This window comes from Piliocolobus tephrosceles, chromosome 4, assembly GCF_002776525.5.
Source record: "Piliocolobus tephrosceles isolate RC106 chromosome 4, ASM277652v3, whole genome shotgun sequence".
Taxonomy (NCBI): domain Eukaryota; kingdom Metazoa; phylum Chordata; class Mammalia; order Primates; family Cercopithecidae; genus Piliocolobus; species Piliocolobus tephrosceles.
In genome coordinates this window covers 30,456,622-30,744,979 of record NC_045437.1, presented here as the reverse complement: position 1 = coordinate 30,744,979, position 288,358 = coordinate 30,456,622, and the positions used below count along the sequence as shown (strand labels likewise).

At 39.2% G+C, this 288,358-nt stretch overlaps 1 protein-coding gene across 2 annotated transcripts; it reads right to left on the bottom strand.

Annotated features, from left to right (window-relative positions):
* Positions 1–69,761: 69,761 nt before the first annotated feature.
* On the bottom strand, positions 69,762–206,643 carry CDH6 (cadherin 6). 2 transcript variants are annotated; one of them, XM_023216590.2, is made up of 12 exons: positions 206,418–206,643; positions 133,859–134,214; positions 100,701–100,995; positions 97,570–97,689; positions 95,343–95,510; positions 92,660–92,847; positions 89,534–89,787; positions 81,476–81,612; positions 78,477–78,598; positions 77,308–77,425; positions 76,888–77,139; positions 69,762–71,939 (listed from the first exon to the last, which is right to left on the bottom strand). In XM_023216590.2, exons 2-12 carry the CDS (start codon positions 134,084–134,086, stop codon positions 71,449–71,451), a joined length of 2,373 nt encoding a protein of 790 aa, XP_023072358.1. In that variant the 5' UTR covers positions 134,087–134,214; positions 206,418–206,643; the 3' UTR covers positions 69,762–71,448. The 2 variants fall into 2 exon arrangements, with proteins under 2 accessions (XP_023072358.1, XP_023072359.1); XM_023216591.2 differs by lacking the exon at positions 206,418–206,643 and having other exon boundaries at positions 133,859–134,402.
* Between the last annotated feature and the right edge of the window lie 81,715 nt (positions 206,644–288,358).

The following is a 288,358-nucleotide window of genomic DNA, read 5'->3' as shown; positions in this document are numbered from 1 at the left end:
AAGTTCTATATAAATGCTAAACCATCACAGCTGTAAATCATGTGCTTAATGCAACGTGTCCTTTTGACTGCCACATTGTCACCACCTGTTTCTTTGTTGGATTACCAATAAATACCATCGGCTCCCAGAGCTCAGGGCCTTCACAGCCTCCACAATAGCAATGGCCCCCCTGGTGTCCCACCTTTCTCTCTTAAACTGTCTTTTTCTTAATCCTTTGACTCCGCCCAACTTCATTGCCCCCACGACCTGGTGTTGGGTCTGATCACCCCAGCATCGAACCCCTGGCCTCAAGCGATCCACCCTCCTCAGCCTCCCACGGTACTAGGATTACAGGCATGAACCACTGCACCTGGCCAGAAGAGCTCACTTTTGAGCTATGTTGGTTTCGGTACATCTACCACCCTATTTGGTGCGCTCTTTCTGAGCATTTTATTTAAGTTATATGAGCAGCAGACAGCAGGACTGGAAGGAAAAGAACGCTGATGACCTTGAGAATGTTGCAAGCAAAAGCAAAAAAGCAAGGGAAATAGTTGAATTTTTTAAAAATAAGCACTTTTACTACTCTTGAATTGCATAAAAATAATGTCAAAGCCGACATGCTTTTCAGGAATTTCTGTTGGACCTTGACTTTTACTCTCTGTAGCACTTTGACCCTTTTCAAGTTCTCTGTCCGTATTAATGGCTCTTGAAACCTGGAGAAGTCAAGTCCAGAAAACACTAAAGTACCTCTTGTAGTGGAACCTGCCACACACATCAGTGCAGCTTAGCTCCCAGGGTTCTTCAGAGCAACAGTGAGGCCGACACTAAATTCTGCAACTAGCTAGCCACATAGGCCAACTCAGCAGGTCCCTGTGACCACAGATTCCAGCCCCGCCTCCTACCCAACCCAATGTTCTCACATGTTCCAGTTTGACTAGAAGAGTCAGCAAGAGTGTATGTTCAAATATTCACTCAGCTGAGTATTAAGTGCTATTGGTCACAGAGGCTGAATATGAAGGTTTCTTCTCACAAGTCACTTAGGGTCTGGCTGGGGAGACAAATGGTGTGTGTGCGCAGACAAAGGGCTTCTAAACGGGGAAGGAAAGAAGGGAAAGTAGCCCAGGCAGGGAAGGCTTCACAGAAGAGTTAATACTTGAGTTCACTGAAGCTTGATGAGAGGGAGTTTGCAAGGTGGGAGGACATGCCTTTCCAAGGAAGCAACAGGATTGAGAGGCAAGAAAATGGGTTAGGAGCCTTAGTCCATTCATGCTGCTGTAACTAAATACTAACACCATAAACTCGGTGACTTATAAAAGGGAAATGTATTTCTCACAGTTCTGGAGGCTGAGCAGTCCAAGATCAAGGTCCCTGCAGATGTGCTGTCTGGTGAAGGCCCACTTGTTGCAGTGTCCTCGCCTCGTAGAAGAGGCAAGGTTGCCCTCTGGGACTTTTATAAGAGCATTAATCTCTGTGAGGGCTCTGTCTTCTTGACCTAATCACATACCAAAAGGCCTCACCTAATGCCACATTGGTGATTAGGTTTCCAACACGAATTTGGAGTGTGGAGGGATACCAACACTCAGATTGTAGCAAACCTATTATGATGTTCCATGAAAGATGTGATGAAAGTCTGAAACAAAGCATTGGGAGACACATAGGAGAGAAAAATCTACAGGTCATGGGGTACGGCAGGGTATCTCAATTTTAATACTGTTGATATTTGGGGCCCAATAATTCTTTGTTGGAGCAGGGGGACCCTCTTGTGCATTGTAAGGTGTTTAACTGAATCCCTGGCCTCTGCGCACAAGGTGCTAGTAACACCCCTTCCCCTAGTTGTGACAACCGAAAATGTCTTTCTACATTGCCAAATATCCCCTGGGGGCAAAATCACCCCTGGTCAAGAACCACTAGCGTAGCAGAAAGGAAGCGAGAGAGAGTACCAGGCCAGTTTTTGTGCAATCAAGATGCAAACTATTTTTAGAAAAGCAGGATTAGGCCAGGCGCTGCGATTACGTGCCTGTAATCGAAGCACTTTGGGAGGCCCAGGCAGGTGGATTACCAGAGGTCAGGAGTTCAAGACCAGCCTGGCTAACATGACGAAACTCTGTCTCTACTAAAAATATAAAATTAGCCGGGCGTGGTGGTGCATGCCTGTAATCCCAGCTACTCAGGAGGCTGAGGCAGGAGAATCGCTTGAACGCGGGAGGCGGACGTTGCAGTGAGCTGAGATCGCACCATTGCATTCCAGCCTGAGCAACAAGAGTGAAACTCCGTCTCAAACAGAGCAGTATTAGAAAGTAAGGTGTTTAGTTGTCTCTGTTGAACCTGAGGGGCCTGTAGAATGGCTCTGTGGAGATGTTTAACAAGCAGTTTCATATAAGGTTTTATAGCCCAACAAAGATGCTTGGGCTGAAGTATAGATTAGAAACAGATACAGAAAAATCAGTGGCATATGTACTTCTACAAGGGAGGGCATTGTTTTTGCAGGCTGAAGACAGAAAACCATTTCAATGACATATTGCTTTGAAACTAGGTTTAATACATTAGATAAATTTATACTGGCGAAGGAACTCAACTTTCCTTTGAATTATTTCATCACTAGATGAGATTTTCTTAAACCAGTAGGCTTTTAAAGAATTATTTCCATCTTCTTCCATAAGTTTGTGAAGTTTTTGTGAAATTTCTCTACAACTACCTTGTACAAAAGGAAGACCCCTTGTGAATTCCTCAGGTAATTGTTCTGAACTGGGAGTAAAGACATATTTACAGAAGCCTTGCAGAAATATTCCTTATAGCTACCAGCCCCAAAATTCATCACCAGACTTATTACTTATTTATTATCTCATGAAAGATGAAATAAAGATAAGCATATTAGGTATTATTATATTTCTTATAAATATCAGAACATTTAAGAGAACAACCTAGGCCGAGGCAGTGGCTCATGCCTGTAATGCCAGCACTTCGGGAGGCCGAGGTGGGCGGATCACCTGAGGTTGGGAGTTCGAGACCAGTCTGACCAACATGGAAAAACCCTGTCTCTACTAAAAATACAAAATTAGCCAGGTGTGGTGGTGCATCCCTGTAATCCCAGCTACTTGGGAGGCTGAGGCAGAAGAATCATTTGAACTGGGGAGGTGAAGGTTGTGGTGAGCCGAGATGGCACCATTGCACTCCAGCCTGGGCAACAAGAGCGAAACTCTGTCTCAAAAACAAAACAAGACAAAACAAAACAAAAAACAACCAAACAAAAAAAGGACAACCTACACAAGAGATGGTTACTTGACCCCCAAAGATTTCTCTTCCCCTTGTAGAATTATTGTCAGAACATGACGGCCCAACTGGAGACTACACTTCAGTATCTTTGCATTTCATTGAGGCTGAGTGGCTAGCTAGCTCCCACCCAAGGAATGTAAAGAACTAAGGCTGCAGTGTTAGGAAGAAGGTTTGCTATTTCTTCCTTCTCTTGTCCTGAATTGCTGGCTAGAAGATCTCGATACCCAGGGAGGGTGACCTTTACAGCCACCACCAGTGAGCACACGAATGGCTGCATGGAGCAGTCTCCCACTCATACCCTACCCTACCCCTTCCCCTCTGTTGACAGGGGGATCCTACTTAGACTGTGTAAGTGAGAAACAAGTATCTATATGTTAAGCCACTTCAGTCTGGGGATTTCTCTGTTATAGCAGCTAGTGTCAACCTAAACGATACCACCCTTTGAGGCAGGTACTTAACAACACTAATAAAATATTTGCTAGTCCAACCAGATGAATATGTTTTCTCACCTGTTACTGAATGCTATTCCGAGCCAATGCTGATGTGTTCCTGGTATGGTTTGGATCAGTGTCCTCACCAAATCTCATGTTGAATCACAGTCCTGTGTTGGAGGTGGGGCCTGGTGGGAGGTAGTTTGATTATTGGGGTGGATTTCTTATGAATGGTCTAGCACCATCTCCTTGGTAGTGTTCTCGTGATAGTGAGTTCTTGCAAGATGTAGTTGTTTAAAGGTGTGCAGTAGCTCCCCTCTCATACTGTCTCACTCCTGCCCCCACCATGTGAGACGTCTCACTTCCCCTTTGCCTTCCACTGTGACCGTAAGTTTCCTGAGGCCTCCCCAGAAACCAATCAGATGCCAGCATCATGCTTTCTGTACAGCCTGTGGAACTGTAAGCCAATTCAACCTTTTTTTTTTGTAATAAATTACCCAGTCTCAGATATTTCTTTACAGCAGTGCAAGAACAGCCTAATAAAGAAAGTTGGTACCAGATGTGGGGTATTGCTGTAAAAATACCTGAAAATGTGGAAGCAATGGTGGAACTAGGTAACAGGCAGAGGTTGGAAGAGTTTGGAGGGCTCAGAAAAAGATAGGAAGATGAGGGAAGGTTTGGAACTTCCTAGAGACTAGTTGAATGGTTCTGACCAAAATGCTGATAGTGATATGGGACAGTGAAGGCCAGGCTGAGGAGGTCTCAGATGAAAATGAGGAACTTATTGGGAACCAGAGAAAAAGTCACTTTTGTTATGCCCTAGGAAATAATTTTGCTGCATTGTGCCCCTACCCTAGAGACCTGTGGAACTTTGAAGTTGAGAGTGATGATTTAGGGTATTTGGTGGAAGAAGTTTCTTTTTTTTTCTTTTTTGAGATGGAGTCTCGCACTTGTCAGCTAGGCTGGAGTACAGTGGCGCGATCTCGGCTCACTGCAACCTCCGCCTCCTGGGTTCAAGCTTCTCCTGCCTCAGCCTCCTGAGTAGGTGGGATTACAGGCACCCGCCACCATGCCTGGCTAGTTTTTGTATTTTTAGTAGAGATGGGGTTTTGCCAAGTTGGCCAGGCTGGTCTTGAACTCCTGACCTCAGGTGATCTGCCTGCCTTGGCCTCCCAAAGTGCTGGGATTACATGGGTGAGCCACTGCACCCAGCCAGGAAGAAATTTCTAAGCAGCAAAGCATTCAAGAGGTGGCCTGGCTACTTCTGATGGCTTATGCTTATATACATGAGTAAAGAAATGACCTGAAGTTGGAACTTATACTTAAAAGGGAAGCAGAATGTAAAATTTTGGAAAATTTGACAGCCTGATTATGTGGTAGAAAAGAAAAGCCCTTTTTCAGGGGAACAATTCAGGTAGGCTGCAGAAACTTGCATAAGTGGAAAAAAAAGCCAAGTGCTAATAGGCAAGACAATGGGGAAAAGACCTCAAAGCCATTTCAGAGAACTTCCTGGTAGCCTCTCCCATCACAGCCCAGAGGTCTAAGAGGGAAAAATGGTTTCTTGTGCCAGGCCCAGGGCCCTACTGCCCTGCACAGCTTTGGGACACTGCTTTCCACAGCCCAATTGCTCCAGCTCCGCTGGTGGCTAAAAGGGGCCCAGGTATGCCTTGGGCTGCTGCTTCAGAGGGTGCAAGCTGTAAGTCTTGGCAGTTTCCATGTGGTGTTAAGCCTGCAGATGCACAGAGTGTAAGTGTTGAGTGTTGAGAACCTCCACCCAGATTTTAGAGGATGGATAGAAAAGGCTGGATGTCCAGGCAGAAGCGTGTTACGGGGCAGAGCCATGATGGAGAACCTCTACTAGGGCAGTGTGGAGGGGAAATGTAGAGTTGGAGCCCCCTCCCACAGTCCTCACTGGAGCACTGCCTAGTGGAGCCATGAGAAGAGGGTCACCATCCTCCAGACCCCAGAATGGTAGAGCCACCAGCAGCCTGCATCCTGCGCATAGAAAAGCTAAAGACATTCAACTACAACCTATGAGAGCAGCACAGGGACTGAACACTGAGAAGCCATAGGGGTGGAGCTGCCCAAGGCCTTGGGACCCCACCCCTTGCACCAGTGCACCCTGGATGTGAGAGATAGAATCAAAGGAGATTTTGGAGCTTTAAGATTTAATGACTGCCCTACTGCCTTGCAATGGGGCCCACAGACCCTTTCTTTTGTCCAATTTCTGCCTTTTGGAATGGGAGTATTTACCCAACGCCTATACCCTCATTGTATTGTGGAGTAACTAACTTGTTTTACAGGGTCATAGGTGGAAAAGACTAGCCTTGTCTCAGGTGAGACTTTGGATTTTGGACTTTTTAGTTAATGATGAAATAAGACTTTGGGGGACTGTTTAGAAGGGATGATTGTATTTTGCAGTTTGAGTAGGACATGGGATTTGAAGGTCTGGGGTGGAACTGTGTGGCTGGATCTGTGTCCCCAGTGTTGGAGATGGAGCCCATTGGGAAGTGGTTGAATTATGGGGTTGTGATATGGTTTGGACCTGTGTCTCCCACTAAATCTCATGTTGAATTGTAATCCTCAGTGTTGGAGGTGGGGCCTGACAGGAGGTGACTGAATCATGAGGGTGGAGTTCTCATGAATGGTTTAGCACCACACTCTTGGTACTGTTCTTGTGATAGTGAGTTCTTCCTACATTTAGTTGAAAGTGTGTAGCACCTCCCCACCCTCTCTTCCTCCTGCTCCAGCCATGTGAAACGCTGGCTTCTGCTTTGCCTTCTACCATGAGTAAAAGCTCCCTGAGGCCTTTCCAGAAGTGGATGCTGCCATGCTTCCTGCACAGCCTGCAGACCGTGAGCTGATTGAACCTCTTTTCTTGAAAAATTACCCAGTCTCTGGTATTTGTTTATAGCAGTGCAAGAATGGACTAATGCAGGGTGGATTTCTCATGAATGCTGTAACACCATCCTCTTGGTACTGTTCTCATGATAGTGGGTTCTCACAAGATATCATTTATGCAGCACCTCCTCCATCCTCCTGTTTTCTCCATGGGAGACACCTTGCTCCCCGTTTGCCTTCTATCATGATTGTAAGTTTTCCTGAGGCCTCCCCAGAAGCTAAGCAGATGCCAGCATCATGCTTCCTGTACAGCCTGAGGAACTGTGAGCCAATTAAACCTCTTTTCATTATAAATTACCCAGTTTCAGGTATTTCTCTATAGCAGTGCAAGAATGGGCTAATATAGTTCCTTAATGTTGACTTGTTCACCTGTGGTTCAGAAATGTCCCTACTCTTAGATTAAAAGAAAATTTAAAATATAACAAGTGTGATATAAAACAAATTCGTATGAATTAGGGATTTTGAGGATGGGTTGCATTCTGAGATTTATTTTATCAGTATTTGTAACATCTACTATATCCTGATCGTGGAAGGTTAAAAGCAGAGACCTTGTCCTCAAGGAGCTCTCTAGTTAGAAAAGAAAACACATAGACCCATGAATATAAGGTGCCATATAGAGGGTCAGAGAAGAGAGAGTGACTCATTTCTTCTGGAAGGGTAGAGAGATCAGTTTAATCTTCAGGGGTGACTTTAGTCTGCCATGCTGTTGACTCTACCTTACCATATTCCCCAGGACACAAAGCTTGTTTTCAGGCCAAACATTTTATATATTTCTTTTTAATTACATTGCCATTGTGACACCTAACAAAATTATAAAAACTCCTTAATAACTTAAAATGATCAGTCTAGGCCAGGCACAGTGGCCCATGCCCATAATCTTAGCACTTTGAGAGGCCAAGAGGGGGTGGATCATCTGAGGTTGGGAGTTCCAGACCAGCCTGACCAACATGGAGAAACCTATTTCTACTAAAAATACAAAAAAATTAGCTAGGCGTGGTGGTGCATGCCTGTACTCCCAGCTACTCGGGAGGCTGAGACAGGAGAATTGCTTGAACCCAGAAGGCACAGATTGTGGTGAGCCGAGATTGCCACTGCACCCCAGCCTGGGCAACAGGAGCGAAACTCTGTCTTAAAAAAAAAAAAAAAAAAAAAAAAATCCATATTCACATGTACAGCTAGTTTGTTCCAGTAATGAGTCACCAGCTCCCATGATCTACAGGAGCAACTTCCTCTCCAGTGTTCTTTGCTATGGACAAATGATCTTTATTCAATCTTATATAGTCGAGCCTTGTGAACACATCTCCAGGTTCATTTCCCAGTAGATAGTTGTTGCTGTGCTGTTCCCATCTAGAAATTTGGGAGCTGCCCCGAGGAGGTAAATAAGGGCAGAACTTCAGTTTTTCTTTGAGACCACCCTAACTAGATTCTTGATCTCTGTCTCGCACTTTGCAAAACAGAGACATCTACACATCGCATTTGGTTTTTGTCTCTTAGGTCATTTGAATCTAGAACAGTTCTCTACTCCCTTTTTTTTCATGACTAGTTGAAGAAACTGGGTCAGTTGTCCCACAGTCTTTCCCACACTCTGCATATGATGCATTGCTTTCTTGTGGTGTCATTTACTTTTTCTTCCCTTTATCATCTGTATTTGATATAAAGTCTTGATTTTAAGGCTTAGCTTCAAAATTTGTGGCAAATGTGTATTTCATGATTCTCTCCCCCTCCACGCCCCCCAAAATAATTATTTCAATAGTGCCAGCTCTCAAATTCTTTGGGGTAATAGATGATTGTGATAGTTAATTTTATACATCAGTTTGGCCCGGCTAGAGATGTTGCTTTAAGCACCTAAGTTTTAGGAAATGTGTTACACAGTAATAGAAAACTAATGTATTCCAGTCAGGCGTGGTGGCTTACACTTAGCAGGTAGATTGCTTGAGCCCAGGAGTTCGAGACCAGCCTGGGCAACATAGTGAAACCCTGTCTCTACAACAAAATACAAAAAGGTGCATATGGTGGCATGCACCTGCAGTCCCAGCTACTGGGGAGATTGAGATGGGAGGATTGCTTGAGGCTGAGAGGTCGAGGCTGCAGTGAACCATGATAGCACCACTGCACTCCAGTCGGGACAACAGAGCAAGACCTTGTCTCAAAACCCCCCCCAAAACACCTAATACACACCAGTTCTCTTTCTAAACAGCTAATCTCTTCATGTTATTATTGTGTTTAAAATATTTTGTCAGCTGGACATGGTGGCTCATGCCTGTAATCCCAGTACTTTGGGAGGTGGAGACTGGTGGATCGCTTGAGCGCAGGAGTTTGAGACTAGCCTGGGCAACAAAGTGAGACCCCTTCTCTACTAATTTTTTTTTTTTTTTTTAATTAGCCATGTGTAGTGGCACATAACTGTAGTCCAAGCTACTTGGGAGGCTGAAGCAAGAGGATGACTTGAGCTCTGGAGGTTGAGGCTGCAGTGAGCCATAATCATACTGCCACACTCCAGCTTGGGCAACAGGGCAAGACCCTGTCTCCAAAAAAACAAAAACAAGCAAGCAAAAAACAAAACAACAACCCAGAGCTTCCCACAGCCTGGAGAATAAAGCCCAAATTCCTTGTGATGGCATTAACTGCCTCATGAGCAGGTATTCAGTCCAGCCTTATAGAACTAGTTGCAGACTTTTTGTTTTTGTTTTTGAGACAGGGTCTTACTCTGTCACGCAGGCTGTAGTGCATTGGCATGATCACGGCTCACTGTAGCCTTGACCTTTTGGGCTCAGGTGATCCTCCCACGTCAGCCTCCTGAGTAGCTGAAACCACAGGTGTGTGTTACCACACCCAGCTCATTATTCTATTTCTTGTAGAGACAGGATCTTGTCGTGTTGTCCAGGGTGGTCTCGAACTCCTGGGCTCAAGTGATCCTCCCACCTCGGCCTCCCAAAGTGCTGGGATTACAGGCATGAGCCACCGCACCTGGCCAGTTGCAGATATTTAAATACATTCTGCATCTCTCCCCTACAGGACTTGGCAATGCCTGAAATAGGCGACCTCCTTGCTGATTATTTTTTTACTTGTCTTTTGGGCCTCAGCTCAGGCACTATCTCCTGCAAACATTCCTCTGGACCTTAAAGCCAGGTTCAGTGTATATTCATGGGCTCTTGCCTGAATCACGTTTTTCATACCGAGTTGTCGCTGTCTCTTGGCTTACCCATCTTCCCCAACTAGGCCACAAACCCCTGGTGGACAAGATCATCACTGACCTTGGAACCATGGGCTCCTAGCACAGTGCCTGGCTCTTCATGAGCCCTGCATTACTGTTCGCTGTGTAAAAATAGCCAGGCATTCCTTGCCATTCTTCCACAAGCCTCAATTGCCCTAAAGCAGAACTCCTGCTTCCTGGATGCAACCCTCCTGCAAGGACTCGGCTAAGGCAGAGAATGACCCCCTGGAGACAGGAGGAGGTTCACCCTTTCTGGATTTCTGCACTTGGATTTGGCTGCGAGCTAAATGCTAAAACAGACCCCACCAGCACGGTGGAATCTGGCAGGAAGCAGGGGAGCTTGTCTTCTCCTGTATTCTGGCTTTTCCACTTCTTCGAGGCAGGGAGCTCATATAAAATGGACAAAGCAGCTGAATAACAGCTCCCGTAGCATTACTTTAGATGGTAAGATAGAGCTCCAGAAACCCAAGGAAACGCTTAGTCATCAGTGACAGCACCATCGGGTGGCTTGGGACAGGCTTTAGTCACCGACTCCCATCATCTCCAGGAACAACTCCCTCTCTAATATTCTTTGCTATGGACAAGTGATCTCTATTCAATCTCATATAATCAAACTATGTAAACACATCTCCAGTTTTCATTTCCAGCTAGATTGTTGTCACTGGTCTGTTCCCACGTAGATATTTGGGAGCTGCTCTGAGTAAGCAAGTGAGGGCAGAATTCCCAGTTTTTCCTCGAGACTACCCCAGCTAGATTCTCAGTCTCTCTCTTGCACTGTCAGTGGCCCCAGAGACACCCCCTTGAAGAGATCCCTGCCTCGTCTCTGCCAGGAACTCAGCAGTGAATGAGCACTGCTGTCCCATCACCCAGTAGCTGCTTCTGGAAGTTTTCTTTCATTTCTGCTGAAATATTTGTTAGGTTAAAGAAGTTGTAAATGAAGTTTAAACAACAACAACAACAACAAAAAAAACCAGACCTGCACTAGCTAATCATTTGTATGCTGAATATTAGCCCATCATGATTTGAAACTCCCGGATAAAACAACTTATAATGAAAATGCAGGGAGACTCTCAACTGTAGCGATTCTAATGCTCACCTCTATTATTATAATAATAGGGGTCTCAAATGGAGCTGCGGAGAACAGTGGCTGCCCCTGACTAGAATTCAACCAGAAAGATCAAGAGAGAGCCCTAATTGCCTTTCTTCTCAGATCAAACAATTGACTTAATTCTCTGGGCCTACACACGGAAATATGTTTGAGGAGATTCAAATAGGTTACTATAGAGGATTAAGGTTTTCTCTGCAGATTATACTTTTAGGCCCTGTAGTTCATTGCTTGAAGTGTTAAGTAGTTTTGTCAAAATAAGCAGGGCTGGAAGGATTTTTAGAAACTTACAAATCACATACTCTCGCTGAGTAACACAAGGGACCTCTTTTTTTTTCCCCTCTCCCTTTAAAAAAAAAATTAGTGGTTGAGGCATGAAGGTGGGGAGAAATTAACCACGTTCAAGATTAGTTGGAAATTTCAAGAGGCATCTCAGATAAGAGAAATACAAGCGTGGTGGTTCATTGTGTTTCCTCTCTTGAAAATTGTTTCACGAATGATGCGGTTGAAGAAGTCACATAAAGAGAAGGGATTTTCTTGTGAATGCTTAACTGCCTGAAGAGAAAGTCCGAAGGGGATGTGAAATCCGACCCTTGAGGCTTCTCTGCAGTGCCGTGCTAATCAGTATTATTTTACTCACTAAGACTTCATTTCTGCTTAAAGGAGTTGGTGGCAGAATAAGCTTTCATTCTCTCACAATAGATTATTCCCAGGAAAGGGCACTTGTCGGGAAGTCATCAGTGACATTCTGTCCTTTGTGCCACAGGTGGCCGTCGCTCAGCTAACTTCATCCTGCTCAGTTGTTCTCCCCGTTCCTTTGGGAGTGCGTCCTTCCTCATCAAAAAGTTGCTCGGTGAATTTACCCACTGCACGGAACAGTGGCGATCTGTACACCTCCCTCCACTTTTTCAGCCCTCCTGGGTCCATCGCTCTTAGTAAAGCTACATGAAGAAGCTTAATTGACGTTGCAATATTGCACAACACACACAGCACATGTCGACTGCAGACTCCATAAAGGCCTGACAGTGACGGGACAGCCTCGGTGTGCACACACCTCCTGGAGTCACGGCACTTTTGTTTTTATCCTGGCCTGGCACAATCACGGTGACTTCTAGGGTCACCTTTCTAGTTTTTTTTCAGTACTCAACTCTGTGCCCTGGTCTTGGCAGGTGCCAGGGAAATTCTTCGTTTTGCTTTGGTCTCTCCTCTCCTCTAGCATGGGGCCTCCATTTTTCTCAGCCATGCTCTTTGTCTTCAGCAGCCCTTGCCAATGCTGCCCAACAGCTACCAGAGGTGCCCCAAACACCACCTCACCCCTCAGTGTCCACTGGGTCTGGGAAACCTCATGCATCATTTATAGCTCACTCCCCAGGGAGACAAATTGCTGGTAAACCTCAAGGCAGAGTTAAGCAATGAAGGTAGGGAACGTAGGATTGCTTTTGGGAGGACAATGCTAAATGGCACAGGAAGGAAAAGACAAACCAAAAGCCTCGGGGGAAGGCGTGAGAATAAGAGAATGAGAATGGTGCCTGCTGGTTTTCAGAGGCTGGAAACCAGATAATGAGAGTGCCATCCAGGCAGAGGAAGGATGGGGTAGGGGCGTGGCAGAGAAAAGCCTAGGCAGCGATGGCAGGGGCACGAAATGCTACATGTTTAGCAGGGCAGACTCCCTCTGCCTCCTCGGAGAGAGCGTCAGTAAAACACCTATTGCTCAATCATGGAAGCAAGCAATAGAATAAACAGGCATTGAGTCCAACATCCAGACTGACCAACTGAACTGAGAGCACACACATGGTCTAGCCATAGCTGAGTCACATCGCCAAGGGCCTGGGGAGCTGGTTTCTTCCCCTGCTAGCTTTTTCCGTCTCTCTCCTCCTCTCTGTCCCATTTCCCTTTTTGGTCATTTCCATCCTGATTGGGTCCCAAATGGACCACTCTGCTCTTTCAGTCCCCAAGTCTCAGCCTTCTCTGAATAGATCTCATCTCTCTGTTAGAGTCTCAGCACATTAAGTCCCTAGAGTGGCATGCTGATGCTCAAACAGACGAGGATTTTGAATGCTTTGGATTCAGAGTACCGAATGAATGCTTTAAGACAGTGGCCACAAACGGTTTGTATAAAGGACTGAATAGTACTATTTTTTGTTTGTTTGTTTGTTTAGATGGAGTCTTGCTCTGTTGCCCAGGCTGGAGTGCAGTGGCGAGATCTCGGCTCACTGCAAGGTCCGCCTCCCGAGTTCACACCATTCTTCTGCCTCAGCCTCCTGAGTAGCTGGGACTACGGGTGCCCACCACCACGCCCGGCTAATTGTTTTGTATTTTTAGTAGAGACAGGGTTTCACTGTGTTAGCCAGGATGGTCTCGATCTCCTGACCTCGTGATCCGCCCGTCTCGGCCTCCCAAAGTGTTGGGATTATAGGCGTGAGCCACCGCACCCAGCCTGAATAGTACTTATTTTAGTTTTTGTGGGCCAACAGGCAAAATCGAGACTATTATGTAGGTACTTATATAATAATAAGAAGACAAATCTTCACCAATTTTTACTGATAACATTCAGAATTTTATACACACTGGCATTTGAATTCCATTTCATTTTTACATGCCATAAAATATCCTTCTGATTTTTTTTTCAACTATTTAAAAATGTAAAAGCAATTCTTAGCTTGCAGAATATATAAAAACAGATGGCGGGCTGGCTTTGGCCCAGGGGCTATAGTTTGCTGACACCTGCTCTAAGAAGATTGAAAACTACCACCATAAAGGAAACTGCACTAAAACACTGTGTTCTGCCCATCGTCTCTGCAGACTTGATCATGTTCTGGATTAAAATGCTGGTCATCAAAACCTCAGTTCCACAATCAATGCCTGTGATTCATGATGGGTAGTCAACACGATAGAGTTACAGAATTTTCTGCTTTTCTTCCAGGTAATTAGGCTGCAGGCCCAGATGCCTTTGTAACTACTGTTGGCATGTTCCTTAAGCACATGCTCTTTATCGGAAGTCTGCACCAGGGACCATGTGGCGATCTTACCTTTCTATGGCAATGTGTAGTTCCAAAGCACTTTAACATACAATATCTCACTTTAGCCTCATAACAACCTGAGAGGTAGAAAGAGTCATTGTTATCCTTATTTCATGATTGAAGAAAAAACAAAGAAACTGAGAAAACTAAACAAAACCAAGGCTTCAAGAAGCTGTGGAGTAGCCTAAGATGAGACATCCGGGAATGGGTAGAGACAGGACCACGGGTGCTGCTAGGAACTGTGGATAGAGCGCGAAAGAAGACAGATCTGGAGCTTCGGTCGAGAGGGTAGACAGCCAACCAAGAAAACAAAATAATGCTATTAACATTAAAAGAAGTGGCACACATATCAAGATGAAAAAGAAACACGTCCTTCTTTGAATATTTCCAGAAATATTTAGCCTTGTTTATCGTAACCTAAAAGCATATCTTAAGGTAAAAGACTGTAAAAGCTGAATAAATCCAAAAGATAAAAAGAATAGACTTCAAGGTAATAATTAGACTTCCAAAACCAGTCCCAGGATACTTCTAAGGGCCAGTCCTCGTATGCGTGTTTTGTTATCATATATGTCAAGGTCTTAAAACAGGTGACAAATGAAAGCTTGAACAAAGCTTGAGATTGTGACCCTTTCGCACAGATCCGAAGGAGATCACAGAGGCCTAAGGCTTTAATGAGCCGCGGCAGGTTAGTGCAAAGGTGATCCGGCTGCCCACTGGGGAGAGGTCAGGGAAGCGGGGACAGCCTGCTGCTGCTGTCTGCTTCTATCACAGCCACACGGTGACATCATACAGGCCCAGCGTTCTTTGAACACTACCCCCAGGAAGTGTCACTCAGTGACAGAACTGATGCCCTTGGAGGGTAGTGGGTAAGAGCAAGGCCTCTGGAGTTGAGCTAACTTGGGTTCAAGTCCCCATTCCTCCCCTTCTGGGTGTGTGACCTTGGGGAGCCTGCTTTTGCATGGCCGATGGTTTATAAAGGAGGATAACACAGTAGCTATGCCACAGGCTTGTGGGGAGCACTAAATACAATAATGCACGTAAAATGTCCACCGCATAGCAGGTGGGTGATACATGTGTGCTATTGTTATCAGTATTATTTATTAGGCCCAGTAGCAAACCTGAATGGGTTATGACTGCAGAGAGTCAGTTCAGTAGCAGAAGAAAAGGCTTTGGGTTGGGATTCAAAAGACCTGGGTTGCACGTCAAATTCTGACCCTTGGGAGAGGTTAAGTGATCTGAGGAAAGCAACTCACAGAGGCCCAGTTGCCTCATCTCAGCCCTGGAGCTCATAACATCTATCCCACAGGGTCATTAGGAGGATTAAGACAGACCGGGTGTGAGCTTGCTTTATAGATTAGATTATTATATAGTGCCACAAAAATGTTCACAGCAACACATCTAAATGTACATATTTATATATACCACATCTCATCCTGGAAAAGATTCCAGACATTCGTCAAGCCGCAGGCAAAGCTCAAAACTCACATAAAAAAGCCACACAAAATAATGAACCATAAAAAAATGATTTAAAAATGAGCATCCAGGAATAGGTGAAAGTAGGAACAAAAGATCCGGGAGAAATAAACATTTAAAATTACAGGTCAGAAGACTTTGTCTACTTTACTGTTCAAATTGGATATCAGATTTATCTGTAAGTTTCCTGAGAGTCAAAAGGAAAATATGGAGATGTGGTTTTTCATTCTTATTGAAAATCAATGTATACATACCTATCTTCCCCGCCTCCCCTCCCTACCTTCCCTCCACTCCATCTTTATCTTCTGCCCTGTCCTTTGTTCCAAAGAAGCAGTAATTTGCAATCCCTACTATAACCTTGCCAAGGTAAGTACTATTTGTAGATGAAGAAACCAAGGCTCAGAGAGTTACCTAGCTAGCTTGAGATCACAAAGCAGTATGAGGCAAGGTCAGGATTCAGAGCCAAGTCTGAAAGCACCAAAGCCCTCACTTCTCTCCCATCACACCGAATAAAATTGCTCAGCCAGGACCTTCCTAAACTGTAGGATCACCAGAAAACTGTAGCTGTTCACCGGAGAGTTAGCCAGAGGACTGTCTTAGTGCCCCCAAATTCTGCCCAAAATGTGAATCAGCAAAACATTACTTTTCAAGGCAGAAGAAGCAGAATAAACCCTTCCCATTATCTCACTGTTGCCCAAGAAGAACAATCCTTAATGGAGGGCACGGACTGGGGACACCAAGGGAAGAAAGGGATGGTTTGCTGTTTCTGGGCTTGTGAATGAACTTAGCAGAAGGCATGTGCAGAGGTGCCACCTGGCCAACAATTGCCAAAGGCTGCAGGTGAAGTAAACTGGACCAAAAAGCAAACAGAATCTCAGGGAAAGTGCTCTGAAACCAGAAAGAAAATTCCAACTCAGACATGGTGGAACAAGAATGGTGTGGAAGGAATACACCCTTCAGTGAGAGTGAAACAAAGCAAGAGGAAGGAGAAAATACAGCCCCAACCAGCCTTTCATTCAGGTCTGGTAACTGATACCACAACTCTGTTGTCCAGAATTATGAGTCATCATAACTGAGGTTCCAGTTTACTATATCGTATAAAGTATACAGTCCCCACTGGTCTTTTTAATAGATCCATAAAGTCCTGAGTTAAGGAGCTCCTCCAGGCACCATCATATTGATATCTGGACTGGAAGAATCTACCCATTATTGCAAACCGGAGTAAGTAACACCTATGATTTTAACAAGGCTTTTATCTCTCTGGGTGGCTATAGATTATGTTAGCATGAATTCCAAAGTTCACTTCACAGTAGGGTCATAAAGGAGGCACTGAGTGACCGAGAAGGCAGTGTCTTCAAGCAATATTCCTGTAATAAACATAGCATTTAGTGTCATAAGGCTTTTCTTCTAGTGTCTGTTGATCAATGCCAGGGCCTTAACACCTACAATACAGCTCAGAGAAGGGAATTCTGCAGAGGGCTCAGTTCTGTTCTGTGCCGAACTGTGTTGATGTCAAGTTGGATCAAGGGATAGACTTTATATGGCATTGGCATTGGGTCTTTTTTTTTTTTTTTTTTTTTTTTTTTAATAGAGGCAGGATTTCACTGTTTCCTAGGCTGATCTTAAACTGCTAGGCTCCCAAAGTGCTGGGATTACAGGCATGAGCCACCACACTCAACCTATCTTATATATTTGAAATAATTGTCCATTGACATCATTTTTCCTAACCTATGGTTTTGATAAGAATTGGCCAGTGGATAGTTTGGCTATATTTTCAGACACTGTTTTATATTTTAGAGAGACAGTGCGTCAGTTGAGGATGGAACTATATCCTTTGGAAATAAAAAAGAAAACATGGAAATTTGATACTTTTTAATGAAATGTGAGTAGGCAAACTATGGCATCTACTTGGATTGATAACGATTTGACCACTTCATGGAGACAAAAGGCAGAAAGCTAGAATTGTTCTTGGGAAATAGTTTTGGGGCTTTTCTAGTGATTGAAAAAATGATTAATGAAGCCCTGAAAATTTTACTCTATAGAGCATGAGAAGAAACTTTGTGCCTGTAAACCGTTAGAGCAGTTGTTACTAGTCCTCCTCAACGACCATATAAAACCTGGATAATGTTCCCAAAGATAACATAGTTTTGATCAAAGCAGTTTGATTCTGCCAGGATGCATTAATTGAAAGATGTCCTTATTTCAGTTTCTAAATAAATGTACCTGTTTTATGTAATTGGATATGTACCAGTTACATTTTGTACAACATCTGCCAAAAATGATTTTAGTTGGGTCCTATAATTAGTTAACCACAAGGCCTCTGAATCTGAAAGGTTTACTTGTTATCGAATGTAATTTGGAGGGATTTGGGCCATAAATCATTGGCTGTGAGGATTTTTCTACTCTAGTCATGGTACTTTAGAGTGGAAGCCACAGCGTTGGGAAGAGAACTCTGAATGGAATCTTTGCCTCTAGTTTGAATGCAAGGCATGTGCGGACAGGACTAGCAAAAGAAAGTCAAGATATGAGAGATGATTGACACAAAAGAAATAGGAAGGAACATCTCCTAGGTCCAACATTACCCAGATGAATTGGAATGATACCTTACCAGATGTGTCTGGGTTTCACAGATGGGTCATTTACACTCTGCTGACTGAAATGTAGTTTTGGGAGTAAAGTTGTAATGGCTGTGTATTATATCTCTGTCCTTTTTGTTCACACATTTTTTGCTCAGCTAAAATACCACTAGCGTAACTAGAAAGGTGAGGTCTTTTCAAGGAAAGGCCTCAAGTAGATGGTGGCTTTTAGGAGTCTGAGTCGGTTGTCAGTAAACAAAAGGTCACCTCTGTTCCTTTGGGATGCTGTGGGATTACCTAAAGAGGGGAGACTCACTTATCGGCTTTACATCTCCAACTCTCCAAAATACCGCCCTGCCAAAGAAGTGAGTTTTAAAGCGCCTCACTTAAGAAACTCTGCCTCAAATAAAGTCAGGTATGTAATTCCTTAGTTTTTCTCTCAGACTCACTAACTCTTCTTGTCCAGGCTTTTCAACAAGTGTGCAAGTCGGAGTTCTCCTGCTGTTCAGATGGGAAGCAGTGTATGTACTAAGACAGAAAAAGAAAAGGAATATCTCAGAATAGCTAGAGACATAGCTGGAGCTGGTGACATGTTAAGTTAGGTCCAGAGTTCTAACAATAAAAAAATTCTAGACCTAGAACCATATTTTATAAAAAAAATCAAATACTGTGTATTCACGATAACAATTCTGCATCAAGGCCTGCCTAAGTGCTGTTTTCTAGGGCATGCATGATACACATTAAAATTGATCATAAATCTATTTGTAAGCTCAAGATTAAATAATGTTTTAAGCTGGGTGCGGTGGCTCCCACCTGTAATCCCAGCACTTTGGGAGACTGAGGTACGTGGATCACCTGAGGTCAGGAGTTCGAGACCAGCCTGGCCAACATGGTGAAATGCCACCTCTACTAAAAAAATACAAAACAATTAGTCGGGCATGGTGGCCGGTGCCTGTAATCCCAGCTACTAGGGAGGCTGAGGCAGGAGAATCGCTTGAACCCAGGAGGGGGAGGTTGCAGTGAGCCTGGATCATGCCATTGCACCCCAGCCTGGGCAACAAGAAAGAAACTCCATCTCTAAATAAATAAATAAATAAATAAATAAATAAATAAATAAATGTTTTAGCAGGAAGCAGATTTTACCATCTGAAGAAAAACAGATATGCACCAAACACAGACCAAAAATAAGAGGATAATGAAAAGAAAAAAGAAGGAAAAAGGTTTCTTTGACAGTAAGTCCCTTCCATAGGGTATAACAGAAAGAAGCACCTGGCCTCTCACAATGTTTGGATCACAGAAGCACAACACAGTTTGCACACAGGACTATGAAGAAGCCACTGGTAGTAGAGTTTCCATCAAGAAGGAACCGCCCAGGCAACAATCAAGGAAACTCAGGAGAGATGTGTTCATGCAAAAAGGTGCTTATAAAGTGAAACTTGGGCACAAAAGTTGGCAGTACTGGGTGGAAACCAGCTGTGTAAATATTCCAGCCCAGGCGTGTGCATTTGGGAATATCAGAGGGGAACCAAGTGATGTAAAGAAAACAGTGCAAGGCCAGGCGTGGTAGCTCACACCTGTAATCCCAACACTTTGGGAGGCTGAGGCGGGTGGATCACCTGAGGTCAGGAGTTCAAGACCAGCCTGATCAACATGGCAAAACCCTATCTCTATTAAAAATACAGAAATTAGCCATGCGTGGCAGCACATGCATATAGTTCCAGCTACTCAGGAGGCTGAGGCATGAGAATCACTTGAACTGGGGTGATGGAGGTTGCAGTGAGCTCAGATTGTGCTACTGAACTCCAATCTTGGTGACAGAGTGAGACTCTGTCTCCAAAAAAAAAAAAAAAGAAAAAGAAAAAAAGAAAGCAGTGCAGGCTAACTAAGTCCTCCATCTCCTCATCTTCACCTGTCATCAAGGCCTGCAGGACAGGGGGGTGCATTTTTGAAGCTTAGTAACTTAAATTGAGATTACACCAAAACAGCGGCTGCTGAAAGGAAACCTCTGTTTTCACTCAATGGCTCGGGAATAGGAATGAGGGGGTGTCAACATCTTCAGTGTTTTCTATTTTCAGATCTATGGAAATAATGCTTCATTTCTGAAAGATTCCCATTAAAACAGATTTAAGGCAATAAACAGAAAAAAAATTTCTTTGACCTTGACAAGATAATGTAGAATGATTATGTGCCTGACAAACCAAGCTCAAGACCTGGCTTTGTCTCCTACTAGTTGTTTGACTCTGGGCAAGTTTTTAATACTGTGTCTTTTTTTAGTGAAAAAATGGACAGACCATTTCAAAACCATCAATGCCATCGACAGAGGTGTGGTTAAGAATATCTGTGCCACATCTGAGGGGTATCACTGGGGATCCCATTGTCTGCCAGCTTCCCTAGTCCTAAAGCCTCCTGTTTGGTGGGAGTCAAGTTCCCCTGAAAGCTCACTGATTTGTGGAGAGAAGAGTATAGAGGATCAGTCCCCAAATAAGATCTCAGCCAGGGCCCTGCCTGGCCGGCTAGAACTTGTAGAAATGACCAGAGCAGCTCTTCTCCCATGGGAGGAGAACCCCTTCAAAAGGCAGTGAGCTTCTTCGCTGGCTGTTGTCTCGGAGTCTCTTTCAGACTGTTTGTTTCTCCAAGCAAAACGCCTGGAAGTGCAATAATGACATCTGGGGAACTGGCCCGCGACTGCATAATAAATAAGTGCCATTTCCCTTGATTTCCTATTGGTTCAGCCACGACTGAACCAATAGTTTCAGAGCTGTTCAGAGAGTAAACTTGGTTGAGAGAGCGTCCTGGGGTAAGGCTGATGATGACAAGCTCCCACTGGTTTCTTGTTCTCCATGATGGGGTCTGCAGAGCCTTACTTTCCCCTCTGCCTCCATCTTCCATGAGTTCACCTGTCTTCCTCTTTCCCGTACTCTTGCTTGTAGCTGTCAGACTCAACAGAAGCAGGAGGAGGCAGGACGCAGCTGGGCCTTTGAGAGCTAGTCGTGCACAGTTGTCAGCTCTTGCCAGTGGGTGGACATGTGAGAATCAGGGCTGCCCTGGGCCTCTTCTAGTCCTAGGCTGGGTGCCTGTTCCTGGAGAGCACCTGTAATGCACTTCACGTCCTGGAACCTTCGCCTGATGATTGATCATCCCTGGCCTGAACCCCACAGACTTGGCCTGGGAGAATCCCTGCTGTCCCAGCACTTAGCCAGAGACCTCTGGTGCTAGCCAAGGTGCTGATCACATGGCTGCCAGAATCCAGGATCCACAAATCCATCCCTGCAGAGGCAACAGAGTTGGAAATCTTGTCCTGATGAGAAGACTAAGTAACTTCTTGCTACTTGGAAGGGGCAATTATTGTTATGCTTCTGGGTTCTCCAGTGGTGATTTCCTCTCAGCTAGGGTTGGGGAGGGAGGGTGGGAAATTGTTACTTCAAGGGCAGCACATTCAGCAAGAACACAATTTTTTGAGAGTGGGAAGAGGCACAGGTGGGGTGGAAGATGGGGAGCCTGAGGTTACAGTTCCCAGGCTGGAGGCCAGAGTGCTCCACAGAGCTGGTTGGGGGCAGGAAATAGATTGTTTCCAAGGTAATAAGAAAGAATATTCTTATTACCTTGGACAGGAGGTCCAAGGGGTACAGGAGGCAGGGGGTGGGGCCAGTACTTTTAAGCCTAGACTTTAGCAGAAGGGCACATAGTGGGAAGAATGACAGGGTTGGAGTGGGGCTCAGCCATGAGGAATCTTCGAGGAGGAACAGTATCATGATAGCAGAGGGCCCCAGGAAGGGAATACTGGGAAAGACATTCTCTGTCTCTGCCAGTGCAAGATGGCTCTCTGAATGGCTACTTTATAAGGCAATATCCATGCTTTTAAACATTTTATGATTTAGCTCATGGTACATTATATTCACTCAATAGAGGGTTAAATAAAAGCTCTGGCAGCACAGGGTAAAATGGCCAATACACGGCATTCAGTGTGTATGGACCTTCTACGAAGGGAGGATTTGCAAATGGGATGGAATAATTGGAGGGATCAGATGAAGGAACTATAGTCTAACCTGATTCTTGAAGTATAGGGCAGGCTTTGGAGAGCTAGAAGGGGAGGGAAGTGGGGTCCAGGTAAGAAGAATGTACTACAGCAGAGTCGAGTGAGGTATGTTTTCAGGATAAACCTAGCAGGCTGGATGGGATGCAAACTCCATGAAGCAGACAAGTGGAAGATAGCAAGGAGGCCACAGTGATGCACTCCAAGAACTGGAGGAAAGAAGCCTGCCAGTGCATAATTTGTCAGAACATAGATACACAAGGCCACCCTAAAATCCACGCTGTTCCCTGGCCCAGGGGATTGCACTGTAACAAGATATGATCTATAAAATTAACACATATAAAAAAAAAATAGAAGGGTTAGTCAGTCTAAGGAGCCTAGCAAATGAAATTTGGCTGTCCCCATCCAACTCTGTCAGGGAAGAGGGAGTGTTTTAAAATTTTATTTTTTATTTTAAGTTCTGGGATACATGTGCTGAACGTGCAGGTCTGTTACATAGGTATACATGTGCCACGGTGGTTTGCTGCACTCATCAACCCATCATCTGGGTTTTAAGCCTCGCATGCATTAGGTATTTGTCCTAATGCTCTCGAAGAGGCAGTCTTAGCCAAATGATTACTAATTTTTGGTTTCATTGGCAAGAAGACCATGGTATCAGGAGAGGCAGCATCAGAGAGCCTGAGTAGATGCTCAATTAGATGAACAAAGGAGCGAATAAATGTTATTAAATACTCCATTAATCCAATTCTTCTTTTTATACTCGTCATGCATTCTTTTGATTGTAACTTAGCCTTCCTTCTAGATTTGCTTATGGAGAGGAAAGTGCTTATCAGAGACATTTCAAGTATTCTAGTCTCCTTAACAGGAATTGCTTAGCATGACATGGTAAACTGTCTTTCTGGTTTTCTACATCATACCAAGGAGTTTGGCTAATGGGAAAGATCCATTTTTGGTTTCTGAGACTGAGTATCAGACACTGGATGGTGGTCAATTTGCCAGCACAAAAATCATGTGAGGCTTCTTGAGGACAGCCCTGACATGGGTTGGGAGGCTGCTATGTGGAACAGGATTATGGAAAGTCTTATACACCCGTGTGATGAGCCTTGAGTTTATTCTCCATGCATTTGGGTGGAAGTCAGGTCAATGAATACTTACTGAGCACTTGCTCTGGGAAAGGCACTGCTGTGTGTGGGAGGAAACGATGACTAAATCGTCTGTGGAATCTACAGGGTACTGGGGAAGGCAGCCTCTCATGGAACCATTTGTGATGAACATTGAAAGGTAGAAAATGACTTCAGGGAGGAGGTGGCAGTCAAATTGGGTCTAAAAGAGAAGAATTTTTAATTGGTAAAACCGTGGGAAAGTCCATTTTAGGGCATGGGAGCAACCTGATGGATAAGAATCTCCTTGTGGCTGTAGAGTGGTGATGGTGGGGAAGGAGAAGGTTGGGTGAAGCAGAGACAACCTTGTTTGAGGGCCATCTTATAAGTAATGACAAGCAGTTGGTGGTTTGTGAGCAGGAGTGTGATGAAAACAGATTTTGTTTCTCTTTAGAAAAAAAGTTCTGGAAGGACCATGATGAATGGATTGGAAAGGAGGGATACTGGAGGTGACAGATAAATTCTAAGCCTGTGCTAAGTACCAAGTGAAAGCCCGAACTAGAAGTGTAGGGAAGAGGTGGTGCAGGTGGAAAGAAAAGGGCAGATTCCAGCACAAGTTTCTTTCTCTCTCTCGAGACAGAGTTTCAATCTTTTTGCCCAGGCCGGAGTGCAATAGCATGATGTTGGCTCACTGCAACCACTGCCTCCCAGGTTCAAGTGATTCTCGTGCCTCAGCCTCCGGGGTAGCTGGGATTACAGGCACACACCAACATGGCTGGCTAATTTTGTATTTAGTAGAGACGGGGTTTTACCTTGTTGGCCAGGCTGGTCTCGAACTCCTGACCTCAGGTGATCTGCCTGCCAAAGTGCTGGGATTATAGGCGCGAGCCACCGTGCCCGCTCCCAGCACAAGGCTCTTAACACGTTGGCTCAGTGATCCCAACAAGGCCCATGGGTGGACTGAGGGGCTGCACAGATCTCAAAGGTTATGTATCAAATTTTGTGGGAGTCACATACGAATGTAACTGGGGAGAGGATTCTGCTAGCTAGCATCCCCCAGCGAAGATGCCAAGATGGGATTAAACATTCAAGACATTTCACAGGAGAAACGCCTGTGGGAGAAAACAGAGAGGATGCTGGGAGAGGCTGAGAGAGCTCAGAGATAGAAGGAAGGAAGGAGGGTTAAGGGGGAATCCTCCAGGCAAATTACCCATTGGAGGAGCCTCTATCTTCCAGGAATGGCTGTGCTTAATATTCCTGCCGTGTTTAGTAATTGGGAACGGGCTGTCAGAAGCAGAGGCTAGGTGCCAATGCAACCGCTCAATGTCTAAGCCCAGCAGCTGGGAGAGCAGAGAGGCTCCTGTTCATGATCACCACAAGGACAACAAGGACATGTGGCTTTGATTGGATCCTCAAAGAGTTCCATGGCCAAAAGCGGTTAAAACCTTTCTAGAAACTGTTGCGGCAAAACTAACAACGTGTAAATAATTTATCTGCATACCTAGGAGAATGGCGATGATGCTACCTGCTCTATGACATGTAGCACGAGGCACTGTGCCAGCGAGTGTTTTGTTTCTGCCATGTTGTGTTTGAGATGCCAGAAGCTCCGATGACACAGTTCGAGCTGCGGCTCTGTAACAGAGCATGTTTATAGAGAAATTGAGGTGACAATGGAAACAATAGGAATGAATAAGTTTTCCTCAAAAGAGTTGAGACTGAGCAGCGCAGAGGGTCAGATGATGTTGTTTTAGATGGGGGCACTGGGGCGTAACAGTCCAAGTATATTGTTGAGAGAAACCAGGATAAGAGTGAGAGGCGTGGTCCAAAAGAGCAGCAGATAATCACTAGAGCACTCACATCTTAAAAGCAATGAGGAGAAAGGCTAAAAAAAGAGTGGGGTTGTTAAAAATGCCAAATGCTTGCAGAATGTCAAGTAGGGAGAGGTCTCAGAAAAGTAGTCATGTTTTAAGAAGAAAATAACCAGGAAACAGACTTTTCTGGGTCTGCCCACAGACCTCATCTTACCATGATATTACATTTGTATTATAGTATTTTCTTGCATTTTTGGAAGAACTGTTCACTACATTCTATCCCTTCTCAATTCCAAATTAGGAAAACGTAGGTAGGGTCCTGTTGGAGGTTGGAAGAATCATTTCTATTGCAAAGAAATGAATGGTGCTCTTTATAAATGTCTGTGGCATTTCCCCCCTTTTTCTGTATCCTGGATTGTCACTCAAACCCCACGAAACAAAATCTAAACAATCCCTAATGCATGTGCTTTATGTTGAATATTTTTGATGTAATGCATATCTGGCTTTTGATAGCAGACCATAACATTTAAAAAAACAGATGATTGGTATCATCGTTTACTGAATTCACTTTTGAAAAAAACAAATTTGTGGGGGTAAGATCCTTTTCCCTTGTAATGTGGGGATTGAAAACTTGTACTGTTGTCTGATGGTTCAGAAATGCTTTTCTGTGCCAGTTATTGATCCATGTTGTTTGATGACCAAGACTTTAATTCCTATAAACCGTAAGTGTATGGAGGATCGATTTAAGAACTATCTATTTGGACAGCATGTCTTGTCCTTTTCAAAATGACAGTTTTGGTTTTATCCACTGGGTTACTCAATGTCCCTTCTATAAAGATCTATATGACTAATTTACTTGATTTTTATTCTGGGAATCATTTATTTCTTATGTGAAATTTATTATTTTTTTTGAGACAGTGTGTCATGTAGGCTGGAGTGCAGTGGCATGATCACGGTTCACTGCAACCTTGACTTTCCAGGCTCAAGTGATCCTCAAACCTCAGACCCCATGAGTAGCTGGAACTACAGGTGCATGCCACCATGCCTGGCTATTTTTTCTTTTTTGTATTTTTGGTAGAGACGGGGTTTTGCCATGTTACCCAGGCTGGTCTTCAACTCTTGAGCTCAAGCGATCTGCCTGCCTTGGTCTACCAAAGTGCTGGGATTACAGATGTGAGCCACCGTGCGAGGCCTCCAATATAGTTTTAACTTATTAGAATATGCAAATTTTGCAATATATCATATTTCCCTTTCCCCTTTATTACCAGGATATTACTCCATACCTAGGTATAGTAATGGGTTAATCTTGGTCCTGGTAAGATGACTCCCAGAGAAGTGCTTAGTTAATATATATTTGTTGAATGACTGAATGAATGAATTAGTTCCTTTGGACCAACTCAGTTCTATTTATGATGTAAATGTAATATGGTGCTTTAGTTTGTCAATTATCTTGGGTTACCTTGGAAGTAGACTGAGTATTAATCCTGAATTCAATCTATAAAAGAAAGAAGCAAGCTGCACCCATGAAAAATAAAACGAAGAATAAGACAATGAATTTCTCTGATCTTTCATGGCTTAGTGTAATATAATGTAATCCACAAGAGTACAACCAATGGTGTTTTCATGTTTAAGGTGGTTCAAGAAGAAAAACCACCACTTTATTTTTAGATAATAGTTTTTTTTTTTTTTTTTTTTTTGAGACGGAGTCTCGCTCAGTTGCCCAGGCTGGAGTGCACTGGCGCGATCTCGGCTCACTGCAAGCTCCGCCTCCCGGGTTCACGCCATTCTCCTGCCTCAGCCTCCCAAGTAGCTGGGACTACAGGTGCCCGCCACCGCACCCGGCTAATTTTTTGTATTTTTAGTAGAGACAGGGTTTCACCATGGTCTCGATCTCCTGACCCCGTGATCTGCCCACCTCGGCCTCCCAAAGTGCTGGGATTACAGGCGTGAGCCACTGCGATCAGCCTAGATAATAGTTTTGAGTTGGTTGAAGGAAAAAGATCATAGGAGAAGCATAGTCTTTGAAATCAGAAAGTTTATACAAAACTTACTAATGTTGTGACCTTAGAGAGCTAAATTTGTCCACAAAATTGAAGTAATAATACCAAATATCTCCTAGAGTGGTGTATGAATTAAATGTGATAAAGTGTGTGAAGCCCAGGACATATGATCAGATGTTGCTAATTGTTCAGAAAACTTCCATTCCCTTTCTTCCTTTCCTGTGAGCATCAACACACTCAGAAATTTAATTATGGGAGATGAAAGGCATTCAGAAAACACTCAATTTTCCTCACTCTTATAAATCAATAACACATTTATGAATTATATTTTAGTGTGCTTACCAGAGAAAACAAGATCAACAAACTCAAAAACTAGGTACCGAGTCTCACTGTTCTCTTGCATTAGCATGAATGTAAAAGGTCTGTGGGCATTCTTAGCCCTTTAAAATCTGGCGTTCCTGAGTCCTGTGAGGAAGCCCGCAAACCACTCTCTCTGCTTCAGGGTATGGACATCCTAGTGAAGAACTGATATTTTCTATAGGATTATTACTCATCATGACTGAAGCTCAATAGATAAATTACAAGCACAGCTACTCCTCAGCCCTGGAAATGACTCACTTCTCAAGTAATGCTCTCACTTCACTTGAAGATGGGTTTCAAGATGCCCTGCAGAAATGCTCATTGTCAAAGGGGTCTCTGGCTCGTTCCCAGAAGAATCTGTGGGTTGTCTAATAGAAGTACGGAAGCATTTGGCTGAGTGCTTTCTGGAGCTTGTCCTGCCAATTCCAGTAATTTGCACCAGGTCACTTGTTATCCATTTTAGCTGACTGAACAGTTTAAATCACAGGTGTGAAAAGGCAACCAAAGCAATAGTTGGTGAAGCCCTTGCAGGAATGTGCTATTGCCCTCTTGACCATGTGTAAGCAGGGTCATGAACTACGACTGGCTCTTTTTTCCCTTTGCAGAAAACACACACACACACTCACTATTTGTTCAAGAATAAGTATTAGTCTCTGAGAAAATGGAGTTACAATGAACATCTGCAAAAACACAAGAAATCTAAACCTGAGCAGCAAATACTCCAACTCACTGAAAGCAAACCCTCTGCCAACTCAAATGGGTCTCCAACCTTGTTTTGAATAGTTTGGGTGTTCTTTTTTAGATTGATTAGAGCTTAAACATTCAGTTCCATTCTCTGTCTCTGTTACACTGCAAATGTGGTGTTCAGGTACTTATTTTCCAGTTTAGCATTTCATAATAGTCTGTTATTTTCCGCCTAGGTTGCTTTGTGACAGTCTCACGCAGAATTTCCTCCCATGTGGTCTTTTCTCTTTTGGATACATCTCATTATCCATTTAAGAGTAATGAGATAAATATGTGCCATCAAGTGACTGTAGGGGAATAAGTGCCCAGCACCACCTTGCAAATAAGTAGTTGCTCTCTCACCTGGAGAGCTTTAAAATATGTCCACACTGGAAACATTTTAAGGGACAGGTTAAAAAAATTTTTACTTAGTATTGCATCTATGCAGTTCTTACAGGAGTTTTGTTAAAACTCTACTTACCATGAGTACATGTGGGTGTTTATGGAATCAAGAAAGTGGACATGAACTGGTTTTCCCATCGGGCATTTTTCATGCAGGGAACAAAGTAGAGCAGTGATCAGAAATGCTTGATTTCTGTAGAAAAGGCAGCCACTAAGGTCAGAGCCTTGCGGAAATGTGGTGGATGGTAGGGATGGTATGACCAGAACAGCTGGCAGCTGCTGCCAGAAGTGGGAACAGTTAATTCTGGACTTTGACTGCAAGCAAAGAGGGACTGTAAGTCCACCCCTGAGGGCCAGGCTCCCCAGGGCAGGAGGAATGACTCTGAGGCTCACTGTGCAGTGTTTAGTATGAGGAAGGAGGCTAGTTGCCCCCTGGGCCTTCACTATCCTCTCCTGTTGCTAGGTACTTCATTAGAGCAGGAGGTTAAACAGTTCACCCACAATTCCAGACACCACCCTTTGTTTCTGTGCTGAAGTATCCTATGGAGTTTTGCCACATAGTTTGTGGCATTCTCCAACGCACCAGGATTTGTCTCAAACCCTTAGACTCTGTCCTACTTAAATCTGTGAAATGGAGGTTGGAAGCTGGGACAATGCACAGATGATAGTTTTGGAATCTTAAAAATAATTATTCAGAAAATCTCTTCTATCTCCTCTCTCCATCTAAGTATCCTGGGAATTCAAATTTAGAGATTAGTTTCTCCTAAAATCAGGCCTGCTGTTCATGTTGCCGTAGTAACATTGCTAATGAAAGAAAGAGTTTCCAGGAGACCCATTTGTCAAACTCTATTCCAATCACAAGGACTGGATTTATAAATCCCGTAGACTACTTCAACTTCATTTTTCCTCTACAGAGTCATGTATTATTTTACAGTTAGGCATTAAAACTATGTAACTGAATTAAAAAGTAATGAAGTACTTACCATGACTGATAGGTTTGCTATTTGAGATAAATTTAAAAGATCACAGTCATCATTGTACACAGCCCGTGTTTTCTTTCTTGAGTTCATAGAAGTTTTAGTGGTAAAACTTTTTCCAAGTCCTGTCCGTGGCCATGATATAAAGACAGATGCCATCAAACTCCCTGCAAACCAGAAAAAAATGATACACTCAAACTTTTGGAGCTTTGGAAAACCGGATTCCAATCTCAGATATTGACTTAAAGATATTTGACTTTGATATTGATATCATTATTAGCGTGTGATGCATTCTTTCAGAAATGCTCTGCAGGAGTGTAACACAACATACTCTAAAATATGTGCTTTGGTTAGAAGATGGCAGGTTGAGCACGTGTTTGCCTTTTGAGTCACCAAAGCCCACTGGGGACAAAAAAGGATAGAAGTTGCTAACCCATAGGGAGAAGGCCAAGATAAGGGCAAGGAGAGTTGGGTAGCCAATAGATAAGAAAGTTTCATTAGTTTAATAAATTTCTGGGAGAGAGAAAGATAATAGAACTGTGTGAAAGGACAGAAGCCCAGAACATGCTATGGGAAGTAGCAGAGCAAGTAAGAGCCAAAAACCTTGAAGAGACTTTCGGTTCTACATCAAACCATAGGACAGGACAGGAGTAAGGGGCACTAATTAAAGAACTTATGGAACAACTACATAGGTGGGTGCAATTCTCATAGGAATTTTGTTAAAACTTTACTTACTATGAATACATGATACATGTGGGTGTTTATGGAATCAAGAAAGTGAACATGAACTGGTTTTCCCATTGGGCGTGTTTCATGCAGGGTACAAAGTACAGCTCTCTCTCACAGCTCTGTATGCAGAATGGCAAAATGCCTAAGACTTATCTGTAAACAAACCAACCAGGCAACCAAGCAAGCAAGCAAGCAACCCACCAACCAACCAACCCACCAACCCACCCACCAACCAACCAACTCACCAACCAACCAACCCACCAACAACCAACCAACCCACCAACAACCAACCCACCAACCCACCAACCCACCACTCCACTCACCAACCAACCAACCCACCAACAATCAACCCATCAAACCACCAACCAACCAACCCACTCACCAACCAACCCACCAACCAACCAATCCACCAACCCACCCACCAACCAACCCACCAACAACCAACTCATCAACCCACCAACCAACTCAGCAACCCACCAACCCACCATCCAAACAATCAGCAAAAACAGAGCAGGTATTTTGTAAAACAAAAATGAACTCTAAGGAAAAGTTAAGGTCCTAGCTGTGTGCTAGTGCCTATGGTAGACCTACAGCCTAACAGAGGCTGCCCCTTCATTTATTCTAAAGCAGGCTCAAGCAAAACAGTCACTGATATGCTTCATTCATTTGAATAGACTTCCCGGTCAGAATTCCCTCTGAGAGAGCCTTTTGGAATATAGAACTACTTACACAATGGCAGAAGAAAGCTACACCTATCCCCCAAGTTTTTGTTGTTAAATAAGAATGAACATCATTAGTCATGGGAAAAAATAGGAAGACTTCAGTCATAGGCAAAAATCAGCCACATGGAAAAGAAAGTCCAAGGTAACCTGTATCAGTCAAGATGCCTTGGGGCTGCTCTGTCTATGGAGTAGCCATTCTTTTATTCCTTTACTTTCCTAATAAACTTGCTTTCACTTTACTTTATGGACTCACTCTGAATTCTTTCTTGCGTGAGATCCAAGAGCCCTCTCTTGGGGTCTGGATTGGGACCGCTTTTCTGTAATTTGTGGACTTCAAGCTTGATGCAGCAACTGAATGAGGCTGTGGTTGTCTCCCTGGTGGTGGGGTAAGGTATGTTCTATGAGTATACATAAATATTGAGGAGCCAAAGGGAGGACTTTGGCAGACACTATAAATTGGATTACTCAACACCTGCTTATAACCCCCTTTGCTGTTATTTGCTTTTGTGGTAGAGGGAGTAACTAACTGTAAATACTCACTCAGTCACCTACACAGCTAGTGGTAGCAATACAACACAATTCTGGCCAGTAAGACACAAACAAATTTACGGAGGAAACTGCTCTAGGAAAGTATTTGCTTGGTTGATAAAGGTAACTGATGCAGCTGCCCCTGGCCCCCCCTTCCCTTTTCTACTTCCTGCTGCCTGGATCACAGATGTAGTTCCTAGAACTGCAGTCATCTTGCAACCATGGGACAACAAGCCAGTGTGCAAAGAGGGTACAGTGAGAGAGAGTCTAGTTTTCTCATGACATCATTATCCACTGTATCAGTTCTGGATTGCCTGAACTTATTGATATTTGAGTGAATTAAACCATATCTATTTAGGGCATTATAAATTAAATATTCTGTTACTTGAGACTGAACAGCAACTGGCTAATAACAAAAGAAGGAAGTGGAGTGAGAAGGAAAGAAGGAATGAAGGACAGTGATGCTAACAGCCTTGTTTTACATAGGGTAGGATTGAGAAACTGCCTTCTGTCATTGGAATCCTGCCTGTTTTAATATTTAATCATTGCTCATCTACCTCCACTTTTTTTTTTGTTTTTTAATCCTGAGATCTTCTATTTAACAAAATATTTTAGGCTGAGGCATTCTAGGCATTCTAGAGGAGGGCCGACAAGGCTACGTGCATTGATCAAGTTCTTGGCTTTTGAAATTCTAAGTGTGCTTTTGAAATTTATTTTCTTGAAATCCAAAGGCTTTTGCTTGCAAGAGAAAGAAATATGTCATTGAATTCCAAAAGCTTTGTTTTAAGTAGCCAAAGAAAAATCTTTGAAGGAATTAGGGCATAAAGGTTGGTTTGCCTGAAGTGAGGAAGAAGGATAGAGGTTTACAGAGTCAGGGGGAAAGCAAGTGCTTGAGGCTTGCTTGTATCCTGGCCACCCGCGGCTCCCAACCCCAATCTTGGAGTGGGAGTGTCAGAGGCGTTTGAACCAGAGTGACTCCATCTTGAATAGGGCCTAAGTAAAATAAGGCTGAGACCTACTGGGCTGCCTTCCCAGGAGGTTAGGCATTCCTAGTCACAGGATGAGATTGGAGGTCAGCACAAGATACAGGTCACAAAGACCCTGCTGATAAAACAGGATGTGGTAAAGAAGCAGGCCAAAACCCACCAAAACCAGATGGCAATGAAAGTGACCTCTGGTTGTCCTCACTGCTAATTATATGCTAATTATAATGTATTAGCATGCTAAAAGACACTCCCATCAGTAACATGACAGTTTACAAATGCCATGGCAATGTCAGAAAGTTACCTTATATGGTCTAAAAAGGGGAGGAATCCTCAGTTCTGGTAATTGCTTGCCCCTTTCCCAGAAAACTCATGAATAATCTACCCCTCGTTTTGCATATAATCAAGAAATAACTCTAAGTATACTCAGTCAAGCAGCCGTATATACCACTGCTCTGCCTATGGAGTAGCCATTCTTTATTCCTTTGCTTTCGCTTTACTCTATGGACTTGCCCTGAATTCTTTCTTGAGAGAGGTCCAAGAACCCTCTCTTGGCATCTGGATTGGGACCACTTTCCGGTAATGGGAGAGGGTGGTTTTGAAAAGAGTAAGAAAAGAAAGGAGCAGTACACCCCTTTCTGAGAGGCAGCAAACTAAACACAAGCCTCACAGAAGTGCCCCCACCTCCTAACAGAGTGTACCATAGCTGCACAATGGGAATTGTAGTGGGGAGGGCCAAGGCTCAGGGGAGGGCGTAAGACAGCCCTGCTGAGATTCCTGTGTCCCCATAGACACGGAAGACAGTTGGAGAACTGTTCATGTCCCTTCAAGGGTCACAGAAGGGTTAAGATGGTGAGTGGATCTGAAGGGAATCTTTTATGAGAACATGGATGATACAAACCATGTGAACTAATAACCAGAGTTCATGGTGGTGCCTGGAACAGCTCAGCGGATGTCAACAGAGATGTTAATGACCAAACATCAGGAGATGCCAAGTAGGACAGAGGTCAACCATAACTATCTAGGGCATACCTACCTAGGATACCTCCCCCCAGTGCTTTGGCACCACATAAATCCCCCAGAAAAGAACTGCCCTCCCAGGAAAGTGGGAGGTAAGGGAGGAATTCACCTGGACTGTATCGAGTTTAAATGTAAAATGACTGAGCTTGCTTGGAATCGACAATGATTAAGGTTTATGTCAGCTGGGAAAATGTGGTCTTTTAGTTACAAAAATAAAGTTAATCTTTTTTTAAAAAATGTCCAAGAACATGGCTGGAGAAAATTGAACCTGTTACAAAAGAAATTGAGGCATAAGTATATTATTTAAAGTAATTAAAGATAAACAAGCAAAGAAGTAAAAATGATAACACATCAAATATCAGAAGGAGGAAAAGGTGGGAGAAGAGAGGATGGTTGTATAAGTTAATTAAATCCTCATCTTTCATTTCTGGGAGACAATAGGCTAAATATAAATTTGATACATTCAGAAATCTCATATGCATGTTATTCAGTATTTTGAAAGTAACAAGTATAAGAATTAAAGAACTGAAACAGTTAAGATGTTGTTTCTTGGGAGAGGAACTGGGGGGAAGGTAGGAGACTGTTTCTTTCCATCATAGATTGTTTTTTCCTATTTGATTTTTTTCTTACAATATACCCATGTTACTTTTATATTAATTAAACTAGAAAAAAATAATCATGAGCCTCTGTGTGATTTGTTTGTGCTATATGCTGCAGTGGTCTATGCTAATAGAATATGCATACTAAAGATAAAAATACCTCTGATAAGTGTTCTAAGAAAATGAAATACTGTGCACCATAAAGAGGTTTTGCAGAGCTCTGTGAGAATTCCCAGACTCTATGGGCAAATATGGCAACCACCAGAACAAAAGGAAATAGACATGATGGACAAGAGATAGGAGAAGGACAAATAACATGCAAAGCTTAGACAGACAGGCTTTTCAGAAATAGTTATTGGGATTGTGTCAAAGGTTGTGCCATGGCAATTGGAGCTTTGGGATGATACATTTGGAATTTGGATTGTCTTCTGTGAAATGTAGTGGGAGTGGTTCTCAAGGCTTATACACACACACCGCACTAGGTTTAGCTTGAGCTCTAGCCCATCACTCACTATCTTTTTCTCACTCAGCCCTTGGCTTTTGGAAGTACAGTTAGAGGACTCGAAAATCATGGTCTGTGACAAACCCATGTCCACTCAGAGGCAGGGGACTGACGGAGTATAGGAAGTTATGAGTGAAACCTGAAGTCGTGTGACCCATGCTTAAACAAATGATGGCCGTGGAATGACGAACTGTGAATTATGGAGGTCTAGGAGACAGCCCAGCAAACCCTTGCAGTGTTGTCAAGCAAATGCCCCTTTGTGCACTGAGATCACTTCTTTGTTTGGGTGTTCTTTGTACCTACAACTCTGGCCAACATCCTTCATTATCTTCTTGGGCTAATGGAACCAAAGAGTAGAGACACATTCTGGGACAGGTGAATGAGTGATATGCATGACATCCCCCAATCAGTGCTTCAGGCAGTACATGCAGTACCTCTTTCAACATGCTACTGAGCTCATTCTTAGAGGCTGGAGAGGTGAGTAAGGGTTATGTATATATCCCACATTGGTTTAGGACTGGTAGGAACAATTAGTGTGATTAAACATTTCAGTCTGACATCCCTTGAAAGTATTTATGGAACTCAAAAAAGTCACAGAATGAGCTGAGATTTATTTTCTAAAAATATCTTCAACCCATGGCACTACAGTTAAAAGCATGCTGTCCCACAATGATATCATGGTTCTACCAAAGAAAAAATTCTCTTCATGTGACTAGGAAGAAGAGGTGAATAGAAGTTTCTCACCTTTACAGTGCAATTTTGCTTTCCCAATGACAGTATCCTGGAAGCATTGGGGGTAGACTGCTTTGTTAGAATGCAGTACCTGAAAACCACCTTTGCTTTCTGGCCATTCATCTGGCCACCCAGGAGCAAGCTTCTTCAGAGCCAACATTATGGAATGAGTATCAATCAAAATCAAATTCCATGCACATATTTATACCTCTAACAGGTGCTGTGGTTGAAATTCAGCCCTAGGGTTTCTGAAGTCTGGGAAGAAGTTGGAAAACCTGCCATTTAAAAACTGCCAGCAGTTGTCTACTTCAGTGGAGGTCTCAGAGTTCCTTTCTAAAGAAGATAGTTCAGCTGGGTGGGGTGGTTCACGCCTGTAATCCCAACACTTTAGGAGGTGGAGGTGGGTGGATCACCTGAGGTCAGGAGTTTGAGACCAGCCTGGCCAACATGGTGAAACCCCCTCTCTACTAAAAATACAAAAATTAGCCGGCTGTGGTGGCACATGCCTGTAATCCCAGCTACTCAGGCAGCTGACGCAGGAGAATCACTTGAACCTGGGAGGCGGAGGTTGCAGTGTGCCAGGATCATGCCATTACCCTCTAGCCTGGGTGACAGAGAAAGACTCTGTCAAGAAAGAAAGGAAGGAAGGAAGGAAGGGAGGGAGGGAGGGAGGAAAGAAGGAAGGAAGGAGAAAAGAAAGAAAAGAAGGAAGGAAGAAAGAGAAAGAAGATGGTTCTTTTGTTCTGGGTGAACTGCTTCAAAGCAAATATCCTTAACACCCTTCTGTCAGCTTAAATTCTTTCCTGGCATTAAGTGAAAAGCTATTACATGAAAAATATTTCTGTTAATTGTAATTAATTCTGTCCTCACCTGAAATTCTCACAATTTTCTCAGAGAGATAAATACATCATTTGGATAATGAAAACAAGATTAAATAGTTAATAAACAACAATTGTAAAGCACATAGAATTTGCACATAAAATGTAATGTAATGGAGGTTTAGTATATATATATTTTTTCCCTGCACCACTTTCTTCACCAGTTTTTCAACCATTTTGGGACTTGTATTTATGCTGCACTCAAACTGCATTTGAAATTAAGTTTAAGCACAAATATCTTCAGGGCAAAATAGAGCTAAACATGACAGCACTTTGGAAGGTGTGGAAATAGTGTAAGGGTGCAACAGACTACAGATAGTGGAAAAGGCCACCTTTTCATTTCTTTTTCTCTGTTTATATATACAGAAAGCTAAACATTTAAACATGCACAATTCAGATTTTTTCCAGTCGATATTCTATAACTAGAGACCATTGGACTGAGTAAATTGGTGAATGTGGCTTTGCCTGAACATATAATTTCAGAATATGATTTCCTATATCTCATTTATTTAGTATGTTTTGGGATACAAGAGTCATTATACCGAAACAAGGCATGTGATAGGCAGAATAATGGCCTCCGCCCAACGATGTCCACGTCAAATTTCTTGTAACTCATGAATATGTTACCTTACGTGGCAAAGGAGACTTTGCAGATGTGATTATGTTAAGGATCTTGAGATGGAAGTATTATTGTGGATTATCCAGGTGGGCCATTGTCATTGCTAGTGTCCTTATGAGTAGGGGAGGGGCAGGGGGTCAGAGAAAGCAAAGTAATGATAGAAGCAGTGCAAGCAAGGAACCACTAGATGAGGATACAGACAGGGTGTCTCTAGAAGCTGGAAGAGGCAAGGAAATGGATTTCACCCGGAGATTCCAGAAGGAATGTGGTCTTTGCCATCCTATTTTAGACTTTTCATCTTGGAAATTGGAAGATAATACGTCTGTGTTGTTTTTAAGGCACTCAATTTGTGGATATGTGTGACAGCAGAGATAGGAAACTAATGCAAAGAATCATTGTTTGCAAAGTAGTGTAATTTTCAAGAGCCATAATGGTAAACTTGTTACTTTGAAAGTCTATATGAGATGTAAATCTGTGCCCACCCTTCATTCTATTGCAAGGGTCCCCAGCTCTCCAGCTGCAGACTGGTACTGGTCCATGGCCTGTTAGGAACTGGGCCGTACAGCAGGAGGTGAACAGCAGGTGAGTGAGCATTACTGCCTGAGCATTACTGCGTGCTGTTGGATCAGCTGGGGGAATTAGATTCTCACAGGAGCATGAACCCTAGTGCGAACCATGCATGTGAATAATCTAGGTTGTGCACTCCTTAAGAGAAGTTAACTAATGCCTGATGATCTGAGGTGGAAAAGTTTCATCTCGAAACCATCTTCCACCTTCGGTCCGTGGAAAAATTGTCTTCCATGAAACAGGTCCCTGGTGTCAAAATGTTTGGGGAACTGTTCTCCAGGACTAGGCTGAAGTCAACTCTAACCTGGATGTAGATGTTTGAGACTGAAGAGTTAAAAGCCTATTTTAGGAGCACACATTTCTGAATCCAGCTTAGATAAAAAAGTGTCTCCAGACACATTTTGCCTTTGTTGTTTGTGGGGAATAGTGTGGAGTGGGAGAACAGGTTGGAAGAAGTGGTAGGACAAAAATACGTATTTTTTTCTGTATGGGTTGGGACAGCCTTGTACTCAAAGTGTTCATTATCTGTGGCATGATGAGTGAAATTTTTGTTATTTTGATACTGCTACGTATTGAATTGTGTCCCCTCCAAAATTCATATGTTGAAGCTCTAACCTCCAATGTGATGGTGTTTGGAGATGGGACTTTTGAAAGGTAATCAGGTTAAAATTAGGTCAGGAGGGTGGGGCCCTTATGATACAGTTAATGTCCTTGTAAGAAGAGATGGCAGAGAGCTTGCTCAGTCTCTCTGCCACATGAGGAACCTAGCAAGAAGATGGGCCATCTGCAAATTAGGAAGAGGGCACTCTCCTAAACTCAGCCATGCTGGACCTTCATCACAGACTTCCAGCCTCCAAAATAGTGAGAAAATAAATTTATTTGTGGCATTTTCTTATGGCAGCCTGAGCTAACAAAGACAAATCTGAGAGGAAATGAAGAGAAGGGTGTAAGGCTTGATTTCCATATCACTTGGATGGGAGGGGAAATAGAGAGACCCAGGCTAGTCCAGATTGAGAAGAAAACCCAAGCTACTGGAGAATTGTTATTTCCTGAAGAGATCTGGTGGCCTGTTGTGGAGGGGGCTGATGTTTGATTACTGCAAGTATGATGGGCAGTTTTAAGATGCCCCTCAAGACTCCTTGTCCTGATGTATACATACTTCCTTCCAATTATTTAATCAAACACGAATCTAGGTGCTGCTATGGATGTTTTGCAGATCTAGGAAGTTTTGCAGATGTGGTTGAGCTCCCAAATCAGTTGATATTAGGTAGGGTGAGTATGTGGGTGGGCCTGACCTAATTACATGAGCCCTTCAAATTTGGGTCTAGAGGTCAGAGACAGAGGAAGTCAATAATTCAAAGCACAAGAGGGACTTGAGGCAGATGCACTGGCTCACACCCATAATCCTGGCCCTTTGGGAGGCTGAGGTGGGGGAATGGCTTGAGCCAGAAGTTCAAGACCAGCCCCAGCAACATAGCAAGGCCTGTATAAAAAACTAAAAATATTAGCTGGGCATGGTGGCTCATGCCTATGGTCCCAGCTACTCAGGAGGCTGAGTGAGGAGGACTGCTTGAACCTGGGAGGGTGAAGCTACAGTGAGCTGTGGTCCTGTCACTGCATTTCAGCTTGTACAACAGAGTGAGATCCTGTCTTAAAAAAAAAAAAGAGAAAAAGGAAAAAACCCAACTTGACACACCACTGCTGGCTTGAAGATGGAGGAGGCCACATGCCAAGGAATGTGGGTGGCTTTGAGCTGCTAAAAGCAGTTCTGGCTGACAGCCAGCAAGGAAACAGGGACCTCTATTCTACAACTTCAAGGAACTGAATCCTGTAAACAGGATGAATAGTTTGGAGGCAGAATGAATGGCTTAGAGCCTCCAGGGAAGGACTCAGTCCAGTCAGCACTTTGATGTCAGCCTTGTGAGACCCTACGCAGAGAATACAGCTATGCAGTGCCAAACTCCAGACCTAGAACTATGAGCTAATAAACAAGTGTTGTTTTAAGCAGCTAAATTTATAGTAATGTGCTACTCAGCAATAGAAAACCCAAATAGCAGTCTGCACTATTCTGGTTTCTCCACCTCTGTGCAGACTCCAGCATTCTAGGAATGAGACTCAGTTAAATAGTTAGTCTTTTACTTGGAGCCACACATTTATCAGCAAGTCCATTGCTGTCCAGCCTCTGAGATAAAACATACCTAGAATAAATTTTGGAAGCCTTGGAAATGGCCCTTGGGGCCTTTGAAATTTATAATAGATTGCTTTCTATGCAGTTAAGCATATAAACTCAGAACCCTTATTTTTTGTTATTAAAAATGTATGTGCTTCCATTTCTATCCACGGGCTAGGCCATTTTAGTTAAATATAGAAATGGCCTAGATAATCAAATTTTAGGAGGTTTTTATTATTGTAGATGATGTATGAGAATTATCTTTTATTTTACAAAATCTCTACTATAAGGAAAAGAACCTGCTGACTACTTTCCTAAACAACCAGAAATTTTAAAGATTGGGTTGCAAGCTATTTTCCACAATCCATCTGTTTGATAAAATGTGTTTTTAGTAAGTATCAGTGTATCCAATTCAATTCACCAAACAGTGAATATTCTATTTTCTTTTCAAAAATGTTGCCTAAGTTCATGGAAACATTTTTTTTGCCACTGCACAAATAAATCCCATTAAAAGAGATCTATTAAAAAGCTGCTATGTAAGACACTGTGAGATCCATTATGGTAGATTTAAACTATCCCAACAAAAAGATACCCTATGTCTAGTACGAAGACAGAAGATTTGTTGCTGGAGTCAGAACACCAAACTCAGATGGGCTTACGCAAAATTAGAAATTTATCAACTTAATTGAAAAGTACAAAATTAGGCCTGGCTCAAAGTGCTGTTTTACCCAGAGGTTCAAAATATCACAATTTCTCCATGACTGTTTTAGCTCATGTCCCCTTCTCTACATGCCGATTTATCTCTGGGCTGGCACCCCTCATGCCACCAAAATGACTCGTGCAATTCTAGACCTCACACCCTCACTACAACATCTGAGAAAGTGAGGATGTGTCTTTTTGGAGTTCTTTTGGAAGATAATGGAGGCTCTTATTCTCAAAGTCCCAGCCAATATCTCTTAGGCCTTGTGGTTCTTAATCAAGTCTTACCTTCTTCCCTAAACAAATTATCAAGACTCTGAAACAGAAGAGAGGAGGAGATAGGAAGCAGTATGTTTTGCTCAAAAACAATGGGAAAGCAAATTCCACCCAAACTACATGCCTGAGAATAGGAAAGGAACAATTGTCCAGAGAAAATTTTGGAGCTGTTGGACAGAAGAGGCGAATCAATATATGTCTGCAGTAGCGGAGTAAAATAAATGGGGTAAGAAAAGCACAAAGTACTCTGATGCTATGGTGTCAAAAGGGAGAAAAGCTCAACCTTTTGTCAGGGTTGGGAGGATAAGAGATTTCACAAAATAGTTGTGGTTTGCCTATTACTTCTACTTATTTTCGAAGCTCTATCTCAGGGTAAAAAAAAAAAGATATCCTCAGACGTAGGAACATATCAGCAAAAGCAAAAGGGCAGACAAGTGTAGAGCTGTGTGATGGTGATGCCAGTCAATGATACAAAAATGATGGGAAACAGAGCTGAAGAGGGAAGTTGGAACCTTACTGTGAAGGGCTTTCCTTGAATTCCAGCAGAATAAATCAGATTTAATGTAGAAGCCAGTGGGGACTCCTTGACTGTTTCTGAATAGGAGAAAGACAACCAAATATGCCCTTCAGAAATATTAATCTGCTAGCAATGAATTGGATGAACTGAGAAGAGGGAGACAAAATTCAGAGAGATGGGTTAGAAAGCTATTGTAATACTCCAATGAGAAGCAACAATGACAGGTGACAGTTAAGTGGAAGCTGCTGATGGAATGATGTAGAATTTCCTGGCTTGCTAACAAATTCGTTGGAAAGAATTAATGGAGGAGGATAGTGACAGAGCTCTGATGTTGGGTGATTATCAAGAAAGTAGTATTATTGATGAAAACGGGGAACTCAAGACGAGGAGACTTTGGAGAGCAACAGACCCCATAAACAGCGAGTGATAAAGACTGCAAGCCCCTGACATAGATGATCCTTAATTGCTTGACAATCAAAGGGGCCTCTGCTATAATTCATACCTTTCATAAGCAAACGTTAACTGTGACATTTCCTACCATGTCCATTTATAATCTCTTAACATCACAGACCTATAACCCAGGGGCAGAATCACAAGCCTTCAAAACTGTTAGGGTTGAATGAGTTTGAAAGACATCATTTTTCCTTAAGCAGGTTCAGAATGGAAACTCCAGAGTCAGGTAGATGGAGATCAACATATTATCTTCAGTGCTGACAAAACTTGAAGAGGCCAAGGCTTAGTCTGAGAGTCAAATGGACTTCCATAGGTTGCTCCTGAGAAAACAACTCACTGCTTTAAGCTGGTGTTTGGGAGGCACACTTTCTCCCAGAGGGACAAAGCCTCTACATGAAAATTTACCTTTAGTCCTAAGAGTATGATACCTTCCTCTACGGGCAGGTAGATGCCAGAAAAGAGAGGGATATATTGGTTCAATTCTTTCATTTCTTGCTCTGGTGGGACGGAAGGAATAGAGGGGAGAAGGGAGGCTGGGGTTTCACCTCCAGGATGTCCCTCCAGGTGGTGTGGGAGATAAATCTTCCTCACTGCCAGTGGAGATTCCCCCAAGACCTTGTGCAGAACTTGTCTTCCTGTTGTTCATCATCAAAGCCCGGTTTCTCCGATGTCTGTGGACCTCGGACTCTGGCTCCCCCTGGCTCTGCCTAGGCCTAGTGGTAGAGGAAGCCAGATCATGCAGACCTCTCAGGAACTAGAAGGATTTTAATTTATGGGATGTTGTGGTCCGACTGGGCTTTTAGGCATTTCACTTTGGTGATGATGTGAAGAACGCACATGGCAGAGAAGCCAGTAGGGAAGATGGGGCTGGAATTCAGCAGGGAGGTTAATCAGGGGATTGACTGAAGCACTGGCCATGGGCTGGAGTGGGGCAGACAGGTTTCCAAGCTATTTAAGAGGAAGAATCCATCAAACAGGAAGAAAGAAAACTAGATGACCCCAAGTGACAGCCTGGCCCAGGGTTGGAAGATGACGTCCTTCCTCCTGGGAAAGAACTATAGAAAGATGAGCACGTTGAAGGGGGAAAGTGAGATTTCCTTTTGTGGCATTTTAGCTGAATATGGCCTTTCCAAGTGAAGATGACGAGAGTTGACTTCACCTCTCTAGGAAGCACATGGGAGAATAAAGCTTGAGATCTGCTGGGGGTGGGACCATGGAGACATTCATTTCCTTTTTCTCACACTTCCAGAAAGGGGAGGGATTTCTGCTGCCCCACCCAGAGGAAAAAGGACAGGAGGAACACTCCCACCTCCTCCCCATCCCCTTACTCCTCCCAGAGAGTCCTCTTTCTTTCATGTCTGTCTGCTCACCCATGGAGTACTTCCTCAACTCCTCTGTATGACATGTTTCCAGGGCAGGCTGCCTGTTTGGAGGGGATACAGTCCATGCAAGCCCTATGACTGCTGATCTAAAGCCATGTTCTCAAATGGATTTTATCAATAATATGGCTGACTCTGGCCCCATCGCTCTGTGTCCAGCCTTATTTACCAGTGGTCCTGAACTCTGGAGTACTGTGTATTTGTTTACTGGGCATGTCATAACAAAGTATGACACAGACTGGCTGGCTTAAATAACAGAAATTTATTTTCTCACAGTTCTGGAGGCCAGAAATCTGAGATCGAAGTGATGGTAGAGTTGGTTTCTACTGAGACTTTTCTTTGTACAGGGCTGCCTTCTCCCGGTGTCTTCATGGGGTCTTCCCACTGTGTAGTTCTTTGTCTTAATTTTTCTTTTTTTTTTTTTAAGACAGATTTTGCTCTTGTTGCCCAGGCTGGAGTGCAATGGTGCAATCTTGGCTCACTGCAACCTCCACCTCCTGGGTTCAAGTGATTCTCCTACCTCAGCCTCCTGAGTAGCTGGGACTACAGGCATGTGCCACCATGCCCAGCTACTTTTTTTTTTTTTTTGTATTTTTTAGTAGAGACGAGGTTTCTCCACGTTGGTCAGGCTGGTCTCGAACTCCCGACCTCAGGTGATCCATCTGCCTCGGCCTCCCAAAGTGCTGGGATTACAGGCGTAAGCCACCACACCCAGCCTCTGTCTTAACTTCTTATAAGGGTCTACCCGACTGACCTGATTTTAACTTAATTACCTCTTTAAAGACCACCGTCTCCAAATACAGTCACATTCTGAGGCACTGGAGGTTACAACTTCAATTTTCGATGGGGGTGGGGTTCACAGTTCAGTTCACAACCAGGAGAAGGGTATTTACTGACCCTCTAAAATTCCATCAACAGTCTGTTTTCCTTCTTAAATACATTCTCATACACAATTTTGAGGCAGATTTTTTTTCTCTCCCTTACTCCATTTATTTCAATGTCAAGAACTTGGAAAATTTTAATCAGGGCACTGTTTAGCTTCATTAAAGAAAAACCAGGGCAGTGATGCTTAAAGGCTGGATCTCAGCAGGGGGAGGGTTGCGAGGCTGTGTATCACCTGGAACTGGAGAGTGCTGAAGATGAGGCCTGGTGAGAATCCCACCATAATCAAGACATCCGTAAATCTCTCAGAAGTGGTATGGATCAATGAATGACAGCATCATTCCTGCACCCCTACAGACTTTGTAATTTGCCAAAGTATTTGAGGTTAACTTTGCATGTAAATATGGGTTCACAACAAATTCTGAGGCCATAATCCAGGCGCATGTTTTTTTTTTTTCTTTCTTTCTTTCTTTTTTTTGCAGAGACGATCTTGCTTTGTCCCCCAGGCTGAAGTGCAGTGGTGTGACCTTGGCTCACTACAGCCTGAACCTTCTGTGCCAAAGCAATCCTCCCACCTCAGCCACTTCAGCAGCTGGGACCATGGGTACATGCCACCGTGCCCAGCTAATTTTCAATTTTTTGTAGATGAGGTCTCACTATGTTGCCCAGGCTGGTCTCAAACTCCTGGGCTCAAGGGATCCTCCCACCTTGGCCTCCCAAAATGCTGGGATTACAGACGTGAGCCACCAAGCCCAGTCCCCATGTATTTTTTCTCTTTTTTCTTTTTGAGACAGTGTCTTTCACTGTGGCCCAGGCTGGAGTACAGTGGCACTACCTGGGCTCACTACAACTTCTGCCTCCGAGGTTCAAGTGATTCTCTTGCCTCAGCCTCCTGAGTAGCTGGGACTACAGACGTGTGTCACCACACCTGGCTAATTTTTGTATTTCTAGTAGAGACGGAGTTTCACCATGTTGGTCAGGCTGGTCTCAAACTCCTGACCTCAAGTAATCTACCTGTCTCAGCCTCCCAAAGCGCTGGGATTACAGGCGTGAGCCACTGCACCCGGCCACCAGGTTTCTTTAATAGTTTTGTTCTGGTATTTCTCCCACCAAGTTTTAACTTAAATGGTTTTTCTAAGGGAAAGTATGCACCCAGAGTGATGACTGATTTTATGGAATTCTGTTAATATCAAATGTGTCTGAAGATTACCATTCAGAGCATTGTTTCAGGGACATAAAACCTTTAGGCAGCTCCACACAATGAGAGGAAGAAATGACAGATCTGTGTTGATGAAACACTTTTCTTGATCAGTGTGATTATACTAGAATGCTCTACTTGGATACATTGATTTGTCTTTGAGAGTGCTTTGTGCCACATAAATCTCATAGAAATATCTTTAACGTGCTGCCCCAGAAGGCCACTGCTTCCCTCCTCGGCAAACAGAAGCAACATCAGGGAGTCATTTGTCAAAGTTTCAAAGGGAATGGTTCATTTATGAACTGACTTTGGATGGTCTTCCGTTCCAACATTCATGGGATTTTAAAACAAAGATGCATTTTATGATTAACCTCCACATATAGAAGCAAAGAGTTATATTTGTCTCTTTTGACTTACTTCAGCAACCTGATTTTAAAAAATCTCCTTCAAGGAGAATCATATTTATTATACCTCAAAAATTCAGTTTATATGCATCATTGTTCAGAGCAATTTCTTTTCTCCCTACACTGAATGGCCAAGTGATCATTTGTTTTGGAGATTCACTCATGCTTCAAAAGATCTGGCCATCCATGGAAAAGAACATTTTTGAGAGCATTTCCCCCTGCTTCTTTCTTAGGACAGGGAAAATAGGTCTTAAAAGAATTATAAGTGAATTTTTAAAAATTGCTTAAGACTTTCTCACTTATTCTGGGACATATAACTTCAGTTTTCTAATATTCAAGAGCTGTAGTGAAAAGAGCATTAGTGTATGTTAAGATTCTCTCTCTTTTGAGTTAGGTGAACTTGAGCCAATTTTTGAATTGAAAATTTACTTTCTTTCCTCCTATAAAATGAGTACTGTGGTGCCCATATTACTGGAGAGGTAGTATTAGAGGATCGGGGAGTGGCTTCACTAATTATTTAAGAGCATGGATTTTGAGCCCGTCTGGCTTGGCAAATCTGTCGCTTGCTGGTTGGATGATGCTGTGAATGTAACTTAAATCTCTAGGTCTTGGTTTTCTTATCTGTGAAGTAGGCATAATAATTGGTCTTACCTCATGGGGTTCTTTTGACAAGAGAATGAAATAATTTATAAACATAGTACCCACCCACTATAAATGTGAGATCATTACCATCATCATTATCACCATGACCATGAAAATCACAAATAACCATTAACTGGTTTAATTATTTTGCTTTTCTTAATCAACTAAGAAAGACATGGACTTAAAGAAAAAGTGAAATCCATAAAATTCAAACTGATCTGGGCAAGATAGGTTGAAACCAGGTTTACATTATTTGAATAATGACATATCTTTCATATAGATAGATTTCTTTCGAATATATATATTTACATATATACACACTATATATAATATAAAAACATATATATAAAAAGGTAATAAGGTATATCTATACTCAAAGTTTCATGAAAATTTTAAATAATTTGAAATTTACCAAGATTTTATATTAAAACTATACTTCCATTTCTCATGCAAAACCATTTTCTAAATAAAAAAAATATTTAGTCACAAGTGCAAAATTGGAATAAGATTTAATAATCTCCCTTAGGAACTGATTTTGAGGTTTAAACTGTGCTTTTATGAACATCACATTAAGAACTCTTAAATCCTTCTTATAATGTCTTCACATTTAAGCTTCAGTGGAGAAAAAGGAGTTTGCCATTCTCTCTCTTATTGAAACATATTTCTGGATTTAAAAATATTAAGAGCTGCTGCTTGAAGATGACAGCATAAAGATAATTGCACTAAGCTCTACTCTTTAATATCAACTGAATGCAACACACATTTTAACAAAAGAGTCCATCTTTAACAAAACTAGTAGACACAACCCCAAGCTATGAAGAATTGCTTCTAAATATAGGGGCATTTGGCCCCAATTCCAGAATATGCCAAATGTAGATTCACATCGGATAGTCCATTCACATTGCAGAGTTCTCCAACAGTAGGTGGCACAGCTCCAAAGGACTTTTCCAGTTATCCCTTACTGGGAATAACTAATTCTCATCTTACCCTGAGGAACTGCAGACCAGATGGGACTGGAAGGAGAAAAGTCCATGAACTTTGCAGGAAATGTGCTGATGGCAAGTGATGGAATAATACCACTGATAATAGTATCAACATAATAATTGCTGCTATTTAGTGAGTGCTTACTGTGTGCTAGGCACTGATTTAAATAGTTTACATGTATCAACTTAGTTAATCTTCAAAGATAATTTATATGAGGATGATACTATTATTATCCCAATTTTACAAGTCAGTTACAGAGCCTGGATTCAAATGCCAAGCCTGTCCTCTTAACCTCCATGCCCTGGGACATTTCTGCTCTGGATACGGAGTCACCTTTGATCAGTAAATCCAATGTCAGCTGAGGAGAATGAAAATAAATGCCAAGTCACTGTACAGAGAACTAGAACCTTATGGGGCTTCACTGTGAGCCACAAAAACCTTCTGCTCATTCTCAGAAGGAATGTGGGTCACTGGTAGGAGAAACATCCTTGCAGCAAAGGCACAGCGGAGTTGATGAGAAGGTCATCCAAGACAGTATTAATCCTGTAGACTTGGCTGTCTCTTCCCTTTTCTTTCCTCATACAACTCTTGAGCAAAAAACCGAACAAGATGGAGCTTCCCTTGTTTAAAAATCAGTCATAAAGTGATAAGCATGGTGGCTCATGCCTGTGATCCCAGGGCAGATCACTTGAGGTCAGGAGTTTGAGACAAGCCTGGCCAACATGTGAAACCCTGTCTCTATCAAAAAGTAAAAAAATTAGCTGGGGGTGGTGGCATGCACCTGTAGTACCAGCTACTCAGGAGGCTGAGGCATGAGAATCATTTTAACCTGGGAGGTGGAGGTTGCAGTGAACCGAGATCATGCCACTGCACTCCAGACTGGGCAACAGAGTGAGACCCTGTCTCAAAAAACAAACAAACAAAAAGTCATAATGAGAAAGAATCTAGCAGACTCATGTACAGATGTACAGATATTTGACAGCTAGAAACCAAAGAGAAAGACCACAAAACCAAGTAGGGTGAGTGGAGGAAAAAACAAAATAAAGGCAAATAGACAATACACGTCAAAAGGTGAATTTAATCATGAAGTGAATATAATTGTAAATACTTTTGCACGAAGAAGAGAACAGAATTAATAAACCCCCTCGAAAAGATTTTAATGCTATAAAAAACTGCTATAAAAGAAGACTTGATTCTGTGGATTGAAGGTGCATACCGTGGCCTCCTGTCTTGGGACAACTGATAATGGTAAAGTTGTTGAGTGTCAAGAATACAGAACCTGATATAAACCTAGCAGTTGGAATAGTACCTATTACATAGTAGACACTCAACTAGTATTTGTTGAATAAATGAGTACAACCAAAGCAGACAATAAGGTAATTCACCTATATTAAGGGAAAACCGAGTTGGTAGTAAATTTCATAGCAACAATACTAGAAAATAGTTACAAAGTCTTTGGGGAAGGAAAATGTGCTCTGAGGCTTCTATACTCAGTTAAATGTCATTCAAGTATATAGAAAACAGATTAATTTGACACACAAAAGCACTCAGGAAATATGGTACATATTAGCTTTCTTTTTTGGCAAAAAAATTATCTACTTAACTCTGAAAGTCAGCTAACCAAGAGATAAGAGATTAATGAAAATGATGAGCTCAGGAATAGGAAATGAGAATACTGATGTGAGTACTGAAACTATTTAGATATAACACCAAGTCTAAACAATTGGGAATTAGGGCATTAGAAAAGAATGAATGTTAAAAATTGTAACCGAATAGAAATAATAATCTTAGTACAGTAGTCAAGAGGTTAGAAATAATGATCTTAGTAAAATAGTCGAGAGGTCGGAAGGAAGTAGAGATGGGAGGAAGTGTACATTTCTTCATTTCCTCTTATTTAATATTTCATTATGGAGCTTGAGAAATTCTAATACTGACAATTCAAATGATGAAGGTTTAAGTGCATTATTTTAATGCATAAAGATAACACCAGAATAATTGAAAACAACAATATAACTGGCCAATCAGTATAAGGAGGGGTGTATAAATTTGGGAGGAGAGGTGTACATGAGAATTTCCTCATCTCCTTTTGAGGAAGTTTGTATGGATGCTGTTTCAGGTTGTTTAAATGCATTATTCAAAAGTACAACGTTTAAAAACTAAAAATTTATTACAAACAGAAAGCCACACAAAAAATAGAGAAGTCAGATCACATAGGAAAATACAAGACAATGTAGGTATTCAAAACATAAAGCAAAAGTGAAGTTTAGCACAAAGACCAAAGATATGATCAGATTAATAAATGCAAGTGGAGGAAATAATCTGTTCAGATTTTGAGAGAAGGAAAAAAAAAAAAAAAAAAAAAAACGACTCAGCAAGATTGAAAAATCAAAGGTAGGTGAACTCTGTACCCCTGCAAAAAAAAGCCCAACAAACCAAGGCAAATGGAAACAAAAAGGAAGCAGGGGCTGCAATGTTAATATTATCCAAGATCCAAGACTGAAATGAGGGCAGAAACTAACAAATGAGAAAAAGGCGCTTGTAATGAAAAAGCTTACAAAGTTTACAATCCACAATGGTCTGTCACTGACGGTTAAATGCTAAAAACTACTAGATCAAAAATCCTAACATAAAGCTGTATGAAATGGAAGACAAATACACAAAAACCCAAGTATGGTAGAGCCTATCTGGCCCTCTTCTAGAATTAGATGAAACATACATTCATTCAGTAAATCGCTCATTCACTGAACCAATACATATTTACTGAGCATCTATTCCCTGCCAGGTGCTGTGTTAAGTGACGGCAATAAAACGGGAACACAACGGGAAACACTTTGTGCCCCCATGGAACTTCCAGTCTACTGTGGTCAGACGTTAAATCAGCACAGAGGAAATGTATAATTGCAATGTGATGATAGATGAAGGAAAGTTATGTGGTATAGTGTGTGAATAAAATGAAGGGAACTGGGTGAACACAGCTGAGATCTGAAGGATGAGTAAGAAGTAAATCGAGTTGGGATGGAAAAGAGCATCTCAAGAATGGGAACAGCATGTACAGAGAACTTTTGGGGTGATGTGTGTTGGAGGAAGGGAGAGGCCAGTGCAGGGAGCGAAGGCAGAGTGTGCGGCACATGCCCCACCAGGCAGAGTTTTGTAGCCCGTGTTGGGGAACTGCTACTCCATCCTAAGGGCAACGGGAAAACGCTGAAGAGTTTTAGGCAGGAGTGAAGCACTCAGATTTATGATTTGGAAAGATCTCTTTGGCTGCAGTATAGATTAATGGACTGGTGGAATGAAAGTGGATATAGGAAGACCAATTGGGAAGTTACTCCAAGCTAGAATGGTGCTATCTGGATCAGGGTATAGTGGAGAGCATGGATTAGGAAGATATTTAAGAGATCAATATATCTGGACTTTGGTGACACCTTGGCTATGAAAATGAGAACAAAGGATATACTACAGATGACACCTAGGTTTTCAATGTTGACAAACAGAAAGGTTGGAGGATGGTTTTCCTGATATATAAAACCTTGAAGGAGACCAGGACTGTTCTGGGGGAGATGGCAAGTTTGGACATGCTGTGTTTGAGAGGGTTAGGCACAGCGAAGTACAGATGCTGAGCAAGCAGCCAGAATACGGCCTGGAGCTCTGAGAAGTGAACTGGCTATAAGCTGAGGAGGCAGAGTGTTGGATGAGTCCCCATCAATGTTGTGATTGTCCCCAAGACTAATGAAAGGAGTACAGGTAGCGATGATATGAGTTCAGGGCTAAGCATAGTGCCTCAAACACAGTATGGTCTCAATAAATGCTAGCTATTATCTCTTTGAGGACAGCTTTTCTTCCATTTGTTTTAGTCTCTTTCAGAAATTCCATTTATCTACACGTTGAATCTCTGCTGACTGTTTTCCAGGGGCCAAATATCTATGTCCAAGATTTTGATGTGGCTCAACCTTCTACTCTGGGCACAAGTGGTGTCTGTTCTTTCCAGTTTCTTCTGCCGTCACGTCATCCAGCCCAGCAGTCACCAACTCTCCACTAGGTAGGTCGGCCTGCACTCCTAGGGTCATGGCATAGTTACTTCCAAGTAATCGTGCTTCCCTGGGACACGCTTCGTGCTTGCTCCACCATCATCCTTTTCTTTGATATGTGGCCTTCAAACTTGGAGGATGTTGCTGGGATTTCCCCAAGACCTCTTATACTTGTTATCATCTTGTTCCACCTCAACTGTAACTCTTTGAAGTTATGACATGTGGGGAAATATTTCCTTGTTCAAATGATGGCAGAACTTTTTCACTATTTTCAAAATCATTGTCTCACCATCACAAGGGGCTGGGCAGGAGGTGAGATACTTTGTTCAAGCTGCCATCTTACTTCAAACTTACCTCTTTCCCTTTGATCCTGACTTATTGGACTCAGATTCCTGGCTCTTGTTCATCCCTCTTGCAGCCTCTGTTTTTGGATCTTCTCTTCAGAGACACATTGACTTCTCCATCTGACTCTCTGATTCTAATTTTTTAATTGAACTCTCTACTCTGATCTTAATATACTTCTTCATACCACCAGGCCTTGGAGGAGAATCACTTCTTTTAGCTTTGTGTTTAGAAGGTGTGATTGGCCGAGTTTCATTGTGTTACACTCATGATGTCATGGTTCGTACCAAAAGAGAGACAACCTGGGTGCGCCTCATCTTATCACGCAAGCCCTTTAAAAGCAGAGTTTTCTCTGATAGGTGGTAGAATAGAAAGTCAGAGAGATTTGCATCATGAGAATTCAGCACACTACTGCTAGCTTTAAAGATGGAGGGGGCCACATGCCCAGGAATGCAGGTAGACTCTGAAAGCTGACACTCCTCCCTGGCTGACAGCCAGCATGTAAATGGGAACTTCAGTCCTACAGCTGCAAGGAACTGGATTTTGCCAATGATCTGAATGAACTTTGAAGCAGATTCTTTCCCCGAACCTCCACAGACAAGCCCTGCTCAGCTGATCCCATCACTATGGGACCCTGAGCAGAGAACCTAGGCATGACGTGCCAGACTTCTGACCTACAGAAATGTGAGCTAATACATGGGTATTGTTTTAAGTCACTAAGTCCATGGTGGTTTTTACATAGCAATGGAAAACTAATGCATAAACATCACCCACTAGCTTAACATACTCCACAGAAAAATCTGATGATGAATTTTGGATGGAAAATCAGGGAACATTGCAACACCTTTGCAAACAAGTGGTAAAACCGACATAGAACATATTTTTTCTTCACACCTGCTCATTGTTCTCACAGTCACCAGAGCCAGTGGTCATCCTACCCTTCTCTCCTCCCTCTTCCTCACCCTCAGTTAGTCAATGAGTTCTGGCATATATCCTTCCAAAATGCCTCCCCTATTTTTTATTCTCACTGAGTGGTCTTATTTAGAAACCCTCATTACATTTTGATTAAATTACTATAATAGCCTTCTAACTCAGAGCTTTACTTTAATTCTCTAAATTGCTCGTTTTAAACTTTGTAGATCCCTAATTTGATTATGTCACTCTTCTGCTCTACCTCCTTCAAGGATGTCCTACAGCCTGCAGAAGAAAATTCAAACACCCTGGCATCGTGCTTCCAGCTCAACGTTTCCACACTTATCATTGATTTAGTTATACTAAATGACTTGCCTTTACTACAATGAAACATTTTTTTCACTACTCTGTGCTTGGAAGACTACTCTGCCAACTCCATCTGAAACGTTGCTATTCAACCTGAAGACTCAATTTGAATGTCATCTCTTCTCAAAAGGGTTTTATGGGTGAGACACTGACACTTGTCCCTCACAATCCCCTTCATTTTTAGAAAGTTGAGTACCCTAGGGCTTCTTTCCCCTTCATTACTCAGAGACCCTGGCAACCACTTTCCCAACAGGCAGAGAGACCCTTGATTTAGACCAGGGTCATGCAGATTTGCATCAGACAGGGTCCAGCCCAGGACCCAAAGTATACTCAGTCTTTGTCCTTGTCTTACGGGATGACCAGCTTTAAAGCAGAGATAGGGCAATTTGCATAGGAAACACACAGTTGTCTGGGAAAGGTGGGCCAATTACCCCTCTATCTCCTTTCTTTGAAATTTTGAGTTTGTGGAGATGCTGAGGTTTAAAGGTTTGACCCAACAGCAGTCTCATGGCAGGAAAGACAGCAATGCAGTTCACATAATGCTAGTTTGAGTCCAGAAAGAGGGAACACTGGGGAGTGGGTGGGCCTCCTTGTGGAACCGTCACTTCTTTGGTAGCTAGTGAGGTAGGGACTTTGTCCCACCTGTGGTGCTTTGGACTTGATCTGCTGTTACCAACTTCTACTCAGCTAGAGCAGCTTCTGCATGTTGGAGATGGGAGGACAGGGTGCGCTTCCCTCAGTTACCAGCAAATTGGTGTTGGAGCATGGTGCTCTGGGATCTGCCTGTTCCCTGTTTGCACCCCAAACTACTACTCATCATCATTTTCTTAGTCCACTTTTGTTTACGTGTAATTAACGGAAACAAACTTGACCTACCTAAAGCATTTGTTTAACCAGGTATGGCTAAGAGAACTGAATCATACTGGGGTGGGATTGTCATTTACTGAGGAACCAAGACTTAACATATACCTCACCAGGTGACTATGATAACACTGAATTGTATTCACTGGTTTACCTGTTTGTTTCTCCATCCAGTTTATGAACATTTTAAAGTCTTATTAATTTTTTTCTATTTCTGGTGAGTACCTTGCTCATAACAAGCAAACAAACATTAAACAAAATTTTAAAATGTAGGGTTTTATGTCCTCCATTTATTTGTATATTTAATTTTATTTGGGTTTCATTTTCAAAGGATGATGAACTCTGATCATTAAGTATGCTGCTTAATTACCAGTTATTTTGATATTGGAGAAAAGTATTTGATGCAGATTTGTTAGTAATATCATTTTGTGTTCTAATCAAATGAACACTAGGAAAGTTATAATAAAAACCCTGCTCTAAGGCTGGACATGGTAGCTCACGCCTGTAATCCCAGCACTTTGGGAGGCCAAGGTGGGAGGATCGCTTGAGGCCAGGAGTTTGAGATCAGCCTGTGCAACATAGTGAGACCCTGTCTCCACAAAAAAAATAAGAAATTAGCCAGGTGTGGTGGCATGCGCCTGTAGTCCCAGCTACTTGGGAGGCAAGGGCCAGAGAATCACCTGAGCCTGGGAAGTTGAGACTGCAGTGAGCTGTGATTGTGCCACTGCACACTATCCTGGGTGGCAGAGCAAGACCCTGTCTCAAAAACAAACAAAAAAACCCCACTGCTCTAGCAATACACTTACAGTATATTGTTTTCCTCTGAATTTGAAAATTATCTAAAAATATAAAGGTTTCTCCCATAGAACATATAGAAACAAGAAGTTAATAATCAAAAGATATGTCAAAAGATTATACTTTTAGCTTCATCAAATACTATTTTTGTATCAATACTTAAAAATTTTTATAATAATTTTCCTCTAATAATATGAAATAATTAGTAATTTATTTATTTATTTATTTATTTTTGAGATGGAGTGCAGTGGCCGGATCTCAGCTCACTGCAAGCTCCGCCTCCTGGGTTTACGCCATTCTCCTGCCTCAGCCTCCCGAGTAGCTGGGACTACAGGCGCCCGCCACCTCGCCCGGCTTTTTTTGTATTTTTTAGTAGAGACGGGGTTTCACCGTATTAGCCAGGATGGTCTCGATCTCCTGACCTCGTGATCCGCCCGTCTTGGCTTTCCAAAGTGCTCGGATTACAGGCTTGAGCCACCGCACCTGGCCTGAAATAATTAGTAATTTATATGATAAAGGAAGAGCACTAGCAATTTGGACTATTATTCTAATTTTAAAAATTTTACTACAAACGGGAAGCAATACTTTTTGTTTAGCTGTTTATCTTTCCTCACTCCATGCAAAATTATGTAAAGTTAAACACCTTGAAATACTTAGAAGCATGATTCAATGTATCCAATTCCATAAATGGAAAGGTAGCCTACTAATTTCTCCTTGGGGGTTTATTAACTCAAGCCACCTAACAGGCTAGTTAGAAAAGCATCCATTATGGGTAAAATAGGTAGAGGAATCAAGTAATTTCTTCTTCTCACTGGTGAGAGTATATACAGTCATTTTTAATGAGCAATGCTGAACCATTACCAGCATGAAAATATTTAACAACTCTTCTAGGATAAGCAAGAATGCTGCTTTCTTTTTATCTCTGACAGAGCTTTGCAAAGAGGGATGCATGGAGCAGGTGCACAACAAATGCTTTCAAAAACAATTGAATGAATGGATCCAGAAATAAAGAGAAGTTAGTGCCAAAATACACTGAAAGCAAACCCCACATTAAATGTCTGGGGTGTTTGGGAGGTTGAGAGTAAATTGTAAACAAAACAGTTTGTACGTGTAAAAAGTGTTACATTCCATTAGCTGTCATTTGGAAAATCATTATTTTCATCTAAACCAGAGATTAAATAATTTTTTTTTCTGGGTGGGAACTTTTTGCTGCTGATTCTCAACTGTCACTCTTTGTCACACTCTCACCCCAACAATAGATCATCCTGAGGTCTAGCTGTGTTGCCTGGGCTGGTCTTAGACTCCTGGCCTCAAGTGATTCTCCCTCCTTTGCCTCCCAAAGTGCTGGGATTACAGGCATGAGTCACCGCCATGCTTAGAACAATGTTTTCTTTTTTTCTTTTTTTTTGAGACAGTCTTGCTCTGTTGCCCAGGCTGGAGTGCAGTGGCACAATCTCGGTTCACTTCAACCTCCACCTCCCAGGTTCAAGCGATTCTTATGCCTCAGCCTCCCGAGTAGCTAGGATTACAGGCACCTGCCAATACACCTGGCTAATTTTTGTATTTTAGTAGAGACAAGGTATCACCATGTTGCCCAGGCTGTTCTCAAATTCCTGACCTCAGGTGACCCGGCCACCTCTGCCTCCTAACGTGCTGGGATTACCATGCCCAGCCCACAAAGCTTTCTTTTTATAAAGAGCTACAAATTCAGAAAGCAATTAATTCCAAATCCTTTAAAAAATTAACCTAACTTTTGACAGATTTAAACAATATTTTCAAAGCTTCTGGATGAGACTTTCTCCCTCAGCACTGATTGTGCAATGTCTTTTCGTGGTCCACGCTAATCCCTTGACATTACGTTTGCTCAGCACAACTGTCCTCTCCATCGTCATGTATTCGGAAGACATGAACACTGTCTTTCAGTGTGTATGTAACACTTGTTCCCCAAGTACTCAACCTTTTTTCTCCTGATTAAGAAGCCCAGTTGTAATATTCAACACACAGAAAAATTTAATGTCTTTTCCTGAGTCACTATCCAATAATGTGTCTGGGGATTTCAAGGTCAATGCATGCTATCGCTTGACACTGAGAATCTGTAATATGTGGGATCATTGCAAACATGAAAAAGATGCGCAATGCACTTGCTACCTGAAAGTGAATGTGAAAGCGTGCAAAATTAAAGGTATAAAAGCTTAAGGAAATATTACAATTGTCACACTTGATTACTTTTAGACACAGCTTGACATTCTTAAAGAATAGATATTAAAGAGTAACTATTCTTCAAAGAGAAAAATTCACTTATTCAGGCATTCAATAAATATTCATTGGAAGCCTACTGCGTATGTAACATAGCAGATACACTGATGGATAGCAAAGATGTATACCGTATCATATTGACCATATATGTATCATTTCCTAGAAGGCTTTACCAACAAAGCAGAAATAAAGGAGACTGATTATTGTAAATGGTGATGAAAGCTGTTCCTTACATACAGTAATAATATGACACCAGGCATCCCTTTAACAACTTTGTTCCCCAAAAGACATATTATATATTACTGATAACCAGGGAGAATTTTAAGGACACTCTTGTATGGAGAATGTAGACCTAGGCAAATTTGATTGTGAATAGAGGACCCCAAGAACTGATGCTTTACAAAATTTCCAAGTGAAACAAGATAAGTCTGACTTGCTTAAAGAGGTCCTCTGTTTCCTAAGATAATAATACAGATTTAAATCAAAAGGTGTTGATGCAAAGCAACACTAGGATCTCATGATTAGAAGAGTGGATTTTGCACATATTGCAACCTACTCATTCTCTAAGAACCCCTGATAAGTAAGCAGAAATAATCAGATAGGTTGTCTAAGAGAAGCATTTATAGGCTTTTTCTGTGAAGAAACATGATCTTCCAAACTGTGAACTAGATTGTCAAGAGACTGAATTTTTAACATTGTCGAATATGTCTCTGAATTGTTCTATAAAAATACATTATTACTATTTCCCTACATTTTTTATGTAGCTTAGAAGTTTAATGGAAAGGTGAATGGCTTTATATCTCATTACATCTTTCACATTTTTGGAGAAAAGGAGATGATTCAAGTCTTAATCACATTAGGATAGAGATAAGGGTTACTACAAATTCATGGTCTTGAACACCAACTTGGTCCTTAATACTATCTGGAAAGCCTTCTCTTTCTCAGTCATCTCTTTTCTTCTCCATAGGGGTAACTACGCCTGCTTCTCCACAGAAACACCAAAACTTCCTGACTCCAAATCTATCATCTTAGAGGATGTGTAGCTTATATCCTCTCCAGCACACTTCCTTTCACTGCTTCTTAACTGCCAGAGAGTTGGAAAAGCTCACTGACTTCTCACCCTTACCCATAGCAACTTGGCTGAGGCCCTTTTATCTCCCACTGAAATTGCTATAGCCAAGGTCTTCAGTTACCTCCTTTCTTTACGTCCATTGGAAACTTTTCAGTCCTTAGCTTGGTTGACCTCTGGGCTAACTCTCCATCTTTGTTATAACTCTTTTCTAAAGTTAGAAACACCAAGTCTCCCTGCATTTCTTCTAATTCTTGAGTAAGTATTTCTCAGTCTGCATAGCAAGTTCTTTTGGTTTTGTTTATTCCTTAAATATGGGTGTTCTGGTAGGTTTTGTCTTTTCCCTCTTCCCTTCATGCCCTAAGGACTTTCCCTGCACAATCTCATCCATTCCTTTGCCTGAAATTATCATCCCTATGTCGCTGATTCTCAAAGCTACATCTACATTCCAAATTGGCTACCATAAACTTCAAATCTATGTATTAAACTGCTGCTTGACTTTCTTGAATGTTGCATAAATATCTCAAACTTAGCATATTCAGATTGAACACATTATCTTTCCCTCAAGTATTTTCTTTTTCCTAGACCCTCTGTATAACAGCATCACAAGCTACATAAATGCTCACTCCAGAAACATGCAGGGATGGTCCACAATGTAGTCAAACCACAAACTCATTTAAAATCTCTTGTGAATCCATGAATGTAAAACTCAAATTGCTGTTACCACTGTGCTAGTGCCGGCCATTCTCATCTCTTGTTTCAATTACTGCCCTCGCCTCTTATGTCTCTAAAAGTTGAAACGATGAAAGAAGGATAAATGAATGGCAACTTACCTATAAGAATGGAGAAACTGAGGCCTAATTGCTAGCACAGGGATGGGAATCCAATAAGCAGCAAGTTGATTCCTAATGCAAAACTCAGATAAGGTCAGGAATCAGAGATGCCAAGTACCTCTGATTGCCAGGATGTGGAGTGCGGCTGAAACAGACTGACTACAAATCTGTATAACGAGCAGTTAGATTTCAGATCCTCTTCCCTACCCTGCACAGCTGGATGACTTTATTCACCATTCTTTCCCCATCCCAGCAGAAGGTAGATTTACTATCCAGAAAAGCAGAATCAAAAGAGGACCCACATGCAGGAACATCAGGCAGCTGTGAGTAGGGGAAATAGCTGTACTCCAAAGGTAGATTAAGTGAAAAATCTGTATTTTGAACATTGGGATCCCCTGTAAAGCTGAGTACTGGTAGCCAGAATTACACCCTTAGAAAGGAGATTGAAGGAATCTTCTCAGGGGAAACCGACGGAGCCAAAACAAAAGATTTACAAAGGCTGGCAATTGGGTGTCCCAATGAAACCATCAGTTTCCTTCAATCACTCTGTGGTGAGGCCTGCCAGCTGACATATAGTGCTTCTAATTAGCTTTTTGATACCTCACTATTAACTATGAAAAGACAGCTAAAGATCACCAGAGAGCTGAGGAAGATTTCTCATCTAGAATACAAAGACCAAAGCAAACAGAGAAAAGACATTCACGAAACAAACAAATAAAAAACAAACAGACCCCCCCACCAAAAAAACAACAACAACAACAACAACAACAAAACAAACAAACAAAAAAAACAGATAAGCAGTAGGGAGAAGAAAACATTAAAAATTTTATATGACTTCAAAGAGATGGAGAGTGATATTGCAAACAGAAACAAATAAAAACCAAGCTGAGATTCCCTTACATGGTTGAAAGGAATTTAAGGATCATGTCAGGAAGTTTATGTCTGAATTATGACAGGTTTATAGAAAAGTCAGCAATTAAAAAAAGAGGCAGTTAATTTCAGGAAAAAATAAAGTTGAACAAGAAAGTGAAATTATAGTGCAGTATAAGGCTCAACTGTGGACAATATTTACATAGGAGTCATAATAGAAACCTCGAATGTTGAACTAACAGTTGTGCTATAACTATACTGGAACGATGAAGGAAGAGTGAATGTGACAGTGTGAGTGTGCGCGCGCGTATTTGAGAGAGAGGCGGGCAGGGGAGGGGAAGGGGAGGTTGTTGGGAATATCGTAGTCTAAATCCTTACTCTCCATAGTGAGAAGTCAGTAGAAAACAGTCAAAACTATAAACTCCAGAACTAGTAGTGTTAAGTTGAACCATCTAAAATTGTTGATATTAACCCCTTTTCTCCTACGAAAATGGTAGTTTCTAATGACTGCTGTTATTTAGAAACGTGAATGTCAATACTAGAAGAGCTATCTGGAAGAGTTGAAGGGGGTATCTGTGGGTAACAAATTGGAAGTGGAGTGGAAAGTTTTTGCCATAAGCTTTGAAGAACTATTTGGCATTTTAAACAACATATTAATTTAATAAAGTTAATAAAAAATGAATAAGTGTCTTACTTCCAAATCACTAAGTGAAAAGACCCAACGTTACTAGGAGAAATGATTAATAGTGGTAATTGATCTAATTGTGACCACTTTTTCTCCTTTAGATTTTTACCTTTTAAAAAATGACTATTAGGAGAGCTTACTCTGGAAGACAAAAATAGTCTGTTCTAATAGCCTGTTTAGGACTTTAATTGAAAATTTGGTTGCATCGTTCTCCAATTAAGCTAATTGAAGTGGAATTCTGATTGGGCCCTATGAGAGAGGAGTTCCCCAGCTGAGGCTCATAGAATAACAGCTGACTCTAAAGAGAGAAAAATAGAAGCAAATGCTTAGGAAGACTGGTGAATCAACTCTAGAGGGATTTCAATCTACTTATTGACTGATATATGCAGGGAAAGTAGCCAGAAAAGTTCTGAAAAAAAAATGCACGGTTGTGGGAAGCTTCATCTGAGGTTTTAAATAAATGCGTCTGAACTACTCCTGGTGTTTTAATTAGAAACCTGCAACCTTTTCCAGAAAGGGCACCTCTTTTAATCCCTTTATTATTTACAAGACAAGCCATGCCTTGCATCCAACAGGTACAGGAAAGTTGTAAAGTATATGGAAATATTAAAATATTAAATATTTAAATGAATAAATACAATTTAAATACAATATAAAATATTAAAATATTAAAAATATTAGAACTTCCCTCCTCATCCCTTAGGAATGCCTAAGGCCTGTGGAGTGCATAAAATAGCCCCGATTATTTCTGGAGTTGGACTGGGAAATTTGCACTTTAGAGAAGCATTCTGGTGATTTTGCTATAGGTTCTTGTGCTCTTTGGAGGCCCAGCTCAGGTCTAATGCCCAAACCAATCTGCCCCTCAGTTTTTTCTCACTTGATAGCTATCATCTGTATAATTTTATTTTGCCAAATTCTTTTAAGGTAAATGTATGCCTTTGGACCCTGTTCTCACGCTGCCAATAAAGACATACCCACAGACTGGGTAATTAATAAAGGAAAGAGGTTTAATTGACTCACAGTTCAGCACGGCTGGGGAGGCCTCAGGAAACTTATAATTATGGTGGAAGGGGAAGCAAACAAGTCCTTCTTCACACGGTGGCATCACGAAGTGCAGCGTGAAGGTGGGAGAGTGGGGGGCGGGGGGGAAGCTCCTTATAAAACCATCAGATCTCGTGAGAACTCACTATCACGAGAACAGCATAGAGGTAACTGCCCCCATGATTCAATTACCTTCCACCTGGTCCCTCCCACCACATGTGGGGAATATGGGAACCACAATTCAAGATGAGATTGGGGCGTGGACACAGTCAAACCATATCAGACAAAAGGGAGCTGAACAATCTGTATTTAACACATTTATTGTTTTCAGTACAAATTACTTACTAAATATGTATTTAATTGTGATTTAACTTTTGTAACTATATACGTAAATGTATTCGTAAATAAAAAAATACTTTGCCATTTTCTTCTTGATTTATGATAAAGACAGAATATATGTTTCTTTTTTTTTTTCTTTTCTTTTCTTTTTTTTTTTTGAGACAGACTCTCGCTCTGTCGCCCAGGCTGGAGTGCAGTGGCACGATCTCGGTTCACTGCAAGCTCTGCCTCCCGGGTTCACACCATTCTCCTGCCTCAGCCTCCCAAGTAGCTGGGACTACAGGCGCCACCATACCCGGCTAATTTTTTTGTATTTTTAGTAGAGACGGGGTTTCACTGTGTTAGCCAGGATGATCTCAATCTCCTGACCTCGTGATCCACCTGCTTCCGCCACCCAAAGTGCTGGGATTACAGGCGTGAGCCACCATGCCCCGCCAAGATAGAATATATTTTTCACATAAAGTAAAGTACTTATCACATAAGAGATGTTCAAAAATTTTAGAAAATTGAGCTCAATCATTAATATACTATTTAATATATTTTAATACTATAACTGAATACATTTAATAATGCTTGCGGTAGTAAAACATAAGAAGACATTGTCATAAATTAGCATTAAATTGGAAATAGAGGCATTCTGAGATGACTCTCAGCTCTTTCCGAATCTCTGCCAAAACCTTAAGTCAGAAAAGAATCATGTGTCTTTCTTACGCTTTTGATCCTGACCTGAGAATAAGAAAAAAATGGCAATAACATAAACAAATTTCTGATCAATAAACTTCTGTCTTCTCATTTTGTAATGGGTGAGAGGACAGACAGGGAGGGTTAAGATAGAGAATTACCATATTTTTTCCGGAATCTATCTCCTCCTTCTAGCTCTCTTAGCAGATTAGCTCTAAGCTTTGACTATGTCACTTCTTATTCTTCCAAGTTTCAACCCTTGACATCACCTTAGTCCCTTAGAACTTACGTGTAATATCAGTGACAACTGTGGAAAGAAACCCTATATGCTAAAGTTGAGTTTCTGCTCCTCGGAGGCACCAAGGTTTAACACAGAAATTAAGTTCAGTTACAGAAAAATTAGGCAAGTATGTGTCTTCTAGTTTGGAAACAAAGATTTGTAACTGCTTTTCTGCCACCCAGACACCCACCTACCTGAGCAGCTGGGTTTTTTGGGGATTACTGTGGGGAAGAAATGGATTCTATGGCTGCTCAGGGACAGAGCAAGGCTCCCTTCCTCCCCTACAACTACTCCTTCAGTCAGAGTCTAAATCACTTAAGGAGAGACAGGGAGTCCTAATTCCTCTCCTTTTCTCTCTCCTTTCAGAGCTTTCCCACCCTACAGAGGGGCACTACAATCTGATATTTGCAGTTTCAACAGTGTCCAGCTTGTTCTTATAAAAGCAATTAGAGCTTTTGTAGTCTTGGGTGGAATTTTATGTGTCTTGGGGATATTCTTCCTTAGGAATACTGCTCTGTTTTTATAATAGGAATCAGCTAGGTAATTGGGGTTAATAGTAGAAGTTTGCTCTTTAGCTCTTCTTTTTTCTTCACAGAGGCTTTGGATTGATCTTATGGAGAGAAATATCTTTGAGGCTGCAGCCATCAGCAGTGTCCGACATCATCTGAATCTGTATAAAGGAAGAAAAGCATCCTTTTTTCTCCCAATAAATATTCCCACAAATGGGTAGGATTGGACTATGCATTCAAAGGGAAAAATGTGGGGCTTGATGGCAGATCGCAGAGTCTGAGTTAAAAGAAGTGAATTTAATTCTAATTCCTGTGACGGGGACCTAAAGGCAAATGACCCCACTTTCTTTGTGAATGTTAGAACCTATTGTACAGAGCTTTCATGAGAGTTATATTAAGTAATATAGATATAGTTATTCTAAAGTGCTGTATAAAAGTAAGGCATTATTATCAGGCAGCTAAGCAAAGTGAAAAGCTTTAATAAAACCTATCCTTTACTGACTATAAGGAGGCTTTAAAAAAAAAAAACCAGTGTGCAAACATGACATTATTTGCCGTTAAAAGTTAAGGTTTGGGGACCAAAGGGCTCAGGAAGCAATAAGATGATCTAATATGTCAAGGAAGACATTTTAAGAAACGAATAAGTATATTGTAGAGAGAGGTAGGAAACAATCTACTTCTTTTAAAGAGCTGTATCTATTCATAGCATATTTGGAAAAGCACTGAATTCAGGAAAATGAAACCTAGAAAGGTACTCTAAAAAATCAGGATGTAATTCAGTACAAAATGTTTAGTCAGGTGAATTAAGATTAATGACAGTATATGAAACCATGGCAGTCCTTGATGGAAGAGAGTGCACAAAATGGTGTGTGTCCTGTTTAACCCTGAATCCCTATCACTCTGATCTGTGCCTGGCTCAGAGTAGGTTCTCAAATGATTTTTGGTAGAATGAATATAAAAGTTCAGGAGTATCGCTGAAGGGAGATGTCTCAACCAAGCTGAAATTAATGTCTGAATTGTGCAAAGAGATACCTACTTCGTGGTTCAGATTTATTATCAAGATGTATGCCAAGGCTTTTTAGCTTCTCCAGTTATTCCAAACTTTTGGCAATCACAAGACCAGAATGCTCTTTGCAAATGTTGGTGGTGAGTGGTCAACAAAACTTAGAATGAAAGAAACCAAATTTTTTACTGGAAAACGTCATCTCTTAGGGTTGGGATGGCACATAGGTCACATTACGCTGCCATTGGTGGCTGCTTGGGGTCTTCCGTTTAGGGATTCTAGGGCTATATCTAGGCGATCCATGAAAAAATGTCAATTGATTGGCAATGTCTGCCAGGGGCGTTGGAGTCAGGGATGGTGGACAAACACCTCTTAAAATGGTTTCTAACTTGAAGGTTGATTTTGTGAACAACTTCCTGCCTTCTCCCTTAATAACCCCCTCATGATTATTATGGAATGTAGTTTATTATGGTTTACTGAAATTGGGGGGAATTTGGGAAAGATATTGTAAGATTGACAGGGTGGGTCTGAGGCTATATGTGGCACAAGCTCTTAGTGCTCAGTGGATACACATGTGCTTGTCTACATTTCCCTGCCTCTTCCTAGTTAGTTTGGGGCCATGTGACTGAATTCTCCTTGTAAGGGTCACCTTGCAGGCAGTGTGCTCCAGATGGCATTGCTACCGGGGGAGAAAGATCTACAAACACCCTGAATTTCACAAGCGTGAGGAACACACTTTATAGAGATGTTGGATTTTGTCTGCTGCCGCCGCCAGGTTAATTACCGTAATATATAATTATATTCAGGTAATGGGAAAAAGCTTACTCTATCTAAATGTTTACAGGTCTGAGACCTCACATTGCACTCCCTGTCTTGCCTTACCATTAGGTAAGGGAAGTTCTCTAGAATCCTGCAGACATCATTTGTTCTGTCGTCACCTCAGGGTTACCATAACCTTGGGGGTGTTGCGGAGTTGGGGCCAGGGTGGGGTCGCGTGGGGAGGGACTTGGCTGTAGAGCACTGTGCATACTACTGGACAATGTACATGTTCTTCAAAAAGTGTATTTCTAATTGCATCATTCCCTTCTGTGGGTTTCTGTTTCTGACTAGGTTAACTTTAAATGGCAAAACAAAAGCAAAAGCAAAAGCAAAAGCAAAAGCAAAAGCAAAAGCAAAACAACAAATGTCATTTTCTTTGGCATTCGTGATCCTTGTGTTCTGATGTCATGTGATTTTTCCAAGACTAGTCCCTTTCAAGGACATCAGCGGAGACCAGTGACATGGCTTAAAATCTCTTTTCTCTTTCCCCTGCTATTCTTTTTGATTTCTTATCTCACTTTATCTCAATCCTACTGATTCCTAAGCCTCCCCCACACCTCTCTACCTGGGCAGAAACAGTTTCTCCCTCCTAAGGACACTTTCCTCAGTATCTCTCATGAGATGTCTGCACAGCACCTTCTAGTGTGTATTGTGGTGATGAGCTTATCATATTTCTTTCTCCCAGACCATGAGCTTCTGGAGAGGAAGCAAAGTACACCAATCTGACTTACTGTCAAATATTTGGCGGCACACAGTGGAGCGCCTAATACATATGAAACAAATGAATAAATGAAAATCTTCTTTGCAAAGCTATGAATTCTCACAGTTAAAAAAAATTAAGAAATGGCGCCTGTAGAAATAGAAGGCAGCTTAAAAAAGAGCATGCATGTAAAATATTACAGCTGTAAATATGCTAAAAACATTTTATTTACTCATAGTATCAGAATGCTGGAAGGGTTTTATTTTTATGTTCCTCAGATCTGACTGTTTTATCTTTTTTTTTTTTTTTAAATCAGAGACCCAGAGACAATTGTTTTTATGGAAGTGAAATAATGGATGAAGGTTTGGGAGGGGCAAAAATAGAGAACTGTCCTTTTTTTTTTTTTTTTTAATCTAAAGCAATTACTATGAAGATAAACAGCTTTCTTCTCAATAAAGTAATTCCATAAATAATAGTAGAATTCTCGATGTCCCCGCAGTAAGAAGTCTGCAAGGCAGTGCCAATGATATATATTGCTGGCTGGGAAAAACTATTGTTTACAAGCTAATTATTGTACAATAAGTCAGCTTTTGTTAGCTCTCTGAGAGGTTAAAACAGCAGGTTCAGAAAGATAAAGTATGTCAGCATGTATATTTAAAAAATCTGTGATTACAAACAATGGTTTGAGAGAATTGAAAAAAAAACAAGTTAGCAAAAACCAGTTTATTAAGTAATATCATATAAATAACTTGTTACAAAAATTGATTTGCAAAAGGCATATTTACTCTTTGTGAGAAATCAGTTTTTAAATTGCATTCTTTTGAAATTTATAAGTCTAAGAAAACAAAAGAAAAGAAGCCATTTCAAGGAGTGCGTATTTGCCATTTGACTGCAACAAAAGGCCCGGCCACACTAAGCTAAAAGTTAATACTCCATTCTTCTAACACAGAAACCTTTCTCAGGTAAACTGCGAGGTTATGAGAATCCCCCTAACTAGAAATGTTGATGGGAACTGAGCGTTGCTTGCTTTCATTAGGTGTTCTCGTTGCCAAAGACATGAACGATACTAAGAAAACGACAAGAGCTGAGCATTCCCGCCAGTAAATCTTCAAGGGTGGCATCCGTTTCAATTTATACTTGGAAGTATTTTTAATTAAAAACAATCAATACCAAAAAGCTTTTATTTTCTGGGTTTAAAAATCACAAATCACAGTGGGAGAATGCCAAATTGCTTTAGCCTGGTACTACTGAAGACGCACATAGCATTTATTATAAGGCCTACTCTTATGCAGTTCACTCTCAAAGCAATGAAAATAATCTCAAACCAAACAGTACAGTGGGTTTGAAACATTCCTACGTTTCTTCCAAGGAGATCAGTTTTACATTTGCTACACAGCATTCCCCCCGAATGCCTAGTAATTCTATACATTTGATTCTTTAATAAACACTAAACTAATAGATCATAGAAAACTAAAAGCTTAGAGAAGGTGCTTCCAGACATATTTACATGAATAGCGTAGCCTCACAAGAAAGACCAAGATCTCATTAGCGTGGAATGCTTTTTGCACAAAGCTGGGTCCATGCCTCATTTGTCAAATTAACCCCATTTGAGGAGAAATTTGAGTTTGTGGTTCATGGGTTTTTGAAAATAAATGGAATTAAGCAACTTGTAAAAGCTCTTTTGAAATTAATCTAATAACCCAGTGGCTCCTCGGCTAAGTGCCTCAGTCCTGTCTGAAATACAGTGGGTAAAAGCCTTTGTTTCCATTTGACCTCTTTTCAACACTTTCATCTGTCGGGTCTGTTGGGCTAAAGTTTCCCCCAAATAAAAATGAAAATGCCCCATAAATAAGGTATTACAAAAAGGGGAGTAGATTAAAGATTGTCTCAGCAATGCTTAAATTAAATTGACGATGCAGAGACCATAAACTTCTGGCTTTAAAAATGAGCTATTTCTTTATTAACTTTTAACAAGTGTATGAGTCAATGTATTTTCTTTCTAAGAGGGTATTGCTCTCCACATTAAATATGGTCGGGGTCTGATATTTTTAGTAGAGAATTATCCCTTTAGAAAATTATTCCATAAAGATGCCATAGGGAGATTAAAAATGTTGTGACCATAAGAGCTACTGAACATTTAAGGAGACCATGGTATAATTCTATATGCTCTGGAAAAGGAAGCTGCTTGTTTGAGCTTAGGAAATAGCTCATTTTCCTGAAGATTCACATGCCAAGTGTTAATTTTTCTACGCTTATAATCTGATAAGGAAAGTTGTGGTGTTAATTTAAACACAGTAGACTGCTTGGATTTTGAGTCCCCTTGTAAAATGTCACAATTCAAACAAGATTTCATCTTGATAAAACATAAAAATTAAGATTACACTAAAATGTTCCTTGTTAGAGGATACATTTCAAAATAGTGGGGGAATCATGACTTTTTAGAGCCTTCTTCCAGAGTAATTACACTGCTTCAAAACTAGTTGTTAGGATAAAATAATTTATTTGGTGGTCTGTTCCTGGTGAAAATGAATTTAGCTGATAAGGATGAGTACCTGAAGTAAATATTTATCAGAAATATTGCACCCAGGAATCAACTTTGATCTTTCTTTTCAACTGCATTACTTTTTATGGTGCTTTAGTATACAGAATTGTCCAAGTCATAGTTTACACACCATTATCCCCAATGGGATATCTGTTTCCAGGCAAAGCATTTGATGTGAAATATTGTTCAGCCAATCAGGACATTGAAAATCTAAGTACGTAAAAGTGAAAGTAACGGAAACATTCTAAAGTTAATTTGGATTCATAAAATTTGGATGCCTCTAAGATACAGAATCAATTTTTAAGTACTTTCTGCACAACTTTTTGGGAGCTGAAAATAAAAACTAAACCACACGTTAAACTGAGTTAAAATTAAATGGGCAGGTTTTGTTCCATCTGAAAAGGGAGTAATTTCATTGCTGAACATCCCTTTATGGACCCAAACTGTAAAGGCAGGAAAGTGCTGAAAGAAACATCTATTTACTGTGCCCAGATTCCCTCTCTTGTGGTTCTATGGAATAATATTTGCTTCTTTCCCGTTTGGTTTATTTATTTATTTGGGCACAACTGTTTTTTAGACCTTTCAGAAGAAAGTGGCCAGAAAGTGAAGGGGCTTTAAACAATGGCTTAATGTTTTTTTAAAATTCAGCTTATTCTAGGGAACATCTTAGTAGTTTAAAGGAACTCTTGCTTTTGAATAGAGGGTAAAAACATATCATCAGAAAGCTCTCAATGTCCTTGAAACAACCCACAAAAGCAATCTGGTTATGTTTAATGAATTTTCGTTTCTCAGTGATTGAAACAAATATTAAAATTTTACTTCTTCCCACTCTCCTTCCATCTTTCCCATCACCAACATCTAAAATTAGGAAACAGACAATGAAAAAACTGAGCTGAAAATTATTTTTTTCTCCAGTAATCTTTCATGTTACCTGAGACCTAGCAATTAAAAAAAAAACAAAAAACCTGCGCATGCACTGATGTTTGACCTGATACTCAGGTGAGGTGGGAAGGAAGTGATACGAAGCTGGAGAATGATGGAACTATGGCTCTTATTGGTTCCACAATGTCAAAGAATCTGAATTATAGGAAAATGTCACTCCAACTTGATACTTACAATATCCTGGTACTAAATATTTAGCCCCAGTCTCAAATTATCCAATTTCCTATAAATTTACTTCATCATCAGCTTTTGTGATAAGAGATTAAAGTTATTTCCATAAGTAGTCACATTAACCTGTTCTTGGTATGCTGTGTCATCTTCAGGGAGGGATAAAAGACCTTGCCAATTACATCTCAGATATTCCACTATAGAACTACTTCCTTTCACTTATTAGGAGAACGCAGACCTTACCCTTAAACACTGGAAATTGCTAGTGTCAATCCTCAACTTCAGATGATATCTTTCTTTTTACAGGACTATCTTCCTTGATTCAATTTGTTACATGACATGAAACATAAGGATAGAGACTTCTTTAATTTTACAGTAAATCATGTAATTAAGGTGCTGTTCTATTGCTATGAATAACTAGCTTCTAACTTTACTAAGTTTTTTTCAACACTTACCTGTGACTATGATACATATCAATTCATTAGAGTGAGGACTTCATATAGCCTTTTGTTTGCATTAGCGCGCGTGTGTGCGCACGTGCGTGTGTGTATGAAGAACTAGAAAAAAGAAAACCCTGAAAGCAGGAAATAGCTCAAGCATGAAATATTTGTTACTATATAGGGCAGTCCATCATAAAATTGGAAACAATTCAGAAGACACAAGGAATAATATGGTTGTACAAAATTTTCACTCTAATCAGATAACCCAAAATACTACATTTCTCTTCTTTTAAAGTTTCCATCTTTACTTCTTGGGTAATATGCCTATTTAAAACTTAACTAAACAATGGTGTGTTTCCAAACAGAAAATATGTACTGATATGACAACATCCCCAAATGGAAATGACACTAAAATTATTCATAGAAAATTAATATTAATTGAAAATAAATCCCTAAGACTAATAAGTGAAGTCAGCATATTCTTAAGTGTATGTATATACAGAGCCTGTCTTTTAGGTTTTCGAAACAAGGATGTTTTCATTATAGTGCATTGGAATTTCTGATGACTGCACACGGTAAGATTCTAATGATAAATGCCATTAGAACAGCCATGTGAAATAAACGATTTGAATCTGCCAGAAGGATTAGTTCAGTTCAGTTGGGTCCTCTGGATAATAACTGACTATAAGGCTAATTGCATAATTAGAGAAATAATAGATTGGATGGATTTTACATTACTTTTCTGTCATAGTTTGAGAGCATTACTTTATCATTAGTTCAAAGTCAAGGATGGCAGGGTGGTCATGAAAGCAAAGTTGAAAACAATGAAAAAAATTACTGCTTTTGAAAATCAACTATCATTTTAATTACAATCTTAAACACTTTTGTTTAAGGGAATCCAATTTTCCCTTTGCAAGGGTCTTCCAAACATGGAATATGTAGGTTTTCATCATAATCTCGATGTTGTTTATCCAAATGTATCACGTTATATAAATATGTAGAGGTTTCCAGATGTCAAGGGCAGGGTATTAGGTTCAAGTGTGGCTGGTTCTAACCTCTCCACTGAACTCCTAGAGTGAGATTTAAGTTTTATTTAATCTAACTTTACTAATTCAACTTAGTCGTGTAAGAAGGATATGAAGAATCTGAATTATTGTACTTCACACTGCTACTTTCATGTACAGTATAGTGGAATGATACTGACAACTATAGACAAGAAGTTAAAATTTGTCTCAGGAAAATTCTTTCAAGAATTTTTAGACAATTTTGGCATTAGCCTACTGATAGCTGAAAGAATTTCAAGTGACCCGTGATACATGTGGTGGCCAAAACTTTTAATGTATGCTAAAATATATTTCCTTTGTTAACATTATTAGCTATTTCCCTCCCCCTTTATATGGTACAAAGGCAAACTTTCGCATGTCTAGTCTAGGATATAACAAACTATGAGTTAGTGGAAGGAATGAAGTCGTACTAGGTTTGTGGTTGTTTTTGGATGTTCCCGTTTAATTTGCTTCTATTCTTTAAGAGTAATGAGAATTTTAACATATGGGTGGATTTAAGGTTTTGAATAGTAGTTGATGCCAGAGAAAGTTCTTGAAGAGCAAATAGGATGGGCGAGTGTTATTTTAAATTCTTTGTGACACAAATAAACACCCCTCTGTAGTTTATCTCCTTGTGAGCCCATATGCCCTCATTTCTTTTACTATGATGATATTTTTATGTGTAAAGCACAGTCCTTTATCCATTAGCCTGTGAAATGTACAGTTAGGGCAGTTGGCTGACCTGACATGGAGTGTAGTAAAACACCGGGCCAGCGGAAGTGGGCACATTGCCCCGAGAACAAGACTGTTCCCTGTCCTCCCCTCCGGCACCTGCCTGTTGGGCTGACTTGGTTAACTGGATGCACTAAAAAATAAAAATTGGCCCCTTGGAAGCTCATAAAAGTGTACTAGAAAAAAGTCTCTAACATTGGATCCACAGGGACTGCAGCCATTGGCTTTTGGAACGGGTAGAACAGAGAACCCTTCACGGAGTAGTGGATAAATATAAAGAAATAGCCACTTCACATATTTCAGTGTCGTATTGGAAAATGAAAAAGGCAACAGATTAGGAGTCTTTGTCACTGTCCACTCCTCCATACATATCTGCAAGCTTTTTGAATCGAGGTCCCCAGTCACTAAGGTAATCATAGTCTTGATCTCCATCCGTGGTCACTGACTCCAGCGAGCTCAGGGAATCCGCCACGGAGCCAGTGCCTTCATAGGCGTAAGTGGCCAACGAGTCGTATGGCGGGGCAGTGGGGTCCGTGTCATTTTCCTTTAACCTTTGGTTAATGAAATCTCTGACATCGGTGTTGTCGCGAGCTGTTGGAGTCCGTCGGGGTAGAAAAAGGGCTTCAGGCACAATGTCCCTTCGTAATTTGCTGTCCTCTATGGCTTCAGGATTCCTCAGGGTGCCGATATCAAAAGCCTGGGTGTCCTCCTCTCCACCACCTTCGTCGTTGTAACTGACAATGTTATCTCTGATGTCCTCTTTGGAAATGATCAAAGGCTCCTTTTTTCGCTGCCGCCTCAGAGCTGCAAACAGCACCACTGTCACTGGAAGCAGAAAACAAAACAGAAAAGGAAGGAGAAGTTAATTTGCTGCCCAATTAATGTCAGGAAGAAACACCGTGCTCAAATGTGAAGTTTTAAAAGTTCTCTAGAAAACGCAGACTCAACTTTTATTTCTTTAAGGACGCACTTGCCTCCATCCATGATCAAACCGGGACCCATAAAATGGAGTAAATATTTGAAAGAAGGTTATAATTTAGGTAGAGGATAAAACACCATCACATTTTGGCAGTAATTCCTTTTTACTTTGAAATGGCAAACTGGTTTCAAGGTAAGGAAAAAAATGATATAAAAAAGAAGCTCGGCCTCAGTGAAAGTACTGCAATCAGGGTGCAAATTATGCTGAACACCTAAAATGCTCTGAAACTGGTTACAAGGACAAGACTGGCACCTTTGGGAATGTGTTGAAGGGTTTACATAACTCCACATCTGAAATAACTTTTGCGCTATGCCTTTTTTTCTTTTCCCTGAGAAAAGTGTAAAATTAGTTTAAAACCCAAAGTAGACATTGAATATTTGCATACCTTTCCTACATATAAAGCAATATTATTCCAGAAAACACCTGGAGAGACCCAGATATAATTCAGAAACCCATTTTGGATTTCGAGATTGGCCAATTTGAAGGGGGCAGGTAAGAATCCACATGCCATATTATTTCTGTTTGAGCTAAATGAAATAAACACATGTAAGTGAGATTTTTTATTTTTTATTTTTCAAAGGTTCACTCATGTTCTATAAGTTTGTTACTCAGGACGTTCATTCTTTTGATTTTTCCCTCCTAACTCAAATTAGAGGCAAAGCAAGAATTGTGTTTAAATAGCTCCTGATCTTTCTTCATAGCTGGCTGGGTGGAACACAGCTGGCTACTTGTAGAGAGACACATCTATCTACAAATGGACAGATGGGTGAAAAAATAAAAACACAGTAAAAGCTTAGAGAGAAAACAGCCATCTAGGCCAAAAAGTGCATTGTTAAACTGGCTTTGTGCAGAGGAGTGTATTACAGGAAGTCACAGTGGTGTCTCTTTACTATTTCATCCGCAACAAGGCCCAATTTTTATGAGCCACGAAACCTGAGTTACTGCAATAAGAATTACAGAATAATGCATTTTTAGTGAGTATACATAACTACCTGTATAAGAATAGATGTAGGCACACCCATGTATCTACATATTAAAATTTCGTTAGTAATAATAATTGGTTACCAATTGAGAGCTTTCTATGTGCTAAGCACTGTACTAAGTGCTTAACATACTGAATCTCATTTAATTATCATAATAGCCCTACAAGTAGATACCATCATTAAAACCCCATTTTACATAAGAGGAAATTGAAGTTTAAAGATGTTACATGTACATGCAATTCAAATCCAGGTTGGTCCGACTAAAAAGCCTGCACTCATAATTGCCATGTTTTGAAGCAGGTCTGGAGTATAGACTATTTCCAAAGGAAATGTAACTTTGCCCCTTTCAAGTGTGTGGTTTTGTAGTTGTACACACCCTCTTTTGCTGCCAGAAAGTATCTTGATGCCTTGTTTGATGCACCCATTCAGGGTATTTATTCATTCATGCATTTGATAATATTTATGTAGTGCCTACTCTGTACCAAGTACAGTTCTAGGCACTGAGTGGGTGGGTAGGGTGGGGGACAGTTGGATGGAGACAAAATAAACAATATGTATAATAAATAAGGAAATTGTTAGAAGGTGATAAGTGCAATATGAACATGAAAAAGCAGAGCAGAACAAGGTGGAGAAAAATACTTCTGTATATATTTGAGGAGCCCATATGAACATTCAGCACAGTTTTTTTTTTTTTTTTTTTAAAAAACGGAGTCTTTTTTGTCCCCCAGGCTGTAGTGCAGTGACACGATCTCAGATCACTACAACCTTGCTTCCCAGGTTCAAGCAATTCTCCTGCCTCAGCCTCCTGAGTAGCCGGGATTACAGGCGCCCACAACCACACCTGGCTAATTTTTGTATTTTTAGTAGAGACGGGGTTTCACCATGTTAGATTAGGCTGGTCTCGAACTCCTGATCTCAAGTGATCCACCTGCCTCGGCCTCACAAAGTGTTGGGATTACAGGCATGAACCACGGCGCCCAGCCAGTAGAGTTTTGTACATGTTATTGGAGGGAGGTTGCATAATTTGAGCAAAGACATGAAGAGAACTGCAGGGCTTTGGGCAGAGGGATGAACATGATCTACCTTTCAGACTGGCTGCCAGTCTGAACAATGACATGGATTTGCAAAACAGAGGGTTGTAAGTAAGGACATCCACTGGGATTAGAGAACAGAATCAAGCCAACTATCTCTCCAAGAATTAAGCTCTAATGTACATGGGCTCATTCAGTCATGTCAGGCAAGAGGCAGGCATTTATCACCTCCTAATTCTTCCCTGGCTTAAGGTATCTATAGCTTTTATTTTAGTCTTATGCACATCTGAAAGCGCAACTGTCTGGAAGGGAGAGGGCACATTAAAAAAATCAAAGGCATTTATTCATGGTCTAATTCTTCTACAGCTAAAACTGTCTATATCTTTTCTTATTAGCCCAATGCACATCTGAACAGAATTTCTTGAGAGTATTGCTGTCTAGGAGAGCTCTCAGAGCTAACTTTTATAAAGTGAAAATGTGATTGCTAAGCACAAGGGACAAACACATTCTTAGAAAGTGATGCCCTGATGAGGTGCCCTCAGCAGGAACTGAGTCTCCCCTTTTCCCCTACCCTTTTGAAGCCAGAGGATAGCAGTAAGATTTTTGGGGGGATAGAGGGACAATTGGGCAAATTTGTGTTCAAATCTCATCGTAAAACTAGAGGGTCAAGAGATCTGGGTTAAATTAAATGATTTGACCATTCTAAGCCTATTTTCTTATTTGTAAAATAAAATCAATAGCACAGTGCCCAGTCTTACTGTCATGAAGGTGAAAGTTTTGCAAACTCTCAGGCACCATAAGACATGAGATGTAGCAGTTGTCTAGCTGTTTTTACTGTTGTTTTATTTTTGTAAAGTATCCATTACCATATGACCCACTTTCTGGACTCCAGATTTCTTCCTATATCAACGTGGCTTTCCTTCATTTTCCTCCACTTTCTTCAATTGCCACATTTTAAGTTTGGGCTGTCTTTCGGCCTGGAAATCACCCTGTATTTCATAAGTTTGAAAAGAAAGTACAGTGCAGTCTTCAGGCACCAAGCCTGGGGAAGAAAATTTAGGTTGGGAACTTTAGTTTTACCACGTGTTAGACACATGACTTGGCTACATTACTTCACATCTTGGAGCTGCAGTTTTCATATGTAAGGTACAGATAAGTATACACCAAATGGTGCTGAGGATTAGGTGAGAAAAACCTTTGTAAAGCATCTTGCACTGCATCTGACCTATGGTGTATACCTAACAAAGGCTAAATCCCATTTTTTCTCCTTTTTCATTAGGTACAGAACTCCAAAGAGATTAAACAAGATGTGGGAGGCACTGAGGCCAATTAGAAGTCATGAGGAGACAGTGAATTCATTGGAGGAAGGAAATGAAAGGGGGAGATTCAGTAAGTTGACTAGAAGGAAGAAAAGGGGAAGAGATAATGGGTAGATGATGATAGAAAGGAAGAATCACCTCTGTCAGATGAGAGGTATCTCTCCTTCCATAGACGACAAAAAGAGTCCATGGAATACGCCTTGGGTACAGCCCTACCAATCCAAGGCTTCTAAAAAAATCACCCTTTTGATCAAAAAGAACATTCATATCTTTCTCTTCCAAAACAATGTTACAGACTCACACCATTAGAAACACTGATTTGTCTTTGCACACTGTCAGTTTTTATTTATGCTCATATCTTAAAATACTTTCCCCAAGTCTTAGTTGACAAAGAGAATCACAGTTCTGTAGTTGAGTTTCAAGGCTTCTGTTATAGTTAGCAGGGTTGATGTGGAGTGTGAAGGAGCGCTCGAGCAGGGATCCCTAGGCATTCTGTTCTTGGTGAAATGCAGGTTCTCTTTTACTCTTCTCAAAGTCACTCTGTCTTCATTTTTTAAAAAAGAGTATTTCCCCCTGTATAATTCAGGTTGACTTTTAACTTCTTACCTTTTCTTTTCACTATACAGGCAAGCTTTACAAATCTTGCTTTTAATTTTGGAAGGGCTGCTTCCAGCCCTTCCAAAATATTTGTTTTCTTAGTTCACAAACAGTCAAGGGCCTGTTGAGAAATCTGAGCTTGACTTGTAGGCTTAATTAGTTGGTTAGGGGTAAAAATTTCATTTGAATCATTGCTGGACCCTGATTTCCATTTTTATTACATTCATTTCTTTTGGGCCCCCATACTTATTTCCTCAGTCACAGAAGTTATTTATTGTTGAGTGTGAGAAATAGACCTTGTGCATGTGGCAATCAGAGAGCAATGCTAAGAAGGTAATCATTTAAATGGTAAATCAACATTAGTTTGCTGGGTTAAAGGAATTTCATAGCTTTTATTTTTCTAGGATGAGAGAAAAGTCAGCACACTCCTCTTCCCACTTTCCCATAGATCTTTAAACTTTACCTTTATAGAAAGGGCGGTCATCATACACTCCATGCCAGACACTTAACAACAATGTTTTCCAAGTAAAAAAAATTACACAACAAATGAAATGAAAAGGGCACATTTATGTTGCCCGGAAATCCCCTGAGATTCATTCCCAGTCTGATAGACAAGAGATTCTTTTGGTGGAATGATTCCTGGGCAAGCAAAGACACGGGCAAGTTTCACATCTGTTCATTTCCCAAAGCCATTTGCAAGCAAAAATGAGTTAACATTGTACAGCACAGATTCTCAGTATGTAACTTGACTCACCTAGATCAGGCTGTATGCCTTAATGGGGGAGGCAGATAAATCTAGAGTGTCACAGTAACAGTGTGAGCCCCTCACCATGGGGAGATAGGAGGCAGGGAGAACCAGTTTACCTAGTAGGATCACGATGCACAGAAGGATGGCAACCAAAGCCCCCGTGCTCAGTCCCGTGGGGTGGATGAGCGCCTCCGCATGGCAGGACTGCATGTTCCCGTGGTGGTCACATGCACAGACCCGGACAGTCACTGTCCCAGTGCTGCTTTGAACTGGGTAGTCGTTGTCTGAAATGACCACAGGCAAGAGATAGGTGCTCATCTCGTGTCTATTATAGCCATTTTTCCGAGTTAAGATTCCCGCCGTGTTGTCTGGAACCGGAAAGCAAAGTGGTGAATGTATGTGGATACTGCGTCATGTATTGAATCAATTGTGATGGAAAAAGATAGATATAGATACAGATACATACACATACATATACATACAGATACAGGTATGGATATAGATGGAGGTAGAGAAGGTCACTTGAACTCATTTACCTTTGTTGTCTTGAATGGTAAAGTTTGAGCCACTGGCTGCTTCAGGGGCCAAAGAAAATGAAAATTGGTGCCCACTATAAGGGTCGTCCTTGTCAACAGCACGCAGGGTCTGAATCAACTAAGAGAAAAACCAGAACACTGCCACAAAATTTTGGTAACTCAAAAGTGTTTCTTACCGTTTTGCAATAAATTGCTTGACAAAATGATTTAACATTTTAATTATAAAAATGATAGCCTTGAAGTAATGTACAGTGAATCTGCTCTATTATGGGTTAGAAAGCCAAAGGGCAGGGAATGATTCTTTGTTGTGGGGACACCGTAGGATGTCCTGTGCATCGTAGGATGTTAAGCAGCCACCCTGGCCTCTACCCACCCAATATCAGTAGCACCTTCTAGTGTGACAATCAAACTCTCTCAAGATACTGCAAATATCCCCAAGGAGGAAATCACCCTGATTGAGAAACATTTGGCCTTGAGTGATGCAAAGCTATAAAATATCCCAATAGTCTGTGACAACATCGCAACTTCACAAAGTAGAAGTTCTCTTTGGACAGTCTATCTAGAAATGCACTCTAAGCATTATATAAGCTATCAACTTGCAAAAAATGGAAAAGAAAATAAGTATATAGAACACAGTAACTTCAGCTTTCCACCTGCACGTGTACTTTAACAGTGTACTTCTATTTTCACAAACTGAAACATAATTTTTATATCACTAGCAGCAAAGACCTATATCACATGGGGACAAATGTGTAAAATAGGAAAACATTCATGAATTTGTATTACTTATACAGATGGTCAATGTAAATAAGTGAAATCATGAATTATAGGTAATTATAAAGTATGTTCTAGTTATTACTTCAAGTACATATGGTAATTAAACTATCTGTTCACCAATAGAGATTTTTCCAATAAAGCTGTGACTAATCTATTTTAATAAAAACTTAAGATCAATTCGGAATCAGCCTCAGTCTTTGATGAACTTCCAGTTCTTCAAAACTGTTAGTTCTCATATGTAAGTCCTGGTTCTTATTTATAGTATTAATTTCTGTGGCATTCACTTCATAGATAATTCACAACTCTCCTTCAGCTCTGTGAATCATCTCACTGATTAGAAGATCTAAATTAATCTGATGTTCAACTTGAATGTACTTTTTAATGAAACTCACCTGATCTGCCTTTGCTTTTTCACAGACAAAAGTTTCATAGAACTCAGCAAATTCTGGGGCGTTGTCATTGACATCTAGAACTTTAATATACAGAGGTACTCGACTACTTTGCTTTGGATTATCTGTCACATACCAAAAAGAAAGAAAAAGCCATTTACATGTTGATTGCCAATTCCCTTTAGACAACATCCACTCAACTTCTTCAGTCTCATTCAGGCACGGATTCCCCAAGCTACTGTACCACTGGGCATTAAATATCAGTGTGATCACAAAAAGTAGAATTTGATTGTTTGGTACATCTGGAGTTGGATGCACCTGTTAGAGATACATGGGTGACAAAGCTACTTGTGTTGATATAGTTCAACTGTGTAATAAACTTTAAGATAACACAAAACCAAGAGAGGCATTTTAAAGGTAGATTTTCAAGGAAGCAGGCCGATAGGGAGCATATGGACAAAAGGAAGAAGAGGGAAAATGAATGAACCACCAGAAGACCAAAGGATAGTTATTGGTCTTAGTGTTTTAGTTTGAGTGCTGAACGAGAGCAAGATGTCATGCTAAACACTTTGCTATATTATGTTATTTAATGTTCACAAACTTCTGAGATAGACAGAGTTACTGCCCCCACTTTATAGATGAGGAAACTGAGACATGGAGAAGTTAAGCAATTTATCTGTGTTTATAGAGACAGTAAAGAGTGAAGTTCAGGTTCAAACTTGGATCTGTCTGACTCCAAGCCCAGGCTGAAAGCCCAGGCTTTTCAACTGGAATTAATGATAGAGTGGAATCAATGTTTGCAGACCTGAGATAAATGAAGTATTTCGGTTGCCTTCTGTGGTAATCTTTTAGCACAGTATGGAAGACAGATTCCTGGTGTAAAAATCAGGATTTAGAATCTATCACTTCAGCTCTCTTCATTTACTTGACTTGTATGTCTACTGTTTTTTCACTTTGTAAGTATTTAGGGAGCATCTAATACCTAATCTATAGCAGCCTCTATTTGGGATGTTGGGGCACTAGGAAACAGAACAAAGATCCTATTTCCTGGAGCTTTATTGTAATGGGGATGGACAAACCATAAACACATAAATGTATAATGTGTCAGATGGTAAATGCTATAGAGAAATTAAGTAGGTAAAAAGGATTGAGAGAAACAGAGCTGTTACTTAGAATGATGACCAAGGACTGCTTCTCTGATGAGACATCATTTGCCCAGAGACATGAATGAAGAGAAGATTTAAGCCATGTGAATATTTCCGACTCTTCAGGTCGAGAAATCAGTGTATGCAAAGGCCCTGAGGTGAGTGGGAGCTGGTTTTATACAAGCTTTTGGTTTCTGTTATATCAAAGGTTGTTAAGAAGATTAGACAGTAAGATTCTTTAAAATGTCTGAAAATTTACTCACACTATTCTTCGAAAGTTAGAGTAGCTGAATACTAACTTTTAAGAGATAGTCACCAATACTTTCAAATGTGTCATAGAAACATTAAATCTTAAAAACAATTTTTTTTAGGCACAAAGCTTAAAATACTTATGGAATGACTGCTTTGGTAAAAAATTAAATTTCATGGTCATCGGAAAAACGGCCATTTTCAGTGGGAAAGAATTTTATAATTTTAAAACTTCAAAGATGCTCTGTCTTTGCTATCTACATCAGTCCCTTAATATAAGTGCACATGAACTTCAAGATAAATCTTGACATAAATTCTGTAGAGCAAATTCCTACCTAATTTCTAATGTGCTGTCCTTATCACTATCTAAAAGCAATGCTTCATTTTGCCCATATTGGTTACTATTCTACCAAATATCCTGTAGTCACTTCAAATCTCATGAGTTATATTGACAGAGAATACAAATGTAATAAACTATTCGATACGGAATATTTCACACTAGATACCCAAAGTGAGCTAAAAATGTTTAGAACTTTTAAAATTAAACACAAAAACTAAAAAGTGAGCTATACTTTAGAAGCCTAGTTTTGTTGTTGTTGTTGTTGTTTGGAGTTTGAGTCTCACTCTGTTGCCCAGGCTGGAGTGCAGTGGAGTGATCTTGGCTCACTGCAAGCTCCGCCTCCCAGGTTCACACCGTTTTCCTGCCTCAGCCTCCCAAGTAGCTAGGACTATGGGCACCTGCCACCTTTTGTAGTTTTAGCAGAGACGGGGTTTCACCGTGTTAGCCAGGATGGTCTTGATCTCCTGACCTCATGATCCGCCTGCCTCGGCCTCCCAAAGTGCTGGGATTACAGGCGTGAGCCACCACGCCCGGCCTAGAAGCCTAGTTTTAAACATTGAAATTCTATTTTAAAGATGGTTTTTCACTTATATTCTTCAGCTCGTACATTGTATTGACCATCTACATTAGTTTTCATTGTGTATAATCATTTTATTTAAAGCATTCTTTTGGCACTATTGTTCTTTGCCTTCAATTTCATGGGGGCTACCATAAAATTCATTCTAATCATTTTATTGATTACTTGGTGATTTGTATTAGTCACTTTGGTATACCATGGAACAGTGATAATTTATATCTCTTAATTCTGTAAAGACTTCGAAATAGAAATTCTATAGTAAGCTAGAGAATTGATATCTAAAAAATTTCTAAACAATGCCCACATTTTACAATATACTTGACCACTCTCATCTTTTGCCCCCACACGCAATGTCTAATTGAGAGTCTGTTTTTTTTCAGCTGTTTATGTAATGTTCTAATTTATAAGCTTTTTGGAATTAAATCCACCGAGTACCAATTCAATCTCATTTGTGAGATACATTCCCATTTTATTGTTTCCAAACCATAGAACTTTCATGGTTGCCTCTCCATTTATGTATAATCCAGTGAATATATAGAAGCAGCATTACTGCTAATCACTCCAGAGCTCTTTCCCTAAATATATATCAAGTGGGATTGTCAATACATGGTGACAAGCTATGCTGTGCCAGCCCTTGCTGGGACACTCAGTCTATTAATGGGGGACAGCAGTGGTATTAGGTAGGACTTACTGATTTCTGTTGCTATCACTGTAATGTTGTGCCATAGCAGTGTTTCTCGGTCAAGAAGTTTCGATGTAAAAATTGAACCATTTCCAGAATCAATGTTGAATATTCTGTCCATATCTGTGTGCCGATCTACAGAGTACCTGAAAATGCAGAGTGGAATTAAGAAAGGCTTTTCTTTCTATTTCCTATTCTCACATCATAGAACATCATAACACATCTGGTACACAACATGTCCCAGAGTATCTGTGGCATGAATTTTTTTCCATCTCTAGTGCATATTTGAATATCTACAACTTGACATTAAGTAAAATATTTTGAGAAATTAGTTCTTCACAATGGAGGTCTTAATAGTAAACTCACTAGACAAGTTGCATGACTTTGAGGATCACCATTACATTTTCTTTTCTAATATGTATAAATTTGGATCAAGTTTATATAGTAATTGTTTCATTTTTAACTCAAGTTTTTACAACCTGAGAACTTTAATATGTGTGTGTGTGTTTGTATGCATATGTAGGGTGTTGGTTATTTTTCTACTTTCCATTTAATTTAAAAAATCATCTGTTGAAATAAGCAAAAGACGGCTAGTGTGGCCAAGGTTAGTGAGGCTGAAGAGGGAGATAGGAGATGAGACTGGGGAGAGAGCCAGAGTCTAGACTGCAGAAGGCTGTGGCAAGGAGGTGGAATTTATTCTAAATGCAACGCGAATCTACCCAAGGGTTTTTTGTTTGTTTGTTTTGAAATGTGGTCTCACTCTCTCACTCTGTCACCAAGGCTGGAGTGCAGTGGCATGATCTTGGCTCACTGCAACCTCGACCTCCCAGGCTTGAACCATACTCCCACCTTAGCCTCCCGAGTAGCTAGGACCACAGGTGTGTGCTACCATGCCCTAATTTTTTGTATTTTTTGTAGAGACAGGATTTGGCCATTTTGCATGGGCTGGTCTTGAACTCCTGAGCTCAAGTGATCCACCTAACTCGGTCTCCCAAAGTGCTGGGATAACAGTCATGAACCACCATGCCTGGCTACAAAGGGTTTTAAGCAGGGGAGTGCCACAATCTAAATTATGGTTAATAAAGATCACTGGTTGAATTGAGGAGAATGCTTGGACAGTGCTGCCACAAACAGAGAAAAAAGGAGCGAAAAACAGGATTCAGGGAAGATGGGTAAGTTCCATTTTTGCTATGCTAAGGCTGAAGTCCCTGAGAAAAGTACAGGAAGAAATATCTAGTCTGAAGCTCAAGATCAAGATCTGGACTGATCCCAGATTTCCTATTCAGCTGTCCAAGAAAACAATGTCCAGTGGAGGAAGAAAAACACTAAAGACAGAATCATTTACATCACTTAAATCAGTGGGAGACCAGAGACACACAGTGGTGCCTGGAACAGATGAGGAACTTGATAAATATTTAAGAAGGAGAGTTTGAATACATTCAAGGAAAACCAAGAGAAGCATTTGGAAACCAAACATTCCAACCCTAATACTGGTGGAAGACTAGTGGATTTTGAGAAATGTTGTCTTATTTATAAATGTATTACTAGTTTTTAGAACAGCTATGTGATACAGTTTGGCTCTGTGTCCCCATCCAAATCTAATCTCGAATTGCAATCCCCATGTGTCAAAGGAGGGGCCTGATGGGAGGTGATTGTATCATGGGGCAGACTTCTCCCTTGCTGATTTTGTGATAGTGAGTGAATTCTCATGAGAGCTGATGGTTTAAAAGTGTAGTGCTTCCCCTTACCTTTCACTATGATTACAAGTTTGCTGTGGCCTCCTAGCCATGCTTCCTGTACAGCCTGTAGAACTGTGAATCAATTAAACCTCTTTTCTTCGTAAATTACTCAGGCTGAGGTAGTTCTTTATAGCAGTGTGAGAATGAACTAATACAGAACATTGCTACCAGGAAAGTGGGGGACTGCTATAAAGATAGCTGAAAATATGGAAGCAACTTTGGAACTGGGTAACATGCAGAGGCTGAAACAGATTGGAGGGCTCAGAAGAAGAAAGAAAGATGTGGGGAAGTTTGGAACTTCCTAGAGAATTGTTGAAAGGTTTTGACCAAAATGCTGACAATGATATGGGCAATGAAGTCCAGGCTGAGGAGGTCTCAGATGGACATGAGGAACTTATTGGGAACTGGATTAAAGGTCACTCTTGCTTTGCTTTAGCAAGGAGATTGGAGGTGTTTTGCATCTGCCCTAGAGATCTGTGGAACTTTGAACTTGAGAGGGATGATTTAGGATATTTGGCAGAAGTTTCTAAGCAGCAAAGCTTTCAAGAATTGATCTGGCTGTTTCTTAAAGTGTATACTCATATGTGTGAACAAAGAGATGATGTGAAACTGGAACTTATATTTAAAATGGTGACCATGTGGTAGAAAAGAAAGATCCATTTTCTGGGGAGGAATTCAAGCCTGCTGCGGAAATTTCCATAACTAAAGAGGAGCCAAATGTTAACAGCCAGGACAAGGGGGAAATGTCTCCAGGGCATTTCGGGAACCTTGATTGTAGCCCCTTCCCTCACAGGCCCAGAGGCATAGGAGGAAAAAAAATGGTTTCATGGGCAAGGCCTAGGGCCTAACTGCTCTGTGCAGCCTTGGGACATGGCATCCTGTGTTCCAGCCACCCCAGCCCCAGCTGTGGCTAAAAAGGGCCAAGGTACAGCTCAGGCTGTGGCTTCAGAGGGTGCAAGCCCCAAGCCTTGGTGGCATCTACATGGTGTTGGGCCTGAAGGTATGCAGAAAGCAAGAAGTTGAGGTTTGGGAATCTCCACCTAGATTTCAGAGGATATATGGAAATGCCTGGATGTCCAGGCAGAAGTCTGCTGCAGTGGTGGAGACCTCATGGAGAATCTCTACTGGAGCAGTGTGGAGGGAAAATGAGGGGTTGGAGCCCCCAAACAGAATCCCCACTGGGGCACTGCTTAGTGGAGCTGTGAGAAGGGGGCCACTCCCTTCCAGACCCCAGAATGGTGGATCCACCAAAAGCTTGCACCATGAGCCTGGGAAAGTTGCAGGCACTCAATGCCAGCCTATGAAAGCAGCCTCAGGGGCTGTATCTTACAGAGCCACAGGAATGGAGCTGCCCAAGGCCATAGGAGCACACCCCTTTATCAGTGTGCCCTAGAGGTGAGACATGGAGTCAAAGGAGATTATTTTGGAGCCTTAGGATTTAACGACCGCCCTGCTGGATTTCAGTCTTGCATGGGGCCTGTAGCCCCTTGGTTTTGGCCGATGTCTCCCTTTTTGAGTGGGAACATTTACCTAATACCTGTAACCCCATTGTATGGAAGTAACTAACTTGTTTTTTATTTTACAGGCTCATAGCTGAAAGGATCTGTCTTGTCTCAGATGAGACTTTGGACTTGGACTTTTGAGTTAATGCTGGGATGAGTTAAGACTTTGGGGGACTGTTGGGAATGCATGATTGGTTTTGACATGTGAAAAGGACATGAGATTTGGGAGGGTCCAGGGGAAGAATGATATGATTTGACTCTGTGTCCCCACCCAAATCTGATCTCAAATTGTAATCCCCATGTGTCGGAGGAGGGACTTGGTGGGAGGTGACTGAATCATGGGGCAGACTTCCCTCTTGCTGTTCTTGTGATAGTGAGTAGTTCTCATGAGATCTTATGGTTCAAAAGTGTGTGGCACTTTCCCCTTCCTTTCCCTCTTCTTCTTCTGCTATGATTGTAAATTTCCTGAGGCCTCTTGGCCATGCTTCCTGTACAGCCTGTGGAAATAGGAGTCAATTAAACCTTTTCATAAATTACCAAGTCTTGGGTAGTTCTTTATAGCAGTGCAAAAATGGACTAATACACTATGTTTATGAGCAGGGTGGAGGTGGGGTATTACAGAGAAAACTGAAGAAAATTGATATGTTAAGGCCATTAGAAAAAAATTGCCCATTTCAGCTGGATTTTTAAAACTTTATGAGGTTTAAAAACATTGCCTCAGTAGAAATTCAATTTAAGTAAATGACCTACCGAGGCAGACATACGTGGAATCATTATGAGTGCTCTAAGAAAAATAAATCCTTGTTACTAATTTGCCGTAGTATACTGCATCCAAGATTCTACTTGAATATGTTATTTTGGTTTAAAACACAAGTAGTGAATTATAATGAACAATATATTTTATCTTCATAAAATTTATTTTTATTATCTAGTGAGTATCTAAATGAAATAGATATTCAATTATTGTAGGCCATTTAAACCTGATTTTAAAGATAATTAATGAAGTTCACAATGGGTGTAATATTAAGTTGAATTGGAATTTCAGTTTGAATGTATATAAACTTATGTTTTTATTATCAAAAGGGTTGAAACAAATGAAACAGCTATTGTTTTGCCATTTATGTCATGAATCAATATTTATTAAGAATTTAGGCAACAGTATTGTACTTACTTGATCACGTATTATTTTAAATTTGAGAATGACAGATATTTATAGCACATAGTTAATTACAAAAAGGAAACCTCAATATTCATAGACTTTGTAAGAAATTTTATAATTATCTATATACATATTTTTTTCTCATGGAAAATGCTAAGCTTAAGATGTGCTGTTTCTGTAAGCTCTTACAATTACATACAGCAATAATCTTGTTTTGTTCTTTTCCCCTTGCTATAGTTTTAAATTTTACAAGTAATTGTATTTTCCTATCAAGCCTTGACATAAAGGGTAAGAGGTGAGAATTTTTAGTTGAAGGCAGCTTTCAATTTGAAAGAGAAAGTAACTATTTAGGAAATAACCAAAATTGTATTTTTTCTTTGTGTTGGGACATTTAAAAATTAATAGAAAATCTAAAATGCCCACATCATTTAGGAAAGATGCTTGTACACAAGCCTTGCTTGTTTGTTGTTTTTTCCTTCCAAGGTAATTTAAATTTATATCAAGGATATTTATTGTCCAATCACATTAATTGTAATTATTACTGATAAGAAACAAGATAATCAATCCCATCATGATTATAGCAGTTCCTTCTGTTAGGTAGCTCTTTTTTTTTTTTTTTTCTAGGACTTCATTGTATTCTGTGATTAAATAATTTGTCTTCTAATGTATCCTCAAGTCAGGAAGATTTGTGGTTTTTCCTGGAAAGGATGTATGTTTGCATAAATTTTTCATAATTTGTATGTATAGTGACATATTATAAGATTATTTCACAGAAACCAAAGGGAATTTGAGATGAAGTTATTAGAAGAAAATAATTTTATGTGATTAAAGAATTAAAGATTTGTACCTGCATAATGATAAATCAGTGCTCTGAGGAAGAATTCTCTAGTGTTAATTTTGCACCAACCATATTGTCTAGCAGTTAGTTGTTCAACATTTATGTCTTGAATAATCAAAAATTATGTATGAATGTATTTTTCTAATATAAGAATGAATTTTATCCTATAAAAGGACACTGGAATACCATTTATATACCAATATATCTATAAGTATTTCTAGTCTTAAATGTATATGTATCAAATCCATATGTACCAAGGAAAGGCTGGCAGCAAAAAGCTTAAAAATTAGCTGACAGCCAACATAATCTGACATGCTAACTACTTTCTTTCATAAAACAGAAAATAATGCAGTGGGTAAAAATGGTATTTGGTATAAAAACTAATATAGATATGGAAATATTGCCTGAATTCGCAGAACATTCTCGCTTTTAATTAAAAAAATGTTGATCTATCAAGGAGATAACCAAAGCTCATATTTGTAAACTTCTAGCATTAACACTTTCAAATTGAATTTGATACTTACTTGCTAAGATTTTTTTTCCTTATGCAGTTACAATAAACTCCAAGAGAGTAGTTGTGAAAATACTTACACATGCATTAGTGAAAACTATATTAGTGAAAGCTATATTAGTGAAAACCACATTCATTTTCCTTATTAACAATATTAAATGTATGTGGAGAAACACTTGATCCATGGAGCTCACATGGTTGACCATAGCCCAATTCAAAGTGTCTTATAGATAGTCCAGTAGGATGATAAAACAAGAGTTTATTTGCCCAGTGATTTAAAATTGTTCCCTGAAAGTAAGCCAGGAATTTTTGTGTTTGAGATGTAGGGCTTGTCATAAGGTTTTATTTGAACAAAGGGCTCAACTGGGAAAAGTTGGAAAATGACTGCTGCCTTAGAGCCCCAAATTCTTTTATCTGCAATAATAATCTTCATGTAGCAGCTAGTGTTATCCTTTTAAAATGGAGTTTTAGATTAGTTAACTCTTATACTCAAAGGTTTCCAGTGGCTTCTCATCTCAATCAGAACAAAATCCAGTCTGTACCATGAACTACAAAGCCCTACAGGACCTGCCACACTCCTCATCAGCTATCAAACCTCTCTGGCGCCTCGTATCTGACCTCGCCTCCCTCGCTCACTCTCTTTCAGTTGCGGAGGCCTCCTCGCTGCTCTTTCAACTGTCAAGGAAGCTCTGGTATCAGACTTACCCTTGCTTTTCTCTCTTCTTGGAATGTCCTCCCCCAGCATCAACATGGTTCGCCCTTTAATTTCTTCTTGGAATGTTCTCCCCTCAGCATTAACATGGCTTGCCCTTTAATTTCATTCAAATCTTTACTAAATGGTCCCCCACCAAGAATGCCAAACCTGACCCCATTATCTAAAATAGTACTCCAGGTGCTCTTTATTTCCTTATTCTGCCTTATTTTCCTGCTTAAAATTTACTTTCGCCTGATGTATTACATATTTATTGTTTGTCTATTTCTGCTTGCCCCAATTAGAATGTAAGCTTCATGGGATCAGTGCTGTATTCCCTAGTGCCTAGAGTGTACCTGGCACTTGGCTGGCACCTTGACCAGAATCTATTTGTGAACTCACTGGCGAGAGTTTCTCTAGTTTTTCAGTCTGCTTACTTTGTTTATGGGGAATAATTGACACAATGCTATTCTGGTCTAGCACTTTTCTTGAACTCCTGACCTCAAGTGATCTGCCCACCTTGGCCTCCCAAAATGCTGGGATTACAGGCGTGAGCCGCCGCGCCCAGCTAGTACTTTTCTCATTTAGTCAACTAAGCTACTGGCTGAAGGCTGGAGGTTGGTTGACTCCAGCATTTTTCTGTTAAGATCTGAGAATACTGAAGCATCGGTGGTCCCAAAGAGCAATAAGGCCTTATTGTAACATGATTTACAACTAAGGTGTAAGGAAAGCATGGGAAAACAGAACTAGTTTACATAGCATACATTTGGACTCTGTTGTATTAATTTCCCTAGGATTTCACAGACGTATATCATGAAACAATTCTTGTTTTTATCTACATAAACAAAAGGAAAAATGCATCTGAATGGAGGATAATTCTGTCTTTTAGGTGTTACATGATAGGTTTTTCTACACTTGAAAAACAGGCTCTCAATCCCAGTGCTTGCTTTGTTAAAAATCATACTTTTTCTTTGCCACTCTTTGACAAATCTTAAACTTAAAAAAATCTCAAACCTTGAAAAATAATCCCAGGTTATTTAGCCACATCACCTTATACTACTTCTATTTAAGCAGTAAACTCCTTATAGCTTGCTTTCCTTCCCAAATTTGTGTTTTTTTAAGGTTTATACAGTCAGCCCCGTGTATCCACAGGTTCTGCAACTGTGGATTCAACCAAGTGGAAATCAAAAATGTTTGGAAAAAACAAGAAGCAAACAACAAAAAATAGTACAAATAAAAACATCAAGATAACTATTTACATAGTATTTGCATTGAACTAGTACTATAAGTAATCTAGAAATGACTTAAAGCATAGGGAAGGATGAGCTTTGGTTGTTTGCAAATCTGTGTCATTTTATATAAGCAACTTCCGGATTTGTGAATTTTAATATGAGGGTGGTCCTGGAACCAATCCCCCAGGGATAACAAGGGACTACTGTACTTCTGCCAAAATAATATTTATGCAGTGAGCAAAGACAGTTAAAGGTGTGTTTAGAATAGTTTTTTCAGGAAAACATAATTGTCTAATTGGAACAAAAGGGATTCATCTTTTCTAAAGTGCAGGCAGATATTTGAATATAAATTGACTGAAGCTTATGAAACAGACACATCACGGAGGCGTGCTTACTTGACAGGATTCCTGGCAGCATCTGGATCTTGGGCTGTGACGGAGCCTATTGTGGTGTTTATCTGAGCATCTTCTCTTATTTGTAGGATGTAGGCCAGTTTGCTGAAGACAGGAGGCTCATCTACATCCTCCACCACAATTCTAACCGTGGCTGAATCTTTGAAAGGCCCCAAGTAGAGAAATCGTGGCTCAACATGAGGATTGGAGGCTTCCACTTTAAGGGTATACACTTTCTTCTTTTCAAAGTCCAAGAGCTTGGGGTGGGGGGTGGAGGAAGAAGTGATATATTTAAAGCAGCCAAGACACAGAAAGCCAAGACATGAAACATTTTTGGTGTAAATCACTGATAAATGAATGGAATCATATTGCTTAGGGAAACACATTAGTGTGATATTGGGCAAAGGGAGAAAAGATAAGATGTATTTTTTTTTCTTACATCTAGGCTGTTAGGCAGGAAACGATTATAAAGTTTGTGAAGGAGTTCAGATGCCACACAGCCCTGAAAAGTGTATGGGCTGAGACCGTGCCTGCTGTTGACTTAAAAGTGGGTCCTGAGGTACAAGGCATTATACCAGGCAGGAAGGACACTTGGAAGCAGGAGTCTGGTAGAGTCCACTCTGTCCCCACTTAAAAAATACTCATGTTTCACTAGAGTGGGCCATCAGGGGCAAGCTGGCAAATACACAGTGTGTTATTCCATGTCAGATGTTCTCACATCTGGCTTTTTTTTTTTTTTTGAGACGGAGTCTTGCTCTGTCGCCAGGCTGGAGTGCAGTGGCGCAATCTCAGCTCACCGCAACCAGGCCTCCAGATTCAAGCGATTTTCCTCAGCCTCCCAAGTAGCTTGGACTACAGGCACATGCCACCAGGCCCAGTTAATTTTTGTATTTTTAGTAGAAACGGGGTTTCATCATGTTGGCCAGGATGGTCTTGATCTCTTGACCTCATGATCCACCTGCTTTGGCCTCCCAAAGTGCTGGGATTACAAGTGTGAGCCACTGTGCCAGCCGTATCTGGCTTTAATTACACCAATGAGTATTTAAAACTGGCCAATGTCTTGGCCCCACCCTGGACCATTAAACCAACATATTGGGGCATGCAGATTAAAATCTACATGATTAAACACTTCCCCCAGTGATTCTATGGTGCAGCCAGAATTGAGAGCCACAGGTTTGCATTGTGAATCCCTCATCATCATTCAAAAAAACATAGATTAAAGTTTTTTTTTTTTTTTTGCATGCGGTAATGAAATATTCCAAATGGTATCCTGAAAAGGGCATTGGGCTAATTATTTGCCAAAGAAAGTAAAGATCATTGTTGTCAATATGGTAACCTGAAAAGGGCATTGGGCTAATTATTTGCCAAAGAAAGTAATGATCATTGTTGTCAAGGGTCTTTAGGAAAAGTAGCTCTGCTTTTGGAGACATGGTGAACCCAAATGCTTATTGCTGACTTTTAGTTTTTGATGATAATATGACAAGGCTCACTAGAAACACAATTAATCAAGACGTTAGTGAATGTGATTTAGTTGTCTAGGCAAAATTTCAGTTCAAATCTGATAAGGCACCAAGAAAATTAAAAAGGTTAATGCACACTAATGGGCTTCCTAATTATATTACAGTTTAAAACATTAGTCTGAGTGTCACTTAAACATGTTTTATTGTGTTTTCAGATATTAAGACACGTAATCCTAAGCTTGGGAGGAAAAAAGTCTCTGTTATTTACATCCACCGATGCTTATATTTACCAGAAAAGATAATAGTATGCTAAAGGAGAGAGAAAATATTACACCATACATGATAAAAGTGAAATCATAAAAAGTTAACCAAAATTAATATTTTTAGTCTTGAAGCATACAATTCATTGGTTTTTAATTTTTGCCATATTTTTGTATACTACTCTGTGGTGCTAGACAATTTGGGGGATAAAATAATGAATGAGTACTTTGGAAAAAAATAGAAATCAGAACATAAAAGATTTATTGTTGTGTTCCAAAAAGTAGCTAAAGAGGTCACAGGAAATTTATGGTATTTAATTTAAATTTGTTATGGTATTTAATTTAAACTTGTGATCTTTATATATCCTCTTTCTGTGATGCAAGTCATCTTGATCACTGCTTGCTGTACTCTTTTCCTTCACAGCATGCATCACAATTTGTAGTAATGTATTTGTTTGTTTGTTTACTTGGCTCTTCGTCTGTTTCCCCCTAGACTGGAAGTACCATGAGGGCAGAGAACGTTTGTTGTATGTACCAGTGCACCTCCAGCACCTAGAGCAGTGTCTGGCACTGTTTATTTACTGTTCATTTAAAGTATTTACTTAATGTATTTTTATGAATATCATTTGTTTATATTACTTATTTACTTAGGAGGTTCCTAATAAAAATTCATTGGATGTATAGAATTACATGAATGCATATTATTTTAGGTTCCTGAAAGCCAACCCAAGAGATCTCATTGTCATTAGAATTGACTTTCTTTCTTCCTTCCTTTCTTTCTTTCCTTCCTTCCTTCCCTCCCTCCCTCCCTTTCCTTCCTTCCTTCCTTCCTTCCTTCCCTCCCTCCCTTCCTTCCTTCTTTCTTTCTCTTTCTTTCCCTTTCTTTTTCTTTCCTCTTTCTTTCTTTCTTTCTTTCTTTCTTTCTTTCTTTCTTTCTTTCTTTCTTTCTTTCTTTCTCTCTCTCTGTCTCTCTTTCTTTCTTTCTTTCTTTTTTTTTTGAGACAGAGTCTCACTCTGTCACCTAGGCTGGAGTACAGTGGCGTGATCTCACTGCAACCTCTGCTGCCCAGGCTCAAACAATCCTCCTGCCTCAGTCTCCAGAGTAGCTGGGATTCCAGGCACCTGCCACCACGCCTGGCTAATTTTTGTATTTTTAACAGAGATGGGTTTTGCCATGTTGGTCTCAAATTCTAGGACTCAAGAGATCCTCCTGCCTCGGCCTCTGAAAGTGCTGCGATTACAGGCGGGAGCCACCATGCCTGGCCAGAATTGGCATTTTTTTCTGAAAATAATAAGTCAAATAAAAATCTAAAGGAATGTTTATGTGAGACATAATTGCCCCTGGTAACTTAGAAACTGGAGAAAGGTAAATGGGTTCACTTTGTATGGTGTTTAAGAAGTGGCATTACCTTTTTGACAGTTATAATCCCTTCCTGGGTTTCCTGGTCAGTGATGACATCAAACATATCCAGCCCCTCACCATCTGTGATGCTGTACTCAATTTCAGCATTTTCTCCCACGTCAGCATCGCTGGCTTTGATTCTGCCAATTGGTGTACCCGGTGGAGAAGATTCAGGAGTTTTAAACTGGTATGAACCTATTAATCACCAGACAGATATAAGTCAAACATACACTAACCATAGTCTATTATCATAAAAACAAAACCTATTCTCTAACAGTTCTTTAAGACACTACCATCAGGTAGATTTGTGCTTTCCTCAAAATAACTAACGGTGGCCTGTTCTTCTTATGTCTACTTTCATGGTTGTTAAGAATGTTTCTTCTATTTCATGACCTGTCTCCTTGCAAATGGAGAACACTCTTCTTGTCCTGTAAATAGGCTCCAAAGTTTATGGTGTGATTGTGAGAACAGCTGAACTGCTACAGGAGGCACAGAAGGCTTCCAAGCCCTTTGTTAACTTAATCTAACAGAGTAGAGAAGAATTTAATCTGAACTGTGACTTTAAGTTAATTACTAGGTATTCTTTAAAAGAGTTCTTTCCACCATTGCTAATAATAACTGGAGGTGGAAAGAAATTATAGCAAGTTGGAAGCTGTATCCAAGTAGATATTCTTTTACTCCTACATGGAGCTGGACCTAGTTGCAGAATTTGAGATATAGGTAAATACATTAAGTGATAAAACTCCTACTTTTTTTCTTTTGACTCCTAAATTTTATTATTTTATGCATAGGTTTCTTCCATACTTACATTTGTATTACTAATTCGAAACCTATGTTTCCTAAACAGAAACTTTTTTTTTTTTTAAATATGCTCCTGTTGCAAACTTAGTTTAGAGAGACTACATATGAGTTACAGTTTAGATTGGCCAGACCACGATGTACTTAGCACCAAAAATATAAAATAGTAAAACCAAAGCTTATTCTACCCTTTTCCATTACATTTTGTCAACCATTTATACAAATGATTTGAAAAGAATTTAAACAGTCTATGGCACTACTAAAATGTAGGCATTCAATAATAGTAATCCCCTAAGTAATGAGTTCATACTTGGTAAAATGATAAAGCAGGTTAACTCAAGTATGCAACTCAAAAAGAGCATTTTTTTTTTTTTTTTTTTTTCCCAGACAGGGTTTCCTCCTGTTGCTCAGGCTGGAGTACAGTGGCATGATCACGCTTACTGCACCCTCAAACTTCTGGGCTCAAGCAATCCTCCCACCTCAGCTTCCTGAGTAGCTGGGACTGCAGGTGCACACCATCATGCCTGGCTAATTTCTTTTTACTTGTTGTAGACACAGGTTCTCACTATGTTGCCTCAGCTGGTTTTGAACTCTTGGCCTCATGTAGTCTTCCTCCCTCAGGCTCCCAAAGCTCTGGGATTACAGGAATGAGTTGGTGCACCCCAGGTTAAGTATTTCTCTAGTGTTTTCAACTTCCATTTTTAGGGCCTCCTGTCCCTTTCTATCTTCTCCCCTCCCTTGCCTTGGCATATTGCTCAATAGCAAGTCACAGGCTATCTAAGCAGAGCAGAATGAGTTACAAATTCCTGTGGTCCCAGGGTGGGGGATGGTGGGGGGCGGGTGCAGGAATCCTTTTCTTATTCTTCCCCAGGGAATCTCCATATTAAAAAGGAGGTTTTGGGCAAACTGTTGGTGATCCTAATAGTTTTCATTTCAGGCCTGTGTAAAGGAAATGGTAGGCCTCACAGAACCTTTCTTCAACTTGTTATATATTCTTTAATTAGCTCTGATCTTTGTGCATTTAGCTAACTCTGATTAAAAACTTGAAAAAATAAAGAAAATAAAACTACTTCCTGTTGATTCATGTATGTCTCTATTCTAAAGGAAGCCCGTATTAGCTGATTAGTTTTTTTAAAATGCCATGATAGAATGAGTGGGTTTTCTATTTAATAATTGAGATAGCTTTTGTAGGAGATCATGGTCCCAAAGGGATTTTGTTCCTGGAAGAAAAGTTATGTTAAAACCAGTTCCCTCTTGGGTAGCTTTTTGTGAGAATTTTTAGCATACTTCTGATACCAAGTTGGTATTCATGGATGTTGTTTTTCCTTCTTCTTCCTTCTTATCTAATCACGAGACTTAATGATTTTGGAGACGACTTTCGGTATCTCAACTAACCATAATGTAGAAAACGATTTATGATTACAAATGGATTAAGTACCTAGTTACTTCCACAGTTGTATTTTTAGAAACAGTAAAATGATAAATCCTCCCCTTACAAAGCTTTGTGAGGATTTAAAAGAGATTACATGCCTGATTAAATTCACAAAACATAAAGTCAAATTTTTCCTAACAAATTGCAGCATGCTTGTATACATATGTTCTGCATGAGCAGATTTATGTCTGTGGTAGTTTTCTTAATAAGGAGAAATGAAACAATGATGTTGGCTTTACAACAACAGCAGAAATCACTCAGCTAATTACCAATACAGGAACATAAATGTTCACATTTCCTGAGCGTATGCCATGTTGTCAAATCATTTTTTAATAAAAGTACCAGTTCTTCTTAAGTCCACTAACTTTGACAACAATGATGACAATGAAAAATAAAAACTCTTAACGTTCAAGTTTTATAAAAGCACATTGAAGAAACTCATTCAATCAAATGTTCCTACTCTGGGGGAATCGGGGAGGGTTGTCGTTGACATCAGTCAATGTGATGTTCACAGTGGTGGTCCCAGATAATCCTCCCATCTGGCCGCCCATATCCTTGGCTTGAATCACCACTTGGTACTGCTCCCTGTTTTCTCGATCCATGTTGAGCAAAGCTGTCTTAATGATACCTGTGGATGTGAAATTTAAGAGTGCAAAGGGATGCATTAAGAATACTTTATGGAATCATTTATTTATGCAAACAAACATAAACTGTCACCCACAATATGCAGAATGCTATGCTGATGTCATGATGATATAAAAATAAGTATATACAGCCTTTATACTGAAGGATATTACAACCACACAGGGGAGATAGATACGTTAAAAGAAGCCTGTGATACAAGGAGAATAAAAATAAGTACAAGTCAGATTCTGCAATAGTATAGACTATTAAGGGTTATATGACACTCAATATTATAATTACATTATGGATGTACAAATATTAAGTGTTATAAGATGACACAGCAAAATCTAAACTGACTTGTGGTACAAAGGTGTACTACAATAGCTGCTTGATAAAAGACATTTAGGTGAATTATGAGGAAATTGTTAGGAAAGTCACATACTTGAACGACTCTTGAGTTTCCCATTATGAATTAACTAATTACCCCTCAGATACACCTACCATAATGAATGCTCTGAGGATTTTCTAAATTGTAAAACTATGGTCTTTAGAAAATAGAACATCAATTCTCTCATAATGATCATCTTGTATGATTCTAGAGAATTTTGAAATTAAGGTTCAAGGTCTTTCAGCCTTTTAGAATTCCTAAAGCTGACCGTGAACTTTAGTTCAACTGGCCCCAATGGCAACCAAAATTTTTAAGTTAGGTTAAATTTATCTCTGTTGTTAGGTCGTTATAAAATAGTTAAAGAACTTCTAAAAGTTTGCCCAGTTTCTATGTAACGTTTATGCTTAAATTAACTTTCTTTCAAATTTCACTGGAGAAGCCTTTATAACCTTCTGCAGAAACACATTCTAGTGCTTAACAACTAATGAAGCGAAAATATCTTTTTAAAATTTTTTAACAAGAATACTTCAGACAACAGATCAATTTTATTCATATAGTCCTGGCTTCAGTGAAAGTACAGCTGCTTTCTGTTCTCCAAATAATAGTACTTCTCTATTTAAATACGGGAGATCACCTTAGCCTTTTGTCCTTTAAGTTGAATAATTCTAATTTTTCATCCTCATTGTTTTTTCAACTCAACATATTCTTTCTCCTTGGGATTCTTTTCAAGTTCATTGCACCACTTAAAACAGAGATTTCCAACTGGATGTGGCAACCTAGGGAGGTTTTGATTTCTACCAAGAATAATGGATGTTTAAAAAATGTATAAAAGGAAATTGACTCATTATGATAAAAATATACATAGAATTTACTATACAATACAAATGATATTTGCTAAAAACAAATCATTATAAGATAGGTTGCTACTTTGTGGAGAAAATACAGAAAACAGAAAACTGAGATGTTGAAAAGAGGATTCCAGATGGCATTTCACTTTGATTAGGACTCCATCAGTTAGGATGGGCTAGACAATGATGTGATAACAAACAATGCAAAATCTGAGTGGCTTCACACAACTAAAGATTATTTTTCGCTCAGGCTCTGAGTAGGTAAGCAGGTAGCTTGGTTCACCATACCACTCAGACATTCAGGCTACAGACTACATCTCAACATTGGTTTCCATGATAACTGTGGCAAGGGACAGGAATGTGGCAGATTGTGTACCAGCTTTGAAAATTTTACTAAGAAGTGACTTGTATCATTATCACATTTATTCAACCAAATAAATCACATGGCTACATCTAGTTTCAGAGCAGAATAGAGAGACACAATCTTACTAAATAATTAGGAAAAGAAGATTCTGAATATCTGCAAACAGGCCAATAGCTATCAAAAAGGGGTTGACCTTTTAGCTTTGCCCCAAACTGGAAGAAAACTAAGGCAATACATAATTTTTCTCAATCTACTCCATAGAAAGGGTGGGTGAAAGATTCACTGCCAGATTTTTTGATTACAATGATTCAGATGTCATGTTTACAAATATATCATTAGTGTTTGGTGGATGTATGCAAGAAAATCCAGTCACACTGATTATTTTTATGAAAAAATATGCTAGCTCAGCTGAGCATGTCAATTAAAATTACAGATTATAAAAAGGAAGATCAAAAAGTCTAACCTGTTTCTGATTCAACTGAAAAATAGGGCTGTCCCTGTAGAATACTGTAGACAACTTTAGCACTGTTCCCATATGTTGGATCATCCGCATCTGTTGCAGTGACTTGGACAACAAATGTGCCTGTAATGACAGAAACATAAACTGAAAACACATCGAGAGTTCATGTCAATCTTTGACACACACCAAAACCAGCACGATCTTAATTTTGTACAGGAATATCATGCTGAGGAAGTCGAAAACTTTGGTAGGATGCTGGGTGAAAAAGGATTGGCTTCTTTACTGTAAAGAAATACAGTCAACATTTAGAAATATTGTTAAGGATTAGGTTACAGAGAAGCATGGGAATGATCATGACTTGGGGTGGAACTGATTACAACCCATCTCCAATGGCGGGATTTGACTAGACTCTTGCTTTAGTGATTCTTTTGAGTTCTCCTGGACAAAGTCAATCAGCATCTTGCTTCCTTTGTCCACAGGAATTAGTTTAGGAATTGTTCAGTCAGGGGCCACTCATGATTTTGCTGGAAATTCTGTCACAGATACTCTTTTTCTTGGACTGTAATGTGCTGATATACATTTGCAGCAGCTATTTTGTGATCTTAGAAATGCCAGCCTGAGGACAAAGCTGGATAGAATAGAAAATTACAGAAAAACGGCTAGAACTCAGATCAAATCCTGTCCAAAGCCCACTTTACTTTTTGACTTAAGTAATGTGATCAATAAATACTTATTTGTTGTTGTTTAAACTAGTTTGAGTTGGATTTCCAGTTACTTACCAATAAAAGCATTCTAAATGATAAATCCAATAATTCTAAACAGTTAAAACCTTAAAGACTGTAGTTATGGATTACATAAAGAATCAATGAATTGGAACAGCAGAGCACAAACATCTGGAATCTCTAATTCCAAAAGGTTATTATAATTAAATACACAAAGAACACTATTACATTTCAGATCAGCACTCTTATTTTAGTGACCACAGTTGCCTAATAATCTTCAAAGTATTCCTAACCCCCTGAAATTCCACATAAATTTTTATGTGTATGCCTACATGTCTATTTCACTGAGGAGAAATTCCATAGATTTTATATGATTCTCAAAGGACTCTGTGACTTCCCGAAAGGATGAGAGTCTCTCTAATTAAGATCACTTAATGGCTGTTTTTTTGTTATTTGTATCAGATAACCAGTAAGCATACTGCTGGAGTTCCTCTTTCCATGACAGAGGTAGGGAAGTTACATCCGGGGAATATTAGGAATTCTACATTGCTTTTGTAATATCTAGCCAATTTCCCTTATTGAAGAAATAGATTGTAGTATGTTAGGATTGGATGCCCTGAATGTATAGTGCTGATGCACAAAACAGAGTACCCACCCTTGTAATTTGGCAAGGGAGGTGGGGAGACTGAGAACATCTTATGATTTTAAGGTAAAAGTCAAGTCAACAAACACTCAAGTTCTTATTTAACATTAACACAAAATTTGATTGCTTTTAGAATATGATGTCTGGACATTTTAAATGTCTATTCATTGCCAGATATTGTACTAGGGGCTCTGCACCTGCTTTCTCATCTAATCCTCATGATAGCCCTTAGGAGTTGACATTTATTATTTATTTTTTCAAGATACAGAACTGGAGGATCAGAGAAATCAAATAATTTGCCCAAGGCTACACTGCTGGTTCTTAGTGGAGATAGTTTCAAATTCAGTTCTGTTTGATACTAAAGTCCATTTTTGTTCCCATGCTGTTGTGCCACTGCCTTTATGGAATTTCTTGAAGATGCCTTTCTATAATCACAATAATGAGATATCAATTAAGGATGATGAATATCAACATAACTGTGTGTGCAAACTGAAAAAAGCCTTTTTATTTTTCTCAAGACATATTACTGTCAACTACCCCTAAATGTTCGTAATACAAATTTAATTCTATAATGGCTTCAAAAGTGAATGGCACCCCCTAGAACTGTGCAGTGCAATACCTGCATATCTGGTTACAGTTGCCCTGAGTAATGCTGATGAAGAGACTATTCTTCATGAATTCTTCTGCCTTTTACCACATAGAGGAGAAACTGTTTTCCTGACAAATTTAAAGAATGCCATTCTATTGCTGCTATAACCAGTGAAGAAGAAGAAGAAGAAAAAAAATCCAATCATCTCCGTCTTTGCTTTTTGAGGCTTGCAATTTTTGTAACAAAACAAAGTGGCTTTAAATAATGAGAGAAGCAATTTCTTCATGAGAAAAATGTAGATGTTTTACAATGATTTCCATGGATTGGTTATTTTCTATGTCTTGGATCTGTGAACTACAATGTCTCTGATATCTAACTGACAGAATCATAATAAAGTTATTATGTAATTTCAGCCCTTTTGAATTTGACAGTGTGAAAATAAAAATAATGCTTTATATAAGTAGTTTAAAATTTGTCACTGTCTCCCATGAAGTATTTCAATGTGGCTAAGAGTGATGTCAGTAGAATTCTTTTTCTTAATTTAAATCCTATTTACTTCTCTCCATTTAAACAAATTAAATCCACTATTTGAAACAAGTAGTAGAATTGTGTATAAAATATTAATTCACTCTATGTATGTTATGGAAATCTTTTCATTTCCACCATGTAGTAAAGGATCCACTCCCTAGACATAATGTGCCTATTGTTTATGGATTAAAAAAATGTTCTTTGAATTTCCTTCCCAAATATAGAGTTACTAGTGGCTTAAATCAATTATCACTACTTTTTAGACTGGATTGTAAATTTAAGTTTTTATATTCTATTTGGGAGATTGTTACGTGGACCATAACACCCACGTGGGCTAAGCGAAGTGGAGAAGGTTGCTATCTTTCAGCCCAAGAAAGAGAATGGGCATTCAGGGCGGGAGAGAAAGGAGATGGTCTCTCTTTCGACCTCCCACTCCCACCCTGCCACTTTTCAGACCCTCTTTAGAGGAAATGTGGTTGTAAAAGTAATAACAAAATGAGACTAGAGTAATGTTAGGAAACATATGCATACATGGATTGAAGAAGTTAGCATCTAAATTCATGCAGTTCAGTACTTTGAGCTCATGGGATTCCTTATTCAGTGGATGCACCAGGGGAGAGCCAGTTTTTGGTTGAAGTCATGTCTCACTCACCGACATCAGACATTTCGGGGACAGTGGCTGTGTAAACCTCCTTGGTGAATATTGGTTCATTGTCGTTGATGTCATGGATCTTGATGATGAATTCCGACTCGGGCTCCACGGGTCTCCCTGTCCTTCTGTTTATAGCTTGAGCTCGAAGGATGTAAACAGGTTTTTCTTCCCTGTCCAGCCTCTTGGTGGCCTGTATGTCGCCTGTGTTTTCATTAATAATGAAGAGATCTCCTGCTCCATCTCCTGAAAGGATATATTTAAGTGATCCATCTCCTCTATCCTGGTCTGAATGTAACTAGTGTAGAAAAAAAAAAATTAAAGAAAGTAAAAGTCAAGCATGTGGTTCTAAACTGTTTTTGTCTTTTTGGTGCATGCTATGTTAACTTTTATTCAATCCTTTCTAAGGTGTACAGATTTTTTTGTTTTGTTTTGTTTTGTTTTTACTATTTATATAACCTCTCAATGGTAAATACCATGCATTAATGCACATGTTTCCTTATAATCATAGAATTTTTCAGACCTGGAACAGAGTTTGGGAGAGAATTTAGTAATCTTTATTTTGAAGAAAGGAAAACAAAAGGCAAGAGCAATAGCAAGGTGGCAAAGGACATATTAGGATGGCTGGAATGAAACTCTTTTCACGATTTTCCTATTTTTCACTATAGCTTTCACATTCCACTAATACACTCTTGTCCTCACTTGCATGTACACAAACATATTAGAGAAGCAATATCCTGTTGAGAAAAGGACTTTGATTTTTGAATCAGAGAGACTTGGGTATATTCTATTTCTACCTTACATTTATTATCTTCGTGAATTTAGGGAAGCTTGGCAACTTCCTTGAGTCTTTAGTAATGGAGATTATAATCATTTTTTTCTGGGAAGATGTGATGTTTATTTATTTATTTATGAAATTCAACTCAAAGCATTTGAGAAATATCCTAAGTGCTGCCACGGGCAATACCTTGAAAATCACCTGACTAGATTATTTACAGGTCACTTGGAACAGTAACATTTCACATTTAAACTTTAGTATAAGATAGGAAAGGACCTTCTAATAATTTGAGCCAACCTAAAATTGAAATAGTCTTATGAGTAGTGAGTTCCCTGCTCCTAAAAGTAATCAAGCAGAGATTCTGATGCCTAACTGTCGGTGAAATGGGTTTGGGTAAAAGGCGGAATTAAATGAATACTAAGGATACCATGGAAATAGAAGATGAGAATCCTAACTTGGATAAGTAGGATTCTTATTCATTTTTCCTTTCCCAGAGATTATATCCACAGTGCTGATCTCTTATTGTTTCCTAAATTCCCTTTTTCCCACCCAGCAAAAGGTTAGATGATACCTTTAGATGGTACCTAGACCTAACTATAGGTCTATAGGGCATATATATATACACACATATACATATACATACACATACACACACACACACACATATATATATAAATTCAGTCTGTAGGTTTTCAGATAATTTAACCCTATTTGCAAATTTTCAAAAAGTGCTTTTTACTGAGGAGGACTATTTATAAACTCCCAGAGTTTTAAGCATACACGGTATATAGAGAAGTTAGTCTTTGTGGGAAGGCTGCTATTCTCTACCTTGTTTCAACTCTGCCTAAACAGAGTATGGGCTATGCTACAACAACAGCAACAACAGCTACGCCAAGTCTTTCTCCTGTTGATTAATACTGCACAAAATGCTCGGAGAAGCATTACACATTTGAAAATAGACTCTTAGGGCAAAAAGAGACTTTAAAAATCATCTAACCTAGTCTAAAAGTATATTCCGTGGAATGTCATTTCCAGGAAGTGCTGAGGGAAAGAAATACTTTATATACGGCCTCTTTTTTAGAGTCACTGTTAACATGTCAGAGGCTCTAAGTGTCTGCAGTTTGAAACTATATTTGATTCTGTGTAATCTAGTTTACCCTTTCTTGTTGAAAGAATCCTTTTTGGGTATAACTTATATGGATATTCCCCATACCAGTTTTCCAAAAAAGACACTTTGGGAAACATGAACTAATTTAAAAATCCATCACTGTAGAGTCAAGAAAACCGAGAATCCGGTGCGTGCTGTGTTTCCAAAATCACACAGCTCATGGGAAAAGAATCTGAAGATTAACTCTTGAGCACAGGAAGAGGCTTTATAGATTATTTGGTGCAACTTCCTCATTTTTAGAGGTAGGGAAACTCTGTTTAATGTAACACAGCTAAAGCTAGTTAATCGTGGTGTTTGGGGAGGAGAATATTATTCATATAATTAGTAGCCTTGAAAGCAATTTGGCAGAAATAATGGAAGATAAATTCGAATGGGGAGGAAATTGCTTAGAAGTGAGATAAATGCAATCAGAAATGTAAAACAAGAGCATCCCATGATTTGAGCGATGGGATATGCTAAGGAAACGCTGAAACCATCATGACACACAAAGAGCCACTGGGGAAAGTTTAACTCTCCATCGTCAAATTCAAATGACTGAAGAGGCTCTTCAAAAGCTATTTCATTAACCCATGAGTAAGGAAACCAATGTCACCACTTGGCGGATCCTTGCTCTAGAGCAGCTGTGGTCAGCAGCCTGGCACAGTGCGGGGGGCACGGTCCTAGGCATTGAGCCACGTTCATTCTTTTTCACTCAGCAAGTGTAAGACCACAGCAGAGTCAATTAACCTCCCTCAGCCAGGATTCTTATCTGCAAAATGAGGATAATAAGAGCTACACGGCGAGGCTGTTGTGAAGATCTAATTGAAGACCACATGCAAATAGTACATTAACCACCATGTAAACATGCAATAAAAGCATAATATGGGTTTTATAAATTACAAAGTGCCTCCCAAATTTAAGCCAGTGCTACCATTATTAACTCTTAGTTTATAATCAGCTTGTTTTTTCTCCTATTTTGACTTTGAGAACTTCGTTTCGAAGACTTTGAAAACCCAATTTTACAGACACATGGTATCTCTAAGGTAAAATCTGTGATCAAAAGCCAGTATTCTTTAGCTGGACGGTGGGGGACAATTGCTATCTTTACATGTGATTTATCATATTCTACATTCCACTAGATTATACACTCTCCTCCACCAATTCTTTCATCGGTTTCAGTATGTAATTGTTGCACACTTAGTAGGTGAATTCCACATCTGGTCACAAGATTTATTCAGGTAAAAGTAACCAGAAACTTATTTTTAGCTGTCAGGTGAGACCATTTCGATGACTTATAGAACAAACACCTGAAACAATGTTAAAGGGCGGAGGAGACGTTAAAGAAGAGTGTGAGCAAGGATTGCTTTGCAGATCACAATTCTGATTTATCAATATTTGAAAACTAGTGGGAAAATGCATCTCTTTTCTTCGCATTGTCTGGTAATAAAGCAATTTAACACCCTCCCGCCTCCCCCCTCCAAAGTGCATTTTCTGGGTCTGACAGAGTACACGGAGCAGAAACCTCCCAAAGCCTCTGTTTTTTCTCCCCACTCTCCTCTTCTGCCATCAAACTCCCCTGGGGCCAGTTCTTTTCTTGGGAAAAAAAGGAAACATAAGACATCAGTGCCTGTGAAAGTGGTGGTGAAAACCAGACATGAGGGGTTTATTGAGCACTTAGATTTTAATTGGATTTTTTCTTTTGTGATGTCATTCATCATGGTCACTGTAAAAGACAGAAGTTAAACAACAACAAATAAAAGGTTGTAGGCTGCCCGAGGCATGTTTTCACTAATTTCAGTTTAATGTGGCTGTTCCATTAAGTTTAATCATCTGGTTCACTTTTAATGATTCACCATCAAGTAAAAATTATCCACTTGCCTCAGAAAGTCACATCTCACCTGTGGCTGGTATGACTTTTTACTACTGTACCTGCAGCATTTTTGCCAGAGGGAGCTCTTGGTCTTTGCCTGCTTCCTCTGTTGATTTTTTAAATTAATTAATTAATTAATTAATTTAGAGATGGAGTCTCACTCTGTTGCCCAGGCTGGAGTGCAGTGGCACCATCTCGGCTCACTGCAGCCACTGCCTTCCAGGTTCAAGCGACTCTCCTGGCTCAGCCTGCCGTATAGCTGGGATTACAGGCATCCCCCCCCACCACACCTGGCTAATTTTTTGTGTATTTTTAGTAGAGACAGAGTTTTACCATGTTGGCCAGGGTGGTCTGGAACTCCTGACCTCAAGTGATCTGTCTGCCTTGGGCCTCCCAAAGTGCCAGGATTACAGGTGTGAGCCACTGTGTCCATTTTTTTTTTTTTTTTAAATGCAGCGTGTTGGCAAATAAACACAGGGATTTTTGGTTGTAGACGTAGCTCCAGGGTGGGTGGGACCAAAATCACGGCAGCATCTTTGCCAGCTGGGTATTGTGCTTTCCTGGGGACACAGCATGTTTTTACATGCTAAATGTGCCTACTTCCAACTTGACTTTAAATCAAATTCAAAGGCATAACAAAGATGTTTAGTGGTCTGTGAAGCCAGCTACTGTTGCCCTATTGCTCCCATTTCCTGTGTGTCCCCAAGTCACCACCTGAGTCAGTGACCAAGTGGAATCTCCGAAGCATATGCATTGTTGAGACACAAAAGAGTTCAAACAATGCTGGCGAGGGTGTGGAGAAAAAGGAACGCTCACACTGTTGGTGGGAAGATAAATTAGTTCAATCTCTATGGAAAACAGTATGGAGATTTTTCAGAGAACTAAAAATAGAATTACCATTTGCCCCAGCAATTCAGTAAACCATTCTGTAATCTATCCAAAGGAAAAGAAATCATTCTATCAGAATGACACGTGCATTCATATGTTTATCATAACACCATTCACAATAGCAAAGGCATGGAACCAACCTATGTGTCCACCAACAGTTGATTGGATAAAGAAAATGTGGTACATATACACCCCAGAATACTACAAAGCTGTAAAAAAGAAATCATGTCCTTTGCAGGACATGTAAGAAAGAAATCATGTCCTTTGCAGTAACACAGATGGAGCTGGAGACCATTATCCTAAGTGAACTAACACAGACACAGAAAATCAAATACCACATGTTCTTACTTGTAAGTGGGAGCTAAACAAAAAGTACGCATGGACATAACGATGGGGAAAATAGACTCTGGGGACTCCAAAGTTGGGAAGAAGGGGAGTGATGGCTGAAAAATCACCTACTGGGTACAATGTCCAATACTGGGGTGATGGGTACACTAGAAACCCAACCCCCACCATTACACATGTAATACATAACAAGTACCCTCTGAATCTAAAATAAAAATTAAATAAAATAATCCCCTCTCCCCCAGCAAAAACAATCCAAACAAAAGTTTACCTAGATGACACACATAGGAAAGTACCTACAGCAGCCTTACATGGGCTTAGGAAAGGTATGAAGTGATGTTTGGCAAAAATGGAAAATTGAAGTTTGGCAATATACTTGTAGGGTGTAGTGCAAATGTAATGTTGCTCTTTAAGAAATGTTATGGTTGCTAACCTGAGATGTTACAAGACAATTAGAGAACAGTGGTGTTGAAAAGATGCTGTCTGATTGGGATTGAGGGAGGGAAACAGGAATTACAACACAGAGAGAGAACATCTTTGTGTTAAATATGTAGAATGTTACTTTAAATTAGCACAATAAATCAAGTTATGACAAATTGAGGCTTAACTGCATCAATATCTATGTGTATGTATAGATGTCTGCATGTATCCATACCTCTTTATATATAATGCATGTATACATAATGCTAATAAATAGACTTAGTGTTGTGAAGGCTGGGAAAAGCTTGTTGGGTGGAGTTTGTATCAGGTGGAAATTGAACCTTGCTTGAAGTACATGGCAGGGATTAGGGTTGTTTCTGTTTTAGAGATTATAGAATTAGGTAAATCAAAAGTATATTTTAATAAAATTCCATGTGACATGTTTTATGCTGTATTTGAATGTTAATAATTTGGCATGAGTTAACTAACTTATATGTGATGATTATTTTACCAATTAAAAAGCTGATGATGGCAGCATATGATTGTGGCAGGTTCCCAGCTGTGGGTCGGCTGGGTGTGTGGCTGTTCAGCCCTGTGATTCCGTTTTCACGTTGTAATATGTGTGAATGTAAAGGGTACAACTTCAGTGCCCCTGGTTTAGCAGGAATTGGCTGGCTCTAGGCCTCTTTTTTTCTTTTTTCCACAGGTTGTGATGTAAGTGAGGCAGTGACCTGGTTTCCACCAGGCTGGGGAGGATGGTGCCCAAGGGGATGGCAAGCCACAAAGTGGAAGGAACCCAGGTTCTAGAATAACCTCATATCCAACCACCCTGTCATGTGAAAGAGAAAAGAAAGGCATTGCACTTCAGCCATTATATTTTTGAAGTTTTGTTGTTGTTTTTGTAGTTCTGCCTTGACCCTAACTCAGTGGTTCTCAAAGTGCGGTCCCTGGACCAGCCGCATTGGCATTACCTGGGAACTAGTTAGAAATGCAAACTTCCGGCCCCACCTACCTCCAGAATCAGAAACTCAGGGGATGTGCACCAGTGCTGTGTTTTAAGAAGCCCTGTAGGTAGTTCTGATGAGTGCTCAGGTTTGAGAGCCACTGCCTTAACTAGTACAATCGTAACAGTTATAAGCATGGACATAGGCAGGGAAAGAGGTGAGTGTAAATTTATGCTACGTCCGCATCACATAACCTTGGGGAACTTAGTTAACCTCTCCAGGTCTTCATTTCCTCATCCACATGATGGGAATAATAATAATACTTAATTTACAAGTGGGTTTCTCTGACAATACATAAAATAACAAATGTAAGATGCTTAGTAGAGGGCCTACCTCGGAGAAAACCTTCAATAAATTACTCTTGAATTCATAAACACCAAGTATCCAAAGGTGGATTTTGGGAAAGTGGTGGGATTTGGGTCTGAATTCTGACTTTCCTATTAATCAGTGAAATAAATTAAGTGATCTTAGTCTCCATTCAGTCCTCATATAGAACTGGAAATGATTAACTTTGCCTTCTCTATCTGCCCCTTAAATGCTGGTATCCTGTAGGCCTGTGTCTTTGGTCCTTGTTTCCCTCCTTTCACATGTCTCCCCACATGAGATCCTCTATCTATTTTCATGGATTCAATTGCTATCTCTGTACCATGAGTGCCCAAATCTATCTATTACGCCAGGGAAGAGCATTTTCTTGAGATCTGGAGTCAAGAATATAGTCACCTCTTAGGCAAGTCTCTTAGACAACTTACACTCAGCACATCCATATTGATCTCATCACCTTCTCTCCAAATCATTTTCCTCCTCTCATCTTTGTGAAAGCCACCAGGGAGTCATCCTAGGCCATGCCCTCTGCCACTATCCCCACATTCATTAAGCCACCAACTCTAGTCAATTCTACCTCTTATGTATATCTTGATGCACCTAACTTTTCCCATTTTCACTGCTGTCACCCTGGTCCATGCTATTGCCTTTTCTCATTGGCCTATTGCAAGGAGGCCCTCCAAACACACACCCAGGCTTGCTTTCTTTACATTTTCCTTTCTGTAACTAGATCAACTTAAGAACAACACCAACTCTGAAGATGCCACTCTCCTCTAATTAAATCCTGCAGTGTCTTCTTTACTCTTTGGATAAAGCCCTCATCCCCACCCCTTCACATGGCCTCCAAAGCCCAGCACAGCCTCTGCTCTCCTCCTCTCTTTGGCTTCATCAGCCATCATTCTCCCCTTAATTCTCCTGGTTCCAGTCATACCCTACATCTTTCAGCTTTTTGAAGATAACATCACTAACTAGCTCTTTCGTAGCTAGGCCTTCCCACATGTAGTTCCCTTGACATCAAGCCCTTTTAACATCCTCACCTGGTTAAGCCAGCTCCTGTGCCCAGTCTGCTTAATCTTTATCACCTCAGGGAAGCCTTCCTTAAGCTGCTGGTCTAAGTTAGATTCTCCTCCTATACGCAATCAATTCATTCCCCACTTAGCCATCAGCACATTCTATTGTCGTTGATGATGTGTTTTACAGCTGTTTTCCTAGCTAGATTGCAAGTTCATAAAGGAAGGCACCAAACCCATCTAGGTCACTTCTGTATCCTCAGAGCCTGATATACAGGCACTTTATAGACACTAATAGTCAATCAAAGCAGGGAATGAATGAATGAATGAATAAATGAATCTTCTAAAAATTAAATTGGATAAGATATCAATGATCAGTGAAGGTTTCTGGCACATAGCAGATACTCAATAAATCTTAGTGTCCTCTATCCTCTTTCTTGACTTTAGGATAATTCCGTAGATCAAAAATATACATTCCTGAAATTGCCAGATAATTTATCAATTACTACTAAACATTAGATACATGGTCTAATCTGAACAATCTGAGGAAGTAATTGGCTCAGACTTGAAAAAATTTATTTAATAACAAATTCAACCCCAATACAATAGTAAAACCAACTTGTATTGGATTTGTTGACAAAAATGGACAAATTGTAAGTACACTGAATTCAATGACTATCATAAATACATTGGGTGCTGGGTCAGAAGTCATCTGTTAATGGTGAAAAAGCTGCAAGATTTTACTGAACTATATTTCAAGTATCCTCCTGTTGCAGCAACTAAAGAGAAATGCTCCATTTCACAGAAACATTATTTCATAATGAAATAATTTAACTCTGTCAACTACGGCCATTAAAAACACTTACCAGTCTGATGAGTTGCATAAAGCAATGAATAAAAGCATCTAAACTCTGCCTTCTATAAACTTGCCATTTACATTGGAATAAAATATATAGAAAAAAAGCAGAAATTAGACACTTTGCTGTTGTTAGGTATTAGGATTCACAAGGTAAGTAAAAAGCTGGAGAATAGCATAGAAGGAACTTGTAAGTTGGAGAAGGCCGAATTGGGGAATGTGTAAGCTCTTTGATGGTTTAGGAAGACTTCTTGGAGAAGTTTGGACTACTGATAGGAGAAAAATGATTTAGCAACCAATATGAGGACATGGCATGGTTTCAAGGCTCAGTGTGGGAGAAAATCAGAAGAGGCCTTGAGTATGTGCCTGGGGTAATAAAAGCCATAAAGTCAGCAAAAATAGAAACACTCCTTCCCTTAAGTTTCAGGGTCACATATTTTCTCACACTGCACTCAAATGTGCAAGGAAAGATGCAGCTTCCTTATAATTATTTTTGTTTATAGCTTTTCCCTCAAGCTCTAGTCCCATTGAGGATTAGAAGCTCAATACAGTTGAATATCGACTCAGTAATTTAGTGAAATCCCAACAAAGTCTTCCTGATTCAGTAATACAGTCTCTTTTGGATAAATCTGTCTTTCTGGTTTCTTTCTCCTCCTGCTTTGCTCCTGATCCAGTCCGAGATGACGTCTGCCTGTATGAAGGAGAGGTAGCCACATGGCCTTTGTCAATGACAAATGTGGGGGCTTTTGGAGCCAAGGATGGTCCTCAGAATGCCCTCTGACCCTCTGGTCTCTAGAGAATATCTTTTATCTATTACTTTCCTCAGTGGCATCTGTGGTTCTGGCAGATCATGACCTTTGCTCTCCAGTGATCAAGGTGACTAGCTACATCTTGCATCCCCCACTGGCATCACATACTGCCCTCGAGGTCTGGCTATGTCTTCTTTATCACCCTTAGCACATGTAGTCCTAGTTACAGGATTGCTTTGTCCTTCTATTGGACCATCTATTGGATCAATCCACCCCCTTCTTGCTCTGAAGAAGCCCAGGAAGGCTCATGGGAATGAAACAGGGCTTCTCTCTCATCACATGATTGCCCCAGGGGGAAGTGGGAAAAACCCACTCTACTTTCACCTTTACCCAAACCTTGCCACTGTTCTACCCTGGGGATTCAGATTCATGTGTCTCAGGGCAGTAGAAATAAGTCTTTCTATGTGTTTTTTGACAGTGAGGAATGTGAAGTTCCTTGGTTTCAGGAATATCCTACCACACAAACTGCTGTAGATGGAAGGGCCAATTCTTAGTACAGACCCTGTGGAGATAGCTGGGGTGGAAAAATGACCTACATGCCAGAGCATGCTGCAAGTAATTCTTGGTGACTACATTTATAAATGGAATTAGTGAATTTTATTTTGGTTGGCCGGCTTATTTCTTCATCTACAAAATGGGCTTGAAAAGGATCTAGAAAATAGGGCCATGCATGGTGGCTCACGCCTCTAATCTCAGCACTTTGGGAGGCAGAGGCTGGTAGATCACTTGAGCTCAGGAGTTTGAGACCAGCCTGGGCAACATGGCAAAGCCCTGTCTCTACCCAAAACACAAAAAATAGCTGGGTGTGGTGGTGCCTGCCTGTAGGCCTAGCTACTTGGGAGGCTGAGGCAGGGGAATCGCTTGAACCCAGGAGGCGGAGGTTGCAGTGAACTGAGATCGTGCCACTGCACTCCAGCCTGGGAGACAGAGTGAGACTCCATCTTAAAAAAAAAAAAAAAAGGGATCTAGAAAATATATTTTTCTAACAAAACCTGGAATCAGGCTGCCTTCACATCTCATGTTCTTTTTCTATTACACCATGTTGGCTCTTATGACCCCCAAAATTAGTATTTTCCTTTACAGTAGAAATGATTTAATTGATTTTTATAATGGTGTAAAGATTTTATCTTTAAAGTCTTCTCTTATGTGATTCATCATCTGGCAATTGGTCTGGCTGGGATTTGGGAAAATGATAATAGCAGATATTTGTTAAGCCCATACCATGGACCAGGTCATGACCTGAACTCATCACAAAGATTACATAAATTGTTACTCATCAGGATTCCATTGTTTTTCTTTTTTTTATACTTTAAGTTCTAGGGTACATGTGCACAACATGCGGGTTTGTTACATATGTATACATGTGCCATGTTGGTGTGCTGCACCCATCAAGTCGTCGTTTACATTAGGTATATCTCCTAATGCTATCCCTCCCCACTCCCCCCACCCCACGACATGCCCTGGTGTGTTATGTTCCCCACCCTGTGTTCAAGTGTTCTCATTGTTCAATTCCCACCTGTGAGTGAGAACATGCAGTGTTTGGTTTCCTGTCCTTGTGACAGTTTGCTCAGAATGATGGTTTCTAGCTTCACCCATGTTGCTACAAAGGACATGAACTCATCCTTTTTTATGGCTGCATAGTATTCCACGGTGTATATGTGCCACATTTTCTTAACTCAGTCTATCATTGATGGACATTTGGGTTGGTTCCAAGTCTTTGCTATTGTGAATAGTGCTACAATAAACATACATGTGCATGGGTCTTTATAGCACATTTATAGCATTATTTATAATCCTTTGGGTATATACCCAGTAATGAGATGGCTGGGTAAAATGGTATTTCTATTTCTAGATCCTTGAGGAATCGCCACACTGTCTTCCACAATGGTTAAACTGGTTTACACTCCCACCAACAGTGTAAAAGCACTCCTATTTCTCCACATCTTCTCCAGCACCTGTTGTTTCCTGACTTTTTAATGATCGCCATTCTAACTGATGTGAGATGGTATCTCATTGTGGTTTTGATTTGCATTTCTCTGATGGCCAGTGATGATGAACATTTTTTCATGTGTCTGTTGGCTGCATAAATGTCCTCTTTTGAGAAGTGTCTGTTCATATCCTTTGCCCACTTTTTGATGGGGTTGTTTGATTTTTTCTTGTAAATTTGTTTATGTTTTTAGATTCTGGATATTAGCCGTTTGTCAGATGGGTAGATTGTAAAAATTTTCTCCCATTCTGTAGGTTGCCTGTTTACTCTGATGGTAGTTTCTTTTGCTGTGCAGAAGCTCTTTAGCTTAATTCGATCCCATTTGTCAATTTTGGCTTTTGCTGCCATTGTTTTTGGTGTTTTAGTCATGAAGTCCTTGCCCATGCCTATGGCCTGAATGGTATTGCCTAGGTTTTCTTCTAGGGTTTTTATGGTTTTAGGTCTAACATTTAAGTCTTTAATCCATCTTCAATTAATTTTTGTATAAGGGGAAAGGAAGGGATCCAGTTTCAGCTTTCTACATATTGCTAGCCAGTTTTCCCAGCACCATTTATTAAATAGGGAATCCTTTCCTCATTTCTCATTTTTGTTGGGTTTATCAAAGATCAGATGGTTGTAGATGTGTGGTATTATTTCTGAGGGTTCTGCTCTGTTCTATAGGTCTATATCTCTGTTTTGGTACCAGTACCATGCTGTTTTGGTTACTGTAGCCTTGTAGTATAGTTTGAAGTCAGATAGCATGATGCCTTCAGCTTTGTTCTTTTGGCTTAGGATTGTCTTGGCAATGTGGGCTCTTTTTTGGTTCCATATGAACTTTAAAGCAGTTTTTTCCAATTCTGTGAAGAAAGTCATTGGTAACTTGATGGGAATGGAACTGAATCTATAAATTACCTTGGGCAGTATGGCCATTTTCACGATATTGATTCTTCCTCTCCATGAGCATGGAATGTTCTTCCATTTGTTTGTGTCCTCTTTTATATCACTGAGCAGTGGTTTGTAGTTCTCCTTGAAGAGGTTCTTCACATCCCTTGTAAGTTGAATTCCTAGGTATTTTATTCTCTTTGAAGTTATTGTGAATGGGAGTTCATTCATGATTTGGCTCTCTATTTGTCTGTTATTGGTGTAGAGGAATGCTTGTGATTTTTGCACATTGATTTTGTATCCTGAGACTTTGCTGAAGTTGCTTATCAGCTTAAGGAGATTTTGGGCTGAGACGATGGGGTTTTCTAAATATACAATCATGTCATCTGCAAACAGTGACAATTCGACTTCCTCTTTTCCTAATTGAATATCCTTTATTTCTTTCTCTTGCCTGATTGCCCTGGCCAGAACTTTCAACACTATGTTGAACAGGAGTGGTGAGAGAGGGCATCCCTGTCTTGTGCCGGTTTTCAAAGGGAATGCTTCCAGTTTTTGCCCATTCAGTATGATATTGGCTGTGGATTTGTCATAAATAACTCTTATTATTTTGAGATACATCCCATCAAAACCTAGTTTATTGAGAGTTTTTAGCATGAAGGGCTGTTGAATTTTGTCAAAGGCTTTTCTGCAGCTATTGAGATAATCATGTGGTTTTTGTCTTTGGTTCTGTTTATATGATGGATTATGTTTATTGATTTGCATATGTTGAACCAGCCTTGCATCCCAGGGATGAAGCCCACTTGATCATGGTGGATAAGCTTTTTGATGTGCTGCTGGATTTGGTTTGCAAGTATTTTATTGAGGATTTTTGCATCAATGTTCATCAGGGATATTGGTCTAAAATTCTCTTTTTTTGTTGTGTCTCTGCCAGGCTTTGGTATCAGGATGATGTTGGCCTCATAAAATGAGTTAGGGAGGATTCCCTCTTTTTCAACTGATTGGAATAGTTTCAGAAGGAATGGTACCAGCTCCTCTTTGTACCTCTGATAGAATTCGGCTATGAATCTGTCTGGTCTTGGACTTTTTTTGGTTGGTAGGCTATTAATTATTGCCTCAATTTCAGAGTCTGTTATTGGTCTATTTAGGGATTCAACTTCTTCCTGGTTTAGTCTTGGGAGGGTGTATATATCCAGGAATTTGTCCATTTCTTCTAGATTTTCTAGTTTATTTGCATAGAGGTGTTTATAGTTTTCTCTGATGGTAGTTTGTACTTCTGTGGGATCGGTGGTGATATCCCCTTTTTCACTTGTGTCTATTTGATTCTTCTCTCTTTTCTTCTTTATTAGTCTTGCTAGCAGTCTATCAATTTTGTTGATCTTTTCAAAAAACCAGCTCCTGGATTCTTTGATTTTTTGAAGGGTTTTTGTGTCTCTATCTCCTTCAGTTCTGCTCTGATCTTAGTTATTTCTTGCCTTCTGCTAGCTCTTGCTTCTCTAGTTCTTTTATTTGTGATGTTAGGGTGTCAATTTTAGATCTTTCCTGCTTTCTCTTGTGGGCATTTAGTGCTATAAATTTCCCTCTACACACTGCTTTAAATGTGTCCCAGAGATTCTGATATGTTGTGTCTTTTTCTCATTGGTTTCAAAGAACATCTTTATTTCTGCCTTCATTTCATTATGTACCCAGTAGTCATTCAGGAGCAGGTTGTTCAGTTTCCATATAGTTGAACAGTTTTGAGTGAGTTTCTTAATCCTGAGTTCTAGTTTGATTTCACTGTGGTCTGAGAGATAGTTTGTTATAATTTTTGTTCTTTTACATTTGCTGAGGAGTGCTTTACTTCCAACTATGTGGTCAATTTTGGAATAAGTGTGATGTGGTGCTGAGAAGAATGTATATTCTGTTGATTTGGGGTGGAGAGTTCTGTAGATGTCTATTAGGTCCGCTCAGTGTAGAGTTGAGTAGTTCCATTCCTGGATATGCTTGTTACTTTCTGTCTCGATGATCTGTCTAATGTTGACAGTCAGGTGTTAAAGTCTCCCATTATTATTGTGTGGGAGTTTAAGTCTCTTTGTAAGTCTCTAAGGACTTGCTTTATGAATCTGGGTGCTCCTGTATTGGGTGCATGTATATTTAGCATAGTTAGCTCTTCTTGTTGAATTGATCCCTTTACCATTATGTAATGGCCTTCTTTGTCTCTTTTGATCTTTGTTGGTTGAAATTCTGTTTTATCAGAGACTAGAATTGCAACCCCTGGTTTTATTTTTTTTTGTTTTGTTTTCCATTTGCTTGGTAGATCTTCCTCCATCCCTTTATTTTGAGCCTATGTGTGTCTCTGCATGTGAGATGGATCTCCTGAATACAGCACACTGATGGGTCTTGACTCTATCCAATTTGCCAGTCTGTGTCTTTTAATTGGAGCATTTGGCCCATTTACATTTAAGTTTAATATTGTTATGTGTGAATTTGATCCTGTCATTTTGATATTAGCTGGTTATTTTGCTCGTTAGTTGATGTGGTTTCTTCCTAGCATTGATGATCTTTACAATTTGGCATGTTTTTGTAGTGGCTCTGGTACTGGTTGTTCCTTTCCATGTTTCATGCTTCCTTCAGGAGCTCTTGTAAGGCAGGCCTGGTGGTGACAAAATTTCTCAGCATTTGCTTGTCTGTAAAGGATTTTATTTCTCCTTCACTTATGAAGCTTAGTTTGGCTGGATATGAAATTCTGGGTTGAAAATTCTTTTCTTTAAGAAGGTTGAATATTGGCCCCCACTCTCTTCTGGCTTGTAGAGTTTCTGCTGAGAGATCTGTTGTTAGTCTGATAGGCTTCCCTTTGTGGGTAACCCGACCTTTCTCTCTGGCTGCTCTTAACATTTTTTCCTTCATTTCAACTTTGGTGAATCTGACAATTATGTGTCTTGGGGTTGCTCTTCTCGAGGAGTATCTTTGTGGCATTCTCTGTATTTCCTGAATTTGAATGCTAGCCCACCTTGCTAGATTGGGGAAGTTCTCCTGGATAGTATCCTCAAGAGTGTTTTCCAACTTGGTTCCATTCTCCCTGTCACTTTCAGGTACACCAATCAGACGTAGATTTGGTCTTTTCACATAGTCCCATATTTCTTGGAGGCTTTGTTCATTTCTTTTTACTCTTTTTTTCTCTAAACTTCTCTTCTTGCTTCATTTCATTCATTTGATCTTCAATCACTGATACCCTTTCTTCCACTTGGTCTAATTGGCTACTGAAGCTTGGGCATGTGTCACATAGTTCTCATGCGATGGTTTTTAGCTCCATCAGGTTATTTAAGGTCTTCTCTACACTGTTTATTCTAGTTAGTCATTCATCTAGTCTTTTTTCAAGGTTTTTAGCTTCTTTGCGACGGGTTGGAACATCTTCCTGCAGCGCAGAGAAGTTTGTTATTACCCATCATCTGAAGCCTTCTTCTCTCAACTCGTCAAAGTCATTCTCCATACAGCTTTGTTCCATTGCTGGCGAGGAGTTACATTCCTTTAGAGAAGAGGTGCCCTGATTTTTAGAATTTTCAGCTTTTCTGCTCTGGTTTCTCCCCATCTTTGTGGTTTTATCCACCTTTGGTCTTTGATGGTGGTGACGTACAGATGGGGTTTTGGTGTGGATGTTCTTTCTGTTTGCTAGTTTTCCTTCTAACAGTCAGGACCCTGAGCTGTGGGTCTGTTGGAGTTTGCTGGAGGTCCACTCCAGACGCTGTTTGCCTGGGTATCACCAGCAGAGGCTGCAGAACAGCAAATATTGCAGAATGGAAAATGTTACTACCTGATTCTTCCTCTGGAAGCTTCATCTTAGAGGGGCACCTGGCCAAATGAGGTGTCAGTCGGCCCCTACTGGGAGGTGCCTCCCAGTTAGGCTACTTGGGAGTCAGGGACCCACTTGAGGAAGCAGTCTGCCCGTTCTCATAACTCAAACTCCGTGCTGGGAGAACCACTACTCTCTTCAAAGCTATCAGACAGGGACGTTTAAGTCTGCAGAAGTTTCTGCTGCCTTTTGTTCAGCTATGCCCTGTTCTCAGAGGTGGAGTCTACAGAGGCAGGCAGGTCTCCTTGAGCTGTGGTGGGCTGCAACCAGTTTGAGCTTCCCAGCTGCTTTGTTTACTACTCAATCAAGCCTCAGCCTCTCTGCAGCCTTGCAGTTGGATCTCAGATTGCTGTGCTAGCAGTGAGCAAGGCTCCATGGGTGTGGGACCCTCCGAGCCAGGCACAGGATATAATCTCCTGGTGTGCCATTTGCTAAGACTGTTGGAAAAGTGCAGTATTAGAGTGGGAGTGTCCTGATTTTCCAGGTACCTCTATCACGGCTTCCCTTGGCTAGCAAAGGGAATTCCCCGACCCCTTGCATTTCCTGGGTGATGCAATGCCCCACCCAGCTTCGGCTCACACTCCGTGGGCTGCACCCACTATCCGACAAGCCCCAATGAGATGAACCTGGTACCTCAGTTGGAAATGCAGAAATCACCCGTCTTTTGCGTCACTCATGCTGTGAGCTGTAGACTGGAGCTGTTCCTATTTGGCCATCTTGGAACCTCCTCCCATGATTCTATTCTTATCCCCTCTTAAGTGATGATGCTACTGGGGCAATACAGGAGGTAAATCACTTCTCAGCATGACAGCATGAATAAGAGCAAGATTTGAGTCCAGGTGGCCTACTCTATTAACCACAATACATTTTTTCCTGAGTTTTTACATTTAGTTCTATAAACATTCATTAAAGGCTTACTCTGTACCAAACAATATTTTGAGTTACAAAGAATTATCTAGTTCAGTGTTTTTCAGTCTCTGCTCTATTGGCATTTTGGGCTAGGTAACTGTTTGGGGAACTGTCCCATACATTATAGGATATTCAGCAGAGTCCTTGGTCCCTACCTACTAGATGCCAGTAGCGTCATTCCAAGTTGTGACAGCCAAAAATGTCTCCAGATATTTCCAAATGTCCCCTGGGGTCAGAAAATTGAGAACATTGATCAAGCTTTTAAATCTGTGTGTCTGTCTATCTATGTATCTATCTTCTATCTGTCTTTCCATCCATCCATCTATCCATCCATCCATCCATCCATCTTTCTTATCAATATGTACCTTGTGACTTTTAAAATACACTTAAATAATATCATAAGGGATCTGTATTTGCAGAGATTCTGCATAACCCTACTCAATTCAATTTTTTAATCTTTTGTTGCATTTAATAAGCCCTGAAACAGACTTGTGTCATGTGGAGGAGAATTTTTGACAAAGTGCTAAAAGCAAAAGAAGTTTAAGCCTAAACACAACAGAAATTTACTAATTCCCTTGACAATTATTTTTTTACACTCAATACTTTGAATTTCATGTCAAAAGTAACAGAGTAACTTAAATGAACACAACTTTAGAGTGATAATAGTGGTAGTAGGCAGACTAATGCACCCGCTCCCCTAAAGATGTCCATGTCCTAATTCCCGGGACCTGTGACTGTGTTTCCTCGCATGGCAAAAAGGACTTTACACATGTGATCAAGATAAGGATTTTGAGATGGGGAGATTATGTTGGATTACCCAGGTGAGCCCAAGGTAATGGCAAGGGTCCTTACAAGGGAAAGAGACGGGGAGAGTTGAAGTGAGAGATGGAAATGTGATGATAGGAGCTGAGGACAGGGAAAGAAAAAGAGAGAGAGAGAAAAAAAGGAAGAGAGAGAGAGAGAATTTGAAGCCCTTATGCTTCTGGCCTTGAAGATGGAGGAAGGCGCCATGAGCCGAGAAGCCGAGGAATTCAGGTGGTATCTGGAAGCTGGAAAAGATGGGAAATGGATCCTTCCCTGAAGCCTCCATAAAGACATCTTGCAGACAACTTGATTTAAGCCCAGTGAAACCCATTTCTGACCTCCAGAATTATAAGATGATAAATTTGTATTGTGTTAAGACACAAATCTGTGGTGACTTGTTACAGCAGGAACAAGAAACTAAGACAATAGCTCCATATTTCTGAAATTCAAGGTGAACTGAAACTGCATGTGGTCCTTCAAGAATCCCAGTGGAGGAAGGAAGAAAACTAACCCTTCCTGAATGCTTTACTGTGTATCAGGTACTGCAAAAATGCTTAGTGTGTTGCCATCCATTAATTCTCACAGTGACTCCAAGGGGTAACTTTTATTTTCTCCATTTTTTCAGATTAGGAAACTGAGGCCAGAGAGATTTAGTAATTTATCCAAAGTTAAGCACAGAGCCAGAAAGGATACCAAGGCCTGCCTGACTCCAAAGTCTACTCTCATTCACATCAAAGCAACCCTACCCACACTGATTATAAACATTTCTGTATTCCTTGTATTTATTATATCAGACCCCAGGCTAAGTTATTCGTAAATTCTACTGGCACAAATGATACAAACTATAATACATGTTATTGTTCATTTGGGATTTGTCAATTAAACAAATGCCTTTTGGTTTATTAACTGCATAAAGTTGTTTCCCCAAAAAGGCATTGTTTACTGCTTTATGCTTGGCTTTTGAAGTTCAAGGTCCCTCTCGCCTTGGCAGACTGTGACATTAGTCTCAGCTCCTGCTTAGTCTAACATTTTCATTTTCAAAAAGCCAGTGGTAAATCAAGCTGAGAGCCAGATCCCAGTCAAAAATTGATTTGGTAAGGCATTGTAACTCACCAGTTAGAATACTACCTTTTTGCCTTATGTGTAATCTCTTCAGCAATCCCAAAAAAGAACACACACACACACACACACACACACACACACACACACCACACACTCCCCCAGCCCCCTTTCTCTTTCTCCCTCTCTCTCTCTTTCTGTTTGACACATATGCCTTGGAGGAGAATATCAATAGATAAAATGCAGGCGTTTGAGATATGATAATTCAAAGGGCAGAAATTCAAAAAAATGTGTTCCTTAACAGCAAATGGACTTTTTCCAAAAACGTGTTCTTCTTGAAAGGTAAAAAATATGTTGGATATTATATTCTTTTATGTTGACTTTTACTTAGGATCTAAAAAGTTAAAGCTATATATCTCTATAAGACAAATAACTATTTTTTACTTAAATTCATAACTCTCAAGCATCCTGTATGTGCACAATAAATGATGAGTAAATTGAATTCTATAACCTCTCATACGGTCAGGGAATTAATGGCAAATGATTCTAGGAAAGAAGATAATGAGTTCATTTATTAGTTTTTTTTTTTTTTTGCTTGGGAACCAGCTTAGATTTCAAAAGCTCTCCTCCTCCCTCCTCATATTGAAAGCTCCCTTTCTCGTTTCTCTGTTGTCCTTCTTCTTCTCCTCCTCTCCTCTTCCTCCTCCATTTCAAAAGCTCTCCTTCTCCCCCTCCTCCTCCTTCAGTTAAAGAAACCAACTGAAACACTAGTGAACAGAAATTCACACTATCTGATGACCCCAGCTGGGGAAAGTGTCCTCACTGCGATGTCAGTGGCATGAACTTTTGTGCTCCTCTCCCTCTCATTTATGTCATCGTTTCATTTGTCCACCATATCTGAAATACTCTCTGCTACTTTAATATTTTAATAATGTGATATAGGGAAAGAGTATCTGACTTAAACCCCTAAAGAAAGCTGAACTCTAGCCTCAGCTTTGGTATTGTGCTGGCAATGGCCCTGCGGTCCCTGAACTCCTCTGAGCCTATGTTTGCTCACACGCAAAAGGAATGAATCATGTTCAACTAGACGGTGGTTATGTGGATCCTCTGAGGAAGTTCAACTAGACAGTGGTTATGTGGATCACCTGAGGAATGCTTGTACACAAGACAGCATTTTATAAGCTGTAAAGCTAGACACAATACGAGACAATATTATCATTGCTCTCTAGCTTCACTACAAGTTTTCTGCCATGAAACTCTGCTACAAGGTAATCTGTGATGACTCGTAGCCTGCCAGGGAATACTTTCTCTTGTGTTGAATTCTCTTTTCTCTCTCTCCCATCCTAGACCTTCCCCCTCTTTAGATGTTACTTGCTGGTTTGTGTGGCAGTCAAGATTTCGACAGCCACATTATCATTTTAAAACTCAGGGAAGCGATGTCTACTGTTGAAAAGGAGGTAAAATGAAATGAAGCACTGCCACTCAACTTTGCCCAAGTCACTTAATTTTCTTGATTTGACTTGAAGACTCTATTTTCCTTTAAGAGGCAAGTGGATTGGTAATCAGCAAGATCATAGCTTTAATATAAGCTAAATAGCTGCCCTTTGTTTTTTCTTTTAACATGATATGTGTGGTTGAGAGGATAGACAGAACAGTCAAGGCACAAACAGGATAAGAAAGTACAGTTGGCCTTTGAACAACATGAATTTGAACTGCATGGGTCCACTTATACTTAGATTTTCTTCTGCCTCTGCCACCCCTGAGGCAGCAAGACCAACCCCTCCTTCCTCCTCAGTCTCCCCAACATGAAGGGTATGAGGATGAAGACCTTTAAGATGATCCACTTAATCAATAGTACCTCCACTTAATCAATAGTAAACATATTTTCCCTTCCTTATGATTTTCTTATTATTTATTTTTATTATTATGTATATATTTTTGAGGCAGGGTCTCTGTCACCCAGGCCAGAGTGCAGTGGCATGATCTTTTTCACTGCAGTCTTGACCTCCCGGTCTCAAGAGATCCTCTGACCTCAGGTAGCTGAGACTACAGTGCATGCCACCATGCCTGGCTAATTTTTTGTAATTTTTTCTTTGTTGGTAGAGATGGGGTTTTGCCATGTTGCCCAGGCTGGTCTGGAACTTCTGGGCTCAAGTGATCCACCTACCTCGGCCTCTCAAAGTTCTGGGATTACAAACATGAGCCATTGTGCCCAGCCATGATTTTCTGAACAATATTTTCTTTTCTCTAGCTTACTTTAAAAGTACAGTATATATAGGCCGGGTGCGGTGGCTCAAGCCTGTAATCCCAGCACTTTGGGAGGCCGAGATGGGCGGATCACGAGGTCAGAAGATCGAGACCATCCTGGCTAACACGGTGAAACCCCGTCTCTACTAAAAATACAAAAAAACTAGCCGGGCGAGGTGGCGGGCGCCTGTAGTCCCAGCTACTCGGGAGGCTGAGGCAGGAGAATGGCATAAACCCGGGAGGCGGAGCTTGCAGTGAGCTGAGATCCGGCCACTGCACTCCAGCCTGGGCGACAGAGCAAGACTTTGTCTCAAAAAAAAAAAAAAAAAAAAAAAAAAGTACAGTATATAACAATATAACATACAAAATATGTGTTAAGGCTTCCAGTCAATGGTGGGCCATTTGTAGCTAAGTTTTTGGGGAGTCAAAAGCTATACAAGAATTTTCAACTGTGCAGGTTGGTGCCCTCAACCCTTGGGTTGTTCAGTGGTCAAGTATAATGCTTTTGTTATTTCCTAAAGGGGAACTTTGCTTCCTCGGGGGGGCGGGTATTGATCCTTACTGACCCCTAATACCTCTGACCCCTCAAAAAGCCTCATGCTCCAGAATAATAAGGAAATGGGCCAGATTTTTATGTTTCACAATTTATGAAAACAAAACAAAACAATCCAGCATGCTAAAGCTTTGTATAACTGTATTTTAAAGCAGGATTTTCTCTACATTTCCTCTTTTGTGCTTCTCTTCTGATTTGTACTCACAAGTAGTAGAAAGCATTAAGATGAGATTTTCCAGAAATGATTGTTTTCTGTGAGAACTCAAAATACGTTGGTTAAAAGAATGTCATTATATAGAATTTTTCTGTCCCTACATTATCACATTTCTCTCTGTAGCTGGTACTTTTGTGAATCATTGCAATCAACAATCTCAGGTTTTAAATGATTTCTCTTTTACTGAACACTTGAATTGTCTGTACAATGTAGCTTCCTAGCAAGTTTAAGAAAAAGAAATTTGCTTTCCATTGGCCAAATCTGTTTGCCTTTTTCTCATTTTGTTTCAAACTTTCTTCTACCGAGACCCTAAATAATGTCTGATTTTAATTTGTAAACGTCTCAAAGGAACCAGCTTTCATGATACAATATTATTTGTTATGTCTTTTCTTATTTTTCTTGTTAGTTTGTGCATGGACCACTGTGTTGTCTTTAGTTTCTTTGTTTTGCACTAAGGAAGCTTGAGTTTTCTTCTTTTGTATTATAAAATATTTGTGCCATTTTGATATGAAATTTCCAGAGGTAGTTTTCATAGAAAGACTTTCATAATATACTTGGTTTATATGTTTACTATCTAAAACATCCTTGAGCTTTAAAGACATTAGATTTTCCATTGTCAAGCTAATACCACAAAACACTACCAATGATATTCATACCAAATCATTGCATCAATCAATTGGGAGGCATAGAAATCAAATGTCAACGTGGTGACTGTAGTTAATATTGTACTGTATACTTAAAATTGGCTAAGGGAATAGATCTTAAATGTTCTCATCACACACACAAATACACACGCACACAAATGGTAACTATGTGAGGTGATGGATATGCTAATTAGCATGATAGTAATCATTTCACAATGTATATCAAAATATCATATTGTACTCCCTAAATATATATAATTTTTATCAATTATACCTCAATAAAGCTGGAAAAACTGGAAGGTAGCTTTTAGATAACAAGGTGGTTTTTTAATATTCTGTGCTCACTGTAGCTTAATTCAAGTAGTATTTGGCTGTTTTTATGTGCAAAAATATGTGCTAGGCACTATTGGGTATATAAGGATGAGTAAGACACGTAGGCTAGGGTTTTGCAGAGTTTGCAAAGATGTAAGTATTCCAAAGTTTGCATTAAATGTGTGAAGTACTAATTGAAAGAGTAGGCCTGGGATCCAATATGAAACACTGCTCAATATATTTAAGGTCAAAGTTCAATCTTAAACAAAGAATTAATTATTCTACTCTTAAAAAGGTGAAACATTCAGGGTAATTAAGTAATTAAATCAATGGCAATTTTCTCACAATAAAACTTTGGTTCAATTATATAAGGAGATTATGATATTAATCCTAACTTAACTGCGATAACAATTCCTATTTAAAACCTTATTATAACCCAAGTGAAAAGATCATTTTAAAAATTGTTGGGCATCTTAAACTTTCTTATTACAAAGAAACAAGAGTTAACCAGGTTCTATAATAACATTCATGGTAATTGAAATAATATAAACCCCAAATTGTACCATAAAATGATGATGTTTTCAAATGAAAGGATAAATATCCTTAAATAGAGGGGAATCTACCAGTTGCCAGGGATCCTCAAACAATGTGAGGTGTCGTGTGCATATTATTTTTCTTATAGTTAGAATAATAAAGGCAACTTCATATTTTTATATAAACTCATGCTCCGAATTGCTGTTGATGCATCAGACTCAGCTGCCTTCACTGCTTTGGCACCATCTTCTGGCCCATAATACTTGGCTTCACAACATTGGCCATGAGTGGGATCACCTGTTCACCTTCAGCTCTTCTTTCTCTCCATTTCACCTGTTCTTTGAAGGCACCCTTCACAGCAGGGCACCTTCCCTCCTTACGTGGGTCTTGCTTTAGTTCCTTACTAGTAAGTGTGAGATGTCGGGCCCTGTTCTAAGCCTTTTCTGTGTATTAACTTATTTAATTATCACCTCAATAATTTTATGACTCCTTTCATTTAACAGTTAAGGAATCAAGGGGGCACAGGGAGATTAAATTACTTGCCTAATATTACACATAGTCAGAAGTGCAGCTGAGGCTGAAACATAGACAGTCTGCCCATGCTATTGACTTATACTCTCTAGTGAGTAATTGTTGAATGAATGAAAAGCATTTTCTCTCCAAATCTATTCCAAAAAGGCCATAACTGAGATAACTTCAACTACCTTCCTAACTGCAATCTCTATTCCCTCTAGTGGGCATTAAATCCCACATTCAGAGTGATATTTCAAGCTTTTTGTTATGCCCTCATCACTGCCCTTAAGTCCTTTGAAACACACCAACTCACCTATTTATTAATATTTTTCTCGCATGTATATATTTAATCTTTTAAAATGCCTCTCTTTTTTGTGCATATATATTCTCTGTGAAAAAAAAAAAAAAAAAAAAACGGGAAGAAACTATAAATGCTTTCCCTGGGAAATATTTTGGCATGCTTCTTCTCTTCTTATTCCAGGTCACGTAATTTCAAATTTGACTCCTTACATGGGCCTTTGAGGATACCCATTACTTTTACTTATGTATTGATAATTGTGATAAAAAAGCTCCAAGTTTCTTGTGGGGAATTCTGTACTTCTTTTTGATCTATCTTCAATTCTAGATGGAAGAAAGGTTTGCAAAGAACACTGATATATTTAGCATGTTCATGATGGTTATATTTTGTTGTCATCTTGGTAACTGGCAAAATAAAAGTTTGCAGGAAGATAGGAATTTGCTCCCAGCAGCCTACACCAACACACACAGAGTTGCCCCTCCAGGTTGCAATGGCACATTGACATCTAAACATTATCTCCTAATTTGATGAAGGCTATCAAAGGGAGGACCCCCTCCCAAACGTCTGTTTGTTTTTGGTAAATGTGGGTGGAACATAAGGAAGACATTTTTAAATTTGGCTAGAGAGTTTGAGGCCTCTAAAAGTTAAATGTATAATTCTGGTTACAATGTATTCTTGGCTTTTCATATCAATGGAAATGAAAAATACCAGTGGTTTAGGAATCTGTTGATGCTTGGTTACAATATGTCAGGAATTTATTATCTGATTTTTGAAATAAAGTTTAGTCACAATTAAAATGAGGGATTTTTGTTCTACCAAAAAGAGACATGGACTCACATGTTCAATGCAGCATTATTCACAACAGTAAAGACATGGAATCAACCTAGGTGCCCATCAATGGTAGACTGGATAAAGAAAATGTGGTATGTATACATCGTGGAATACTATATGCAGCCATAAAAAAGAATGAAATCATGTCCTTTGCAACAACATGGATGTAGCTGGAGGCCTTTATCCTCAGTGAATCAACACAAGAACAGAAAACCAAATATGGCATGTTCTCACTTATAAGTGGGAGCTAAACATTGGGTACTCATGAACATAAAGATGGCAACAATAGGCACTGGGGACTACTAGAGTGAGGAGGGAGGTGGGAGGGAGAGGGGCAGGAGTTGAAAAACTTACTGTAGAGTACTATGCTCAGTACCTAGGTGATGGGATCAGCTGTACCCCAAACCTCAGCTTCATGGAATATAACCAACTAACAAACCTGCACATGTACTCTCTGAATCTAAAATGAAGTTGAAAACAATGAGAGATCTTGATTTGAAAAGAAATGTAAAGTAGGATGTTGGCATTCAGCTTATTTATATTCCCATCTGCTACTACAGACTCATGACAAAAAAATGAAGAACTCTGGTGCAATCAGTATTTACATGGTTTACTAATACTATGAACAAGTTATGCTGATCAATAAAGAAATACTTAAAAATGCCTATAGAATAGATTCAAAGGGCTGTGTCCATAATAAGAATGGGAGCCTCTCTAACCTTGCAACAACTTCTACCTCTGTTTAACATGTTGGGGTGTGGAAATAACAGCTAAAGTGGGAACAAAAAGGATGCAAACCCTTCACTCTACTTGACTCCTTGTTTGTTTATTTATTTTTTTTTTGAGACTGAGTCTCATTCTCTTGCCCAGGCTGGGAGTGCAGGCGCGATCTCAGCTTACTGCAACCTTCGCCTCCCAGGTGCAAGCGATTCTTATGCCTCAGTCTCCTGACTAGCTGGGATTACAGGCATGCGCTACCACACCCGGCTAATTTTTGTATTTTTAGTAGAGAGGGGGTTTTGCCATGTTGCCCAGGCTGGTCTCGAATTCCTGACCTGAAGTGATATGCCTGCCTCGGCCTCCCAAAGTCCTGGGAGTGCTAAGCCACACGCCCAGCTGTATCCCTCCACTTTGTTCAACAAATTGAATTCAAGCAGGAAGGAGGCTCTAGGATTCCACCAGCATGATGAAATGGAAGCTGGAGGATCTGGGATTGGCTCCTTGTGAGGCTTTCTCTATTACTCTGCTGTGCGGTTGGCCAAGGTAAGAGTTGCCTTGGGTTTATGACCAAGGCCAGACATTTTAACTTTTCTGCTTTCCACATGAGCTGTGCACAGAGGGAAGTTTAAGAGCCAGAAAAGTGCTACTATACAAGACATTTTCTTAGTATCAAATAGCAAATTGAAACTTTTGTCATTAAGAAAGTGAAACCAGTTGGTTTCACTTTCAGTGGAAACAAATGAGGATTATTTCCAATAATGGCTGTTGGGAAGTTACTTCTAGAAATATTTTCTAAGTAGTATATCCAATGGGCAAGTGTGTGCATGCACTTTCTCTTAAATATGCTAACTCATAGAAATATAAAAATGTTAGTTAAATGGCTGAGCATTAAATTTAAATGAAGAAGAAGAGAGATATGCCCAAAGGCACTTGCCCTGATTCAGGGAGAAAAGATTATTGCAGGTCATTGAACCAGAACAGAAGTTTAGAGAGGGTTATCAAGGGAAAGAAAAAGACGCTTAAAAAAAAATCACAGTGACCAGAAAGATCACTAATTGCGTATCTCCTTTTAAAATGCTCACATGTAACTATTTTGAATACCACTAATGTGTTCTGGAAATTAAAAAGTAAAAGGAATGTGCATAACAATAATGCAAACATATTCGTGCAGCTCTTTAAAAGTAGCCTTAAAAAAATTTTTTTTTTTTTCTCTCTACCTTTGGGTTTCACACAATACATTCTCAATAAGTTTTTGTGGTATTGTGTAGAATGCAATCATTGAACACCAACGCATGTTCTGGGTTTTTTTTTTTTTTTTTTCCACTTGTGCTTCAAAATGGCTTTGCAAAGTGGACATACAGGGGAGGGTATATAACTGAGTAGCTAGGTGGCCAGACAGTATCGTCTGTCGGGGTCTTAGCAATGTGAGACAATGGCCTGAAATCCTTGACTGCTCTGAGCCTTAATTTACTCATCTGTAACACAGGGATGGAAACAATATCCATACATCAGGGTTGCTGTGAGAATCCAATGAGATAACCCATTTGAAGCGCCTAGGACAGGGTTTAGAACAAAGTAGTGCTCAGAAAATATCAGCTATGATGATGCTTTCATCTGACATTGCTATTTGAAGCAACAAGTGGTTCAGAGACTTGCTGAATCACGCACGGAATTAGTGCCAGGAGGTTTCTACTCTTCAGCTTATGCTCTTTTTAGGGAAAAACAAATTAGTGTAAGAATTAGAAAAAGCAACATTTCAACGATGGCATCTTTTAAGTGACCTTTCAGAATGGATAAAATATTGCTTCATGTTTACTAATTTGGATCATGTAATTATAGTAACAAATAATTGCTCATTTCTAATTTTAAAGGTGTGTAAGGCTGACAAATTTTATTTTTACGGTCCGTTAAAACATTACTGTCTAATTATCTTGAGAAGAGTGGCTCCACTGAATTGGGTAGACACTAATTTAAAGATTGAGGATAAAGGCATATTGGAAAGCCTATATGTTAGAGCTTCAAATAGAGCCCACATTTTCATAATATTTAAAAAAAATACAGCCTCTCAATTTTTTTGAAAACTGTCCCCCCAAAACCATCACCAACTTCCATCAGAAAATGCCTTTGAAAGTATACAGTTCATCAAATTCCATAACAACAGATCGCCTGGCATGTTACTAAAAATAGAAACACCTCGAATGCTTTAGTGGAGGCTGGTCTTATGTATACATTGTGTGGAAGGAGGAGTTAAGGAACGTTGTGGAAGATAAAATGGAGCAGATGGGAATTAAGTGTACTGTAGCTGTTGAATGGCACTGTGCAAATCCTCTGCCTAAAGTCAGGCATAATTCTGATATTTTAAGTAAATTCATCTTTGTATTAATGAATGCCTCTGTCTTCAAAATCGAATCTGTGTCTACGTCTACCTGTGCTCTTTTTTTCTTATGGAGTGTAATCTTAGACTATCTACCAATCATCGCCAGGAAATTGCTACATTACAGAAAGCAGGCTAGAGAGTTACAGGGATCTCTGAAAATGTGGAATGATAAGGCTTCCCTCCATTTTTCTATTATATTAAGTTTACATAAGCCAAAGATAACCCAAGTGGATTTTGTACAAAAATAAAACACTGTTTTCTTTAGCCCATGACAAGAAAATATGTACGTCTTTGTGTTTTCTGTGTCAGTGTGAGGACTCTTTCACTCTGCTGGTTGTTCAATCTCTAAATCTCTGACCCTTTGAACTCCAGCTTTCGGACCTTTGGCTTCTCTATCCGATTAATTGGGAGGTCCTGGCAATTCTCCCTCTGCAGTATAAGCTAACACTTGCTCTGTCTTTAGATGGGGTTCAAACACTTAGGAAGCTCTGCTAAGCCCCAGAGCCTGGTTGGCTCTTCTCCTTTTTATTTTGATAACACTTTGTGGATGCTCAATTTATCATTGAACTTGCCACATTTTGTTATCACGATTGGCAGTAACATCCTCCTAGGACAGTGGTTCCCAAATTTGGCAACATGTTAGAATCATAAATAATTAAAAACCAACTAAATCAGAATGTCTGGGGAGGTGAGACCCAGGGAAGGCATTTTTAAAAGCAGCACTTCTCAAATTTTAACATGCATTCGATTCACCTGGGGATCTTGTTAAAATGCAGATTTCTGATTCGCTCAGATTGGAGGTGGGGCCTGAGACTGCATTCCTAACAAGTTCCCAGGTGACACAGATGCCACTCAAGCTAAAGCAGCTCCAAGCAGCCCCCAAATGCAGATACGGTTTAGAAAACAATCACATCCCGGTTTTATATCTGAAACTCAAACTCAGAAACTTACCCAATACAGGACCACTTATTTCTCCTATCCTGTTACCTCTCCCTGCCAGCACCATTTTAAGTGAGTGGAAGTTGACATTTTCTTGTAAATCAGAATTTGTTTTGTCAATATTTCAGCTATAATGGGCTTTCTCCATTATTCCTCCCCACCTTGTCTTGTCCGTGTCTCTGCATTGGTCTCACTGGCAACAGAACGCAGTGGAAGGTTGAGAAAGGTTAAGACGGAGGAGCAAGGTCTCGCTGCAGTTACTTGTGCTTCAGTTGTAAAGCACCATCTTGTCTGTTCTCGTCATTGCCACTCCAGCCCCTGGACTCCTCTTTGGCTGCTGTGACCCCCACCGCCAGCCATGACCCTCTCTTTTTTTCTCCCTTCTACACCTGAAAGCCCTTTGTTTCCCTCACTTACTCTCATTTTCCTCACTCCACCATCCTCACGATGACTTACCACAAATTAATTTGCATCATCATAATTTCAAATCAACACAAAGACAAACAGATGTTTATAATGTAAACATTTCTTCTATGTTAAGTTTTATTTTCTCAACAGTATTACTTTTCCTCAGTTAATGCTTCTATCATTCCACATACAGAGAGATCCTTTGAGTGTTAGGCACCCACGATGGGCTCGGAGTGATTTTTACTTAGTAGTAATCTGCTTAAATAGCACGATTAGAGGTTCTAATAGCCTTGGTACACCTTTATATGTCAACCTAACTATTCTAATGGTTCCCAGAGTATGCACCGAGGCAACCTGGGTTGCAGGAGGGAGCTGACCAGGAAATATTTTAAAATTTGGAGGGATAGCCTGGTGCGGTGGTTCATGTCTCTAGTCTCAGCTAGTTGGGAGGCTGGAGCGGGAGGACAGCTTGAGCCCACGAAGCCAAGACTGCAGTAAGCAGAGATTGCGCTGCTGAACTTAAACCTGGGTGACAGAGCAAGACCACAGTTCAAACAAGAAGAAAAATAAAAAATAAAAAAAATAAAAAAAAGGAGGGAAAAGGAGGGAAATTCAGCAGCACGTGACCTCTGGAAGACCCCTTGCGAATTACTCGCTCCAGGTAGGTCACAGTTTCAACAGTAGGTGGTGCTGCATTCCTTTCAATGATTTATATTTATAAAGCTGAGTTTTCCATAGTGGCTCTACTAAAAAGCAATTACAGTGCAAAAATCAAGGTGGGAAAGGAAATGAGAGGGCTGTGTCCAATCTGATTGAGAAATTGTGCCATGATCAAGAGATGCACACATACCATTTGTAACTGTGGTTAAGAGTGAAATAAATTTTTTTGTCCATTTATGTGTATTTTTGCAAATAATTATTAACTTGTTAAAGCAAAAATTCTTATTAAGTTGTTTGAGTCTAACTATTTAATACATGGCACTACAAGGTATTTCTTTGAGCCTAAGGGCTCTGTGAACCAAGAAAGTTTTGGAACCTCAGCTCTGGTCTAATCATTTTTTTCCTGCCAAAAGCTTCCTGACCTAGTGGAGCAGGATAATCGCATTGGGTGTATCTTTTATTCCAGGTAAATTAAAGGTGGACCAACTTGTGGCCACAAATGAGGGGCAACTCTCTCCTTTATCTTTTTTAAAAATGTATTTTTTTCTATTATTTTTAATTGTGGTAAAAAATACTCGTCTAATTGTTTGGTCTGTTGATATCATAAAACTTCAAAGAGGAATTTGAGAAAATGTCATATCAACAGTTCAAAACCACCTCTAACGCATGTCTGATACAGCCACGGTGGCAACTTTGACAACTTCAGTTGTTGCCCTTGATTTTTTTTTCCAGTAAGTATCTCATGTGTTATAACTACAAGGAGGAGAAGGAGGGGCAGCAGGGAAGGACAGGTGATGAGGAGGGAGGGAAATTTATCTAGTTGCCAATAAAATATCCAAATCCAACTAATCCAGTCAAAGCTGTGGTTGTGAAGAGATTTTGCCATGATTCTCTGTGTTTTCCACCAAGCTTTGTTAATTACCTCATTTTACTTCTGCAGTGATATGAAAGTCAATATGCCACTTCAATGTGTTACACATGGATTTAATAGAACATATACGATGGATTTTTACCAATAATAGTAACTTCTTTATGCACCTACTCTGTCCCTACCAGTAGTGCCTGTATCACTTTACTGCAACTCCACCAGGTAGGCATTGCTGCATGCACTTTCTGGATGAAGAAATGAAAGCCCAGAAAGGTTAACAACCTGTCCTGGGTCACATAATTGGCAACTGGCAGCACAGTGATGCATTCTTGGATCTGCTCGAGTCCACAGCTTGTAAGTTTTCCCCATGGCACTATTACTTCTCATAATTATAATTGTAAAACTGATTCTTATGTGGGTTTAGCCACTGCTGTTTGTAGTATCCTGAAATAACCTGCCCCAACACCCCCCCCACACACTTTTTTTTTAAAGAATATGTGGCATTATAGGTGTTAAATGGCATCACAATTGGAGAGGAAAACTGGAAAGGAAAAAGGGGAACCATCATTTAGATAAAGCACTTTTTAAAACTTAATCTTCTATGGCAACAATGCTATTTGTGTTGTAAAAAGTGCTTTAAAGATTTTAAGATGATGATTATTTTTTACAACCATCACCCGATTCACCTAGTTTTCTTCACATTTCACAAAGGAAATTGAGTGAAGTACAAGTAGCTGAACTGTCTTTAGTAGTCACACAGAGTGTGAATTTCACAGCAAATACATGGCTAGATCCTTGGGGATCTGTGTTGATGTTCACCCCTTCACCGAATACTTCCTCTCTCACTTTATTCCACATTAATAATTCACATCATTGGAATACTTCCTGGTTACATCAGCCCAAGCCGTGGATGGCTTCCCTTCATTTATGGTGGTAAATACTTAAAGAGAACATGTACATATGGTTATTCAGGGATATTTGATCACAGACTGAAGTGTGAACATGCAGCCTTTGCAATCTGCAGAATGTATGTTTTCTGCATGATAACCTAATATAGATGTCTTAAAATCATAGCTGTAATAATAAATGAATGCCTTTTCTCATGTATCTATTTATGTTCATTATCAGTTTGTTTAGGAAGGGATATATGGCAATGATTTTGAAAAAAATCAATATTACCTCATGAGGCATGGAACCTACAAAGTATAAGCCTGTAACCCTGTTTTTTCTTTGACATCTTTTCAGTATGCAGATATTCTGCAACAAGGATGGAGCCGATGATAAAATTCCAACGAAACTCATGATGACAGGCTCACCAAGCTGTTTCCCTGACTCAGCTCCAGTAATCTGTGAGGGCTATAATAAGCGATGCCTCCTCACTTTACTTTCTGGAGTCAATAAAATGGTCAGATGATATTTGGAAAGAGTACTTTTACATAAGCATTTTTCTCTTTTACAAATTTTGCCACAGTTAAATCACAAGATTTTGAAATACCTGTTTTTTGCCAACTATTTGAGATAAGACTAAACAGTAGCAGCAGCAGAAGCTGCCAAATCTAAGGCGGTGGTGGGTTTTGACAGCCAAAGGCTCCATTTGGCCAGAGAATGATGGTGCTATAGGTAGCAGAGTTAAGAAGTAGTTCCAAGGGCTCCATTTGGCCAGAGAATGACAGTGCTATAGGTAGCAGAGTTAAGTAGTTAATTTGAACTTGGCCAAAGGACTATAGCTCAGAATATTTGCTTTTAGAATGAGAGAAAAACGAGCCTTCCTTTCCTTACAGCTTAATCTCTCCATTCCTATTTTTAATACACCCAACTTTATAGAATAGACAGACCACATTTTTTAAGCTACAGTAAAAATTAAAGGATTTATGATAATCCTATGCGGTTGGTTGTGGGTGTTTCACTTTCAACTGGAGCATTTTCTCTCTCTCTGTTGCAGGGCTAACATTTCTCAGCTTTTTGCTACAGTCTTCTTTCCGAAACTACTCAAGTGGAAAAAAAAAAAAAAAAAAAAAAAGAGTCTTACCAGATAAGCAACAATTCTTACTATATTGGGGAATAGTTCACATCCTCCCTGTCTATTTATTACAAGTAACTTCTTTGGGCTTTTAAACTCAGAATGACAAAGCACTCAAAGGAATCCTACCTTGCCCACATACTGATAATCGGATCCTGTGTATTCCTCCAGGAGAAAGAACTGATTCCACATCCAGCTCCTTTTTGAACGGTTCAGCTCATTTTTGCTGTTTCCAGAGAGCTCCAGGGCCCTTTTCTTTGCTGGGAAACCACTAGTCCTCTTAGATAGTGGAGTTGAGAGAGTTGGGTAGGGCTGGCCCACCCAAAAGAGCAGCAAGAAATAGCGGTAAGTTCTCATGCTGATGGCACCGTCGAGTCTCTGGGTAGTGAGTGCCCCTCTCTTGGAAGTGCCTTTTTCACTGCACCGTATCCAGCCTCATTCCTCCTTCCTTCCTTAATGTTCTTTGCTTGGCTCTCAGAGGATATCTGGAAAGAATAATAACATATCAAGCATTTTTAGAGATGCTTAAAATTCAGTGTTAGAGCAAATAGGCTGGAAAAAAAGAGGACAGAAATTTGAATAGCAAAACAACAAAAAAAGTTGGCTATCAATTTTGAAATGAAGGAGACGATCTTCCAGACATGCTAAATGGAAGGCATGTGCTGGGTAGGAAGCTGTTGTTTTCTCTCCTTTTCTACCGCTTAAAAATCCTATTTTAAGGACTAGTGTTGCTATAGGTCAATGTGCCAGAATGGATTATTGCGCTACTCTTTTACCTTGGAATATGTGGGCTGAGATCTGGTAGAAAAAATGAGTTTGTGTTTCTGATTCTATTTGCATATTTATCCTCATGAACAAGTCTAAGGCAAAGAATATCACAGACCATTTGAATTCAATTGAAAATGGATAATGTTGAAATTTCGCTAAAATGTATTGAATCCCTGAGATGTGCCAGGCGTGAGTCAGGCAGAGCCAGCTCTGCAGACTCTTGGCTTCAGAGATGAGCTGTGATAGGACCTTTGGGTCAAATAAGGCTGGAAAAGACCATACACCTTCTCTTCGGAGTGCAGATTAGCATATCAAAGTGCCTGAAAGAAAGTTTCTAAAGTGATATTTTGCAACAATAAAGATAAGTCTATACATATTTAATCCAGCATTTCCCAAACTTATCCAGAAAACTATTTTTTTTCCTTAGAGGACCTAATAATACCATAGGATGGGTGAGTAAGCAACCTATAGAATTTGTATTTAATAGACTGTAAGAATTAAATGAGCAATTCAAATTTCCTTAGAAAATCCTAAACCTTATCTATAAATTTTTGCCTTTATCATAAACGATCAGGCATATTTGTTAAAACTGGTAAAATTACAATTACATTTGTTATAACAAAAATTATAGTTGCACAGTTGCTAGGTAATTTTCACAGATGTATCAAACATATCTAAGTACCACAGTGAGGGCCATCAACTGTAAGAACTGTAACAAACTGTAACAAAAATGTCAGTTATTATACTTGTGCGTGATAGCTTTCCATGGGAAATATTAATTTTCAAAAACACAATCTACCATAAAAAAAATCCTGGTGGCCAGATTTGCTTGGTATAGATGTTCCAAATTAGTTTACTAGTTTATGCAATTAAAGTCATATATGCCTATATCTCCTTTAGAAATTTTTCCACATTTTTTTGGAGAAAAAACAGTAAATTACTCATTTGTCTTACCATTTGATATAGAAAAAACATTCTTAAATATAATAACAACAACAAAAACAACAAAAAGGAAGTGTTGTGTAATGCGGAACATAATAGTAATTGAACTGGTACATTTACTCTAAACCATGCAGATCAAGAACATGTTTTAGGTAATCTGATTAGTATTTTTTTCTCTACATCAGAAAAGAGTGGTTCACTTGATTCTTGTCATTCTACCAGGTAAATGTATATGTGACAGGTTTTTGTTTGTTTTTTACTCCAGCAATGAGTAATTATAGCCACCTAATATGTGGCTTAGTCAAAGCCTTCTATTGAAAGATAAGTGAAATAATTTATAATATTTGGCATTTTAAATCCTTTATTCCGTTATTATGCATCTGCTTGACAGCAGGCTGGGGAAGTTGAAAATTCCACAGGTAAGTAAATTAGTATTGTGACAATTAGCCATACTGGAAAAATGCCAGGCAACACTATACTTGTCATAATGCAGCCTTGGTACAGGTGTGGAATGACTGACGATCAATTAGGTACGAATGATTCTTCTCTCTCCTCATAGATGGTATATAAAGGGGATGGAGAGTGCATATGGAGAAAAGCCCTCTAAAGACATTTATTCATTTTTAGTAGCCGAGATTACACTGAGGTTGATTCTATGGAAATTACATTTTTCTTAATTTCCCTCATTCTCCATTATTTGTAAAGACAAATCCTGCAGTGAAGAATTACACGTCTGCTGCTGCACTCCACGAGCACCCCATGGTGCTGGCAGGAAAGAGGGATACAGAGAAAGGACGTGTCAGCTGTTTAAGAGGCAGACTCCTGAAGGCCGTTTTAGAGAAAAATCGATCCCTGTGGGTGTTGTGTGCAAACTCTACAAGCTGTTGCCACTTGAATATTAAATATTAGTTCTTTTTAATATCACAGATACCAAAATGTCAAGTATTCCATTTTTTTCTTAGTTGGTAATGAGCTTTTAAGTGACAAAAATTTAAGTAGTATTTCCAAGTAGGCTACAACAGCTAATTTTGCTACAACCCAGCTCTTTTTGTATCAACTTGATAGGGTGCATCCTTGTTAAAAACTTAATATACGTAATTGAATTACTATGATCAATATGCTCAAACTCATATTTGATGTTAGTTTTTTAGAGAGAGAGATTTCTCTGTGAAATTCTATAGTTTTTTAAAAAACCCCTTTAAACTGTTGAATATATAACTTAGCAATTCTCATTTAATATTTCTTAATAGGCAGGATTGCATAGTGGTTATGATCATCAGTGCTAGGGTCTGCAACATTCGTCTCTGTGAACCTGAAAAAATGGTTTAATCTCAATCTACCTCAGTTTCTTTATTCTGTAAATGGGGTAATGATACTATCCACTTCATAGGGTGTTATAAGGATTAAATGAGGCATTACATGCAAACCGTTTAGAATAGTGCCTGGCATTTGGTAAGGTATTAATAAGTATTAGGTATTCTAATCACTAATTATTCTTGTTCTTCTCATTTGTATTGTATGTATAGAATCCATCTACAACACATTGCAAACATCTGTAGAAGATAGTTTATTGATCAGAAAACATTGCCAAGCAAGTCAAAATTTTCTTAGAATTAAAGACTAGAAGCACTTGAAAAATCTAAAGTAATTTATATGCTCATTGTTTTCTTTCATGTGGATTTCAGTTCAGCATTTAACAGTAGTGGTATAGAAACAGGGAAGGCAGAGACACTGTGTGCCTTCTCACCACTGTTTGCATGAAGGAGAAGAAATATGGGCCAAAAAGAAAGTTCACTGGAGGGTGGACTCATTCATAGAATCTATATTTTCTTCTTTCCATTTTATTACGTTAAGGTTTTAAAAGTCATCTTTATTCAGGTGAAAGAAAATCAGAACTGGCTTTCACTTAGTAATTTTGCTCCTGTAAAAATGGTACTGGTAATTAACATACTGATATTATTCTAATGTTATATCAGAAAAGAATTTGATAAGTTAAAATGAATGATATCTGCTATGGTTTGAATATCTGCCCCCTCCAAAGCTCATGTTGAAATTTAATCCCTCATGTGGCAGTATCAAAAGGTGGGGATTTAAAGACATGATTGGATTGTGAGGGTTCTTTCTGCTCTCATGAATGGATTAACCTGTGGATTAATCGGTTATCATGAGAGTGGGACTGGTGGCTTTATAAGAAGAGGAAGAGAGACCAAGTGTGGTGGCTCACGCCTGTAATTCTAGCACTTTGGGAGGCCGAGGCTAGTGGATCACTTGAGGTCAGGAGTTTGAGACCAGCCTGGCCAACATGGTGAAACCCTATCTCTACCAAAAAAAAAAAAAAAAAAAATTAGCTGGGCATGGTGGCTGGTGCCTGTAATCCCAGCTACTCAGGAGGCTGAGGCAGGAGAATTGTTTGAACCCGGGAGGCGGAGGTTGCAGTGAGCCGAGATCATGCCACTGCACTCCAGCCTGGGCAACAAGAGCAAAACCGTCTGGAAAAAAAAAAAAAAAAAGACCTGGATCACATGTTAGCATGCTGAGCCCCCTCACCATGTGACACTCTGCAAAGTCCTCACCAGATGTGGCATCTTGACCTTGCACTTAGTCTCCATAACTTTAAATAAAATCCTTTTCTTTATAAATTATCCAGTTTCAGGTATTCTGTTATAAGCAATAGAAAATGAACTAAAACAATTTCCAAATTTTAGATTTTACTTAACCTAAAGAACAGTAAATGGGAAAACAATTAGTGTGCTGCAAGTATGCTCCTAAATGCAAAAAACAGGATTCTTACTGTGCAGAAGGGTCAGATGTTCAAGCAAAGGAAGACAATGGCCCAGAAGCAGTGCAACTCTGAGAACTGTGGGAAACGGTTGATTTCTGAGCAGGCAAAGTAGAGGGGAACCATGTGGTAAGTGGCAGTCAGATGTGGTGGCTCATTTTGTAGATGTCAGGAAGTAAATGGAAAGGGGAAAGAAGTAAGGGCATGCTCAGACACTGAACTTAAAATAGCAGGCAGGGTATTCAATCACAAAATACCTGAACTAGATGGTGGGAGGGGGGGAAAAGCAAAACGAAATAGATGTTGTACCTTTTTGCTGCCCTCACCCTGGCTTCCATGCCCTCTTAGCATTAGGAGTCAATCAATTAGAAACATGAACAACTCTATAAAAATAAAATGTGAACTACCTAATTGCAGTCTAATGACAGTTTAGCAGTGGATGTAAAAGGCTACTTAATAGACTGTGTCTCTTCTTTCCTTTTTGTTGGGATCTTAGTTTTTTGTGAGGAACTTTCTGTTTTCTATAAGGAATCGTTTGTATGCTCAGAAATTTGATATGCAAAAGTGTTTGGTGGTCAAGAAAACTAGTTTGAATCTTTGCAGAACCCTATTTCATTGATGACTAGAAGGTAATTGAGATGCTTATGGATAGCGGGGCAAGGCCCACATAGCTTTGGTAATTGCATACTTTGAAAATTTATTTGCCTGGCAGCCAATATGCATATGTACTTCAATATCCACAAGAATGCACGGTCAAATCCAGATTTTATTTAATACGTGCCATTTTGGAGGAGCCTGGGCCTCATTAATTTAAGTCCTATCAAGATAGAATATGTGATAATTAATGCAAAGGCTGGGCTGACGTTTTCTTTTAATTAGCAAAATCTTTTCCCCTAGATTATTGGAAATTAATAGTGCAAAAATATTTCATAGGGATATATAGAATGAGAAGACAAACTAATATGTCCTCAAGTTCCCTCGTGTGCTTTGGAATCACCTTTTATTCACAAATAATTAATATGCTAATTAGAAATTTTTTTATTGATTGAATTGCTTCTCCAGTAACATGTTTGATAACAGTTTGAATGACTCAAATGTATTATCTGGTTTTGAGATACTGATTTTATTACACTATTTGCAGACTAAATAAATATAAAACAGGTTTGAAAGCGATATAATTACGTTCAAGTTTTAAAATTCAGACTTGACATAGATTTGTTCTGGTGTTGTTGATTAATTCTAATCAGTGCAATATAACTGTAATGTTATCTAGACTTACAAATTAAACCAAGCACGTTTGTTCTTTGTTATGCAGAGCCTTAACTTTGGCATTGAAAGCCCAGTAAGCATTCAGTAAAGCAACGTTATTAATATACTTTAACCAGTTACCATAGTAAGAGAATGTTTTACAACCTATTATGAATTGTTTCTTCAGATAAATGGTGTTGCATACATATACTGTAGCATAGTACTTTACATTTCTGTAAATATGGTCTATACTTAGGTCATCCTACCCCATTGGATGATCTACACTTAACTCTTCGTAAGGCATAAATATAGAACTCTTTTTAGCATAAGTATCATAAATACCTTGTTACTTTTTGGTACATTTTCTTGCATTATATCATTGAGGAAGTAGGAAACAGCTGGTTATTTATGACTTTTTAACATCTCTCTTACTGCATCGCAACTCTGAGCCTGAAATCTCAAGAGTCCTGCCGTGTCTTTGTGGGCAATGAGGATGAAGATGGTACTTAATCCATGAAAGCCTCAAAAATTAAGGAAACAGAATTGGAAAAAATAAGGAAGATGAATTAAACAGAGTGAAGCCAAAGGGAAACATATCTTCCTACAAGTAAATCTTAAAAAAATATGATATTTATTCTGAGAGAAGAGTTTTACAGCCAATTAAGCTTGCTCAAGATCAATTTCCCGATAACCCAAGAAACTTTGTTTTGAATAGGTGGCGACCTGCTGTGAATAAAAATATGTCTGTAGAACATGGCCAATCTTCTAGAAGTGGTAACATAAGGATAGAACCAATTTAAAAGTTTTGGTAGGGATTTCACATGAAGTCTTCAATTCTAAACCTCCATTTCATTTTTCTGTAAATGTCAAAGTCACTGTTGAGTAAAATTGGTTCCGTTTCGTGTGTGTAATGAACTCCACTGAAATGTGTCAAACAGCTTTGGCACCTCTCACCACAAAGCACTTCTCTTGTGCCAATGAATCATTATGGCAAGAGTCATCAAATGATGCCTGATATATTTTTTTGTAAATGTTTATATTTGTGGATAATATGCCAATCTGTTTGCAAACTGATGTATTTCCAGATGAAGCAATTTTAACAGCATTGCCCTTGTTCTGAAATCATATTCCACACATTGCATTAATAAAGATAAAATCCAATGTGTTACAGCACATAAAATGGCATTTTATATGTAGTGGAGGGCTGAAGTGAAATACTCACTTGGAACAAAAATCAAAATAGATCAAAACTTAAATCAGAGCACAAAGACAAAGTTCTTTTACCACATGTCGGGGAAAAGTCCAAACTCTTTAATTGTGAGAACTACTAATCTATTTAATATGAGAATGTGATGAAGACCAGACTCCGGCATGCCACATGTCAAGGTGAGAATCTCAGCTCCGCACAACGCTGGTTGGACAAAGAGGGGACCAATTTGTGTCTCAATTTCTTTATCTATAAAATGGGGTGATATTAATAGTACCTACCTCATAAGATAGCTGTGAGGATAAAAATGAATGAGTTCATGTGAGGTCTTACTTGTGAACATTAAGATGGCTACAACTACTTAAACTGCCAAAGTTCTTAGCAGAGGACACACATAGGCCATCCTAGGGCCACATGTTGCCTCTTATGCATTTTTTTGTTATGCCTTTTATTCTACAATTAAGAAACTTAAGTCAGTTGCTGTTCTTCAAGGAATCAGTAGATCCTCATTTGTGGATTAACTTGAAACCTCATAAGTTCTGGTGGCCTTTATTTCTGGAGTGGAGGGAGCTGCTCCCACAGCAGTGCAAGGGCTGCCACGGTCCCCACTGTCCTTCCTGTGCTCCCTGCTGTGGCCTTGTGTTCAAATGCCATTTGCCATCTCCTTTCCACTGGGGTTTTCCTAGACCTGCTTGCTTCATTCCTTTAAACACCTTGCCTGGCTTTTGAGGGCCCTTTGGGCATGTAGACCCTGTCTTTTCCCAAAAGATTTACTCATGTGAACAAAGAAGAGAAAGCATTTTTATACTTTTAATTAGCTCTTCATGGTATGAATTTTAAACATTTCTGTAGCAAACTATAGGTTTAGGTTGCAGAATTGTAGGAAAGACTGGGTTTCATATTATTCTCTGCTTACATGTTAGGTTCTCTGGCAGCTACATTAATTCTTTTAGACACATGGCCATGAAGACAATGAAGCTTAAACAAGACCGGGAGATGTCAAAACCCTCTTACAAATTAGCGTGGATGATTTCAATGAGCTGGCTCTTTTAACAGCTCAGTGAAAGGGCAGCCAGAGAGTATTGGCTGGCAGCTATGGGCCTGCAGGAGAGGAAGGTATCTTAGTGAGGATGGGAAGTCCAAAACAGATTTAACTTGATTAAATTGCAAAAGCAATCACATGGTTCAGTTTACCATTAAGTAATTGTGAACTTGGCATATCATAGATGATTTTTAGAGCTAATACTTGCATAAAGTGGTACAAAGAGTAGAGATGTTTAATTCATTTTGGATGATATATGTACATCTTTTATCAATTCTATGATGTCTAACTCATAAATAATACTGGTTAACATTGCTGTATTCTACCCCGAACTTTTTACATGCTAGGCACCTAGCTAAGCACATCACAAAGGTGCTTTCATGAATCCTCATGACAATCCTGAGAGGTGGATAATATTCTTCCAATTTCTGCAAATGAGAAACTGAAGCTTAGGTCAAATACCTTGTCCATGGTCATGCAGTGAGCACGTAATAAAGCCAGATCCCAATTCATGCTTCAGACTAGGGTGCCCTTGCTCTGAATGCACTCTAAGGGGGTGTGTGCCAGGCTGCTGCCCACATGACAAGTGCTCATTCTGGCTGTGGCCTTGGAATTGAGTCTTCATGAATCCCCTAAAAAATAACACCAATGCAGGTCTCCAAGAGGTAAAAAGAGTTGTCACAAAACTTACAAGCTAACTAAGAGCAGCAGACAAATGTGCCAGGTAATGGGATAAATGCTCTACACACATGTAAATCTTACAACAATTCTTTGTAGTGGGTACCATTTCTTTTTTTTTTTTTTTAATTTAAGTTCTGGGATACATGTGCAGAATGTGCAGGTTTGTTTCATAGGTATACATATGCCATGATGATTTGCTGCACCCATCAACCTGTCATCTACATTAGGTATTTCTCCTAATGCTATCCCGTCCCTCAGTCCCCCACCCACCAACAGGCCCCGGTGTGTGATGTTCCCCACTGTGTGTTCATGTGTTCTCATTGTTCAATGCCCACTTACGGGTGAGAACATGTGGTGTTTGGTTTTCTGTTCTTGTGGTAGTTTGCTGAGAATAATGGTTTCCAGCATCATCCATGTCCCTGCAAAGGACATGAACTCATCCTTTTTTATGGCTGCATAGCATTCTATGGTGTATATGTGCCACATTTTCTTTGTCTAGTCTATCAATGATGAACATTTGGGTTGGTTCCAAGTCTTTGCTATTGCGAATAGTGCTGCAATAAACATACGTGTGCATGTGTCTTTATAGTAGAATGATTTATAATCCTTTGGGTATATACCCAGTAATGGGATGGCTGGGTCAAATGGTATTTCTAGTTCTAGATCCTTGAGGAATTGCCACACTGTCTTCCACAATGCTTGAACTAATTTATACTCCAGAATGGGGACCATTTTCTTATCCTCTCTTTTAGAGAGAAAAGAAACACAGTTTTAGAGGGACTGAATACTTTGCCCAGAGTACACAGCTAGTGAGTGGCAGAACTTGGATAAAACCCAACTAACCTAGAGGCTCCTTCTTAGCCATAACATCCATGATGTCATTTGTATTTTGCTCATGGAAACAACATCTAGGTTGTATTTACTCTCATTACAGACAAAATTTGAACAAATTTCTCATCAGGTTTCTAAATCCCCCACAAATTGAAGGGATGAGGTGAGTGCTGGAGGCTGGAGTATCAACATTAGTGGGAGGGGGTAGCTGAAAGGCACAGACAGAGTAGCTACAAAAGGCAGGCAGAAGAACTGAGCACAGAACAGAACAAGTCAGGGGCTGGTCTTGGGAGAGTGATGAATTCCTACATCCTTGTTTCAAGAACAGTTCCTGGCACATAGTAACACCAGATAAACATTTGTAAAATAAGTGAACGTATAGATGAATGTACTCATGGCTGAATGTAAGAATGACTAAATGCGTGAATTGATGATATGACTAATGACTATAAAAACGAACATGCCAATACCTCACAGCACTTGGAGGTATCACCATGTTACAAATACAGCACACTGATATTCATAATAATGACCTCGAACCATTAAGCAAAGGTCCAAGTTCTTTTTGTTTCATTTGAAAAGGCATGGGTGTGCAGAATAAATATGAGGAAAATTACTGTCGAAAGGTATAATAGTGGTATTTAGAAGAGCTGGGGTTTAAATCTCACTCTCTTTCTTCTCTTGTGATCTCAGACAAGCTGTTCCACCTCTCTCAGCTCTTGTTTCTCATGTATAAAATTAGGGCCGATGTACTCATACCCAGGGATAGAATAGCAGTGTGTTTAGAAGCACAAGGGGAGCCAGTTTACCCATTTTTATCCCAGCATCAATACTTATTAGCTATGAGACATTGTGTTCCAATTTCCTCATCTTTAAATTGAGAATAGTAAAGTTTTGGGGTCTCAGGGGAGGCACCTGATAAATAGCATCTTCCTTTTTCTTCTAAACTCCAAAGATTAAGAGATACAGGAGTGTTGGATGAAGACCAATATATCACCTTTATTATTAAAAAACAAAAACCAAAGACAACCAGGTTGGAAAGATGGCTAGTGTAAGGGCCACGAGGGCTTGCTAAGAAAACCCCAGCATTAGGCAAGCTCTCCATGGAGTCGGAGTTACACTTTATTTTGCTCTTTCTTTTACAAAAGCACAAGTGGTTCTTACCTCTGGGTCACAAACTCCAATTCTACGTTCAGAGCCAGAGGGAATGCCTTTCTGTTCCCACCGTTGGCCAGCTCAGTTACAGACCCCAGGGTCTGAAGAAAGTGATGGGGAGGAATTTGTCTTAATCCCCACTAATTAAAGAGATCACTAGAGACATCAGTAATCCTGAGAGCCAGTAAATCACTTATTATTTACTGACAGTTCTTGTATTTAAAGCTTTGCTTTTTGCAGTTGTTTACAACATCACTAAAAGGAAAAAATGTATGAATAATTTAAAGATGGGGAATTTAAACTTTCCCTGAAAATATATTTCACTTCAGGTCAATCAATGCATTACAGGCCAAATTAATTCTTTTGTGTCTCTTTTTTCCTTTCCCACTACACACACACACACACACACACACACAGCAAAAAGGGATAGTGATCCCGATTTTTGTATGCTTCAGACACTTGCCTGTTAGCGTTGAAACACTACCATGACACTTCTCCCCCAAAGGAATAGCAGTATTTACAGAGGTGTAACCCTTTACGCCAAGTTATAATGGAAAGAAATAATCAAAGCTCCACTTGCTGTTTGGATAGCTTTGTTCATTCAATGTGTTTTATGTAAGTTTATTTGCAGAGAATTCATAACGTAAATCAGACGCTTCTCATAATATCTTGGTATAATAACTTAGAATAATTAATGTAATAAATTTTGTATAATAACTTAAAGGGATACTGCAACACCAGAAGGTTTCTTCCCTGAGACTAACTATTAATAAAATAGACGGGGGCTTGTGAAGGTGTGGACATCTTCACTAATTCAGGTTCATGTTAACTGACCATCAAATTAAACTTGCTCTAGACAGGAAGACAATGTGTTTGAATGGGATGCTGGATGTTTTATCAATTTTCGTTGCCTTAATTTAAAAACTTTAATTAGAACCTCTGTTTACTAGAGTCAAACTGCACATAAAATATCATGCAAAACATTTTAAAAGAGAATTTTAATTATACCACTAAAGAAATACCCTTGTTCGATGTTTACTAAACACTTGCCAGAACAAGTTAATTAATACATGTTTAAATAAGTGAAAGAAGAAGAAGGGAAGCAGAAAAAAATCACATTCATCTTTTGTTGAGTTTTACTGCAGTTGTCAAAGACACCCCATTTCTAATTTAATGACGGCACGTCACAGTGCGCTTGTGTAATTATAAACAATGGGCACAAGAATGCAATGAGGGCCAAGGAAAAGCCAATTCCCACTGGGAGCTGTTGTTCAAAATAATTGCTCGTTGTTGCTTGATGTTTCGAAGTAATCAAATCAAGCGCTTTTTAATTTCCTTCCTCTATTCAGTTATTCCATGGTAGAATATCAGAATGTTTGGATGTTGAGTTTTTAGTAGGTCGGTAACGTGGCCTTTTAATTATTTAAAACTATGGAAAAATATTTTTTAATAGAGCATTTGTGTAGAAAGATAAATATTTTGATGATATTGAGTTTTCAGTTCTAATTTTAATAGGTTACCAACTTTTCCACTTCCTTTATTCTTTTAGTTTCTCCATGTTCTCCATCTATTGATGATGATTACTTGTGTTAGTAAAGACCGATAATGAAAAGTAGTGAATGACCTAAAAAACAAAATGAAACCAATCTTTCTAAGATACATCCTGTTATTTCAGTAGTTTTATGGAAAAATCAGAAGAAAAAATATGAAAAATAAGTTTGTAATCTTTTGGAGAAATAAAATGCGCACATCTCACTAATTACAAGATCATTATTAAGAAAATTATTTTCCTAAACAGCATAACTGGTACAGTTGTCCTCTTTATCCTCAGGGAACACGTTCCAAAACCCCCAATGGATGCCTGAAATCAAGGATAGCATCGAACCCCCAACTGCAGTCAGTTGGAAGACATTTCTGTTCATGTTTTCCACCCACAGTGTAATGCCTTTTCCATCTTAACTAAGCACTTATCATGCACAATGGCCATAACTTTTGCAGTTTGACGTGAGACAGTAAAAACTAGCACAATTTTCTTTTTTCTTCTCCATGATTTCACGAATGAATAGAAGATTCGTTCTTACTGAAGATCTTAGCAACCACAGCATACAATTAAAAAAAAAAATTTCCTTATTAAGTCAAGAACATTCACCTTTTCACTTAAAGGAAGCACTTTACAACTTATCTTTGGCATTTCCAAATGGCCGATATCACTACTTTTGCACTTCAGGGCATTAAAATATAAAATGAGGGTGACTTGAACACAAGCACTGTGATACTTCGACAGTCTATTTGATAACCACGAGGGCTAAGTGACTAACAGGTGGGTCTTGTAGACAGCGTGGATAAGCTAGAAAAACGGAAAATTCAAATCCAGGCAAGACGGTGTGGGAGGGGGCAAGATTTCACCATGCTGTCCAGAACAGTGTGCAGCTTAAAACTCATGAATTATTTATTTCTGGAATTTTCCATGTAATATTTTTGGACTGTGGTTGACTGTGGGTAACTGAAGCCGTGGAAAGAGAAACCTCAGATCAGAAGGGATTACTGTATTTACCTTTTCTTTTTTAAAAAGCAGATCTACTCAGCAAGACCTCCCACAATCTTTTTTTCTGAAAAGTTAGCCAATATTAACAATTTCATTCAGAATCCCTTCTAAAAAAAAAAAAAAAAACAAAACCCTATATCAGTCCTGTTATATTTGTTTCCATATTGCTGAAACTGATCGCCAAATTTCTCAAATTCACGAGTTCTACCACAACCTGTACAGGTCTGGGAAACAACATTGAATTGGGCGCAGACCTCTTTGGGTGTCCTATTTGAAATTTCACTCCAGGTGAGATAGTTGAGTTAGGTTTCTTCTAAGGCTCCACAGGTTTGTTATAAAAATTAAATATGATACAGTGCTATTGACTGAATATAAATATGCTTGCAAAAATTATATGTTGAAACCTAATCCCCAATGTGATGGTATTTGGAGGTGAGTTATTTGGAAGGTGATTAGATCACGAGGGCATTGCCTTCATGAATGAGATGAGTGTCCTTAAAAAAGAGATCCCAGAGAGATTCTGTATTACTCTGTTCTCACGCTGCTAATAAAGACATACCCGACACTGGGTAATTTATAAAGGAAAGAGGTTTAATTGGCTCACAATTCAGCAGGGCTGGAGAGGCCTCAGGAAACTTACAATCATAGTGGAAGGGGAAGCAACCATGTCCTTCTTCACATGATGGCAGGAAGGAGAAGTGCTGAGCAAAGAGGGAAAAGCCCCTTGTAAAACCATCAGATCTTGGGAGAACTCACTCATTATCATGAGAACAACATGAGGGTAACTGCCCCCATGATAAATTACCTCCCACTGGGTCCCTCCTATGGCATGTGGGGATTATGGGAACTACAATTCAAGATGAGATTTGGGTGGGGACAGAGAACCAAACCATATGAGATCCCTTGCCCCCTTCTGCCATGTGAGGACAAAGCAGGAAGATAGTCCATGAATCAGGAAGCCAGGCCTCACTGGGCACTGAATTTGCTGGTGCCTTGATCTTGGACTTCCTAGCTTCTAAAACATTGAGATACATATTTGTGTTGTTTATAAGCCACTTAGTCCATGGTGTTTTTGTTATAACAGCTTGAGCAGACTAAGATATAAAGTACATAAAACACTCAGCACATTGCTACATAATCAGGAAATAAATATTAGCCAGTACTGATTTTAATATTATTGCCTACAAAGAGCCATATGAGACTAGCACATGTAACAATTTACTGTATTTGAGTCAGTTAATATCAGTAAAGAACATTAAATAAGAGTATGATAAAAGGCAGCCTTCTTAAAAAACAAAATTAAAACAAAAAGCTCTTTCTTCTGTGTATTATTTTTCTTCAGAAAAGAAAACTTTATACCTAAGAATAGGCATGGTTTGGTACTTAAGCATGCCATTGACTTGCTCTTATTTATTTGATTTGGTGGGACAAATAGAATTTCCTAATGTATTTTTCCTTATAAAATAAGAATCTAAAGTGCCAGTATATTTGCACACCTACCAATTATCAAATGAGTTTCCCTGAATATGAAAACTAAGCCAAAATATAATTTAGCTCTATAAACTACTGTCAAACTCAGGTATCATTACATTTGGAGCATTCGAATTATTGATTGGATTATTTGATTTGCAATTGTTTAATGGACTTCATGCAGCTGTTTATTTTTTCCACAACTCAGTAAAAACTTTTTGTAAAATGAGCATTTTTATGATTAATAAAAAATACACACAGATACACACACACACACACACAATACATCTTAAAAGTATTCTGTCAAATATTTTTGACATCCTATTTTAGAAGATGTTGTGGTTCCCGTACTAATGTAGAATTTCTTTCTTATGACTGTAAATAAAAACCAGGTATCCATGGTTATAAATATCTCATTTCACATTTTCTTTAGCCACAGCAAAAAATTTCAATTAATTGAATCACAGCCACCCTCAAATAATGCCAGAAGTGCAATAGTTGGTGTTCCAGGTCATGGGCAACCATTAATTAAGATGCAAAGAATCAGCATTAAAGTCTCCAATTTTTGTCCCAGAATTTTTTTCTTGATGGATATGGACTAAAATGTCTAGAAAATACAGCTTCAGCTATATGGGGAAGAGGAAATTAGGCACAGTCTTTATTTTGCTTAGCCTAGAATTTTTGATAAAGTTCTGAAATGTCATTTTGGAATATGAAAATAAAAATAATTTTACTTCAGGACTTTTTTATTTGTTTATTTAAACTTGACATTTATTTATAATAAAAAGGGCAGCTTGATGGGTAGATGTACAAGTTAACATACAGAAATGCTAACAATGTGAGACGAGTAACATTCACATGCTTTGTTCAGTGATCTAATGGAGTTGCTATTCTAACTTCCCCTGTCATTTTCTCTACATTTCAATGTTCAGAGGGAAAACTGGTCATAAAGCCTACTCTGGATTATGGATATAAACTTGTGGAATCAGTTCCCAAGAGGTGGGTAGTGAAGTGACTTCCAATTCCCATTTCCAACTCTCAGCTGAGATGAAAAACTCCTTGTTATCAACTCACAGAACAAGGAAATACAGCATCCCCCCATATTCTAGACATCACCTGCTTTCAGGTGTAACTTCTGAACTTGCCAGAGGGAAAGAAGTGTGGAGATGTCCCCCTTAGACCTAGTGTCCTCACCCTGGTTTGGTTTGGTTCCAGTTCCTGTATAGTCCAGACTGCCCAAGCGGTGAGGATTGCAGGGAGGAGGTGATGTTTGCTATAGAAATGCTTTGGTTCTTCAGGATGCAGTGAAGGCATTCATGGCCTGCTGCCCATCCTAAAAGGATGAGTTTTGCAGAGAGCTGTGCGGTTGCTCGAGTGGCTGAGATGGCTCTGCAGTTGGTGGTGCCCGCTGCTGCCACAGGGATGTCCAGGTGTGTGCAGGCTGTGTGGGCTGCTGACGTGCCCCTGCTCTACCTGGCCATTTGACCATCACTCCCTAGGGCCCCTTGTGCCACCACTGCATAAGGTGAAACGTGTCTTGCTGACCAGTTCCCTGCAACTGGTGCTTAGGATTACCAGGTTGGGGCTGTGTAGAGTCCTTACAAGGCAGTACTGCCAGGCCATGTGTCACTGTCCTTGTCATCCTGGCATCTTCCTTGGTGTTGGGGCTGGAAAGGAGTCAGAGGATGTAAGAGCGCCCCTCCTAGAGCTGGGCCTGTTGACATGTGATTCCTAAGTGTCAAAAGAGGTGGAGAGATCTCTCCTCCCAGCAGAGCCTGGTGGCTGGAGCATCGTGACCCTTGATGCCTGGCTCACTCTGACCCCAGGTTGGAACCCAAGAACCAAAGCATGTGTGGGGTGGAAGAATAGCTGGTTGTTGCTGAAAGAACTGGAGGGAGGGAAGTGACCCCGGTGATTGGGGCCATGCACAAGTTGCCTTGCCTTGTCACACAGTCATGTGAGGTCTCTGACTTGGGGCCTTCTGCCAGGGAATTCACAAGTCTACAGCTCTGGCCACAGTGCCGCGCTCTTTGGTTATGAAACCATTTCTGAGTTCCGAACTCTGAGAGGCCTGTTTGTGCAGCCAGTTTTTCCCTGATAGCAATTCCAGGAAATCGACCTCAATTCAGACCCCAGTAGACTCTGCCTGAGGTGTTGTATTCTCTGGTTTTTGAAACCAAATCTGTATTCTAAATTCTGGAGTGCCAGTTTCTCTGGTCAGTTGTTCTCTGGTAGTCATACCGGGTTAAGGGTTCTGTTCAAACTAGCCTTGCAGGGCATCCTTTTTACTTGGGCTCGAAACACTCCTTCATTGGAGTCCTCTTGGGAGAAAGCTGCATGAAGTGTTGGTCCAATCCCTAGTGGGAAGGGTCACCTGGATTCCACAGAGACTGCTGGCCCATTGGGCAGCTCCTGGAGCCACTGGACTCATCAGGACCCAGCAGGGCCTGCTCTTTTCTTAAATACCTTCTGAATTTAGCCTTTCTTTAAGTATTTAAGACCTTGATGGATTCAGAGGAAGCCAGTGAAGGTTGAATTTTAAGGGAAGTACAGATGCTACTAGGTAGTTTTTCATTTCTTACAGCCCTTTTCCAAGAATAACTTTGATCCCAGGCTCTCTGGCTTTGACATATGGAAATGGTTTGGTCTCCGTGATGTTCAAGTATTCTTGTTCCTTCCTCATTCTGGATGGCCACATTATGGAAAAGATGGGGAACCTCTCCTTGCAGGTGTACTTTGCACATTTTTCTCAGCTCCTCCATGAACATGTTTCATGTCATCACCAAATCAATTGATTGAGGTCAGTGGAATGACATGAGAGGGAGAAATTATATAATAGGTAGATTGTTGTCAGGATCAAACCACGAATGATACCAAGTGGCATTGCATGTTGGACAGAGGGAAGCCAGGCTACTGCAACTACACAGTGTGGAAAACCTACAGCAGCTGATAAAACCCAAAAGGCAGAGAATGGGACTTCCTCATTTGTGCTTTGAAGGAAACGAACACAGACTCTCAGTGGTTAGGCTCGTCTTTTTTTCCCCAAATTTATTTTAAAATATATACAATTGCGTGTATCTGTCGGGTACAACATGACGTTTTGAAGTATATATACATTGTGGAATGATTAGATCTAGCTAATTAACATATGCATAACCTCACATCATTATTGTTTTCGTGGTGAGAACATTTTAGGGAAAAATCACCCCTCTGCATTCCATCTTATCTTTATTTTAAGGGAACACTAATTTAATGAATTCTTATTGAGGGGATGAAGGGGGAGACTAAGATCCCTTTGAAATGGTTAAAGGCATTAAGCATGAAATTTGCAAACTATAACATAACTTATGTAGAATTTTTCCCCAAATTGCCTGCCAAAGGGCCAACATAAATCCTTTTCTAGAGACAATGCATGATCTCTCATAATACTACCTAGGTTTTTTGGGGTGGTATAATTTGTGTGTGTGTATGTGTGTGTGTGTGCATGTTTTGCTTGTGAGAGGATTCAGGAATGTGGATATTTCTTAATATTGCTTTATGATGGTTGAGTTCAAACAAGAAGAATTCTGAGAAAAAGATCAGTACAACTTGTTAGCCACCAATTTATCATCTACCTATACAAGATTTAATGGTAGTGTTAACCCGAAGTCTCAAGAATAATTAGAGTCTAAAACAAGTCTTAAAGTAAAGAGATGAAAAGAACTATATAAAGAGAAGGCTGTCATGAAATAGAAATTGCACAAGGCAAGGGAACTTTCATCGTGTTGAGTAAGTACTTTACTATGGGATTCTTTTTTAAATTAAGATGCCTGATAAGTTGGATGAAAATAAAATATGTATGATTATCAGGGACTACCTTAGCACAGAGTAGTTGGAAATGAGTGGAAAAAGGACAGAGAGGAGGTTTTTCTTCCCCCAAGTCATTACCAGCTTTAGTTCACAGAAAAGTTATTTCAAATACTTGCTTTGAAAGACCGCTTTGAGGTCTGCTTTTAATTTGAACAGTTAAATATCGTATTCATGCCAATGAATCTTTTTTCTTGTTTTAATATCATTAGGAAGAAAGCTTTCCTGGCCAGGGTGGATAGTGTAATTGCTTAAAAGAAGAAATATATAACACACATACTTAATAAAAACCTTATGTTGGCTAGGCACCTTCGTTTACATAAGACAGGCTTTTAGTTTTTAAAACTAAATTACATTGAACCATATGGAAAAAATCTCCAGAGTAAGATTTTAGCAAATAAATAACCTCTCACAGCTCTTGGTTGTTGAGCCTTCTCTGGTTGTTTCTGTTTGGGCTACAGGGTAATTTTACAGGAATCCTTTATTTTGCTAATGCAGTTCGAGTCAGCCACACTTTATATAAACCTGGAAAACTGCTAAGAACAAGGCAGCGTTCATCCGAAAACTTTGGTCACAGGTGCTTTGAAATTTACTATGTCTTCTGATGCTACCACTAATGGGAAAATATTTGTTTTCATTCAAAGACATTTAGAAATATTTTTTAAAAACAGAATGAATCATCACTTTTCATAGCTCAACAGATTGCTGTCTTCATGCACAACGCTTCCTGCTGCTTATAACTAAAGAAAAATGACTTTGGCACTTTATCTGTGATGAGCGATTGTAGTGGCAATTGCCTGTGAGACACCAGGACACCTGCCACAGCATCCTTGGATGTTTTCTTGTCTAAGGCAATCCTCTCCAGTCAATGTGGGGGCGGCAAACCAATATGCCACCAGATAGAAGCAGGTGGAATGTTCTGATTAAGAGAATGAGCTTTGGAATCAGTTAGATATGGGTTGAAATTGTTACTTATGAGTCTTTGGACATGTTACTTAACCTTTTAAAGTTTTAGCTTCTTCTCTAAACTGAGGAGTGACCATATTCAGGTCCTAAGGTATTAATGTGGAGAACAAAAGACTCAGGTGTGCAGAGGAGCAGATACCTACTAGCTATTATTAAGTCATTTTTGGTAACGGTTTCATGAATTGATAACTCTTGATCATCGATAACTTTTGATTTTATGATAGCCAGCACATTCTCAAACTCTTCTGCAGAGATGTCCTGAGTTAAGATCCCTGAAAGGTGTGAGGGCAGAACCCAAAATGTGGAATTAAAAAAGTCTTTAGGCTGGCTGCGGTAGCTCATGCCTATAATCCCAACACTTTGGGAGGCTAAGGCAGGCAGATCACCTGAGGTCAGGAGTTCAAGACCAGCCTGGCTAACATGGTGAAAATCCGTCTCTACTAAAAATACAAAATATTAGCCAAGCATAGTGGCATCTGCCTGTAAGCTACTTGGTAGGCTGAGGCAAGATAATTGCTTGAACTGGGAGGCAGAGGTTGTAGTGAGCTGAGATCATGCCATTGCACTCCAGCCTGGATGACAGAGCAAGACTGTCTCAAACAAAACAGAACAAAACAAAAAAACAAGAAACAAAAAATAAAACACAAAAAACCTTCAATGTTATCCTAAACACCTATGCACATTTTGCATTCTACTCAATAAGAATTCTAAATTGTTTTATTGCCAAAATCATGTTTGCCCCTCAAAATTTGTAAATCTGATGCTCTACAGTCATCTTGACACTGTAGCTTTGCCTGGGCTCTTGCATAATCCTGGGCTTGAGTGTGGCCCACCTGGGCTGCGCTGGAGAAACGCCAGATAACATAGACGTCTGTAAACCCTGCTTTCTACTGTACAGATGATAGGTGGAGCTTCCTCCCCCTGACCATCCCACTTCATCCCCAATTGAAACATAGTCAGGGTAGGTTCTCACTTATAAATTATCCTTGACATTTTAATTTAAAATTTTAACTCATTTGGCTGAGCAATAGGGTGCAATGGAGTGGGGGATGCAGAAAACAAATTTCTATTCCTTAGTGAGAAAAATTAAGCAACAGTAAAGCATGTGCCACTTTATGTTGCTCTCGTCACATCACTATGTTGGAGTCCATTAAGAAAATAGTAAGGCTGGGCACGGTGGCTCACGCCTGTAATCCCAGCACTTTGGGAGGCCAAAGTGGGCGGATCATGAGGTCAGGAGATCGAGACCATCATGGCCAACATGGTGAAACCCCATCTCTACTAAAAATACAAAAAAAGTTAGCTGGGTGTGGTGGTGTGTGCCTGTAATCCCAGCTACTTGGGAGGCTGAGGCAGGAGAATTGCTTGAACCCGGGAGGTGGAGCTTGCAGTGAGCAGAGATTGTGCCATAGAACTCCAGCCTGGGTGACAAGAGCAAAACTCTGTCTCAATAAAATAAAAAAAAAAAGAGAGAGAGAGAAAGAAAAAAAAAAAAAGAAATATTAATATGGCTTGAGTCAGGAGACCTGCTCTAGAAATTATGGCGTATTAGAAGCAGAGGTTGAATCTTATCCTAGGAGTCTTGAGAAATTTGTGGACAACTTAGATGAAGTGAGAAGAAAGTTACAAACGTGCTTTGAGGGGCCAGCTATGTACATAACGGGGCTCATGGCTTAGGTTAAATATTTCTTGTAGATAAAAATCCATGATGAGGAATAATCATGGTTTGTATTTGTTTTCAATTTTCTGCCATTCTGATGAGTTGAACAACTATTCAATTTAAAAGTAAAAACCCTGTAATGTCCCATATTAGCCAGCAACCCTCTTAACCCCCGTGAGCTGGGACACACAAGTTGTGGAAATTGCAGAGATAGGAAAGGGCTTTTACCATTTCATCCTGGACAAAGACCCGAAAGCTGATGGGAAAGACAGAGGAAAAGAAAGAGAAAGAGAAAGAGAGAAAGAAAGAGAAAGAAAGAGAGAAAGAAAGAGAAGAAGAAGGACAAACTCAGTGATGGTCTATTTATAATTATAACAGGGAAAAGAATTGAAATCACCATGCAAAGTGATCTCCTGCTGCCTGTTGAAATTTCCTTTGATGGAAGTAATCTGTCCTTGTTCCAGGGTCCACGACTATTTTGGCCTTTCTAAGTTGATAGATAGGCTCAATTTAGTGATTAGACTGTATCATATACATGCCGTGGTCAAACCTCCAAACTCAGCTTGGTGTGAATCTTCCCTCCTCTGCTGGGAATTGCTTCCTGCTAGAAGTCCACACTGGGGAAAGAGATGTGGTTCTTCTGTTGCCTCTCTCCTAGCCACACATCCCCATTTATGACTCTGTTTTCTGCTCCATGTCAGTGTCAAAGTTGCTAGTAAGGATAAATAGCGAGGTCATGGGACTCTTCTTTATATTTTCTGGGCCTGACTGTTCATGCTGTTGTTTCTGGGGGGCTTTGTTTATGATTAGAGTGGACTTTTCCTCTCTTGGAGAACTTCGATGGGGTCCTCAGAGGTCATTTAACTCCAGCCCCTCTTCTCCTACAGTAAGTACCTTGCCCTAGGCATAGAAGGTTCTATTCAGGTTGGGGCTGCTTTCCTAGATCCCGGGTACTTCAAGACTCTTTCTATTGAGGCCACCTTGTTCCTCCAGGCAGCCCTATTGTTTACAGCCCAAGGCAACCCCATGACAGTTCTTTCCCAAGTGGCCCACATCTGGTCCATGGGAAACACACATCTGTATACTGATAAACTCTTGCTGATCCCAGTAAAGCAGAATGCCCCTGTCTCGGTCATCTAAAGTGAGTCAGCCCCTCTCAGTCCCCAGTTCTTGCCTGCTTTCCCTCTCTCTAGCATGAGCCTCCCAACTGCAGGGAACATATTTCATAGTTCTCTGTGTGGTACCATTGAGTCCCCCTTAATGAAGTCTTCCCTTCATTAGGCTTAAGATGGGAAGGTAGCAGCTCCTCTTACAAAGGCGGGTGGGGAGTCTGCAACAACAAAGCCTTCCAAAGGAATTTCTTCAGTAATCTCATCTCAGAATCCTCTCTCTGACCACCTTTTATATTCTTGATTTGATGAGGTTGTCCTTCATTCCAGCTGTAAAATCTGCACAGGATGGGAGTTGCATCTGTATCCTTGTCTACATTGTCTTGCTAATCAGTTTCAACTGAGCTGGGAAGAGTCTTCATCTTTATCATACACACATCTGGCTTAATTCCGTTAGAAAAATAGGCAAACACTTCCTAATACATATAATTAAAAATATATAAACATGACACCAAAATTAAGTCGCTGCAGCACATTTAACATCTTGGGGCAGGTAATCCAGTGCTTAGAGTTTGATTTGGTCATAAAAACAAGACTGCATAAAATTGGCCTGAAATTGTCATAAAAACAAATGAACTTTAAAACTCTCAAATTCACATCATGAACTTTTCCTTTAAAAACGATATTTATAGGCTTGGTGCCTAACCTATATGTGAGATTGGAAGCAAACTTTTTTTTTGCACATTTTCTTGAGATGTCTTTGATGATGCTGAGCAGAGAGTAGATAGAATCGAGGTTTGCTTTAAAGATATGTAGCAGGGACCCCTGTTTTAGCATGGGCTGTGTTTACCTCTGGGATCTAACAGGTCTAGATGTGCCTGGCATACTTGGGGTCAGCCTGCCTGGAGTCTGAGCCGGAGATGCTAGGATGTCTCCCAGGAGAGAAGTCATTCTCAGGGAGGGAAGTGTCAAGCAGGCAAGCTTGGGCCAGTAAAGAAGCCTCAGCCATCACATCGGAAGGACAATTCCAAGCACGACATGATGCTGTCACTTGGATTTGTCCCCCCAGGGACTCAGATGTGAGTCTCAGGGAGAGAGGGGCTGCAAGTAGAAATTGAAAGAACTATTTTCACTAAAATCTTCAGAAACACTGAAGATTCAGATGAGCTGAATATGCTGAAACCCCAACCACCCACTGTGCTTCCTTGCTGGCCAAAGCACGCCATCTTCCTCTGTCTGCTGAGACTGATATGGTCTGGCTTAAAGATGGCTTAGTAACCTAATTGGGATGGTTATCTTGCAAGGCTTGCCCTTTCTCCTCATGTCCCCACCTTACCAGCTCTCACTGCCTCCAGACCTGTATCTAGCAGCTGACCTCAGCAGGCTCCATTGGCCAATTATAAAATCGGATCCAGGAGTGGAAGGCTTTCACACCAGAACTGCAAGATTTTGAGAAGAAATAGATTCTAAGGGTGTTATACCAGGTAGAGAGAAACACAATTTTAGATTGTGCATGTGTGCACTTAGCAGATATTCTTGGTTCCATTGGCTTGGTTGGTTGATTCAAAACTGGTCTTATCAGTGCCAGGGATTCATCAGTACAACATAGTAGAAGGAATTCAAAGACTTGGAGTGATAGAAACTTGAAGTGCACTTATTTTTTGTGACTGCTCATCTACCTTAACAGGTGCATGCCACAATGCCTGGCTAATTTTACTTCTTTTTTTTTTTTAAGTAGAGATGAGGTCTCATTATGTTGCCTAGGCTAGTGGCAAACTCCTGAACTCAAATGATCCTCCCACCTCAGCCTCTCAAAGTGCTGAGATTACAGGTGTGAGCCACTGCACATGACCAAAATGTGGTATATATTTTCTTCTAACCCCCCAAATTCATATCATTCTGTAGGGAGGACCAGGCAGCAGCTTGATTGCAGGTTAGTTCTATCAGATCTCCTTCCTCTTGTAAAAGACACAATTCTGGATATAGATTTACTTTTCCTGCATGCTACGATTTCTGCCACTGCTACCATCAATGGACTTACATTGCAACATTCACTGTTACAGTGAGCCACCCAACACTGCTTCTGAACAACAATAACAAAAAAAAAAAAAAAGCAAAGCAGTGGGTTCATGCCCATGGGATTCTCTGATTTTTACCATGTTCCTCATTACCCAAAAGAGTGGATTGGCCTGTTGAGAACTCAGTTCCAGCAACAGTTGAAAGACAACATTATGAAGTTGGGCTACCATCCCATGGGATGCTCTGATCTAGTGATTAACATTGAGCTGATCTAGAGCTCAATCTAGATCTCAATGTCTCCATAAACTGAATTTATAGTTAGAATGACAGTTCTCATTATTACATGGAAATCTCACTTGTAAATATTTTATTTTCCAATTCCACAGATTTGGACTCTGCTAGCTCAAAGACTTCATGATGCAAAAGAAAATTACTTTCACCACGGGACATAAAAATGGGTCCATTTAATTGAATGTTGAGACTGCCATATGATTATTGGGCTCTGCAGGCCACTGGGCCAAAAGGGAAAAACTATGCCACTGTGTTGTGGGATGATTCACCCTGATTATCAAGGGGAAATAAGGTTGGTGCTTTGCAATAGGGGCCAAGAGTAGCTCAGGGACACTGTTGAATGACACTTATTACTGCCACGGAGAGTGGAAAAAGGTAATGGAAGAGTGGAACAACTCTATGGCATAGACTGCAATGTAGTCACGAAAACATATTTCCTTTTTCCTTCTAGGCACACAGCGAGACTATAATTTCCAACTTGCTTTGCAGCTAGTTTTGACCACCGAAGGTCTGTTAGTGGACTGTGAAGAAAGCAGTGTATGCTATTTCCAGGCCTATCCTATAAAAACTTCCCATGCAATCTTCTGCACTCCATTTGTTCAGAGGCTTAATGCTGATGATGCCAGGGCTCTAGAGAAGGACAGAGCTGTAAGATAGATGGAGCAGGGGTATCTGAAAGTCATCATCATCTGACCAAGGACACCCACTTGAGGCTTTACTCGGAAAAGAAATAAACTTCTGCCAGTTAAAGCACTTTCATTTTCAGGTTTAAGTGTTATAGCAGCTGGCATTACCCCAACTAATAGAAAGTCCCTTAAAGGCTAACCCCTTGGGTCAATGACACACTTCAGACGAGAGCCTGGCCACAGGCTTGATGCCTATATTCCATCCACAAGGAATGCTTTCTGGATGAGGGGATCCAAACAGCAAGAGACCACAAGGAGATGCAAACACAAGAGTTGGAGGAGGTTGAGCTGGCGTGGGTCTCTCACCTTAAGAAACTGTGCAGTTGGGCAGCCCTGTTGGATGCCTGAAAACTCAGCCTTGGTTCACATGGGAGAGCTTTATTTGAATGCCAGCCACACAGAAAGCACTGATGGCCAGCAAAGATGGGCTGAGAGACGCCATGACCAGTAAGATAAGAGACACTTGCTTTGTCCATTTTCTCCTCTCTGCACCTGATGATGAGGAGTTAGAACTAGAAGATTCATGGGAATGAGGAAAAGGGAAACAATCTCTCCCCAGTCCAATTTCCTTGGGGCTGCAGAGCCCGGCTGAGGCCAAGGAACTGAAAAAGCTTTAGATTGCATATGACACTGGAACTTCCAACTGGACAGGACTAGCCTGGACTGTAAAAATGACAAGGCAATCAGAAAGTTAAGGAATTTGTCCAAGTTGTTATGGATAGGGTAGGAAAGAGAGATTCAGAGAGCATGAAAGATTGTAGCAATGGAAGAAAAATAAAGTCATTTCCTAATGTACAACTCTGCTACACACAACTTAGAGTGACACTATCACCACACACCCGTTTTCTCTAGTTTTCACTCTGCGCTGCCAGATGAGCATGGAGGATCATCAGAATGAATCCTAGCATTATGTCTTCTAATTGTGGAAAAAATGAATTCATATGAATAAATAAAAATTGCTGTGTTTCTTCTTGGTAGTTGGTGAGCTGTCTGAGAAGAGCGAAGTTTTCCTAGGAGAGAGAGGTATTGTTAGTGGAGCTGCTGCCTGTGAGGTGCAGGATGATGACGTCACTGGTTTGGCCTCATATTTTCTGCTCCAAGAGTGGCCTAAATAATTCGACTGTGGCCTGCAACACTGGGTCTCTAAAGGCCAGGGAGCTTCAGGGTACTAATGTTGGTGGAAACTTTTCCTCATGTCCTACACCAAATCAGCACCTCTGGTCTTGGGAGGTCCTTTTACTCCCACAAATTGAAGAAAGAAATACCTAAAGTTAGCATTTCCCAAAGTGTAGTTGCATTGGATATATACAAATGCTATAGAAGGAAAAAAATCACTATGGTCAAATAACTTGGGTAAATCTGGACTAAACAAAGCCAATAGTTTTTTCTTTACCACAGGTCTTTTCACACCCTTTAATATGCTAAAGTGTGGAATGCATCTCATGACAGTCATATACAAAGCAGAATTCCACAGACCTTTAAGGCCGGGGACTCTCTTTTTACCCTAGATTGTCTTGGAGGAGTGAATGTTCATCAGCTCATACTTTGAGACGTGCTTGGTCCAATTCATTTCCCCTTTTGCAGAAAAATTCACAGGTAATAAATTGATATGAATAAAAAGAAAAAGTAAAATCCTATTCATTTATCTGAAAGATTATTTGAAGAATTGTCTCGTTCAAATTATGCGCTTTTTTTCCTGGACTAGAGAGAGGGGTAGACCATCCCCTCATAGAGTGAAGGCCGGTGAAACTGGCAAGCATGTTTCATCCCTGTACTAAAGAGCTGTGGATTCCTCTGTGACTCTTCTAATAGACAGCCTTTGTGCAAGTGAGTTTTAAAACGAATGCTATGCCTTTGCCTTGTCAGATTCTTCACTTTTCATCACATGCGCCCCCTTTAAACTGCCCGTGAGGATAAGAGAAGCAGTGCCGGCAGGTCACACATTTTGTTATAATTGGGGCAAACCCTAAATTCACCTTGCTTTTACAGTTGCATTTATTAGCCATTTATTTGTAAATATGTACTTCCATATGCTTCTAGGGATGCTTCTTTATATCATTTCACATTTCATATCCGTGTTTTCTAATAAGATAAATTTTATTTTTAAAAACCTTTAAACATAAGCGGAGAAGTAAACTTCCACTAAAATAGTATGGATTAGAAATACGGATTTGGTAATCATCAGAAGTATCCCAGCAATAACTAAACCACTTTTTATTATGTGTAAAATAAAATAAGTCTGAACTTGAAGCCAAGAAATGCAGTTTCTATTTCTTCTGTGTTCCTAATACGTTCTGTGGCCCTTGGCAAGTTTCTTAACTTCTCTAGGCCTCAGTTTCTTTAACTGTAAAATAAGAGGGCTGGACACAATATCCTCTAGGGACCTTTAGAGCTATAAAATTCTATGATTCTCCTACTATTTTTCCAAATGTTCACATTTAGCAGATTTCAATATGTATCTGCCACATGATGCCCTGCAGAGGAACAGTTATGATTTCTGGAACCACACAGTCACGGAACGTTGAAATAGATCCCCTACCCGGCAATATCATTCCCCATCATGAAGGATGAACTGGCATGGTTCTTCTAGCCGTTGGTCAAAACTGTATTTGCGCATTTGACTACTTAAGTGTGTTACTTTTTCCTAAACATATATAGAGAAGTAAGTGTATGATCAAAAACTCAGACTAGCTTTTAACTTTTGAATATCCTACATGCCATTAAGAACAAAGTTAGGAAAAAGCTGACATATACACAGCATAGAGAAGAGACAAAACTTTCTGGAACTGTGTTGTCCAATTCAGTAGCTATTAGCTACATGTATCTATTGAGCACTTGAGATATTTATAGTCTGAACTGAGATGTGCAAAACACACACACCAGATTTTGAAGACTCAGCACGAACCAAAGTAAAATATCTCAGTATTTTAGAAAACCTTTTACATCTATTTTTCCTTTAAAACTTATGGTTTCCATTCTCTTTAAAACACGTATGATTCTTTCACTACCTTCTTACTTATTGCCACAATTGCAGTAATTGTTTTGATTACGATAGTGAAAACAAAAGAAGAAGAAAAAAAGAATTTAGAAAGACAGTTCTTTCTGTCTCCTTTCAAGGGAACAGCTGAACCAAGATAGCTCCATGCGGGAAAGTAGGGCAGCTCTGGAGTGAGAGGGTCTGGGGAGAGAGTGACAGGGAAGGCCACTCCTATGCATGGCCTATCTTTCCTTGAAATAGTAATATACTTTGTAATGGGTACATTTCAGTTCCCACCAGAGAGCACAGGGCATTATTCTAGCTCTCCCATTTGATTGTTTTTAAGGATACTTAAAATGCACAATAGAATTTGATTAAATTATCATCAGCTGCCACCCTCTGACAATTACATACCAGACTAAAAAATCCCTAAATGTACCCCTTAAGATAATTTTAAAAAATCAATTTGTTACTTATGTAAAAAGCAAAAATTACAAGAATATCTGAACAAAGATTTAGATGGTACTAATTTCAGAGTATGTCTTTTCTTGTTCCTTCAAGTTTTCATTAAAGAGAAGAGCCAAAGGAAGAGAAAGGAATTAACATCCATTGGCCATCTTTTAGGTACTAGGCACTAGGGAAGTGGATGAAAAGGTCTTTGGAACACTTAACTATTACAACAGTCCTGCAGGGTAGACCTCATGATCTCCATTGACTGAGGAGGAAACTGACTCCAGAGTTTCCAAGAAGTTGAATAGGCCACCCGTGTTTGCACAATGCATAATACAGGGGTCAGCAATGCATTCTGTTCGCTGCTACTTCTACTTCTACTTTGCTGCTTCTCCTTTGTCTCCCAGGAAAAAATGTGAAAGGAATAACAAGGTGTGAAAAGAATTGAGGATGTGACATGTATATCACACACAAAGAAATATTGGGGGGAAAAATGGTCAGATCCATTCTCTTACCTCTGTCTCAGGGATGAAAAGTCAATTTTTAATTATATGGCTAAGGTTGTCTGGGGGCCAACCTATCAAAAATGCTGAGTTCAGGGTTGGAGATTCTATACGGAGAGAGAGGCTCAGATTTATTACTGTTGGTGAGGAATAAACCACCTTTCATAAGATAGAGACTGGACTCTCTCTGCCTTCAGCCTGCCCTTGACCCTTATGTGAGCAACATGAAGTATGATCTCTCTGGACGATAAATAAATAGCTTGTGGATAGCGTGGTTCAAAGTGTTCGCCATATGATCTAGGGTGCTGATAGCATGTGGGAAACCATGTGGCTATCGCCATCTGCTGACACCTCCATCCTTTTAAGGACACAGATTTGCTTACCTCGTGCAATGTCCCTGAGAGTCTACTGAGAGCTCCTTTTAGCCCTGTGATAATGTGGACCCTAAACCTGGTGGCTGATTCATTCTTTTCCAAACGACATGTCTTTGATTGCTAACTATGTACTAAATATTATTCCTTACATTAACCTGCCTCGTTCAGCTGTCCTCTCTGAAACACGGCGAGGTTTAAATAAACAAAATGGATTCATTCATTCTTAAAAACATACTATCTTGCCAAAAAGTTATTTTTCTGCATGTTCAAAAATATAAGATGGCTAAGTGGCAATGCATTCTTAAACATACAAATCTATGTGGATTTTCTTCCAAAATGAGATAAATTGTGCTCCTTACCATCTTATCAGCATGATTCCACAGTACTCCCCAAGCATCTGAAATCACATCGAATAAGGCAGTAACTGTGATGAAAGACAGTTAGAGAGAGAACAGTGCTTGGGGACCTCCTTCTCCGTTCAGATGTTGGGCACAAATATTGACATTAAATCCCAGCACGAGGGACCAGATTTTCAAATTCTGCTGATCAAAATAGGTTCACAGCCAGCACACTCAAGTTCAGAGAGAGGACAAAATGACACTGGGAGATGGGGGGTGGGGAATCCCTCCCAAGCAGAGCCCTCTTTTTTTTTTTTTTTAAATCCCCAGTAATGTTCCAGTAGATTAATAGCAGAGAGGCCAGTCGCAGTTGGAGAGGATATAATGGTGTTTGCGGTAGGACGCAGCACGTGGCAACAAAGGTGTGCCAGAGCTCACCACGTGGCGGGGCCTGGGAAGGACGCCTTGTGGAACTAAGATGATGGGAGAGTAATTTGCCTCCTTTTCTCTGTTTCCCATCACCTTCGTTCACATTGTGTACCCACCCCTTCTTAATTAGAGGACTATATCAATCATCCTTCAATGGGTCAGATAACTGTAACTGAAATAAACTTGAGAGATTTGTTTCAGTGAAAGACACCTTAATTGAGGTGGTTATTAGTAAATTATAGAGCACAATGAGAATAAATGATGTGAATATTGTCATTATTTAGGAAAGTCTTCAAATTTTCCCATTAATTTTCCTGTGATTAAACAAAATTACTTACATTTAGCCAACTGAATATAGAAAATACAAATCATTTGCCAGAGTGTAGAATTGCTATTTGTATATACATCATTAATAGAAATTTATACCACCTACTGCATAATAAATTGTTATATATTTTTAGACATTGGTTCTCATTCAAAAATCTGACAAATGTTTTCTATAGTTCAAAAACTGAATGGAAAAAAGAGTAAATTTTGGCAATTAAAAGCAAACAGAAATGCAAATATCAATCATATTAGTACAAACAATGGGCATAAATTAATACAAATATGGTTAATGACTGTCTGAAAATGTCCACAATTCCTTTCTGATCAAAGGAATAGAAAAACTGTAAAACAATTATTTTATAATAAATTTAAATTCCATAATTAAAAAAATTAATATTCTAGAATGTGGCTAAAGTATTGCTTCTTGCCTGTGTTTCAGTATATTCAGTTTTTGGCCTTTCATTTGGGGTTAAAAAACCAGAAGCTATGTTTGGAAATGAGGTTGTCTTTCATTTGTTCTCCGAAAACAAGATTTATTCGTTTGGTTTTTATTGCTACAAATACATTTCTTATTTGGGGCTTGTTTCTCTAAAGTAAAGGGTTTGTGTAGTGAGTCATGCTTAACGTTTGCTGTTTCCCCCCACGTGGTCCAGTAGCTGCTTGCAGAGAAATCGCATGAGTACTTAGTTTTCACTGTCATTAGAGCAAACTGGAGACAAAAGAATAAAGGAGAACAGTAAAAATCAAATAGAAGAAGACTCTAAATGTATCAGAATGGTGGATAGCTATATAACTGTCGAGTCTGAAATGAAATCACAAAACAATATTTTCTTATGGGCACACAAAAGCCACTCAAATCACAAAATTACGCTTTTTGGTGTTGCCTCTGATATAATGGATTGACTGAAAAAAAATGAAATGTTTCTAACTTTGAGCTTGAAAGAATAGCATACAATGCAAAAAAAGAAAAAGAAAAAGAAAAAGGAATAGAAAAGATGAAATCATATGGTATCATAAAAATATATTTAAACCCTAAATAAATTGATTATATGGTAGTACGACCTAGGATTGAATGGGTGATTCAAAAATTTTCTTCTACCCCATGGTCTTCTCAGCTGGATATTTGGCAACTCACTCAGTATCTCAAAATCTAAAATAGGTTGAACCATCTATTAAATGATGATATTGACTACAGTATGGCAAACTCCCTCACCCCCAGAGTGGTGCCTTCACACTGCACACCTGTGGATCATGGAGTGCTTGGGGACAGGATGCTTTGAGTTACTTAGGCTAATAGTACAAGAAATTAATTTTAAAGTAGCTTCAATATCATAAAGAGTTTACATGTATGTATATATGCAAACCTATATACACATGAATATATGTATGCATGTATATATATGTGTCATGCATATATATGTATGTGTTTATATACATAATTTGAGCTAATCATCAGTATAATAATAGAGGCCTAAGAAAGAAGGCCTGGAGCCTAGAAAAGAAGACAGGTCTGTTTTTATAAAAACTGATTAAATACTTGTGGCAGGGAGTGAGAAGAGTCACAGAAGTGGAGCAAAGAAATGGAAAGGAAGGAATGTGGACATTCTGTGATTTACAGTGAGAACCTGGTGGTGGAGTGGAGGTGGAGATATGATTCCCCACCTATCAGCTGTATTGGATTCTGAATGGCAAGTATTAGGAAAATGGCATTTAGTTATTAGTAACACTCTTTTAGGGTAGATACTCTGTGGATACCTTGTGTAGTGATTATCATGTAGAGATTATCAATCTCTGATGGTTTTGCTAAATAAGACTTATTTAGCAGACATACACTCCATATATGTGATAAGATTCTAAAATCATGACACAGTCCATGAATAAAACCAGAAAAAGTCTTTTAAAATGTTATCCCAGTTTATAGAAATTTACAGATGTACAAATTTTCTTTTCTGGTACTATTTTAGTGCAATCTTTGCATGTATTTAAACATCTAGTGTATCATCAGTTCTTGTTACAACATCAGGCAAGAGTAACATGTTACTAAAGAATAGCCGGAGGGGCCAGGCGTGGTGGCTCAAGCCTGTAATCCCAGCACTTTGGGAGGCCGAGACTGGCGGATCACGAGGTCAGGAGATCGAGACCATCCTGGCTAACACGATGAAACCCTGTCTCTACTAAAACATACAAAAAACTAGCTGGGCGAGGTGGAGGGTGCCTGTAGTCCCAGCCACTCGGGAGGCTGAGGCAGGAGAATGGCGTAAACCCGGGAGGCGGAGCTTGCAGTGAGCTGAGATCCGGCCACTGCACTCCAGTCTGGGCGACTGAGCAAGACTCCGTCTCAAAAAAAAAAAAAAAAAAAAAAAAAAGAATAAAAATATACCTTTAAATACAATTATTATTAGGCTACACATTTAAATATATTCAGTCTTTAAAATTTGAGACTTAGTCAAAGTATTAAGAGCACACTTTAAACAGAAAAACATTATGAAAAAATTTATTTGAGATATAGACTATTACCACAATTTTTCATTCATTCAAAAGCCAATAGAATGGAACATTTAATAATTCAATCATTCACTGAGAGTTATCTTTTGAGTTCCTAACATGTCCTGCCTCATGGAGTTTATGTTCTAGAAGAGGAGACTCGAAGCAAATGAATGATAGTCAGGCAATACATTTTTGAATCATTGTTGAGGCCTATGGAGAAAAAGGGATGCTGAGTAGCAGAGAGTGAGGCAGTGGGTGTGTTGTATAAAGTCAAGGAGGACCTCTCTGTGAAGAAACTGGAATCATGATAATGAGCCAGTCATGGGAAGAACTGGTGGAAGTTTCCAGTAGAAAAAACAGCAAGTGTGGTAGCCACACAGAAAAGAAACTTTCAGTGGTCTTAATGAAGCAAGGTCAGAGTAATTGAATTAGAGTATGAGATGAGATGACTAGAAATTGTAATGAGTAATGATAAGCAATAACAAGGAAATGTGATAAGCAAAGTTTTTTTTTTTGAGATAGGGTCCAACTCTGTCATGCCAGCTGGAGTGCCGTGGCATGATCTCGGCTCACTGCAACCTCCACCTCCCAGGCTCAAGCAATCCTCCCACCTCAGCCTCCTGAGTAGCTGGGACTACAGGTGTGCACAACCATGCCCGGTTAATTTTTGTATTTTTTTGTAGAGACGGGGCACTGCCATGTTGCCCAGGTTGGATAAGTAAAGTTTTTAAAGCTTTGATTAAAAAGTTTGTAATTTATCTCTCTTCTCTTTTAGCTTTTATACTTGAAGTGCTTATTTTTTGTATAAAATATGCTCCTTATAACATATACTCTCCATATGTGTATATGTGCGCATTTGTGTGTGTATATGTATGTGGATGTGTAACGTGTGAACGTGTATTTATGTGCCTATATGTGTGTTTATAGAGATATGTCTATGTACGCCATGTGTGTGTATTTGCATATTCAGTTGTTCATTGCGTGGTAAGAAACAGCATGATATAGTGAACTTTGGACCGCCTGGGTTTGCACACTGGCTCTTCCATATTCTAGCTCTGCAACCTTTGAAAGGTTATTTAACCTCTCTGTGACTCAGTTTCTTAATCTGTCAAACAGGGAGTATTAAAGGACCTATTTTGGAGGAATGTTGTGGGGATGAAATGAATTAATATATGGAAAACTCTTAGAACAAGGCCTGGTGTATAGTACATGTGGCAATAGTATAAGTGCCATACAAGTGTTGCATTTATAATTTCCTCAACAAATAACATTTTATCCAAATGAATAAATGATATTGTAATTAATAATTCCAAGTTACATTCTCACAAGCAAAACCAATAACTAAAAAGCCTGACTTGATATGTTTTCATTGGCCACTCAAATCCATTTGCTTGGCAAACTTGTTTGAACTTTTCTTTCTTTACAGAATATTTTTAGCTTAAAGAGGAAACCACTTCTGTTTCTAAATTGGGACAGTTAAATACTCCTGTCTTGGATGGAGAGTGCAGCCAAAAACGTTTTCTAGAGATTAAGGGTGCATTAAACATGGGTCCACTTGAGGGAGCTCTAAGATTCCTCCAAAGCCTGGGTCTTAGAGTCTATCCAGCCTGGAGGCAGCACCTATGACACTGGGTTGGGTTATGTAAATGTGGAAGAAAAATTTAAAACGTCCAGAATGAAAGCTTGGAAAATAAAGTGCAGGGTAGTAAAACTGATAATTATTTTACTGTTTCCCAGTTATGTATTTAATTGAGAGGAACAGAAACACTTTTTTGAGAACTTCAAACGGCTCAGCTGGAAGCACAGGAATTAGCATAAAGTGAAATATTTATGGGAGCTTAATACTGTTTAAGACTCATTTTCTCCTTGCCTTAAGACATGCAGTCAAATTAACCATTTCTAATTAAAGAGTGAGAAACAAAGTAGTGTAAGACCAGAAGTAGAAGCTAAATGGTAATGCCTAAGTTGTGAAATCTGGAAAACTCATTTGACATAGAGGTCAAGAGCAGGAAGATAGAAAATAATTCCTGCAGAACAAGAGAAACAAATCAGGGTGATTTGAAAGGAAACATAATTATGGTAGGCTTACTCTATTCCTTAAGTGAATATTTTTCTTCTAAGAGCAAAAGTCTAAAACTGGACATGGTAATGCCCTTGTGTCTCTTTATGTTAGAGGCTGAGCTACAGAGGACGTGCTATGCTTTGAATATTTATCCCTTCCAAAACTTATGTTGAAATTTAATCCCCAATATGGCATTATTGAGAGGTAGGACCTTTAAGAGCTTCATTCATGGATTAATGGATTAATGAAACAGTGGGTTAATGAATTAGTGGGTTATCAAGGGGAGTAAAGCTGGAGGCTTTATAAGAAGAGGAAGAGAGATCTGAGCTAGCACATTCAGCCATCTTGCCATGTGGTGGCCTGTGCCACCTTGGGACTCTGCGTAGAGTCTCTACCAGCAAGAAAGCCCTCACCAGGTATGTCCCCTCGACCTTGGACTTCTCAGCTTCCCAAACTGTAAGAAATAAATTCCTTTTCTTTATCAATTACCCAGTTTCAGGCATTCTGTTACGAGCAACATAAAATGGACTGAGGCAGGAAGCATCCATGAAATATTCAAAATAAGCTGGAACGATTCACGGGAATTCTGACCCCACCAAACAGTAATCTGTTAAGGATACTAAAAAGGAAAGAAATTCCCAAAGGACGAGGAAGACAAAATCCTGGGAGTTTCAGGCCACTCTTTTTCTCCTTATTGCTAAACCACTATGGAGATACACAATGATTTGATTAAAATATCAACTTTATGCACATATTTTAATTTTAATTGCATAGTGAGTAATCTGTTAAAAAGAGTTTGAACATTTGGCCTCTAAATCATTATAGGCTGAATCACCTTAAGATGAAAATAAGGCAATGAAGACCATTATCCAGAAGAAAAGAAAAAAATATTGCATTTGAATATACTTTCAACAAATGAAAACTATAATTAAAATATAATCATGTGATTAGAAGAATATTAAAAAGAGCATATTGTGTTCCCTGCATATTTTTATATGCTTAGGTTTTACATTTTAAAGAGTTTGTTCGTCTTAACATGGATTTAAGTATTTTGCACAATGATTCATACTAATCTTTTCATTCACAGTTCATGAAGTCCCCTACAATTGTTTATTAATTAGCATACAGTATTTTTACCTGGATGCTATATTGTATTGTTTAGCTTCTTTTGTATACATCTCTAATTTCTCTTTAGACTTAAATTTTGAGTTTGATTAAACTCAATGGATTTGTTGTTCCACTTGAGGACACAATCAAGATTATTCTGCAGATGGTTTTTAAGTCATAGATTAGTTTTTTTAAAAAATAGCATTTTCATTTTTTCACGGAGGATTTGTTTCTCTTTGCTTTGCCTATAAGTTTCTGTTCTCATTTTTCATTGAGTGCATTTCTCATGGTCTTAAACATCCTCCGTTGCTTTCTTAAAGATGAAACAGGAAGATATGTCTGTAGAGGAGGCCTAATGCTTCTGGATTCTCTGTTAAGAAATACACTGGAAGTGTATTTTAATGATGTTTAACATAAACACTTTAATGCATACTCTCAGAGACTCTTTTTCTACTAAGTGAAGGAAAATGGGCCAGGATTTAAAAAAAAGATTTTCTCTGCCTGTGATGGTTATACAGACAAACTTGTGTACAATCACCTAGTGAGTTCTCTATGTCTTTGGAGAAGTCACCTACAGGACAGAGATGACTTTTCTCCCATGCATGTTAAGTTGATCTTTTAATTTGCAATAGTAGACCCTAAATATCACCTTGGTGAGAACCTGCAGGAATTCAGAGGCCCTCAGCTTCTTAACTGCTGTGTCTAAATTGGGACTTCAGGGTTCTTTCTGTGCCAAAGAGAAAGCAAATTCTCTTCAACTGGGATATTCTGCAAGGAGCGGAATCACTGTTATTTTGACTTTGTTGTTCAGACACGCCACAGTGGCAGCAGAAATAGCATCCGCCAATTAAACGCCCATACAGCATTCAAAGGATATGGAAGATAGAATTTAATTATGAAACAGATGACACTACTCAATCTTAATTGTCATACCAGGATCCAAGTCACTGGCCTGATAATCACCAGCCAGGAGAATGGAGAGCAAAGTCCCTTACGTCACCAAGGGCAAAAAGCCTCAGCCCATAATTATGCTGCTCCTTAACAATCCCAATTAAGAGCAACAACAACAAAAACACAAAACTTCTTCCTATGTTCTGTGATGTTAAGTACTGAGAAATGTTTATTCAGCTACTATGATGGTCCACAATTGCAGTTCTCTTGTCATAATTCATTTTTTCCCTAAAAAATCCTTAGGTGGGACTCTGGAGTTTCTTGAATTCTCACAAGTGTTTTCAGAGTTAGAATTCTTTTTACATAAAAAATTAACCACACTTATTGGTTTAACCAATAATATCAGGGGAACTAGAGACCTATAAAAGCTTCCAAATTGGCACCAGCCATACAGTCGTAAGAGCCAAGCTGCCTTAACAACTTGTTACAAATGCCTAACAGCTCCTGAGAGAAAATATTTTCCTGAGCCTCCAGTTCCTCATTCTGTTTTGCTTTTCTGCAAACTTCACAAAGATAACAGGCAATATGCTTCATTTCCTACCCTCCAATCTATTTTGGCCCAACATTTAATTTCTAACCAGTATGGTGACCAGAACTGGATAACAAGAGGTCTGTTAGGGTAGAAAAGCACCAGATTTGGAGTCAAAACAGTCGGCTTGCAGTCTTTGTTTTGCCCTTTATTCTTTTATCACTGACTGAGTCTCTTCACCTTGATCGGACTGAGGTTTTGGAGAATTGCATAGAGCATGTGGGCTGTGTTGTAGATTAAATAAAATGATATAGTTTGGGCAGCTGGTAACCTTGGAAATGGCACACAAGTGCTAGTTACTATTACAGTGATTAGAGCTGTCAGTGTCAGAATGGCGAAAGAACTAACCTCTATTGAACATCTACTAAGAGTCTATCATTATATAAGGTACTTTTGTATTCTTTATGCCCTATGAGAGATTTATTATTTTCCCCACATTACAGGAAAGGAAATAAATCATGGGGAGATCAAATAACATGCCTAAGATCAGGGGTCCCCAATCTCTGGGGCCATGGACCAGTACCAGTCTGTGGCCTGTTGGGAACAGGGCCACACAGCAAGAGGTGAGTGGCAGGTGAGCCAGCATTGCAGCCTGAGCTCTGCCTTCTGTCAGATCAGCAGCAGCATTAGAGTCTCATAGGAGCACAAACCCTATCGTGAACTGCGCATGCCAGGGATCTGGGTTGTGTGCTCCTTATGAGTACGTAGCTGATGCCTGATGATCTGAGGTGGGACAGTTTCATCCTGAAACAATGTCCTCTGCCCAGCCCACCACATCTTTGAAAAATTTTCTTCCACAAAACCAGTTTCTAGTGCCAAAAATGTTGGGGACCACTGCCCAGGGTCATTCAACTGGGTTATTGGCAAAGCTGGGGTGGGGAGCCCATGTGTGTCTGACCCTGGGACTTACGTTTCTCCATTCCACAAAGTTTGGAATCAAGGTGAATGCAGCTTCCTTCTCCAGCTGATTCACTTCCTGAATCTTGGCATTGGGGTCTGTGGGAGGCAGAACAAAGGGCTTCCAAATATGTCCATGTCCCAACCCACAGAACCTACATTATTAATACCTTGCATGGCAAAAGAGACCAAAGTTATGGTTAAGGATCTTGAGCTGCAGAGATTATCCTGGATCACCTGGGTGGGTCCAATATAACCACAAAGGTCCTTAGACCTTATAAGAGGGAGGCAGGTGGGTCAGAGAAGATGTGACAGTGAGGCATGAGTCTGAGACAGAGAAAGAGAGATTTAAACATGCTACACTATTGGCTTTGAAAATGGAGGAAGGGGCCAAGGAAAACAGGTGACCTCAGGAAACTGAGGACGGTAAGGAAGTGGCTTCTCCTCTAGAGGCCCTAGAAAGAACACAGGCAAACCGACAGGTTGATTTTAGCCCACTAGAACCACCTCTGACCTCTGACTTATAAATCTGTACGAGAATAAGTTTGTATTGTTTTGTGGTAATGTGTTGCAGAAGTAAGAAGCAACTAATACTGGTTCCTTGTCTTTTTTTGGGTTTCTTAAGCTTTGTTTGTTTAGATGTAGGATGGTTACAGTAGGGGTCCTTTCACTCAGGAGGTGGGATGGAGCATGGAGACTAGGCATGTTGAAGAGCAGGGAATATCTGAGAAGCACAGCCACACCTTGTGGCTGAGAGGGAGCCTATATTTGATTCTTTACAGAAATAAAATTGGGGTTAGAGGCCACAAGGATGTAAATTCTGGAGGAATCTTGGCAGAAGCCTTGATCTTTGAGGTTTTAGGAAGAGGTGAAGAGCTAGGGTGTTTGCCTCTGATGCATTGCTAGGGAGGGAGAGGTGTACATTCTATTCTAGAACTCTGGGAAAAAGTCAGGAAATACTTCTCTTCAGAACTCCCAAAAACTATGCAGCAAATAACTTCCAAATGTATATGCTTGTTTATTTATTATATTATGCTTGTTTATTTATTAATATACTTCTGTACTTGTATACAGTATATGGGACTGGGCAAATAAAAAATATAAGTTGAAAGGGTACATAATAAAAATATGTAAAGTATCCCAAAGCTCAGTAGATTGTCTTCCACATCCACTGTGGAGTGGAGGAGAGGGTATGGAGGGTTTGGGAGAATGTGGTTTGATGGGCGGAGGTACTCTCTGGCGTATGTACCTTTCCTTCTCTCGCCCAGCTTAGTTTCTGAAAGGGGGTGAAGTGGGATAGGGTGAGGAGATACCTCCTTTCATCTCTCTGAGTGTCAGATAGGCAGGGAGATTTGTGTACTTGGGAGTTGAGGAGCCCTGTTTTTAGAGGAGTGTGTCTGCTGTAACCCGATGTGTGGTGCAGGGAGAAGTGAAGCAGCTTCCAGGGACAATGGGTCGTTGTCAAGCTTTGCCCTTATATGGTTGGAACAGGCTCAGCCCTTTCTTATGAAAGCCATGAGACCACCTTTCTTCACATTCAATTCTGAGAAACACAACATACTTCAAAATCCTTATTTAGTCTTGCAGAGTGATTTGATTGCATAATAATGAGGATAGTGGGATTTCTCTGTCTCATCTTCAAAAGCCTGGTTTTTTCACCACGTATTTGCAGTCCCAAACAGTTTCTGAAAATAGCAAAAATGATGAATTTGTGTACCTAGTTTGTAAAAGCATTTCATGTTCAGGAGGAGTTTGAACTGACCGTTTTATTCTCATGTTGGCAGGAAGGAGGTGGGGACCCTGGGAGAGGAGGCAAAAAGGGACAAGAAGTAGAAGAACTGCACTCTGGTTGTGAACTTCCCTAACATGCTGTGTGAACATGGCCAAGTTGCACAACCTCTCTGTGCCCTGGGTTCCTCTTCCAAGAAAATAAAGTGGCTGATTAGAAGAGATGATCACTTGTATGCCATCAGAGATAAATACCCTGGGCCGGGCGTGGTGGCTCATGCCTGTACTCCCAGCACTTTGGGAGGCCGAGGTGGGTGATCACCTGAGGTTAGGAGTTTGAGACCACCCTGGCCAACATGGTGAAACCTCTACTCTACTAAAAACACAAAAATTAGCTGGGCGTGATGGCAGGTGCCTGTAATCCCAGCTACTTGGGAGGCTGAGACAGGAGAATCACTTGAACCTGGGAGGGGGAGGTTGCAGTGAGCTGAGATTGTGCCACTGCACTCCAGCCTGGGTGACTGGGTGAGATGCCATCTCAAAAATAAACACATACATACATACATGCATACAAACATACTCTGTGTATACTGTTCAAAGTATATTTTTCTGTGTAATGGGAACATTTCTTCTCAAACCTCCTATCCAATGGGCTACTTAGTTATATCTAAACTCAGAAGTGCGTTACTTCATTTCAGGAAAAACCCTATTCTTAGTGCAGCAAAGGACCAGGGCAGGACGTAGGACTCTACGTTTCTCCTGCTGATTATATCTGGGGTATGTTGAATGGAGTGTGTTCTTGGAATGTGCATTCTGGTTCATTTACTTACCAGCCATGCAATTTTAGGAAAGTTATTTAACCTCTGTGCTATTCAGATTCCTTATCCACAATACTCTATGGGGAAAATTGCACCCACCATGCAGTACCATTATGCGCATTTGAATATGTAACACAGTTGAACAGTGATACGGTTTGGCTCTGTGTCCCCACCCAAATCTCATGTCGAATTGTAATCCCCAATGTCAGAGGATAGGGCTGATGGGAGGTGACTGCATCATGGGGGCGAACTTCCCTCTTGCTGTTCTCATGACAGTGAGTGAGTTCTCACATAATCTGGCTGTTTAGAAGTGTGTAGCACCTCTTCCTGCTCTCTCTTCCTCCTGCTCCAGCCATGTAAGATATGTCTGCTTCCCCTTTGCCAACCACCACGATTGCAAGTTTCCTGAGGCTTCCCTTGCCATGCTTCCTGTACAGCCTGTGGAACTGTGAGCCAATTAAACCTCTTTTCTTTATAAATTACCCAGTCTCAGCAGTTCTTTATTGCAATGCAGGAATGACTAATATGGACAGCGTATGTCCAGAATGAGCTCTCATGTTGTGTCTATAGTAAGAGTAATAATATCAACAAGCCCGAAGAATACATGGCTCACATCCTCTGAGACTCTGAGGGATGATGTCAGCCCTCTACGTTGATGCAGTGTCTTCTATAAACACCAAGCCCAGAGTCAGTTATGCATCAAATAGAACAGTTAGAACAGAAATCAGGCCATAAAAAGACATGGTTACCAGAAAATCATTCACTGGACAAATCCTTAAAACAGGGTTTCACAACCTCAGCACTATTTGCATTTGGGCCAGACTATTCTTTGTTGTGGGGACTGTCCTGTGCATTGCTGGACGTTAGTGGCATCCCTGGCTTCTACCCATTAGACAGCAGTAGCACCTCCCAGTTGTAACAGTCAGAGATGCCTCCAGGTATTGCCAGATGTTCCCTGGGGAGCAAAATCGCCTGTAGTTGACAACCATTGCCTTAAAATTGTAAGTTAAGCAATACAGAAAACTTGGCTGAAATATAAATATTGTGAGATTACATGTTAATTTACAAAAACAGTAGTGAGAGCTGGGTGCAGTGGCTCATGTGTGTAATCCCAGCGCTTTGGGAGGCTGAGGAGGGTGGGTTGCTTGAGCCCAGGAGTTTGAGACAAGCCTGGGCAACAAGGAAAAATCCTGTTTCTACAAAAAATACAAAAATTAGAGGGGTGTGGTAGCATGTGCTTATTACTTGGGCGGGTGAGGTGGGAGGATCATTTGAGCTTGGGGAGGTCAAGGCTGTGGTGAGCCATGATTGGGCCACTGTACTCCAGCCTGGGTGACAAAGTGAGACCCTGTCTCAGACAAACAAGAAAGCACTAGTGAGAGTGATTCAAATTTTGTCTCTGGAAACTTGGAGTTTAACTGTGTCTTCTAGCTGTCTGTACCACTTTAGATAATTAAACTCTCAAAGTTTAAGTTCTGTAATTTATGAAATGGAGATAAAAATCATCCGTGTCTTACAGGGTGATATGGTTCAGCTGTGTCTCCACCTAAGTCTCATCTTGAATTCCCACTTGTTATGGGAGGGACCCAGTGGGAGGTAATTGAATCGTGGGGGAAGGTCTTTCTTGTGCTGTTCTCATGATAGTGAATAAATCTCAAGAGATCTGATGGTTTTATAAAGAGGAGTTCCCCTGCACAGGCTCTCTTTCTTTGCCTACTGCCATCCATGTAAGACATGACTTACTCCTCCGTGCCTTCCCCATGATTGCAAGGCCTCTCCAGCCATGTAGAGCTCTAAGTCCATTAAACTTCTTTCTCTGGTTAATTGCCCAGTTGCAGGTATGTCTTTATCAGCAGTGTGAAAACAGACTAGCACACAGGGTTACCATGAGGATTAAATGAGATAATGTCATAATGCTGGGCCCACAGAAGCACTTAGTACATGTTGACAATTATTTTTTCATTGTTGTTTATTGCCACTGCCACCACCATTGTCATTATCATAACCATTGATAAATCTTTCTCTATGCAGCAGGGCAGTATTCCTCAATCAAAAAGTATAGCTTTAAAAAAATAATTATTTTGGCAAATACATTTTAAATTCTTTTATAGGATTTCAAACTTCAGCCTTCCAAAGGAAAGGTGCATCAAAATATCCATTCTTCTTTCTTTTCACTTGTTCATTCATTAGTAATGATTTTATATTGGACACAGTTAAATATGCCTTTCATCCACTGATGCCCACAGGGAATCCAGTGCAACATACACCACCAGAACCAAAATGTAATGTTAATAGAAATTAACAAAAGACAAATCATTCCATAGCACACTAATTAGTTTTTTAAGAATTAAATCACTGAGAGCTGCACATTCTACAAATAATTACAAAAAAGAATAAAATAAGAATCTCATTAAACTATTTAAACAAAGTACTGGATTTATAAAACTCCTAAGTTCCACATTAGAGAGCACAAGTATGTTTCCCAGAAGGAGGGATAATGTTACAAAGCTTCAATTTTTTTGAAATCCTAATTTTATTAGCAGCAAAGTAATTAATTTTTGTGACAACAAATTCTTCAAGGGGAAATAAATACGAAGTCAGAACATTGTGAGCAAAGCAGTTAAAGAAAGAGATGAAAATGCATCAAACAAGTTTTAAGAGCATTTTTCATCTCCCACTATGAAACTATGTCCTTAAAATGTGGTTCACCTTTAAAAGGGCTTCTAAACAAATCTCTACTACTCTAAAGATAAAGATGGTATCAATGAACTTGTACATAAGTCAACAGGGAAAGAAAATGAGATGTATTTTTTTCAGGTACTGACAGACACTGTATAGCTTGAGAGAGTGAAGAGGTGGCTGAAAAGAAAGTTCTCTCTCTGTGTGTGTGTGTGTGTGTGTGAGAGAGAGAGAGAGAGAAAGAGAGAGAGAGGAAACATGAGGGAGAGAGAGAGTTGGTATTGCAAAAGAATAAAGGACTTCACCGTCTCAAAAACGTGAGAACTTTGCAAGAAAATATAGTCCCTCAAATATCTAAGGATCATGGTATTGATCAGGGTAATGCACAAAATAATAAAAACAGCAGATGACTTATAATTTATAGTAGATTGGCTTAGTTTTATTTTTGCCAGGTGTAATAGAGGCTATGTGGAATTAGACAGACTTTGATTTAGGTTATAAAATCACCATTAACGAATTATTCTACTTTAAGTAAGTTCTTAATTTCTCTGGATCTCAATTTCTCATCTGTGTAATGAATTTATCTCTATATATGTAAATATATACTTATGTTTTATAGATATTAAGAGGATTAAGTGAGATAAAGTGTACTAAAGTCTTAGCACTGAACTTGGCACCCAGGAGGTGATTCTAATTGTGCCGATATCTGAATCATCAGCAGAAAACACTGTCATGTTAAGCTCAATTTAATGTATTCCTTTGGAAAGTTTTTAATTAAAAAATCTTTCTGTAGCATTATTCCAGATAAAATGAAAAATGCATAAAATGTGATTCATATGACAAATAGAAAAACAAGGAACTTAACATACTTATGTCTAATTCACTTTCTCTGATTTATGTGTAGGGCAAACTTTTACACCTGCGTCAATCACTTTTACAAGATGGCAGGATTACATTCTTGGAATAAGGAAAAATTGGCATTAAGGAATGTTCATCTGTCAGAGTTTGGTCATTGTATATCAGGTATTAACAGTTACATATTTCCAATATTAAAACATTCCTAGAAGTAGTGAATATCCCTATTCATAAAAAGTTACTTGGGCCATTTTAAGATTTATTTCTCTTGTAAGAAGTTTTATAGAAGGGAAGTCTTTCCTATTTTTAAAACTACAATAGAAAAAGGTATTTTATAGTTGCATTGAAAATGTTAGTAGGTAGAGAAAGGCAAGCTAACACATTCTAAAGCTGACTAGTTGGGAGAAAGCCTCCCGGATGATTTTACATATGGTTTCTCATATAATCCATACCACAAGTCTAGCAGATTTGATCCCTACTTTTGCAAGTGAAAAAAAATTAAATAACTTGAGGAACTACCTGTCTCAAAAATTCCTAACTCATTATGGCCAAATTGGAATTTTAAGTTTCCTGGGTAATATTCTACAACCCAAGCTTGTCTATCACATCACATCATCTTTCTTAAACAACTCTCTCCCCAGTACCTTACACAACATTTACATTGATTAACTGACAAATGTGCCTAAGCTTGTTAGCTTGTGCAAATTGTGAATAAAAGATGAAGTGCAAGATGGCACTGTCATCAAGTTTTATCATAACTCTAAGCCAGGCTTTCTGATTCCTTCCAATTTCTTCCATGAGTCATCAGTCTTTGATGACAGTCTTTTCTCAGGTGTATTTAATAACATGTTTAATAAAGGTCAGTGAAAAAATACTGAAAAAAAGATAAAATCTTCATCAATGAAATAAGTTTTTTGAAAATTCTAGAGAATGATTTCTCTCTTAATTCCAAGATTCCATGACTTGGATCTGTTGTGCGTGAATTCTTTCTGAATAGAATTAAAGTTGACTGCAGATGACCGAAATGTATGTGAGTTGAGCACAAGACCAATAAAGCGTTTCTGGTTCTGGCCTACAAAATCAACACTATTGGTATGTAAGGAAAAGAAGTATTGATTCAACCTATCTAATCAGTAGTGTTTACTTTCTAAAGGGTTCTGGCAGTCAGCCGGAGTGCTTGACTAGTGAGTGAGCGACTGGGGACAGACTGAGTCGCTGCTGTTGACAAAGGACTTTGTCAATGTGCAGCCAGGCTGTGCTTGCATAATGAACATTCGGGATATCTATTAAATCAATTTCTGCTCAAGAGATTCAATTTGCATGACAAACTACATGGTTTCTATTTAAACGTCTCCCCCTGAATAGCCTGTGTCCAGGATAGGGTGAGAATTCAAGCAAGACAGCTTAAGATCTTAGTCAAAGGCTAAGGGAAAGAATAAATCCAGATGTTCAGGATGATGCCCCATGGAAAAAGATCCCTAAGAACTAAAGGTTCTTAAACTGGATCAATCACTTGCTTCCCTACACTCCTTATCCATTCTGACCCCTCTTCCTGGGACTCTTGGCCAGTTTTCATCTTCCCACCCCCAGTTCTTCTCTTGACTTCCTCCTTTTCATCCTTCAGGTTGGGGGATAAAATGTCACTGCTACAAAGATGCTTTTTATAACTTCTCTGCCAGAGAATATGCCCCCTCAGTTATTTGCTACCATTATTCCCAGGTCCGTCTTCTTCATAGCGTGCATTATAGTTTTATGTATATATGTATTGACTTATTTGTTTACCTCTTTTTTTCTTCCTCCACAAGACTGTAAGCTTCTCAAGGGCAGGGGCTGTGTCTATTTTATTCACCAATGTATACTTAGCACCTAGCTCAGTATTTAGTGCTTAGCGATGCTTCATAATGAAATGAATGAACAGATGAGAGAATAAATAAACGAAGAGAGAATTTGGCATCTCTCACTTTAATAACTCACACTAACTCTAAGAGTATAAGATACTACGAGATATAAGGAGTGTGATATAATGTGCTTATGAAGTTAAAATATTCCAAACACTTTTAAGTGGATTTAGCATATCTGTTGGAGTTGGTCCTGCTTCCTGAGTTCTCACATTTAAAAAATCAGTATTTTGCTTTGGTTTTGGCAACATGAACAACATTGTCTCATTAATTCAAAAAAGGAGCCGTTAGCAGGTAGAACCTTTGAAACTAGGTCCACACACTGACAAGACCCTTTGATACTCTTTAACATGGAAGATGTGTCATAGAAAAATATAAAGAACTGTTTTTAATTTTGGAAGGGTACAAAGGAAGAATAAGATTCTAGCTCTAATTTAATAAGAAATGTATTACACTTAACTATGCGAAATAAAAGAGAGGTTTAAGACAATTTTAGTAGGTATCTGAGTTTCCCCATTTAAGACTTAAATGATACAATATGTGTGGAAATTAAGAGGGGAACAACTTTTTCATGTGATATACAACTATCTTCTTCATTGTATGAACTGTAAATGGAGATTGACCTCCTGGACAAAACAAATTCTGATGCTTGATTGATAGTGCATAGAAGTCACTTGAACTTTTAACATTTTAACTAATTCATTTATTCAATAAATACTTACTAAACACTTGTCCCATGCATTATTCCAGGTGCTGGGAACTCAACAGAGAACAATATATAACAGGTTTTTTCCCTTCTGGAACTTGGAATCCATCAGGGGAAATCGGACAATATACAAATAAATGAATAGAAGTCATTTCAGGATGAGAAATAAAACTGGGAAATGAAGGAAATGAAACTGGGTAATGTGCAGGAAATGAAACTGGGTAATGTGATGGTGTATCTGGGGTGAGCTCAACATATAACTGCCTCCTTTACATCATTCAGGCCTCAGCTTAAAGAAGGCATGTATCATGTGAAGAAGGCAGTCATATGTTAAGCCTGGAAAGGGAATTTCAGAGAGTAGGAATGGCAAGAGCAAAAGTGTTACAGGGAAAGTTGGGTATGTTTGATGTGTTATAGTTGGGGGTGCTCCAGAAAAACAGAACCTATAGGATGTGATGTGTGTGACTGTGTGTATGTGTATCTCTCTCTCTCTCTTTACCTACCTACCTATCTAGAGAGAAAGACTTTAAGGAATTAGCTTACACAATTGTGGATGGAGGCTTGGTGAGTCAAAACAATCTGATGGCTTATCTTGTAGGACTTTAAAACACAGGTAACCTGGAGACTCAGAAGAGAATTGCAGTTTGAGTCCAAAGGCTGTCTGCTGGCAGAATTCCTTCTTGCTGTGTTTGTGTGTTTGAGTCTTTGTTCTCTTTGGCCTTTAATTCATTGGATGAGGCCCATTATGGAGGCTCATCTGCTCAAAGTCCACCACTTTAAAAACGTGTTGATCTCATCCAAAAATCACCTTAATAGAAACATTCGGCATAATGATCTGGGCACCTTGGCTCAGCCAAGGTGACACATAAAATTAACCATCCCATCTAGGAAAGAAGTTAAATGTGACTGAAGTGGAATGTGCTAGGAAAGAGGGAAGTGGAGGGGATGAGGGTGGGTTAGTGCTTTATGGGAACCACTGGAGCTTTTGAAGCGGCAGGAGTAAGATGCTCTGACTTAAATTTTGTAGATGACTCTGTGTTAGACCCTGGATTTCACAGAAGCAAGAGAGAGAAGGCAGGGATACAAGCTGGAGGTCTCTGCTGGAGTTTGGGCAGGAGGAAATAAATGGAGGTTTGGACTTAGGTTCTGCAGATGGAGAGAGGAAAGGAAATGGATTCTGGACATATCTGGGCAATAGAGATGACTGTGCTCTGATGGGCTGGATGTGGGGCTCACAGAAAAGGAACCCAGAACTTACCCTGCATTTGGGTAAGATGGGGAAAGACAGCAAGAACACACTTAGGAATTTTCTGTTGAAATAAACAAGAGTGGGTCCAATTTCTTTAAAAACAAAAACCCCTGTGCTTTCTCATATGTACAATTTCTACCAGTAAAATGAGCTCTTTGTAAAATGGATGAAATTGCTGTGCATTTGGAATTACCTACCCATGTTTTACTTTAATTAACTATAAATCTTTGAGACATGTGAGATAAACCTCTTTCAGGTATAGTTTTCTTTTGGCTATAATTTTAAATACAATGATTGAGTATTGTGTCCTTTTTTTCTGTTTTTGTGAATTTATCTGCTTATAAAATGCCTAATTGCTTCATTGGATGATATATTAAAATTAAGCTTAAAATAGTAATGGTTGCAAGAACATATTGCAAGTATATTTCAACTTGGTATTTCCATGATTTTAACTGTTCTGGAATTTCAAATGTATAATAATAATAATACCATTTTTAGTAATTTGGTTATAAAAACAAATTAAAATAAACTTAATAGACTTTAATGACAATAGAAAAAAACAAATGCCATTTTTATTTCAGCAAGAAAACTTCTAAATACCAAATTTTAGCTTCATCTATCCTTACATTCAATTTTTATCTGTATTTAAGCTAAATATAGCTTCAAGTTCTTTCTACTTGCAAAAACTGGTTTAAATTTTGGGGAATGATTATACCTCAATAGCAAAACAGGAAGCCATGCCTTAAATCCAAGGTTAATGAAAACATTAGTTAAATAGAGGCAGAGCTGGGCCTGGAACTTGGATTTATTCTCTTACTCCCGTGTGTACTTTATATTGTAACCTGTGTGTACCCGTGGCTGAGCTGAGAAATGTTCACCCCCTCAACATCAGTTACTGTTTGTTACCTCGCCACCTAACCATTCAGTTCTTTGAGGTTAGGGAGGGTGTCTTGCTGATCACAGCATCCCAGTGTCTGGCAGGGTGTCTGGCCCAGGTACTTATTTGTAGATGACTCTGTGTTAGACCCTGGATTTCACAGAAGCAAGAGAGAGAAGGCAGGGATACAAGCTGGAGGTCTCTGCACTTATTAAAGTGCTCAATTAATAGTCCTGAAATAACTGATTGATCGAATCAGTTCACTTGTGAGTATCCAGCTATTTATTTTGAAATAATATAGGCCCAGGTTTTCACACTGTTGGTTATGACTCATTAGTAGGCCACTAAACCCATCTGGTAAGACTGATGAGAATTTAAAAAATAGTTAAATGGAATAGAATATAAAAGAACAGATACTTTTTGATGTAGAAAAGTTCTTTTTTTCAATAACCTTTGTTTTAATTATGAGTATATATGGATGTGTGCATTAGGCTGTGATGTGAAATGTATTTCTTATTGTGGTTTACAATTTAAAAAGTTGAAAATCACTATATTTGAAAGTTAAAAATGTTTTTCTTAAAATGGATCTAAATTTATGAAAATTTTGCCTACTAATAAAAGAGAGACAAAGATTATATGGAAAACTGACCGTTCAACACACAGAACATAGAAATGTACAAACCGCACTTCATGTAACAGGTATATATTGTTGCACCTACACATGCCCTGGGCTGAATTACTGTGAGGAGTATCAACATGCATAATATAAGGTCCCTCTGCTCAGAGAGCACGACAGCACCCAGGGAGAAGGACCCTAAAGCCACACATGAGCCCCGCTACCGTCTATCAACCAGAAAAAGGTTATGGAAATCTTTTCCTCATCTCTTTTGCAACTTACAGCCACGTATTTCTAAACTTCATAACTCAGGATTTTAGTACTGCAGTTAAAATAAACTATAAGTTAATTGGCATTTGCAGGCCAGTCAGGAATCAAACTGCCATTTCTTATTTGGCTCTCATGGATAACTGGCTTCCAAAAGAATTTTTGGTATAAAACCTATTTCTAAGTTGAATACTCCTTGCTGCATTTTTTTTTTTTTTTTTTTTGTAGCAGGAAATGCTATATTACAGCAGGAATCAGTGGACTGTTTTTCTAAAGGGCCAGATAGTAAAGGTTTTAAGCTTTGTGGGCCATACAATCTCTGTTGAACTATTTGACTGTGCTGTAGTAGAGGGAAAGCAGCTATAGACAATACATACACAATTTGTTCCAAAAATTTTATTTGTGGACACTAAAATTTGAATTTTATATAAAATAATATGTAATACAGCATATATCATAAAATATGATTTTTCTTTTGATTCTTTTTAACTATTTAAAAATGGACAAACCATTTTTAGCCTTCAGGCCACACAAAAGCAGGCAGTGGCTGGATTTGGCCTGAAAGCCATAGATTGCTGACCCCTGTATTGGAGCAACAACATTTTTCCCCTCAAGGCATGCACTGTAATGTTTATGTGCAACTGAATTGACAAAATAAGCATTAGATTGCAAGCAAACTTCTTAAACTCAAATTATTTCACTTTTTAGAACAGACCCTAAGTTTTCAAAAAAAAAAAAAAGGTCAGATGTATTTTAAGTTCCAAAACTTCATTGAATGTGTACATAAATGAATGATGTAAATAATATAATAGCCTATGTTGTAGAACTTTAAAACACCTTACAACCCCTTTATACTTTTGCTGTAGGAGGGCATAGATTTTAAAAAAAATCACAGGGCCTTCTTCCTGCTTTATGATGGTGAGTGTAAACACACAATCATTGTCAGGAAACACAGGTTTTAGGTCATCTGTCTCTTGGTTGCTATGTGGAAATTTGTTGTCTGTTGTCAAATCGGATAATCCAGGTTTGATTCTATGAAGGGAGCTGCCTGGTTTCCTTACATGTGTGTCAAGAACTGTGCAAAGCCTTTACCATCCATCTCATTCAATCTTCCTAATAATGTTAGGAGGTAGCTCATGGAGAGAAAAAGAGATTGAGTGATTTTCTCAAGCTCACCCTGCTGGTGAGTACCAGGTAAAGGCTTTGACTGTTAGACTTGATTCTATCCTGCAACTGGATACCCATGGCAAAGCTCTTTACTTTTGACATGGAGACTTTGAATACCCACAACGAGAAAAAAAAAAAAAAAAAAAAGAAATAGACATGGAGACATTAAAATCATCATTTTGGAATAAATAATGAGTCTGCTGCACACCAGACCTAGAATTCTCAATTTACCTAACTTTATCAGAGTTATATTTTTTTATTAGGTTACATCTTCAAAGCATTGATTTGCTCCAGTCAGCAATTATTTTACATGGTAGAACTGAATTGACTTCCAGCTATTTCGTTTTACATTTTTTATTACCTAAATATTGATGGTACCCCTAAACCTATTACCTTCACAGCATTCTTAAATGTGTGGATAGTAAAACCAGAAAATTAAATGTTTTAAATTATTTCAGGGACCCAGTGTGGAAACTGTATTGAAACCTAGGTTGAATAGTATTCATACCCACAGCAGTTTATTATGGTCCAATAAATGTAGTATCTAATTCTATGTGATATTGTATTTAAAGGATTAAAAAGTAATTAAATATTTTCAATAAACAAAGTGTCAGAAAGCATCACTAACTAGTTGGTACTTACTAAAGGACTTTTCTTCTAATTATAGTTGAAAATATATTAATGTTAATTATAGACATCATTCAAGAGAATATTCACTGAAAATTATAGTAGAAAAAGTTGCCAATTTATCCCAAAGTGGGTAAGATACCTCCTCAGCAGCAAGACTATAATTTCAATTGTAGAAATTAGATTAAAAAAAACAGTAAATTCGATTCACTCACATATGCAACTTAATCCATTTCCATTGGATCTCAGGAATGAACTAGTATGAATTGTGAAGCTTTTTACATCGAAGATTCAAACATTTTGAAGCTAGACATTTTGAAAGTAGCAAGATGAATGTTATAGTATGAAATCATTCAAAGTTGACAGTTTTTATGAGGTTCCAAAACTTTACCAGGACATGCTCACATTTTTTTTTTCATTAATTTCAGGTCAAGATTTATCTGCAATCGGTAAATAAAGGCTTACAGAAATGTGGTTCCATTGCCAAATGCCTTAGCTTCGAATGTGATTTTCTTCCAATGTGATTTCTTTTAGATACAACATAATTTCTTTCTGATCCTGAGCATATGGGCCTATGCTAATATGAAATGGTGTCTTAGAAAGATTATTTTTGTTTTCTGCAGAGAGCAGTCATTCTTTGACCTATATTCAATATGCGACACAGATCTGATTGTGCAACCACCATTAGCCTCATCCAAATCCCCTAGTTGGAGGTTGGGGCTTAGGTCAGGGACCATTACTCTTGGGTGTCATAGCTAAACTTAATTAATGCCTTTTAAAAATATATGGATGATTTTTTTTTCCCCTTAGGATGTAGAAAAATGGCCTGCAGAATTTAATTCTAAAAAACGTTAAAAACAAGAGTGGTTGAGTTGTTTGACATGCCCTGTGACCTCTTTCTGAAGTCAGAAGCATTGCCTAGTGTGTCTGGCTTTTTCCCAGCCTGCTGCCTGTTTTTTTTTTTTTTTTTTTAATTTTTTAAATTTTTATTTTTAAGGCACAGATTCCTTTCTGTGCACCTTTCTGGTCATCAAGGCCCCCTCTGGTAAATCATTGTCCTTTCAACACAGGCCCTCCCCAGTTGTGACATTCCAGAACTCATGAATGCCACAGGGGAAGGGAATTACAAAGTAGAAGCCTCGGACTCACAATTACGAGGAACAATGGCTGTTTCTATGGTGCCAATGGGCAGAGGAGGGAATTCTTCTTGGGAGCTGGTGCTGAAATGTTTAGCAATCATTTTTCAGTGAGAATTGGCAGGTGCCTGCCAGGAGGGGGGGATGTTATGTCAGCACAGGTGTCAGAGAAGGAGAGAGGTTTCTGAAGGAGGTAATTGACAAATCAGATAGGGCTGGGGAGGGTGAGGGGAAGAGGGCAATGTGCTATTCAGCTGATAGCTTTAAAAGCAATTTTTAACCAACATTATTTAAGAGCCTTTTAGAAAGCAGATCCCCCTTTCCCAGAGGCATCTGCCAACTGACAGTCCAACAGGAAAAGAGGAAACTACTTCCGAAAAGGCTTTAAAAAAAGGACTTTTAGAGGCTGTTAAAAAGACATACAGTCACATTCTGCGCAAACCTGTTTAAGCAGCAGTTTATTCCACAGACTGGGCTGTTTCTTTCACTTAACAGTCTGCTGTTTTCCTTTATCCACCACCCTACTAAACCATCACCTGCTCTCTAGAGCCTTTCACCCAAGAGCTGAGGAGCACCCCTGTTTTCTTGCTGAGCTCCACACAGGACAGAGACACCAACAGTTAATTCCTGTGAGTGTGATTTGGAGATACGATTTTTGATTTTAAGCATTTCATCCTGGCAGTAAAATGCATCTGTTCTACATTTGAATATCTGCAACCTGTGCTGCTTGGGAGATTTTCTGATGGGTGTATTGCAGCCTTCATTCTGTACTTTCATTGTTTGAGTTCTAACATTCTTTCCCATCCCATTATCTACAGATAACATCCCTATTATCTAGCCAGTGATGTAGCTTGCATCTGTGTTTTCAGATTTGAAGAGTACACATTCAAAATAACTTCTACCACATATTTTTTGAGAATTTTTCTAGAGATGTAAAGCTCTCGGTGAAGGAAAAGTAATTATGCTTATCATCTTATCTTCTGTAATTAGTACATAGTAGGCAAGCAATCAGTACTTGCTGAAGATATAAATGAGTAAATGAATGAGTGATTATGAATAAATGACTACTGGAAGAATAGAAGTGGGGAATAGCAAAGCAAAGTATCCAGAGGCATCTACGTGGGCTAGAAAAGCAACTTCAACTAGCTGGTAGCCTTGATTTCTAGAATTGTAAGTCAATTCTCCCATTTTATTTGGGGCATTGTTGGTGGTGGAGCTGTGTGTGTGTGTGTGTGTGTGTGTGTGTGCGCGCGCACATTCATGTGAACACCATGAGTTTTTGATGCCAGAGTTGTGATCTATCACTTTTCTCCAGTCATTATCCCATGGACAAGGGCAGGCAGGCAGACAGGTTAGAGTCATACCCTCAGGCCCAGATGACAAACTTCTTCACAGATTTTACATCTCCCATTCTTACTTAATTTTGGCTGCAGTTGGTTCACACCTTCCTAAGCTCAAATGAGAAATGAAATCGGGTTGCAGATTTTCTAGGGAATGGTGCTGAAGAGGCTCTGAGGAATTCTGAATTTCAGCCGCATTTGGCACATTGCAGTTTCAGCCAAATCACGTTTCAGTGAGTAGAATTATGGGACTATTACCCCCGGTGGCACATTATATTTGTGACACAAAAAAATGTCATGGCTCATTCCAATTAGTGAAAAAAATTTTTAAAAAGCTTGCAGGTTGCTTAAAAATATCCAAGACCTCCAAGTTGATTGAAAATTTGGAAGAAATAATAGTCACAACAGCGATAGCAGCAGCAGAAACATCTGACATTTTGGGGGTGTTTTCACATGCTAGACCACTTGTGGAAGTTCTACTAGCAATTAACTGAGTTATTCCTTGCAACACCTTGATTAAGTCAAAAGTATCATTATTCTCATTTTATTGGTGGAAACTGCATGAGAGAAACGTCCAACAGGACATCTTTTGGACAAGGTAGTTCTTATATCTACACAGTCAACATGGGATTCCCTTTGTCATACAAAAGTAGGACAGTTGAAGAGTTCAGTGATGAGATACCCCCTTTTCTCCAGATTTCACACAAATATAGCTAGTCTCCTAATGAAATATGGAGCTTTTATGGTTATGGTTCCTTAATTCTGTCCCCAAATTGCTAGGCCAAACAAACAACAACAGCAAAACCCCACAAAACACAAAACCCAACCACAAACAAAACATATTTGTCCTAGTTACATTTGCAGAGAGGCGAATTCACACTGTGGCAAGGTCAGTTCTCAGGGAATACAAACAAGATCAAGAACAAAATTTAAGATTTTAGATTTTATTCCACTTTGGGAACATCCTGTTGTGTGGCATACATCACAACCACCTAAAAGCATTTGTAAGAAAACAACCCCAGAACCTCATTTTCTGCCGAAAATTATCCAGATAATAGATGTAGAACTCTGTTGGCTTTTCATTTTATATTTCGTAATTATTTCTCATACTGTTTTGACTTGGATTTAGATAAACATCTGCATTTCAGCTTATTTGCCTTTCCAATAAAACCTAAAAGAGAAAAAAGTTCCTAAAGAAGGATTTGGGATATTTATAGTAAGAAAGGAAAAAGAAAACTGTTTTGTGATTCTATTTTTGAGAATACTTTTTTTTTTTTTTTTGTTTCTTAAAGCTCTAGTGGTTAGGAAAGAGCTGAAGGCAAAAACTTTCTTAAGAAACACTTCAGAACATACTCATCAAGTTGAAGCCCAAGCCAAATCCCCCCACCCCACAGAGCAAGGAAAGTGCTCACATAGCATGATGTCCTTTGAATCTCTTAAGGTTATTTTCTAAATGAGATATGAGAACAAAATGAAATTATATTTTCCTTCCAGCTAGTTAAGCCTCAAATCCCTAGATGAAAAAAATGTTTTCCTTTTGGACAGTGATGTATTTCTAGTCAGTCTATTCCCAAAACAAACACACCAAAAACCCATTTCACACACAGGCTAAAATAAAAGATAGGAACAGAAGTCATTCAAATAGTTAGTATTGCTCTAAATTGCTATTTTGCAAGTAACCCTCACTGAACAGAATAAGTGGGTTTGGGTCTTGTTATCTATTACCTCTGAAGCTATAGTTTATTAGATGGAATTCCACTGAATCCTTTACTTATACAATAGTTGGCCCTCTGTACCTGTATGTTCAGCTTTCACAGATTCCACCAATCATGGATCAAAAATATTCAGGAAAAACAAAAAATAACAATACAAAATAATACAAGTACAAAAATACAGTAAAATAACTATTTACATTGCATTCATAGTGTATTAGGTATTATAAGTAATTTAGAGATGGGAGGATGTAGGTAGGTTATGTGCAAATACTTCACCATTTATATAAGAGACTTGAGCATCCTTGGATTTTGGTATCTGCTGGGAGAAGGAGGGGTGTCCTGAAACCAATTCTCTGCAGATACTGATGACTGTGCTTATATTTTCACTTAGTATCAGTATCACTATCTGCAATAGTTATTTATTATTTATTTATTTATTGAGATGAAGTCTCGCTCTGTCAACCAGTCTGGAGTGCAGTGGCCTGATCTCTGCTCACTGCAACCTCCACCTCCTGGGTTCAAGGGATTCTCCTGGGTCAGCCTCCTGAGTAGCTGGGATTACAAGCGTGCACCACCATGCCCGGCTAATTTTTGTATTTTTAGTAGAGATGGGTTTTACCATGTTATCGTGAACTCCTGGCCTCAAGCAACCCGCCCACCTCGGCCTCCCAAAGTGCTGGGATTACAGGCGTGAGTCAACGCGCCCCGCCAGTGATACTGACTTTAAGTGACTAAATTATAGTAGATGGTGTTTGTTGACTACCCAGCATCTTTCTCACCTTTTTCTTTCTTCAAAATGGAATATCAGTTTTGTCCAAGTATTTTCCTTCGGCAAACACACACACACACACGCGCGCGCGCGCACACACACACACACACAATTTAAGAAAAGTTGGTCCCAAGAATGGGTCTTTAGTCTAAAGAGCTAAATAGCATCTAGAATTTCCAGCACTTAATATTGTATTGAGTGGTCATATGACCTGAGCTGGCACAATGAGCTGAAGGACATTACCCTTAGTCCTTAATTGTGAGAAAGATTTTTTTTTTCTCTTTTCTACTAGACAAAAATAAGGAAGGGTGTAGCTCCAATTGCCACGGCAACCATCTTCGACTGAGACAAATCACCAGGTGAATGACTTCGATGCTGAGGATAGCAAGAGGGAGACAGAAAGATCCTGAGATTCTGGTTATATCACTGATCTAACAGATCAATTGGAGCCTGCTTTCCTGTAGACTGTCTCTTATGTAAATTAATAATTTTACTTCTTTGTAATCCAGTTTGAGATGGGATTTTCTCTTACTCATAGTCCAAAGTATCCCAATACACCAGCTGAAAATACTTAGAGAACCAGAGTGAGAAGCAATCAGATCTTTAGGATGCTGAGCATGAATGACTGTAACTTGCTTTTCTGACCGCCTTTCCCATTAATAGGGTTACTTATTGCCTTCCCCTTTACTCCCACTAGCTTAATCACTCCTGAAAATTATTTAACTCTCTACTTCTCATTCTAAAGCTGGGAATGTGCAGTGTGGGAGAGGATGCCCTTAACCAGTTTAGATTACTTGTGTTAATAAGACAGGTTACTGATTGGAAGGCTTTAAGCAAGAGAATGGTGCAGAGGCTCAAGCACAATGCTGGGAATCACTGATCTCATTTTTCTGAGCCCATAATTTCTACTCCTTTTCCTTGGAAGTTACAGTTTCCCACAGTGGTGAGATGCAGTAGAACATTTGCCAGAAGCTACCATGGTACCTACTCTGGTCTAGGAAATTCACTTATGTAAAAAAAAAATAACTAATTTCTATTCTATTGATGAATAAGTTTAAAATTCTCTATATACCTTTGGCTTCAGAATGATGGCTATCACATTAAATAGGGGAAATATAAGAGAAATCATCCAAACCTCTCCCACTTCATCTCACAACCTTACAAAACATTTGGCATGCTCAGATAGAGCTGGGTTGAACTGCATGTTTCACTGCCAAGCTCTATTCATGAAGATCCTATTCCATGCATTGACGGCCACTTAAGGAATGAAATTGGACTACATAATCAGTTGAATTTAATTCAATCTTTTTGGTACAGCCATGTCCAAGGACAACAAGGTACATAGAATCTGGTATTAGACTTCCTGTAGAAACTCAAGAAACATTTCCAAGGTTGGAATCTGAAGTAAAGGTAATTTTGCTCATGAAACACACACATAAGAATTTTCTATAGATTTTTTTTTGTAGATTCAGTTTCATATACTACTATGGGTTGATAATAAACTAAAAGATAAGCAAAGTTGATCACAATAGCCTACACCAATAAGAAATAATAAACAGCCACAGTTTCCACCATAAACAAATTAACAAAAACTGTAAACAATTCAATGCATCGGAGTAGAGTGACCCAAAAAATGTCAACTTTCCTATAAGACACTCAATTATTCTGTTAGGAGATCCATCAGTTATAGAATCTGTAACCCTGTTTCAGACATTTGGCCAAAGGCACCTGTTGGTAGAAGAGCTGAGGCAGGACTGGCTTGTCTGTCATAATATAAGAGAGTCTTGGAGGATGTCCGGGGTCCAGGGTCTAAAGCCCCTCGTGGACTTTGGAACACTAAGCTCTGTGCCAAAGGGTGGAAGGCTGCCCTGCCGCACCACAAATCTAAGCCCAGGGCATGAAATCCCTTGTGGCTTGGAAGGAATCCAGGGCTCAGGGCATAAAACCCCTCGTAGACTCTGGAATGTACACAGACTTGTTGGTTGCTCTCCCAGGCTCATAAACATGCTCTCCATTATCTCAAGTAGCAGAGCATATTCTATATGCATCAAAGAAAATGCTAAACCATAACAGCTATGCTTGATGCACTGCTACCTTTCTACCCCACCAACAAATAGTGTGGACTCCCAGAGCTTGGGGCCTTTGCAGCCTCCAATCTAGCTTTGGCCCCCTGGACCCACTTTATGCACTCTTAGCTTGTCTTTTCTCATTCCTTTGACCCCGCTGGACTTTGTAGCCCCAATGGCCTGGTGTTGGGCTTGATCACCCCAACAGGCACCAAGGTCATCTTGAGAATATTTCCCTTCTGTTGGGTGTACCCCTTTGAACAGTCTAGAAGGCTGACCCCAATCTTCTTGCTTCTTAAGTGTGTTGCTTCAATGCACCCAAATGAAATCAAATTACTAGAAAAGAACACTAACTTCCAACATGAAAAATGTAGAGAAGTATACAAATGTAGTACAGAGTTTCATAAAGAGTTATCTCCTTTTGTTCTCTTAACAAACATCTAATGTGTTCTTGCCATTTGTCAAAAACAAGGCTAGGCCTTGTTGGTCAAAGGAAGACTCAGTGGTCTTGTTCTCCAGATGCTTACAGTCTGATAGGTGAGACCTAGACAGTCATGCAGATACCTTTGAAAAGATGTTTTTACAGTTACACTTAGACTAAGTAAAGGCTCTGACACACTCACACCATGAGGAATGTAAGCTAAGAGCGAGACAGGTAGGTGGGGGTCAGAGAATGCTTCTTGGAGAAGCAGATTCTTGGTCTTTGCCCTGAAGATCCAATAAGATTTGGCCAGGTAAAGATGAGTGGGAGCACTGGTCAGCTGGATATTAGCACGGAGTGTGAGTGTCAACACACTCAACTCCAAAGTTAGCAATGGTAGAGCCCAATAGATTTCATGACTAAAAGACATGGATTCTGAAAGCATTAACTTTGGAAAATAGTAGCTTTTAATGGCCATGTTTAATCTCGACCACAGACTGCACCTCATCTAACATCGAAGCATGGCATTATCTGTGGTGCTCGACACAATGCTTTGCCCAAAAGTATTCATTAAATGGCTGAGTTGAATTGAAATCCCATCACCTCAATCCAAAATTTTAACTAGTCTTCTTGTGTAGACTGATTTCTTGATGAACTGTATTTCGACTGACCAGTGTATGCACGGCTTTGTGCTTTGTGGCAAATTCACTGGGGAAATTGTAGGGATTAGTGAAGGAACCGCCATGAAAATATTCTGAGGCATACCATCAAAAATATAAAAGCATGTTAAATTTTTGGTAGTGAAGGGAGGTATGGTATTTCTTTCTAAGCTGAGTAGGAGGTTCAAAGTCAAACCTGAAGATGAATAGAAACCTTACAAATCATGAAACTCACAGCTAATTTCTGTATTAATGTAAGATATAAGTATGGGAGAATAGAAAACAATCAATTCTGAATATCCTATTCATTATATACAAAGCTAGCATTACTGGTCTTGGATAGAGTATGAGGAAATAATCTATTTTCCCTAAATTGCTAGTCAATGTATATTTGTCTTGTTACGTGCTTTCTCTCTAGAACTGAGCACAGGGGCCCTCAATAAACATTATAGAATGAATAAAGTAATTAATGATGAATCTGAACCTTTCAAACACCCTTGCGAGGTTTTCCTTGGGACCAAGAGTAAGTGATTATAAGACTGACTCAAATTAAAGCGGACAGGTCTAAAGCTAAAAGGCCTCTATGAGGCTGAAATCTGTTGCTTTGGGCTATAATTAATTGATCTCACTTGTTAAAGAATATACTTATACACTCACTGAAGGATGAAAAAGAAAATGAGTTTTCTTTCTAACTGTATTTTTAATCCCTGAGAAATGTGTACGTGTTACATATAATATGTATGTATATATAAAATCCATATACCTTTGACTTTTTTTGTATTTGAGATTTATACATTTGAATCTATCTTTCCTGTCTTCTATCTATATATTTTCCATCTATTCTATCTATCATCTATCTATCTATCTATCTATCTATCTATCTATCTATCTATCTATCATCTACCTGTCATCTATCTATTCTGTCTATGATCTCAGTACATGTATATAGAGCACAAAAGGCCAAGAATGCAATAGTTAAAACAATGTGGGTTCTCAAAGGTGCCATGATTTAATTTTAGCTCCAAAAAGAACCAACTGTGTGACCTTGGGCAAGTTATGTAACTGTTCTGTTCCCTAGTTTTATCTTTAAAATTGAGAAGATTGACAGTATTTACTTGAAAGTCTTGTTGTGAACATTAAATTCATGTAAGATATTTAAAATGATGCCTGAAATATTGTAAGTGCTAAGTGTTAGGTGTTATTATTCTACTCCATTTTCCCAGTCATCTTTCTTATTTTTAATCCTTAAGTAACAAAATTCAAAATACTTTAATAAGAACATATAGGATTATTTGAATGAGAGGCAAAAAAAAAGTCATTCACTTAGAAAATAAGCAATTGTTTTATTTATTATAGAAAATACATGGTAACACACATGGATACTAAAACTGTAAGAGAAAATAATTCTTGGCAAGGACAATGTTTAGTTTAGGTCTGAATTCTAAAAAATAAAATATGTTAAAAGTGTAAACTCAGGGGGTACATTCTGTTTCCAAACACAAACTAAGAATTAAAAAATCAAAATGACAGAATTCTGCTAATCTGCTTAGGAAGGCATAAATTATTAATCAGGCTCCAGGCAACAATGTTGAATACCAACTTTAATAAAATGCCTGCCTGGAGGAAGGTGAGGGCTGGTGGCCCCGTTGTTGAAAGCTGGGTTGCCCTATCAACTTGCTTAGTCTTCCTGGCTCTCGGGACACCACTGATAGGGCTTCCTTCGAAATAGGCTCGTTTGAAAGTGGTCAGAATTATAAAAAATTAAGTTGTTAGCATGAGATAGAAAAGTTGTATTTTCACTGGCATGAATAAGCTTGAACAGGAAATCAGTTGTAAAAATACTTAAGAGGTGCTTTTGTAGCTTGCATGAGAAGAATTTCACCTAGTAAGCATTTATTGAGCCTTCCCTATGTGCTTACAGTTACAAGGGATGCCCTCATCTTAAAACTCTCATCTTGAGATGGAAAAGTGATATTTTAAAACCATTTTCTCATTTCTCCCCCAACCTGGATTTATTTATTCCATAAAGCATCTTATGTTTGTATCAGGTGGGCTTTTGCTGTGCAGGGAATTAAATAATGGATTTTCCAAAAGTCTTGGCTGAATATCATTCTTAGGAACACTTGTCAATCAGGGAAAACCTAAATTGGAAAGTACTTGACAAACTCAGCATCTCCTTAGTAGTCAGAGTCTTGTAGCTGCTTTTTTGGATTGTGGAGTTTAACTTGCAGTCCAAATTTCACTTCTTGCTTTAAAGTCTTTTATAAGATTATAGACATTAGTGCATATTTTAAAATCCAAAATGGGACAGGTTTGGCTCTCGTCTTCTGTGGTTGGTTTCTCTAACCAGCCGTGATAAAAAGATTATCGTACAAAGAAAAAAGAGAAAAAAGCCATTTAAAAATCCATTTTGGTTTAGTGAGAAATTGGGAAGCAAGCATATGCTCAGTTAATGTTCAGAACCTCAAAGGTTGCTAAGCAAACTTTTTATTCTATAGTGCCCAATTAATCCAGCCTAGGGTTTCAATAATTTCTCCTTTCTTTGCCCACCTCATAGAAATCTTTTATTATATCAAATTAAATTCAGTTGCTTGAGAGCACTTTACTCTTATGTTGCTTCCAACTTCATATTTTAAATAAAGTACCCGTCCTCCTTCGCATTACATTTGGGGAAAAAGTGGTTATTCGGATAATCACTAAGCACCTTGCTCTGTCCACTAATGTACTAAGATCATCTCTTCAATTTAATTTCATTGCTTTTTGGAACACAAAGTACATGCCCATTTAAATTCAAAAAGAAAAAGTTTTCTAAGAAAAACAAACCACAGTGCTCTTTGGAAAGATATTTTGGAATGTGATAACAGAATTAAAAGTGAACTTGAGGAAGAAGAAAAAGTATAAGACAAAATATCTAAATATAGCACTTGCATTAGACATTCCTGCACTCTTATCTTAAATGCAATTTTCTTCCAGGTAATCGCATTTGCTATGAATGCAAAAGTTACTGCTGAGCAGGCACTTTTTGTATCTGGAGGTTTGGGACCACCTCCTCCGGGTACATTAACTTGTAAGTGACTCCACTTCATTCTGTTGTCTTAATTAAGACCTGCCTGAAACGTCTCTCTCTCTTTATAAAAAGGCAGGTGAATCAGAGAGTGAAAATGTGGCACTGATATTTATCACAAGGCCACACTAATAGAATTAATCCTTTATGAAACACTGACAATATCTCTACTAGATACTTTTAAACAAGTAGCTTAATATGAGAATAATTGCTGGGAGAAAAGTCACTGACTTTGGTTCAAATGAAGAGTCAGCAGTAATATAACAGTCATGGCAGATTTCATCAGTTTGCATTGGTAATTAGACTGACCACACGCCATTTTGATTGGTGTTAAATTAGAACCTGTTGCTAAGGGGACCTGAGGATATTTTGTTGAGTATGAAACTGAGCAGTTGCAAATATATATACATTTTGCATATATATGTGTGTGTGTATACATATAGTTACATATATGTTATATATACATATATACACATATACGTATATATGTATAAATATGTGTGTATATATATACATACAGTTGCATATATATAGGTGTGTGTATGTGTGTATATATATATTTTTGAGGCGAAGTTTTGCTCTTATCACCCAGGCTGGAGTACAATGGCGTGATCTGGGCTCACTGCAACCTCTGCCTCCTGGGTTCAAGCAATTCTCCTGTCTCAGCCTCCTGGGTAGCTGGGATTATAGGTGCCCACCACCACATCTGGCTAATTTTTTTGTATTTTTAGTACAAACGGGGTTTCACCATGTTGATCAGGCTGGTCCCAAACCCCTAACCTCAGTTGATCCGCCCGCCTCAGCCTACCAAAGTGCTGAGATTAGAGGCGTGAGTCACCATGCCTGGCCTGCAAATATTTTAAAATGGATGACAGTAGATTAATGAAACACTTTCTTTTTTAATTCTGCAAAAGGAGATTTAAGCTTTGTAGTAAAAAATATGATAAGCTCATTTTAATGACTGAAATCTATACTATACACTAGAAGGCAATTGCTTTTTGAATGCATACCTCAAAATACAGACCAACATGTTAGTAAATTTTTGTCTAAAAGTATACAAAGTTCACTTTTAGAAAAAAAGACACCGATTTTATAATCTACATAGTTAAGGTGGGCTGTGTTTGTTCCGGCTTATGGAGTTAGACATAAATTCAAAACTTTTCATTTCCCACTGAATTATCCACTGTGTAATCAAGTGGGAAAATTCATTATTAATGACACATTCCGGCCATGAGCTTGGCAAAGCATATTTTTTTTTGAGGATCTGTTAATATGGTCAAAGATCATATTAGTATTCCAAACGTTAGTATTAATCTCTGTAAGTTTTAATTAAGAGACCCAAGGATACCTTTTGATTAAATGGTTTTTGTTTAGTTTGTCTTTTTGGTGTTTTAAATATAATTATAATTCCCTTTTACTTTTTGTTCATCCATCCATTCATCCAGATAAGAAGGAAGAGAACCAGGTCAATCATTTTTCAACATGATGTCAGTCATTGTATAAACCAGTGGTCCCCAGATTTTCGGATTTCATGGAACATTAACAGTTTTACTTTTTAAAAGGGAGAGGATTGACATTGAGTTACTTGCCAAATTTAAATTTTGCCAAGGAAAAAGCCAGCATAATCTTTCCCCATATTTCCATGAAAGAATTGACATTTTAACTTCAAAGCAGTGGGAAGGTCACTGTCTGAGTTCTTTAAATCAAACAAATTGAGATTTATGAGAAACACAACAGGTTGTCATCATTTTTCATATCTAACCACTAATAATTTTTTGTTTCAAAGATGGATACAACTTGGTCTCCCGGGGAATCACTGATTTAGATAAGGCTTACTCAAAACTGCCATCAAGCCATTACAAATAAAACAAAACCCCAAACCTTATCATATGTCTCCCTAGCAATGGTCAATATTTTGAGGGAAATTGTTAATTCTTCTTTGCAATAGAAAATTTACAAAATGTAGGAATACATGAAATTCCTAAAGAAGCCTACATCCTTATCTTCACCACAAGTTTCCACATTTGTCCCTTCACAGAATACTTCTAAATAATAATATTCTGGATTTAAATTTCCTTTTTACTTTTTAATGCCAGAATTAAATGGTGATGATAAAAAGCAATAACATTCAACAACTAGAAATCAAGCCACAGCAGAGAAAGATAGAGATAACAGAACAAAATAAATCAAATATATCCATGGATGAGTCATTCATCTCTCTGGTCATCAATTATCTCACAGTTAAATGAAGAGTATTAGATAAAGTCATCTTTAAGCACCTTCCTGTGTCTCACATTCTCTGATTATATTTCTAATGATCAAACTTTCCTTGAAGGCTAGATTAACTACATGACTTTTTGAATGGTGGCAATAGAAAGAATAGAATATAATGAAAATGGCTCATCAATGTCAACCATATAAAAAGTGACTGTATTAAGAGGGTTTCTTCTTCCCTCCTTTCCTCCCTCCCTCTTTCTTTCCTTGTTTTTGTGGGGATTGTCTTCTGGTGGCATGGTAGTGGTGTGTGTGTGTGTGTGTGTGTGTGTGTGTTTGAAATTTTACTTGGTAAATCGTTCAGAACAAATACCAAATTGTGAGAGTAATGAAGTAATGAAATAATTGTGATCATAAAATAAAATACTTTTACTTATCAGATAAGGAAGGACACAAACACTATCTTACTTAGCTCTACCCAGAGTCCCAAACGCTACATCCATGGTAATGTCAACGAGCTGAGAATGGACTGAGGCCCTTAGTGGGTGCTGTGAGGTTGAGGTGTCTCTCCCATCTCAATGCAATGAACAGGTGTCATTTTAGCTACCTTCCTGAAATACTCCCTCCCTCATAAAGATCCCTCTGAAGGCAGGAGAAGATGTTTATTCTCTTATAAAAGGTACCATCATTATGTTCAGAAAAATGGCCCACACAATGCTTTCTACTACAATTATAAAGTCTGACACACACTTGCAGATTATTTTTCAAAAATTAATAACTTAAAAAACATCTTCCTCAGCTTTCACATCTGCCAAGCTCTGGTGAAAATAATAAAATCATTCCCATGCCCTCTGCTGCTCTGCAGTTCTGAGAGAGAGTCACACTTTTACTTCCAAGACATCACAATTGTTTGTTAACAGCACATTCATTAAGTGCTTGGCTTAAATGGAGATTCCCTGGAAATTCAAACCAAAAAAGGGCTAAGTAAAGAGGATACAAGTATAGCAGGGTCATTTTGATTTACTGTGTAAATATTGCTATGCTAAATGCATGTAAAATACTTAGAACAGGGTGTGACTTAGAAAAGCTCAGTAAATGTTAGTTTATTATTTATTATCATTATTATTTGGATGTATAAAAATTCTGAGCCACAATAGTGGTTTTTTAAATCTTCGCTGGATATATGTATATATGTATACACACATATATATTATCAACTGTTTTCCTTTTATCCACTATATATATCTATATGTGTGGTTATAGATATATATGCTCTGAGCATATATACACACATATGTGTGTATATACCATGTAAAGTGTATATATATACATATATACACCATATATATACCATATATACACATACATAATTATCAACTCTTTTCCTTCTATCCACTATATATATGTGTGTGTGTGTGTAGATATATATGCTCTGAGCATATATATACACACAGCATGTAAAGAGATGGGGGCTTGCTGTCTTGTAGCTCTGCCTTTCATCATGCTATATCACACACAGGATCCAAATGGGTGATAAGTAGAATACTTGGTCTATATTATTATTATTATTATTATTATTATTATTATTATTATTATTAATTTTTGAGACGGAGTCTCGCTCTGTCACCCAGCCTGGAGTGCAGTGGCGCGATCACGGCTCACTGCAAGCTCCGCCTCCCGGATTTACGCCATTCTCCCGCCTCAGCCTCCCGAGTAGCTGGGACTACAGGCACCCGCCACCTCACCCGGCTAGTTTTTCGTATTTTTTAGTCGAGACAGGGTTTCACCGTGTTAGCCAGGATGATTTCGATCTCCTGACCTCGTGGGGATCCGCCCGTCTCGGCCTCCCAAAGTGCTGGGATTACAGGCTTGAGCCACCATGCCCGGCGGGTCTATATTATTACTGTATACTTTGGATTGTAGGTATCAGAGGAATATACAGTTTTTCTATTTAGCATGCAGGACAATAAAGATAATAGAAGGAAAAGAGCTGATATTTTTCAACGCACCAATAAAATCTTTTCCTTGATTCTGATGTGATTTCAGACCACTTTAAAAAAGATATTCCTCTGGTTAATTTACCGTCCACCCAGGGTTATCTCCCTTAGATGGTGATTTTTTTAAAGGTAATTTTCAAGTTTGCACTTTATGGTAGAGAAGAGTACTGTGTATAAATATGTTAATGATGCAATTATGTTTATAAAGTGGCATTTAACAGTAGCACTATTTATAAAGAGGAAAATGCACCCTATGTAAAAATCGCAATTTTGATTCTATTTCTATTCTTGTGTTTCCCTCTGCTGCAAAAATTTACCTCCTCATCTCTTTCCATTTTACTCACTTGGACACTTCTCGAAATTAATTTTTTCTTGCTGTTTTCTCTTCCTATAACTTATTAGGTCTCTTGGATATGTTTTGGCCAGACCTACCAATTTAGGAAATTAGAGAAAGAGAAAAACACAGTGTTCTTTCAAGTGCTGAAATGTGAAGATAAATCATACCCTGTGGTATGCTGGCTTTATGTGCCTCATCTTCTTCATAAGTCATTTCTCTCACAAGATAGTACCACATATACTAAGAAAAGCTTGCAACCCATGCTGCCCATTTACATGACAAATCAAATTTAATATTAACACTCTGGCATTAATGAAACTCTACCTCTTATAAATCACAGCAAGGTGATCTGATTGCTGGAAGAAACCAGCTCCCAACGGTATTAGTGTAAAGATATTAACCAGATGAAATAAGATTTTCATCTTATTAATCTCGAATAGTCTCTGCATATGTGTCTACCCTACATTTATGAATGTGTGCTCAGAGCATTCAGCCTTCAATAAGTTTTCTTTGTTGGAAGAGTTGAAAATTTCTTGAATAGTTCAATTTTGAACAACTAGACTGTTGGCTGTAGATGGCTCCCTCTGACCCAACTATTTTGTAGTAATTTTAAGTGCACCGCTTTTTTGAAGGGTTATTTATATTCTCCCCTCTTCCCTTATCGTCCTACTCCGTGGGTGATAGCATCACAAACACTATATACATTTGGTTCAATAGTTAATTAGAGAGAACCTGAAGTTCCTCATAAGATTGCTTTGAAAAAGAGAGGCTTCTGTATGAATAGAAACTTAAAAAAAAGTAGACCAGTTAATCTTTGTAAGAGGCAAACTTGAACAAAAATATTACTATTATTTAGTTTCAGGAAAGTGCTTCAAGCACTCATCTGTCTTCAAAACAAAATAAAAATCCCAATGGAGAAAACAACATGAAAAAAAAAAAAAAAAAAAAAAAAAGAAGAAGAAAAGAAAATCAGCCTAAAGGCTGCATTTCTGTATTTCTTTTCTAATATTCTTGGAACACTGTCACAACTGGGTGCTATGTTTGCGTGTGTGTGTATGCCTTCTTCTTTCTGCAATTCTCCTGTTACCATAATGTTCTTGAGTCTCTGAATTTAGAATCATTATTCAGAAAAATATTTAAACCAGAGAAGGTTTGGTTATCTACGTTTTCACTTTTTTGTGAAGTAAATAAAGCGTGCTCAGTAGACACTACTAGGTTGAAACACTATTAAGAATACAATTCAGACTGAGTCACTGCTTGTTATTTTTATAAGCGAGACCCTAATTCTGATGGACACCAAAGAATAAGCAGCCGTGACTAAGCAAGAAGCACAAGGCAACTGGATTTTGCCGGATGTTATCTCATTTGGAACACATTTCAAACTTTAGAACAGATTTTTAAATTGGAAGTTGAAACCTGCAGGCTGTCAGCAGAAGAGGCTGATTCACCCTACAGAAGTTATCTTACTCCAAGTTCCAGGCAGAGTATTTTAAGGAGTAGGTTACCTAAAATGTATTGTGATACATCAAGGAAAGAAATGAAACAGAAAAAACCTGGAGAAAGGGTGACACAGGTATCTAAACATCTTTTGGATATTCAACACATTTATTTGAATAAGGAATTCTTTGAATTAGATGGCTTTAGTTCAGCATAACTTGTGAATGTTCACGGATTTCTGAAACAGTCATTGTACTTTTTTCCCTGCAAATATTTCTTTTGTTGTTGGGTGGGTGGGGGGGATCTCTTCACGTAGAACTTTTGGAGTTCTAAATGTAATGTTATTATTATTGGGTAAATTAGAAGTAAGGAAATAGAGTCTTGGAAAGGTCAGAAATAAGAAAATCTTATATTGATGATGGTAAATTCTTTATTAATTGGCCATTGCTTTCATTTGGAACCATCCAGCAGTTACCAAAAGTCTAGATATTCAGAAAACCATAAAAATATTTGTAAGTCCCCTAAATTAGAGGAAATACAGAAATAATAGCAATAATGATTTGACCTGTCACAAATATTAAGATAGTGCTTAGAGAATACTAACTTGTTTACAGAGAAAAAGTTGTTATACTCTCATCTTAGATAACAAAATCCATTCTGCAACTGAACTCCAGGGAGAAATGCACGGAGTGACCCACTAGAGGTCCCTTCCAACTAAAAAAAGTTTGAATAGTTCAAAGGGTTCAGCCTTAGTGTATTGGCATTCATGACTGCAAAGCAACTACAGGGCCAGAAGAGGGGACCACACATTTCAATTTGTTAGGAAGATTGTAGTTTCACTCAGAATATTTGTCACATTTTGTTCCTTTTAAAGAAATCCCTATGTGGGACATTCACTCAATTAGTCCCAATTTTCAGAACTTGTTGCAATGTATTGCTATAATAATACAGTATCATATAATACCCTGTGACTGTAGCTGTGCTTTCTAGAAAATGTTTAGCTGTTTTCAAGTGTCTCAAACAGTATTTTGCAAGATACATTTTTTTCTTAAAAAGGAAGAGTGCCTCAGTAAGTTTTTCCTTGCAAAGCTGATGGAAGTGGTGGGTGGAAGAGGTAGGGCACACATTTTTCGATAGTAGGCAAGTTGGTAGAAAATGATTATGTTTCCATATATTATCTTTGCAGAGTTAGCAGTACAAAATGTAAGTGCAATAAATTGGTGTAAAAGCCAGATAGTAAAGGGACTAAAAGTCCCTATGGAGATACTAACTTGTCACTTTCTTGTAATGGTAGCAAAAGATAATTGTAGACACAAATACAGTAGAACTGAATTGGTGCCATTTTCCTTCAAAAATGGGCTGCTGCCTCTTAGTTTTTCTGAAGAAATTGGTTACTTCCTCTGCTTCAAAAGTATGGCATGAACCGTTACATTAGGTGGGAAAATATCTGCTTCTTATTTTCCTTCAGTACCTTTTTAATTAGAACACGCCAAAGAGCAAAAGGGGATGAGATACAATCCTATATGATTGCATTTTCCAGTCAATTGTTGGATTTCTTTTAAGTGTCTGAGCTCTGCATTGACAATCTGGCCTCTGTCATAAACTTTGCCCTCCTGGTTATGACATAATGAAGACATCTGCTCAAGTATACCCCTTTCTTCACACAACTGGTTTTACGGTTCTCTAAAATAGCAAGCATAGAGCCATGCAAGTACTATTACACAAGGGATGATGCTCAAGTCTCGAGTGAAACTGGAAGAGATCTTTTTTCCTCTGTCTCTCTCAAAGTAAAATCTTAAGGGTTTTCCTTTTCAGATAAAGCTTTCAGTAAGAAAATAAAGAAAATAAGCAACTCTTGGCAAAATTCGTATAAGCATATTTGTTAGTCCTTCTTGGAAGAGTTGTACATTAACTAGGCATATCCCCGGGTTCCTTTTCCAACACAGGGAGGAGTTTGCAACCCCCTGGATAATTAACCATTCAGAAAGCCCATATTTTGGTCTGCACCCCTCCAGAGCAGCCATATATGTACACAACAGCCACTCCTGCAACATTCTTGCAGGGAAAACCTCTTCCTTCTTTCCCACTGTGTGCTTTGCGAAGTGAAAGTGAAGATTCGCAGAGAGACGGTCTGATACAACTGTATAGTGTGACTATCATAATTTAATTTTTTTTAAAATGAGAGTGGGAGAGAGAAACGTATGGCTATTCCAGACGATTAAACTTCTTGGTTCTTGAATGTTCTGAGTCATAGTTAACTCAGGTGGCCAGCCCCTTGCACTAACAGAGACCTGCATTTAACTCCCCATAAAATATGGATTTTATTGCAGCAGTGACAACACTTCTTAGCACCACACTGACCTCTCTAGCATCTGCCATCTCGAGATCTACGGTAACTCATGGCAGAATATCTAACTACAGAAGTAATCTCAGCTGTGCAACTGCTGCAGTCCACATTGCAGCGTCCCTTTTTATTAAATTCTGGGATTAACGCATTGGGGGCTCCAATTTTCCTGCATCTGGCACCTAAAACCAAGCTCACTCCAACTACTCTCCAATCAGTCCGGGGAAGGCTTTATCCCCCAGATTTGAGCCTGGCCAGCCGTGGAGGAGCACGAGCGAGCTGCGCCTTCCACATGACTTTTCCCTGGACAGTGTGCTCCATTTTCGGAGTCCAGTGTTGGACTTTCCTCGCAACCTAAGCATTTCTGTCCTAGATGAGCCGGCAGGAGTTGCCCGGAACATGCAAGCTAACAGTTTTCTTTTGCTGCTTCTCCTAGTCAAATCGTCTCTTTAAGTTTAAGTTTTCCCTACCGGGAGCATTCCAGAGTTTTCAGACTGTCTGATTTTCTGCTTTACCCCCAAAGCTAGGAAATGTAACTCAGCTCAAGCAGTCACCGCACAGACCCTTATGATGCGGGCAGGTGGAGATAAATCAAGCCCCAAACGGCTCAGCTGGTCCTGCATGCACCAGCGCCCTTTGGTAATTGACTAGCCAACTTTGCAAATACCGGAGCTCCCCTGGCAGCCTCTGCCGGCGTAGAGAAAGGCAGCGGGCTCTTCCCCGGCGGCCCGCTTCCCCGTGCCCCCACCCAGCCCCACGGCGGATCTGTCTTACCAGGAGGCGGAGGAGCGGCGCCCAGGCTCCCCGGGAAGAGGCGTTAGTCCTGAGTAGCGGCAGCAGCGCCGCCCGCGCAGCCGGACCCGTGCGCCCGCCCCGACCCGGGCTCGCAGGCTGAGAGCATCCCTCCCAACTCCGGCGCGCGGCACCCACTGGGCGGAGAGGGCTCTCTCTCTGATTGGCTTTCATCAACGCTACAGAATTAAAAAAATGGGAGATGTATGCACAGCCAACGGAGCCCGAACCCACCTCTGCTCGCCTTCCTGCGCCCGCGGAGACCCTGCGACCCGCCCAGGCTGTTCCTGCCTCCGCCGCCGCCGCGGTCGCCGGCTCTGCCGTTCTTGCTCTCGCGGCTGAAACTGCAGCTCTCGGGATGCGAAGGTTACGGGCTCGGCAGAGCTGGCTCTTGTGGGCACACACTGATTTGCAAGTGAATGAAGTGGGAGGGAGCAAAGAGAGGAGGACTTTGTTAAAGAGGCCCAGTGCCTGCCCCCGCCCGCCCCCTCCCCTTGACAGAATGACTCCCAGTGTTTGAAGTCCTGAGCAATTCGCTCCCTGTAACACTCCTTCAGCCCCAGGCTTTCCCTTCCTTTTCTTTCTTTCTTTTTTTCCTCCTTGGGCGGGGGTTTAAGATATACTCAGAACTTGTATGACTCCGTCTGTTTCCTCTTTTACACTATCAAAATGCACCTTGTGCTATTATCAGCAACGGTCTGATGTTCTTTTTTTCACCGACCAAGCAATTGCAATTCCCAGGGACACAGTACCTCGTCACGCTATCAGTTGGCCAGTTTCGTGTGATAGCACGTATAACATGCACACACATAAAACAAGCCGGTCTCCTGAGATGACAATACCGATAGCTTTTCTTTACAACATGAACAGGCGTTCTCCAGATGCAAGCAGACATGGATAGATTCATACATGTCTTTCCTTCTCGCCTTCCAGGAAGACACGCTTTCACGTAGCCCCATGATCTCTGTTACTCTTTTGGAGTGACCCCAGGATGTCGTACTTCCCTGGGCTTGCAGAAACACTCAAAATCCAAACCCTTCAGGCTTGCCAATGACTTATGGCTGATGCCATCGTTCTAAATGAATTGATACAAGCATACAAAAGACTTGCAGAAGAGGAGTGTACAATGATATTCAAGGTCTGCTTAACGTTAGAAGAACCTTCTGGAAAGTTGCCTAAGTAGGGTAACCTCCAAATTAAACTCTTTGGTACACATAGCTGTTTGAATGGCTAGATTGATAGTTACAAAGAGGTAATATCTAATATTAAGGTACTAAGCCACAAAAATATGAAACACGTCAAAGTACCATTAAATGAGAGTAATGATTTTCTACATAGGAGACATAGGCATGATGGAGTCAGCCACTGTTTGATTAGGAAAATTAAATCTAATTACCACAGTGATTGCACCCAGGGTCACTAGCCTCCCAAACCAGCTGTTCGCCTGTGCTGCAAGTTCTCAGGGAGATTTTCATTGCACAGAGCTCTAAGAAATGCCAGGCTGCTTGGCCTCTGAGTGGTTAAACTGGCTGGAGGTTGGTCCTGTTCCCAGCTGAGCTCTTACTAGAAAACCTTTTGTTTCTCCAATAGAAGTTCAGGCATTTAAATAAAGCCCAAATCAAAGTATTCCTCTAGGCAGCCAGTGCTTCAAAGAAGTGTGCATGGAATGGTTTTAGCACAGATGTTCTGCACATGGATGATGGAAAGACTTGAGTTTCTTTCTGGAAAAGACCTTCCCTGAATGAAGAATTACTACCAATTTGTGAAAAGAGGCTGAACATTTTCTTTTCATAGAGCTCTTTAAACACATATGCAGAAAGAATGGGGAAGAAAGCTGCTTTGGATTCATAGTCCATTCTTCAGATTATGAATTTGTTATACATTTAATTGGAAATATTAGCTCCGTGTGTCTGTGTAGTCCTTTACTGCTTACAAAGTACTTTTGTAGACTACTTTATTTAATTCATCCTTCAACAAGTGGTGAATATTTTCCCTATTAAGACAGAGAAAACAGGTTGATAAAGAGACAGCAGAGGTTACATAACATGTCTAAGGCAGTGAAACTGAAACACACAAGAAGCAGAAATATTATTGGTAAAAGGGTGTGCAGGTGTGTATGCAGACATAGAGACCCACAGATTATATGTACAGGTATAATTTATTAGCATATGTGGTAGTAGAATAATACATGAATATATAATATGTACATATGTCAATAAAATAAGTCACATTTTAAGACCACCTTTAGCAGAAAAAAATGTGCAAGTTGACTGATTTTTATGGTAGACGAGGGTTATAGTGAAGTTGATTTTCTAACTGTTGAAGCAGTTAATATCTCACAAAGGAAACCTCTAATTGTTTGCAATATACTATTCTTCAAACCCCATTAAGCTACATGTCAAAGGTGTTTAGAACAACTACTTTATGAGCAGACAATCCGTTTGCTTCTGAACAGTTCAGATGGCAGCATTAAATTATATAAAAGACAGCACTTGTACTAAAGGATTTTATGTAATTTTTGAGGCTTTCTAGTAACATTTGTCACAATAATTATTAATCTTTAAATACAGGATTGATGTAAATATCCAGAATTATTTTATTCTAATTTCAGAGATTAGAAACTGAGAGTTACTGAGGTTAAATGATTACTTGGAGTTGTGTAAGTACTGTTTCTAGTTTGTTCTCTATCATCACACCAAAACATGTTGGCAAGTCACAGTAGCCCATCAGAGATAGTTAAACAAATGAAGAGGTATGTGTCATCTTTGTATAGGGTTTCTCCTGAAAGTTAAGAGTGGAAATTCTGCAGTCTCTGGAAAGGCCCAGGGGCAGGTGCGAAGAAGCCGCCAACATTCTACTCCTAGCTCTATCTCCTCCTCAGGGCGCTTCTACTTTCCTTTCCTCTCTATTCACATCCTGCCTCCTTCATCCTTCAGTCCACAGGGCGGAACGGCACCCCAACAGTTCCAGAGCTTACCTGTTGAAAAGAGGGTTTCTCTTTCAGCCCCCTTTCCAATTTCTTAGAAAATGGCCTTGAGGCCTGGCACGGTGGCTCAAGCCTGTAATCCCAGCACTTTGGGAGGCCGAGGCAGGAGGATCATTTGAAGTTAGCAGTCTGAGACCAGCCTGGCTAACATGGTGAAATCCTGTCTCTATTAAAAATACAAAAAAATTTAGCCAGATGTGGTGGTGTGCACCTGTAATCCCAGCTACTTGGGAGGCTGGGGCAGGAGAATTGGGAGAATTGCTTGAACCCAGGAGTCAAAGGTTGCAGTGAGCCAAGAGTGCGCCACTGCACTCCAGCCTGGGCCACAGAAAAAAAAAAAAAAAAAAAAAGAGAGAGAGAGAAAGAAAATAAAATAAAATGGCCCTGATTGGCCCGTACTGTCTTGGACTCATCAGCTGGGGCTAGCACTCCCAGGACCAAAGAGAGGGGGAGCATTTAAGGAGTATCCTTATATACTGGAAAGACAATCCAGAAAGTATCCTGTTCCCCAACTCTCTTGGGGAATTCTCTTTGCTGAATTCTTTTTACATTTTATTCACTGTTTGTAGTAAAATATAAATTTGCCTGATCAGATATGTACAACTCAAGTTTGGTAGACTGAGAATCAAGATTGTATTATGGCAATGAAGAGGCATGTCCTTGTTTAGAAGAAACAGTTCCTTAAGAGGAAACTGTTTTGTTCGGTAGTTTGATACAGCTGAAACATCTCATCAGTTTTTAGGCTACTTCATTACTTTATATGCTTCAGTCAAAATTACTGGTACTTCTCTCCTTTTACAGCTTGCAAAGTTTCAATTTCTATTTTTTTTAAAAAAAAATTCCTTATAAACCATTATTAGGCATATTAATTTTGATGAAAGATTTTCCAACTTCCACTAAATCTCTCTTCAGATGATTAAGAAGCTGTCTTATCTTTATAATGGGGATGCATATAAATAAATAATTACAAGTTTTCTGACTTTCTTTTAGATAATACAAATCTGTATGCAATGATTATCTGATAAAAATGTTTTCATGATCATTAACAATTATTCTTGATTAGGAGAAAAACTTCACTTTTTAAACCATGAACTTAATTAAGAATCTTGGCATCAGCTGTTCTGATCAACCAATACAAATCATTGATCTAAAACGTAATCCTAAATGTGTTGCTGCTAGGAAAAGCTCACATACTACAATGCTATGGCTTAATCGTCATGGTGTGCACAAGCACAGATTTCAGTGAGGAATGAATCACCATCCCCTACCTCTGCCGCACACACACACACAGGCATACACACGCACACACACACCATACACATACTGTGTTTAACGGGGAAAAAAGCTTTAACCACTATGGATCTTATTGAATTGAAACAAAGGAGATAAGAAATCTCAATGGAATTTTCTTTTTGTAAGAGCCATAGACGTCTCAATACAAACTGAAATTCACACAAAGTTCATGTGCTTATCCAGGTTTTCTAATCCTGGGACAGCTTCCAATACTGTTATTTAAAGTGGGTTGGATCCCAGGATGCATGAAGACATTTCCCTTTTGATCATTATAGTTGACTCATCACTATAGGTAGATTGCAATAAGCCAGAAGATTTCCAAATGAGATAAATGCACAGAAAATGTTATTGACCTACACAGGGTATTTTAGTACTGTAGGTATTTAATAGTAGGTGGTGCGGACTTCAATTTTGCTGAATTCTTTTTACATTTTATTCACTGTTTGTAGTCAAATATAAATTTGCCTGATCAGATATGTACAACTCAAGTTTGGTAGACTGAGAATCAAGATTGTATTATGGCAATGAAGAGGCATGTCCTTGTTTAGAAGAAACAGTTCCTTAAGAGGAAATGTGTTGTCTCAGTACATTCTTCTAAATAAATGTATAGACCAGAATAAACAGAACATCTTCTACTTTCCTCTAGAGGGAAAAATAATTCTCTCCCACCAACCCCTTTCCAATTATAGAAGCACTTGATGTGAAGAGTGACAGGTTGGAGTGGGAAAGACAATATAATAGCATGTGTTAAAAAACATTTTGGGATTTTATAGATTTTGAGAACATCAAAATTTTACAGTATATCATGGCTGTCAAAAAGAAGACAAAGATTAAGATGAGAAGATGGAAAGACCACCCTCTGTCTAGGCTTTAGTATTCTCTTCAGAATAGACACACCTCACCTACAGCCTTCTGTTCTGCTTTGAGTACTACATTTAAATATACTTTTTTTTTTTTTTTTGCTTATGTTTCTACTGCATTTCATAGAATACCTATAGCACTTTGGCTTGGTCATTGTTTACATGTTCTAGAGTGCATATCCATTGAATTATTGATGGCAGAGTCATTGTCTGTTTTGGTCATCTTTTTATCTGGGGTGGTAGAAAAAGTGCTTAGTGCTTGCACGTATGAATAAGAAGAGATTCAGATAAACTAGAATGGGTTCTGTAGACAGAAGCTGGAGATGGTTATAGTCTTAAGATTTGCATATGAGCTAAAGGTGGTAAGACTGGAAAAGGAAAGGTTTAAGTTGGTCAAGGACACTCTGCAAATACTTTAGGAACTGTCCTATGGAAGAAAATTAGACTGGGTTTTCGTGTGCCATAGACTTCAATTAGGATCAGCTGGTGAAGCCACTGGATGATAATTGCATTTAGTTGATTGTAAGACACTCATATATTTTCATATTTTAACTACTCTGAAATTTTGATGTCTCTTACGATTGACATGATAAGAAAAACATCATGTCATCATATACCTGTCAGTGTCTCTTCTTTCTCAGCAACACATTAAAGAATGGTGCTACTTCTTACCATTGTTATTGTAGCCCTGATGACATGCAGATGGTCGATTTCAGCTCAACATACGAAAGGATTTTCAAGCCATTTATGTTCAAGATAAAAGGGCCTGGCAGCTTTAGGACAGACATGAGCCCCATCCCTGAAGACATTCAGTCACAATCTAGACAAGTGCTTGTTGTAAATGAGCTCAAGCATCACATTTGGAACTGAATGATCTTTTATATTTTTGTCAAACTTGAGGTTCTTGAACTTGGATCCAACCTCTTATTTTTTGCAGATGAGAAAACAAGAATCACACCAGTTGAGAGATTTCTCCGAAGTCAGACATCTCATTAGAGCTAGAGAGGCCAGACTAGCATGCCTCCCATGATCCAGTCTGCAGCTACTTTTATTCACTGCTTATCTTTGCTTTCTCTTCAGGCTTAAAGTATAGAAAATGGGTTCCTCAATATTTTGATAAGAACAGTAACTAATACTTACTGCATACAGACAATGTGCCAAGTACTTGTTCACCATGTAAGTTATTCACATTTAATCCTTTGACAGCCTATGCACTAGATACTGTTATCATTCTTGTGTGTAGATAAGGAAACTGAGGAATGGGAGGTAAAGTAATTTGCTTAAGATCATGCAGTTAGTATGCATCTGAGCTGAGGTTTGAACATACATTTTGAGGTGAATTCCTGTGGCCATAATCATCATGTAGGTGCCTCCAAATTGACAGAACTTTCTGTGGAATCTATGTGAAGTGATGTAAAAATTAAAACCTGCTGTAGTCTGAAATTTCTAATTTTAAGATAAACATATTTTGGGTGTTACATGACTGTCTTCTTTATTATTTGCTTCAAAATATCTGGATAATGACTTCAGTTCCTTAATTATGTTCAATCAAAACCTGTACTTTTGTTAATTTTTTGTGCTAACAGAAGGCTTACTAATAATGCAAATAATTTTTCCTTTTTTCAAAAAAGGAAAATTCAGTTTTATCCTCTACCATGTGTGTACCCTGCCTGCTTCCAATTTTTCCCTATTTGGGGATACCTTAAAGTTGAGAAAAACTGAATTTAACTTATTTATTGACCTTTATATCTTATTCATTGTGGGCCCTTGGCCATCTGAAAAGATGCATTGACTCTTGCTGGTCTTTTCTGTGGAGAGCTATCTTTGTACACTTCTCAACCCTCAGGGGAAGTCTTTATTCCTCAAAAAAGGAATCCTTCACCAAGGATTCAGGCAGAATTCTTGGTCACAGCTGAGGTCTTATCTTTGCCCTTGGGAAACTGTACTTATTAGCTGTTTGAGAAGGAAAAAGAAAACTGGAAATAAAGCTTCTCAGTGTCAATTGACAAGAAAATTGTAAAATCTTAGGTAAGTCCATTTTGGGGTATCTTTCCAGACGTCATAATATTCATAATATCCAAAAGCCTTTTTCAGATGCTGGTGGCTTGCTGAAAAATTGTGTAGTTTTGGCCAAGTTCTCATCTCTTGGCCTTAGTTTCTTCTTCTATAAAATGAAGGCTTTGAATGGCTTTTTACTTCAGCAGTTCTGAAAGCCTTGTCTTTACCTGTTGTTATTTTGTATGTGGCCACTAGGGGGACAAAGGAAAGCTCTTTTGTTGAAACTGTTGCTGCCCATTACGGATTGGGAATAATAGTCTTGAAGAACAACCAACAGGGAAAGCCGATTTTTCTTAATGAGGCATTGAATATTTTAAAATGCCTTTTTATTAATTGATATTACAGTGTGATATGAACTGGTACTTCTTTGTAAAACTTAAGAATTTGAGGAAAGCGATTATTACTCTTTCTATGACTAGTCAAGTCTTTATAAGGGTAATCACGTATCTCCATGAATGTTATCATGTAGATTTCACTAAGCCCATTAAAAATCAGGGATATAAGTCTTCTTTGAAAAATATCACAAACTATGATGTCTTAAGAATGCAGATAAAGACATTTAAAGGATGTTTTGAAATTTTTTAGTGGTTATCAAAATTTCTAATAATTAGTTAACCTTTTGAAAAATGAAAGCAACACAAATGAAACATTTCTAATTGCAAAGTGGAGAAGGAACTCAATACTTTGTAAACCAAAAAGGTCCATAATACATTTTAGTAGCTAACCTTTATTGAACACTTACAGTGTGCCAGGAGATGTATTAAAAGTTTTTGTTTATATTCTTTTGCCAGGAGATGTATTAAAAGTTTTTGTTTATATTCTTTTGTTTATTTTGACAACTCTGTGAAGTAATCATTCTTATCATGCTCGTAAATAAATGGAGATTTACAGAACTTAATGACCATGCCTTCTTACACTGCTACTGCCAGCGGGTAGCAGAGTGGAGCTTTGAACTCTGGCACCCCACATCAGCATGGCACATTGCTGCCTCATGTAATAGCCTGTGTTACACAGCACTTTCCAGATTATAAAATGCTTCATGTCCACTACTCCTCTGCATGTTCACTCCAGTTCTCTTCAGTAGAGGGTGCATTTACACTGGCCATCATTTTTTCAGGTAGGGCAGGCAAACTCAGACAGGTTAAGAGTCCTGAACAAGAATCTACTGTTTGAAGTTAGAATGGATTTAGAAACAAGAGGTTTTTAAAATTGATATATAATATTTGTACATATTTATGTGGAACATATGATATTTTGTTACGTGCAAAATGTGTAACGAGCAAGTCATATTTGGGGTATCTGTCACCTCCAGTATTTGTCATTTCCATGTGTTGGGAGCATTTCAAGTCCTCTCTTCTAGCTGTGTTGAAATATATAACATGTTGTGGTTAACCATAATCATGCTTCTGTGCTATTGAATATTATAACTTATTCCTTCTATCTAACTGTATGTTTGTAACCAGTAACTAACCTCTCAACCTCTTTTCATCTCCCCTCTTGTCCACACCCTTTGTATCCTCTGGTAGCTATCATTCTCCTCTTTACCTCAATGAGATCAACTTTTTTTAGCTCCCACATATGAGTGAAAACAGGTAATATTTGTCTTTCTGTGCATGGCTTATTTCGCTTAACATAATGACCTCCAGTTCCATCCGTGTTGCCGCAAATGACTTGATTTCATTTTTTGTGGTCAAGTAGTATTCCATAGTGAGTATATACCACATTTTCTTTATCCAATCATCCATTGATAGACACTTAAATTGATTCCACATCTTTGCTATTGTGAATAGTGCTTCAATAAATATGCAAGCGCAGGTATCCCCTTAACATATTGTTTTTTTTTCTCCGGATAAATACCCAATAGTAGAATTGTTGGATCATATGGTAGTTCTATTTTTGGTTTTTTCAGAAATCTCCATACTGTTTTCCATAGTGGCTATACTGATTTACATTCCCAGCTGTGTATAGGTGTTCTCTTTTCTCTACACTCTTACTGTCTGTTATTTTTTGTCTTTTAAATAATAGCTATTTCAACTGGGCTAAGATGATCTCTCACTATGGTTTTAATTTGCATTTCCCTGATGATTAGTGATGTTGAGCATTTTTTTCATATACCTGTTGGCCATTTATATGTCTTCTTTAGAGAAGTGTCTGTTTGCATCCTTTGCCCATTTTTAATTATTATTATAATTTTTTGCTGTTGAGTTATTTTTATTCCTTGTATATTATAGATATTAGTCCCTTGCTGGATGACTAGTTTGCAAATATTTTCTCCCATTCAACAGGTTGTCTCTTCACTCTGTTGATTATTTACTTTGCTATGTAGGGGCATTTTAGTTAAGTACAGTCCCATTTGTCTATTTTTGTTTTTGTTGCCTGCGCTGTTGAGGTCTGAGCCATAAATTCTTTGCCTTGATCAGTGTTCCAAAGTGTTTTCTTCTAGTCGTTTTATAGTAGACACAAGAGTACTTTATCTTCAACTATTAGAAACAGAATCTGGGGATGAGATGAAAACTTCTAAATTCTGAGCTCTTTGTTTTGAAAAGCTTCTTCTTACAGTTTACTTGTCTTTAACTTAAAAACAAGACCCTAAAATTCTCAGAAAACTTAGAACTTCCTGTTTTTGAACAATAATCACTCCATTTATTGAGTGCCTATTATGGGCCAGGAACTACACAAGCAGTGCTTTATAAGTTACCTTTTTCATCCCCATGAAAACTTTCTAAAGTCATTTATCTCACTTTATTTATAATCTCACTTTATTGATGAGGAACATATATCTCGGAGAGATTAAATAATGTGTCTAAGTCACCGAGCCAGCCAGTGGTCAGAGCTGAACCCAAATCTTGCATGTGATTTTAACTCAATATATTTAATGAGGTTCAGGTATCATATTTGTTTCAAATGGTTGTGGTGACACTTTCTGTGCTTAGATATGAATATGACCCAAGTTGCAGCTGATAAGGCAGGAAAGAATCCCTTGGCTTTGTGTGGAGGGGAGAGATTATGTGCAATAGAAGAGGAGGGTAAGGTTTCTGCTAGTCTGCTGTTTATTTTGCAAAATGCGATCATTTTTTTCGTGAAAAATAAGTGCAGAACTACCCTACTGTACAGCAAATTGGGGCTGTTGCCTTGGAGAGATTGGCTCTGAGCAGTGAATCGTGGTGCTTGGAGCCCAACACTGTCTACTGATATGATGATATTAAACTAGTTAATTAGTATTTCTACCACCTCTAGCAGTGGGTGGTAGACTCTTCCTGTCTCTACCTGATCCTCACAGCTCAACCTTTCATCTCTTAAGATTCATTTTGCTTTTTGTTCATTTTAGTATGATATTTACTTAAAGTGGAAGAAGAAGGAAGCACAAAGCTTGCCTCTCCTCAGTTTCCTTCAGACCTTCAAGATGCCATGAGACAAGGGGGAAAACCTGATAATTTTATATGACAGTTCAAAATTAAATGAATAATTCTCCTTCTAAGAGTTTTATTTTAAATAACTGATGGTACATGTAAGATTAGTTTAATACATTGCACAATGTTATATGCCTCTGCATTGTCTTTTTTTTTTTCTTTCTTTGTAAAACATCTCTGACAGTTTGCCAACAAGGCTTTTGGATAAGTGCATGCAAGTTATATGGTGTGCATAAAGATAGTGGTTTCATTTATTAGTTTTTTTTGTGCATTTATCTACAAATGCATGTAGGCCCCACATAAGTTTTATCAAAAAACATCATTTTTGTACTGAAAGCAAGTAGATTCTCACAGTGTGACTTGTTCCGTGTATACGTGAGGTTAGACTCCAACTCTATCACGTGCATCCCGCTGTTCCTTCACTCAGGTTTTCACGTAAACTTCTACATGAGGCAAAATGTTTGGTGAAACTTGAATTATCTGCATAAGTATTGCAAGATTACATTTAACTGTGACATCCTAGTTTGATTTCTTCATTCCTTATTACCTCTTCTTCCCCCTTTCCACCCGCTGCTTGGAGCATCTAGGCTACCAAAAAAAAAAAAAAAAAAAAAAATGATTATGTGATTACGATACCAGAGAAAAGCAGTTACAGTGTGTCTTGCTAAATCATTTTTGGGCACGTATCTTACTCTGCAAGCATTCATATGGCCCATGATTACAAACATAACAGAGTACTTGAAGATTGATTAAACATTAAAAATACAGCATCCTTTTGCATTTCTAAATGAAAATCATTAGAACAGGCTAGTAAAAATGGAAAGAGAGTACACAGCCTATTGGATGAAACATTTAAATTTAGATATTTCTGGTGCAAGTTTTTATGGTGGAGACCGTGTGAGAAATATTACTTAGTTCACACCTCCTTTGAATTCCTCTGCATGTTGCTGCCTCTGTGGCTTTTTTTTTTTTTTTAAACTAAAAAGTTACCGTGACTTCAGTGAGATTTTGTGATAAGCTGAACTCCTCACAGCTTGATCCTCTTCTGACTTTGTAGTGAAAACCACTGTTGCTGAGTGGAATACAGGTCGCTAGTTTCTCTGCTGGACCTGGCATTGGACCCAAATGCCTCGTGTTTATTTGTTGCCGCCCGGTGACTCCATTTGACTGGCCTGGCTGATGCATGACTCTGAATATAGACTGGGGTATGAAAATATTTTGGGGTTCAATATCTAGGAACAGAGTTTAATGACATGGATCTTCCCGTAGAGCCGATTTCCGGGTTTGCGGTTTGCCCTCTTGGATTTGAGACTAATTCCAAGATGCTGATGGTTTTAGAGGCTGGCCTCTTGGGAGGTGGCAGCTTGCCACAATGCCATCAGTTTAGACTAATGATTGCACAGGATTCTCATGAAGCAGATGGCTACTAACCACAATATTAATGTTATTTTGCTTTGTAAATTTAAGGAAAAAATAATTTCCACGGTTGCAAGGGAAACCTTGTTTGGATTTTATGAAGAATGATCTGCAACAGAAATAACATGCTGTCAGGACCTGTTTTATATGCTTTCATTATCAGTGACAAATTGTTATATTAATTCTATAGCAAATTTGTGCTTGGGATTTTAGCATTTCTTTGAGCCATTTCCCTCCTCTGCGTAGCTAGCTGTAGAATAAAATGCTATGAATTTTACCTTGGAGGGATCGACAGCTGGATTTAAATGTTACTTCAGTAATTTGCTTAGAGATACTGTTGTTTATAAATTTGAGGACTGGATATTCTTTGACAGGCTTCAGAATGAAGTGGATGTGTGAGGTAATTGCTTAGAGAATCCAGGTAGGAGAGACACTTCTGCCTGGATTCCCTTAATAATGTAGCCAAAACAAGAGACATTTATTTCTGTTTGAATTAGCCAGGTAATTACTTCTGTGCTCTGCCTTGTTTTGCTGATGACATTCTGGTTTATGCAGGTTGGGAGAGATGACAGTGACAGTCAGGTTCACGTTGATGGAATCCTGTGATCTGTGTAATTCAACCTGGGGTGCCAGTCACTATTTTGTTTTGATCAGCGTTCTGTACCATCTATGATGCTATTTTCAGGAGAACTCAAAACAAAGGTAATTCAGGAATGCCTAATGTTAGGACATGAGGGAATTTGGCATGACTTTGCTTCAAGCACAGGAATTTTGAAATTTGGAACATGAGGTTGAAATGGAATGTTTGGCAGCTGTGTGCATTCATTTTCTGTTCCTTCTCAGATCGTCTTGAAGCCCAGCTCAGGCAATCGTGATTCGTTTTCTGTAGTTGTTTTGAATAGACCAGATGTTTGGAAATGGTTTTTCACCTGTTTGGTTTTTTGACTTTCTTATTCTTGTGAAGCTCTTAAAATGTAGTGTAAAAAATGGAGGAAAAAACCCCTGTACTTTGGATTTATTCAACTAACAAGAGAGATGTAAAAATCACAAAATGCTAGGAAATGGCTAACAAGTAAGGGAAGAAAATCACATGTTTTTCATAGAAAAGGCTAGAAGGAAGACTCAGTAAGGGATGATAGTCCCAGTCTACTTAGAAGGTTCGTTTTGAACTTTTGACAACTTAGTTCCAAACCCAAAATGAGAAAAACTAAGATAGTATCCAAGTGACTGTTTCTTAACAATCCATCCTTAATTATATTCAACATCTAGTGTTTTTTTTTTTTTTTTTTTTTTTTGAGGCAGAATCTCACTCTGTTGCCCGGGCTGGAGTGCAGTAGCGCAATCTCGGCTCACTTCAAGCTCCGCCTCTCGGGTTCATGCCACTCTCCTGCCTCAGCCTCCCAAGTAACTGGGACTACAGGTGCCCACCCCCATGCCAGGCTAGTTGTTTTGTATTTTTTTTAGTAGAGACAGGGTTTCACCGTGTTAGCCAGGATGGTCTCGATCTCCTGACCTCGTGATCCACCCACCTCGGCCTCCCAAAGTGTTGGGATTACAGGCATGAGCCACTGCGCCCGGCCTCAACATTTAGTTTGTGATCACTTAGCAGTTTTGTAGCAAAAAATTAGAAGGACAGGAGTTGACATAGTGTTAGAAGGAAGCTTAATAACAGTAGAAGAGACAGCTGACCTTGAGTGGAAAGATCACCACCACCACCACCACCACCACAAAAAAAGCAGATACTGAGGGTACTGCTGCAGAAAAACTATGATGAAGCGTCACAAAGATGACTCTGAAACTCGAGAAAAGTTAATTTATAGTCACTTTCCCTTAGAAAGCTACTAATAATTGTTTAAGAAGTTGGAGAATGAATTGATGATGTTTAGCATCTGAATAGGTGTGCTTCGATAATTTGGTAATTCATTTATGTGGAATAGTTGGTTCCCAGTGATGCAGATGGTCTTGTCTTTGCAGGTGAGTTGGGTCACATCAAATCAAACACTGTGTTCTTCCCTGGGTAATAATGATTCAAGGAATACTGATGTGGGTCAAATATCTGAAGTCATTCATATGGAGATTTATTTCTGTGGGTCTTGAAGACATTTTCATTTTACAAACCTGTTAAAATTAAAATGTCAATAGGTCAAATAATTGTACATTGGTAATCCATTGGTATTAAATTATTAGATTATGATGGCAGCGAGATACTGTGAGAATTTGATGCAGAATGAACACTCATTCATTTCTTTAGCTATAATGATCTCCATGCTCTGGATACTGAGGAAGATTTAAAAGACAAATTCATCCAGCTTGTTTCAATTCTATAAATAGTTGCCCAACTTTCATTTTCACCTTCCCAGGGAATAGAAATTGAAGCTTGATGCACTGGGCACTCCCATCCATGGTGTTAGCTGTAGCTGATGTATTGGTTGGTCACTCTTTTGGACTCTATGACAAGCTTGCTGAGTTACTGATACTGCAATTGCAAAATAAACCATGCAATTAAACTGCATGTAGTTTTCTACAAAGAGAACTCAGGGATGATTGGCCATATTATGTAAGTCAGCCAAGGAAATAATAAATATGTTCAATTCAAGCTAATACATATGTACACGGACAGCTATATTTTTGAGTGTTAATAACAAGAGAGAATAAAAGATGGAGACTACATCAGTGGTGAAGGAGATGCTGTGGTTGTAGCCAGTGTGGACATCACATGAAATATTGGTCAAGTGGCCCAGCTCCTGTGGAAAGAGCACCAATGATAAACTCTACCGATCTCAGTTCCAAGTAGAAAAGCATTTTGTGGTAGGATTGCCTGGCTTTAGGGTGATCATCCAGCCTAGTTTGTCTGGTTATACTGATTTAATTATTAATCATGCCTTATTTTACTGTCAAGAGTGTTTTGGCTTGGATGACAAGTAATTATATGGTCACTCTACTTAACTTTGAATGAAACAGAAGAGAATACATAAGCCCATTTGGAGATGATCATTCACGGGTAACCTCTCTCAGAGTCTCTTATTTCCTTACAAGTGAAATAATAAAAACACACCTGACAGTCATAAGTCTAGTTTCCTACCTAGTAAAGAAATGACATCAAACCCTACAGTAACTTCAACCTTTTCTCTCTACTCCCTTTATAGTTTATGGAGCCACCTATGCTTGTGGTGGAATTGATAATAACATGGCAAAAACTAACATTTCAGGTGAGAAATGTGGAGATAAATAATGCTACACTTCTGAGTTTATATCTAATAGCATATCATCCAGGAACAGGAAGGGAAAAGGTGAAGTCCAGAGATTCTGTCCAGAGGAATGTTAATGTCCCCACACTCTCAGCCTGCTGTGTCTGGCCTGAGTGCAGCACTTCCCCCAGCAGCCCAGCCCACCCCACATCACCAGCTAGGGAGGCTATGGGAATGGATTGATCATCCTTCTGTGGTCATTGATGCTGACTGTGGTGTACGGTAAATTTTTTACACTCTTTATGAATGACTCTGGCAAGCAGTTTCAGAATTTTTCAAAGTGACTTTTGGGAGTGATATTTATCATACCAGGGACATAGTTTTACAAACATGAAGAACATGAAGGCCTGTCTCAACAGTTACACAGAGTGTCTTTTATGGTGTTTCTGGTGTTGAAGATCCCTAGTTACTAACTTTTATTTTCACTCCCTTATGTAACATTGCTATTGTCTCACCACTAGGCTTTGGAATATATTCATGTATCATCAATATATCTTATCACTGGCAAAGACAATTAAGAAATTGTGCTTATCTAATTGCACCAAATCTTCTTTTATTTTTGCATCTGTCTGATATATTTCTGTATGTATACCCTCTTTTTTTGTCCCTACTTTGAAAATGCTCATGAGAAAGCGTTTGAAGATTACGCAGGGGATTCAGGATGTAGTATGAAGCCACTGGTAGAAGTATGGCAGGTATGCAGTGGGCACATGACACATGGGGTGATGTGGAAAGAAAGGATTAAGGATATGTATTAGTCTGTTCATACACTGTGAAAAAGAAATATCTGAGACTGGGTAATTTATCAAGAAAAGAGGTTTAATTGGCTCACAGGTCCACAGGCTGTACAGGAAGCATGATGCTGGCATCTGCTGAGCTTCTGGAGAGGCCTCAGGAAACTTTCCATCATGCTGGAAGGCAAAGGGGGAGCAGGCACATCTTACATGGCTGGAGCAGGGACAAGACAGAGAAGGGGGAGATGCTACCCACTTTTTGTTTTTTGAGGTGGAGTTTTTCTCTTGTTGCCTAGGCTGTAGTACAGTGGCACGATCTCAGCTTACTGTAACCTCTGCCTCCTGGGTTTAAGCAATTCTCATGCCTCAGCCTCCCCTGTAGCTGGGATTGCAGGTGCCCACTACGACGTCTGGCTAATTTTTGTACTTTTAGTAGAGATGCGGTTTCACCATGTTGACCAGGCTCGTCTTAAACTCCTAACCTCAGGTGATCTACGTGCCTCGGCCTCCCAAAGTGCTGGGATTACAGGTATGAGCTACTGCACCCAGTCAGTATTACATACTTTTAAATGACCAGGTCTCATGAGAACTCACTCACTATCATGAGGACAGTACCAAGAGGGATGGTGCTAAAGCGTTCATGAGAAATCCATCCCCATGATTCAGTCACCTCCTGCCAGGTCCCACCTCCAACCCTGAGGATTACAACTGGACATGAGATTTGGTGGGGACACAGATCCAGACCATATCAGGATGAGAAAGTGGAATGAAGGGATGCAATGCTTAGGTTCCACAGTGCTGTGTAGCAGGCATGTAGAGAACAGTGGGGTGGCTGTTAGACCAGGGATTTCAGTAAGCAGGAGTGGAGGCTCTCAGCAAAAGTGATGTGGTGGCAGGGACCTCTGAAGCCTGATAAACTGTAGGACAGTTGAGACTCTGGACTTAGGTGCCTCAGAGCCTGGATCTATATCCCAGTGTCTCCCTTTAGTAGCTGTGTGTTTCAGAAAGTTTCCTAATGTCTCTCTGCCTCAGTTTCTTCATCTTAAACTGGAGATAATTGCAGTACCCATCCAATAGGGTTGGTGTGAACCTTGAATGAATCAATCTATGTAAAGAGCTTAGAATATTTCTAGGCACATTATCAGCACCGAGTAAATGTTAGATCTATAAAAACACCCTGACTGTTGGTTTTTGGCATGATCCTCTCCCTACAGCTGTGTGTAGCGTAACACAACATTGCTGAGCCAGGAAGGACTTAGCTCACAGGACCAGCAGCAACACAACCATGGGATCCCAGCAGGATTTCTCTGTAGCACAGCAAGGATTCTCAAATGACTGGCTTGAATTCCCAATTCCCCTCCGGGCCAAAGAAGACAAAAATTACTGAATGAATACCATATAAAATGGAACAACTATGACCATTGGGGAATATGAATTTGCCTTAAAGCAATATTCTCCCCTTGATGATAAGTGCTAGAAAAACTGAAAGCACCTCATCTCTTTTAGCCCATTTCCACACTGTGACTGGGTCCTTAGCGATGGTATTTGTCACTGTATTACTTCCTTCATAGTTGAAGATAAATCATGCCCTGTAACTGGGGTGACCAAAAACCCCATTTTGTTATCTTGGATTTAAAACATCTTGAACATTGATTATTAAGTATACAAGACTCTCCTAGTTTCTAATATCAGTACTCAATAAACTAGCTTTTATTGAGTATATCTAGGACTGTGCTGGGGATAATGGACCTACAAGACATGGTTGCAGCCTCCTGGGAACTTATGATCTAATTGAGGAATAAAATACTAGTGTGGTTTTGAGTACTGAACTGCTGGACGCTATTACCATTATAGTCTATGGAAACAAAACCAAAAACGGTGTCTCCCAATTCACTCTTCGTATGTATTCTGGTGGTGCAGCCTTTCCTTTTTCACTTGTCTTGATTTACCGTCTTAGTAACCCAATAGCTAACGCAGTGCTTCGGCTTGCCTGTGGCAGGTTACTAATAAACGTTTGTTAAATTAATTCCTGCCCAGCTGATTATTGACTGAACATAGAAAAGCTCTTGTTTTCGATGTGGTTTTGTGACTTATCCTGCTCTTGCATGTCATTTTTGTACTGAAATTTTTACTTAAACTCTATTGTTGTCACTTTGATTTCACTGTAATTTTTAAAAGCCTCTTTGTTTTAAAAAACTGAGATCATCTATGTAAGCTGCCTAATACAGGGTCTAGGGCATATGAAGTGATCAATGAAAGTAAATTCAGCCATTTAATACATCTTTGCTTTTCTACCAGGCACTTCCACATCATTCTTTTCTTGAATATGTGTCATATTCAAGTCAATTTATATTTTATGCATTTATTCGTATATTATGGAAGATGAAAACTCAAGTGGAAAAGCACCAAGAAGAGGGTCATCTCTCTCTCGGGACAGGAACATGAGCTCGAGTTATATATTCTGTGGAGAGAAAGCAAGAGTAAAAACAATAAACGTCCTGAATATACTTCCCATTATTAAGCAAGGAAAATTATTCTCTTCTTCTCACAGCTTTGTATCTGAGGCTCTGTATTTTATTTATAGCATAAATTCTTTGCTCTTTTCAGTAGGTGCTGCTTCTCGTACTGAGCAATGGTTACTAGAGTCTATTTTTCACGCGCCATGTAATGTGCTCCTGATACGCAACTGAAGCTTTCTTTCCGTTCACTTGCTCATGCTTTTCATAGCTGCAACATGGAGCAGTATTTTAAACCCTTGCAAACCTCAGGTTTATACCTGGTGATGTTTATTCGTATAGTCCTTACAAAATATTCCTCCTGCAAAAGTAACTTTCAGTTCTTTCTTTGAGCTTAGTTTTATAAAAAGACAGCATGGCTAAGTTGGATTTTGTGATTCTTTCTAATTTCAATTTGGGTTTTCTTGTCACTGACAGGTTTCTTTCCCCACCTTGGAAGATGAATTGCATTTTATCAGTTATCTCAGAGGAGTCCTTTGAAATGAAGTAAGGAAATAAACATGGCTCTACATTTTTAAATAGATGATTTGTTATCAGACTATGATCATAATGGAGAAGATGTCAACTCCCTTGAGGTTTCTGAAGCCAAGGCATGACTGCACGTGGAATGTCATTAGAGTTCTCCTGGCTGGTGGGGGCTGGGGACCGTCTTGCTTCTCCATCATGGATGTTACCATTTTGATTCTGTGTGTTAAAGAGGAGATTTCAAAAACAGGATATCTTGGTGCATTTACATGGCTTCTTGGCATGGTATGTTGACATCTGATACACAGACCCCTTGTCCATTTCCATTATAGCATCCACTAGGGAGACCAGAAAACTACTGGTTGTGATTTCATTTAGTACTTGTTCTAAGTTAAGCAATCTCTTTTGATTTGCCCATAACATTAATTCAGCTTAAAAATATATAATTAATCTGAGAAGGTGATGAAGATATATAATCCATACTTACTCTCAACTTGAGAATTTGCTGTTCATTCAAGATTTAACTCTGACTGCAAAAAACAAAAACAAACAACAACAACAACAAAAAACTTGTTCTTTTCTTTAACCTAAAAGATTGGTTTATCTTTATTTGTGTTGGTTGGCAACAAACAAACAAACAAACAGAAACAAAACCCAATGTTCAAGATGATGAAACACTGGTTATTCCTCAGGAACGGCTCAGAAAATTTATCCCATTCAGACCTCATATTTTTATTTATAAGGCATAGCCAGTATCCAAACTGTGCACTCTGCCAGCCCCACACAGCATCTGAAACTCTTCAGGCTTCTATTATTTTATACAACCACCATCTTTTATTGTCCACTCTAGGTGGACAATTAACCAATTCACTAAACTTTTATCTAGGTCTGAAGAAGAGAAAAAAGGCCAGTTATAAAAGGTTTTGTAACTTAGACCTTTGGATATTACAGATCTCTGTCTTGTAAGACAGTCATGTTACGCTTTTAAACCTTGGGTCTTTTTTCCCCTATGTTCTACAGTATTTATGTGAAGTAAGCAGTGTATGAGCCAAGAGAAATTGAGATAGAAGAGAAATAAGGGGTACCTGTGACTTAAGCTTTATAACTGCACGCAGTAAATAACGATGCATTCAATAAGACATATTAGAATGAAGAGGCAGGAGATATAAAAAAATCTATACATCCCTTCTGTATAATTTTTTCCCCATATCCAAGACATACACTTGTATTTAGAAGACAACTTATAAATCATCTTGGGGGTTATTGCATTTAATGCAATGTCTGTATGGGTGACCAGCTGGCATGGCAGTGATCGATGGACTCACACAACTAGGTCTGGTGGTTCAAATGTAGTTCAGTTTGGCAGTGACTAAAAGTCTTTATGATCCAGCAATTGTTCAGCGACCTGGATGAAATGAATTGGTCTCTTTCCTAGTGAATAGCTGTCCATGTCACAAGACTAGAATGTAACTGTTACTAATTGTCTCCCTGGTTGATAGTCTCAGCAACAGGGTTAAAGGGGTCATAAGGAAAGGTGACAAAGTGCTCTGTCTTTTCACACCATTGCTCATGTATTGAGCTCATTGCACCAGGTCATCCCATTCACTGGACAGAAAGGAGGAAGCCATTCGTTGTTGCAACCTGAGTTAAACTGAGCCTATCTTAAATGACACATCCTCAATTCTTTTGATGATCTCTGTGACCAAATCTTTATTCATGCTGAATTTAGTCCAGCATCTTCACCCCCAGGGGGACAAAAGCAAAAGCAGTGTTAGAAAAGAAAAAAAAAAAAAAACATAGTCCTGAAAATGACAGACGTTTCTCCTCATTTAGAGCAAAGTCTAGATTTAAAAGATTCATAAAGTTAGCTTCATAATTTCTTTATAATTATATCCCGCTGTGTTAGAGAGCTGACTTAAAATTTACTCTCATCAATGCTTGTCCTTCAGGACCCATAAAAATATTTTAAAAAACATTTTTGTCTTACATAAAATGACATTTGAAGAATCTTCCCTGGGTAGGAATAATTAATAATAAGAAGATGTTAAGTTTTACTACATGAATATTAAAATAAAATTCAATCTTGGCTGGGTGTGGTGGCTCAAACCTGTAATCCTAGCACTTTGGGAGGCCGAGGTAGGAGGATCACTTGAGCCCAGGAGTTCAAGTCCAGCCTGGGAAACACAGCAAGACTTCATCTCTACTAAAATTAAAAAATTAGCTGAGTGTGGTGGTGCATGCCTGTGGTCCTAGCTACTTAGGAGGCTGAGTCAGGAGGGTAGCTGGAGCCCAGGAAGTTGAGGCTGCAGGGAGTGATGATTGTGCCACTGCACTCCAGCCTGGGTGCCAAAGCAAGACCCTGTCCCAAAATAAATAAATATATATACCCAAAGATATAATCCTAATCAGTATCTAAAGAGTTGATATTAAATTTCATATGAAAAAATCCAACAGAATTAATAATGATGAGGTATGTATAGTGATATTGAAAGATAAAAATTGCTTCAATAAAACAAGATGATATCAAAAGATAGACAGGCAGATCAATGGAACCCAAGTACACAATGACCAAAACCACATCCCTACATAAGGGAGCGTAGTATTTGTTAAGCAGGGTATTTCAAATCCATGAGAGGTTTGGACAATTGGATATTCAAAAGCAGAACACAAAATTAGATTCCTCCCTCACACCATATGAAAAGGACAAGCTACAGATAGATAAAAAATCTAAATGTAAAATCTACAAAGTATAGAATATGTTTATAAGCTTAGAGTGGCATTCTTAAGTAAGACATGAAAATCAGACCCCATAAAGGAAACATCACGGGCAGATTTGAATTTGTTAAAATTGTAAATTCTCTAAAGGACAGCAGATTAAAAGTTAAAATACACACAGCTAATGTGAAAATATTTGTCCCATATATGATAGGTATGTATAGCAAATATTCCTAATATTTAAGGAGTTCCTTCACTACATTAAGAAAAAACAATAACTATGTAACATGAAAATGGACAAAGAATGTGAATAGGCACTTCAGAGATGAAGAACTAGACAAGACCTATAAACAGATAGGAAGTTCTCAATCTCAGTATTAATTTAAAAAAATGAAAATCAAAACATAACATCCCTTTTTGGCTTTTAGACTGGGATAACAGAAAGAAAATGGAAAACTTTGTGTGCTGTGCTATACGGGGCTGACCTGTGGCATGAATGTGACCTTCTCGTTCCCTACAGTATTAAAGTAAATTTGCAAGACCTTTGGAGATTAGTTTGGTAATAGCTATTAACATTTTAAGTGCTCATTTCTTATAACCTAGAAATATCATTTTGAGGAATCCTTCTTATAGCTATGGTTCAAAAGCATATGTTTGTGCTTATTACAAACATGAATGTCCGTTAATAAGAAAATGGTGGAATAAATCCTTACAAAGGGCTTTATGTAACCATCAAAAAGAATAAGGTAGAGTTATATTAATAACATGAAAAAAATTTGTGCTATATGGATGAGTGAAAAAATGTGCAATGTGATGACAATTCTTTCATATTTGTGTGTGTGTTTGTGTGTAGTTCTATATCACCTTAAGAAAATATTAAGAAGTATATGACCCCAATTGGTAAAAGGAGCTAAAAATGAAAAGTAGTTGAAAGGGTGGATAGACTGGAGAAGCCAAGAAGGGGCTTTTACTTCTTTGAATAACTTTGTTAAAAAGGATGGGAATAAGGATAATTGTCCAGAGTTGAAGTTTGGGGCTTTGTAGTGAGATAGGTTTGTGCCTACACAGCCATGTAACTTTGTACTGTTGCCAACTTTCATTTTTCCAATAAGGGTAAAGCAGCAATGATCATTAGGGCTTAGCCTCATCACTAAAGGTGCTCTTCAGAGATGGTCATTGTGAGTGTTCAAAGCACCAACCTGTTTTTTTTTTTTTTTTTTTGAGACGGAGTCTCGCTCTGTCTCTCAGGCTGGAGTGCAGTGGCGCGATCTCCGCTCACTGCAAGCTCCGTCGCCTCCCGGGTTCACGCCATTCTCCTGCCTCAGCCTCCTGAGAAGCTGGGACTACAGGTGCCTGCCACCACGCCCGGCTAATTTTTTTTTTTTTTTTTTTGTATTTTTAGTAGAGACGGGGTTTCACCGTGTTAGCCAGGATGGTCTCCATCTCCTGACCTCGTAATCCGCCCGCCTCGGCCTCCCAAAGTGCTGGGATTACAAGCGTGAGCCACCGCGCCCGGCCAACCTGGTTTTAAGGGATGCTCCAAACTGGGATAGAGGGAGGAGGAAAGTGTGTCCCTTCAATGTCTGTTGGGAAAATATTTGCCTTCCTGTTGCTGATAATTACTTTCAGCACCTTTTGCCTTTGGTTTCTTTTCTTGTTAACATGTAGTACCGACCATAAAATGATCCAATACATATCAACTTTGCAAAGTAATTGTCAATTGGAAAATACACTTTTACAAACATTAGATCTTTAAATACCATGTTTTCATATTCTGTGAAGGTGTACATTGTGAGATCGTAATTTCTTTTTTCTTGCACTTCTATAGATTCAAACTTCTTCTGTAAATAGTTTTAATAGTTTATCTTGCCTATCTGGCATTTGAATCAAGGAGAGAATTCATCATCCCCTCAAATAGAGAAGTGGACCACAATTTCCAATTACTAAAATGCAAAACTTGTCCTCTCTACTTATATTTTTATAACACAGCATGGAAATCTGTCTTCTGATTTCTCAGAGTAAGAAATTAGTTTCTAAAGTACAAAATTGCATTTTAAATCACTTTCTTTTTCCCACTCTTATTCCTTCTTTCTCTCATATAACATTTTCTGTGATAGGCTTTTGGAATGGGTTTATTCTATGCTTTTATGCAGCATACATCAAGATAGACATTTATACTTTCATATCTAAATTTTTTTTTACCATGATCAGTATTCCAGCTTGTAGTTATGATATTTCCCACATGGGAGGTATTTCATCTTCCATGACATGAAAGGTTGTATGTAAACTTCTGTTTATCAACAGCAGCTTACTGTTGTCATTTCTTCTGAGAAAACACTTTTGTTCTTATATAGAAAAATCATAAGAAAACATCTTAATTTAAGGGATTAGTGATGAGAAGAGATTATGACCTTTGCCCCGCACTAAGCTAATAATAAAACCTAGAGAGAAGGAATTATGGAGATCCATTTCCCCAAAATGCTGCTTTTGAGTTACCAATTTGTTATTCAAAAATCCATTAATGTTTGACTTCTTTAGCACCCTTTAGGCTTCATAAAATGAAATAAAACATGTACCCTTGGCCTTCTCTACTATCTGGTACCACCCCACTATACCTGGACAAGGTAAAGAATGCTGAAGAACAGTACCCACCTGCTGGCAGGACAGGCCTTGAAAGAGCTCACCTGTTGTTTAAGCAGAAGTTACTGGGAAAAGCAACTCTCACATAAGTGATAATTTTTTTATCTTGCTTCTATTAAAAAAAAAGAGAGAGACACACAGAGAGAAGGCAAAAGCAGAAATAAAAACCTAACAAAAGTGAAGACAAAACCAAGGCATGTTTCAAAAAACATAGACACATAAGTGGATATTTGTATAAGGATTTTATATATAGGAGTAAAAAGTTAGGCATTTTAGAATGAACGCTTTGGGGATAAGTTCAGGAGATTTAGAAGTGGTAATTCAGATTCTAGGCAGGAAGGTCCTTGATGTCTGCTTTGGAAGTAGGACAGTTTTTTTGGCTAGAAATCGAAAGGGGGAAAAAGGCACAAAATAGTTGGAATAATATTAAGTGATACCACGGAGTGGACTTGGGATAAAAATGATTTATATGTGGTTTAGTAATGAAATGATGCAGACATTATTTTAAGTGAAAAGCAATGTGATATAATAAAGCTTGTGGCAGCATTTAGATCCAGGCTAAGGGGACCTACGTGAAGAGCAGCTTGGTGACAAATGGAGTCTGAGCTAAGTCATTCATTATGGAGGGCCTAAGGGTGACTCACACCAATGCAAAAGGGCAGTCTTGTGCCTGCCTCCTGGGTTTTGCACAGCACTAAATGAGGTCAGATGCCTCAGGTGCTCGGAGGAGGCACAGGAGCAAAGATGCTGCTCTGTGCCTGGTGTGGTTAGACAATCAGCAAAGACACGCACCGTCCATCTCCCTAAGCCTGCTCAATAATTGGGCTTCCCTTGTCTTGTTTCCTCATTTATTGGGCAGGAAGGGATCTGTCCATTTAATATAGAACTTATACTTTCAATGTAGCTGACGTTGGGTTAAAAAATCAATATAAGACTTACATGATTCAACAATGTTATTTTACTGATAGCTATCAATAATGGATAATGAGGCCTTAGTTTGAACTTCCTTGAACAAATAAGGAAATGAGGCTGTCAATATGTTATAAATGAAACTCTAATGATGTAGAATTATTAGCTTGAATTCCAGTCCTAGGCATTGATATAACTAATTTGTGTGAACTGGCAAGTTGGGTGTGATCAATCAAATATGTTTTATTACATTTTTTTCACAAATAGGTAGATTTTTAGAGAAAAGTACCTTTCCTCTCTGCAAATAGAACCATTGCACATGCATTTATGACACATGAGCACAAGTGTCTATGATATTCATAGTATTTTTTTCAGGTTATGGAACGTCATTATACATCTCCTGAGAAGAAAGAAAATATAAGTTGCTTAGGTAATCTAATAACATTTAGATAGAAATAGTTGTGTGTGTACTTAAGTTCCTCAGTATCGGCTGAACATTAAAATAATTGTGAGTGTGTGTTCTGTGAAGGTAAGGCCACTGTTAAAATTCCCTGCTTTTTCCTTGCCATGGTTTAAAATACACGAGAAACAGCACAACTCTAGAGGGATTTCCAGTAGGTTGACTTTTCTAGAAATTAGGATCCTTAGAAAAGAAGAGGTAGAGATAGATTTTTAAAAATTCTCTCTCTGCAGCTTTATTGGTAATGTCCAAAACTGGTAAGGAGATAAGATGTTCTTCCATAGGTGAATAGGGTCATCAACTTGGTATGTCCATGCAATGAAATACTATTCAGTGATAAAAAGAAATGAGCTATGAAGCTGTGAAAAGGCATAGAGGAAACATAAATGAATGTTGCTAAGTGAAAGAAGTCAGTCTGAAAAGACTATATACTGTATGATTTCTCCTATTTGACATCCTGAGAAAAGCATAGCTACAGAGACAGAGTAAGACCAGTAGTTTGCAGGGACAGGGGTGGGAGGGCTGAGGAGGAGAGATGAATAGGGCGAAGTACAGATGAATTTGAGGACAGTGTAACTACTCTGTATGATACTGGAATGGTGGCCTATTGCATTATACATACAACTTGAATCCTATGGACGTTAGTTAATAATAATGTATCAATATTGGCTCATAAATTATAACAAATGTACTACACTAATGCAATATGTTAATAGTAGGGCAACTATGTGTGTGAAGGGCAGGTGGAGATATATGAGAACTCTATTTTTTCTGTTCAATTTTTCTGTCAACTTAAAACTGTGTAGGGGAGAAAAGACTTTTCTTACCCATTACTGGGTTCCTGGCTGAGATCCCTATAACAATTGGCAGATTTACAAGAGAAAGGCATACAAATGTATTTAATGTAAGTTCTATGTGACATAGAAGACTTCAGAATTGAAAACCCCATGAAACAACAGGGGAAACTGTATTTTTATGGACAGCCATGCAGAAGTATGATTAGAGGACAAGCGAGTATGTTCGAATGGTAATGAACTGGGCTGAATTTAGCAAGGTCTGTTTATTCAGACTTTTCCCTGTGTCCTTATGTGGCATTCCTTTCCTCTAGTATACAGTGGCCACCTCCTGATGAGGGTCTATCATCTACTTAGAGGAGGGTCAGATATTTCCTTTATGGTCTGCTTCAGGCAAGAAGGGAAAGAAAAGGTCAGAGAGACCTTCCTGCTTCTGCTGTTTTCTCAAATGCCAAGGTGCCATATTTTGGGATAGCATATCCTGAATCCCATCAACTGCTCTAAAAAAAAGAAGTCTATTGATTCAAAAATTCTCTCTTCAAAATTAGGGTTCAAAATAGAAACTTTCAATTCATAAGATTAAGGCTAGTCTGAGTGATAATTGTTTGACATCCCATTGAAAAAGGGCCATAGCACTGCTTCTTTAAATTTCATATGTACAGGGGACGGAGAGAGGGTGTGGGCTGAAAAACCACCTACTGGGTACTATGCTCATGACCTGGATGATGAGATCATTTGTACCCAAAACCTCAGCATCATGCAATATACCCATGTCACAAACCTGCACGTCTGCCCCTTCATCTAAACTAAAACTTGAAATTATATAAAACACTTCATATATTCATATATGTATATGCATATGTATGTATACACACAATGCATAGATATGAACATGTATGTTTACATAATTCTATATTTTAGGTACATGCATTTTATATTTGGTATAAATGTGATTGTTGTTTCAAACCAGTTTTCAAAGTGAGCCACTTTGCCCCCAGTGTTGTCTCACTTTGAACCTCCCCATGAGAACAATGTTATCACCTTTATTTTTTATTTGTATATTTATTTATTTTTTTGAGACGGAGTCTTGCTCTGTTGCCCAGGCTGGAGTGCAGTGGCCCGATCTCGACTCACTGCAAGCTCCGCCTCCCGGGTTCACACCATTCTCCTGGCTCAGCCTCCTGAGTAGCTGGGACTACAGGCGCCCGCCACCACATCCGGCTAATTTTTTGTATTTTTTTAGTAGAGACGGGGTTTCACCATCTTAGCCAGGATGGTCTCGATCTCCTGACCTCGTGATCCACCTGCCTCAGTCTCCCAAAGTGCTGGGATTACAGGTGTGAGCCACTGTGCCCGGCCAATGTTACCACCTTTAAAGGCAACAATATTCTCTCAAGTCCACTTATGTAGTGGGAAACTTCTTTTTTTTAAACAGGTGAATAAAAGAATAAATAAGCCAAACTTCTCCATATCACCCTCTTTTCCATAGTTTCACTTCAGGATGTATAGAATTGTAGAAAGAAGAGGAAGATAAAGCAATATATACACACATAATGTATATGTGTAGTATATACACATTTGTACATTTAAGTGTGCACATGTGCAAGTGTATCTGTGTCTGTGTGTATTTGTCTCCTCTGTGTGTGTGTTGGTATGTGTTTTTCTCTTAAAGATCTCTAAGCTAAACTAAGAGACATCAAATAATTTATCTTCTATGGACAAAAGTCATCAACCATGTTTAATTTTTTCCCTTTTCAATTTCACAGTAAATGAGTACCATAAATTGCTCACATCAAGGAATATGGGCGGCTCTCTTTTGCATATGTACAAATCAAAGCCTTTGTGATTGTGAAGGAGACAAATATTCTTTGGTAGGAAGTGGCTTCATATTGTTTCCTTTCTTTTCTTGCAGAACAATAGTACACATGACGTTCTATAACAAGGTATATTCCACAGGGGAGGGCAGGAGAGTCAAGAGGCTTGTGCCTTCCCTGGGAGATTAGAAAGATAATGTAGGTAATTCAATTCCTTTTTCCTATTTGGTTTTTGCAGCAAAGGATGAAGAGAAAGATGGGGAAAAAAGGTTAGGACGTGATTTCTGACTTGGATTCCTTACACGTAATGGGTCAATAATAGTTTTTGACATAATTTTGCATCCTCCAAATTTTCAAACACCATCCATAATAAGTAGGTTATTATGTTTACTGTAGCAATGCTTATGTATGCATTTGTGGTTTTGCTTTTTTTAATCATTTGAAACCATTTTTGAATTTCAATTTAAACATTACCTCATTAGAGAGTCCTTCCAAATCTAATCTAAGCTCTACCCTATTCTAGTTTTCTTTCTCACTGCATTCCATTCCTTGACTTCATAGAATTTTACATGATTTGTAATTATACATTATTTGGTCACTTTTTCATTGTTTTCTACCACCAGAATGTAAGTTTCACAACGACATGAATGTATATTTTGTTAATCTCTGTATTTTCAGCACCGTGAATAGGGCTTGATAGATGGTAGGTGCTTAATAAAGATTTGTTGAATGCAGGAATGAATGAATGGGTAGCTTGTATAGCACTGTAGGTAGGAGCATGGGCTGTGGGACCAGAATGCCCAACCACATCTTGGCTATGACACTTAATAGTTAGGTGATTTTGGACAAGTTATTAAACTTTTTTGCCCCTCAGTCTTCTTATCTGTTAAATGGGCCTGATAACGATAGTTTCTGCCTCATGGGTTTGCTTTAGGGAACTAAGTAAATTCGTGTATGTAAAGAAGTTAGGTCAAGGCATTTTCTTAGTGAGCAGTCAGTAAGTGTTTTTAATCATTATATTTTCCTTTTATCTGAAATGAATTTGTAACACATGAAGTCTCTATAATGAATATCATTAGATACAGAAATACAGAATTTAAAAATAGGCATGACTTACTTATTTTAGGAGTTCTGGTAGATGAATATACAACAGTACATGTCTCTGTATAATTGCATATGTAGAGGCTAGCCTAAAACAATACCACCTCACTTTTGCTTTATAATTCACAACTACTATGCTATGTAATATTGTATTTGATTCTGACACCAACACTGTGGAGTAAGGATCGAAGGCTTGGCATTGTACTGAGGAGGAAAGTGGTTCAGAAATGTTAACGGAAAGTCCCCAGATCCCATAGCGGACTAAACTAATGCCTGACTTTAATCCACATCTCCTGACTTTCAGTCCTACTCTCTTTATTATATTATCACTTACAGAATTATTGAGTTGGAACTTTACAAGTAATCTCTTTAACCAGTGTTTACTAAATACATGTCTAAGATTAACCATGTGTTAATGTTTCCAACTCAGCCTTATCATATAACTCTCCTTTTGTTTGAGTTAGATCATTACATTTTGGAAAGGTATTAGAAAAAGTAATCTATTATATGCATATAAGTTAGATATATTTATTTTGATATGTACTTGCCCCCTCTGTGAGCCCATATTTGATTAAGAATAATAATCTGGAACAATGCTTCTCAAACATCAATGTGCATACAAATTTTGGGGTATTTCATTAAGGCCCAGATTCTTATTTAGAAGGCCTGGAGTGGGGCCTGAGATTCTGCAATTCTACCCAAGCCACAAGTGACATGAACGCTGAGGTCCATGGACTATACGTTGAGCAGGAAGGGTATAAATTACTCTGTCAAATACATTTATGATTTTGTGCATATGTGTGAGTGAGTGTGCTTACCTACATGCGTAGTCATCTAATGGATATTTTACAAATAATGCAGAAATGAAAAATGAGTTATAAGGAGCTAATTATGGAAATTCAATGAAGAAAATGCTTTTTCAGAGAGGATGAGAACAGTAGGTAGAAGGGAGAGAGGTAGGAAAAAGTGTGACATGCACTTCATTCTTTTTGCTGAGTGTCAATAAGCTTTTGGATCTCTCCACCCAGTTCCTTCACAGACTCCCAAACCTCAACAAGTTCAAACTGAGCTAAGTATCTTCCACTAAGAGTCAGTCACAAGAAGTATGACTCTGGGGGCACACACGGAGCCTTTGGAAAGGAAGTGCTGTTTCTATTTGTTGAAGTCCTCTCAAGTGGGACCTACGTTAGACATAGGTTGACAGTGCTTCCAATGTGCCTTTCTGGCTCACTGATAACCCTTTGGGTTCCCAGTTCAGTCTGAATAATTGAGCCTTGGAAGGAATAACCTAGGACCATCAGTTCAATCTTTCCTGTTTTTTTTTTTTTTTTTTAACACCTTACCAGGTGGCATTGGTGTGCCCCATGGCATGACTGAGACTGGCCAGGAGACATCAAGAGGTATTAATGTGTGTTTTGTATGGAAGGTGCAGGAGCTGGGGCCTTACCTGCTGTTGCTGATGGATTTCTTAGAAAAAATGGTGAGCAAATTGTAGTCAGAGCTATCTAGAGGGGCATGGTACACCTTGTCAGCCAGTTAAATTCAACATACTGTCAACAGTTTGGGAGACCTTCACTGGGGCTTTTGTTGTTCCCCTGAGGAAGGCTCCAGGTGGGAAGCTTCTCTTTCCTCTGAACACTCCAGGATATAAGATGTTCCCTTTCTCATTTCCTGGATTGTTGCTGTTCATCCAGTGTCACAAATTGTCCTGTCTTCTTCAAGTGGTAATAACTTTATCACTTTCCAAACCTCGCCTCCTTATGCTGAGACATTTGATCCAGAAATGTGAGATATTAGAAAGAGAGAACATTGTTAGAAAACTTACAGAGATCCAAAGTATCCCAACTTTGACCCGCTGAGACATTTTAGGGGTACTATCCTCCTGGTCTAAAATCATTAGACCAGAGTGTTCATTGTCCTTTATGGTCTAAGGCCATGTCAGTCTAAAAGGAGAATCCAGGCAGCTCATTATCCTCAGCATCCAGAATCCAGAATCAAATTAGAATCCCCTACTATTTTTTTTGATTGGCCTGTCATCCAGGGAGTGTATGAACCAGATTGAACTGGAGTTACTGTTCAAAGAAAGGATAGTGCATCATGCCCAGGAATAGTCAGGCTGGAGTTCAGAATTTTCATAATAGGTCTGTATAAATGCTATGATTCTTTTGCCTTGATCACCATACATAGGTAATTATTCTTTGCTTTGTATTATTCCAATATTACGTTTATTTTTTTACGAGTCATATTGAACAGTTACTATCTCTCTACATGTTTATTTTTCTGACAAAACAGTGAGTTCTTTAACAAAAAGAATTTTGACTTTTGCCTTGGTATTCTTCTTTTATTTTTATTTTTAGTTCTTGGGGTACATGTGCAGGATGTGCAGGTTTGTTACGTAGGTAAACGTGTACCATGTTGGTTTGCTGCACAGATCAACCCATTACCTAGGTTTAAATCCAGCATCCATTAACTATTTATCCTGATGTTCTCCCTGCCCCAACTCGATCCTCCAACAGGCCCCGGTGTGTGTTGTTCCCCTCTCTGTGTCCATGTAGTCTCATTGTTCAGCTCCCACTTATAAGTGAGAGCACGTGGTATTTGGTTTTCTGTTCCTGCATTAGTTTGCTGAAGACAATTTTCTTGGTGTTCTTAAGGCATAAGAGAATATCTGGCACTGTAGAAGTTCCTCAAAAAATGTTTCTTGACTAGAGTTCAATGGGGAAAGATGGACTAGGAAAACACCAGTTCAAATTAACTGTGAATTGTGTAAAAGACACAGAATCCGGTTAAAAGGAAATTATTATTGATTAGTTATGTGTAGAGGAAACAATAGAATTGGGGATAGATATTACATATTTCTTCAAAGATTCTATAATTGTGTATTACTTCGGAAAAAATCCAGTAAGAGTCTAGGAGATTAATGTATGTTTCTTGTGTTTTTTTCCTCCATTGCATTAAACTATTTAGTAATGTTCTGACGTTTAATAGCTATGTATAGAATTATTTGATTGGATTGTATTAGTTTTTTTGGTCTTAATGACGCTTATCAAATTAGTTCATTAAAATGAGAAACATGAGGCTGAATTTCAAAGTGCCTGCCTGAGATGAATGACAACTTTGCAAAACTAAAGCAAAAGAGTCATATTCTTGTCTTGTTTTTCTAAGACCAGCGGAGTGGGCGCAAAAGAACCAGCGGGTAGGCAAGTGTAACAGCGAAACTGCTATTTATTTTGGTAACCTAAGGTGTGCGGGAGAAGTCTGTCGGCCTCCGGCAAAGGAGGCCGGCAGAGTCCCCCCGCGGTGGGGCTCTCGGACGGACTTCCCACAGTCCCGACATCCCGACAGGAGTGGGGCTGCAAGAAGGCCGCGTGGCTCAATGGCGGAGAGTGGCTTTTCTAGGAGTGGGAGGGCAATAGGTGGGGCATGGGCGTGTCAGGGGCGTTCCGCAGGTGCGACCAGGTAAATCTTGGTCTCTTCAGATTGACGTCACCTGGCGCATGCCCAGTTGGTCTGCACCCTCCCTGGGCGCCGGCTGCATTTTCGCGGGCGCGGGAAGACTTGGGGGTGGGGGATGAAGAACCCGGAAGTGCACCATCTTGCCTCGGTTCATCCAAACAATTCTTAAAAAAGATTAGGACAGGTTTCCTCAAGCTTTGTTCAAATATCCTGGGCTAGTTCAGGTAACAGTGGAAAAACCGCTCTGGTACTCTGGCTTAAGGACTGATGATGTGCTTATATTTGGAGAAGTTCTGCCAAGCAGTTTTATAAAGGCAACGTGAGAAGAGAGGAGTCACGGAGAAGCAGTGAACAGTCTATGAATGGTGAGGGCAATAATGAGCTTGTCTCTGACTCCTTGGTGATTCAATGGCATGCATTATTTGCTAGCTTGCAATTCTGAGTTACTGGTTTACTGCTGGGCTGCAAGGCTCACCTTCTCTTGTTTTTCTTCTTATTTCTTCTGAATGCACACCCCAGGAAGTGAAAGTTACAACTTGTTTTGACAGACATACCAGAGCTTTTGGACTTTATAGACAGAGGGAACGTATTCAGAAGCTTCCTGCTTGGTGATCACATCCTTTGTTCTTTTGTGCATACCCTAAGTGAACTTTGCTCCAGACAAATTAGCCTAGGGCAAGGCATTAAAAAGACAAGATTCCAAGCAGGACACATAACACAGAAAAAGGGAGTGCTCCTTCATTTCCATTTATGTTCCTATTTTTAGCCAAACATTTATCATTTTCATGTTTAATTACTCCTAAGAATGCTAGTAGCTCATGGTTTTATTTTGTTGTGAGTGAAATTGCTCTGACCTTGAAGTTTTTAAGCGTTGGTTAACTTTAAGGACAAGAAATCCTTATACTTAATGGGGAAACAACTTGACCAGCATGTCTGCTTGAGTTTTTTACTCTCTGGAATTTGAGGCAGCGTACAGATGTCATAGATCTATTGAATCATGCTTGATTGCAATATCCCACCTCATGAAAGATCTGAATTTCATTAAGCAACATCTTACTCTCCTGGTTTCTGATTCAATAGTCATTTTTTGGGGGAAGTAGTCCTTGACTGCTGGTACATTATTGTCACATAATAATATAGCACATATGTATGCATCTGGCTCTTGATTGAGTTGAGAAGGTTAGAAGAAAGTTATATTTGTGCCTTGGTTTACCCATCATTTAGCCCAGTACTTGGCACGGAGGGTGCACGTCATCTATTGCTTGTTGACATGAATAAAAGTAAATCCTACTCTCATCTGAAAATTTAGTGGGGTTGCTTCATTTTTATAGAAAGATGGTCATCAAATTGCTTTGATCTCATGAGTGAATAATAACTTGTCTTCTCAAATAAAGATTGTCGTCCAGACTTTTCTTTTTCCAATTTGTAATATTAGAAGAGCGTATTAAGTTCCTGTTTCTAGTACTTCAATTCTTAGTGGACAACAACAAAGTCAGGCTTATCTTCCAGAAACACTTATTTCATCATGTCTTCTCTTTGCTAAGAATCCTTTAAAACATTCCTATTAGGAAGGAGTAAACTGGGCCACTTTACATCCCTTGCAGTGCCTAGCATGGCGCCTTGTATAGAGTTGCTCAATGGATGCTGATTAACAGGAAGATGCCAGCCTGAAGGTGATTCTAACAGTGGACTGCTGAGCTCTGCTTTTAGCCACATCTTGTTACATTCATGTATCAATGATGTGTTTGAATACATAGAATATGTGCTTATCAGGTTTGCAAATGACCTGAGGCTGGAATGGATAGCAAATACATTAGATGACAGAATCACAATCTGAAAACATTTTGACAAGCTTCCTCTAACAAGATGAAATTTAATAGGGATACAGGTAAAGTCCTACCTTAAAAGCAAAAAATCTTCCTGCTTAGCAACTGAATGTAGCAGATTCTCAGAAAAGGTCATCTGTAATAGGGTAGCCACCCAGGTCAATGAAATCTTAGACTTATTTGGAGAACAGAAAGAGGAAGTTGAAGATCTCTCCTCTGGCACTGGTCAGACTCCATCTGTTTATGTACAATTTGTTTATGGTTTATGGACAATTGTGGGTTTCACATTTTCAGAGATGTATAGACAAATTGGAATGTCGTTAGACAATGTCAAAAGTTATTAAATCTATGCTGTTAAATGAGTACTTTTCTATGATAAGAGAAAAATTCAGAGAAAATATAGTTTAAAAAGCAGTGGAAGTAGCATCATGAAGAAAAGATATTTGTCTGGAGCTTCACGGTCTCAAAGGTTTGACTAGCATTAGTGCCTAGAAGTTATAGGGAAAAAAACTTTGGCTAACTCTAAGGGAAAAACTTTTAATAGTCAGCTCCTGATTAGGGCATAGCTTGCCCGGGAAAACATTGAGTTGTCCAATTTCTTTTTAAAAGAGGAAAATTCCTGGGCCGGGCGCGGTGGTTCAAGCCTGTAATCCCAGCACTTTGGGAGGCCGAGACGGGTGGATCACAAGGTCAGGAGATCGAGACCATCCTGGCTAACATGGTGAAACCCCGTCTCTACTAAAAAATACAAAAAACTAGCCGGGCGAGGTGGCGGGCGCCTGTAGTCCCAGCTGCTCGGGAGGCTGAGGCAGGAGAATGGCCTGAACCCAGGAGGCGGAGATTGCAGTGAGCTGAGATCCCGCCACTGCACTCCAGCCTGGGTGACAGAGCGAGACTCTGTCTCAAAAAAAAAATAAATAAATAAATAAATAAATAAATAAAATAAAATAAAATAAAATAAAAAAATAAAAATAAAAGAGGAAAATTCCAATAAGGAAAACCCTGCATGAAACCGACAATGAGATGCCACTATCCACCTATTAGAATGGCTACAATCCAAAACACTGACAACACCATATGCTGGCAAGGATGTGGAGAAACAGGAACACTCATTGCTGCTGGGAATGCAAAATGGTGCAATACTTTGGAAGACAGTTTGGCAGTTTCTTACAATACTAAAGATGTTTTTACTCTATGATCCAGCAATCATGCTCTTTGATATTTACCCAAAGGAGTTGAAAATTTAGGTCCACCTGAACTAGATACCTAAACTATAATGTTTACAGTTGTCCTTCAATAGGTGACTGGATAAACAAACTGTGGTACATCCAAACTATGGTACATTATTCAGTGATAAATAGAAATCAGTTATCAAGCTACAAAAAGACATGGGGGAACCTTAAATGCATATTGCTAAATGAAAGAAGTAAATTTGAAAAAGGCCACCTGCTGTATAATTCCAACCATAGGACATTTTGGGAAGGCAAAACTATAGTGACAGTAAAAAGATCTGTGGTTGGCGGAGGTTCAGGGGGAGGGAGGAAAGAATGAATAGGGGGAGCAGAGGGGATTTTTAGGGCAGTGAAATGAATGTGCATTACACTCTAACGGTGGGTGGATGCACATCATTATGCATTTACACACAACCATAGAATGTACAACATCAAAAGTCAACCTTAATTTAAACTATGGACTTGGCAGATAATGAGATGTCAATGCAGGTTCACTGACAGTAAAAAATGTACCATACTAATGCAAGATGTTAATAAGAGGGGAAACTGTGTGGGAATTGGGGGTGTGGGAGGGATATGGGAACTCCCTGTACCTGCTACTCAATTTTTCTCTAAACTTTAAACTTTTCTTTAAAAAAGGCTGCATAAAATAGTGATGGGGTAGGACAGAAGGACTGATATCCACTGGACGGAGGTTTCTTCTGTAGTATCTAGTAAGAGTTAACAGAGATTGCAGTGGGGGAAGAGGGCTGATTTCAGCATCACAGAAGTAGTACTGAGTATAAAGTCCAAAGGACATTTGTGAGACCAAAGACAGTTTCTGCAAGAGTCTAGAGGAGTGTATGAGTGTAAAGTAGAATGATTATTAAGACAATATGAGACTAAAACCTTCAAGATGGAAATGGAAAGTGCAACAGGTTGTCATGGCTGCAGGACTCTGATGTGGGCTAGCTGGTTCAAAGGCATAGCATCTGGCTACTCTTAAGTTTCCTGTCTCTGAAGGGATTCACAATAAACTTGGGGACTACTTCCTAGGAATGCCACACACTTATATATGTGTATATGCACCCACATATATACACATAAGTAAATGTATATATACACACATATATGCACATATACAGATGTTTATATATAAATATAGATGCACACAAATAGATAAGTAGGATAATTTTGTATACTGAAAAGAGCTACTAAAAATATATTATGGAAAGTGACAGTGGCAGGGTGGAAGCAGGAGATTAACCCCACTCAGTGTGCTCAGGCAAAATTCTGTGGAAGAGACAATTGAGCTGATACTTGAAAGATGCAAATAAAGCAGCACTGAGAACAGCTGAAGAAAAAACGTGACAAGCAATGGTACATATTTTTATATTTACTTGTTAATATCCTGTTAGTTCCTCTTGGTTGTGTGTGTGTGTGAGAATAGGTATGCATTAGGAGGGTAGTAAGGATGAAAGAAAGAAATCTTGAGGAAGCACAGAAAGAAAGGTAAGTGCAGAAACCAAAACTATTTCAAGGATTGGACCCCAGAATTTTGCAGAAAGTTTTTAGAAAGACATAGGAATCTTGTATTTGCCAAGAATGAAATTAGATTATTTTTTCTTGTACTGGATCTGATAAATAGTTTCCTAACTAACTAGAAAAGTGTGATTACTTTGTCAAGTTTAAAAAGATAAGCAAGAGTTGTGAGAATAATTCAGAATAAAAATGTCTTCTATTTGAAAATTTTTTAAAACGTGAAGGGTTAAAATAGCTAGCACAAACTGGGCACCTCTCTGAGTGGAACATTAAGTTGTGGGTGTGACAGTTTTCTGTTAACAGAGGTGACAGGAAGAGGTCATGGCTAGGATCACTGTGAATATGGCTGACTGTGCACACGTCGGAGGACATGCTGTCTAGGTCCTGAGGAAGACAGGAAGTGATAACACACTTTCAGTCATGCAGGCTTTGCAAATACACACAGAGAGCCAGAACAGCTAAGAGAAGAGAAAAGTGAGGGAACAGGGAATAGGGGGAGAAAAGAGAGGGATCATAGGATGTACAGTAGTGGAGTAGGATAGGATGGATGCAACAGATGAGAGACAGAAGAGACACACATTCCCCTAACATATGATTTTGGAAAGAATATTTAAATCATGAACTTAAGAGAGATTTTTGAATAAATTATGGCTTTATTAAGAGATTGATAGATGAAACTTACTAAGAGACTCACCCGATCTAGTGTTGACCAGCATAGCACTGCAGATGTCTTATGTAATGTTGCCTTTAGGAAAGTGGAAGTATCACATGTCATGTTCTCTCCTCTTCCAACTCCATGACCCGTCTTTCCATGTTTTTTTTCTGTGGAAATGGCAGAAATTTATCGGGCTTGTGATGCACCATTACAGATTTTGAATGGTCTATCCATTTTTTTTTTTTTGGATTTGGGAGCCCTCAAATGCTTGCCCACGACAGTTCAAATCTCTGAGGAGAGGGTTGCTGGGGCTTTGCAGTGTAGAAATATTTAAATGGTATTGTCCATGATACACTATGTGGCTTTCATGATGCTTTCAGAGTTCTACAACTGCAACTTCTGTCCAACAGCCTCTTTCAATGTCATAAATCCGCTAATTTAAATTCCAGGAAACCCATTCAATGCAGTGAAATTAAGTAATAATTGAAGTGGATACTGGCTACTTCAGCACAAAAAGGTTTTATTTTGGTGTATTTTTAAGGCTTGGTACAACACACTGATACAAAAATACTAAATCACCAGACGAAAAAAATCAGTAGTGTTGTAAAGGATATGAGAAGGGAGAAAAGAACAAAGGACTTTTCTCCAATCAAATACAAATGCAAATGACCTGCAAGATTGTGAAAACAGTCTTTCTCCTGACAATGAACATTTTCATGCAGTGAAATCCGTTTTTGAGACTCATTAGCAAACGCTGTGATCTTGCTTATTTTCTATAGCGTTTGGTTATTTCAAATTGATTAGGAGACCTCTGATGTGGGAGAGAGAATCACTGAACTACCCCAGGTATTTCTGTAATTGGTTATCATGCTTAATTACAAATGTTTCAGCACAACCAATTTATTCTGGGCCAGATTTCCCTTGCCTTTCTACTGCTGCTCTTGCTGGTGCTGTTTTCTGTTTTCAGGGATAGAAAGGAGAGAGAGAGAAGACAGATTAACCTTCTCCTCTGCATATTTTGGTTTTCAAAAAAGCAGATTAATGGATTGATGGGATTCATGCAAAGTATCCTATTAATAGTAGTAGTTAAAAATGAAAGAAATGGAAACATGTATATATTAGTTTGTAAGGGAGGTCATTCATTGCAAACTGTTACCAATCTCTTCTGGTTCTATTATTTCCATTAACTAGTGCTGGGAGCTGGAAGTTCAGCTCTCTCATCTCTCTCACCCTGCCATGATGCCGGCTGACCTTCATGTATTCAATCCACTTGCTCCTGAGCTCATCAGAAATAAATGGACTAGAATAAAACAGAATATGACTCCACATAGTGCTATTCATCGTCCAGCAATCCTGAAGACCAGAGCAAGTGGCTAGTTGTGCCAGTGTCCCAGGCTGCAGATGGGGCACACATTGCATTCTCCATAGTCTCTCATCCACAGTCTGGGGCAATTCAGACCAAATAATGACAAGTGAGACCCTGGTGAGCGCAACAGTGTCACGCATCCTGTCTCAGGAGGACCAGTGAAGATCCACACAAAGTTTGCAGCCCCAAAGGAAGATGGCAAGAATCTCTCTTTAATATCCTGTGATCAGAATAGGATTTAAGGAAAAGTGGGCATTTTTTCAGACCATTCCTGCTAGACACTGCACATCACTAGGGGAGCTGCTACCTATTAAGAAGTATCCCCTTACTGGTGCTAGGACAGATATCTTGGCACAAAAGCAAAATATGTATTATGTGATGCAAACTTTGATTTCTGACTAGGACTTTCAAATTTAACCATTATTGTTATGATTATCTTAAAAGTTGAAGCAAATCTTCAAATAAAGTGAATTTTTGCAATCCTTACTGCTAAAGAATAGGAGGGGTTAAATTTGATCCAGCTTGATTCCCCATTGATGAAATTTACTGGATATTTAGGAAATTATAAAACAAACAAAGATTGGTACTGGGAGGGCTCTTTGAAACAATTTAGGCTAACTCAGTCATTATTCAGATAAGAGAGATTAAGAGAAGTCAAGTCTATTAGTCCACTTTTCTCAAGGTCTATTAGTGGCAGAGCGGGGGCAGCAGAATCTAGCTTTCCTTCAGGTGTAGAACATGCCTGATAGAAAAACTTTTCTGTTTTCTGTGTATTTCCAACAACCAGTATCCTCCTTATGTCAGGAATTTTCTGTCTCTATAGAGTGATTTCATTTTGCTTTTGTTGTGACAGGAATTGCTGATAATAACATAGTGTAATAAATTATAAGAAGTGACATTTTTTGTTTTTCAAAATTTATTTCAACATCTAATGAAACTGTTTGTGTTTGATTCCTGAACATTTGTGTACATAGAGAAAGCACTTTTCTTCTGTGGCAAAGATATCTGTTTTACAGTTCCTAATATTTACTATCAGTACTTCAGCAAACTTTTGTAAATAATTATTGAGGGTGAGAATTAATTTTGTGAAAAGTAGCCATTGGCAACGTTCACATAAATCTGTGAGAAAAACATTCCAAATTGGGATTTTATAGTCACCGAAGGAAAAGCTCTTCTGTTATATTAGAGCTGCCAAAAGAATTCAGAACTCAAAAGATCCAAATGACAGCAAAGCAGATTGAAGCTGCTCTTCTTTCCACGTTCTCTTTTCTTTATGCATTCAGGGCTCTGCATCAAGAAAACTTATATGCAAGGGGTGCAGAACAGATCCAATTATACAGAGCTTCAGCTAATGTCTGATGCTTTAAGTACATTTCAGAATTTCTGTAGATCGCTACAGAGCCACCTCTCAATTTCTCAAAGTAATGAGAAAGCCTTGGAATACATTACCCCAAAACCCATAGAATGAAGTAATTAGCATTCATTACCAATTTTATTTCAATGGCTAATTGCGCTTCACACTCATGTATTGATACAAAAAACTGGCCAGTCAAGAAGCATCTATGATCATTTATTACATGAATACAGAAAGAGTGTTTGAAGGGAAGTTTTACTGCTCCAAAGAGTCGGTTTGATAGATTGCTGTAATCCATCCAAAGCTACACCTGAGTACTGGTGAGTGGAATGGGAAGGGGGGGTTGGTTTGATGGTTATGACAGATGCCCATTAGATGCTCATTAGATTTGAGAGGTGAGTGGAGCAGGGAACAGGTGGCTGTGGTGAAGGTGGTAGTGGTGACATTCCTACATATACGTGTGCACTCCGACATTCAGGAATGCCTAAATGCATACCCCAGCAAATATTCCAGAAACTTTGGCATGAGGGTCTACTGGGAATGCTAAACTGGCAAAATTTCTATTTGAGGGACCTGCTTTCGATTCTCTGCTCGGAGACTCAGAAGGTAGAAAACTCCAGTAACCTTTGTTCGAAAATACCAGAGGGCTGCAGTTATACATGCAATTAATTCTTATCTTACTTTTGGCTCTCTTGCATTACCACATCCACGGAATAGGAGAAAATGAATACATTTTGTATCTTTATTCATGGAAATTTTCTGGAACCCTTTTATAAGCCAGGTACTGTACTAGGAACTTTTGCTTGCATATTGGGGCCCCAGATTGAAACAGAAAGCAGAGGAAAAATAGGAAATTTGGGAAGGATATAAAAATAGAACAATTTAGAATATGTGAGTATTGCATAGAAGGAAAACCAGAAGGGATCATGTGTTGCCCTGAGGCTAGGCGGTATTCATGACCCCTAAGCCAGAAGGGCAAATGGAACTCAGAGAGACATAGCTGACTCAGGAATTCTAACTCTATGGAACCATGCAGTCAGTGAACAGCAACTCTTGAGAGAGAGAGAGCTGAAGGAATAAATGCTTTTCCCCAGCCCTCCTTCCTTCATCACATCTCATGCTGTGGCATTCTATTGGCTGAAGTCAACCGGAAACCAGAACAGAAGGGAACTCCTTAGTGCAGTCCATTAACATTTGAGTGGACAGATCAGGGTGAGAAGGAAGAAATGTACTGAGAATGCATGCTTTACCTCCTTTCATTGTGCAGTCTCATTGTCCACTATCTCAGGGTGGATTGTGTCAGGCAGGATTTATAGCTGGAAACAACAGAACTGACTGGCTGGCTTAAGCAGGAGAAGATATTGAGATCCTTCTGGGATCTCCAGGAGAACTGGAGAGCCAGGTTCGGGGAGGACACCACAGCTGATTATTGTGCGCCTACGTCACAGATGCGACTGCTCCGAGACTCCAGCCATGGTGGAAGCTGCCTTTATGGCTAGAGATTCTTCCTCATGGACCATTTTCCTTGTTTTATCAGCTACTAATTCCAACCAGTGCTTGTGCCTATGATTGCCAGAACCTAGATCTCTTGACTGAGCATCAGTACAAAAGAGGGTGGAAGAGTGAGTTCCAGGCATTATTAGCTTTCTATAGAATTATTGGTGCCTCGCACAAGAGTTTTAGGTGAAGAATTCTCCAAATTTAGGAATGGGGTTCCAATGGTGGGTGGCCAAGGAGCATGTGAGATGCCCGCTACACTTAGGTTTTATTAACTCCATCTTTAGATGAGGATCTGAAGTTCAGACGAGCTAAAAATCTTGCCAAATGTATAGCTTTAGTTGGGAGTCAAACCTCAAGTGCAGGTTTTGGCTCTTTCTGCTCTGTCAAAATTTCTCTCTACTTTCAGACAACTCAATCTGATTTTCACTTTAGTGACTTTTTTTCTTTTTAAGACAGCACTGGGTATTTTTTTGAAAGTGCAAATGATTCTAAAATTGACTTGGATGAAGAAATGTATGAGAAAAACATTAAAAAAGAAAGAAAAAAAGAATAGTGAGAGGAATGCTTCCCTAGTATTAAAACATAATGGAATGCTATTGTAATTGAAATAGTGTGGGCATAGCAGGGCCTCAGCAAGAAGCAGAAAGCATGCAAAAATAGAAAATTTGGAAGGATATAAAAATAGAACAGTTAAAAAATATGTGGGTATTGTGTGTAGAAAAACCAGAAGGGATTGTGCATAAGAGGAGTAGACTGTCTTCATGATCCCTCTACAGATTACAAGGATATACAGATTAACACAATAAAGCAGAAGTGCTAGAAAAAGATCCACATAAGTATAGTACTTCAACATGTGATACAAATGGCATTTTAATAGTGAATAGATGAGAAATTTGTTGGGCAACCTGCTGACTATTTGGCTTTTAAAAATTACATCTTACAGGAATCCAATTCTAAAGGTGTTAAATGTTTTAATATGAAAAAGAAAAAGAACAAAAAGAAAATATAGATGAATATTTTTACAATCTTGATCTGTGCAGAACATTTCTAAGTATGGTGTCAAAGAGGCAGGAAGATAGAGAAAACCATTGCTAGATGGGTGTGCATAAAAATTAAAAATTCTGGCTGGGCACGGTGGCTCAAGCCTGTAATCCCAGCACTTTGGGAGGCCGAGACGGGCGGATCACGAGGTCAGGAGATCGAGACCATCCTGGCTAACACGGTGAAACCCCGTCTCTACTAAAAATACAAAAACTAGCTGGGCGAGGTGGCGGGCGCCTGTAGTCTCAGCTACTCGGGAGGCTGAGGCAGGAGAATGGCGTAAACCCGGGAGGCGGAGCTTGCAGTGAGCTGAGATCCGGCCACTGCACTCCAGTCCGGGCAACAGAGCAAGACTCCGCCTCAAAAAAAAAAAAAAAAAAAAAAAAAAATTAAAAATTCTCCAGGCCATAACAGCATAGACCATTGCCACCTGGAAAAATGCTTGCAAAATATATAAAATAAACGACTTAATATTTTTAGTATGTAAAAAAAAAATTCACGTAAGAAGACATGAAGATGGCTGATTAACATATGAAAGGCTCTTTAATTTCATTTGCAGCAGTAATCAAATGAATTCACATTACAACAAAGTTAGCAGAACTTGAAATAATTAACAATGTCCAAGGTAGGCAAGAAGAGTGCGGAGGAGGATTTTTATTTTATACTATTCTGGTCAGGGTCAAAAATTGGATTACTTTTTCTACAGAGTTATTTGTACCAAAATTTCACTTCTTGGAATTTTATATCAGAAAATCGCTCAACAAACACAATAATCACACAGGGCTAAATGTAGTGTTATTTTTAATAGGAAAAGTTAGTAAAAGAACAAGTATTCATAAATGGTACAGCTAAACAACTCATGTACACTTATAAAGTGGAATATTACTTAGCTATGAGAAGGCAGATATCTATTGATAGCAAAAGAGATCCATGATATATTTAGCTGAAAAAAGCAGGGTATAAAATTCTATGAGTAATTGATGAGAAGAATAAACAGTGTATTTAGAAAAAAGAGGGAAGATTATATCCTAAAATGTAAACTGTGTCATCTGGCTAGTACCATCTCCAATGACCTTTATTTTTCTTTCTTTATTTCTACAATTTCTAATTATTTTATGATAAGCATAAGTCCATTTGCATGTTGCTGATAAAGACATACCCAAGACTGGGTAATTTATAAAGAAAAAGAGGTTTAATGGACTCACCGTTTGGGAAGCCTGAGGAGGCCTCCCAATCATGGCGGAAGGCAAAAGCATGTCTTACATGGCAGCAGGCAAGAAAGAATGAGAAACAAGTAAAAGGGGTCTCCCTTATAAAACCATCAGATCTCATGAGACTTATTCACTACCATGAGAACAGTATGTGGGACACTGCCCCCACGATTCAATTATCTCACACCACGTCCCTCCCACAACACTTGGGAATTATTGGAGCTACAATTCAAGATGAGATTTGGGTGGGGACACAGCCAAACCATATCTCTAGATGTTAATGTTCTCACGTTAAATGACTTCTAGTCTAAGAGTGTGTGTGTGTGTGTGTGTGTGTGTGTGTGTGTCTGTGTGTAAAAGGGTAGTAAAAATTGAGAAAGAGCCAAGGAAGAGAGAAAGAGGGAGAAGATAGTGATTTGTCCTAATTTGCAATCCTCAGTAGATGTGGAGGGAGGTGAATTGCATCTACAACCCACTTTTTCACTGGAGCTGGTCCCAGTCCTGTGTGCAGCTTTACAGGCACCTGGTTTAGAAGACAGTGACTCTCCTACACCTGTCCCCTGCAGCAGTGCTGATATACAATGGAGATGACCAGATATCCACAAAGCAAGCAGAGGGCACAAGCCAGCCTGAGGCTGCATAACCTTCTCCTTGATTACTGGATGTTGAATGGCTGTACTCTGGAGACATGTTCCTTTTTTGAGTTGATAAGAATGGTTTTTGCTACAAGTAGAAGAAAATGAGGCATTGGGGAAGCACTGTTGGGAGGGTGAGGGAAAGGGTTCAGGGATGGGCCAAGGCCCATCACCTTGAAGGGTTCTCATCTTCAGACTTCAGAGGTTATTGTAGACTTCACTATTCAAATAAAGTGATTCCAGCTTCCGTGCCATGCACTGATAGGGCCCTGGGAGCTTCCTGGCATGCTCAGCAGTGGTCCGGGTGGCTCTGCCCATGGCAATGAGAGTTCATACCTCTCTTCCATGTGTACGTACTGGAGCCTGCCTCCCACTCCTGTCTCCCTTGGTTCTGGAGGCTCCACTTTCCCACTGTTTCACCCCATACTGGACGTTACCTCTTTTATTTTTATGTTTTTACCTAAAGTATCAGCAATACAAGCCTGTACGGGCGGCAGATTTTCACTGTAGCTCTAGACTGCAGCAGTGGAAGATGCGGGTGGTGAAGGGAGTAAATTGTTAGAATACATTCAACATTAGGTCTAAATGTTTCCTAAAGTTTATATTTATATTTATATTTATAGTTATAGTTATATTTATTTTTTGTGTTCTTAGAGGCAGGATCTCACTCTGCCATCCAGGCTGGAGTACAGTGGTATGATCACAGCTCACTGCAGCCTTAACCTCCTGAGCTCATGCAATCTTTCTTCCTTAGCCTGCTGAGTAACTGGGGCCACAGCCAAGTGCCACCACACCTGGCTACTTTATTACTTTTTGTAGAGATGAGGTCTTGCTTTATTGCCCAGGCTGGTCTTGAACTCCTGGCTTCAAGCAATCCTTAGGACTCAGCTTCCCAAAATGTTGAGATTATAGGCATGAGCCACTGTGGCTGGCCCCTAAAATTGAGTGGTGTTTAGAAATCCCTCTTTCATTAAGCTGCCTTACATATGCCGTCTTCCTCAATTTTGGGGGCGCTTACCCTTTCTGTTGCAGGGGAAGGAACTTAAAATATCTTTCCAAAGGCAATTTAGTTCTCTATTTTTCAGTGCAGGGAGTAAAGGGAACCTACCTTTCATATCAAGAAAGACCCTCAATATGTTTTCCTAAATAAAAGTAATCTGTCCTGGTGATTAATTATATTGCTCACATGTTTGCAATAGGAATTGGTTAACTTTTAAATTTTCTCCATTATGTAATACTGGATTGGCACAAGACTGGAGGAGGGCCAAGGTATTCTTGAGACCTTTATTCTATTACAAGATCTTTCTTAACTCTGGGGCCATTCTGTTGACTGGGTTAATCCTGGTACCAAACGTACCTTCATTTTGGGTCATAGTGGGGAACCAACAGGACTTCAAAGCTAAAAACTGAGAAAATTCTATACTCAAGGCTGTCCTGAAACCAAAATGATAAAGAGAGATGCTTTATAGTGAATGGGCTGTGACTAGAGAAAAGGGAGACAATGACTGAGCGAAAAAGAAAATCAAGGCGCAAAGGGGAAAGGGAAGAATATATACAGAGAGAACAGAAAACAGAGTATATAAGGCAAATAAAGGACACAGTCCGGCAACAACAGGAGGTGGAACTAGTTGAAAATTTCTCCCAGAGTACTAGACTCAGAATGGACATAGTGATCTACTCCACCCTGCTCTTAATACAGACAAGGAAACTGAGACCCTACGAAATTAGGTGACTTTCCCAAAGCCATTTGATTAATCAACATAGATCTAAATCTAGAATCGGGGTCTTCTAGCCAACAACCCAGTGTTTCTACTAGTAATATTTTAGTTATTCCTGGAGGTATCAGACCAGCCAGATCATCATTAATTAATGAAAATAGTGTGAAACATAATGGACATCATACATCAAGGTGACTAACAATCTCAAGGGTTCCCTTTTGGGGAATTTTGGTACCTCCTATTTTCCCTGGTTACTCACAAAATTTAGTAGCTTTCTTTTTGCCTAAAACTGAATATTATGTTTAGGAAAGTGACTTTCATTCCTTTTTTTTTTTTCCTTTGAGACACAGTCTTGCTCTGTCACCCGGGTTGGAGTGCAGTGGTGTGGTCTCTGCTCATTACAACCTCCACTTCCTGGGTTCAAGCGATTCTCATGCCTCCGCCTCCAGAGTAACTGGGACTACAGGTGTGTGCCACTGCACCTGGCTAATTTCTGTATTTTAGTAGAGAAAGGGTTTCGCCATGTTGACCAGGTTGGTCTCAAACTCCTGACCTCAAGTGATCCTCCCACTTCAGCCTCCCAAAGTGCTGGGATTACAGGCATGAGCCAGGAAAGTGACTTTCAACATGAAAGGATTCTAATACTAATAGTAGAGCTCATTTTCCAAATAGTTAAATAAAAATAATCTATGAATCTAATAGACATGCAATAATAATAACACATTATTCTTGAGCAAATATTTGCACATTGGAGATGTATATATCTATATACAAACATATATCTTTATATACATATATCTTTATACACATATATCTGTATCTAGACACATATCTATATATGGATATATGTCTGCATATAGATATATCTTCCTCTGTATATCTACTGTCAGTTGGAAAAGATCAAAAGACCAATATTCAAGAGACCACTTCAAAAGGCAAACCAGTATTTTGGACTAAGTTTTATTTCTTTGCATATAGGTGACTACACAGCAAGAACAGCAGCAAAAGGAAAGGCACCAAGTGTAAAGGAAGAACATTTGAAGCAGAAGAGAAATAATTTCCGAGCAAGAAGGGCTGTGTGATGATGGTTCATTCAGCTGGTGATCCATTACACCTGTTAAGAGGCCAAAGAGAGCTGTAGATCTCTGAGGTCCATGGGAGCAGGGGCAAGGGAATAAGATGAAGGGAACACTAGAATAAATGAAGTGCCTTAACAGCTGAAAAGGCTGATGGATGTGCTCTGCACCTCAGAAGACGGGACTCCCAGCAGGAGAATAAAGAGTGCAACAGAGCAGAGCCTGCTAGAACCACACAGTTAGGGAACTGATCCTCTAATAACCTCTCCTTTCAGAAGTTTATAATGTGCTATAAAAACCCCTTGTCTCTGGACTAAAACCTGGCACTACCACACTTAACTGCATTTTATTGCCATTGCACAAATCTCCGATTTGCTGTTACTTTCTCTTAAATAGAATTGGTTCTATTTTCAGCAATGCAGGTGCCAAGATGTTTTGTAAAAATTTTCCGTAGAGAATGGATTTGATTTTTAAAATGCAGAGACTGGATTTCAATTCTTAAGTTGAAATGCTGGACTAGGCACCAAGGACTTTTGATTAAATCATGCCTATGTCCATGCTGTGAATCCCACCTTGGATGGTATCTGTTGATACAGAAAACTGTATGAAAAGCAGAGATATTCAGCTTTGTGATTTCCAGTGGTGAACGTCATCCTATAACTAACTTTCTTCAATGACCTTCATAACAAAATTTTGGAAAGCATCTACTTCTCATATGCATATTGGAAGTTTCATTTGCTATCAGTCAAGAGGAAATAAAATACTTTATTTCATGATCTAATGATACTTAAAACATTGAACCAATTATAGACATAGTGATTACAGATACATTTCAAATGTTGCAACCATTAGTAATGAGACTTCATACATCTTTACCTGACACAATGTTATTTCAATGGTTGGTTATAGTTCATGATCTATCCATGCTTTTGTTTGTTTGTTTTTTGAGACAGAGTTTCACTCTTGTTGTCCAGGCTGGAGTGCCATGGCGCAATCTCAGCTCACTACAACCTTTGCCTCCCAGGTTCAATTCTCCTGCCTCAGCCTCCTGAGTAGCTGGGATTACAGGCATGTGCCACCACGCCTGGGTAATTTTGTATTTTTAGTAGAGATGGGGTTTCTTATGTTGGTCAGGTTGGTCTCGAACTCCCGACGTCAGGTAATCCACCTGCCTCGGCCTCCCAAAGTGCTGGGATTACAGGCGTGAGCCACTGTACCTGGCCTCATTATCTATCCATTCTATACCTCAAAAACAGGCTAACTAGAATTCCAGTCAAATTCAATGACTATGTATAATCAAATGCAGAGTCAGAAATAAAACTTGGGTCATTATATCTCTACTTTCCTTCTCTATGTCACTCTCTATAATCAGAATCAATAATAATGAATGAGTTATCATTATCTATTCACTAATTTTCAAGTAAGTACCTTTTCCTAAGTATATAGGGTACCATATACAGTGTTGAAAAATAGGCTACCATCATGGAAGCATAATACATTGAAGTAAAAAACACACTTACCTAGACAGCCAAAAATCTAATTAAGCAATTTATACTATTTTATATTTTCTAGGATTTGTTCCTGAAGAAAAGGTCACTTTGATAGTACAGATGTTCCAGTTAATTATTTTCAAAGTTAATTGCTATTTGTTTTTAACTCTGTTGGTTTATTTATTTTCAGGTTAGAGGCCCAGCTTCAAGCTAATATGTTTAATTCATAGGTCTAAATAATCCCCCCTCCCTTTAGTTCTAGTTTTAAAGAAACCAGTGGGCTGAGTATGCTCTCTTAGGAAAGAAATATTTACACAATGGATGGGGAAATCATATGGGTTTTTTTTCCCCAATTTTGAGCATATGTTTGCATTTTTCTCCCTCTCGTCATTACAGCTGGTATGTGAAGGGCAAAAAGACCCCTCACCTTGAACCATACTTTGTTTATTCATTTATTTTTTTGAGACAGCATTTTGCTCTTTTTGCCTAGGCTGGAGTGCAATGGCGTGATCTTGGCTCACTGCAACCTCTGCCTCCCAGATTCAAGTGATTCGCCTGCCTCAGCCTCCCGAGTAGCTGGGATTACAGGTGCGCACCACCACACCCGGCTAATTTTTTTTTTTTTAGTAGAAATAGGGTTTCACCATGTTGGCCAGGCTGGTCTCAAACTCCTGACCTCAGGAGATCTGTCTGCCTTGGCCTCCCAAAGTGCTGGGGTTACAGGCATGAGCCACCGTGCCCGGCCACTTTATTGTTTTTACAACTCAAGATTGAGAGTTCTGGAATTAGACTAAGAACCAAAGAAGAGTCTCACTTGTACATGGGTCCTTTGCAAGCACTTTGATTCTGTTTTTAAGGCTAACTCTTCTATTTTGATTATCTGCGCTACAGGATCCTTCTTGGATTTTTTTTTGACTACCTCCGGTTCTTTTTATAGATGTTGAACTGTGGTAGTCAATGGGCACACTGATTTGGACAATAATTGTCCTGCAGTTGTTTTTGTCCACCTTTCTGAAGTACTCTATATAACAAGATTCTAAGTGGGATCTGTTTCTATATGGGGTGCTTGGAACTTAAAACGGGACCCATTATCTCACCTAGGCTATGGCTTTCTGGAAGAATGACTCGAGTTGTTCACTTGGGGGTAGGAAAGGAGGGGTTGAGGGGTAAGGGACACTCTCTGAAATATTTCAAACAAGTAATTAATTGCTTAGGGTTAGACCAACTTACCTGACATGCTGCTTTGGAGCCAAATGAATTCATTGTTATACCACCCAGCAGGCTGCTCTCCAGCATCCATAAACCGACAGTCTTTCAACCAAATAGAGCAATTGCCTGGGTTTCCTAATGGCAGGATGTACACTCTGGTGCCATGAAGGCCCCTGGACCTTTCCTTACTGTTTTCCCTTCTCTGCTTTTAAAAATGCCTGATTCTTTCCCAGATATCCTGACAAACCATTGTAATAATGGGTAAATCTAGATTAATATTATCCCTCCCTCGTCATATATCTGCATTTGAGCTAGAATCCTCAGAAATGCCTTTACTGGAGGAGATTTCAGGCCCCATACCAGGCATAAAGAGACGTGAGCTTTCAACTCATCTCAAACTAGGCCATGTAAGTGACTGTCTACGCTGACTTCAAAGGCATTTAGTTTTGGTGCTTAATCTGGTCTGCCATTGAAAGGCTCACCATTATACCTTCTAAAACTAAACTGTGTGTGTGGATGTGTATTTAGATTCAGCATAACAGTGTGTATGATTTTTTTTTTTTTTTTTTTTTTTTAGTTTGTGCTTTCAAGAATCAAATAAGAAAGTTCTGTTATTTGATCCTGCTGATGTTCTCTTTCAGACAGCTGCCACCAGCACCGCTTGGCCACTTCCTTTTTATTTCCTATTCCCTTTCAACTGTCTAGCTTACTTTGATATGATTTCGTCTCTCTCTGTAATGGCAATGAGAGAGGATGTTTTTTCCCAAGGCCATGGCATGATATGCCTTTTAATTCATTTTAGGCTTATTACCTTACAAATTTAAGAATGAATTAGGGCTCTATTTGCTTGGGCCAAGCATGCTTTAGACAAGTGGGAAGGTAGGAGGACAACGTTAGATCACGTGTTCGGTTGGTGGCCCCTTTCTAGGACAGAATTGGTTGTTAGAGGTTTGATTCCTGGGTCTGCCCCTTTTCTGCCTTGTGACTTTGAATAACCCACATAATCTATCTTCTCACTGCCTCCTTCTTTATAAAATAGTAAAGAGAATATAATTTTACCTTCCCGGACTCCTAGGGATGCCAGGAGCTTTCAGATCATGTGTGAAAGTTCCTTTAAATTCTCTGAATTCCATGTGAGAATGCTTTTTAAAAAGGCTTAATACAAAAATGTTACACAGAGAGCAGATTTTGTTTTGGAAAACAATGTGTGTTTTTTAGGAATAATATTTCCATTGCACAATTACAGTTTTTGAATTTTTTTTTACTGTGACTTCTGGAACTTATTTTTAACACATGATTTAACAATATGCTGTGTTTTTGACAGCCTTATATATCTTTCTCGAGAAATCTGCAACACTATGCTGTTAATTTGAACCTAGGGAGTGAATCTGGTCCCCAGTGAATATTGCCATCACTGGAACTCGAGGTCCTATTAACAATCCACAAAATAGAAATCACAGGTGAGGCTGCTACATAGTACAGTGACTCTTTCCTGTACATTATAGTGCCATTTTGCAACGCATTTTTCTTTCTCAGTCATTCTCTCTTGAATTGCATTTGGCTTCTGCCTGACCTATTAGTAACTCCAAGATAAGATACATTACTTGTTAACTTTTGGGAAAGAAAAAACTTTGTGATTAACACAGAGACCATCCATTTATATTAGGTAATATGCATAATGAAGTACGTTTATATTTGTAATTCCTTATTGCTAGACATCTTCCATTCTTTCTGGGTTGGATGGTGGCAATTTGCCACTATTTTCTTCAGAGGAGAGGGAGCATATGGTTAGTTCCCTAGATTTGAAAATTCAGACCATCTATATTCACTAATGAAATGATTTTGAAATATGGAAATTGCTTCTTTCTCTCTTGAGACCGAAACTGTGATCCCCAACTCCAGTTTCATCACCCTCCAGGGTAGCTCCAATCATCCCAGAAAGTGGCATGAAAATTTGAAGACAAAATTAATTTTCATTCAGTTTAAATTAAAAACAAAGGCATGCCAAATTGAGCTGTTAAAGAAAGGGTTATCCTGACAACCAGTAAATGCCATTTTCAATCTGAAAGTGTTCTATTCAACGCATGTTGTACGCTAGCTAGGAGCAATGTGAGACATACTCAGGGTGGTGCCTCTAAAAACAGCAGACTAGGGAGAATCTCATTATTTTCCAGAAGGTTCTTTTTTTCAGATTTTCTAATTAAGGCTTGAAATAATTTCAGGACAATGTGAAGGAGGCAGAATTATTGATCCCTGCTTTTTGTTAAATCTGAATTCCATTTCAACCACAGAGTTTCTCAATGTTGGGATAAAAAACATTTATTTCATTTCTTTCCATGTTATGTTTTCTGTCCATCAGTATCATCTGCTGGGTGCCTATTAGAAAGTACTCATAAGAAACATCCCTTACTTCATTGCATCACCACCCATCATTACCATGATTTTAAAGAAGTATCATTACGTCAATTAAATGGTCTTTCAAGAAAAAGAACGTTTTTTATTAACCATGACAGTGTGGTCCTCAACATTTTTGCATTATTTCTTCTCTTCTGATCCTATTGCTGAAGTTCAGCATAATTTCTTTTGAGCCCAAAGGCATCTTATTTCTTTCTTGTTGTCTATGAGATCTCTGCCTCATCTTAAATGAGATCCCTTCTTTTTCTTCTTAAAATATCTTTAGGATCATTTCTAGATAATTTTTACATTTACAGTTCACACAAATCTTGTATTTACTGCCCCATTGATATGGAATGAAATTATAAGCACTTACTTTCCTTGGCACATGATTTATTCTCTAGTGCTGTGGAAAAAAGACAAGTCTTAGATCCCACAACAGCTTAAAGTTATAGTCATAGCGAACTGTGTTCTGATCAGTGGGGTCTGGCTGTTGGTGTGAATCTTGGTTCGCAATTTGGTAAGATATGAAAAACTGTACATAAACAAGGTCATTATCCTGTTGGGCCTCAGCCTACAAGATGCTAATGGAGTCCCTGACGGATAAAGGACTTTTCATTAATGTAGTACTTAACTTTCCTTTGATTTTCTGTTTAGAAAATGGGAAAACATGTTTCATCATAGATTTGAAACTTTCAAGAGGAGTGAAGAGTGGGATGGGAAAGAAAGAATATTCTTTGAATATTCTGACATTTTTTTTCTCACCCCAATTTTCAATGACAATAATAATAATTATTAGTAGCAGCAGCACTATTTTATATAAAGATCCAGATGCAACTGAAATCTAATTTAGCATTATGAAAGAGGCATCGCAGATATTTCTGTCCCATAACAAGAAAGGTTCATTGCATATGGAATATGTATGGTGATTTGACTCCCTTTGTAACCAAATTTGGATATTTAAAGGCAAAGAATATTGGCAAGAAATGCAAATGTCACATGTGGCTGAGACACATAGCTGAGCAGTCTGTGGTGCCTGTCCAGTGAGGAGATGCTACTGGGCAGTGACAGCTCAGCTCCCAACTGCTTGTCCCAGTCCCTGTCCTAGGTGGGGCTACGTGACTAGTTCTCACCAATGGAATATAAAGAGGAGTGACAGCCAAACCAGTGTGATTAAGAAACAGGTGAGCCTTGGCACCCTACAGTGTCTTCCACCATCAACCAGCTGAGTGAAGAGCACTCCCATGGCCTAAGATGGAAGAAGTGACCATGTGGAAGGCCATCCAACCAAAAAGAGACTCACTGATTCTGATGTGAGAAATACGTTTGCAGGCGGGTCACAGTGGCTCTCGCCTATAATCTCAGCACTTTGGGAGTCCAAGGCAGGTGGATCACCTGAGGTCAGGAGTTTGAGACCAGCCTGGCCAATATGGCGAAACCCTGTCTTTACTAAAAAAATACAAAATTTAGCCAGGCATGGTGGCATATGCCTGTAATCCCAGCTACTCAGGATATAGCTGTAATCCCAGCTACTCACAAGAATCACTTGAACCCGGGAGGCGGAGGTTGCACTGTGCTGAGATTGTGCCACTGCACTCCAGTATGGGCAACAGAGCGAGACTCTGGTAAAAAAAAAAAAAAAAAAAAAAAAAAATCTGCTGCAGCAGCTCGCATTTATTAACACTTTCATAAATATAAACATTCATAAATATAATATGAAAAATATCCTATCGTAGTTTTGGGATACTCAGCACAAACCATGTGCAGCACAGTCAACAGTAGGAAGAATCAAACTGAATAAATCCTTACTATGTGCTTCTTTCTAATTTCAAAAGTTGGAAAATAAAATGATTCACTTATTTCTAGTTATGTTGATTATCTTTCTAATTGCCAGTATTACCTGAAAGGATTTTATGAGCCCTTTGAAAGGCTGAGTTTCAAAGGACAGTTTATTTTAAAAGTTTCTTGTATAGTGGGTCATCCAAGTGTGTGCTTATCACTTATGTATAATAATATACAGCACGTGATTCAAATGTACACCATGTAAGGGTTTGCATGTGGCCATATATTTGCATTAATGTTTTGAATATTGCACAGCAAAATGTATTATGATATTCTTATCATGAGATAATTAAAATCATTCACAGGTCATAAGATTTAGAAATGACAATGCACTGGATATCAACACTTGATAAGGAACAGATTGTACACGCCCCAACATTCTAGTCTTCATCATCCTTTAGCATCGATATTTTTCTTTCTCTCCTTACTCTTTCCTTCTCTCATACAATTCCATGGAGACTTGACAATACTTCAGATTCTACAGTGTCTCAATGGAAAGGTGACATGATCATATAAATGAAGATCATAATTCTCAGCTTACTTACCTTCATTCTAATGTACAATAGTTCTGAAGGCTTTTACTTTAAATACTGCATAAGGAAAATCTTACTGTTGATCATAGGTGGAAATATCATATTTATAACTCAATTGCAATTTGCTCATTACTTTGGGGACACAGAGTCCTCCAGGGAGAGTTAAACATTTGTGTGATGCATCCCAGTGCTCAGTTATGTATTTGTAGCTTTGCTTTAACCAAGAGATGTGTAAAATCACAAATGACTGGTCAGCTCCCTATTGGATGCAACTGAGAGACTTTAAGAATCCCATTTTTCCACTTATTAAAATTTAATGTTTTAATATTAATAGAGGCTATGAACTAAGTTCTTGCTAAGATTTTCAGATGAGAATCTGAAAATGGGCCAGACTTAGCCAGTACCTAGCCATATTTTGAAATTGGACAATTCTTTCCTTTTTAAAAATCTGTGTTCTGCACCCCTTTCTCTCTCAAACTTGACTGTTCCTTTGTAAAAATTATGTTTGTTTTGCATCCTTTCTTGGTGACTAGTGTTTACATTTTGGCAAGGGTCTATTTTCTGTTGTCTCAGAGGAAAATAAGTTGGTCCTGACTTCCTATTCTGCTTTCACTCTGTCTTGTCACTTCTTACCTGAATTAGTGCAAGCACCCTCTTACCTGATCTCCCTAAATCCAGTCTTCCTACTTCTTCATTTGTTCTCCAGATTATATCCATAACAATGTTCCAGAAATGCAGATCTGTTCATGTTTCTCCCTACTTAGAGCCTTTTAGTGTCTTCCTACTGCTTTCAGAATAAAATTTAAAGTCCTTAACAAGGTGGATAGGATTTGGATTTGAGGTCTGGCTTGTTATTTATGGCCGTGTGACTTGACCTAGTTACATCTCAGTTTCTCTTCACCATTGATTCTCATTATTTGTGGTAGTTATGCTCTGTACATTTTCCATAAACACTGAATTAACAAATATCGAATTGTTGCTCCTTGGGAAAATACAGGGTTAGGTTCCTGTGAGCCTCTAGTTATACCACTTTTGTCAACAGATCAATATATAACCTTGTTTTACAGGTGCTTCTCTTAAAAAACACCTTATTAAATATATATTGTCGATTCATTAACATTAAACTCGTGGGTAACAGCATTATAATGTTTACTTAAATGAAACTTCTCTAACACACATATTTTCTCCATAAAGTACTTTACAGTTTTCTTGCCCTCAGAAACACTAGACAGCATTTCAGTACCATGCTTGGTGAAATGGTGAAATCACCAACAAAGCACAAAATTCCAAAAAGCGTGGCACTTTTAAATAGACTGTGAAAAAGACACTTGTTTATAGTTCGGGAACTGAAACAAGAAGGCACAGAATCACCTTGTTCGGCCTCAGTCTGGAGCAGAAATGCCCGTTGGGTGACTCAAAATTTTCATTTCTACCAGCCCCCATTCCCTGCTGCATAAGTCTGTGAATGACTGAAAAGATGCAGTAAGTACTGATTTGGGGGTTAAAGTAAATTTTATCCAGTAGATGACTTTTCAGATCTTGATCTGTGGATAGAAGGTTAGCTGTACATGAAAAGGGATATGTTGCTAGCAGACACTCTTGGTTTCCTACCCTCCACGTCCAGCTTGTGCTTCGTTGGCCAGCTGTTTTCTGTATAGCTGTGTGCTCAGAGAGCCCCAGATCTCTGCTAAACCATAATCAGTGGAGGGGAGAAATTTTCTTGCCGATGAAAAGACGTACCAGAAGAGATACCCCTCTTCTTTCGTTGTTGTTGAAAGATTTTGTGCCTGCCTCGAACAGCAGACAGCAGGGATCTCCTCTAAAACCATGGTGATAAAAAACATTTGAACAGGACTGAGGTTTTTCAGGACATTGATGAGCAACTGAATTAACCAACCAAGACTTCTTGATATATGCGACAATCAACCTTTATGCCAGTGTGAGTAGGTTTTCTTGTTAGTTAATTATTTGCATCCTAAAACATCTAGATAGTGGGCTTTATTTTCCATAAGGCCAGTATTAGGAATAGATGAGAGGAAAAAAAACAAAAAACAATGTATATATATACATATATGCCATCTGTTATATGGTTGAAACTTGATAAATGTTACTTTTCCCTCTATTTTTATTTTTATTTTTTTGAGACGGAGTGTTGCTCTGTCTCCAGGCTGGAGTGCGGTGGCACAATCTCGGCTCACTGTAACTTCTGCTTCCCGGGTTCAAGCAATTCTCCTGCCTCAGCCTCCTGAGTAGCTGGGATTACAGGTGTGCGTCACCATGCCCAGCTAAATTTTGTATTTTTGGTAGAGATGGGATTTCACCATGTTGGCCAGGCTGGTCTTGAACTCCTGACCTCAAGTGATCTACCTGCCTTGGTCTCCCAAAGTGCTGGGATTATAGGCATGAGTTACTGTGCCTGGATGGTATTTTTAAATATAGAGGTTATACAAGTTAAAGAGTAAACTATCAAATATTTGTCCTCACTGTTTCTGATTAACAAGGAGATGAACGTGAGCTAACTCAAAACCTTATGGGATATTTTATTTCAATGTTCTTACTTAAAATCATTATCTCCTTAACTCCTTTTTCCCACCTGGCTATCTGTCGGTCAACTATTCACTTTTTTCTATATAAAGGTGTGACTATATGCTTTTAAATTGGAATATCATAATTATTATAAAGTTGTCACAATATTTCATCATGCTATGGGGTAGAGAGAAACTATATTGCAGGGGTTTTGTGAATATCCTAAAAGAAGAATAGCAAATGTTTAGAAATTGAGATTTTATATATAAGAAATAAATGCAGGAGGTTAATTCTAAATGATTGTTTATTCATTCAAGTAAGTATCTATGAAATTTTTACTACAATCAAAGCATGGGCTGGGTTCCAAAGTGCTCTCCAGGGCATATATCTGCCTCCATGGCTTAGAGTGCTTGGCATGGAATAGATTGTAACTTTTGGGAGACCACAGGATGTTTTTCAAACATCTTTGTACCGTCCATGCTGCCAAGTGAAGAAAGTTTTACACAATAAGTCCTCAATAGACCTGGCATGGTGGCTCACGCCTGTAATCCTAGCACTCTGAGAGGCTGAGGTGGGACGATTGCCTGAGCTCAGGAGTTTGACACCAGCTTGGGTAACATGGTTAAACCCCATTTCTATTAAAATTAAAAAAAAAAATTAGCTTGGTGTGGTGGCGTGTGCTTGGAGTCCCGGCTACTCTGGAGGCTGAGGCATGAGACTTGCTTGAACCTGAGAGGCAGAAGTTGCAGTGAACTGAGATCGTGCCACTGCACTCCAGCCTGGGTGATGGAGCGAGACTCTTCTCTTAAAAAAAAAAAAAAAAAGTCCTCAATAAATACTTGTCAAATAATGGTCAGTTGTGTAGAACACACACACACACACACATACACACACAAACACGCACACATGCACACGCGCGCACATACACACAGGACTAATATTTGCCAAAAGAATATATAATTGTCTCCTTTATTGAGTTTTTAAATGCTATTGGATGACCTTGGGTCCTCGTATTTCCTCAAGTTCACACATTTTTCTGTTAATTTCATTGCCTGAAACTATCAGAGAAATGTCATTAGTCCAGCTTTGTAGAATGACCAGTCACTTTTTAACACTGTCATATCTCGTGGTTCGTAGGTGATAGTTCTTGGTGGCTTTCTTTGTGACTTTACTTTCCTGAGAAGCCTGATGAAGCCACACAATTCTGCAGGGATTTGCAACCCTGCCATCTCACGTGAGTGCACACTGAGACCTCGAGCTACCACTCTTTAACTTCCTAATGATTTATTTGAGACATTTCTAGGATTCTGGCAAGTAGTCTAACCTGGAGCTATTGTTTTCTCTCTCTCTCTTTTTTTTTCTTACAGATACTGCATTAGAGCATCTAGAATAAGACCATATTCTCTCTTTGATAGAAATAGTATTTAATTTCCTTCTACTCACTTAAGAGTAATATTTTTACTTACTCTCCCATTGTTTTTCAAAATGCATTTCAATTAGTGTGACATTGGAATTGTCATATTTTCTGTATAACACACGTGATAAAACTGAGAATCTTCTAATGAGACATCCCTCAATCCTAATTAAATTAACATAAAACACAGATTTAAACTGTTTTGGGGTGCTATGCAAATATAAATTTTATCACTATTACTGTTAAGTACTATTTTAACACTACTGCTGAAAATATCACTATAATTTAAACACTTATTTTTTAAGGGAAAGCAATGGATTTTTAGATTTTAAAATCTTTAGATTTTAATAAGAACAACTTACTTTTTATAGATATTTAGTAATATTTTATTCATGCTATTTTGAATAAACCTGTTATGGTGTTTGCTAACTTTTGCTGCCTCCTGTGGGATCACTTATGTTTCTAAATGAGATGATGTGTTAAGGGAGGTTAAGTTGCAGTAAGACAAACAAATCTCAAAATTTTGGTGAATTAGCACAAAAGTTTATTTTTTGCTCAGGTTACATGTTCATTGTGAATCTGTGGGGTGGGGGGCAGTACTCATTGTTGTCACTCATGGATAGAAGAAGCCAATGGAGGCTCAATTTGGACATGAACTTCAAAGGGACTAGAGAATGCGGCCCTTAAAACTTCTGCTAAATGATGTGTTTCCTTTGTGCTTCCAGTTCTTTGGCCACAGCAAGTTACATGACGTGATAGGAAGCACAACCTTCCCACAAAGTCAGTGGAGAACTGGAATCTTTGCAAATGTCCCTTAAGCCTGTCATCTGTGTGTGTGGTAACTGGAGAGGGAATTGGAAAGATAAGTTAGGGGCTGCTTTCTGAAGTTGTGTTTGCAAAACACACAAACCAGTTTGATACGGTCAGGCTTTGTGTCCCTACCCAAATCTCATCTTGAATTGTAATCCCCAGATGTTGAGGAAGAGACCTGGTAGGAGGTGATTGGATCATGGGGGTGGTTTCCCCCATGCTGTTCTCATGATAGTGATGAGTTCTCATGAGATCTGATGGTTTTATAAGGCAGTTTTCCCTCTCTTGCTAGCTCTTCTCTCTCCTGCTGCTATGTGAAGAAGGTCCTTGCCTCCCCTTTGTTCTCTACCATGATTGTAAGTTTCCTGAGGCCTCCCCAGCATGTGGAACTGTGAGTCAATAAAACCTCTTTCCTTTATAAACTGCCAGTCTTGGGCAGTTCTTTACAGCAGTGTGAAAATGGACTAATACACAGTTTTACCTTTATTTTATGTTTCTGTGAGGTGTTTTTCAGTTGAAGGTATTCATGGTGGATAGTAAGAGAGAAGCTGTAGCTGTTACAAGCTACCTTTTTTTTCCCTCCTGCCTGTACTCATCTTTAGGAAGTATACATTATTTTAAACTCTGTAGGCTGAGCGATAAGTGAATTATTGCACAAAGGACAATCAATTTAAAAGTTTACTTATATGTGTGAAGTTTAAGATGATTAAATGGTGATTTTTTAAGGTATCAATATCTATTGCTTTTATTGTCTGCTATATAGTAATAGAGTAAAATTCTTAACCCGGTTATAGTAAGTGAGACACAGCTTCCTCCCACACATGTGCAGTATTCTCTCGACTACTTTAAAACATGTGAGTATTTTTTTCCCCTCTGAACTGTGTGCCCATTTTAAAAAAAACACAAAAATCATGTCCTTTTAAGTGTGTTTAATAATCACATGATGTATTCATATTTTTCCATTGCCAATCCACTGACAGATTATAAGAAAAGAAAATTGAGAGACAGAAGAAAAGAAAAACGGAAACCACAACACTGTCATGGTGGCAGGTAAGAGTGTGACTTTTTTTTTTTTTTTTTGAGACGGAGTCTCGCTGTGTTGCCAGGCTGGAGCGCAGTGGTGCGATCTCAGCTCACCGCAAGCTCCACCTCCCAGGTTCAAGCCATTCTCCTGCCTCAACCTCTGGAGTAGCTGGGACTACAGGCGCCCACCACCATGCCCAGCTAATTTTTGTATTTTTAATAAAGACGGGGTTTCACCATGTTGGCCAGGGTGGTCTCGATTTCTTGACCTCACGATCCGCCTGCCTCCGCCTCCCAAAGTGCTGGGATTACAGGCATGAGCCACTGCGCCCCGCTAAGAGTGTGATTTTTGAGAAGAGATTGGAATGGCCCTGGGTGGTAGGGAGGTTTTATTGGGCTGAGTACACATCAAAAAGGCTATTTTCAAAATCAGCTTAAGGAAATGTAAGCCAAAATGAAATAATTTTCATTTAGTAGAAATTAAAAAATAAAAGGTGGGTGTATTCTTTTTTGAGCACAAGTTTAGTATTCAAGTGACTGCTATGCCAAGTGGAAAGTAATGTCCTTAATGGAAATATAATGAGTAGTGAGGTCAAGAAATGGATGTACTCTAAATTATTTTCTTAATAAAGAACAGACCTTTATTCTCTAATTTCTTTTACTTTCAACAATAAAGATTTTTTAAACAATAGACAAAGGGTGAGAATCTAGGCTTCTGTTTTATGAAATGTTATCAAAAATTCTTTAAAAAGTGTCAAATAGGACTGTCTCATAAATGTGTTTATTTTTCAGGGACCTTGAAGCTAGGTTTCCTTAGCTTTTGAGTTGCTTTCTTTGGTCATTGCATTGCCTTCCTTTGTTTGTTTATTGCCACACTGTAAGGTGGGTTCTTATGGGAGCAGACACCCTCCTGGCTGCACAGCGCTGGACCTGAGCATGCTCGGTCCAAGGAGGCTATCACGGGATGGAAAGGCTTTTTGCAGAGATGTCTCTGTTCACAGCAAAAGAGGAAACAGGAAATGATTCAGGGCGAGTCTTGCTAAACTGTAAAAATCAATTCGACACACTCCTAAATAGTATCGGAAAGCATTATAGTCAGAGAAAAAGGAGAAAGTGTATGAGAAAGGTTGCTTTGCAGTCCCACCTGGGAAGTGAAAGACATTTAGGGCGGTGCGGTACCTCTCCACAGCTAGAGGTTTCTTTCCAATCATGTTAACCTGTATGGGGAATCACGACTGAATAGGTATTTTCATTATTTCCATTGATTCTGCTTTTAACATTTTTATTTTAAAAATGTTTTCTAGTTACAAAAATAGCATAGTGGACTGGAAACAAAAATTAGTGAACTTGACTGAAATATGCATTCCCACTTAGAAATATTGCAAATAAAGCAGTAATAATAGCTCTGACCCCAGAAGCATGTTCTTTACATCGCACAGTACAAATTTGGGCAGTGGTCTAACATCAGGTCTGCAACCAATTGCTACATTTGAGTTGCAAGCTTTACGTTCTGTTTTTTTTTTTTTTTTTTTTTTTGAGGTGGAGTTTCTCTCTGTCACCCAGGCTGGAGTGCAGTGGCGTGATCTCAGCTCACTGCAACCTCTGCCTCCTGGGTTCAAGCAATTCTTCTGCCTCAGCTTCCCAAGTAGCTGGAACTATAGGAGCATGCCACCACTCCCGGCTAAGTTTTGTATTTTTAGTAGAGACGGAGTTTCACCATATTGGCCAGCCTGGTCTTGAACTCCTGACCTTGTGATCCACTCTCCTCGGCCTCCCAAAGTGCTGGAATTACTGTGTAAGCCACCGTGCCCGGCCCTATATTCTTAAGTCATATTATTTAGGCAGGACATTGAAAGCTAGGAAAGCAAATTTATTTCCCAGAAGAAAACTCCCAACAATAGCTTATGCTGGTCTTCATGTTGTTCTGGTACAGTTGGTCATCCTGTATCTTAAAAAACAAAACAAAACAAATGGAGTTTGAAAGTCTAAAACTCAACACAAACTACACAGTCTCTCATTTGATGAACTCTTAGTTTTTACTTACTTTTAAGTGTATCTGGTAAGGATGTTTGGTAAGTTACTGCTAAGCCTCTTTGGACATTTACTTTCATTTATTCTGAGTACCAGAAATTCAAAAGACAGGATTAAATGGCTACTCTCAGGAATGTGTAGAGTCTATAATAAAATCAAAATATAGACTAAACAACAACACAATCAAGAAAAACAGAATGTGAGCTGAAGAGAAAGAAAAAAGAAAACCCCAGCATCTCAAAATTAAGCAGTCATTAGTGTTTATATCAGTTGACTGATGTATATGAGTGAGAGTTTCTTGCCTCATCTATTTTCATCTTGTTCTCTTTTTCTCTTCCCTTTTCCCTTCTTCTTTATCATGATAATTCCTAGAAATTTATGCAAAAAAGAAAATTGATAGACAAATCCTAAAAAATGTAGTAATCCTTACACACTTACTAAGAACCAGGAGAAAACCAAAACCCCCTCCACAAACATTAATCCTAACAGAAAATAATATTTTTGGGTACTCTGAGACACAGACATCAAAGGAATGTCCTCATGCGGAACTCTCTCTATGACATTGTTTTTAGGGGAATGTAATTAGCACCTGTGTTATAGCTTTCTATTAAGCTCATAGTTTATTCACTGAACTGGTATTTTGGAAGTCGGGCTAGCCACTGTCCACTTGATACTTATCCATAAGTTCTAATAACATTTAGACATTTTGTCAATTTCTAAGCAAAATGACATTTTCATTATTCAACATCGTGTTTTTAGAGTATCCTATTTCCACCACAGTCGAGCGTCCAGAGGAATGAACAGAGCAGCACTGAATTGCAACGTGTACATTTTGCATTTCCTTAGTGGCTTGTCATTAGAAGGTTTGAAAAGATGTTTGTTCCCCAAACTCAGGTTGAGAAATATTATCAGGTATTTACACATGTCTATGTTTACTGTCTAATTTAATTGTGAGTCACATTTAACACAGAAGAAATGAGACATTTGCATGGTCATGATTATCAAGAGGTTGAAGGTACTATTTTCTTTGGGCGATAACCCAGTGAGTGATGCAGGACTCAACACCGTGGTCGACTGCACACATTTCAGCACCATCGCTCTTGGAAACCGTTTTGGTTCAGTGCAGAACTTCTTAAAGATTAAAACAGATTTATGGTATCAAAAGGTAGTTTGATGGCCAGCCAAAATTCCACAAGGATAGGATTACGCCCCATAAACTTTATCCTCCTTTCCAATGATTTTTAAATATGATTTTTAGAGACGGATTAAATGTAGATTCCTTTGTATTTGTAATACATATTTCAAATTACTACAATAGATTTACTGTACAGGTCTGCGTGAACTCCAGGGACCTGAAGGCCGGCTTGGTCAAACGACTTCCAGGAGTGTTCTGGTTATTAACATGCTTAATGTTGTAGGCCAGATGAAATAAGGAAGCCAGCAGAAAAGCCCAGCTTTCTTTGGAGACGGTACACTCTATCTTGCTTTAATTTGCTCCTTGGAGTCTGTACACGCTACTGGTGATATAGGTAAGGCAAGGTTACAAAAAGGTCTTTCTACTGTTACTCTAAGGCAGAGTTTCTGCATTATAATTAAATTCTGTAAATTTAGGCTTCCTTAAATGCATAAAATCAAAAAATACTACATTTATACAAAAAGTTTACAATCTCTCATCCAAAACTCTTGGGACCTGAAATGCTTTTAAAAACTCAAATTCTCCCTCCCCAAAATTTTAGAAAGATAATATTCTGTACAGATTGTATATGACACCATCAATACTATCAGCAAAGTCTAGGTAAAACCCCACTATCAAACACATTAATATTTTTCCAGAAAATGTGAACGTTTGCAGTAAGTAGGATAAATAGAAAACATGCTCTCCTCGGTTCAGATCAGATTTTGTCATCAAGCTTATGGAAAAGTCTTGAAGTTTTTCAGAGGTTTTGAATTTTGGAATTTCAAATAAAGAATTATGGGCCTGAACCAATTTTGCTTTTCTGCTACAACCTGGTAGACTTTGTGAAGCTTTGAAATATTTATCAATAAAAGGATGCATAGTGAGATTATTTTAAAACATTAAATGTATATAATATCTTTAAAATATATGGAAATATTCTGTTATAATGTATTGACACAAAGATGATATAAATATTACTCATAACTAGTTTATACAGATGCAAGCATTTTTGTTTGCTTCACAAGAGAATGAGATGAAATTACATATTCTTTGGGTGATAACCAAATAATTTATTTATTTTGAGATGGAGTTTTGCTCTTGTTGCCCAGGCTGGAGTGCAATGGTGCGATCTCAGCTCACTGCAACCTCTGCCTCCCGGGTTCAAGTGATTCTCCTGCCTCAGCCTCCCAAGTAGCTGGGATTACAGGCATGCACCACCACGCCCAGCTAATTTTGTAATTTTAGTAGAGACGGGGTTTCACCATGTTAGTCAGGCTGGTCTCAAACTCCTGACTTCAGGTGATCCACCTGCCTCAGCCTCCCAAAGTGCTGGGATTACAGGCATGAGCCACCTTGCCGAGCCTGAAATTACATATTTAAATTAAAAAATTTTCAGTCCAGGCCAGGCTTGGTGGCTCAAAATGTAATCCCAGCACTTTGGGAGGCCCAGGCGGGCAGATCACTTGAGGTCAGGAGTTCGAGACCAGCCTGGCCAACATGGTGAAACCCCGTCTCCACCAAAAATACAAAAATTAGCCAGGTGTGGTGGCACGTGCCTGTAATCCTGGCTACTTGGTAGGCTGAGGTAGGAGAATCGCTGGTACCTGGGAGGTGGACGTTGCAGTGAGCCGAGATCGCACCTTTGCACTCTGCACTCCAGCCTGGGTGACAGAGTGAGGCTCTGTCTCAAAAAAAAAAAAAAAAAAAAAGTTTCATTAGAATCTTTGAACACTAGTATTCTTGAGATATACGTAATCATATCTGTCCTCCAGTTCCCTTGAATCTGTTTCCTCTTTCTTACTCCTGGCACTTTCCTTCTGTAGTTACTCCTTTTCTTTCTTGGATCATCAAATTTTCCCTCTTGACCATTCAAGTCAACCTATGCACTTTCTCTGGATTATTCTGTATTTAAAAATATCCATGACAGGATTTAAATGTGCAATTTCAGCTGAGTGTAATAATAAGATAGATACTGCATTCCAGAGCAGGAATATGCAGAATTTCCAAAGGAGTTTTAGAAAAGTTGTTACATGACCCTTGAATTCTACATGCACTTTGAGTAGAAAAGGCTCAGATTAAAAGCAATATTTGGAGGAGATTTCTTTGAACACAAGCAGCCCCTGTGAGATGAATCTTCTTCCCTTCTCTGCTATCTGTCATCTCGGGTGTGTGAGGACCTTCAAGACACCACTTGAGAGCATGACGGTCTTAACTCAGGTGTGCGAACCCATGTTGAAATACTTAAAAGGCAGAGATGAGATGGTTCAGAAAACCAAAGTGAAGACATATTGATGCTGCCTAGGGTCTAACTCTATTGCCAGGATCTGTTTGGACAAAAAAAAAGAAAAACATATGAGTGTTTCTTGGGGATTGGTTGAGCACTATAAGTGACAAAAAGCTGTTCTGGAGGCCTTTGTTGATTTGATCTAATAGGATCATCTTTAGAGGATTGAAAAGGCTTCAGCAGAGAAGCTGGAGATGACCTTAGGAGAGATTAGGGACCTGCAAGAATAGAGGACATTCATCTGGCTGGGGGAAAGGCAAGCGAGAGGCCACAAGTGGTCAAAGATTGTAAGAAACCTGTGCAGCAAGTTTCACAAGGGACAACTTTAAACATCCACCAAGCCAAGAGCACAAAGCCAGCTTACAAAGTGCCAATCCTATAAGCATTTTCCTGTACTCTTGATTTCTCTTGCTCTCAGCTTCTTCCCTCTTCCTCCTTCCCACCCTAGACTGCATGAAAAAGAGTAGCTGGCCTTGGGAGCGGGGTGATTGAGAGAGAGAAAATAATAAACTCATTCCATTTTCTAACACTTCTTGTCTCACCTGGGGAATCTACATGGTGTTACTTCTATGGGAATTATTGGATTTAAGGTTGGAACTCCATATAGAAATTTTTTATGAAACTATAATTTATATATAAGACTTTCCTTTGAATGAAATTGGAAGCTTTGACTCAAAATGACCCTGGAGATTGTAATCATAATTATCAAACTGAGATCACGTTTTGTGACTTAAGGTGACTATAGGAGTTTGCAATTACTAAGAGTAGTTAGAAAAGTCATGGGATTGCCCAAGTTTTCATTCAGGATAAAAAGAAGAAAGTAATCCTTGAGTAGAGTTTAAAAGAATAGTTGGAGGTAAAAATAAATTTGATCATGATTACACACCCTGAGTCTTTTTTGGCCAACATAATGCTTCAAATTTTATCTTTTTCTTCTATATTTGCAAGCATACCTTGGAGATATTGTGGGTTTGGTTCCAGACCAGCACAATAATGCAAATATTTCAATACAGTCACATACCTTTTGTGGTTTCCCACAAAAATATAAAAGTTATGTTTATACTATGCTGTAGTCTATGTTAAGTGCATGATATCACTATGTCTAAAAGTATACATACCTTAATTAAAAAATATGTCATTGCTAAAAAATTGCTAACAATCATCTGAACTTTCAGTAAGTTGTAATCTTCTTACCGGTGCAGAGTTTGCCTCAGTGTTGATGGTTGCTGAGTGGTAAGGTTGGTGGTTGCTGAAGACTGAAGTGGCTGTGGCAATTTCTTAAAATAAGACAATAATGAAGTTTGCCACATTGATAGACTTAAAAAATAAAAAAAAAAATATTTTGAGACGGAGTCTAACTGTTGCCCAGGCTGGAGTGCAGTGGCGCAATCTCAGTTCACTGCAACCTCTGCCTCCCAGATTCAAGAGATTCTCCTGTCTCAGCCTTCCGAGTAGCTGGGACTATAAGCATGCACCACCATGCCTGGGTAATTTTTGTGTTTTTAGTAGAGATGAGGTTTCACCATGTTGTCCAGGCTGGTCTCAAATTCCCGATCTCAGGTCATCTGCCTTCCTTGGCCTCCCAAAGTGCTGGAATTACAGGCATGAGCCACCGTGCCTGACCTTAATTTTCATATTTCTAGTAGAGATGGGGTTTTACCATGTTGTCCAGGCTGGTCTCGAACTCCTGACCTCAAGTGATCCACCCACCTTGGTCTCCTGATTGACTCTTTCACAAAAGATTTCTCTCTGTAGCATGTGATGCTGTTTGATAGTATCTTACCCAAAGTAGAACTTATTTCAAAACTGGAGTTAATCCTTTCTAACTCTGCCACTGTTTTAGCAACTAAATTTATGTAATGTTCTAAATCTTTGTTATCATTTCAACAACGGTCACAGTATCTTTACCAGAAGTAGTTTCCATCTCAAGAAATTACTTTCTTAGCTTGTCCATAAGAAGCAACTCCTTATTTGCTCAAGTTTTATCATGAGATTGCAGCAATTCAGTCACATCTTCGGATTCCACTTCAAATTCTAATTATCTTGCTATTTCCACCACATCTGCAGTTACTTCCTCCATTGGAGTGTTGAACTCCAAAAAGTCATCCATGAGGGCTGAAATAAACTTCTTCCAAACTCCCGTTAATGTTGATATTTTGACTTCCTTTCATGTATCACAAATTTTCTTAATGACATTTAGAACAGTGAATCCTCTTCAGTGGATTTTCAATTTGCTTCGCCCAGGTCCATCAAAGGAATCACTACCCATGGCAGCTACCACCTTATGAAAGGCATTTCTTACATAACAAGACTTGAAAGTCAAAAGTACTCCTTGATTCATGGTCTGCAGAATGGATATTGTTTTCACAGGTAGGAAATAACATTAACCTCCTTGTACATTTCCATCAGAGCTCTTAGGTGATCAGGCGCAATATCAATAAGCAGTAATGTTTTAAAAGGAATCTCTTTTCTGAGCAGTAGATCTCAACAGTGAACTTTAACTATTCAGTAATCCATGCTGTAAACTGATGTGCTGTCATCCAGGCTTTGTTGTTCCTCTGATAGAGCTCAGGCAGAGTAGATTTAGCATCATTCTTAAGAGCTCTAGGATTTTTGAAATGGTCTATGAGTATTGGCTTCAAGTTAAAGTCACCAGCTGCATTAGCCTCTAATAAGAGAGTTAGCTTATCCTTTGAAGCTTTGAAGCCATGAATTGACTTCTCCTCTCTAGTCATGAAAGTCCTAGGCAGCATCTTCTTCCAATAGCAGGCTGTTTCATCTCCATTGAACATCGGTTGTTTAGTGTAGCCACCTTCATAAGTTATCTTAGCTAGCTCTTCTGGATAACTTGCTGCAGGTTTTATATTAGCACCTGTGGCTTCACCTTGCACTTTTATGTTATGTAAATGGCTTCTTTCCTTAAGCCTCATGGTTAATCTCCTAGCTTCTAACTTTTCTTCTGCAGCTTCCTTACCTATCTCAGACTTCATAGAATTAAAGAGAGTTAGGGCCTTGCTGTGGATTAGTCTTTGGCTTAAAGGAATGTTGTGGCTGGTTTCATCTTCTCTCCAGACCACTTACACTTTCTCCATGTCAACAATAAGGCTGTTTTACTTTCTTATCATTCATGTGTTCACTGGAGTAGCACTTTTAATTTTCCTTAAGAAATTTTCCTTTGCATTCATCACTTGGCTAACTGTTTGATGAAAAAGGCCCAACTTTGGACCTATCTCAGCTTTTGACATACCTTCCTCACTAAGCTTAATTATTTTTAGTTTTTGATTTAAAGTGAGAGGCCAGGCATGGTGGCTCATGCCTGTAAGCCCAGCACTTTGGGAGGCCGAGGCAGGCAGATCACTTGAGGTCAAGAGTTCGAGACCAGCCTGACCAACATGGTGAAACCCCATTTCTACTAAGACAAACAAAGAAACAAATAAACAAAAAACAAAAATTAGCCAAGCATGGGAGCAGGTACTTGTAATCCCAGCTACTCGGGGAGGCTGAGGCACGAGAATCACTTGAACCTGGGAGGCAGAGTCTGCAGGGAGCCAAGATTGTGCCACGGCACTCCAGCCTGGGCAACATAGTGAGACTCTGTCTCAAAAACATCAACAGCAACAACAACAAAAAGTGAGAGATGTAACTTTTTCTTTCATTTGAACACTTAGAGGCCATTGTAGGATAATTAACTGGTCTAATATCATTATTGTTGTGTCTCAGAGAATAGTAGGGACGTGAGAAGAGGGAGAGAGATAAGGGAATGGTCAGTTGGTGGAGTAGTCAAAACATACACATTTAAAAACTAAGTTTGCCGTCTTATATGGGCATGGTTCGTGGTGCCCCAAAACAATTACAATAGTAACATAAGAGATCACTGATCACAGATTGCCATGACATGTAATAATAATAATATTTATTTTAAAGTTTGAAATATTATGAAAATTACCAAAATGTGACAGAGATATGAAATTAACACATGGTATTGGGAAAATGGCACCAATAGAGTTGCTCAATGCAAGGTTGCCACAAACTTTCAATTTGTAAAAAATGGACTATCTACAAAGCACAATAAAGTCAAGAACAATAACACTAAGTATGCCTTGACTTCAGTAGGTGTTCAGTTTTTTTTTCTATTTCCTTGTTGAACAGATGTTTATCTATACTCAACAGTCTTTCCTTTCACATTTCTCGTTCATGATTCAATTCCCTCAAAACTGTAGTCATATCTGTCACTGCAGGAAAACTAGTCTTAGATATCACCAATGACCTTCTAGTTGTCAAATCCAACATACACTTCTCTGTTTCCTTGTTATTGAGTCCCTCAGTAGTATCTGACCTAGCTGATCACTCTGTCTTTGTGGAAATGGTTTTCTTTCTTGGTTTCTTTGATGCACGCTAACCTCATTCTTATTATCTTTTTGTGACATCTTCTCAGGTTTCTTGTTGATTCCTCCACTCCCTGTTCTCTTCTACATCAAAGGTGCCCAGGGCTAGGCTATGGATCTTGTCGCTTTTCTGCACATTAGGTGATTTCATTTGGGCCCATTGCTTTGTGTCAGCTCTAGGCTGATGACATGAAAATTTATAGCTCCATCTTTGGTCTTCCCCCCGAGCTATGGACTATGTATGTAACTGTCCACCTGACCACATTGTTTGGATGCCTAATGGACACTCCAAAGTTAATATGTCCATCAGGCAGTTTCCCCTTGAATTTGTTCTCCCTGGCTTGCCCATGCCAGTAAATGGCACCATCCACTCACTGCCTCGGGCTAAAAACATTGGAGTTGTTATTGCTTCCTTTCCTTTATGTTCCCACATCCACACTATCCTCATGTCTTATCAGTTTTAGATTCAACATTCCTTGTGAGTAAAGAATCTATGTTTACTGTAACAATCCAGATGAGAGATTATGTTTTTAGATAATTCTAATAGATGTCTCAAAAACAGCTGGTTGGGGATGAACAGTAACTTTCCACTGCACACCTCCAGTGGTCTGATCCCTACTTATGTCTTAAACCTTATCACACACCACACTTTCTTTGGCTGACTGTACTCTTGGTAGATTTGCCTCCTCTTGTCGTTGACACATGTCATACTCACTACTGACTCAAGGCCTTTGCATTTGTCGGTGCTCTTGTCTAGACATTGTCTTGTTTACATATTGGTTCACCTGTTTATTGTGTCTTTTCTTGCTCCCCTCACACAGAGGCAATGTTGCTCTCTTTCCTGTCTGGCACTGTATTCCCGACAGCTACGGAAGACCAGCACACAGTAATTTCCTATACATATTTGTTGATTGAATGTAAGCATTTAAGGCTTACAAGTTAAATGCAAAAAAAAAATCATGCTGTGATAGAAAGAGCACTGGTAGGCCCGGTGTCTACTCTCGAGTCCTGACTCAGCCACTTTGGAGAACTCAATTAAAAAAAACTTCTCTACATATTTTTATCCTTACTCTCAAACATGCAGCTTCTTGTGTGTGTTAAACAAAAACAAATGACAGCCCACAGAAATGAATGTGTTGGACATCTATTTCTACACTGAGTTCACTACAACAAAAACCACTTATAATTTCAAACAAATGGTCTCTCCCCAGTAACAGTGCCCTTTTGATAAAATTTCACACCACAGGAAATCCATTATAATAAATATCTGTTCCAGTATCTGTCCACTTAGCAATGATTCTGTTTATGCTTGATGTCTCTTTCCTGATAACTATCCTAAGGACCCTCCTTTCCTTCCCTCTGAGAGTTCCAGAGTTTTAGCTCTGCCTCTGCGTACTTGCTGTTGTCATGGTAGCCTTGCTAATTTTGCTTATATATTTTTCCCCATATTTTCCCACAACCTTTGAAAAGACCAAGCGAAATATGTGCCAAAGGCTATTTCTGACTTAATGTTTTAGGCATGAAAATATTTCTTTTCTTAGCCTCTTGAAAAATATTAAATGGTTGTCTCAGCATCATTGATTGAGACTATTTGTTTATTCCCAGGGCTGAAAGTTAAGGCCATTCTATTTTGATAGAACTATTTATTTAAAAGAAGCTCAAGATCAAAGACATCTCATCTAGTATGCAGGGAATGCTGTTTAACCCAAGTAATCCAAAAGTAAATAATTTATTGGATTACTTGATAGATTGAGAAATGAAGGTAGGATTTGGGTGTATTTGTTTTGCCTTTTTCTTTTTAATTACTCACTAAATAAGTGCATGTGATGTGTGAGTTTAGAAGAAAAGAAAGTCTTATTGCAAGAAGACATCCTGGTAGTGACCTTATGTGGTCCCAAGAAAGAACAGATCCCATCTATAGGCATGGAGCCAGGGCAGCCCGGCTGTCCATGCCTGCTTGGTGGCCAAGATACTTGCATCTAAGACCTATTTTTGCCCAAGACAAAAAACAGCTGTGTGGCTGCAAGAAAGCCATTTAAACTCTCTGAAGTCCAGTTTCTTTACCTATAATACAAGAAAAAATCTCTCACATCCCTTCTGGTTCTAAGATTGAGCCATCTTATTCTTAACCAACTAAAAATTATCATAGCAGTGGGGCAAGATAGCTGGCAGTTTAGCAGGGGCGGAGAGGCCCTCATGTGAACTTCTGCAACTCCAGGCATGGATTTGCATGGAGTTGCAGAAGGCATGATTTCCTCTTCTCTCCTTTTTAAAAATTAAATGCTTGCTTCCTTTCAGTCTGATAAAATGTCATTTTGTTTCATTTGGGTTTTCATTTATTCTGGAACATGCCAGACAGATCTTGTACCAAAGTTATTTTATTGTTGTGGATAAAAGAACACAATACCCATTTTTGTTCCTTATTCTTGCCTTTTCAATGGGTTTTTGAATTGCTAATTTTTTTTGTTGTCAATTAAAAATACATCTCCACAGCCCAGCTGCTCATGGACCCATGTCGAGTGCACATCGTACATCCTTGATAGTCCAGCTTCTGTTGTGAAGTCCTGAGAAATATTGTTTATTTATTTATTTAGTGAGAAGAATCCCGATTAGTTCTTTCTGGTAAAAAGAGGAAATTGGCTAACTGTTATGGACTGAATGTTTGTGTCTTTCCCAAATTCTTATGTCGAGGCTCTAATCCCTAATGTGGTGGTATGTAGAGATGGGGCCTTAGAGAGGTAATTAGATTTAGATGAGGTCATGAGAATGGGGTCCACGTGATGGGATTAGTACTTTTATAGCAAGAGGAAGAAAAAGCAGAGCACACTTTGTCTCTCTTTGCCATGTGGGGACACAGTGAGAAGGCAGACAAGGAAAAGGGCCTTCACCAGGAACCAAATGGGCTGGCACCTTGCTCTCGGTCTTCCCACCTTCTAGAACTGTGAGAATGAAATCAATATCTGTTGTTTAAGACATCCAGCCTATGGTATTTTCTTATAGCAGCCCAAGTCAACCAAAAAACTAACTAATGGAAATATCTGAGTATAAGATAGAACATATTGACCCTGGAGCAATAAAGGAAAAGCTGGCCGAAAGTGCTAGGAGTTGCAGGTGGACAGTCTACTACCACCTGTTTGAAAGGCTTTACCACTTAGTCAACTCAGTACGGACACCTCAATCAAATGAAGTACATACAACCACAGTCACTGGTCTATCAGCTCCAATCGGGAAACCCTTGAAAATGTGACACAAGCAGTTTAGGCAAAATTAGAGAAAATATTTATAAATCTCATGATACAAAAAGTAGTGCATGATTTAAAACATCATCAGATGGGTTTAAGTGAATTTGTGGATAAAGATGTATTGCACATTAATAAAGGAAGTCACGGACATTTGAAATAGATACTTGATCTGAGAAACACTGCTGCTTATAGCCTCAAATATTTTGAAGTTGACAACATGCACAAAATGTACCTTGTTGCCACTCTCAGAGACAGCATATCACACTAACTGGCTCATTAATTTGACCTATTATGGCATTTCTTATGATCTTACATTCCTATGACCTCCTTGAAGGCTCATTTGGCCTTGAAGCACCACAAGGTGAAAAAAAAATCTCAAAATTAATCAAGAAGTTGCCAGAGTGCTTTTACACAGGCTTAGCAAATTGTCAGCTTATCCTTGAAAGAACAACCTTCACCAGAACCTTTTTCCCTATGACAAAGGGGAGGAGAAAGGGATTGTGAAGTTGCTGTCAGACACTGGGTTTCCTCTCTAATTCTCATTCACCTTTCAACCAGACACAGAAAAATCTTGAGTTCAAATATTTAGACAATCTCAGATGAAGGAATACAGAACTATTCATTCCTGAGACTTTCATGGGAAGGCCTGGTTAACCAGACACAATGGGCAAGCAAAGTGTCTGGCATTGCTAGTAAGAAATCAAAACAGACTCAGCCTGAGGTAAACAAAGCCATACGGAGCAATGAGGATAGTGCAACATGCATGTCTATTTCAAAATACCGTAATCTTAAAGGTGTGTTCTCTTGAGTCCATATGATTGAATGAGAAAGTAATTAGGTATCTGGGTATGATTACTTTGACTTATGTCTAAGATGCACAAAATTTTTCAGCCAGAAGCAACAGAATGGTACAGCAGTCACCTACAAATAGATCTGTTTTGATGAAACACACCACTATGCAAACTGTTTTTCCAGAAGGTGGACACTTGCTCCCGAGGTGGTTGAATCTTTCACCTATTTGTTATGTCTGAAAAATTAATGCTTGTTCTGCAACTATAAACCAGCCATAAGTGAAAGCAGCTTTGCCAGCATTGTCTGAGTCATTAGAAGAGTCAACCAGTTGTTCTCCTGTCCTTTCTGCGTGGCTGAATTTCCTTAATGACCAATTCATTGTGTGTCTTCAAGCATGACACCCGAAAAGCTGTGATGTCTTTAATGAAGGATCCATTAGTCTTTCAAGAATGTGAACATGTGAAGTTGAAAAACCTATTCAATAAGGTATCTCCTTGAAAGAATGCTAATCTCACTGGGAAGTACATATATACAAAATATAACTTCTTCATGCATATTTAACTGAGCAGAATGTTTTTTGGAGTTACATTAGCTGACCCTGAGAAGAACACAGGCTTAGTTTACTAGATATCTTCCATTTTCATAAAATTGCTAAAATGCCACTTTTCTCTTCAATCCACATTTATATATGTGGCAGAACATTCTTTCTCAGAACAGAAGCCATTGTACGGTCCTGTTTCTGTGTTCTTTGACCTTGGCAGCACACCATCTCCAAGATCCCACAATCATAGACAGTCACCCTGCTGTTGTGGGCAGACGACTGCCTTGCACAAACCTTTCTGGTGCCATTGGAAGTGACTCTCTGGAGACAAAGCCCAAGAATGACCCCGAGTGTTACGTCTTTGTACATTCACTCCTGCATTTCATCTTCGCAGTTCTAAATCTATTCAAAGCTCTTTCTGTTTGAGCTTCTAAAATCTAGTATATCCTCTGCTGAATCGAGAAAAAAAAAAGATGTAATTATAATACATCAACTGCCCTTGTTCTGCACATTAACACAGTAAGAGAAAATAGGAGTTTTTAATAGAAAAAATAGATGTTTTGCTCTTATTTCATGTATTTGTAAATAATGCAATATATCGGGAGTTAATTTTAAGGTAGTCAAGTGTGATTCATCACCATTAAGTCACTTTTACCAAGGAAAATAACCCAATATACTTCTATATGATAGAAGGAGAAATAAAGTATATTTCATTTTAACACAGAAATACAATTTTGTCCCGGAGTATAATTGGATTAGTGGTATAGGAAGGGAATTCTTAATAGGGTTTTATTGTATTTTCCCTAAAGTTGCATAATAAAGGCACTTACCTGAAGAATCATCTGAATGCCTCTTTCTTGGTATATTCCATGGTATCCATTGAACATTTTCACTTGTCAGATTTCTATGATAGTATTAATTTTCTATCAAATTAAATATTTGGATAATGATTATTTGATAAAAATCAGAGTTAATAAAGAGTTCAGCAAGCAAAATATTGGTCTACTAAGCAATTTTGGGGGTCAGGGAGGGTTGAAGCTTATTGCTTTGATTACGTGAGAGGTGAGACTACGATAAATACCATGAACTAGGGTCTTGCCTGAGCCAGACTCCTTGGGAACAGACATGTCTGGTCATCTCTGAAACCGTGCAGGACACTGCCCCCTCATTGCACAAAGGACAAAGGATGGAGGAAATTTCCTGGGAGAGGATGCCTTCTGAGAAAGGGGAGGAGGAGTTAAGCTTGACCCAATAACAAAGACTTAATCTTCAGAAGGAAGCAGAGATTTTGAGTTTGGCACGGAGTCTTGTTTGTTTGTAGCTGAGTTGTCTTCCAGGCCAGCTCCGTGGCCTCCTTCCTGTGGATTCTGAGTTCTGTGAAGTGTGTGTGTAAGAAACCTGGGTGGGAAGGATGGCTTTAAGTAAAAACTGAAAGCACTGATTGACTAGGGAATCTGTCAGACACTGTCTTGGTACCAATACTGATAAGATGCAACACAACAAGTGGGAAGAGTGTCCACTTTGTAAATGAACAGACAAAAAAGTAAACAACCCCCCAAACAACATCCTCACCCCATAAAACAAAAAACAAATGAACAAAAATACTCTGCTTCTTTGATTTCTGAAAGACCCCATACATGTGTAGTGTGTGAAATTGCGGGGCAAAGTGGAAAGTGATGTAGCTCAGCAGAAATGCATTGCTATGTTGTAGGATTTAGAGGAAGAGGCCATAGAACTGGAGAGAAGATGGGGAAGAAGAGAAAATGAGTAACTGAGGCCATCTGTATTATGATTAAATTTTGTGATGATGAACAAAATGCTTAATTGCTTTCTTCCATTTTAAAATTATTAAGATGGATGTTAATACCACTGGCTCACTTTCATGTTTAATGAGCAGTGGAAATTTTATTGCTTTAAAAGTTTTTAAAACAGTTTTCTAAGGGATTTCCCTATTTATGACTTATATTTCCCGTTAGCATTGAAATATTAGAAAAACTCTATTCTTGACCCCCTACTTAGCATGGATAGCTATTGCAAATTGGAAAGTGTATGGAATATAAGGTTGACTGGAAACTCTTCTGGGCTCCCCAAAAAGTTAGCTTAAAATTATTCCACTAATTTAGGGTTTCTCATTATTTTGGACCAGAAAATTTTTTGTTTTGAGAGACCATCCTCTGCATTGCATGATGTTTATTTGTATCCCTGACTTCTCCCCTCTAGATGCTTGTAGCATATCCTTACCCCATTATTATAATATAACACATCTCCAGACATTGTCAATATCCCCTGGGTAGGAGAAGGGGAGGGAATTGTTGCAGATTGAGAATCACTGCTTTAATGTAGTCATTTGAAGCAAAATACTTGAAGAAAAAATAATGTTAGAATTGACTATAAAGTTATTAAGATAATATTAACATCCTGATGCATTCTTTACTTAATTCTTGAGATATTTTTCTTAATGTGGGAATGTCATAGATGTTTAAACTGAAGAACAATACTAGCTGCCATTTATGCTATTTATTGAGAATTTCCTGAGTGTCCCACATTGTATTAAGCACTTTATCAACATACCACTCAATTCTTGCAACTATTCCTTACAGTTGGTATTATTATCTGTCTCTTTCAGAGAAGTCTAGGGAAGTAAAAGAGCTTTCTCAAAGTTACACAGCTAGTCACTGAAATACGTAGTATTTAAGTCCACATCTACATGGGTACAGGCATTGGAGGTTTACTTTGTGCCTCAGTCAAGGTCCCTGAAGAAAAATGCCCACTCCAATGGGGTAACCCAGGAGACCTTACCAAACAACACATTTACACATGAGAGCAGGAAAACTGACAAAGAATCATGAAGCCCCCTTACCAAGATCTGCCAGACCTTATGCTAGGTCTGAGGGGCTCAGGAAAAGGAGTAGTGACCATAACCATAATGAGTGGCTGGAACTTCAGAGGGGACTGACAGACAGGAGCATGGAGGGATACAATCAACTCAGCAGCTGCTAGGCTGGAGGGCACCTGTGGGTGGGAGCACCTTAAAACCTTCCACCCTTTGAATTCCCCTTGATGAGCACCCACATCCAACAGGACACCATGGGCAAAGGACCCTGTGGCTGTTGCATCCATACAGGATGAGCTTCCAGGGCTCAGAGCTGGCTAAAAGTAAAGAATGGATCTGAAGGGGCAGAGGGAAAAAATCCAGGCTGTTTTAACCTTAATAAACCTTTATATAATTCAGATTTTCATTAAATATTTTTGAGCAACTACACAGACCATGGTAATAACTATTGGTGATAATGTACTGTGGCAGGTGTCAGCAAACTTTTTCTGTGAAGGGCCAGTTAGCAAAAATTTTAGCCTCTGTGGGCCAAATAGTGGTATCTGTTGCAACTACATCTGCTATTGTAGAGCAAATGAATGAATAAGTCCAGTAAAGTTTTTTTTTTTTTTTTTTTTTTTTTTTTGGTCCAGAGGTTGGAGTTTGCTAACCTTTCTGCTATAGAAAAACACAAAGCTACATACCATGCATACTAAATTTTGTCAAGTCATTGTTTCTCCAACTCCAAAAGTTAGGAAAAAATATGGTTCATGTCATATATATGTGTACATATATATGTGAATGTGTATACACACACACACACACACAAACACAGACACAGACAGATCACCCTATCTAGGCTTACAAAATTCAAGTCATCTTGCAATAGGATTTGTAAGTTTCACTTTTTGTTATTTTAACTCCATTATTGCAAAATTAGGTTGAATGAAGAGACTGACTTTGTATTTAACATACTTTTTTTTTTTTTTTGACATTGGCTCTGTCTCTGTCACTCAGGTTGGAGTGAAGTGGTGTGAGTGATCGTGGCTTACTGCTGCCATAACCTCCCAGGCTCAGGTGATCCTCCTGCTTCAGCCTCCTGAGTAGCTGAGGCCACAGATATGTGCCACCACACCCAGAAATCTTTGAAAATTACTTGTAGACATGAGGTCTCCCTATTTTGCCCAGGGTGGTCTTGAACTGCTGGACTCAAGTGATCCTCCCGCCTCAGCCTCCCAAAGTGTTGGGATTACAGGTATGAGCCACCATGCCTGCCATTTTAACACACTTTTAAAGCACAATATGGTGCTTACTGGAAAGTGGGGAAAAACAAATAGAAGAAACAGAACTATTGTTTATGAAACCAGCAAACCTGTGGAAAAAAATGATATTGATTAATGGTGTATGGAAAACAGTTTAAATGTAATTATAGTATCTGTCTAAATAACCCTTATTAAAGTGGGACCAATTTTATAAGGCCAGGCCTTTCAGCTCTGAGCTGATGCTATACAGTTGTTCCCCATTATCCACAGTTTTTCTTTCTGCAGGTTCAGTTACCTTCTGTCAGTCATGGTCAGAAAATAAATGAGCACAGTATAAGAAGATATTTTTAGACAGAGGGAGCGAAAGACAGAGACAGACACCACATTCATTTGGTTTTTATTATAGTATATGGTTGTAATTATTCTATTTTATTGTTAGTTATTGCTGTTAATCTCTTACTGTGCCTTATTATAAATTAGATTTTATCATAAGCATGTTCGTATAGGAAAAAACATAGTATGTATAGCGTTTTGTGCTTTCCACAGATTCAGGCATCCACTGACAGTCTTGAAATGTATTTTGATGGCTTGTGGATAAAGGGGCATATTAGTCCATTCTTGCATTGCTAAGAGAAACTACCTGAGATGTAATTCATGAAGAAAACAGGTTTGTAAAAAATTAATTTTTATTTTATTTTAAATTCCAGGATACAAGTGCAGGACGTGCAGGTTTGTTACATAGGTAAACGTGTGGCACGGTGGTTTGCTGCACCTATCAGCCCATCACCTAGGTATTAAGCCCAGCATGCATTAGCTATTAATAATTATCTTGATGCTCTCCCTCTCCCTGCTCCCCTGACAGGCCCCATTGTGTATTGTTGCCCTCCCTGTGTCCATGTGTTCTCATCGTTCAGCTCCTACTTATAAGTGAGAACATGTGGTGTTTGGTTTTCTGTTCCTGTGTTAAATTGCTGACGATAATGGCTTCCAGTCCATCCATGCCCCTGTAAAGGACATGATCTCACTCCTTTTTATGACCGCCTAGTATTCCATAGTGTATATGTACCACATACAAAAGAGGTTTAATTGAATCACAGTTCCACAGGCTATACAGGACGCATGGCTAGGGAAACCTCAGGGAACTTCCAATCATGGCAGAAGGTGAAGGGGAAGCAGGCATGTCTTACATGGCCAGAGAAAGAGGAAGAGAGTGAAGGGGGAGGTGCTACACACTTTTAAACAATCAAGTCTCATGAGAACTCACTCACTGTCATGAAGACAGCAAGGGGAAATCTGCCCCCGTGATCCAGTCACTTCCCACCAGGCCCCTCCTCCGAAATTGAGGATTACAATTTGACATGGGATTTAGGTGGGGACACAGCCGAATCACATCAGGGGTGGACTGTGTTAGTCAGATGGTGGTGCCAGAAAGTTTATATTTTATAGAGTATTAATTTCATCTCAAGATCCTAGGGACAAATATTGAAATTTCAGTGAGGTACCTTTATCTCTTTCTTCCTCGCTCCCTCAGTTTCTTCCTTTTCTCCTTCCTTCTTCACTTCCTCTCCAGCTCCCTGTCTCTTTCTGTCTTTTCTTCTTTCTTCTTTATATTTAGATGCAAGTGATATTGTCTTGATGAAGCCCAACCCATATGTCATGGGACTCTAGCATCCTTCTCTGGTTTCTTTTGGCATCTCTGGCTTCAACTGCAGCTGCCAATTTTATTAGTCACTTTGCCATTCCAAGTGTGCCACCCTATTGTATGCCTTGGTTTTCCAAATGTGACAGTGTTCCTCTTCCTTGATCCCCAGTCCCCTTGCCCATTAAAACGTCCCCATGTATAGTGAACTTTATTAATGCATCTATAAGATGTAGGAGCCATTGTAATACGAACAACTTATAATTGATTATTTGGCAAATTCATAGATTGTCTAAAATCCTTGACTAACTCTCTTTGACAGTCTCTAGCCTCCAATGCATTTGGCTCTCATCCAATCCCTCTCCTTTCTCCTGGCTCCTGGAAACACCATGTTTTCCAACAAATCTCTTCTGCCTTATCAAGGGCAGCATCCGGGGTCTCTCAGAGCCTAACTCTGCATATTAAAATAATCCCTGATACCCTGTGCTTGCCAATGGACAGGCTGCTCTGGCTTGTCCCAATCTCCCTTCCTCCACCATCTGTAAGGGGAAGGAAGGAGCCAGAGGAATTATTTCTCCCCTGATATGAATTAATTAACCTTCCCTAGAGGGCAGACACAAAGAGTCTTGTTTAATTTAGAAAAAAATAGACTTGATCTTCATTATGCATTCTAATTTTGGCAACTGCAGCATACAAGAAGTGTAGATTTTATCCATTAGTTTTTGTTTGTTTTATATCGTTCAATTTTAAGGTTTTTTT

Bases quoted from the DNA above. Each gene is read 5' to 3' on its own strand.
- CDH6 (XM_023216590.2), bottom strand. From the start codon at position 134,086: ATGAGAACTTACCGCTATTTCTTGCTGCTCTTTTGGGTGGGCCAGCCC. The intron at 92,848-95,342 runs GTAGGAACATTT...GGTGATTAATAG, and splicing joins CCCTCCCCGATTCCCCCAGA to GTTCATACCAGTTTAAAACT. The intron at 81,613-89,533 runs GTAAGCACGCCT...CTGCATTTTCAG, and splicing joins GCTGCCAGGAATCCTGTCAA to GTACTCTGTAGATCGGCACA.